At 45.2% G+C, this 255164-nt stretch overlaps 2 protein-coding genes across 10 annotated transcripts; one reads left to right on the forward strand and one right to left on the reverse strand.

Moving 5' to 3' along the window:
- The first annotated feature begins 13164 nt into the window (after positions 1 to 13164).
- On the forward strand, positions 13165 to 79869 carry CAPN6 (calpain 6). 4 transcript variants are annotated; one of them, XM_054075878.1, is made up of 15 exons: positions 13165 to 13421; positions 15696 to 15784; positions 21240 to 21323; positions 22133 to 22307; positions 51012 to 51143; positions 51625 to 51833; positions 52214 to 52406; positions 55997 to 56190; positions 57886 to 57963; positions 58843 to 59038; positions 62598 to 62720; positions 64402 to 64604; positions 65240 to 65361; positions 72045 to 72181; positions 74322 to 79869. In XM_054075878.1, exons 4-15 carry the CDS (start codon positions 22143 to 22145, stop codon positions 74502 to 74504), a joined length of 1935 nt encoding a protein of 644 aa, XP_053931853.1. In that variant the 5' UTR covers positions 13165 to 13421; positions 15696 to 15784; positions 21240 to 21323; positions 22133 to 22142; the 3' UTR covers positions 74505 to 79869. The 4 variants fall into 4 exon arrangements, with proteins under 4 accessions (XP_053931853.1, XP_053931852.1, XP_053931854.1 ...); XM_054075877.1 differs by lacking the exon at positions 15696 to 15784; XM_054075879.1 differs by lacking the exons at positions 13165 to 13421; positions 15696 to 15784 and adding an exon at positions 15961 to 15979.
- Positions 79870 to 82499: 2630 nt separating this feature from the next.
- On the reverse strand, positions 82500 to 233517 carry PAK3 (p21 (RAC1) activated kinase 3). 6 transcript variants are annotated; one of them, XM_054075434.1, is made up of 17 exons: positions 233288 to 233517; positions 189833 to 189941; positions 130481 to 130677; positions 123904 to 124004; positions 120298 to 120342; positions 119027 to 119180; positions 117245 to 117282; positions 114036 to 114167; positions 112903 to 113065; positions 109210 to 109273; positions 105408 to 105456; positions 102186 to 102298; positions 101242 to 101359; positions 100304 to 100403; positions 99671 to 99867; positions 94392 to 94529; positions 82500 to 92899 (listed from the first exon to the last, which is right to left on the reverse strand). In XM_054075434.1, exons 3-17 carry the CDS (start codon positions 130653 to 130655, stop codon positions 92810 to 92812), a joined length of 1677 nt encoding a protein of 558 aa, XP_053931409.1. In that variant the 5' UTR covers positions 130656 to 130677; positions 189833 to 189941; positions 233288 to 233517; the 3' UTR covers positions 82500 to 92809. The 6 variants fall into 6 exon arrangements, with proteins under 6 accessions (XP_053931409.1, XP_053931406.1, XP_053931408.1 ...); XM_054075431.1 differs by lacking the exons at positions 189833 to 189941; positions 233288 to 233517 and adding exons at positions 157986 to 158089; positions 168838 to 168918; XM_054075433.1 differs by lacking the exon at positions 189833 to 189941.
- Positions 233518 to 255164: the final 21647 nt, after the last annotated feature.

A 255164-nucleotide genomic window follows, 5' to 3' on the forward strand; every position in this document is an offset into this window, starting at 1 on the left:
AAACCAGGGGAAATGACAGTCCTGTCTTAGTATGACACGTACCAAATTCAGCCTCCGAAGTCCAGCCTTCCTGCCAACGTCAGCCCGGATCTGTACAGAAATGTACATCAGGTGTCCCTAAATAGATTGTTTCATCAAAGCAGCAAAACAGTGCTTGTTTCTGAAAGCTCTAGGTTCAAGCACATTGGCCCTATTTGTTTGAACTGGGATGAGTGTTTTGGTCTGGTTAGAAAACCTTTGACCAGTCCCCGGGCCGAATCACCATTACTCAATGCTCAGCCATTGCTTGCTTGTACATCTGGTTCCAGTCAAAGAAAACATGCTTTTTTGCCTGTCAGGCTTGTCAGCTGCAAATGATCCAAGTTTTCGGTGGTTGCGGACTTTGAATTGCAGCCCAAATTATGGCAGCCAGATCCGTCTGTAATAGGATGTTTACTGGGCTCTGTCAGCTTATCTCTGTGAGATGCTGAAGTGTGGCAGTGACTCTATGGCTCAGGGTTTCTGTGGGGATGTTTAATCTTATCTTTTCTGTAAATAAAATACCTTTAAGTGTCAACAAATTTAGATCATTTACATGGTTTCTCCTACCATCTAAGCTCCGTCCCTTGTTCACTGCAGCTGTCTGTTCCTCCACCCCAACCTCTCTCAGATACACCTGAACATCCATGGTATAGTCTTCCATGCAAGTATTGCCTTTAGCATAATGCAGGCCCTGCACAACTGCAAACAGATGTGGCCGTCCTGACAGACACTGGAAAAAGACTCCAAGTACAGCTGTTTGGGCTTTTTATTTTTTTTTTTAGAAAAAAGCACCAAATCAGAAAGGTTTCATTTTAAAGCCCTCAAAATAAATGAGAACTCTACCAACTTGGAATTGTAGGCACTCAGCCCTGTATCTGCAACCTTGTAATGAGTAATACTCATGGGCTCTGCATGGTGCATCAAACAACTGCACTCCTTGTGTTAAGTCCCTATAAGATTACTGTTTCTGTTTGTATGGCAAAAATACAGTGAGCAGGAGTCGTGTTTTATGGAGTATGACTTTAATTACCATTTACACACCTTTGCCACTGAAAATAATAATAATAATCATTCCTTTTTAATCCGTATTTTTTTATTCACAAGTGAGTCTACTGAATTTAAAAATTGCCATCAATGTTTTACATAAATCTGTTTACCCTGAGATCCCAGAAACATTCTGCTTCATATTGACCGTGACTCCGCTTCTCCTTAATGTGCATGTGTTAAATGACGCAAACATTTCAGTTCATTTCATAGTCAGAAATATTCATTTCTGGGGTTATACAGGTTTTTACAGGTAGTAAGACATCGAGTGCCCTGAACTCCACTGATGTGTCTGGGGGTGAAAAGCAGGAAAGATCTTGCAAAATATGTTTATCTTTGGACAGCGCAAGCAGCAATCAGGAACACGGTTACACCTATGTGCTCACAGCCCGATACCTGCAGGAGGTTGCCAAGCCTTCAGGGAAGCACATCTCACTAAAGCAGACAAAGCGCTAGCCTAGCAGTGACCCCCTGTCCTTGCTCCTGTCCAAACTCCAGTGTCCTGGCTGCCAGCTACAGCTGGTTTTACTGGTACCATTTGTCATTGTGTTGAAGCACCTGCTTTGTTCAGGACAGAGACCACCAGCCAGGCCACCAGTGTGATGAAAGTTGGTTGTAAACGTGAGAGCCAGTAAAGGATGATAAGTCAAATCCACTGCTCGCTTATGCTGGAAATTCATTTCTTTTAAGCATAAGTCTTCCCACAGTTGCTGCACCCAAATGAGTGTCGGCAGTTGAACAGCTGTTTGGAAAAGATTTGAGTAGTTTCTTCTCACAACTGTACTCCAGCCACCGTGTGTCATCTTCTAATTTAAGTGCTCAGAGTGAGCTTGTAGCATCCACGTACGGTCATGGAAGTGCCACTGAGCTGGTTAAGCCTCTCTTCTAGTTACAGTCAGAGAGTGACAGCCAGGAAGGCAGCTGGAGATGAGGAGAAAAAGGTTATTTCCAAAGGATGCTGGCAACACATCAGTTTGGTGACACAGGCTGTCATTCACAGCACTGAGGTTTCACAGCAGGTTTACTGCTTTTAATGGTAGGTGGGGAATGAGGAGGATTTTAGGTCACTGGAAAGGATGTTCAGCACCTGTGTTCAGGCCTTGGTCTTCTTGAGCCCAGGGCAACAACTCACGAGTCTGATCACTTTCTCAGATGCACCTTTTCATTGTATGTCATAAAATCTTGTGATTTAAAAAGTTTCTCTTGGAGCTTGTCACCGCAGGTTGGCTGCTTCTCTCTAGACAACACGTACGTCAGTGTTTCTGCCCCTTCTAAAGCAGTGATGTCCAAATGATACAAGCGCTCATAACCATGGGGAGATGCTCCAGAGAGCTGCAAAAACATATTAGTGGTCTGAACACCCAGAAGCACCTCTTTAATTATATCAGTGCTTTATCAGTCCCATGAGGCTGACCTGCATCTTTTGTTGCCTTAAGAGCTAATGAAAATCTGGATGCAGCAGACATGACGAAGAGCCTGCGAACATCACAGTGTGACAGTGCAGCATCTGAGCTGTGCAGTAGCACAGCTGAAGCTTGAGTTCTGGAGGCAGCAGGGTCCCCTTGCAGAGCTGAGCGCTGCAGCGTTGCGCTTATGTGACCTCAGTGCCTTCAGGACACGGAGAAGGATCATTGTAAGACTGCTGAGACTCTTGTTAGAGAGCACTACAGCGGCCAGAAAGACCTTCTTCCTACAAGCAATATGATCTCCTCAGGTTTTCAATTGCTGGTGGAACAGGGGAGCTCAATTACTCTTTTGGGGCACACGGATGCCATTCTGATATGTATGGCCTCAGCTTTGCTGAAAAATAAGGCAGCAAAGCCAACTGAGCTTGTATTAGCACAGTACAGCAGCCTGTAATAACCAGAAAAATTCCCACAGAAGATGCATACGCAGCCAAATCTGTAATCAGCCTGTAAATGACAGTTCTTGCTACACTGCCTAGAAAGGCAACCAGCACCTACAGGAGGATGCAGCAGTAAAACCTTGATTTTAAGTTAGCAGATCACCAGCCCGGCCTTTGGGGGACCCTGCATTTTTGTACCCAGGAAACAAAACCTTTAGAAGATGCTGTTTTGTCGTAAATTGTTCATGCTTTAATTAAGAAGTCTTCATCAGGGGAGAAGATAACTATGAGATACATTAGGGGAGGAACACAGTCGATCCATAATGAAATCAACTCTCAAATGAGGTCGCCCACCCATGTACTACTGTGCACTTGCAGCAGGAAGATGAGCCAAATGAGGCCAAGCTTTTGTTGCTCTGCAAATTAATAGGTTGTCCTTTGGGTGGGGAGGGGAAGCAGAAGGGGAGGCAGTGCAGCTACGTGTTGGAGAACTTGAGAATAAGGGCAAATGTGTCCTCCTGTGCCCTCTGGATTGCTCCTTCAAAGGAGAACTTCCTTATGCTAGTGTCTCATGACAAAGCACTGCAGAACAGGCTCCCAGGCACACGTGGACAAGTACAGCATCTCCCTCACGGCTTATTCTGTTACAGCGGAAACTAAAAAACACCTTTCTGTCCTCTTGACACAGATTTAGATACAGAAAACCAACCCTGTCCTTAATATCTTTAAATGTAAATGACTGGAGATACTCTGCTGCTGGTCAGAAAAACAGATCAGCTGTGACTTTTAAAAATGTCAGGCAATAGCACTAGGGAAAGAGAAATTAGAATAGTAGGCTACAACTCAGGAGACCTGGTTTCAACTCCTGATGTGACACAGGTTTCTGCATGACCTGGGAGTCATGTAAGACCACAGCCAAAGCACAGGGCAGGTGCCCAAAGCAGGCTTAGAGTTTCTTTGGGTTTCAGGAGCCAGCAGGAAGGATCTTCATTGTGCCAGATTCCATATAAAGAATTTCACATGTGAAACTAGTACAGCTGCCAAGAGTTACCAGCACTGGAAATCACCAGCACCATCAATAGCAGAGCTGGGATCTGAAACTGCAAGAAAACAGACCTTCGTTAAATAAAAAATAGCCATTATGTGATCAAGTGTCCAAGGTAGAACCTCATGCACTCCAAAGCAGACGTGATTTGCAGTGAGCATTGCCAGTGCAAGTGCTCTAACTGGGAAAATTGAAGTGTGCAGTCCTGCACCTTTTGTCCAGTGTGCAGAAGAGGCTCAGCCGATGTTCCCACAGCAGCAACATCCTACAGACCATGAGTGACAGAGCAAACGTGACCGAATCCCTTTCCAACTCCTCCCAATGTTAAACGAGGCTTTGATTTAAGCCTGTTTCAGAGTGGCACTGCTCCTAGAAGTCTCAGCTGCTCAGATGGAGAAGGAAAACGGTTCAGCCTGAAAGCTTTCTCATGACCCTGAGATAGGAATGGCTTTATCCGAATCCCACCGAGAAACAAGAGTGCTACAGGCAATGCTTTAAATATTTAATGTTTACACAACACTTGGAATACAAATGGCAATTCAAAGAGAAGGGAACTCCTGTCTTCTGTGAGCTCCTGAGGGAGTTTTCTCTCCGCGTGTTTTTCAGCATGACTGACGCCTGCCTACACAAATGGTGTATGGCAGTGTATCATATTTCCTGGGTGCCTCTAACAACGTCTGTCTCACTGCCCATCCACAGCACCCTATGGAGAACATCTGCCACGCCACTGCTAGGGAAAAGCCTGCCTCATCCAAGGGACCATAGAAGGCAAAGTGTTGCCCCTGGTCATGGTCACCAGTGGAAGAGGACCTAGGCTCCTCCTCCAGCCCCTGTACTGCTTTCCTTTGTGAACACCGCTGAGCGCAGCCTGCTCACTCTGTACATGCCCATACCCTGCACTGAGGAGAACATAAGTACCACACCATGGGGGGTCTCATAGAATTGTTAAGGTTGGAAAAGACCTCCAAAATCTTCAAGTCCAACCATCAATACCAATGTACATAACTAAACCATGTCCCGAAACACCACATCTACACATTTTTTAGAGCCCCTCCAGGAATGGAGAATCCACCACTTCCCTGGGCAGCCTCTTCCAGTGCTTCACCACTCTTTCAGTAAAGAGATTTTTCCTATTATCCAACCTAAACCTCCCCTGGAATGACTTGAGGCCATTTCCTCTCATCCTATCACTTGTTACTTGGGAGAAGAGACCAACACTCACAATTCACTACAACCTCCTTTCACGCAGTTGTAGAGTGATGAGGTCTCCCTTCCGCCTCCTCTTCTTCAGGCTAAACACCTCCAGGTCCCTCAGATGCTCCTCAGATGACTTGTGATGCAGCTCCCTTCACCTTCTTTGGACACCCTCCAGCCCACACCCTCCACCCCCTCAACATCTTTCTTGTACGGAAGGGCCCAAAACTGAACACAGGATTTGAGATGCGGTCTCACCAATGCTGAGCACAGGGGGATGATCCCTTCCCTGCTCCTGCTGGCCACACCATTTCTGATCCAAGCCAGGATGCTGTTGGCCTTTTTGGCCCCCTGGGCCACTGCTGGCTCATGTTCAGCTGCTGTCGATCAACACCCTCAGGTCCTTTTCTGCCAGGCAGCTTTCCAGCCACTCTTCCTAATCCTGGAGCGTTGCATGGGGTTGTTGTGACCAAAGCGCAGGACCTGACACTGCGCCTTGTTGAACCCATACAGCTGGTGTTGGCCCATGGATCCAGCCTGTCCAGATCCTTTTGCAGAGACCTTGCTCATAGATCAAGCCTGTCCAGATCCCTCTACAGCGTCATGGCACATGGATCCAGCCTGTCCAGATCCCCCTACAGAGCCATGGCCCATGGATCCAGGCTGTCCAGATCCCTCTGCAGAGCCTTCCTACCCTCAAGCACATCAACACTCCCACACAACTTTGTGTCATCTGCAAACTGACTGAGGGAGTGCACATCCCCGTTGCCCCAATGATGGATACAGATGTTGAACAGAGCCTGCCCAGCACTGAGCCCTGGGGACACCATTTGTGACCAGCTATCGATGGGACTTAGCTCCATTCACCACAGCTCTCCTGGCCCTTCGCAAGGCAGGTGACCAGCAGCGCCCGAGGCACCACCACGCTGAGGCAGGTGTGAGAAACACTTAGTCACTGGTAAAATATTGAAAAGGACAAAGTCTTTGAAGCAAACACAACAATATTTTTATTTTACAATTCAGTGCTGAATCGGATGCCCTTCTAAATAAAGCATTCCATCTTACAAAAGCAGTAAGTATATATACTAGCTTTAGACAAAGAACCATGTAAATCCTCAAAGAATGTTTATTTTTTTAGGTTATCCAACCATGTCTGGAGACTTCCTTCAGATTCTCTCCTGACCCAAGACAATTATATCTCAAAAGTCAATTAAGCACATCAATAAATGCTCATTAATGAGAAGCTCGACATGAGCCGGCAATGTGCGCTCACAGCCCAGAAGGCCAACTGTATCCTGGGCTGCATCAAAAGCAGTGTGGGCAGCAGAGCGAGGGAGCTGATTCTGCCCCTCTATTCCTCTCTTCTGAGACCTCATCTGAACTACTGTGTGCAGTTCTGGAATCCTCAACAGAAGAAGGATATGGGACTGTTAGAACAGGTCCAGAGAAGGCTACAAAGATGATCTGAGGGTTGGAGCACCTTCCAAAGGAGGACAGGCTGAGAGAGTTGGGGTTGTCCAGCCTGGAGAAGAGAAGGCTCAGAGGAGACCTTATAGTGACCTTCGAGTACCTGAAGGGGCTACAAGAAAGCTGGAGAGGGATTTTTATGAAGGCTTGTGGTGATAGGACAAGGGGCAATGGGTATAAACTGGAGAGGGGTGGATTTAGCCATAAGGAGGAATTTCTTCCCCATGAGAGTGGTGAGGCCCTGGCCCAGGTTGCCCGGGGAAGCTGTGGCTGCCCCATCCCCGGAGGTGTTCAAGGCCAGGTTGGATGGGCCTTGGGCAGCCTGAGCCAGTGGGAGGTGTCCCTGCCCATGGCAGGAGGTTGGAACTGGATGGGCTTTGAGGTCCCTTCCAACCCAAACTATCCTATGATAGTCCCTCGCAGCCCTAACACAGATCAGCTCTTGACCTAAACCAGCTGCATCTTATAACAGAATTAAGCCCATCCATAAATTCCTGCAACTCTCAGAGAGCGCATTTATCCTTTCAGGTCGCTCCTCCGCGGCTGGAGACTGCCTGCACATGATCTCTTGACACGAGACACGTTTATATCACGACATAACCCAACAGACACACCGGCAAAGCCCCTCAAGGCCTGGCGCCGCGCTGAGGGCCGCGGGGCGCACCCTTGTCCGAGGGCGCCACCCAGCGGCCAGAGGCGGGACCGGCCCGGGAGCCGCCTGCGGGCAGAGCGGGGAAAACAACCGCCGCGACTGCATAGATTCTTAATTGCAAAGATCTCCACTCACGCAGGAGGTTGTGCCGCACGTCAGACGCGCCAATGAGCGTTGAAGGGGTTCGTGGCATCACGCGGCGGTGGCAGAAGGGTCTCTCCTGAATCGCAAGTTTTGTAACTTGGAAATATTGAGGCAACAAAATCCGGGAAAAGAATGAAAAGAAAAAGCATTTGTTGTAAAAGTACACTAAGAAGGAAAAAAACCTTTCTGCGTGGCCCTCTACCAATATTTTCACCTCTACCGCAGGGCACTTTTTCGGAGGGGGTGAGGGAAGAGCCGGGCAGCGTAATTGCAGTTGGATTCAATAGTAACTCAGTCCCTGCGAGGGACAGGCAGTGTCCTTGATTTAGGCTCGTGGAATGGTTTGGGGTGGAAAAACCCATCCAGTTCCAGTCCCTGCCATGGGCACGGACACCTCCTACTGGATCAAGGGTCTCAAAGCCCCATCCCATCCCTTGAACCCCTCCAGGGATGGGGCAGCCACCACTGCTCTGGGCAACCCCCACCACCAGGGCCTCCCCACCCTCCCAGCAAAACATTTATTCTTAATAGCCATCTAAGCCTCCCCTCTTACAGCTGAAAACCATTAACCCTCATCCTATCCCTGCCCTCACTGATCCAGAGCCCCTCTCCAGCTTTCAGGGAGCCCATTTTAGGATTGGAAGCTGCTTTAAGGTCTTGCTGGAGCCTTCCCTTCTCCAGGCTGAATGACCCCATCTCTCTCAGCGTGGTGTTGTACGGGAGGTGCTCCAGCCCTCGGATCGTCTCAGTGGCCTCCTCTGGACTCGCCTCAACAGCTCCATGTCCTTCCTGTGCTGAGGACTTCAGAACTGGATGCAGGACTCCAGGTGAGGTCTCATGAGAGCAGAGCAGAATCCCCTCCCTCACCTGCTTGGTTTTGTTGAACTTCATGGGGTTTGCACAGTCCCGGCTCTCCAGCCTGTCCAGGTTGCTCCCAGCTGCTCTGGATTTCTAGCCAGGAAGGTGTGGGGTGCCCTATTCACCCAGCCCCTGACCCATGTGGAACTGAAGGGAAGCCCCCTTGGTTTCCTCCCGCTCTGTCATCCTGCTTCCAGTCAGGGTGCTCAGCACTGGCCATGTGGCCTCGCCTCTGCGATGGAGATAGCTCCTGCAAGGCCTTCCTGCTCAGAGAGCTGGTGTGGGTGCAGACCATAGGCTGTCCTCCCTTTAGAGTCTTGCAGGGTGCAGCCGTAGCACTCCGTCCGGGAGTGGAAAGCTGGATTTTGGGCTGTTGCTGGGCCTGGGGGAGAGCTCTGAGGGGCTCACAGGCCAGGTTTGTGTCCATTCAGGGCAGTCCTGGGGTGTTTCTACAGGCTGTGTCTGCTCTGGAGCTGTGTTCCTTTGCAGCCTCCGTTCCCCTCACAACCAGCCTGCCTGGAAAATAACTCCACACTCCGGCTTCAGAACCTGAGAGATGGAAGTGCTGCTTTGTTTTCCCAACTTCTGTTAAAAATCATTCTTATCTCTGAGTTGCAGAATTGGGCCTTTTATTTCTCAAGGTTTGGAAAATTTTCTTATGATTGTGGTTAAGGCAGCCGGGTGATAAATCCCACTCTGTGCACACGGTGTGCAAAGAGCTGCTCTGACAGCTGTAGCTGGGGGCAAAGCACGGCCTCTTCTATGCCCTTGGTTTTAGGGTTGTTTTATTCAGTGCTGTGCAGAAGGTTAACTGCTGGTGAACCATCAGTCTGGGACTGATTCCTTACTCCAGTCCCTCCTGCCATTTATGCTATGGATGAAAGTGTGCAGGAACTTACCAAAATCCCAAGATGCAAGAGATGAGTGATCCAGATCCCAAATGCTGTTGGTGAATAGAATCAGTCCTCGGCTGGATACACAACTCTGAAGGTTTTCTGTGAATCTTGGTTAGTTTTCAGATTCTACCTCTTGGGCTCTTCTCAGTACAAAACTGCTTAAATTAGAAAAAGTAGAGTAAACATATAGGATTTAAGTGGAATCTCTGGAAACCACCTAATGTTTTATTAACAAATTGCCCCATGAAATTAAGTGAATAATAGATGAATGCAGCTCTGGGGGGACACAAGAACCTGACAGTGGAGTGTATTTGGAAGGTGATGGGGCAGGCTGCAGGCTTCTGTGATAAATAGTCATGAATGGGGCAAAGCCATCTTAGATGGCCATGCAGTAACAGCTCTTCTGACAGGCATGAGAACAGCTATGAGAGCAAAGCAATCTGGAACTGAACTACACTGTGAAACAAAAGTCCTTTGGTGTGAAGAAGACACTGCTTTTGCATCTCTCTCTGTGAAGAGAGTGTTTCCACAAGAGTAGCTCTCCTGGATCAGGGTTCGATGGGAAGAGAGGAACAATGCTTGATTCTAGATAGTAGGCTGCAGCAGATACTGAATGAATGAAATGGGTCGGCTTTGGAGCATAGCCTGTTCGAATTCTGCTGCTACCACCAGCTTTGGGTGGTGTTCAGTATTGTTACAAACTTTGAGGTGTTTGCATTGTTCAGACCTTGCAGATATGGCAGCCCGGCAGAACTGAAATGGGGAATGAGCTACGTCTGCTGCTTGGGATAAAGGGTCAAGTTGCTCTCAAAGGAAGAGCTTCTTACCTGATCCCTGCAGTTCAGTTATTCTAGTAACCACAATTAATGCTGATGCCTACTAGCATCCTTACTTGGGGCACCTGGTAACGACTTTAGTAACTGCTCAGAAGTGCTGACGTTGCCTGTGTAAGCCTGTAGTGTATTCTGCCATCAAACCTTCTCCTGATGGCTCCAGAGAAAGGCAGAGGACACTGCCTGGGTCAAAACAGCCCTTGTCTTTGGCAGCCATGTAGTAAGATGCCTGGTTGTATCGCAGAGCTTTGTCCTCTGCAGCTGTGAGTGATTCTGCATTAGGCACAGCTAGAAAAGCACTGATTGGGCCATGTGCTACAGCCTCAGCTGTGCTGCCCAGGGAAGGCTGGTGTGCATCAGGAGGGTTCCTGTGTCTCAAATCAAGGAATCACAGAATCACAAGGTTGGAAAGGACCCATTGGATCATTGAGTCCAACCATTCCTAACACTCCCTAAACCATGTCCCTAAGCACTTCATCCACCCGTTCCTTAAACACCTCCAGGGAAGGCGACTCGACCACCTCCCTGGGCAGCTGTTCCAGTGCCCAATGACTCTTACTGTGAAGAATTTTTTTCTGATATCCAACCTGAACCTCCCCTGACGGAGCTTCAGGCCATTCCCTCTAGTCCTGTCCCCTGTCACTTGGGAGAAGAGCCCAGCTCCCTCCTCTCCACAACCTCCTTTCAGGTAGTTGTAGAGAGTAATAAGGTCTCCCCTCAGCCTCCTCTTCTCCAGGCTAAACAACCCCAGCTCTCTCAGCCGCTCCTCATACGACTTCTTCTCCAGCCCCCTCACCAGCTTCATTGCTCATGAGGGGTGTTCAGTTGAATGAGGGGTGCTGGAGTTGCTTGTGGATGCAGGGTTGTGCAGAAAGGTGTCACCTTGTATTTATGGAGGTATGGATAGTTTCTGAACATAGGGGCAGTGCCAGGTGCTCGATGTGTGGGAACCACTGCCTTGTGAAGGGCCGAATTCTGTTCTTTACTTTTGCTGTGATGTGCCTTTACACAAAGGGCCAGCGCTGGGCTCTTGTTTGCCTGCTCATGGTGCAGCTGTGAGTGAGGTTTGGAAAGCGGAAACTCTAGAGCAGAGGAGAGCGTGGTGGGTCGCTGCTCTGAGGGGTGTGAGCAGACTGTGCAAATCAGCAATGGGGAATTGGGAACACCTGGAGATGCAACACAGTTGTTGATGTAAACCAGCCTAGAGGAGTATCTGATGATGGTGATACTTGGGACACCTCCAAGAGGAAAGCTAAAGGCTGTTGGGAACATCCAAGGATTTCAGGTGCTATCTTGGAATGTTAATCTGTCCACATAAGTGAGACCTCTTTCCAGGCCACACTGAGCATAGTATATGTGAGCATATCTCTTTGAAGCCTTTGGTGTTGCCCCACTGCATAAGAAGCTTTTTCTGCCATGGTTCTGGAATGAGACCAGAGCTGCGTGATTGCCCTTGGTTGCTGCTGTGTGACTCATCTTGCTGCACATCTAAAGGAATTCCTGTTTCTGATGAGACTTTGAGCTAGAGTTTCTCCTCAGCCCAGACAAATTGTGTACAATTCTTGGATTACGCCACCAGATTGAATACTTGTACAAAAAAAATCTCATGAATTTGTTCCACGTTGGTTCAAAGGTAGCTCCTGTGAAAACACATGTATATATAAGCTGTAGCTATTTATTGTCAGGTTGCAAAAAGCAGAATTTTGTTGTACTTGCATGGGATTTTCCATGTTCTTCTCTCAACTGTGCAAATGAATTGCGGTGTGTCTGGTATATATAGGCAGACGTCAGCTTTTTATCATGACTTCAACTCTGGTCTACTTACTCAATCATGAATTGAAAACACATGACTTTAGTATGTAGGGCTTTTTTTACTCATTAAATGCTAAAACCGTAGTGGCAGTTTCCAGGGACTTTCTGTCCAAGTTTCAGCATTGCCTTCAAAAGGAAGTTGGGCAAGTGCTTTAAAGGAGAGCAAACAGTCCTGCAGCATGCCTTGCAGTGCAGAAATTTATGATACTACATAACACTTCATCTTTAGAATGTTTTCTGGATGTAACTCATCCCCTGAGATCCAAACCCCTTTGGGCAAATAGAAAGTTTACTGAATAGCAAGGTTTGGGAGAAAGAGTGGACCTATTTGTAAACATAGAGCAGTTATACTAAAATAAGGAAGACTCAGTGGAGGGAAGCAAATCGGAAATAATATCTAAAACTACTGGAACAAATGACATTTCATAATTTTCTAAAATGGTGGTTCTTAAAAAATTGGGCCACATTTACTAAAATATAAATAGAAGACATATAAAGATAAAATGAAGGTGTGATAATCCTCAAATGGGAAAGATTTCATATGAAATTAATCCAAATGTTTAGAGTTTACCCAAAATGAAACCGGACTGAGCAGAATATGGGCAGTTTGTTTCACCAAAACCATTTCTTAATAAGAATTTGGTTTTGTGTCTTATTTTGCCACAGCACAGGTAAATGTTTTGTTTTTCTGAGTTCTGAACTATGTTGTTACCCCCACGAAATGATAGATCTCCCTTTACAAGCACAAGGAAGAGGAGCAAGGCAGATGGGTGTCTGAGTGAGGATGGGTAGGCTCATGGATGAATCGGAGCTCGAGAGAGATGGTTTGCAGTGGTGCCCAAGAGCAGCACAGCCTCCTTAGGGCTGAGAATGGGGACTTGTGGAGTCTCCCTTCTCTGGCTGTCCCAGATGTGGCTTCTTCATCATTCAAGTTGGTTTCCCCTCCACAAGTGAAATGGGAACCACAAAGTTAGGCAGCTTCTAGACTGTGAGCGGTAAAGCCAGGAAAAAGTACCCAGCAGTGTGCGAGAGCCATCCTGGAGGCTGCGACAGGCTCCTCAAGGGCACAAAGCCACCTGCTGGTTTTTGCTGCATCTCCTGGTCTGCACAACCCCGTCATGTCAGAGTCCCACAGCAGCTGTGTGTGACTCTCCTCTGGATGGGCCCTTATCAGAAGGGACACTGAGGCAGGGGCATTGGCACTGGCTTTATTCAAGTGAGGAACAGGGTGCAGCCTAATAAGGAATATATTTTTTTTTTCATGATGCACATTAATCTGCCCTGTTTTCATACAAAAAATGCCTGCGACTCTTGCCAAACAGCCTTGCCTCATCTCCTTCTTTAAAAGTACAGTCACAGTTACAGCTGCAATCCCAGCTAAGGAACAGTTTACCCAGAGTAAACAAGGCTCTGCGTTTTGGGTCAGCTCGGAAGGTTTCCTGGTGTCCCAGTGACTCGTCCCCGAAGGGTCATCCCGAAACACACCCCTCTGGTGAAGGGATCTTGGTACAGTCCAAAGAGTTCCAGGTTAAGAAGCTGAGGGGATCTTTGTTGCCAGGAATCACTCTGGAATTTGAAGTGCCTCAGAGCAGGAACAGACCTCAGCCAGGTAAGTGCCAGTGGTAGCCTGTGAACTCAGATTTACTTGATTTGCACCTTTATCACCAGGATGAAAATCTCTCTGTTGCTAGTAATGAGCACTTCAGCCAGCACGGAGAGAAAATACTTGTGTGCTGCAGTAATGTACGTTTCTTTCAGAAAGTCACATCTCAACTGTATGTTAACTGTGAGCGAAGTGCTCATTGTGATTTATTGCACAAGCGTGGCTGCTCTCATTTCTTCTGGGATAACCAGCCCAATGCCAGGCTTCTCTCTACAGGCATCATTAGCAGTTACAGCGAAGAAAGGGGCTACACCGATAGTGTGATTTGATCTCAGTGCTCATATAATTCCATTTTCAATACAGTCTCTGATCTTCCAAAATATTGTCAGTTCTTGCTGCAAATTCTTTAATTGTGAAATTTAAGTGGGTATTTTACTTTGTTGCTCTTTTGAAGGAGAGATTTTAATGTGTCTAAAAATAATAGATAAGTGAATATATAAAATAATGGAGAGGCCTGATAGGAAGCTACCTATTAATTTGCAATCATGGTCTTTTTTTTTTTTTAAACTAACTTTTATGAAAAGGCAGAATGGAGAATTGCAGGAATTCTGAATAAAGTAGTTTCCTGTGGTTTCAACACAAAAACTTGGCTTGAATCAATCAATTGACATGGCCATTAGCGTTTTCTTTAGAGGTTGTTCTAGATTACTTGACTTGGATGTTAATAGGAACAACTGGCAACTACTGTACTAAATTACTTTTTAAAAATTTGAAACTGGAATTGCACCCCTCTCTAGTCAGGTTGCAAATTTGTCTGTTCTGGAGTGGAAGCCTCTGAAGGTCAAGATTTTTCTTAAGTATGCAGACACCTGTGCACTTCAGAAAATCCTTTCTGCCTGCATATCCTTAATGTGCCCCTTTGCCACTTCCTAAGTAGAGAGACACTGAACTAGTTTAGCTAACGGATCAAACTGTACTAAAGTTGGATTCTGTGTAACGCAAACAGCCCAAAACAAGACTTCTTTCACCAGAGAAACAAAGTGGCAGCATAAAATGAGGAGGGGGCAATTGCTGTCCTGAAACAGAAATGACCACCCTGGCTGCTTGGTTTCCAGACCTGCTGAAGAGGTGGCACGTGCTCACATTGCTGGTGCGTGCTTGTTTAGAAAACAATTTTAATCTTGCTTGTCAACTGCAGGCAAATGTGTGTGTGATCTGTGGTACCGTATGTTCATCCTTGTGTGTCACCCTGGCTGCTCTAGGAGTGGGGGACCCTCAGAGTCTGAGTGTATGGAGAATTTTGAATTTCTGAATGCTGGCTGAGGTCTAGCAAGGGGCTTGAGCATCTGCAGTGGTGACAGAGGCAAATACTAGGGCCATAAGGCTAAGATGTAGTCAAGAACCTTGGCTCAAGCTACTGCTTTTACTATTAAGTGCCACATATGCCTATAGCTCATGGACTTTGTCTTCCCTTAACTTTGCGTACATATGTGCATGCTCAGTCCAACAGATCTGCTTGGTGCACTGTGGATTTCCAGTTGTGGCTGCCAAACAAGTTGTGCCTCTGGCTGAGCCCCTGGTCTTGGTGCAGAAGGCCTTCCAGCAACTTGCTTGTTGTGTGGGGACAGGACCAAGAGCCACACAAAACAGTTGCAAAACCTTGCACTTTTCTAGTTTGCCTGGAAGGAGCCAAGCAGCGTGTGCTGCTTTTTGACAGCAGTGAGCTCTGCCTGAGAGCATTTGCCAAGAAGTAATTGTGTTCAATGTGAGCAGTCAGGTTGCTGGGCTTCCCTCGAGGACTCACCTTGGCACCCAGACGCAGCCCTTCGTGCTTCAGGTGTGCATGGCAGGGAGAAGGTGAGCTGGGAGCGTAGCTGAGCTCAGCCCCTGGCAGCCTGGTCCTTTCAGCATTTAGTTGAACTGAGGGAAAGGAGCCCCGAGTTGTTGTCTATGCGCACAATGATCTTTGTGCATTTTAGCCATTGAAAGTTTTACCTGGAAACAGATCAGTTGGAGGCAAATTCCGCTCTGCTGTCAGCTCCCTTCCCTTTTAAACCTTTGCCCAAGGGGAGAGAGAAAATTGTTAAAAGAGATTCACAGGCAACTACACCAGAATAAACTCCCATGCAAAGGCAAGGAGGGGAGAGAGGGAGTAAAGCTGGAGTTTACCCACTCTGAGTGTGTTCTGCCAGAACTCTTAAGTGGTTTTAATCATGAAATCAGTGTTGTAATGCTAAGTATTCCATGCACACATGTGTTGATTTTGCTCATTTTTTCCAGCTGAAAACACCCCTGACCATTAGTCCTACAAATTCAGCCTCCTCCTGCCTGTGCCACATGGACTCCATCCCCCTTGGAAATAATCACCAGTAAGTGCAGCTTTTCTCAGGAGCCGTTTGCTCCACCTGCCCAGTCCCAGCCCTGCCAGCCCGTGCCCCTTGATGCCGTGTTTTGTACTGTGGGACGGGGGCTCAGCACGCAGTTAGCCGGCACCTCGTGTCCCAAAGGGCTGCAGAGCATTTGCAGAGCATGAACTTTTGACTCCAGCACTCCCTTCGTGCAGGGTAAGAATGAGCTTTCATTATCTCACCAGGAATTGACTAGAAGAAAGATGGGAGAGAGAACAAACTGTGAAAATCAATGCCAGGGTTCCTGGTGGAGTTCCTGCGCATCTCCCAGGCTTATAGGAAGAGCAGGTTTGGTCCTGTACCAACACCCACCTTGCTGAGCTGTCTTACTTGGACACGGGCTTTGCGGTACAAACTGCATTCTGGCTCCTAGCTAAAGACCTGTAGAAAGTCTCTCTGTTCTAGTGAGATCTAAAAGAAAAGCCTGCTTCAGCACTATGATGTTGCAGTGTAAGTGCAGTGCGTAGTTTGTTTGCTTTGCTTTGTGGCAAGATGATTCTGCCTGTCCTTGATGCCATCTGTGAAAGCAAACGGGTTGTGCAGTTCTGTTCCTGGTGTCCGGTTAGTCTCTCTGGCATTTCTGCTCAGAAGTGATAGGATTTGGGCAGATATTCTCAGGCAAAAATATGTGAATTATCCTCTCTCAGTTTTAATGCTAAGTAAGGCAAAACTGCTCAGTAGAACAATGTTGGCACTTTTCTGTTTCTATGAGAAGGCAGATGCTTGTGTCTCCTTCCCTCAGCCAATTTTTGAGCCGAGCTAGACAGAGAAATGCTTATATGCCTCACAAAGTACTGAGTTAGAGGCTTGAAAAATTAAAAGACTAGATGAAAGATGAGTTAATGGGTTACCATGATTATGGTATCCCTAGAGCCCAGAGAATGCAATAAATCTTGCTATTTCATCCAAGCAGGGATACTATCACCATCTGAAACACTCGAGAAGCCTTGGGACCGCAGTCATTGATACCGGACCTGGGTGCTATTAAATCATCCCGTGCAGCAAATTTGAATGTGCCTTTACTAATGCAATTGTATATCCACGTGATACCAATTTAATACTCACTTTATACTTCCATATTGGCTTATGTAGAAAAAGACAATACCCAATCCAGCATAAAGACTCTCAGTGCTGTTAGTTTGTTGAACTATTTAAGGGATTGGAATGAGTAAATCTTTCCAGTAGCAATGTTCTGTACTATGGGCAGTGATGTTTCTGACACATCAGTGGCAGTGGAACAGCCAAGATCATGAAACCACAGCATATGTGAAGTAGAAGCTTTTCAACTGCTTTAAATTCTCATGCGCTGTTAATACAAATTTGCAAAGTCACTGCTTTGTAAGGATTTCTGCTTATTCTCCACAGGGAGAGAAGGCAATAACCTTGTCCAGCTGGAGCCTGGAGGTGTGTTTAATTAGTTTTACAGAAAACCAAATTTAAAGCTTTTTGCTGCAGGGCTACTTGTTTAGAAGCACTCAGTGGTTTGATTGTGCTGAAACAAGCTATGAGTGTGGAGGAAGAGATGTTTGGGAAAACACTAAACTATGTTTGCAAGCAGTTAAATACTTGAGTCTCTGTTTTGTTCTCACAGTCCAAACAGTGCCTTCAAGGTCTGGTGATAAGTCGGTATTGAAAGAATAAAGTTTAGAGCTTGGAGTTTTTTTTCCATGTTTTCAAGACAGGCACAAAACTTATGGGAAAGAGACCCAAGAACCACGTGGTGGTGTTATTATTGGTAAGGCTACTGTTTGCATGAAATAAAAGCAAACTTGGTACCTGCAGATTGATGATAATCTTGTAACCAGCATGCTACCCCAGAGCACAGCATATACTGTGTGTATCCTTTCTCACGTCACTCCATGGTTTCCCTAGATGGGGCTGGGAATGCTGTCCTGAGTTTGGAGCATGCCTATGTTTCAGTAGTTTCGTCTTGGGATCCACTTGCTGGAAGAAACAGCTTCATGTTCAAAGCTGTAGTTGACTGTGGCTTAAATACTGGCTAGAAACGCACTTTGCCCTCTTAGTCCTGATGCTGTGCATGGAAATTCCTTTGAGTCCTGCAATTGGAACAGGAGGGTGGGGTGCATGGTCAAGTTGGTGTTACAACACGCCAAGCCTCTTCCTTGAAGAGAATTTTCATCTAGACCAGAGGGTTCACTGCAGCTGCTTGGCAGCATTTGCCTTTGGGACTGAAAATGCTGGTTTTGTTACGGCAAGCTCAGCTCTGTGCCTTCCCTGCACCCCTCCTGCAGGGATGTGAGTGGGAGGGATGCTTTTGCGTGTGAGCTAGCTTGTTGCTGAGGGATGCAGCTGGCCTAACAGCTGCAAGAACTTCTCTCTCTGACTTTTTATCCTGTATGTCACTTAGTTACATGGAGTAACAAAAGTGGGTTGAGAAGAGATGATTAGTACTGTTAGTTTTTATGTGCTTGTTGCATGAATTTAATGGTAGCAAAGGTGTAATTTTCACTCCCATGCCTGTCTGGACGGTTAGTCGGTCTTGTTTGTTATGGATCCTCTGTGTAGCAGCTGAGAAAAAGTTTAGGTCAAGAAGACGTGAGTGTAAAGAAATACTGTTGGGCAGTGAAAATAATACTCTGAAGCTCTTGTGAAGAACTGGATTTCAAATGAATGTCCTTTTAATTTAAGGCTGCTAATAATGCCAGGAGCTGGTATTTGCCACTGTGTTGAATGGGAATTAGCAATACTCTTGCTGGCTCTGACAAGGGGAAGAATCTCTGAATAGTAACTGTAAGTGAAAATGAAATGCTGAGGAGGGGACTCTGCAAGTAGAGCCTGTTTGAAAGGGGACCTGCACTGGCTTTTCTTCCTTGTTCTGCCAATATCCTTTTCCCAATCAAAATAGGAATCTCGCTAGAGAAGAAGAGGGTCTGAGGGACTTCAAAGCTCAGTGGTTGAAAGCTCAGAGGTGCGGGACTGCCTGTGCTCCTGCTGACATCAAGGGGGATTGCCATGATATTGTAGAAACTTTGGGGTCGGCTGTGGAGCTGTTGTGCTACCCAGAGAGGTGAAGAGCTGGGAAGCTCAGCTCAGAGGCTGGAAAAGATAAAAAGCAGAACTGTAACTGTATAAAGTGAGGGAAATAAAAAAAAAAAATATGAATAGCTGACCTATAGAGCTGTTCAGAGGGGTTCTCCCTTCCTCTCTGTTCTCTCCCTCCCCTGGAGTAGTCCTTTTCTCTCTTCAGAGCAGTAGAGGCTCTCTGAACTGTGGTACGGTGTTTTTAGGACCATTCCTCTTAGCCCTCGTTACGGTGTGTGCGTCTCGCTCTCTATCACATGACAGCACACAGAGAGCCCTGGATCGAGCAGATGCCAAGCCCTGCTTGGTGTTTCTTTCCCCAGCGCAGCCACACGTTATGAGTATCAGCTGAAGCAGAGGTAAGCCTGCTGGGTGCGGAGCAGGGGCGCTGTGCCACCGTGTACCGTGAACTTGAGAAAGCAGAGGGAGTGCGGCTGTTGGTTGAGGAGCTTCCACGCTCAACTGAGCTTCAAAAATGGGGAGCTTTTTCAAAAATAAACTCCTGGTGTCTTTCTCAGCCAGGTCAGTTCATGTCCTGCTAGGTGAACAGCCCAGGAGAGGTGGGGGTTAGCTGTGATCTGCATCCTCAGTGCTCAGACCACTAGGCGATTGTCTAGGAACTGCGTTTATAGTCTTTACTGTGGACTTTGCAACAAGAAAGTGATTCTTCTGTTGTATTTCAAAAGGGTGGTTTTGGGTTCCTGTGCAAGTGGGTTCCTATTGCTTCACCAGGTGGTGATGGGACTAGATGATCTTTAAGGTTCCTTCCAACCCAAACTAGTCTATGACATCGGCTCCAGAGCTCGGTGTTTCCTAAGCCTATGGAAAGCATCTAGCAGCCATGCTGGGCAACCCTGGGGACCTGAAACCCTTTTGAAGACACTCTGGGTGGTGCAGGGAGCCTGGTTGTGAAAACCTCCTCCCTGTTAGCCTTGCCCTTGGTGAGCAGTGCCCCGTGGAGCCCAGGGTGAGGCAGGCAGCAGCTTGAGTTCACGTGCTGTGCTTTATGACCGTGTTTTGTGCATTGCTGTGAGACTGGCTGCTGTGTAATGGGGTGTTAATCCAGGAAGGACTCGCGTTCCAGTCTGGCAGATAGAAGGGGTGAAAGGGTGGGGGAATGAGGTCATTAAAGACCCATCTCTATGAATTAAGCAGTGACAGCTGAAAACCTCACCACCCAAGGGCTATTTTAAAAACAAGCCTATCTTGCAAATAGGCTCAGTTTAGAATGTAAGTTAGCTTGTGGGGAATTGTTAATAAGCAAGAATGCCAGTTATCATGAAATAATCTATATCTCGCCCAAATTAAGCAAACTATTTAAGTAATTTTTTTGTCCCTGAGCTGTCTTTGTATAATTGACAAGTTGTTCTGCACTTCAATTTGAAGAACTGTTTTTTGGGGGAAGCAAGTCTATTTGCCTTGTCTTGGGGAGGCTATTTGCCGAGTGAAATGCTTTGTGACCTTTTTACTGAAGAGGATAATTAGCAGGAAAATAGCACTTAAGAAAAAGGAAATAGCTAAAAATGGTGTAGTGTCAGTAGGCCATTTTGCTTTTGAACAGTTTAAGTGTAGTTTTATTGAAGGTGGATAACATAGTCGCTACAGGACTCTGTGGCCCAGCTCTGGGAGAGCCTTGGCCTGGCTGAAGGCATAGGTGTTTTTCAATTGATTCCAGTAGCAGCAGCAGGATTTGACTCGAAGTGTTTATGGTCCTGATGCATGCAAAATTTATTGCTGGATTTTTGCCCTGAGAAGGGATTGGGAATGAGCTGGCTGGTCAAAATATCAAGGTAAAAATAGTTCTTTGTCCTACAACTTTGCTGTGGAAGATTCTGCTTACAGGCAGTATTTACACTTACACCGAGTGTGGTTAGGAGGCTTTGGAATTGGTGCAAGAATGGTAACAAGGTAGAAGAGCACTCTTGAATACTCATTCTCATGAGTGAAAGCATTAGAGCAGCATTTCTCATCCTTGAAGAACCATCTAATTTATTTTGGGGCAGAGGAGAGAAAGGCAGAGAGAGGGAAGTTGTTAATACCATCCCTAGACTATTTTGGCCATGGTTAGCTTTCACTCGCAAGAACAAAGACCATGATAAAGTTCACATTTCCAAGTGTTCCTCATCACTCTTATGCATTTCTCCCATTGTGATCACTTGTGTGCCTGGAAAAACTTGTACCTAGCTTGGTTTAGTTTCCTGCAAATTTGTGGAATCTCATAGAATTTGTGCTGCAAGGAGCTCAAGCTGAGATCACTGCAACAGGGCACAGGAAGTGGGCTGCTAGGACAATGTGATGCCATGCTTCACTGCATACATTTTTAATCCTTACGCTTTGATATCAGGACAATCTGCATTTGTCTTTATTGCTGTAGATAATCCAAGGAAGGGGAGATACATCTCTAACCTGTGTCAGGAAGGAAGAGGAGAGGAACTGACGCGCAGGAGCATTCCAAACAGTAAGTTCAGATACCGTCTCTGCTCTCCTTCTTAACTACAGGCGGCATCCCTCACATCTCCTAGATTTCAAACTAACCTGAATGATTCCTGTAGTTGATTTCTGATTTGTAGAATGTGCTTAAGCGATTTATTGGAGCCCTATGGCTATGACCATAAACTTGTCAAGTTAGATAGTTGCAGTTTTGAGAACTAAAGCCTGAGAGCTGGAGAGGGGGGAGTTGTTGCAGTTATGGGTTTAATTTTTTTTCTTTAATTCTCATCAGTTATTTGCAAATATTTGCTGCTTCTGGGACTTCAGTTCCCTGAAATATAACATAAAATTCAAAGACAATAATACCAGCCAAAGTATTGTCACTTAAGATGGAGAACTATGGAAATCTGGTTGTTTTTTTTTCCAGGTGTAAGGCCTGGATAATTAGAGCTCTAGTGGCCAGGAGAATGTAGAACAGAAAGATGGTCCAGTCTTTCATGTGTGGTACAAACTGAGAGCTAAGCCCCACTCTGTTACCTTTCCAATCAATTAGACAAAGCAAGACACTGGGTTTGTGCCTGGTCTGGACTCTTAATATCTTTCCTGATAAAAGTTTTGTTCAGCTAAAAAATACCATCATAATATATAAGATGCTTCGGGGGTTTATGGTTCTCTACTCTACATAATCTAATCTGTAATCTGCTTTCTTTTAAAACAGAAAGCAATAATTAATCTATTTTAGAACACGTTGTATGCTCTGTTGTCAAAGACCAATAGGTAGTATCACCTAGGGACTTTAAAGAGCCTTCATAATTTGCACAACTTAATCTTGTCTAGACAGAAAGATATGTCTTCATCAGTGCGACTCTTCAGAGATCAGAATTACCACGAGCTGAAAGGGCAGTGTATCCAGCAGAGACGGCTCTTTGAAGATCCTGAGTTTCCAGCGTCAGATGAGTCTGTTTTCTATCAGTCAGCACCACCAAGGAAAGTTGAATGGAAGCGCCCAAAGGTAAGTGATGCTCTCCTTGAGAGGAAGTGCTTCTTACATTGTTCCATTCCTACAGTCTTCTCTGTGCTAAAACAATTGTGTGAGTATATTCTCCCTCCCTTTTTCCATTCATTTCCCATCCCTGTGCAATTCAAACAGCAGCCCCTGTGTTGCACTGCTGTCTGAGATGAAAGTCATGCCTTACAGTAAAAAGATAGAAAGGAAGTGTTCTGTGCAGCATAATCACACTTTTTTTTTCTGTTGATGGCTCTCGAATAACAAGCAGGAGTGTGAGATTACTCCAGCCATGGTGATGTTTAAATCAGCCCTCTATTTAATGAAGAATACAAATAATTAAGTAAGAATGTGAGCAATAGATCATTCAATACATGAGAACATTCTGCAAATAAATTCTTCATTTCCTGGGTCAGTCTGTGGATATGTACCTGTCATGCTTGCTGTGTTGACAGAAGCAATTCAGCAAGGTGTTGAGTTTCTTAATTGAAGTTTCTCTTCAATACCTGTCACTTCTGCGGGCCTGGTGTGTATGCACAGTAAAAGCAATATAAAATCTCAGCCTTAGCTGTCCTATCTAGCCCCTCGCGCCGTGTTATTTCTCTAAGTTCGATATAACCCTTGCAAAATCAGTATAGAAAATTATATCTTAACTGAATAGATATCGTCTTTGTGCCTGCAATACTGAAAGCAACTCAAATAATGGTGCAGGATTATTGTTCATTATTATAATTACACGCGTGTTTTCAGAGCAACTTGTGCCTTATTGAAATGTATGGGAGAAAGGAAATTCACAGTGGCAAGAGGAAGTTTCTCCAGTCTCTGATAGTGATCTAGTTAATTTATATGTACAAACAAATGATTTACTTTTCTTGGAAGAGAGATTAGGGAAGAGTAGAACCCCTGTCTGCAGCAAACATCAAGGCACCATTGTTGGAGTGGTCTTTTTACACTAAAAAAATGCTTGGATATTGCTGGCTGCAACCAATGGAATTAATTGAGAGCCTTTATTATCAGCACATACCCACTCTCTGGTCAAAGCAAATGGATTCATAACGGTTCCATGGGGAACTAACTTGTGTTTCCAAAATCAGTTGGTTTGCTCTCTACATAGTGCCAAAAAATAAGAGGAAGCTGTGTGTGTAGTTGGCTGCCAGGTTACTGTTTATTTTAACTCTACTGGAACCACAAAGCCCAGCTACAAATGGACTTAAGAGCTTTGGATGACTTCTGCAATGTAAGGCAGGACACTCACAAGCAACTCTCAGGGAATACTCAACTACACAGATGTGTAGCTGATGCAGAGGAGAAAAGGCGAGTTCTCAAGACATGTCTAAGCAAAACTCTGTTCTGTAGTGGACTTGATACCCTCTTCCTTGGTTGCATTTCAGAGAGGTTCTAGTGAAATCTTAGCAGCATGTTTTACCCAGTGGGAATGGAGATTTTTCCTTTATTAATTTCCTTTATTTTCTCTGGTCTCTGCATGGCTGTGCTGAAGTTACTTTGTATTTTGTCTTTGATTTCTATACACCAGTGATTTCACGCTCAAAATGAGCAACTATCATCTGTAGACAACCAATAATGCTTATGTCTATTTACCACTTTTGCTAGCATCTTAACAGGGAAACGTGTCATTTGCTTCTAATTTTTACTAATGCACTAGATATTTCTAATTATGTTACTTATATTAGGGGTCTGTTAATTGGTTTGCTCTGGTGTTTTCTGCTTCACATATCTTGTATGCGTAAAGTAGTTCACAGTCATAAGCAAATAATTCAAAGAGCACAAAATCATTCCCAACTTTGACAATGCAGCTTTCCGTCAGAGAGCATAATCTGTTCTCATACTCTGACAAGTGTAATGAAGAGGGCAGTGGAAGTCTCTAGCCTGATGCACACAGTGTTTTTACCCTTAGGCATGATGAATTTGTCCTTTACTTCACCCATGTCCATTTTTGGGATTAGGGTTAACCTTCCGGAAGCACAAACTTGGGTGTCTCTTCGTAGAAAACATGATGTTAGTGACAATGTGATCTACCTTGTATGCAGCTGATACTGCTGCCTGTCCTCTGTGACAAGGGATAAAAGATGAGACTGAGTAAGGCTGTGCTCTATTTGCCAGTATGGTATTATGTGCGTTTTTTCTTTTTTTCCTGTTGGTGTTCGTTTCTCACAGCAGCTTAAATACTGAAATTTTAGTGATCAGAGAAAGGATTGCTTTCCTGCTTCTCATTTTAGTTTTCCAAGTAAGACATGAGATTGGGGAACAGGGAGAATGAATTAGGAAAAATAAAATCTATGCATTCCAAAGTACTTGGGATTATTTTTATTTCTGTAGTGCTTTCCTGTTTGTTGGAGTCTTTCATCCCCTCTTAGAAGGGGAAATACTGTGCAAGCAGTCATGGTGAGGACAAGGAAAGCCTTTGTGCTTCCCAAGAGATGTGACAAGACAAGAATGCCATTTTAGGCCATTCTCTTATGTCTATTCACTCAAGGTGGTGGTCAGTGGTACAGTCTAGTTGAAGGCCAGTAACCAGCATTGAATACCAGAGGCCAATACTGAGTCTAATTGTGTTCAACATCTTCATTAGTGATCTGGATGATGATGATGTAGGGCATTGGATGAAATGACCTCCAAAGGTCTCTTTCAACCTCAGTCATTCTGTGGCTGTGTACTATTCTAAAGCTCTCCTTCCTTGCTCCAAGATGAAGCAGCTTTTGAGGCACATGCGTGGGTACTCCTACAGATTTGTGTGGAATAGCTAGAGTATCCTGGTCTCGCCCTTCTTTGGCAGGAGAGGGAGTTGATGCCTAGGAGGTGGTAGGAGCTGCATTTGTTTTCATGGTGAGCCTGTTAGAATGTCTTGAGGGAAAGGCCCTAGTCTCTGCAGCAGAGCAGGGGTGAGGATCTACTTCCCAATGTTTGTCGGTTGTCTCCTCTCTGCCATGTGGAACTACATTGTACTCCTAGGGGGGTTTTTTGGATTTTGTTTTTTGTTTTTTTTTTTTCAAGGGAAATGGCCTTGCAAAATGTGCATAAAGAGAAGACCAGAACTGTCACCTACTGCGACAAATTGAGCAGGCTGCATAGTTGTCTTGCATCACCAACTTGCCCCAAACCTGCAGCTATGTCTCCCCCAGGCACCTCGTGAATTTTGTACAGCATCTTGAATGGGAAGGGACTAAATGGTGATGCTCTTTCCTGTCCCCCTGCCATCTGCACAGCCTGTCCAGTTGCTGGTACTTGTAGAAGCACGCACCTTTTTGCTTTAGAAAGCCTGTGCAGCTGCCTGAGCAGCTGGGCAGTGCTGCCCGGTGCACACAGAGCTGGGAGGTGCTGATGCTGGTGTCCGAGCACTTACATCTGGGATTTGTGGATTTAAAGTCTTTCTGGGAGAGGTGAAAGTCAGTATTTTAGTTTTGGATCACAAATCATGCTCATGCTTTGCCCACTTACCGTAAATGTTTGGTGGGGGCCACCTAGAGCAAGTGCTTAAGAAGAGCGCCTGTAAAGTCAAAAGAGTTTATTCTGCCCTAGTGGCAAAAGGAGTGTGAGAGAGAGAAAGAGGAGGAGGGGTGAAGGGTCTCTTCCGCCTCGCTTTTGTCCTAGGATCTGCACCTGCAATGTTAAGTATGTTCTGTTTGCTCATTCCAGTCAGACACACAGTAATAGGTTATTAACAATATGACATTAATTACTTGTTTTGTACTTTAAAGTCTTTATGGGAAAGAGCACAAAGACAGGGTAGTGTTACTTCTGTGGCACCTCAGTATTAAGAAACTAGGGAACACAAAAGGCACTGTGTAATTACCATGCAGTCTCTTTAGGATGGCATGAGTTTCCAAGGAGAAATCTTTTTTTATTGAAAGATCATCCAACAAATAAGGGCAATACACACTTCTTATGTGCAGCACCAGGTCCTAGTTTCTTTAGGTGCAGAAGTGGCGTGGTATGTGGTTGGCAGGCCAGGCTAGTGGGTTCTGCTTGTGCATGAGATCTTAGGTGTGTATTTGCTGATAATGCTGTCTTTCAGTGCTGTGAGTAAATGAATTTAAAAGCTCTGACCCCACCTAGGATATCTGAGAGAGCTGGTTGAAACATGAAATTGACAGGCTGTAGCACTCTGAATTTCTGTATTTTATTCTAAGTAGGAGAAAGAAAGACTGAATGTGCCAGAAGAAATGAGCTTGGACATTATTTTGCTTTGTTTCTATGTCACCGTCCTTTGTTACGTTCTCCATGCCAGTCAGGGGTTATGAAAAGTAGAAATACTATAAAAATGCTGAATTGCTTTTCACTTCTGGGGGAAGAAAAAGCTGGAAACATTGAACTTGATTTCACATGAAAAATCATCTTTGCCAGAGTGACATTTTCTGACAGAATTGTTGATGGATGACATTAGTGTCAGACAGCTGGCTGCGATCTCCCTGGCGTGTTTTGTCTCCTGCCCCTCATGGCCTCCTGTAGAGGAGGGGACAGCCTGTGCCACTTAGCCCTTTGGATGCTCAGCCCAAGGCAATTTATGGGTGCTTCGGGCAGGACTGCCCTTGCCCAGGGCATAAAGGCTGCTCATAAAGGCTGTCTGATGTGGGACAGTCGTGACCAGCCCCCATTACAGGCAGTGGAGAGGAGCTGCTGTATTTAGGGTGTGATTGAACACACCCCTGAGATGTTGGCTTCAGGCTGAGATGAATCATGTCCCACAAGTGCCAGGTCTCTGCCAACTAGAAGTTCTGAGGGTGAATTCAGCTGTTAAAGCCAACAATGTGAATCCTTTGCTGGTGTTTGAGGACGCTGGGCTCTGCTCTCCTGTAAAATAACAACTGAGCTGAGCATGGCCATTTCATGCCATGAAAGGTGCAGCATCTTCCAGAGCCCTTCAGTGTGCAAGAAGCCTCTTTGCTGTAACATCTGTTTGTGAGGGTATAGCTTGTTACCTTCTGTGCCCATGACACTACAAAGGGATGTGCTCCCGCTGTGCTGTTCCAGGCTGTCACTGAGGGAATCACAGAATGGTTTGCGTTGGAAGGGACCTTAAAGATCATCCAGTTCTGACCACTCCACCCCCATTATGGGCAGGGACACCTCCCACTGCATCAGGTTGCTCAAAGCTTCATCCAGCCTGGCCTTGAATGCCTCCAGGGATGGGGCATCCACGACTTCTCTGGGCATCCTGTACTGGTATCTCCCCACTGTACCTTCATATTGCAGCACCTGTGCTTGACCCCCTTGCGTAATCTGAGAACTGAGGTATGTTTTTCCCTCTCCTGTTTGTTCCACATGATTGCAGAGGGACAATGTCTCTGCCTTTTATGGAGAAGCCATGCAGGGGCTGATCAGAATGGTCCGCAGACAGAAGGGCTCAGTTTGTGAGCAAGGATGTATGAATCAATGGCTGATTTTGCACAGCAGTTTTCAAGAAGCGCCTTAGAACTGAATGCAGAGCTGAGGGACTCCCCTTTTTGGAACTAGCCCCCCATCATTTAGATCAAAAGCAAGAATGTAAGACACAAAGCACCTGAAACTTTCTGTGCTTGTTAGGAAAAAAATCTTCCCCGTTGGTGGATGCTTTTTCTACCCATTGGTATTAGTGTCAAAATCCATTCTGCCCTTTTCCTGTGATTTCCCTGGAGTTTCCATTCCGTCTGCCAGACTGAATTGCAGCTAGGGGCAGTTGTCCCTTGCCAAGAGGTAGGAGAAGCCTCTTGCCCACTTGCTGTCTCTGCTGGCCCTGGGATATCCTTGACTGCCTGTCCTGGCCAACCCCCCCTGGGGGCAAACACTGTCTCTGTGGGGTGGTCCTGGCCAGCATCAGCTCTTAGCAGCAGACATCTCTAGTGAAGGTACCTGAGAACAACAGTAGCTTTGCTGAAAGGATAATTTGTCTTATTTTTAATTAAACATCGTCTTTGTCTCTAGTTTTTCACTGGGCACTGACCTTGCAAAGACGTATTAAACTTGAGGACATCTTTGTCAGTGTTAAACAAACAGCAGTGGTTCCTCCAACCAGGGCAGGCCTCTGTGTGGGGGAAGAGTGGAAAAGCTTGCTTCGGAGATTAGCTACATTCTTTGGTTATTCATAAAGGGAAATAATAGTCTGATCCTACAGAATGAGAGTCTTATGTATTTTCCTGATTTCCCTGTTTGACCCTCTGTTTTATAAGCTCTGTTTTTGCTTTGTCTGCATCTTCCCTTTATGAAAGGGCTATGATTGTACCCTTATGTTTTGGAAAGACAGAGATGGTTCTTTTTCAGTAAGACAGTACAAAAGACACTGTGTGACAATACTGCTGAATTGCTTCCCAAGAAACCTGTCTTGTGTCCCAGGCCGTGGGAGGGACTGCTGCTGTGTTTGATTAAATCCCCAGTAACTCCCTGGTGCCAAAGGTCAAGTATTGAACTGAAAGAGGAGAACTGCATGCTCATGGCTCTTTGCCTCCTCCATTTTCCTTGAAACACTGCATAGCACAGACCAAGTACCCTACTCTTCTCACCAGTTTTCCAACAGTTTCAGGGTTATCACCATGCAAGTAAGAAGAATCACTAAGTAAAGCACCATGTTCTGGGAATGGTTCAGGATTGGGAATAAACGGAACAAGTATCTCCCCAGTGGGAGTGTAGGGAGAGCAGGTTAGAGACCTACCCAGGGCAGTGTGAGGGACTGAGGTGCTGGTGAACTCAGGAGCTCCAGCTTCTGTGCCTGCACATGTTTCTTGAAGGTGGCACCAGCTTTTGTTTGCTTCTAACTAGTGGAAAATGATCAGTTGTCCAAAGAGCTAAAGCGTCTTCATGTTTGCAAGTGCTGATTTGAACCTTGGAAACCTCCCTCCACCTCTATACTTGTCTTGGAAGATTTGGCCCTCCGTTGGAAGGCAGTTAAGGCTTGGGGCATGACTGTGTCTGGGTTAGATTTACATATTTTGCATTAATGTTCTTTATTCCACATAAGTTCTCAATTACAGGATTTGTGGTCACAGTAAGCAGTCCTCCAAAATATTTACCAGTATCCCAGTCCTCATGAATTTTGTGGAATGAGTGTCATGAAAGATTAGGTTCTCGGGTGTAAGCATACCTGAGTTAGATGCCCAGTTAGATTGTGAGCAAGACCAGAGACATCTGCTTATATTTGGGACTGTGTCAGAGTCCAGTAATCCATGCAGGAGAGGCCCTGGAGAGGGAAGTGTCCTGGCAGTGCATCTGGATTTGAGCAGTAGCCTGACAGCGCACTGCAAGAGCAGTCTCAGGGCATGGAATGGAATGACAGCTCATTGCACGCTGGGATATCTGCCAGGATGGGGTCTGGGGATAATCCAGAGCTGGAGAAGAGTGGAGATTAAAGGTGAATATCATAAACTAGAATGACAAAGTACAGTGTAGTTACACAGCTGCCTTCTGCATGACAAACTGATTTGACTGTAACAGCCCTGTGAATAGTCACACTTCTCTGGTTTGCCAAATTCCCTTCCCATGCCCCAAGCTCCCTTCAGAGAGCAGCTTTTAATTTAATAATCACTTTTCCACATCTGAATGTGCCTTTTTTCTCCCCTCATCCTCTTCTTTCGAGTTTAAAATATGGGACACCACCAGTGCTCTTGCTTAATCAGAAAAAGAGGTCCTTCCCCAGCCCCTGTCCTCACCCCTCAATCTTTGCAGGATCTGATTATTGTTCTTCTGTGAAAATATGACTTATTCTGCATAGGATGCTGACAGATCTTGAAACAGCCAAAGTTTTGAGGTTTGTTTCCATGTCTATGTCCAGAATTGTCCACGTTTCTCTGGTGGTTAGTGATGTCAATAGTGTGTATGTCTCTTTTTCTATATATCATGAACTCGTACTTCTCTTATGTTTAAATATTGATATATGTCACTGATTAACTGGATTATGACATACATACTGAATGTTTTGCTAATCAATTGATGATTAAGTATTAGTAGGAATTTTGCAGGCTAACTTTAATACATTCTAAATTGCTGACAAAAAAGCTTTTTATATACTAATCTGTAATACCTGTGTTGTGACATTTGTGTTTGTTCTTGAAATACCGGCACATGTGGAATGTGTCTGTATCTGAGAGGTGAGGAAATGTGTTTTGACGTGGGGTGGTGAGCCGCTGCTAAGTTTTGAGGGAGCGCATGAATCCTTTCATGTGCCTCAAACATGCAGAGGCACTGACGGGAATACAAAGGTGGTTTCAGACTGGAGGTTGTGTGAGCAATGCACCAGTGTCTTGCAGCTTGTTCATTTGTTGTGCTTCTCTGGAATGTGTTTCTTGGAGGAAAGGATTGTGAAAGACAGCCTTGCACTAACATTCCTTTTGGTCTGCCACATCCTAGATCATAACTAGATCACATTTGGAACCTGATGATCTTTAAGGTCCCTTCCTACCCAAACCATTCTATGATTCATGGTAACACTGTAGATGATGTTCTCCACAGACAGACCAAGTGAGTCTGAGGTACCAACTGCAACCTTCAGTGGGTGACTCTCAGACATTGCACTCTGTTACTAGTGCTGTGTGGAGCTCCTAGAAAATTACAGGACTTCCTAGATTATACTATTTATCATTTTAATAGGCACTTCTGTATGCTGTAATTAGCTGCGATTACACATGAGTGCAGTAGCAGGCAGGGTATTTGCCACTGTTACAAAAAGTTTTACTTGCCATTAAAAGCAGATTTAGTTTGTGAGCTTGAGCTCCAGGTTGTTCTTGGCTATCAAAATGAGTAAGTCAGATGTTTCTTTACTAAGCGTATACATGTGCATATGTAAAGGGAAAGGTTGGAGTGCAATCTAATTTTTATAGAAGAGGATAAACCTTACAGACTCAAAACAGGTATAAAAGGTCACGGGCAAAGTAGGCTCTGACCTAAGTTTAAACCCTTTATCTTACAGAAGAAATTAAGAGCCAAACTCTGGGAAGGAGCTTGCCCCAGAAGATAATTGAAGAGGTGATGGGAAGGTTTCTGCACGCATTAATCATGTTTTCTAGTTTAAAATTGAGGAGTCGGAGAAGATCATGTAGTCCTGTAGATATGCTGGAACTTTAGGTTAGTATGGAGGGAGTGTATGGGGGGACAATAACAAGGAGAGAGGAAACCACCACAAGAAATTTATATTATAGTAAATGACCTTTTCTTTCCTTATTAGTTGTGTACACGATGAACTGTGTGCCCTGTAACCTCCTGCAAATGAAGTCTAGCACTGCTGAATGTTTTACTTGATAGAAGTGTTACAGCATCCTCCGTACTTGATTGTACTGAGCTTGGCTGCAGCCATCTGTCATTCTTACTCAGGTGTTGATCTGCAGAGGAGAAGTAGCTGCTTGCCAAGGGCTGGCTGCTGCATCCCCCGCACTGGAAGAAAGGACAGGCTGCTCCTGGGGAGGACGGTGTTAAATCCATCCCAGCTGTGGGAGCTCAGATGTTGGCACAGCTCCCAAAGATGCATGTGGCAACACAAAAGCATGCTCTTCACACCCGTTGCCCTGGCAACTGCACATTCAGATGGCAGGGGTTGGCAGTCGGATCCCTGGGAAGATGATGTGGTTGCAATTAAGTGGAATTGTCTTTAGGTTGTTAGATTTAATTTTGAGCTGGAAGGAAGGGGTGGGATGATGAGTGAACATTAGTGATATTAATGATATTAAAAATGAGCTGCCACCCATGTGAGATCCTGGTGTGGGCAGGATTCCGTCATGCTGTGTATTTCCTTAAGGGCACTTAGCTTCTGAACCTTGCTTCAAGAGATTTATTTTTTAGTGAGGGTGGATTTAGTGGAGTTAGTGATGTTCCATACATCTCTGCTGTCACTAGGTGTTCTTGCACCCTAGTGATCCACAGACTGGAACGGTAGGGTTTACAAAGGCCCCAAGGAGCTGGGCTACTGGGAGGATGAGTCCAAGAACAGAGGGCAAGATCTTTCAAATCCAGTTCAAAGCAAATCTTATCTTTACCTATAATTCTGTATCAGCTGTATTTCTGGTCTTATTTGCTAAAATCAATTGATTTGGATAATTTTTCACCAGCAGTGGGAAATGTAGTGTTGTAACGTTCAAGGGTGAGTGGTTGCCATGTGGTTTTGCCCTGGAGAGCTAGATACAGGTGGTCAGCTCTGATTTGTTGCGTGAGAGGTGCGTGTGAATCCAGTGAAACTCAGAACTTTATAAAGCACTCATCACTCTGGCATGTCTTCAGTATATTGAGACTAATGTTTGCCATGCTTTTAGAGCCCAGCAACACTTAATCAAAGGCAAGAATGCAACTCCTCATAGCTTAAAACGGTTCATGCAACTAGTTTTATTTGCTGTCAGTTAGAAGGTCTTAATCTCATCTCTAGTTGTGCTTCAGAAATGGTTTATGAGGCAACTGAATATTCATGACAAGTCTAGGCAGTAAAGCCCTCTGTTCATGAGACTTATGTGTTTGGAAGGATGGCTAAATGTGAGGTGCTAAAAACGTGAGAGAAATAGCATCAGAAAGTACTGTCTTGAGTGCTTTTCCTGCTCCCAGAGATACTAAACCATCTGCCTGTATTTTGAGGGGATACTGAAATCTAAATATTATAGAAAAATTAAGAATGCGGGTGGATCAAGCCTTTAGCATTTGATTTGGGTATTAACTATTTCGTCTACTGATTTGTACCTGAAGAGAATTTCAGTTTATGGCTGTGAGAAGGATCTGTGTGGTAAATTCTGGGTACTTCTTGGACATGAAACAGACTTGGTGAAATGCTGTGAAGAGTATGTTGATGTGCTTCTGTGTATGCTCTTTTCTTTGTGTGAGCACATCACATTTAGGTTGGTTGGCTTGGAGACTGAGCGTGTGCAGTTATAATGGTTGTTTCTATTGTGAGATGGATAAAAAGGGAACTGTAGAAATTTTTCAGGGAAGAAAAAATGCGAATGCAAGCAAGCAACTTTCTTCATTCCACCATGGCCCAGTGCGTTAAAATGTTGCATAGAATCATAGAATCACTAGATTGGAAAAGACCACCAGGATCGAGTCCAACCATTCCTATCAACCGCTAAACCATGTCCTTGAGCATGGGATCTTATGGATGAGATCTTCCTTTTGATGCTTCTCATGCTTTTCACCAGCAAACCGAGCATTTACAGGAATTGTCTTGGTGCCTGGAATACTGGTTATAATAGTGTCGGAATATCTGGAATTTATGGCCATGAGTAATGTGGATGACAAACTTTACTGCTGGAAATAACAGGGGGGAAAAAACCCTCCTCTGAATTCTCTCCTGTTCCCACAATAAAAAAGTTTTATTAAATTATGTTAACTAGTGCTAACTTTAAAGATAGGACTTATGAGTTATGGGATGAGTCGATGACTGAAAAATAGGGCTCTCTGATTAGACATTGGCAGCTTCCAATTTGCTGCCATCATTAGAGAGCATGGAGAAGATTACTGAGAAATAAATCAATCTTGATATAATTTTACTTTGCTACTTAGAGTATTTTTAAAGAAGCTACTTAAATAAAATACCTGAAGGCTTATATAATTACACTGTAGAATAATACAGACTATTTCTTGCATGAGTGAAGAAAAGTAGGTTATAGTTTATAATTCACTTTCCTTTATGTTGTCAATGGTAGCACTGATAATTTCAATACAGTGATAAACCTAAATAACAGTGCTGGTAACTTAACTATATGTATTATGTGCTGATCTACGGAGATCAAAAAAGCAACTGGAATCCATATGGAAGTGGAATTGTTTTTCTAGCAACCAGGAATGTAAGATCTCTTGTAGAGGATCATAATAGAAGAATATTGCCATTATTGCTGCTAGAATAATATGATCCTGTAAGCATTTTAAAATTGGTAATAGTCCTGGCTCTTCCAAGCAATTGGTCTTTGTAAGGAACAAACACTTTTTGGGAAAAAAAGTAGGACAGTGGGGTTTTTTTGGGGGGGAATATTCAGTTGAAGCAACTTTTTTTTTTTTTTCCGATTTGGATTTTTTCTTGGAGGCAAGGAAACATTTTCCAGCCATAAAGGGACTTCCCCTGCTGATCTTCTAAGGTACTTGGAACGGCATGTTCTGATGGTGTCCGGCCAAGTAACTCCCTGAAAACATTGAGGGCTTTGTTTTGTTTCTTTGTTTCTTTCTCCTGTTATTATTTTCTCCTGAAGTTTTGAGTTTGGGTTTGTTTGTTTTTTTTTTTTTCATTGAATATGTTCTGAAAAACAAATTACTTCTCCCTTTGCAAGGGCACACACCTTCTCGTGTTCCTCCCCTTCCTGGCTGCTCTCTTTCGCTGCTCTGCAATCTTCCTGCTCATATGACATTTCTTTGCTCATATTATTTGCAGAAATAAAGGAGGCAAACTGTCCGGGCAAATCATCCAAACTGCTGTTGTTTGTGGTCTTGTAGCTTATGATCTAGACATTCTGAGGGGCGTCATGCTGGGATTTTCCAGTCCTTTTCTTCTAGCCTCTGTGCTTCATGACCTATTTTTAGGACTACTCGATCAGCATAATTGCCTTGCACAAGAAATAGGTCTGATGTGGTGAGGGCACCAGAATGTATGTGTTTCTAGCTCTTATGGTGATTTGCTGTCGGTTTGAGGGAAAATGGGTGCTTCCCTGAGGAAGGAGACCAAAGACCAAATGAGTGTCATCCTTTTCGTGCAGAAGAGCGCTCAGACTGTGTACATGACTTGCATCAGAATGCTGCTGCTTCTATATCTGGGTTGTGCTGTGTCCAGCTGCCTCAGATACGGGGCAGATGGAGCTGGTGGCCAAAGTGAGTTAAAAGCAAAAGAACCAGAGTGATACGCTTTAGCAGCACGCTGGCAGATGACGGTATTGAGCTACGTGCAGCCGTTTCACGCAGTCCATTGGCTGAGAAACAGTGAAGGTGAGGTTTTTTTAGGGGGATGTGCTTGTGTCTCGCTACTGGGTAGAGGGTTTTTTCCAGCTGGCTAGAAAAGAAAGAAACAGAGGAGCATTTTTCGTTACACTGGCCATGTAAGACATGGTTGACAGCCCACAACATCTGAAAGCAGCCTGGGGAAACAGGGAGACATTGCAGAAGGCACCGAAGAGCCTTATTAGTCTCCTGTATTTAAGATTAACGTTACTGTTCATGTGTTCTCCTTAGGAGTTGACTCTGTAAGAGATAGGCCTTTGTAGTCAGAGTGGAAGAAATGGCTGCTACAAGATATCGCTTCTATGTTGATAATAGTAAAAGGGAGTAGTCTGGATACGCGACCATTCTGGGACAAAGCACCCAGGCCGTGACCACTGTGCTGGTTTATATTCAACATGACACTGATCCTTTCAGAGTGGCTGTGCCATGCTCTGCTGCAAGTTCCGCCTCATCTTCCAGCAGGAGCTCTAATTGGAATTTAATGTCAGAGGTTTGGGTTGGCAAATGTCTGTTGACTTTGTCTGCGGATTGAGCCTTCTATTATTCTAAAGTAACCTCTGTCACCAAAATATCAAAGTAATAATTAACAGGTTTGGCTCTGGAAGCATACTGTGCACTGGACCCTGCAAGGATCCTGTTAACAGCAAAGATTGTGTCCAATTGCATTTTGCTAGAGAGAATTTAAAAGGCAAAGCAATATAAACTTCACATACAGCTATAAGTTTCACCAATATAAACATTCAGCAATCTGAAGTCATGGTTCATGTGCAGTAGCATTTCCACCTGAGACACCACCAACCCCATTTCTAATATTAAATATGAAGCCTGTATGAAGCGTTGGGAGTGCCAATCACTGTGCACTAAGAAGTTTTGTGCCTGTTCTTAATGACTGTTAATAACTGCATGTGCTTCGCACTCCCAGATCCCCACCCAGCGCAGGCAGGCATTCATGGATGTACATGGACACATGTACGTAGACATCTGACAGGGACTTGGGATGCAGAATTGTGCAGTGAGAAAAAGAATGAAGCAGTGCTTTGGACTTGTGTTGTCACACCAGGGCGAATCTGTAGCATTTTGAAGGCAGAGAGCCAAAGCCTGTGCTATAAAATTTGAGTGATGTTAGCTTCATAAAGGCAATTTAGGGTTGTATTTTTTTATCTCAGTTCATGCAAATACTGACTCGTCTCAATAAGAGCAGTGGTGGGGAAACAGTGATATTCCAGATAGAGACAGTGCAGCCATCTGCTTTTCTACAAGGTGCGTCCAAGAAGCATGGAGAAGCTATTGGATGGAACAGGCATCAAATGCGAAGGGCTGTTGCAGATGTTGTTAAGCACTTTCTTTCCTGATCGTTTTGTTCCTGTAGCAAGGAAGGGAGCAGAGCTGTGTGCAGTGCCCTGAGGACTCCTCTCACATAGTCAAACAAACAAGTAGGGATCGCTTAACTCCCTTAATCCATTCCAGCAGTTATTGCTGGCAGTGGACAGGATTCAAGTCTCGAAGGGGTTCGTTTAGCTGTGTGACTCTCATCCATGTCCTATTTTCCTTGACTGGAATCTGTTGTTCAAATAAAGGCTGAGGTGTACTGGGGAGTTCAATGTGCTGTAGCTTTGCCATGCTTTAAATGAGAAGCCCAAAATCTTTATGGTATTTCATCCATATCTGCACCATTTCCATGTTTGAGACGTTTCGTCGGGGAAAGGGAACTCCCTGTTATAGATTTTTGTTTCTTCTCACCTTTCTGCAGCAGACTGGTGAAGCCCTGAAGTGACCTTGACTGTGCTTCTGAGTCTTAAGGAATTTGAAAAATGACAATGTGGGAGAGCTTAGTGCTCCAGAAATTGGGAGGGGAGGTTGTCGCTTTTTGAGATGGGAATTTAATTTAGGAAGTATTACTGTGACTGAAACAGATACTGTTTTATTCTCATAAGGATGTTATTTTAGAAAGCATCCTTTTCTAAACAACAGGAATTTATGGACTTAAATTAATTCACTCTTATTCCCACCAGTGACGGGAGGTGCTGCACCTCAGTATTGATAACATGGTTTCTGGGGTGAAACTCTGTCCCTTTTTCAAAGCCTTGAGATTTTTGTTGTCTCCCAGTGGACTGAATATGGGAGGTATTGCTGAAACATTGTTTGATATGTTTCCTTCTTGGTTTCTGACAGAATAAACCATTCCTCCCAGGATTTTGTCCTTAATGTTTTTGTCTGGGGAAGCTGTGACATGTTTCTTCTGTAATTACCAAAATGTTCCTGGAATAGAGCTGTTGCTCACCCTTATTTTATTATTCCATAATTTCATTTTTATTTTGCCTGGAAAATCTTAAGATGGAGCTTCCCCAGAAGAAGAAATGTGCAAGGAACAATAAAGCCTTCAGCTGTCACCAAATACCCTGTGTCTAACCTCTCCATTACAGCCCAGTGACTGCGTGGACCCTGTATGACGTGAACTTGATGGCTCAATCTCATTTCTGGTGTCACTTCAGAAAACACATTGTTATTCATTGTGCCTTTCTGTGTTGGCTGGATCATGACAGGCAGCATAAAACACAGTGGCACCTTGCCAGCATCACTGCCCTCCCTCCTGCAGAAAGCTTGACAACGAACTGGGAGTTCAGTGGGTGTCCTAATACGCAGCTGCATACTTCCTCCCCCTTGTCTTGCAGGTACCAGGGCAATGTGAGGCATTGGTTCTCCTTTTTTTGTGGTGATATCCTTAGATATATTCACCCTTCAGTGAGCGTATCTATTAAAATTTATTTAAATAAAATTTATTTAAATACCTGGGGAGGCAGTATTTTGAAAGTGGCATCTTTATCAACAGTATTATTCACTCAAGTCTTCCAGGGATATAATTATGAGCAAACATTTGTAAATGACATGCATGCCTGCCATGCAGACAGCTCTCCAGATGCCAGTATTTTGTTATCTTCTCTCTTGGCAGTGTTTCCAGTTTGTATTTCCCTCCTTCAGATTGGATAGAGGCTTACTTATGTTGTCATGGCTGTTTCCTCTAAAGAAAAAAAATGCTAAATGACCTCAAAGACACTTCTAGAACATAAACAGTACGATTCCAAGTCTCTGAATGTTTCTCTGAAGTTTAAAATGTCAGATTTTATTTAGTTGGTTCAGTCGTCATTAGATGAAAATTGGTTTCTCGGCGAGCTGGCTTATATTTGTCCTGAGGCAATTGTGATGATGGTAGGAATGACATGGTAAAATCGCATTCTCATCTAGTATAAGTCTCCTTATAGTAATTGTCACTTCATTGATTTAGTCTTCCTAAAGCATTAGACGTCTCGCTTCTTGGAAGGAAAAATTATAGCCCAAACATGCCAATTGCAAAGGAAATTAAGGTACTGTTCTGTTAGCACACTTCCCCAAGAGTGGAAAGCATCCACATCTGAAAAGTGCTTTTTATGGTAAGAGACTTATGCTATTTCCATATTTAAAAGTGTATTTGGGATAAGTTAAGTCCTGGAATGTGAAGTTTTGTAAGCCATTATATCTTAGATTTGCAAAATAATTCATTGGAATGTCATGCTGTTTCCCTCCTGAATTAAATATGTTTCCTTCAAGATTAGTTCTGTTTAAAAATTAAATAAAGATTAATGTTTCCTTGGCTAAAGAGAAGCTTTTAAAAATCCTTTACGGCTGAAACAACACTTTAGAACTGCTGTCTTGTCTGCACGTGGCATTGTTTCTAACTTAATTGTAAAGGCTAAAACATTTTGAATGTGCATCTCTTCAAGTTTGCATTTAGTATGGGGTCTGGGACTGCTTTGTTGGGTTGGATAATGAATGTCCATATGGTCCTCTTTCATCTCATTTTCTCATGTTGAAGTGAATTGGTCTTGTGCGTGCAGTCGTCCACATGTATATATTTTTGCAATACATGTATAGACATAGATCTGTACATGCTCTTTGAGTTGGGAGGGCAAGCACTAATTCTTATCTTCACTCCTCAAATGCTGAATATCTTTAGCCTCTCTAGAGGCTCACAATCCTCAAAAATTCACTCCCTAACTCCTGTATCTATTTCACCAGAAATAATGAAACATACTGTTTTATGCAGTTGCTTGTTTTGTTGGCAGCAACATTTTGGGTGGAAAACTGGCCTTGGGAAAGAGCAGAACTGACCTCATTAACCAAAAATGCCTTCAGGACTGCACCTGTCTAATAAAGAGTTTCTGTGCTGTATAAAGCACATTGAGGTCTGAATTTTTGCCTGGAGACAGGACTTTGTAGTCTGGTACAGTGAATAAATAATCAAAATAGGTTTTTTTGCTAAGACTGTGCCAAACCTTCAGTCCTCTCATGGTGAGCAAAAGATTAAACCTTATTTAGCAATGATCCAACTATGGACTGAGCTTTTGGTCTGCATGCTTGGAGATTTATTGCTGCTTCAGATTCAGTACAGGTACAACGACTTGTGAGACTGATGATGAATGTGAATGCAGGGCTTTGCTCTCCCGTGGTCACTACTTGCAAAGACTTTGTCTGTTTAGAGCTCACCTTGCTGTAGTTTTTGTGTATAACCACTGTTGTCCATTTTCTCCTCCCTTCAGATAAGAGGCACTCTAAGCCTTAGACATCTAATTTTTCTCCCTAAATGCAGAGATGAATGCAGTACCTCATCCTCTGACCTCTCCTCCCTCCTCTTTCACTCACCAACTCCACTTTCAACACATGATAGTTGTCTAGAAGCTCCTGTCACGTTTAGGTGTGTGATCTAACTGGTAAAACAGCTGTCTGGACGATAAGAGGAGTAGTTCAAACTTAATCCAGGTATTACAAGTGTAATCAAGCCATGGCATTTCTCATCCCTTCTATTAACGGTCTTTCTCTGTTCTAAAAGCACTATGAATCACTTATGAACAAAACTGAAGCAGAATCAGCCTATGAATAGAGGTGGATTGAGGGACTTTGTGCCTCTGCTTGTATAATTGCTTGTGTAATGCAACATCACCCCCTTGGCTTAGCTAAAGTGACGATGATTTACAGCTGAGAATCTGGCCTGCATCTCTACATTTGAAGACAATGAAAGCTGTAGACACTAAGGGAGATGGAGTGCTTGGAAGAGACAGGGACACTGTGCTGAGTTACTTCTGCAGACATTCCAAAACCTGCAAAAAATTAAACATTAAATTCCCCTCTAGTGAATGTAATGACTAAACTGTAAATATTTAAATTGTAGGATAAGAAAAGAAGTAGCGTTGGCAAATCTCAGCATTTTTAGAAATGGGCTCTATTCTTTGCCTTTTGAGAGTAAAGATCTATTTCTTTAGGTTTTCCACTAATTTTGCTGTTAGATGCTGATTGAATAAAATAATTCATGTGATTGATAGTGTGAGGGTGGGGTTAAAGGGTGATTCATGGTTTTCTCTTGGAAGTGGTCTCTGTGAAGAGCACAGGCAGAGAGGTTACTGGGGAGATAAATGAGCCAGAATGATTTCAGTGTCCCTGATGGGGTTTAGGATTCCAGCTGGCTGGGATGGTTTTCCTAGTGCATCACAAGGAAATTAAACCTGGCAGGAGATGAGCGGCACTGGAGCTGGAGTGCTTCTCCAGCACTTAGAGGTGGAGCACTGTGTTCTAAGACTAGCTGGAATTTGATGTCTAATCAAGTTCATGTTTGGGTTATCAATACCTCTCAGACGTCTCTTCCTGGAGACAGAAAGACTTTTTTCACAATAGAAGACCTTGAGAGGTGTCTGTCTTCTCAGGTGGTGGGAGGCTTGAAGTTCTCACAGCTATTCCAAAACGTTCATCTCACTTGCTGATAACTTTATTGCTAAATGAAAGTGTTTCCAGAATAAGATTTTAAAAGACATTTTAGGCATAGAAACTGCTCTTTATCTTCAAGATGTCTATAATCAAATTCTTTCTGGTAGTTTCTGTAAATGTATGAGAGACGGTCTGCTGATTTGGCTGAGTCATAGAAGAGCTTTTAGCATTCAGAAGTAAAATGAACACTGCTGTGTCATTTTTGATAGAATATTTTTCATAGCTCAGAATTTGTGCTCTTCGGCAAGCAGTGAGATCCCTTAAAATGGGAGGGTGGTTGGTTGTTTGGACTGTCAAATGGGCATCACGTGTTTGGGGTTCTTTCTCTCCACTAGTCTATTTGCTTTGTTCCTTAGCAACATTCTCTGTATTTACACTCTTTGGCAGCAGTTGGCAGCACTGGTGACCTTTCCGAGCACTCTGATGGGTGCTGGTGTTTACCCTCACTTCATAACACGCTGCTGTCCTGGTGTTTGCCAGCACATAGACAGCAGTAGATGCTGGTGTCACTCTCCTGGTTGCAGCTCACGTCTACTGAATGGAAGGAGTGAGCGATACCAGAGAGCTCAAGGAGTAGCCTGATGGGAAGGGTTCTTTCCTAGAGCTTGTAGATGAGTGGTCTGATAACGTTCTGATGGCCTGAAAACACTATGGCTCTCTGCAAGGTATTGGGCATATCTCTGTACTCCTAAAAGACAAATTCTGTCTGGTTTACATGATCTTAGCCAGATAGGATGTCCAGACTAGAATTTAAGATGTCCTGTTGTAACTGAGAGACTCCATTGACTCAGAAAAGTTGAGTTGTGCTGGCTAGTACAGAATTTCTATTTAAGAAAAAAAATCAAAATCCATAATTTGATATATTTCAAATAGTCTAATAGTTCAAGAAGCCTATGTCTTAGGATTGGGATTTCATATACAAGCTTACAGTTCCTCTTTTTATGTCATGAAGTACACATCTAGTCCCCAATAGTATGAGATATATCACAATTCTGAAAGGGTGTCTGGGAGATTACAGTGGCTACTCCATGCATTGTTATCCCAGGCGTTAAAATGTTTTTGCTTTAAACAAGTAAGTGGAGGAGACTGGAGGAAGAGCGTAAAGGATTTTTATCTTCAAGAAAGTGTCTGGGATAAGTGCCGTGATTAGTAGATACTGGAATCTAGGCTGAAACCAAACCCTGCTTGAAAAGGAATGGGGAAAGGAGGAACTTGTTGCTAAAGAAGTTTATGCTCTTTAATATCGTGGCTTAGACTTATGTTTTTTAACCAGCAAAGTCTGTGTAATGTCATAGGAAAAGGAAGACAGATCTCCTTTCAAGTAAAACAAATCACCTTCAGCTTAATCTGAATTTTCACTCCAGACAGTGTTTTTTAGATGACCTGACCTCGTTTTTACCATACGGTGCCCAATGTAATAACAAAAACCATCCAAGATGGTGAAAAAAAAAAAAAAGACTTTGAAATCTGTTTAATACTCTTTTGTAAACAGCGTATTCCCTTCCTCATAAAAGGCAGTGATGAAGAATTCAGTCTGCATCGGTTACCAGCCCCTTGAGACACAGCATAAGGTCAGACTGGACAAGCCTAGAAAGGTCATGGCCACGGAGCCAAAATGATGCTTATTATCAGGGAAAGAAAATAGCTGTCTCCCCTGTCAGGGCTGAACAGTCAGGCGTATGGAATTGGTAATTGTTTGTTCTACCCCAGTCCAGTGCTGAAAAATTCAGTGTGAAAAATTGTGTGACATTTTTCAACCTTTTTTTTCTTTGTTTTTATTTCACATCTTAGGAAACTATTTCAAGAACTTGATTAAGAAGCAGTGAAATGGTGGGTGGCCTTTCAGTCTGATGCACTGTGAGTGGACTTGGAGCCTGTGTCTGAACTCAGCCACATTAGTGTGCCTGGAAATGATGTTGGGGCGTTGCTCTAAACTGACCGGCTTCAAACTTGGCCATCCCTCTGTTACTTGCATCTAGTGCAGAGTCTGCTTTGGTGGGTTGTGTTTTTCAGAAGTAGAGTTAGGATGGCTTATGCCACCTGCGCCTCAAATGATCTGTACATTCAGGTTTTTTTGGAAAGTGCTCTCAATTTCTTTCCTCTGAAGGGAAAAAAAGCCAATTAGTCTGAGACCCTTGGACTGCTGGCAGCCCATTTTGAGTTGTTACATCGTGATAAGTAGCACTCCTACTTAAATGGTTGTGGCACACGTGTAGACTGACTGCATAGCTCACGTGCAAGGAGTTGGACTTGTCTGGGGCCCGTGTGCTGCGTATCGCCTTGCTGTCATGCACCTTATGATCTCTAACAATTATCTTCAACTCATTTTTGGTTGGTTTTATTAAATACTAATGAACAGATTAGTAATATCTGTATTCCTGCTGGTGGGCTCATCCAACATCTCTCTTCTGATGTCTGCATTCACAGTAGTAGGTGTGGAATGTCATCCAGGCTCAAGTAATATATCTACCCTATCTATCTGGTTTTTATGGACTATCACCATTTCAAAATCGCAGTAAATTCTTGTAAAAGCATTTTGCACGAAAACTTGCGGTTAGTGGCCTGAAAATGTTGTCTTTTCTGATGTAAAACAGTTATTTATTTCAAGAAATTTAAATAAATAACATTTTAGTCAATTAAAATGATACTTTGGTTAAATTGCTCACCTGAAATGATATCACACTTGTAGTAGCTTTGGAATAGCAGAGAATGAAGTTCCATAGAGGCTGGAATTAATGATGAGGGAGGTGTGAAGGGAACAAGATATTCTCAAAAAGGTGGCAACATTAACCAACCAGAAGTGGTCCCAAGCTGCTCGGCGTCTGTGTTCACTTAAACAACAGTAGTCTTTGGGAGATTTTTACTTCAGAAGTTAATACTTTTTTAAAATTTCAGATAAGACAACCTCCAAAATAGTTATATTTGAAGTGTTATCCTGTGCTACATGGGAGATGTTTCCTGTAACTAGCTGGGTCTACTTTTGTGATGTATATTGCTGGGTTTATTTGATGAGATCCTCATAAAAGACATAAAGAATAACATTTTGTGTAGTAACTGTATAGGCCCATTCTGAACTATTACCTTTATTTATATCATCAATAGAGAAGGGCCTCTCTCCATTGCTGTCATACTAGGACAGAGGTGATAAGGTAGTGACTGTAAATTGCCCTTTGAAAGAACTTGTGTTCTAGATACAGGGGAGTCCAGACTCCTAGCTGAAGAATATGGCTATTTCCCAAGGTGAATCCAATCCTAGGAATCACATCTCTAATTCCTGATGATGAGGAAAAGTAACACAAATTGTAGTACTGAATTTAGAGAAGGTAATAGGTTCTAGGAGAAGGAGGCAGGAGACAAATGGGCTGTTGTCTGGTAAGTTCTGTGAGAAGAAAAATGTTATCTTCAAACAAGGCAGCTTTTCTCTAAAAACAAAGTATTATGAATGTGCTGCGGTTCTGTAGAATATTGACCTACAGCATCACAAAGTAAGATAATGCCACAAGAGGTGGTATGATATGCTTGTAAGACGGTCCTGGGAGAACAAAAAGTCCTTCCCTCATTGTAGTCTTGAGTGATTTCTGAGATGAAGTGGCAGGGAAGAGTAAGAGCTTCAATAAACGCTTTTTTACTGAGGTTCAGGCAGAGGTCAACCCTACAGCACATTATTTGTACCCTTTCCAGAAACTGTCAGCAGTCTGGATGAGCACAGCTCTAGGTCTCCAAGGGTCAGGTGAAAGCTAGAGGCTGCCAAGATACACACGACGTTGCCCAATGTTTGGTTTGTTTTCTTCCATGACATTCATTCAGATCCTCCCCAAATGCATGTCCCCCAAAGGCAGGGCAAGGCTGAAACCCATGTCCTTCACTGAAGATTAGTCACCGCTAGCCCCACACTGAAAATGGAGAAAAAAAGAACTATAAAAATGTCTGTGATGCATTTGGTTTTGTAACAAGATTTATTGGAGAGGGAGGAGGGGGAAGAAGCATTTCTCAATCCCCAAGTAACTGATCTTTCTTTTACACAAGGCTGGAGCAAACTGGCATACTCTTGCTGGTGCGTATGTACAGTTGGGTTCCTTTTCTAAGCAGTGTTTGGGCATCATCTTGCTCTCAGGAATTTGTGTTGCTGGACAACAGGTGTGAAGTTTACAGAAGAATTGCATTTCCTGAGCCTAGGATGTACAGACAGAAACCTGTGGGATAAATCTTCCTTTTGATGATTTACATGACATAAGAGCACTGGTGGTAAAGTCACTTTCTGATCTCAACGAGGGCTGTTTCAGTCAGGGTCATGTCTGATCCCAGTTTTCCTCTGATCGAGGTTTCTCTAAGAGCTATCCTTTGAGGAGGTAGGACTGTAACTTAAGTCTCCTCTTTTTTTTTGCTCCATAGGCAGAATCTTTTCAGGCATAACAAGGTTGCAAAGGGCTTTTTGCATGCATTGAAGTATCTAGCACAGCTGGACTTGGTTATTTTGCTTTTTAGGGCTAACTGCCATTGCCTTGGCAAACAGCTTGAGCTGAAGTGGGTTTCTATAAACATGCCAACACAGCTGGGATTTATTAAAGGATAGACAATCTCTTTTACCTCCTCAGCTACACAGCCTCAAAGCGCGTGCTGTCTTTGCTACCTTCCTTTAGATGAGGTTGGTTCGTAGCTAGCTGTAGCCAAAGCTGAATTTTCACATCCTTCCCCTTGCTCCCCTACCCTGACCTCATTTTCTACAGGAGTTGTCTCAGTATGATATGAGAATGAGAAAAGAGAAGAAAATGGGAAGAATTCTCAGCTCTGACATAATTCAAACTGCTTTTAAAAATCTGAGGGGATGGTGTACTGTGCCTAAACAGATTAGTCTGATAGAATCAAGGAAAGCGCCTGTCTCCGTAGGTCTTGTCTGCGTGGAAAGGTGTAGATGCTTTTTTATGTTAGGGCTGGGTTCTTGAAAAGGTGCCAGAGAAAGTAAGCTCTAAATGCTACTTGAATCCTTTGAAGATCTTAGCTGCAAACATCATTATTACTTTTTTTACTTCTTCCCTTTCCCTGTTTTTCTGAGCCAGCTGACAGACCCTAATCCACTAAAAAATAATCTTTCCCATTTCTCAGATGTCAGAGATCTCTCATAATGTGTTACAGTGCAGGTTCGGTCTGTGAAGAAACAGAGTGAATTAATTAACCCTTCGAATGTCTTTCTCCCTATTTATAACCAGCATGGCATATTTTTTAGTTCATGGATTTGGTAATACTTAATACAAAGACATGCATCTTCAGAGCTAAGGGGAACTTTTTCCTATAGCTAAATTACTCTAAGATTCAAAGCAGCCACAGCAACCTGAAGTTAATGCATGTAGTTAATCAGTAATCTATACTTTTCTGTAGTGCTTCTTTCTCATTCTTTCTTCTTTTCTTTTTTTTTTATTTTTTACTTACAGCCATTTCACAGCTCCAGTGAAATAGGCATCTGTCTTCTCTCATGGTTTACATTTCCTAAGGAAGATGTCTTGTTGCAAATAAAAGTTAAATTGCCATCTTTCGTATTTGTACTACAGTTTAAATATTTTTGTGTCGCAGTGAAATCCCTGACTGCAATTTATCAGAGGTAAGCAGATGATTGCTTATAATCAATCAATACAAAAATGTATTGTCAGACACACTAATATGTACCAGCTTGACTTCCTTCCGGCGTATGGTAGGACAGATCTTGTGACTAAGAGACAAGCAGTAGATCTGATATAGTCTGACTTTGGTATAACTTTGGCAATATCTGGTATGTCTCTCAAAGTATGAATCCAGGCTTCTGTAGTGGAGATGCATAGCTGATGAAATAAATGACTTGGAGCACACGCAAGCTGGCGTTGTATCAATGGAGCCCTACAGAAATCTCCCTTAATCTGGTACTCTTCGGTATTTTCATGACTACCTAGTGAGGGGCTAGAAATGCATGTATGGGAATGCCGTAGGGCACAGACTGAGGTGGGATTGCAAGCCAGTTGGCAGGCTTATCTTGATGTCTTGGGAAATAGCGTGGAATAAATATGAATGGAATTCAGCATCACCTCGTCAGTGCAACCAAATACAGTGCTTTGGTTCTAAGCGGCTTCATGGATTGGTTAGGGTGAAAGAATGACTAGTCAGCAATTCCATAGAATAGGATCAGAGACTGCATCACAGTCTGAATAAAAGTTAAATAGGTGAAGTTCAAGTGTAAAGACAGGAAAACTGTCTTCAGTAAGCAAGAGCATCAAGCTCTTCTCAGCACTGCTAAAGCATCATTTGGAGCCCAGTGTCTGGATTTAGGGACTACATTTCACTAGTGGTACAAAACATGAAGGACCAGTTATTAAGACTAGAGAAGAAAGACTTGCTAGAGGGTTTTAGATTATATAAGGGGCTGTTGTAGAAGGAAGGGTAACTGACTGTTCTTCCCAGTCTCAAGTAGGTTGGAGACAGCCAATTTGGACATTGGGCAATTGTTGCAGCTGACTAAACTTGTCAAGGTGTCTCCCACTTGTTTCCTGTGATCCTACTCTAGTTTCTTATCACCAGACTGCTCCATGTTCTCCCAGTCTGCTCATTAACCAGTTCATTTACTTGCTTTGTTACAAAGAGACGAACCAATTAAAATCACAAAAAGAGGTCTGTGAACCACTTTTATTTCTCACAGCGTCAGTGTTTGAGAACACTAAACGTCAGATATTTTGAGCCTACACAGTGCAGCAAGCATAGAAGGTGACACAGAAAGACTTATGTCATCCAAATGGATGCCCGGTATGAAAGTAAGAGCATTAGGGTTTTCAGCAGAACCGTGAGCCCCTGTAACCTCTTAGCTCACTTTCAGACTCGCTACAGCCTAATTATAGTTCTTGCAGATGGTATTTATTTTATTATGCACACGCATAAGGGAAGGACTGCGGAAAGCTTTGCATCTTGGATGGCAGAATGCTCCCTGTGGGCATAAATAATACAAAACCTGCTTTTATTAGCAATGTTGTGTCAGAAATAGTGTGGCTATTGCATTGTATGTTAATGATATATGATAAGACTCAGTAGCTTCTTTAAACTTTTTCTTGGAAGTATGGAGATATTTCTCCTTTTTACATCACAGATGATGCAGGCTGACCCTAAGAAGAAGGATTAGGATGTTAGCAAAGGAAGTGTTTCTAGTGGAACTCAGAGCCCGGGTGCTTAGGTTGCAAGGGAGAGAAGACCTCAAGTCTCCTGAAATGCCCAGGCCGCATCCCATGGAATCAGAGAATAGTTTGGGTTGGAAGGGACCTTAAAGATCATCCAGTTCCAACTCCCCTGTGACGCGCAGGGGCATGTCCCCCTAGATCAGGCTGCCCAAGGCCTATCCAACCTGGCCTTGAACAGTCATGACACTCTCTATTCCTTGTAATGCCTCTAACGGTAGTTGGCTTGGTCCTCAGGTATCCTAAACTATCATTGCTGGGACCATTGATGGAAAGGTGATGGTTTTTTAGGTGTGTTGTCTTTTGGGTTTTTTTACGTGTTAGGGGCAACCAAAAATGCTCAAACATCCACACAAAGTCTATTTAAGTAGCACATTCCTAACTGTGTTGGGGGAATTGTGGCTTAGATAGCTAATCCATCTCGAATATGTTCCTTAGAATTTGCTATGCTGCATGAGTGGTGCAAAGCAAAAAGCCCGGAAGAGAGCAAACATCTGAAATTACCTATAGCTTCCACCAAGCTATTATTGTGCATCTTATCGGAGCCACACAGTGACAGTCATCATAGAAGCTGTTATAATGGCTGTGATTAATGACAAGAGAAACAGAGCTAATGTAATTTTCTTGCACTGTCTCAGAAGTCCAGGTCTCCTAGGCACGTTAATAAGAAAGGGTTTATCAAGCTGGATCCTGAAGATTTTAGTGACTCTGGTGGAAACAGGGAGGTGCTGTTTCTAAGTTCTGCTGTTCCATGTTTGCTTTGGACCCCAGCGATCAACAAATGCTAACCTCATCCATATGTCTGGCAGCTGACACATGCTGCTCTCTGTTTTTTATCTGAGGACTGCATGAGATGTGAGACACACTTCAATTAAAAAGAAAAAAAAAATCAGTGTAATGTAGTTATTTTTAGCAAAGCAAACCAAATAAGAGATGATATTTGTAATACACGGTAGTGCTTAGTTTCTTTGAAGACCAATGAGAGTTTTTGCTTCCTGTAGGAACAGGAAAGTTTGGACAATTTTAACCCTGAAGGCTCATTTAATCTCCTGTTTATTATGCTAACAAAATTACATTTTGAAAGGGAAAACAAACTAGAAATTGTTACTTCCAGAGATGCATGGATATGAGATATGAAACTTGAGCCTGCCCAAGCTGGGTTTGGAATGTGTGCTACCTCTGTAAAAGCCAAGCAGTCAACTGATGTCAACCACTCCAACAGGCAACTGAGTTGATTCACATCAGCCAAAGCGCTAGCCTGAATTCCCTGTTACCATTGCCTATCAGAGCAGCTGGGCAGATTGAATTAATCTGTCCATGATGGAGATGAGTAGCTTGTACGTGGTCAGTTTTCTTCATAGGCACCATTTGGTTATTCAGAATTTTGTTGAAGTCTGTTAACAAGCTTTGAAATGTCTCTAAGTAAAGACACATGTAAGGAATGCTGACAGAGGAACAGCGTCATATAATGATCAGCTACTTGTTTCCCAAGAGGCGTTTAAAATTCCTACCAATTGTTATTTAATGAGAAAATTCTCGTGCCAAAAATATCATTTTCTTAAAGGAAACAGCAGCAGCTCCATGCATTACATACTGTGAGCTGACTTCAGGCTGTCATCTGCTAAACCTGCCCGGGAAAACAGGCCTTCAGCTCAGCACTGAGGTGGTTCTCTACTCTGAAAATAAGTTCAGCTGGCACTGATTTGTCACAGTCCCATCAAAGGGAAGGCTGAGAGGTTTTGACGTGCCTGTGGTGTGTAGCCAGGCTTGGGTTGCAGCCTTGGTATTTTGGGATCACCATCTATAATTATCAAAGGTCAGTGAAAATCCATGAGGTAAGGAGTGCAGCTTCTTATTCTGCTGCTGATAATACACCAGAAAGACTGCAGTGAATTTGGAGTCTCCTGTCATTTTGAGGTGAGAGGGAGTGTCTTATTCTGCATTTCCAGTGCCTGGATATAAAATCATTTCCTTTCCAGGGTGTTGAAATGTGGGGATGTTCTCATACTGTGGAAGAGCAGAATTTCTTACCACTGTCTGATCTTCCATCCTCTCAACCAGTCAGGAAAAGCAATGATTCACACAAGAGTGTAATGGGCAATCGCTAGGTTGAAACCAGTAGGTTCCACATCACTTGAAGGAAGGCCCCACAGAGGAATGGGGACAGGCTGGCTCAGTGAGCCAAGGCCAGCAGTATGATGTTCAACAAGGGCAAGTGCTGGGTCACAGCACTTTGGGCACAACAACCCCATGCAATGCTCCAGGCTTGGGAAAGCTGCCCAGTGGTAAAGGATGTGGCAATGCTGGTCAACAGCAGCTGAACATGGGCCAGCAGTGGCCCAGGGGGCCAAGAAGGCCAACAGCATTCTGGCTTATATCAGAAATGGTGTGGTCAGCAGGAGCAGGGAAGGGATTGTCCCCTTTTTCTCGATGTTGGTAGGGCCGCATCTCAAATCCTGTGTTCAGGTTTGGGCCTCTCAGTTACAAGGCAAACGTTGAGGGGCTGGAGCTCGTCCAGAGAAGGGTGGTGAGGCTGGTGAACGAAGGTCTGGATCACAAGTCATATGAGGAGCAGCTGAGGGATCTGGGGCTGTTTAGCCTGCAGAGGAGGAGGCTGAGGGGAGACCTCATCCTGATGTTTAGATAAGGCAATACTATCTGCTTGTAAGAACTTAAATAATCTTGTATACACTGACTTCCAAATATACCGAGTGCCAGTGGGTTTTTAGACTTCCTGCACACTTCAGCGTGAATGAGATGCAGAGTAAGTGTGGAGAGGAATAGCTGGGAGGGTGCTGCAATCATTTCTGGAGTGGAGTCTCCAGTAATCTCTGGTTTGCTTTGTTAGGACCTCTGTGAAGATCCCTACCTGTTTGTGAATGGAATCAGCTCTCATGACTTACACCAAGGCACACTGGGGAACTGCTGGTTTGTAGCTGCATGCTCTTGCTTGGCTCTGAGGAAGACCCTCTGGCAGCAGGTATGTGATCAATGTGCTTGGTGCATGAAATTAAACTAATAAACCTTGGTTGTATCCCTGCCTCTCAGCCAGTGTTTTTTTCTCTAATTGAGAATTGATGAGTGCCATTGATGAGTGGTGAATTTCGGTGGACTCAAATCTTCCCTTTCTTTAGAAGTTCTTTTTTCATGTTATGAGACCTCCTCACTCCACGGTCTTGTAGAGCACCAAAGAAGAGACATAGCAAAGCCAGAGAGTGCAATAGATTTTGTTTGTCTTTCTCTACAGGTCAATTTGAATTTTACGTTCCTAAAACATCCTTTGAATTGGGTCTATGGTTGACTTTATATCAAATTCACCCTCTTTTTTTTACTGCTTCATCTCTTTAAGGTCAGCTGCTCGTGAAGCTGGACACCAGCACAGTGGAGGCTCCAGGGCAGCATCCTTCTGATAAATCTTAACGTAATGCATCTGGTAAACTTTCCCTTGCATGGTTTCTTAGGTGATTCCAGACTTTAATGAGCAAGAATGGGACCCTAAAAACCCAGAGAAATATGCTGGGATTTTCCGTTTCCGTTTCTGGTGCTTTGGAGAATGGACAGAGGTGGTTGTTGATGATCTGCTGCCAACAATGGACGGGAGGTTGATCTACTGCCATTCCAATGTGAAAAATGAATTCTGGAGTGCATTACTGGAGAAAGCTTATGCAAAGTAAGAGCTAGTTCATTGTCCTTTTAGTCCTCAGTGCTGTCCCTTCTATCTATGTGTTTTGTCTTTCCACTCTATCATACTTTCCATGGGTTTTAGGTTTGCTGCACAGAACCTAAAAAAATATTGTAAAATCCTCCTTTAATTGGCGTGGAGGATGTGAATCATGAGTGAGTGCAATGTACTCTATTTCAACGGCCCTTAGCCTTAAGGATTATTACATTATTTTTCTAGAAACCCAGCAAAGGTTTATCTGCAATCTGCTGTTTTATTCTGATCTATTTTTTCCTTGGTGAGACACAAATCTATTACCTGTATTCAAGCCAAATTAGAGCACTTCTTGCAGCCACTTGGTGACTGAGAATGTTCTGTGTTATCTCCAGGCTGGCTGGATCTTATGAAGCCCTAGATGGAGGCAGCGCTGCAGATGCAATTGTGGATTTCACTGGAGCAGTGGCAGAATCTATTGATTTGGCACAGGGCAAGTATGGTGAGATTATCTCTGAGCAGATGAAGCTGTTTGAAGACTTGCTGAAAGTGCATAAAAGAGGAGGGCTGATCAGCTGTTCCATTACGGTATGTACAGAGAGCTGGATTTTGAGAGTTCATTTCAATGAAAAAAAAAAAATCTGGAGAAGATACCATTATTAGTATATTGAGTACGTCCTTAATTTGTATGCTTTGGAAAAGCTTTGCATGGAATGAGCTAGCAAGCTGGCAGTGCTATCAGCCAAGTACAACTCAGGAGCCACTAAATACAATCACAATGCTGGAAGGCCATTTGTGCTGCCACTTTACTGTGGATCTGAAATGCTATTCTTTCCGAATGGTCAAAGTTGTGTATTGACCCGATGTTAATCCACCTAGAATGCCCTAATTTGCGGGCCAGATGGCAAGGTTCAATTTCTTTAATTCTTAAGGAAATCTGTTTACTGAAAACAGTTCTGCTGGCCCTGAGCTGATGACGCTTCTTGACTTTGGTTGTAATGATGCAGTTATGTCATCAGTGGAAGGAGCTGAGATGAAAGGCTGAGCTCAGTTATTCAGGCAGTACTGTTTGTTATAAGACTCTCAATTAGAATTAACCAGCAAAGCTTGCTTGTGCTGGCCAGTGTGAGGCAGCCAACGCAGATGCCTGCATTAGGAGGCCATGACCCAGAAGTTCCCTTAGTAGAGAGGGTCTGGCTTCCCCAGGAGTGGCCTCTATGGAAGATTTACCTTTCTCCATTCACTTGAGGCACTGGAAGGCAAATGAGTAGCACTTCTCAAAGGGTGCTGTGTACTTCACAAACCACAGGCAGACAAGGGCCTTGCACAGCCCCTTGCTGTGGGAGGGACACCAGTCACAATAGGCTTAACTTGTCTACTATCAAAGCCTGCAATTTCAGGCTGTGACTGGATAGCACTGAAATTCTCATCTTGTCTGGAGCTGTTACTGCACATGGAGGGCTAACAAACTGCCACGGCACCTGAATATTTCCTAAAATATTGCTTTTAAATAATATTTAAAGCTCAACCTGCAGGAAAGGGATTCTTCTAGTATTTGCAGAGTTCAAACGAAGTGTGGCCGGCAATTTGGGGGAGGTGGTTCTGCCCCTCTACTCTGCTCTGGTGAGACTTCTCCTGGAGTCCTACATTCAGCTCTGAAGCACTCAGCTCAGGAAAGATGTGAACCTGTTGAAGCAGGTCCAGAGAGCCACAAAGGGGATCGGAGAGCTGAAGCACCTCCCTGATGAAGAAAGGCTGAGGGAGCTGGGGTTGTTCAGCCTGGAAAAGAGATGGCTACAAGGAGACCTTATAGCGACCTTCGTGTACTGAAAGGGGCTAGAGGAAAGCTGGAGAGGGACTTTTTACAAGGACATGATAGGATGAGAGGTAACAGTTTTAAGATGAAAGAGGATAGATTTAGATTATATGTTAGGAGGAAATTCTTTACTGTGAGGGTGGTGAAGCACTGGAAAAGGTTGCCTGGAGAAGTTGTGGATGGGGCTTTGAGCAACCTGGTCCAGTGGAGGTGTCCCTGCCCATGGCAGGGGGCTTGGAACTCAATGATCTTTGAGGTCCCTTTCAACCAAAATTATTCTGTGATTCTATAATTGTTGTTGTAAACATTGTTTCTAGGATGATAGGTTGCTCCTAAATGCTGAGGCAGTTCAATTTCTTAATGTACTTTTGGAGATAAGCTAAGGACAGGGAGTCATATTTTAAAAAGCAATTAATTGGACAATTTTAATACTCTCACTTCTTCCTGGCATTAAATTTCTGCCTGTTAAATTAAACACAGATGCTCCTAAACATTGATTACATAGCGGCTGTTCCTGTTGGTTTGGCTTGACTCATCTGCATTTATCACTTTCTGATAGATGTATTATACACAAAGTAAACCTCGCTAGGTATAGAATATTTAATATTCAAGTGGATTCATTGCTACTTCCAAACATGTCATCATTTTCCTTGGATTACAAAATAGCTCTGAGCTTCACCGTTTAGAAATTTGAACAGACAGTAGATCTTTAAATATCTCATTTGAATAAAAAGTAAATATCTTCAGAATGAGGTGGGAAATTCAGCCCAGCAGTAAGATAAGCCTGAGGGATAATAAAGGCAGCAGGAGAGGTTACAGACTCCCATGCTCTCAAGAACTCTTGTTTGCTTTTAGCTGTGAAAAATGCAAGCGAAAGTGTTACATTGGAGAAAGCCCAAACCCACTGGAAACGTCAGCCGATCTTGGTGTAACACATGAGCTGATTCTTTAGGAGCTGTTGTCAGTGAAAGGCAAAGAGGTCTTGGCGAGAGTCTCACGGTTGCCAGAGCATCTGTCAGTACCAATTTGTTATAAATTTCTATTTTTTTTTTTTTTCTTTACTGATTTCTTATCTTTGGGGATTGAACGCTGTTGTATCAGTGCAACACCTGCCTTAGGAGAACCTGTCTGTTCACACCAGAGAAATTTTGAAATGGGTAAAAAGATCTTAGAAAATAATGTGTGCATTTCCCAACTCTACAGAGCAAAGGCTTCCCTGATGATCAAGCTCTTAATTAGTTTATTATAAGATTACAGGCAAGGATCTGCACTGCGTCAAGTCTTCCTTCCCTGCTGTCCAAGGGAGTGAGTATCTTCAGGCCCAGTGGGTTATAGTATAGTGCAGGTGAGAGAGAGACTCTGGATATGGCTCTGTGCAAAGATGCCTAAGCTGGCTCCAGTGAGGATGTGATGAATCCAGAGGCATGACCATTTGGATTGCTTATTGCTTAAAAGAAGGGTAATAACAATGGCATAGCTTTACTTTTTCCAGCATCCTGCCCAGTGTGTGTTGCTATTGTACTGGTTTTGTAAAGGGCCAATCATTCAAAGCAATTCCAGTATCTTTATATGATACTGCTTTTCTGTTTTCAGATGCACTCAGGAGATTGTGATCTGGATGCATTGAATGAAATTGTGGTCTTTTTCAGAGCTTGACAATTGTGTATTCTTAGATCAACATCTGATCAAGCCTAGGTGATACAGCAGGGCACTTTACTGCCTCATCGCTGCTAGAAACTAGACTTCTTAAGTGAAGTCTGGGAGGAGCAAACACAGTTCCTAAGAAAGCCTGCAGATCTGCCAGTTGTCCTGTGAGAGAACCCTTGTAGGGCACGCATGAGTTACAGGAAAGGTCTGACAAATGGCTAGAAAGTTTTCTTTCTTGTGCCTTCTATTTTCACCTACTGCCAGTAGCTCTTCCTGGTATCAAATTTACTCCAGCACAGAAACTCATCAGCTAAATCCTGAGGTCCTCAGTGTCCAGTCAAGGACAGTCACCAATATCCAGAAGAGCTCTGTTGTAAAGATGACAAGGGCTGATAAAGGTTGTCCATCAGCCTAGTGTTTGATTCTGAGGCCAGGAGGGGACAATGCCTGTAGTAGGGAGTATTCTCCTGTGCTTGGGGCTTCTCTCTGCTCAAACTTGTCTGGCACTGCCATGCAAAAGACCAAATTAGTGAGACACCAGTTTTGAGCCCAAGTGCTATTGTTTTCCTCCACAGACAAATCACTTGGGAAGGGAACATATAGCTCTGAGAAAGAAAACAAACCTTGTCCATCCTGCCCCTTGCACGTGTGGCTGTCAGGTGCCCTCCGTGATGTGAGTTCTCTTTTTTTTTTCTTGTTGTTCTTTGTGCTAAAGGCTTCCTCTGGCATTCCCAATGAAGCGGAGACAGAGACAGGACTTATCATCGGTCATGCCTACTCAGTTACTGCAATTCGGAAGCTGCGCCTTGGAGAAAGGCTCATATTCTCTTTTAAGGCAGAAAAGCTGTTCATGATCAGGCTGAGGAATCCCTGGGGAAAAAGAGAGTGGAATGGTGCCTGGAGCGACAAGTAAGTGCTGCAAATCCAGTCTCAAAGGAACAAAACTGTGATTAGGGCCACTGGGCATTAGATACATGGTTAACCACTGTGAGACACCACATGAGTCTGTGGCGCTCGGTGACGGCTGAACCGTCGTGCCATCTCTTCCCAAGTATAGCGAAGGGATATATCCTGTGGAGCTGGAAGGTAATGGTTTCCTGGGCCTTAGATCACTGTATACGTTGTTGTTCTGGCACACTGAAGCCTAAGCAGGAAAATAGCTGATGATTAAGGTGATGAGCCAAGAACATAAGGTTTGCTCCCAGCTTCACCACCAATGTTTGTCTGTGACTCAGTTTCTCATCTGTAATTGCTAGCTGTTGGGGGTGGTATAAGTTGTTTATTCGTTGGTAATTTAAGTGACTGGTATAAAATGCTGTAAAATTGCACATTTGTGAGTTCTTATATTATTTTCTAATGAATTTTAATGTGAGCCAGGAGCTTAGCAGGCACCCCTACAGAGACAGAAACGATTGCTGGAGGGGATGTATTCCATTACTGGCAATTTACACATGAACAGGATTTAACTAGGATGTTACAGCTGTACCCTATGCTTCCCAGTCACTGTTAGCATTTAATAATGCAATGTTCTTAACAACAGCATACAGTGTTCTTATCTTCCACACTTCAGCTAGCAAACATCTATTATTCTCAAAGAGTTTGGTCCAGGTGAAAAGCAAAGAATGTGAACAAGAGCTACTGTGTCTCATTTAACTTAAGGCTCGTGGTTCTCCACTAGCCCTTGTGCTAGCTGCCACTCGTTCCAGTGGAAGCACCAAGGACTCTGAGGTTGGCACTTGGGTTTTGTCTTGACAGAATTACATTGAGAATCTCCAGACAGCTTAAGGAAATCTCCATTACAGCACGCAGCCTCCCTTCCATCCTGCTGACCAGGTTCAGTTTTATCCTCTGAGTACTTTTGGAAAGGGAGTGAGGAGTTGTGGCTCTGTTCGTCTAATGTAGCACATTAAGGAAGGGGTTCATGCTGCCTTCTATCATATTGTGTGATTTAAGCATCAAAATGCTTGCATGTAGGATCCTGTGCTCCCCTGCAGTCAGTGGAAAGAGGCAGGTGCCTCCAGGGGACATTGCAGAGCATGTAAGTTATATGCTAATGCCAGCAATGAAGCGTCTGTGCCATGCAGCATCACTCTGGAAACTGGACACTAGGCTCCTGCTGCAACAGTTTCTTTTCAAATGCTCTCTGGGGAAAACTCAGACCTCAGGCCTGTTTCATTTAAGGACACTGAAAGACAATGAGAATACTCTGGTAGAAGTGAATTGTTCAATAAGCTCCTGAGGAGAAAAGCCAGGTTTCTTTTGAAGGGCTTTTAGGGAATGGAATCAATCTCGTATAACTTTCCAGACCAGTTGTTTAAGTGTCCTAAGGGACGGTGTGACAAAGGCAATTTAAGGTTCTGCTCTAGTTGTGCCAATTTCCCATTCATCTCTTTCTTTTTTAGCAGCTTTCAAATCAAGTAATGTTTTAAAACCCCTCCTTGTAAGCCCCACACTTTCTTCCTGAACATCATCTGTACATTTAGTATTCCAGTGTTACTTTTAATGTTACCTTTACAACAAGGGGCCACGAGAGAATTATATTTGCAATATTTTTTTCCAGGTTTTGGTTTGCTTTTTTTGGTTTATTTTTTTTTCCTTTTTTAGTTCTGAGGAGTGGAAGAAAGTTAGCACTTCGGAACGTAAGAGCCTGGGACTCACTCTTGAGAATGATGGAGAGTTCTGGTGAGTTAGAGCCATGTGAAGGGTTTGGAGATACTGGCTACCCTGAGTAATTGTCATTAATTCTGCCATTTAACAGCTTTAAAAAAAAAACTTCCCCAAATGGATAAGATTATCCAGTCCTGGCACAAAGTCTGTTTCTTTTAAACTTTCAAGGGTTGACAGAAAAGAACAGAAAAAGCGGATTAAAAAGTAGTATGGCAAAATTAGTAGCTGTTAGTAAATACAGGTTTCAAACGCTGTCAAAATCGACTATCTATATTTAGGACATTCACTCAGAATCCAAAACAACACATGGGCTGGTTTACATGACAGAACGCCAAATATTGAACACACCGTTGTTCCTTTTTACTGACTACTGTGCCTATCTGTGGGATTTCTAGGTCAGCTGTGGCTGAAGTATCTGTAAATACAATTCCAGCCAATGAATTTTCATATTTGTCAGTGCTTTCCAGCACGAGGATGAGAAGTCTTCAGGATCTGTAGAACTCTAATGATTTTTACTCTTCTTGAAGCTTGGATACATGGAAGCACTGGCATCTTCTTCAGTAGACTGGTAGCACTCAGCATGAAAAGTCTGCTGTTATCAAATCCAGCCTGGTAGATACAACCTATCCTTCAGGCTTAGGTGCTGCAACTGAATAAAACCAGAGCTGACCAAACACGTTGAGGTGATATTCTTTTAAATGAAGTGCTGAGATAGAATGATTGTGACTTCACAAGTACTTCTACATGGAGAACTTTCCAGTGAATCAGTTTGTCCTCTGAGCAATGCCTCCTCTTAAATTATTGGAAGGGTTTGTGGGTTATTTTGGCTCTTTGTGTGAGTATCACTGTTTATTTTTAAATAAACCATGACTTTCCTGCTGCCCTATGTAATAGGATGACGTTTGAGGACTGGTGTAAGAATTTTACTGATGTGGACATCTGCCGGATTGTGAATACCTCCTACTTCAGTATCCACAAGACCTGGGAGAAGAAAATGATGCATGGGGCTTGGACAAAGAATTCAGAGCCCTTGCTAAATCGCTCTGGTGGATGCTTTGATAACAAAGAGACCTTCCTTCAAAATCCCCAGGTGGGAATCCTCATATTTTGTGAGGTATTGGAGTGTATCCACTTTAGCTAGGACTTCTGAAGTATCCACTCTATTTACGAGCTGGCAGTGACTATTTAAGAGAGATCTCATTGCCAGTGTCTGTCCTCTGGGAGTAGGCTGGTTCAGTGCACGTTTCGGTAATTTCTGTGAAACCTCTCAGAAGAGTTTATATATTTGCTTAGGATTTCATTGGGGCTGGTGAATCAGCTGTACCAGGATTAGTAAAGTCCTGCCTTGGACTTCTTTCAATTTCCCAGTTGTAGAAAGGCAGCAAGTCTGATTTTTTTACTGCCAGAACTCCATCCGTGTAACGCCCTTAAACAGCCTGAGGATTTGGTCCACTCTGTCTAGTTAGCATCTCTGCATTAATCTAAGATTCTGAAAGTCTCTCTTCTCCAAGCTCACACTCTCATCAGCGTTACAGAATTTGCCGTTTCTCATCCTGCCTGGTAACTTTCCAGCTATTCAGGTTAGCTGTTCATCCTTTCTTACTCCGTTTCTCACCTTCCTGTCCTTTTCATCCCAGTGCATGCAAATCCAGGCATAAAACTTCTATAACTGTCAATGAGATCTGAGCACCTAGTGCTTTAGTTATTACTTTGAAAACTGACCCTTCTGTTCTTTTGTAGTTCACTACGTCCTTTAGATGAATTGAAGATGTCCTTCTGCCTGCTTCTCTGCACTTGTAGGGGAGGTTTCTATCTGCACCCCTCTGTCTGCAATATCTTCACAGCAGAATATTGGAGAAGTGCAGCCTTTGCTGTTTAGACTAGGAGTGAATCTCAACCCCCAGCTCACACTGTCACACAAGTGTAGATTGAAAAGCCACAGCTCCAGACGGTGATTTTATTCAGATATTTCCCTGTATGATTCTGGACGTATTCCAGGTGCTTGTCTGGGTCTCACTGTAAGTGTTTAGCTGCCACAGAGAACAAAATATACGTTTCGATTGAGTGTGATGCCTGGTGCAATGGAGATTCCTTTTATTCCAGTTTTATCTCTAGGCTAGTTGATTAAAAGGCTCTTAATAGCAGCACTGGAACATATTTATGTTAGCTTAGGGCCGTTATAAATTACCGTGGCACGTACCACCAGTCTAGAGATAATCTCTGTTTGTTCTCCCTGAATGAAATGCCTGAAACTGAGGCCTCCTGTGAAGTTTATCTGTATAAAGAGGGATTGCGATGCTTCCAGTCCTTTTTAAAGTAAGGGAATTTAAGTCGAGTATAAATGTATTCCTACAGCCACCTGCTGAGTTCCAGATTGTTATTCATTAGGACAGCTGAAATGTCATCAGATCAAAGATAATCAAAGACCTCTCATTAGACCAAGAGAGAGCCCTTGCACTCACACAGCTCTCACAGATGCTGGAGCACCTCCCATACGACAACAGGCTGAGAGAGTTGGGGTTGTTCAGCCTGGAGAAGAGAAAGCTTCGAGGAGACCTTATGGTGACCTTCCAGAACCTGAAAGGAACTTCAAGAAAGCTGGAGAGGGCTGTTCACAAAGGCTTGTAGTGGTAGGACAAGGAGGAATGGATATAAACTTGAGAGGGGCAGATTTAGACTAGATGTAAAGAGGAATTTCTTCATGATGAGAGTGGTGAGGCACTGGCCCAGGTTGCCCAGGGAAGCTGTGGCTGCCCCATCCCTGGAGGTGTTCAAGGCCACGTTGGATGGGCCTTGGGCACCCTGATTTAGTGGGAGGTGTCCCTGCCCATGGCAGGGGGTTGGAACTGCATGGGCTTTAACGTCCTTTCCAACCCAAACTATTCTATGATTTCCTTTCCAGACCTCTGTTTGCCCTGGAACACTCTAGGCTATCCGACCAGGTAACATTGCATATGGTTCAACAGGGACGCGAATTAAAATGTGCCTTACAAGGTGCTGCTCCATATCTAAATCTCGCTTTTCAGATTCCCTCTGCAGAGGTTCATTACAACCCCTAGAACAATCTTTACTATCCTGTGCTGTCTCTGCTATAATGTTGATACAGCACACAAATAAGAGTGCAAAGAAGCATTGAGTTTGTACCATAAACCAGCCAGCCCAGAACAGCAAGCAGTAGTTCTGTATGAGGCCAATCTGGACTGTAAATAAGGTGAACAACTAATAAAACCCAGAGCTTGGGAAGGTATTGATTTTCTTTACGGTGCTGCAGTGCCTCAGCCAGCTCTGCCAGAGGCTGGTGTTTCCTCCATGTGAGTGTGACACTGCCTGAGACGGTGAGGGTCGAGTGTGAGGAATGGGATGATGCCTTATTCTGCACAGCTCTAAGGACGGAGGGATGGCAAGTCATCACAGGGGATCATTCCGCAACAGTACCTAAGGCAATCTCAGTATCTATCTCAGAGCAAAGCTCAAGGAGGATTTGCTTTTTCTCAGTTCTTGGAGGAGCAAGGAGGGGGAATTGAACCAGGGATGATATTCCTCTCCGTGCTGTCAGAGAATTTTGGCTTAAATCAGAAAGTACACAGCTGTGCATCACTGCAGTTTTATACCTTTATTTGTTTGCTTTGCATTTAAAGGTCTTTGAGGATGGAAGAATATAGCGTTTATCTAAACTTGATGTAAATAGAGTCCTCTTCTGCTCCGCTGGTTCTGACAACTCAGATTGCCCTCTGTATGCAGGAAAGAAACAAAATTTAAAGGAGCCTCTGGGAGCAAATGAATTCAAGATTAAATTCTTTGTTGTATAAAGAAACACCCATCTGACCTGTTTTGTCTACTGAAAAGCTACACGCTTGTTAACTGGTCTGTTAGTGATAACATAACCAATTCAAATCTGATTTATTGAGATGGGAACTGCTGCCTGAACTTGAAATTATTTCCTTTGATTGGTCTTAAACCCAAGTTGATTGAAGTTTACTTTAAGCAGTTTGGATTAAAGCTGTTAAAGGTGCAGGAGCTCTTCCTAGCTCTTTTTGCTGTGTGTTCCTAGGACTTTCAGGAAAACTGAGAAAATACAATATTAGCATTCCTGTCATTCTTATATTAAATAGAAATTGTAGATGTGGAACAAAGTTGTAGATTCGGCTGTTTTTTTAACTAAGGGTTGAAAGATTCCTTCACTTGCAGGTCCTATATAAAAATGTTTAAACTTTACAAGCCCTGTTTAGATATTCAAATTAAAAGCAGAATGAAAAACTATCAAAGACCATATCTGGGGTCTGTTGGTTTAACTTTTTATCTCACTCTTCATTTATTTGTATCTAAATAAAACTTAACTTTTGTCTTTTGCTTTCAGAGATGTTCTCTTCTGCTGCCTCAACTGTTATTTTGTAATACTGTCTCACAGTGTCCTCTACGTGAATTACCTGCCTCATTGTCTCTGATACTTTTGGTTTAAGGATCCTTATCATTAGCATTCATTTTCAGCTGGGAATTGCTGGGAATGTCTGTTACATGGAGAACTCTCCTCCCACCCCTAAGTGTGTTTCCATTTGCCTCCTTTGTATGCACTTATTTCCTTGGTGATGGCTTTATCCTCAGTATCCTAAAGCATTCCTAAAAGCTTGCCCTCTTCTTTCTTGCACCAGTACATCTTTGATGTTAAGAAGACTGAGGACAAAGTCTTGGTCTCATTACAACAGGAGGATCGCCGCAAATACAAGAAAGAAAGGAAAGGAGACAACATCCCGATTGGCTTTGAAATACTCAAGGTAGGCAGCCACCTGCACTGCTGATTCTGAGTTTTGTTCAGCAGCCCTGCTTTACCCTGTTGATAAGATCTTGGGCAGATGGAGGCATGATTATCATGGTGGGGTCTGGTTCTCTGCTCTCAACGTCAGCTTTGCGTGTGTAATGCAAGCAGTCACCAGAGCTGACAAGTAGACAAACTATTTGAACTAAGTTGAATTGAGTTCAATTCTAACCCTAGTTCAACTAAAGGAAAATAAGTCATTTTTCCCTATGCAAAAGAATTTTAAGTGCTTTTCCTACCCCAAGCTTTGAAGAGAAAGACAAAACCAAAATATTAACACTTGAAATACAGAGGGTTTTTTCTCCTTCTTACTGGAGGCTCCTGCCTCTATTTAATCAGCAAATACAGCCAAGTGAAAGAGTTTGAAAAGTCAGCAGTTTTTCTTTTGCCACTTAGAAAAAAAGAGTCAAGAGTGTTTTCAAAAGCAGGAGTAGTGAGTAGGAAATGAGCATATGTGAAAAGGAACCAAAGGGATCCCAAAGAGAAATTTAATTGCATTCTCAGGGCGAATTGAGCAAAATGAAAACATGTGAACTGAAAGGAGAAAAGCAAGAGAAACAGCTATGCACCTGCATTTTAACTGAAGATCAGGATTATCTTATCATCTGTTGCTATAGCTAACGGGACTACACTGAGTCTATGGCCTTACCCTAAAATACTGCCATTTTTTTAATAGTCAGAACTTGACACCTGTATCACACTTATTAGGCAATTACCTGTTAACTACATCTAATGAGAAGTGTCATCACAGAAAGTAGTATTGGTTACTGTCCCTTGTTCATGCCTGTATATCTAATTTCGAAAGGCTTGGAGAAGCAAATCACACCTTCAGAAAAGTATCAGTACTCTATCTTTGTTTCTATTCAATATTTTTCTATTTTAGAAGTGTTTCAACCCACCAGGGTCATTATCATGAATAAAGGCCTTTGGAAGAACATGGCCTAAATTACCCAAAGACAAAAGAGAACTACCGGAAAAGAATGTAGGCTGTCTCTGCCCCCGGGAGCTGCTTAAGAAATAGGTTTATATTTTCACTGTGCTGTGGCAAATGTCACTTCCCTGAAGAGGATGTTAAAAGTTAAGCACAGCTTGAAGGCTTAGAAAAAAACATAGATGTGGCTTTTGTATTCAGAAAAGGGCAATGAAAATACTGCTGTGTGCATCTGGATTACGTGCCTGCTTTGTCAAGCTGGAATGCTCTCTCTACATGCTAGAGAAAAGAGGCAGATGAATCTCAGCCTCATCTAAGACAGCAGAGTAGCTCAGCACATGCAGTCCTTGAAGCGTGCATGCATCTCTGCAAGTATTCAACACTGCAGCAGCATTGTGGCTCTGTTAGTGGATGCACGTCTTTGCCAGTCCCAAACTTTCACCTTCACTTAGAAGTATACATGTAGGTACTGAGGTAGTGAAGTGCAGAACAGCACTGCTTGGAAGCCGGTGTGGGTCAGCGCTCGGAACAATGGGTTGCCCATCAGGAGTGTCTCTGCCACAGCTTCAGTGGGTGAAAAACCATTCGCCAAACCATTTGTCTTTATCACACATTGCCTTTTCTGCCCAAGAGATGCGCAGAGAAAACCCTTCTTGTTATCTCTGATCTCCCTGCTTCCATCAATCCCTGTACTGCTCTGTGCCTGTAGGTGGAGGACAACAGAAGGTATCGACTGCACAAGCTGACTGTGCAGGAGAGAGTGGCCACATCTCTGTACATCAACACACGCACTGTGTTCTTGAAGAGGATCCTTAAGCAAGGCCGCTATGTCCTTATCCCAACTACATATCATCCTGGCATCATTACAAAGTTCATCCTGAGACTCTTCACAGATGTGCCATCAAAACTCAGGTAGGGTGCCCTCACAACTGCATGAGAGCTTCCCTCACTCACATTGGCTGTCCCTGCTTGGAAATGGCTGACTGATTGCCTTCAAATATCCCTGACTCACTATCTCCTATTGCCCTTGAGATGGCCAGGGTCACCTCCCAGAATCTCCAGATGGCTCACCTTTTACTTAGGAACCTAGTGGACAATTCTGTTTGGGTCTTTTGAGATTTTAGTTTGGCTTTTGTAGCTGCCTCCAGTTCTGGGCCAGAACACAGAGCACTGGTGCTTGCAGTTACAGTTGGCATTGTTTATTTATTTGACCATCTCCTTTGAAACCAGTGGTTCCCTACAAAGGCAAAACTAGTGTTTCATGAAACCAGGACCACTGAATTTTTTTTCTTGCTTTGATAGTGTTTTCCATGATTTAAAGTTGCTTTTCCCATAACTTCTGCTGCTATGCAGAGGCTGACACATTTGGTTTACTTTGCTTTGCTCTGTTTTTATTTCTTATGTCTGTCATTTCTCTGCCATAAACTTCCAAAATGGTAGATGAGGAAAGAGTACAAATCTCATGTTCTGAAAACGCCAAATTTCCACAACCATTGTTTGTTTGCTTGACGTTTGTTGCTCCAATTGCTTTTCCCATGATTTTTCAGGGAGCTGAGGGCAGATAAGCCTAAAATGACATGTTGGAATCTTCTTTGCGGCTATCCACGCAGAGTCACCCAAATCAAAGTTCACTCTGCAGAGGGCTTACAGATGCAAGACAGATCAGGCGGTAAGTATAAAGTGAGCCTGGAAGAGTGGGAGGGGATTCTTTAGTCCCCTGTAAAGATGATCTGAGTTGACATATAAGCATTCAGAAATTATCCAAAGAAACCAAAGATTTATGGGATTTTTTTTTCAACGTATTGTAAAATCTGCTCAAAAGTAGAAATCAAATGAATAATGATAGAAAACAGCAAGAATTATGTGTCATCTCTGCTGGTCCACGCAGGAAGTACAGCCAGACCCCCCTGAGAAGCCTTTTCTGGGGATTAGTAAGAAATCCACTTTTCAGGGTTCTGTGTTTTTTAAATGCAAAATATCCAGGGAGATAGGTGAATCTCATGGACTCATGCAGGGTATTACACTTACCTCAGCAAGGCAGTCGCAGCCTTCAGAGCATGTTGTTCTTCATTGCCACCAGCTTAATAACTCTTCAAGGAAGAAATTATGGTTTTCAAACACCCATTTTCAGCTGGGTAAGCTAGGACAGGGAAAAGTGAAATGACTTTTATAGGACTGCATATCTACACATCAAAGGAAGTGTCCTGAAGGACACTAAAATGTCTTTCTGGCACCTGATATTGACAGTTAATTAGGAAATTTGTCCAGTTGTCATTTGCTTCTTCATTTTCTACTCCTACTCCCCATCTGTCAGCCTTCATTTTCCATGACTAGCGCAATAGAAAAAAGTAGGTACATCCAGCACCAAATGGCTGGGAGAGAGAAAGCAAAGGAGTGTAGATACTACAGTAAAATCAGAACAGGAAACTTAGGGTGATACTGAAACATCTGCTATTTGCTCCAGATAACTCTTCAGTTCTCTTCATTTTCAGATGTGGAGCTCAGTTGCGTTAACTTCATGTGGCAGAGAAGGAATTAGACTTAGACCTGTAGCATAGTCCTTCTTCAGTCTCACAAAGCAGCTGTAACATTTCTCCCACCAGCTGTCTACAATTTTATTCCAGGCCACTTTTCATAGTTATTCCTGGCACCCACTGAGCGGTAACTGAATGTACTTTTCCCTGTGAAAGACACTTTCTGCTAAGTCTGGTTGTCTCTTCAGGGGACAAGAATGTTGGAGGGGAGAGATACAGAGAATGGATTCAGTTCATTTTTCTTGATAATTTTCTTGAAAAACAGGAGGCACAAATACATTGGTCAAACAAGTGATACAGCTCCACCTTCTCAGCAAAGCAGGATGGATGAGTGAGACTGATGTCTATATGTGACAGGCATAACAGAGCAGTGCTTTGAAAAGAGGTGGTGTCTTCTTGTTCTTCCCCTGTGAAGGACTTTTTCATTTTTAAGGGTTTTTTTCTTCTAAAATGCCTTGAATATTTTTCTTTAACATCCCCTACAGTAAAGCAATAAAAGCCAATTCTCCACCCTTAGCATTTCAGAGTCCTGAGCACAGTGACAGTCTTGACAAGAACATTAAAAACAATTGCCTGCAGCTGCTAAAGACCAGGCTGGAGCTCAGAGGGCGTTGTGGGATTTGGTGCATTGTGACACAGAGCCTCAGAAATATACAAATAGGACTCATAACCAATGTGTAACAAATATTCTAACTACAGCATAGCCCAAATACCTTTAGGAACCAGTACTACCACATGTGGTCAGGTTGAGTTAAAGCATCTCCTTCCATTTTGATTTCACCATCCAGTGTTGGACTGATGATTACCCCAATGGAACCGAAAAGGTGACCTATTGTGTGAAGAACTGTCTGTAGGAAATGGACTCACAGATTTTTCTGTTTAAACCTAAGCAAAACTTCTGTTTAATTATTTTATCTGCTGAAAAAGCCCATAATTGGGGTCAAGTGATACTATTTGTGAATTAGTATTGAATTCATCAAGTGGCTAAAAAAAATCAGCCTATCATTGTCAATTTTTTTCTGAAGTATTTAAATTTCCCTGTGTGAAACAATGTCCCATTTTTAAATTCATCTAAAACAAAGCCTAAATGAATCGTATTGTTTGGAGAATGCCATATCTTATAGCAGTTTCAGACAAATGAAGTAGGGAAAGCGTGTAAATAAAAAAGCCATGAAGCCAAATGTGCACTGCTGACATTTGTGCTACACAACAAAACCAAGCTGTGCCATGACAAGGCTAATGCCCGTAACTGGCACTCTGCCTTCCAAGGGCACCTTGCTGGGAAATTTGACAAAGCTCCTGATTGACACTAGAGTCCTTTTTCGGTACCATAAGTAGTACATGTTTCTCACATGCGGATTTTTTTGTAGATGGATATAGAAATGCCTGGCTGAGTTGTAAATTTACACCAGGAAGTAATGTGTCCAGGAATGTTAAATATCCATTATTCTGAGATTGCTTTTTAATACCTTGCCCTCTCTCGTGTCCTCACTCAATTCAGATTTAGACCCTCTCCCATGCTTGTCTTGAGGAGAAATAGCGGCTAGGTGTTTGAAAAGGGCAAGTTTTGTCAGCAGTGGGTTCAGACCTCAAAGGTACCTGGGCAGTTACTGAAGTACCAGCTTTACCTACTTCTAGAGCATTTCCTGACGTGAACTAGATTTAAAAGTCAATAGCAGCCTCCTTTCTAATTAATACTGTGAGACGAGGGAAGAGGCCACACAGCAATTGCCACTGGGAGTGACAAGTAGAGGTTTCCTTTCAGAGTAGACACAGTCAATATGTTTATTCGAGTAGAAAACAGGTAGATTAAGTGGTGTCTTCGCCTGCCGTGAAGAGGATCTCACACAAAGGTTACTCGTTATCTGGTGTGAAGGTTGTTGGCAACTTGTTTCTATGTGAGCTGCTGTGACTGATTAGCCTCACTGCATTTCACAAGGATTTCCCAACTTCTTCTTCACCTTCTGATCTGCAGCATCTCAGCTCTCAAGATGCTGCTTTTCTTGTACTCAGTCTGTGTCATCTGTCAACTCTATTCCCCCTTGTCCAGCCCCCTGCCTGGATTGTCATTATCTGTCCTTAGCACAGAGAGAAGACAAAACTTGATGGTGAACAAGGAGATTATGATTCATTCTGCAGCTTCTGAGATATAGCATTACATCTCTGTGCCAAACTGTCCTGAAAACATTAGAACGTCTCTATTCTCTGACACTGGGGTGCACAGTTGTGGAGATTAAAAGCACAAGCGAGAGATCTTTTTATAGCTCCAGTTTAGATAGAGGGATTTTAGACTTGAATGCACTGTTCTTCACGTAAGCCCACTGCTATCATCTGAGAGTTGTGCTTAGTACAATTTTCTCAGGAACTACTTAAACAAAACTGTAAGAGAATGAAGATTGCATAGTAAGTGCACACCCGGCCTGGTTCACGAGCTGGTTGTCATCAGAACCCTCCTCCCAGACAGACGAAGATTGTTTAAAGCCAATTTTAAATGTTTATTGGAATGCTCCTCCTTGCTGCTGTCTTTGATTCATTGTCTCATCTGGAAAAAATAATGGATGATTTGCTGTTTTCAAGTATACTGGATGAATCTAGCTGCCTAGACTCAATTCTCAATACATATCGGTTGCTTCTCTTGGAAGTACCTCTCTCTGAGTTGGCTTGTTCTGAAGTTAATCCAACTGTGAGCCAAGTGCAGCGGCAGCTTTGCAAGAAGATGAGGAATCACTTTATGCTTGGAGATTTTCTGTCTCTCGTTTCCAGGTTCGTTTTAAGAATTGCTCTTGCTACTGTTTGTCACACCGTTTTTTCCAAGAGCTTATCTTTGAGAACAAATCACCTTTTGCATTTTTAATTCTTCCCACTGAAATTCCATATTAAATTTGCATGTTTAATTGCCTCTCATCACTTCTTATCTAAACTAGGTACTGGGATCCCTGGTACGTGACATGCCTGGTAAGCAGAGTATCTGGAACCTTAAATGACAGTCTGAGAAACAGAAGGAAAGAGAAGGCAAAAAACAGTTGGCAAATATCCAGTCAAAGCATGAGAAGGGAAGCAGAAAATGGAGCAGAGGTGGGGGGAGGGTTTACTGATGCCAGTGGAAAGACTCCCTTTTATTATCTGTATTCTGGGGAGATTAAGAGGTATGACATGAGCAAAGACTCAGCTGCAAAAGGCTAACAACCTATTGTAATTCCCAGGGCAGTGCTCAACTCTCAGCACTCTCTGCTCTGTTTGTTCCATACCTTTTCCCAGTGACTGAGTTTGTTATAGCTCTCCATATAGCAGTAAGAGTGGTCTGACTGGAGAAGAGTGGGAACATGTCTGAGAACTTCTTTTCAAGAACATGTTCTGAAAGCCTTTTGTATTTGGTGCAGCGCTGAAGGCTGTGGATTTTAGATCTTCAGTCCAATTAGCAAAAAAAACAAAACAACAGTAGCCTGAGACTACTGTGTGTTGATTACTTTAAGCCTTAGAAATGTCAGAATGTCAATACTTTTCAAGTGTTTCTGGCCTTTACAGATTTCAACTTTTTCCTTTGCACTGTTCTTTCATACAAATTCCCAATTTAACAGCGTGGCCGTAGGACTGGGATGAAGCAGCTGTTCATACACAGCACAGCGTTCAAGGCATGGCTTGAGTCATGTGTGTGCCTGAGAACTGAATCCAGTCCTTCTGCTGCTGCTGCCAGAGCAGTTGCCAGAGTAGCAGCTCCAATTGTTTTCATTCCCAGCTCATGGTAACTACTATGATGTTGCTTTTCTGCATTAGTAGCTCTTTCTGCACTGTCTTTGTACTGTAAATAAACCAGTCCCAGAGCAGCGAAGAACTGGGCTAAGCTGTAGCTGAGACCATCCCTTGTCTCATCCTGCATGTGCAGTTCTCTCATTTCTTTCTTTTGTTCCGGATCTTGATTCCTCCTAATCTAACTGACCATTCAGCAATGCCATCGTGAGGTCATGCTGTGCAGGTGCCTTTCATGTTCCTCTTCTACTCCCTCTTTTTTCCTGGCTCTTTCTGCGAATTTCAATCTGTTTCTTTCAAATGTTAGCTTTCTTCTTCCTTTCAATTAGCAAGTCCCTTCATTAACGGCTCCCCCTCACCCAGCCCCTTATTTCTTAATTACTGTTAATAATCAGATGTTGCTTTGCTCTTTGCCTTTGACCAAAGTGGTTGACACCATTTCAGGCAAAACCCCATTTTATTCAGATCAATTTTCCAGATCTCTTTGCGAAAGGGGTAGCTTTTCCCTCACTGATTACACAGCATGGTGCCACCCCATGCCCCTGAGCTAAATCCACACATTCAGCGACACGGAAAGTAATTGCCTATCAGAAAAGCCAATATATGGCTACCTGCTGTAGGAAGCGTGAGAGGTTGTCAGGGTAATCAGCCTATCCCATATCTGACCAGGTGTAATCCGTAGTGCAGCATACAGAAAAAGCTGTTTCTTCTTCATAAGTGCAAGCAGCTCCTTCTGCTTTGGATGTCACTGTTATGGGGTTTCTTTGTGTGAGATGCCGGTATCCATTCCTGCAAACGAGGGATGTGTTTGAGGAAAATCATCCAGGTTATGAATTCTTAAAAATGCAAGCTGCCCTAAAAATTATGCTGCCTTATGGCTGTCAGTCTGGTGGTGGTGTAATGTATGTAAGCAACGATCACAAGTCCGACTTACACTCATTCATCGGGTTTATTTAAAACATATGTCTAAAAATTTGCAAGGTGTAGAAAACCAGATGTGCTGTTGTTAATAATAGAAATGCACAGAAATAGTTGTTTTGAAATATAAAAAAAGGTAGTGCCTGTGTTTAATTTAAAAATAATTAGAAAGTGGAACGGTCTATTCTATTTGAGGATAAAGACAGGTGTTTCCAAATCAGTTCTTGCTCCCTATTGGAATAGGAAGAATATATCAGTATTTATAACAAAGTAAAAATGGCCAGTGTAAAAACAAGGCATTTTAGAATGTGGGTCTGAGTGGGTTACATATAATTAATGTGTAATTGAAAATATTAATTAGGAGCTGTAATAGTTACATACATGTTTTGATAACACAAACTTTGAAACTACATCAATCCATATGATAGAATTGAAGAAATTGTCTCAGATTCATGGGAATGAAATGAGAAACTGGGGAGGATTTGCTTCAAGTGTTTCCCACAGAAAACTGTTGAAACCAGTGCAATCTTACAAAATGTTTTTGCATTTTGGCAATGTTTTACTTTCTAGAAGAGAAACTGCTTCTTGAAATCTATGCTCATTTCAGAATACAGTAGACAGCACTTTCCAGCTAGGCAGTCTAAAGGTGAGCACAGAGATGTGTATTTAGTGATCTAAAAACGGTTCTGTGCAGTTCTGGTCCTTGACCTCCATAGGAATGGTGGCTTATGAACAGTTTCCACCCTCCGTTTTGGCCCAAGTGCCCAGCACTACGTATCAGATTGCATGTGCACAGATGCATTCTGGCTTTCACACCTAGAGCAGAGTTGGGAAGCTTAGTGTCACTTTGAAGATGTTCTGTCAGATGTGCCAGGAAGGCGCACTGCAAGGGAAAGTGGAATGAGCACAATCCCAGTCTAGGTCTGAGCTGGTTTCACAGCAAACAGTGCTTGGTTTCCAGCTCTGACCATCCAGTTGTTAAAAGAATGAGGTATTTAACCTCTGCTGACGACAGGCAGTGGATGTGCCCTGTTCCTGTACTCAGTAGCAGTGGTGCTGCCAGGCACAGGCGGGGATTGCTTCTGCCGGGTTTCTGGGCAGGTCTACGCTGCCATTCTGTGTCCTAAGAGCTGTGCTGCTGATTGTGTTTTAGGGGCAGATCCCTATGTACTGATCAAGTGTGAGAATCAAAGCGTGCGCTCCCCTGTGCAACACAATACCACCAGTGCCATCTTTGACACCCAAGTAATTTTCTACAGAAAGAAGATCGACAGCCCTATCATTGTCCAGGTGAGAGAAGTCATGCAGGGTGGGCTGCTAAAAACGGGGAGGAGAGCATCACTGGGCTTGGTGTGTGCTAACTCTTCCTTCATATCACTGATACCCAGGATAGAAGTTTGAAAACTTATGCTCCCCTCGCTTGCCTGTGCCTGGTGCTCAGCTGTTCTACCAATTCTCTAGTCTAAGGTGTCTTCCCTAAAACAGCAACCGATGACACTTAGGGATCAGAAGGCATGTTTTGTTTCTGGTTGTCCCAGGTGGCCAACCGTATCCTGGGCTGCATCAAAAGAAGCGTGGCCAGCAGGATGAGGGAAGCGATTCTGCCCCTCTATTCCTCTCTTCTGAGACCTCATCTGGAGTATTGTGTGCGGTTCTGGAATCCTCAACATAAGAAGGAGATGGAGCTGTTGGAATGGGTCCAAAGGAGGGCTACAAGATGATCCGAGGGCTGGTCCACCTTCAATATGAGGACAGGCTGAGAGAGTTGGGGTTGTTCAGCCTGGAGAAGAGAAGGCTCTGAGGAGACCTTATAGAGACTGAAGGGGCTACAAGAAAACTGGAGAGGGACTGTTTACAAAGGCTTGTAGTGATAGGATGTGGGGCAATGGGTATGAACTGGAGAGGGGCAGATTTAGACTGGACATGAGGAGGAATTTCTTCATGATGAGAGTGGTGAGGCCCTGGCCCAGGTTGCCCAGGAAAGCTGTGGCTGCCCCATCCCTGGAGGTGTTCAAGGCCAGGTTGGATGTGCCTTGGGCAGCCTGAGCCAGTGGGAGGTGTCCCTGCCCATGGTGGGGGCGTGGAACTGGATGATCTTTAAGGTCCCTTCCAACCCAAATGATTCTATGATTCATTCCAAGGCTTTGAGGGAATTTACAGGATTACCTTTTGCCTCATTTGGTACCTGATGAAAGAGAGATGGGGAAAAGCCAAGTGTTGTCCAGTGTCACTGTCTAAAATAAAACCAAAGCTAAGACCACTAGTTTTTTTACCTTTAATTCTAGTCCTGTGGAACTAGACCACGCTCTTTACCTCTGTGCTAGCTGGAGAAACAGAGCTTAGTGTTTAGATGAGGCAGTCCAGAAAAACTTTGAGAGAGTGGAGTGGCATTTCAGTTTAATACACACAGGTGTTTAGTACTAGGCAAATAATAAGGAGTGTGTCTTCTTCATCAGTGCAGGGAGGTCTGTGAACCAATTCGCTGTGACACCTTAGCACCAGAAACTGAAATAGCTTTGTAGCACTGTGTTGCAAGAAAAGACAGTTTTCTGACTTTTCACTGCCTAATGCAGTACTGGTGCCCAGGGCTCCCGTAATGTGCGGCTCCTCTGAGCTGACAGGTATATTCTACAAATGTTATAAATAGGAGGAGGATGATAGCAGTGTTATCCCCTAAACCACAGACTGTAATTAGGGGTTAGAGGGAACTGATACAATAGGTGATGGAACATGGTCTGTGTTCTTGGTATGTACAGGATTGCCTAGTCCTTAGTAAAGATTTGATTTATACATGGAACCTCACCCTGTCTCTCTACAGTGTGCAGCTCAAACACTTTGGCTTTTTCAGGATAACTAAAAGTTAAATACTAATGAACTTCACAGACCAAACAAAGCCTGGCATATGAGACAAGCAGCAAACCCCACTATTAACAGAACTGCAATTGCTGCTTGCTATATGCCCAACCCCTTCTGCAGTAGTGAAATGAGATGTCCCAGGACTCCAAAGCCATGGCTGTCCCTTGCTGTAGCAGTGGGGACTTGGCTCTATCACACTCAAAGGAAAAGCACTGAGGACGCTGCAGAGATGAGCACAAGCAGGCAGAGTGGCACAGACTGGCTGATCACATGTAGATTTTTACTGCTGATGAGCTCAAACAGGTAATTTTTAATCCTCTTCTAGGCTAGCTGTGACCTAGAAAGCAAAAAGCTGCATTTAGCTCCTTATTTGCATAGTGTATGTAAATGAGCATGCAAATCCAGAATCTCCCACATGCTCTCTAGACAATTAGCTAAATTTAGATGGATGCCCTCTCTTTACAGCTTTTTCAATGGTTTAATGGGAATGACCCTCCTCCAGCACAACCCTCTCAGGTGGAGAGTCACAGAAGCACTGCTTTGGCTGGGTTTATTTCTGTTCCCTTGTCTCTAGGTCTGGAACAGCAACATCTTGTGTGACCAGTTCCTCGGACAGGCGGTGCTGACAGCTTCACCCAACGACCCCAGAGAACAGCAGACTCTGCAGCTCCAAGGGAGAGGAAGCGGAGAAGCAGTCGAGGTGCCAGGTCGCATCACCATCAAGGTTTTTTCCAGCGATGACCTCGTGGAGCTATGAATACCAAAGCCCTGCAGAGCCAGACAGAGCTGTCACCTCGCAGCAGGGGGGCTTGTCTGTGCTTTCTGTGTGAATGACTCGGGAGCAAAGGTTGCACATAATCATAATCGCTTTAAAAGGAAAAAGCCCTCTAACTCTCCACATTATCATGGATAATGGGGAGAGAGGCTTTTATAGAGGGAAGAATACACATTTATACATATATATATGTTCCTGATGCAGCAAATACAGTAGAAGAGGGGCCAAACTGAATGTTAGCAGATAAGCTCATTAAGATGTGACCATCTTCCCCCACAGCATCTTTAAGGAGCTCTCGTCACATAAGCTGGAAGCAAATGTGACTGTTCTCACAGGTTCCCAGCACATCGTCATCTGTTCTTAGCAGCGGTACTGGATGCAGGCAGGATGGCTGCATCTCCGTGGTCACATACCAGCAGGTTCGTGGGGTGGCAAGCACGAGGTGGATTCACATGGCTCGCTCCTTGTCCACTGCAAGGCTGTATTTAGGACGGGGATTTTTTTTAAGCTTTGACTGGAATTCTTATCCATATGATATGAAATTATTGATGAATTTCATTGTTACTGCTACAGGTCAAATGTTTCTGTCCTTGGAAAAAATGTCATTATTCAAGTTCAGTCCTAGGTCATAGCCTTAAGACCAGGCATGCCAGGGCAACATTAAAACAGAAGGGCAGGTCTTGCAGTGCCTATTTAAACACTACAGCAAATAACAGTGTTGCCTGCATAAAGGATTTCAAAATGACTCTCTTACTCTTCTACTCTCCACCTCAAGCTGACTCCCAAGTTGATATGTCTGGCGAAGAGAAAGGCACCTCTGTGGTTTTGCTCAGAGGACAAATTCAATAATGGGAGCCTCCTTGCTAAGGAGGCTTTGTTTAATCTACATGATGCTAAAAATGAAGCGATGCTCCCTTTGCTTCATTAGATATGATGGGTAGCACCAAAGTGAGAGAGCACAAAATTAGCTTGCAGCAAGGATAGGTTTGTAAAACAAAATGCTGTGCCCTGGAAGGTATGAGGTTTCACTCAATATTTTGTATCTGTTTATTGCTGGCAGAGGTGATGTTTTTGTTGAACTTCAACTTGGGGTATAATGAAGGACACGTATCCTTTCACTTTTTCTTCAAAGCAGGGTTGGTACAAACTTTCTTTTAACTTTTGAGTATATTCCACCAGCAGGATTTCCTCATAGGCATTTCAGTGTCGTCATGCTGTGCAGTGATACTGGCAGTGTTAGAGGCTCACTGTTCTAGAACTCTTGGAAATGGGTTTTATATGGTTGCAAATTCTGGTCTTGAAAGTGAAGCTGAAGGATCACTGTTTGCCTTTTGTACAGCCAGGAAACTTGGATTTCTGTGAACCACTTCAGCCATTTGGGGTAATTTTTATAATTTATAAAATGGCCTCGAGAAGATTAATGTTTCCACAAAAGGTTTTGAAGTCTCCTCAGGTGTCCAAAAGGATCGCTACTTTCTCTGACATAACGGAGGTGGAATGTAAGGCTATGAATGGTATTATACCACCATCAGCTTAGTTGCATGTACCAAGTACCTAAATCCAGCTTTCTTTTTAAACAGCGTGGGCTCAAACCATTTTGCATGCAGAGCATTTGTCAGATGTGAACTACACGCGGTTCACAGCCCCACAGGCAAGCGTAATTCTCTGTAAACTCATAGCTTCAGAGTTGCTTGTTCTCGGACATATTTATAAACTGCATTTTTTTTTTAAAAAAAAAAAGCATGAACTTTCTTGTACAGGCCAGAATTTCAGCAAGCCACACAGGGATCTGCAGCTCGGTGTGGCTGTCCTAGCCCTGCACTAAGACCTGTTTGTCCTGCTTTTCCTTACACACTGTTTTATGCCACGGTAGCTGCTTCTCAGTGGAGTGGCAAGTGGTGGCTGCAGCCTGTTGATTCATCTTCACCACAGGGGTGGAGAGCACTGTGCTGGCATTTCAGCATTAAAGCTCTGCACTGAAGCTCATAGGGCAGCAAGGCATGCAGGAGAGTAGACTGTGGCAGAGCAGAACACATCATGTCACTCCTATGTTAGACTTTTCTCCAGGGGCTGTTCCCTAAGAGATGGGTGCAGTAAGGAGGGGTTGACTTGGTCAGCTGATTGATTTGGGTCAGTGTTTAGCCTGAAGAAGGCTCCTCTCAGCGACAGCAACCAGTACAGCCAGGCTGCTCTCCCTTCTGTGGACTGAGGCAACTGGGAGGAGACTGGAGGCTTATGTGTCCCTGCTCCGATATTTGCCTGATCCAAGAGCTGGCTTGAGCTCATTGAGGCCACAAAGTCATCTCACCTCCGAGCTGGATGGGGAGTCTCTTGGCTGTGTTCTTTGAACACCATTTCAGCATCAGCATAAGGGTTGTCTCCAGCGTCAGCGGGGCAGAGAGAGTTTGACCAGCCGTTCTTTGTCATGTGCAGCCTGGCAAGGAGGGAACTCAGGTTGGAGTGGGTAAAGGTGATGATTTTTATGATAATTATGTCAGCTCAAGACGTTCTCACAGTTCGTCTCCATCATGGGGGCAGAGGCCTGCTGAACACCAGCTGCAGACTGGGCTGGAAATGGAGCTCTGTTGCTCTCAGTGTTGCCCTGAGGGAATCGCAGTCCAGTGCTGGTAGCTGTGAGAGGCTCAGGCATGCAGAATGTCTTTACCTCTGCATTTATTAATTTTTGGAAATAGTTGTAGCAGGCAGAATTCACCCTTCAGCAGGAGCTGATCCAACCTGGGAACATGTCTGGCTGTGCTGATTTGCAGATGCTTCTGGCTTCTCCTCCCACCCAAGCACATGGGAGATGGCAGCAATCCCAAGGGAAGCCAAGGTAAGACCAGGCTGAAAGGGGCTTGCACTGCTGCCTGCAGGAGAGCCCAAGCCAGATAGGGAATGGTGCCTACTGCTCTGTGGGCTCTTTTCCCTGTTGTACATCTTGCCATGCACTGAAAGCAAAGCCAGGTCCATAGGGTTTTGGTTTACAGGCAAGGTAGATGCTATATTTTTGAGATGAGCTTGCCTTTTCAGACAGACACAGGCATTTAAGACCAGGTGTTACCAGAGCTGGGCAGTATTTTTCACGAATTAGTGGTAACTTGTGTGAAAATGAAGAGTGTTTTTATGGGGGCCTGCATTTATGTATATGCTTGGGCCACCTTCAGCAGAGAGTTTTGGCTTCCAAAAATTAAAAGAGGGCAATAGTTGGAAAATGTTTCATTTCAGCCTCTCTATATTTTTCAATATGAAGTAACTTAAATAAAAGGTTAAAAAACCCAAAACCGTGTTCAGTAATTTCTGAAATGAAACAGCTGGTTTCAGATAAAAGAAATCGTTCTGGGATGAACCCAATTGACATCAATTAAGCTTGCTCAAGAAGAAAAATGTATCTCAGCTGTTCACTGAACAGTTCTCTCCCCCCCCCCCGCATGCCTTTTACTTCCTACCTGTTTCCTACTTTTGCCACATGAGTTCCCAGCTCATTGTGGCCTCCATCATTCTGTAGCCTTCCTGGCTGTCCCTCACCCTTATAAAGACCAAGCCTCAGGTCTGGGGACTCATCCTGTCCCTGGCTGCGCAACAGCAGTGTCTCGGGAGCCCTGTTAGATTTTACAGTGTAATTCAGGCCCACTCCTCGGCCCCAGGCTGAAAATTTTGTTTACTGAAAATGCTGTTTATTGTAATAAAGCTCATTTTTTGTCCTCACTTCTGCCTTCCCATTCCTTTCACCTCTTCCCTCCACAGTGATGAGCCCTCTGAGTCGCTGTGGCTGCCCACTGGCCCCATTAGGCTTAGGCTGATCCTTATTTGTCTCCTTTGCAGGACTAATGGATGGACTTTGCTGAGCATGGCACACAGCAGTGCTCTTGGCAGAAGAGCTCCACCTCACCCATATTTTTGCTGTTTGTCTCAACTAAATCCTCTCTGTTTTGAATTTTCACTCTAGGAGGCTGCAGGGAAGACAGATAGCCTGACTCCCACACCATCGTATTCTGGTTGCGGTGCAGAGAGTGGTCCCAGATGTTAATGTTGAGTGGCCAGCACTGTAGCTTCCAGCCAGCATTTTGAGTACTGTGTTGTCATCTCTTCCAACTTCTGGGGCAAAAACGATTGCTGGTACTGCCAGGTCAGTGCTGCTCATATTGGTAGGAGTTATGAAGGCTGAAGGTCTCTCCCACTCCAAAAGAGTTGGCGTCAAGCCTGGCATGGCTGGGCAGGCACTGTGCTAGGAGCCACAGCTCCTACCTTTGCACTGAGGCACTGGAGCGTGTCCAGAAATGGGCAACGAGGGTGGAGAAAGGTCTGGAGCACACAGGTTAAGGGAGAGGCTGAGGGAATGGGGCTTTTTAGCCTGGAGGAGGCTGAGGGGAGAACTCATCGCTCTCTGCAGTCCTGAAAGGAGGTTGTGGTGAGGTGGGTGCTGGTCTCTTCTCCCAAGTAATGATAAGATGAGAGGGAATGGCCTCAAGCTGCACCAGGGAGAGGTTTAGATTGGATATTGGGAAAAATTGTCTTCACTGAAGGAGTTTGCAGCACTGGGACAAGTGCCCAGGGCAGTGGTGGAGCCCCCAGCCCTGGAGTGGTTTAAAAGTTGGGTGGGCAAGATGCTGGGGGATCTGGTTTAATAACACACTGGTATGGGTGGATCTGGTTTAATACGGCTGGATCTCAGAGAGTAGTGGTCAATGGCTAGAAGTCCAGATGGAGATCTGCAATGAGTGGTGTCCCTCAGGGGTCCATACTGGGACCAGTGCTGTTTAATATCTTCATCAATGATATAGACAGTGAGATTGAGTGCATCTTCAGCAAGTTTGCAGATGACACCAAGCTGAGGGTGCAGTTACCACACTGGAAAGACGGGATGGCATCCAGAGAGACTGGGACAGGCTGGAGAAGTGGGTCTGTGTGAACCTCATGAGGTTCAACAAGGTCAAGTGCAAGGTCCTACACCTGGGTTGGGGCAGTCCCTGGGTTCAACACAGGATGTGGGATGATGTGATGGAGAGCTGCCCTGCAGAGAAAGGCTTGGGCTGCTGGATGATGAGAAGCATGACATGAGCCGGCAATGTGTGCTCGCAGCCCAGAAACCAACCATGTCCTGGGCTGTATCAAAAGAAGCATGGCCAGCGGGGCGAGGGAGGGGACTCTGCCCCTCTGTTCCTCTCTTCTGAGACCTCATCTGGAGTATTGTGTCCAGTTCTGGAATCCTCAACATAAGAAGGAGATGGAGCTGTTGGAATGGGTCCAGAGGAGGCTACAAAGATGATCTGAGGGCTGGAGCACCTCCTGTATGAGGACAGGCTGAGAGAGTTGGGGTTGTTCAGCCTGGAGAAGGCTCTGAGGAGATCTTATAGCGACCTTCCAGTACCTGAAGCAGCTACAAGAAAGCTGGAGAGGGACTGTTCAAAAAGGCTTCTAGTGATAGGATGAGGGGCAATGGGTTTAAACTGGAGGGGGGCAGATTTAGACTGGACATGAGGAGGAATTTCTTCATGATGAGAGTGGTGAGTCCCTGGCCCAGGTTGCCCAGGGAAGCTGTGGCTGCCCCGTCCCTGGAGGTGTTCAGGGCCAGGTTGGATGGGTCTTGGGCAGCCTGAGCCAGTGGGAGGTGTCCCTGCCCATGGCAGGGGGTGGAACTGGATGGGCTTTCAGGTCCCTTCCAACCCAAACTATCCTATGATTCCTATAGTTTAATGATATATAATATGATAATATTATGATCATATGCTATCCTATATATTACACACAGAGGTACGGCCGGATCTGGTTTAACAATCCCACACCTCCGGTTGGACTCGGCGGTCTCGGCTCTCCCCCCCTCAGCCCCGCCCGCCCGTGGTGCTCAGAGCCGCCTCAGCCCCACCCGCCGCTGGGGGGCGCCCGCGCGCCGCCGCCCGCGCTGCAGGGAGGGGCGCGGCCGCCATTTTGCCTGGGCGAGTTGCTGAGCGGGGGGAGGACTGTGCTTTATAGCCCGCGGGGTGTGAGCCGCGCCGGCCCCGGCGCGGAGCGGGGTGTGCGGGGGGGAACTGTGCAGAGGGCGGGCTGGGCGTGCTAGAGAGCGCTCTGTGTGCTTGGAGTACATAAAAGCAGGCAGTGCATGCACTGTAGATGGCTGCACACTGTATATACGCATATAGATACACTATAGATACATATACATACACTGCTGAGAGAGAGGGAATGTGATTTAAGGGTCTCTGTGTGTATGCGCGTACACAGAGGATCAGAACGGCTTGAGTGGGAAGAGGCCTCAAGGCCCACTCCATCCCACTCCCTGCCATGCTCAAGACCACCTCCCACTGGATCAGGGGCTCCAAGCCCCATCCAACCTGGCCTTGAACACCTCCAGGGATGAGGCAGCCACCACTGCTCTGGGCAACCTGGGCCAGGGCCTCCCCACCACCACAGCAAAACATTTATAACTTAGATCTCATCTCAATCTCTCCTCTTTCAGCTGAAAACCATTAACCATTGTCCCATCTCTGCACCCCGTGATCAAGAGCCCCTCCCCAGCTTTCCCGGAGCCCCATTCAGTGCTGAAAGCTGCTCTAAGGTCTCCCCAGAAATTCTCTTCTCCAGACTGAACAACCCCAACTCGCTCAGCCTGTCTTTGTACAAGAGGTACTCCAGCCCTCGGATCATCTTTGTGGAGTTATGTAGTTATGTGAGGCTCTCTGAATATATATAGTTATTATACATAAAAATATACTATATATACATACAGAGAACACAGTATATATTTTATCATATATTTTATTAATATGTAGGTGGGTGCATATATTAATAGATATATATTCTAGAATGATGGAATAGTAGAATAGTTTGGGTTGGAAGGGACATTAAACATCATCCATATCCAAACCCCCATGCCATGGGCAGGGACACCTCCCACTGGCTCAGGCTGCCCAAGGCCCATCCAACCTGGCCTTGAACACCTCCAGGGATGGGGCAGCCACCACTGCTCTGGGTAACCTGTGCCAGGGCCTCACCACTCTCATGGTGAAGAAATTCCTCCTTATGTCTGGTCTAAATCTGCCCCTCTCCAGTTTATACCCATTGCCCCTCATCCTATCACCACGAGCCTTTGTAAACAGTCCCTCTCCAGCTTTCTTGTAGCCGCTTCAGGTACTGGAAGGTCACTATATTATACACATAAAATTATGGTGTGTACTATATTGTACGTGTATCTAGCAAGAGAGTGTATTATATCATTCCAAGGGTGTGTGTGTACATATAAAATAGATCACTAGGGAAAGAGTATAAGGGCTTCATATATATGTGTATATATGCCTATTTATAGTTTTTATATATATCTATATGTGCTATACTCTACCTATATAGCTACAGCATGAGATTATTTTGTTCATTTAAATTAAGGTCTCACCATGTTTGTATACAGATGTATAGAGCTAGTGGGTTATATAGTGAAGTAAGGCATGCTCTCTCTCTCTTTGTGACTATATATGTTTAATATATGTATATATATGTTTAATATATAGATACATATATATATAGATATGTTTAATATATGTATATATTTCATATATGTATATATTGTACATGTAAAAGGCCATGTGTTACATATGCGTCTGTCATTGTGACCCTTTTATAAACACATCATATGCTTTCTCTCACCATTTATGTTTTTTAGCATTAAAGTAGTATTAGCTTTATTTTATACACGCACACCATGTAGATACCAGTACATAATTACATCACTCTCTTGCCATTTATACTATCTAAGTGTATTTTTTAAAATATATGGGTATGTATACATATTTTTATGCAGTTATAAAAGACATACATTGCATACTATAGTGTATAGATATAAGTAGAGTTTGTTATTTGATTTTCTCTCTGTGTGCATACACAGACACCTGCAGTTACATAGATAAGGGTCTTTCATGTGTGTGTGTGTGTGTGTGTGTGTATGTACACACACACACACACACACACATTGAAGAATATTGATGTATACATTGTTAGACACAGAACTGTCTGGGGGAGCACACGTATATGCATCTGTGACAGCAGACATAACTCCCCAGCCTCCCTAGCCAGCTTTATAGAGCTCCAGAAGGAGCGTTCTTGTGTGTGCACAGGTCTGTGTGGCCTTTCCCTGTGGCCACGGTGCAGGCTGTTAGCTGGCACTCTGGACCAGGCTGTCCTGCCTTCCTGCGGCTGCTGGGGTTCTTCACACCCCCCCAGCCGTGCAGGCTGAAGGGCTGAGTGAGAGCCAGAGGTGCCGGAGCCCAGGGCTGCAGAGCACAGCTGAGGGCCAGTGGGCACTGAGCAACAGTGAGGGCCGGGCTTGGCCGGGGGAGGCAGCTGAAGGGGGAGCTGGAGGTAGGGCGGCCTCGGCAGGGCTTGTGGCAGGTGGCAGAGAGAGGCCGGAGTCACACCGGGGCACTGAACCATGTGTGAATGAGACAGAACCTGGCCTGGAAGCCAGGCTGGGGTAGAATGTGGGGGTGCATATCCCTACCTACACAGTGGGCTGGAGACCCTACTCGCCTTCCTCCAGTGCTGGTACAGAGGAGTGAAACCCTCAGATAGAGGGCATCTGCTAGATGAGACCATGGCGATGCAGACAGCACAGCTGTAGCAGCAGAGTCACTGGGCCCAGGTTACCTCTGTGCCTCTAATCCCAGCATCCCTCTCGAGCAGGTGCTTTGCAGCAGGACAAGAGCTGAAGTGACTGGTGTTCTATAAGCAGTTCTAAAGATTTCTGGGCAGGAAGCGTGGCTAATCACCACCTGCGGAATTCCACTTATACATCTGGAGGACGTATTGGTTCTTTATGGAACAGTAGAAACACAACTCATTGGAAAGATCGCACACTCTGGCATTGTGCAAACTGGGGAGCAGTAGAAAGGTAGCCAGTCTGCTTTTGTGGACACAAGATACAAGGAACTCCCATAGCAGAGGGTAAATACGGGGCCCTGGCAGCTGAGTCCTATTTCATGATATTATATGGTAGTGGCATAGGACAAAACTACAAGCACATATGGCCACGCAGTCTTTTGGGAGCTGCAGATGATCCAGGCTGGTGTATCAGGCAGCCCTGACACTAATTTGTCAAACAGCACCAGCACCTCCTATAGGAAAAGCTGCAGTCACACACTCCAATGGTATTTATAACCTTTATTTGCAATACTTTAGGTCCAAGTTTCAAACTGCAATATTTTTACACTCAAGACACAGTCATGCACAATCCATATTTCAATTTTCTATTGCTTCAACCACAATTTAAAATAACTTAATATTGGAAACAAAACCCAAAATCTTAAAAAAAAGGATGCTGAGGTCAGTAAGATGGATCCATGCCATCAGCACATTTACAAAGTAAATAACTTAGTTCTCTTTTTAAAAAGATCAGTTACCTCTTAATCCAAAGTTACAGATTTTTCACTACACATTTGTTTTTATCTTTTGCTTTTTTTCTGTTTTTTCTTTGTTTTTTTTTTTTTTTTTTTTGTAACAGATAACACGTCCTAAAAAAAGGAATGTACAGCAAAATGAGATACATTTCTGATAAACAATGAAAATGTAGGCTCCTCCTCTGTTTCCTTTTGTCTGGATACCCTGAAAAGAAAAAAAAATCTAGCAGACACCATTGTAGGTGTAAACTGGTTGCTTCGGACTAAACTGGAGTTTAGCATTGCTTATTTCCCTTTCCAGCCAAGAGTTGCAGAAGTCTTTTGTAGATCTTCCCAAATGTATGTCTGTACGCACAGCACCTGCAGTGCAGGCGCAGCACCAGTGCAACCACAATAACTCCCGGTGTGGCCACTGAGGCTGGGCTCTGCCCAAGGAGGAGTTGCTCTCTTCAAGGGGGGGCTACGGTGTGTGCAGTCCTTTGCTGCTAGTTCCCATCTACAGCAGCTCCTCTTCTGCTTGCTTACCTGCTAAGGCAGACACCGGCAGCTTATCAGAGTCGCTCCTGAAGAGCTGAGAGGCTTTTTTTTCCCTGTTGCTGTGCTACAGACAAATTTAGCAGCATTGCTTAACACTAATATAAACAGTGTGACAAAAAGCAATTGCCTTTGTGCACCTTAAGCTCAAAGGTCAGAGATCTCAACAGACATGAATGTAAGACATTTGCATGCTTCATGTTTGCTATGTTGACCTACTTCTGAGCTGGACAGCTTCGTGTGATGGAGAACAAGAGCAATGGGCAGCTCCCTTCCACTCAGCCGAGGGATACCTCTGGCCCCCAGTACCCAGGGCGTCATCAGCATCAGTTTATTAAGCAACCAGTTCTGCCGTCACTGAAGCCAACCACCAAACGCACACCGACTTCAGTGGGAGTAGCAGCAGTGCCTGCATCTGATCCACAAGTCTGTTGCTGGGCTGAACAAATGACATACAATATGCAGCAGCAAAAGGACCCGACTTTAAAACCAACCTGCCACTATTCCCTCATGTTTGCAATAGTGTCACACCAGCCTGAGGCACCGGGGAGCCCTCAGTACAAGCACAGATTTCAGGTGGCAGGCCCTGGGCTTTGGACGGTATGCACAAAATGGAGGTGATAACACTCCAGACCAGGCTTGCAGATTCAAAAGGCAGCTGTAAACAGGCAGTTCAAAGAGCAGAGAAATGAGGATCTCAAGCACTTTATCTGAGTCAGTTACACAGTCCTGGTTAGCAGCCACTGAGCATAGGAGGAACAGAGGGCACAGAAAGGGACAAAATCAGTTAAGCACAGAGACTGCAAAGAGCAAGACCTGTGAGAAGTAAGACTCAGCTTCATTTTTCTTCTGTTTGAGCCCCTGAAAGGACTGAAGGAGAGAGTGGAAGTGACACAAACAATACTCATATTCTCAGTGTTCACTCTTCCCTCCCTCAGAGTTACAGAAGAAATTTGATGAACTGAAGTCTTCTGAGTAGTTTGGTTTAGCGTTAAAAGCTTAGCACGAGTACCTGAAGTAGTTGAAGCTTTAGGCTGCAAGAGCTGACCAAGAACTTTCTGATAAAAGTAAAGCTGCCAACACAAAAGTAGCTGAATTGGGCAAGCAGACTCACAGCTGCACTTAGGTTGGAAAAGACCTTTAAGATCATCAAGTCCAACTGTTAATCTCATGCTGCCAAGCCACCACTTAGCCACGGTCCCCAAGCACCAGAGCCACACATCTTTTGAAGATATCTAGGGATGGTGACTCCACCTCTTCCCCTGGGCAGACTGTTCCAGTGCTTGACAACCCTTGCTGTGATGACGTTTTTCCTGCTATACAATCTGAACCTCCCTGATGCAACTTGAGGCCATTTCCTCTCATCCTATTGCGGGTTACTTGGGAGAAGAGACCAGCACCCACCTCATTACAACCTCCTCTCAGGAAGCTGCAGCAATGAGGTCTCCCCTTGGCCACCTCTTCTCCAGACTAAACAACCCCAGATCCCTCAGCCACTCTCCATAACCCCTGTGCTCCAGACCCTTCCCCAGCTCCATTCCCCTTCTCTGGACACACTCCAGCCCCTCAATGTCTTTCTTGTATTGAGAGGCCCAAAACTGAACCCAGGATTCGAGGTGCAGCCTCACCAATGCCGAGTCCGGGGGGACGATCCTTTCCCTGCTCCTGCTGGCCACACCGTGGCTGATCCAAGGCCAGGACGCTGTTGGCCTTCTTGGTCCCCCAGGCCACTGCTGGCTCACCTTCAGGATTTGAGGTGCGGTCTCACCAATGCTGAGCACAGGGGGATGATCCTTTCCCTGCTCCTGCTGGTCACACTGTGGCTGATCCAGGCCAGGATGCTGTTGGCTGCCTTGGCCCCCTGGGCCACTGCTGTCTCATGTTCAGCTGCTGTTGACCAGCATGCCCAGGTCCTTTTCTGTCTGATATGGGCAGAAGATAAGAACCAAGGAGACAAGTCCAAGAGAGTAAAGTAACTTCAGAAGAAGGCCAGCCCGGTGACAGTGAAAACCAGTAAGAAGTCAAGAGCTCTCCGACCAGAAATAAGTGATTGGACATGGGCATCAGATGCTGGGTGATATGGGTATAATTGAGAGTCATGAGTTGGGGTGGGAGTTCCTCTCTGGAGGCACCCAGCTCAAGTCATCACCTGAGAACTACTAACAGAGGAAGAGGAAGCCTTCAGTCAGACCCCACATTAATCAGCAGACTCTATTTATGGTGGCCAGCATGTGTAAGCTCATAACATCAGAACTGTGATTCAAAGGTGGGTGTGCATGTGCCCAACACCTCTTCTGACTAAAATTCACGACTGCCAACTCAGGCCTTTGCCACCAACCGCAGTCCTTTTGGCTCTGTGTAAGCTGGGCAACGCAAATGTTGCCAGCAAGCCGTGCAGAAACCAGGCGTGATCTCCAAGCAGCCGAGAACACGGTGCCTCTCAATGAGAGCAGGATGTACGTGACACACAGGTGCTGAAGCTGATGTGGGTTCTGCTGGGAAATTGTCCAGTCCAAAGCTGCTGTGCTCACAGGTTATTAAAACAATTAACAATTTTCCCTATTATCGACTTTAGGTAGTGCTGTTGCCCTCAGTTTCCTCAGATTCTAGCAGAATAAAAGTGCTTGCTAGGAAAAATTGCTGAGCAGAGAGAATGGCTCATACCCAGCCAGCAGTCCAAAGAGCACTCATGAAGTGCGTGTAAGTATCCATCCTTCTCTTTCCTATGGTACCATTTTATGTTTTGAGATGGCTCTTGGCACCCAAAGGTGCACACAACCATCGGTAGGCTCGGGCCAATAACAGTTTATACGCACAATGCACACCTAGGATTACAGCAATCAGCTCTAAACCACATCCAAAGAGAGGATGCATAAGCAGGATTCTGCACGTTTCAGCCAGAAAGAGAAATTACCCTGTCAGCTCAAGGACGGACACAAACAAGGAGAGGTTTTAAAGATCCCTGAATTGCAAATCACACTCAAAGAGATCTTGGATGGTTTCTTTTGGAACACATTGATGTTTCCTGCTTCCTGAAAACTGGGAGCTAAAATTTAAGATATTTACGTGGTCAGGGGAGAGGAAACAAACCTAAACAAACCAAACAACTGTAACACTTATTTATGAGTCTTCATCAGCTTGCCCCATCGCCCAGATGCTGCATGTCTGCACATGAATGAACAACAGTCCCCCGGGAAGGCGTGTGGACCACTAACTCGATAATGTTTAGCAAGGCAAAGCTGGCATTAGTGTGCGTGCCCTGGACATCAAGCAAAGAAACACTGGCTCCTGTCTTTAATGGTAGGAGATACAGAACCCTCTCTGGATCTTTGTTCATGGCATTTGCTTATGACTGGACTCAGAAACACCTGGATTTACAGGCTCAGCGTGAGGGACACTCGGCAGCCGCACTAATCCAATGACGATACACTGGAAATAAATAACTGCCATACAGGCAGTAGGGCAAGGTGCCATTTCCTACAACTACAAGACAGGAGACAGGTACATACTTACTTCCCTTCTTGTGGTGACTGGAATGTACTTCATTTTCAGTGGCAGGACATGGGGGAGGACTGACCAAAAGACTTGCTGAGGTGCAGCCACCGGCCTCAAGAATACTCAGCACAGACAAGTAAAAAGAATACTGGAGTTCATTAGTGCGTAGTGTAAGTCGGCCAACCAGTAGCCAAGGACAGAGAATAAACACACACAGACTTCAAAGGCGCTGCACACAAGAAGTGAGAGTGCAACTCTGGCCCAAGTTTGTGATCAAACACCAAGAGCACCCCAAGACCCACCCCTGTGCAGGCTCCCAGGACAGCATGCAGGAACTGCAGGGAATTTTACAGAGGTATCTTTTTTTTTTTTTTGTTTTCTTAAATAAATAACCTTCCTGTGCTTCTCAAACTTCCCTGACTTTACTGCTCTCATGCTTCTGCCCCAAACCCCCTTGAAACCACAGCGAGCTATTGGGTCACTTTCACACATCTTCACTGCAGGGATGGGAATCACAGACAACCTCTGCATAGGGTTTTTTGCCATTTAATGAATCTAAAACCAAAGACAATTAACCAGTCTTTTAAAACCTTGGAATGCAAGTGTTGGAAACCTATTCACCTATGCAGTATGCAGCAGGAACAGCCTATTTCTAATCCTTCAAATATATATATATAGATAACTAATTGCTTAATCTGAAGAGAGCAGTCAGAGAACCCAAGATGGTTCCAGAGATTTTATAGCAGTCATCTCTTTTCTGCAAGGTCGATGCTATTGTCAATTCTAACCTACTGTGTAAGCCTGTAAATAACATACAAGACCTGCCCTCTCAGGACTGGGTTTGGTTGTCTTTTTTTAAACTTATTAATATGCCTCTTCCACATTTGCTATCAGTGCTGGAAGGATATAAATGCAGCTGCCACCTTTCAGTACCTGGTGACTGAGAATTCAGTTGCAGAGCCTGGCTGATGCAGAGAGCCGCAGGGATGCTAGAGGTGTGTTTCCCCGCATGTCAGCATTCTCAGCTGGGCAATTACAGGCCATCTGGAAAACAGCCGCTGGCAGGTATTACTGCTGCTGAATCCTGTCTGCCTCCCAGGAACTTTGTTTTAGAGGGGAAAAACCTAGATTTGCTGATGCTAATGAGTATAAATATAGTATTTAATGAAATAAAAAGTAAGGCCTCTTATTACAGCAGTTGTCTTTGAAAATGATATTCTGTATGCGGTCCACAGTGATCAAAAATGATGCTACCATTTGATTTTCCTTTTTTTTTCATGTCTTTTAACTTCTGAGAAATAGGTGGTGGCATTTTTTTTTTTTAATATAGAGATGCTGAAATACTTGTAGGTAAAGAAAATAAATAGAGAAAAAACCCAATCAAATAGTGTAGTCTGTTAACTTGACAATTTATATTGCATGTCCAGGAAATATGTGCCATAAGAAAGCGTTTTACTCTTAAAGGACGGCTGTCTGTTCCTTTGATGGTAGGAAACAAGAAAAGCTATACCGGAAAAAGAAATTGTCACTTGTTTCATTGCTCTTACAGGGGATACAAATGTTTCATTGTGACTAAGGCTTTACAAATAGGGGGCAGCCCACCTCCAGCCTGACTTACTCTTTCTTACCATAAGTCTCTCCCTCAGATAGACAGCTTGAGCTGACAGAGAAAAATAGGACAAAAAAGACAGAACCTTAGGAACATAATAGAATTAGTTAGGTTGGAAAGGACCTTGCAGATACCAAGTCCAACCCTTAACCTAGCACTGCCAACTCCACCACTGAACTGCGTCCCTAAGCACCACATCCACACGTCTTCTCAATCCCTCCACCAGGGATTAAAGACCTTACCAGGGATGGTGACTTAACCACTTCCCTGGGCAGCCGTTCCAGTGCTTGACAACCCTTGCTGTGAAGACATTTTTCCTACTATCCAATCTAAACCTCCCTGATGCAACTTGAGGCCATTTCCTCTCATCCTATTGCCTGTTACTTGGGAGAAGAGACCAGCACCCACCTCATTACAACCTCCTCTCAGGAAGCTGCAGCAATGAGGTCTCCCCTTGGCCACCTCTTCTCCAGACTAAACAACCCCAGGTCCCTCAGCCACTCTCCATAACCCCTGTGCTCCAGACCCTTCCCCAGCTCCATTCCCCTTCTCTGGACACACTCCAGCCCCTCAATGTCTTTCTTTTATTGAGAGGCCCAAAACTGAACCCAGGATTCGAGGTGTGGCCTCACCAATGCCGATTCCGGGGAATGATCTCTTCCCTGCTCCTGCTGGCCACACCGTGGCTGATCCAGGCCAGGATGCTGTTGGCCTTCTTGGTCCCCCAGGCCACTGCTGGCTCACCTTCAGCTGCTGTTGACCACCAGCTCCAGGTCTTTTTTCCTGCTGTGCAGCTTTCCAGCCACTCTTCCCCAAGCCTGGAGAGCTGCATGTGGCTGTTGTGACCAAAGTGCAGTTGGGGCAGCCTGATCTAGTGGGAGGTGTCCCTGCCCATGGCAGGGGGTTTGGAACTGGATGATCTTTAAGGTCCCTTCCAACCCAAATTATTCTGATTCCATGTCATACATCAGCTTTAACCCACAGATCCAGCCTGTCCCCACCCCTCCGCAGAGCCTTCCTGCCCTCAAACAGATCAGCAGCCCTGCCCAACTTGGTGTCATCTGTAAACTGACTGAAGGAACACTCAATCCCCTCACCCAGATCATGGATAAAGGTACTAAACACAACCAGCCCCAACACTGAACCCTGTTTGTTTCCCTTGCTATGTGCGTTGGAGTAGAGGCCCTGCAGCTGGGCTACTGATCCACCACATTTTTGGGGGGAGAAGCCCTAATTCCTACCTGACCATTCTCAGGCACTCCCATGGTTTCTAAAACATCAATAATCCTCGTGCCTTTGCTGCCACGTGGATCTCCATTCCCTCCCTACACTGAGACGGCAGGTCAACGCATATTTAGCTGCGGTAACTCAGCGCACTGCCTCCATCGGTTACCTCAGCCAAAGACACTGGCACGCATAGAGCAAGCAAGGGTAGGTTAGTTGGCAGATTAACGACAGCTGCAATACAAAGACTGTAACCAAACAAGAAGCCAAAGCCAAACAAGCTAACGGCCTAATTCAAGAACAGCCCAAGCATCCTTCATTCCTCCTGGCTAGCCACTCAGCCTTCGGAGGACAAGCCCTAAACATGAAGATGTACAGCAGGAAGCTGTTTTATTCTTTTTTTGTTTTTCCTCACTCAGGGGTGTTGCTTCAATTGTTGTTTTGAAGGACTTTGATTAGTTGTACTACTAAAATACAGCAACAATTACTCCATGCAAATGCTTTTTCTGAGTGAAGCCGCACTGTGTACTTCTTTCAGAAATGAATAAATTAAGCAGAAATTGCATACTTCAACTATTCTGCTCCCTTACAAATCAGCTGACCAGTCAAACACAATCCTCAGTCTTATCCAGGATTCCCTCTATCCCAATAACTCAGAGCTGCACTCAGGAGCGCTTGCTGTATGCAGGATGGCAGAAAGGCTTCATACCTCTCAACATTTCTGCAATCCACTCTGCATTTCACCCATTTGCTCTCGCTCAGTGCAGAACTGCAGGTTTTGATGCACTCGCTCCCAGAGCTGTCTGCGGCACTGGCTCGTGCCGATCTGAGCTGCGGAAGTTGTCACTCACTTGTGTTGGCTTCAGTTTCCATGGCAGAACTCGTGTGCCTAAGGACACGCACCTGCGCACAAGCCTGCGGAGCAGTTTGGCTCCATCTCCCTCTGCTGAGAGTGGTGTAGATGCTCCTACTCGTTCCCAGAAGCTACAAGAGGACTGGGAGAGCCGGCATCCTCAGCAGTGACACCACCGCTCAGCTCTGCCCCTCTCTACTCCTGCCCAGACTCAAGACTCATCCTGCCAGTCTGCGCGTCCAACAGCAGGGCTGCGATTCCCTCGGGAGCAGCCCACTGCCAGCCTGGCTGATACGAGATGGTTCAGCCTGCTCCCAGGGAGAGGCAAGAGCCTGCTGCATGGGCCTTCCTCCAGCCTGGCTCTGCGGATGCTGAGGCTGCTCCGTGCTGTGGCTCAGTGCCAGGCAGGACCGGGGCCTGCTCTCACCTCACGTTTCTCTTACAACTTTGCATCAGACAAGCCTTTTCTGAGCACACTGACTGATCTTTCTGCTTTTCCATTTTACCAAGGCTCTCATCCAGGCAAACAGATTACAATTAGTTATACAAAGCAAACTCTCAAGAACCGAACCACTATGTATTCTCAGCTGAAAGCCTGTATCTCAACAGGATATTTTGTCTGCCCCACTTCTGATTTGTTTTTGATTGGAAAGCAATTTCACTTTCTTTCTCTTCTAAAAGTACTGTGACTGGGCAAATACCAGTGAGTGGGCCGTATTGAAAAGGCAGCGCAGTCTGGAGTGTATGAATGAATGAGACCCTTCTCCAATTCCAAACAATATTAAAAAAAAGAACCCAAACATGAAAGAGACTTTCCATCTTTAAGAAACAACTGACAATTTAAAAGTGAATGTACAGCTTATTCACAGGGTGAGAAGGAAGGGAATCTTCCGACTGAATTTGCTTTACCTTGGAAATGGCTGAGGCAGCAAAGCATTTTTGGTCACCACCTCTCTGTCTTAAGCCCTGTTTAATTTTAAAAATAAATTAAGGAGCCAGAAAGCAGGAAGAAGACAAATGATAATTTTTTACTCCTTGAGGGACCAGGGTTGTTCTCCCTCCTACCACCATGACTGTGACCGTTGGTTTGTTCATCCATCCATCCGTCCTGCAGCACAAGAGTTGAGGTTTTATAGAGTTTGTGTTCTCAGTCCTGCTCTGAGCTGGCATGGGAGAAAGCCAGCCTGAAGCGCTAGCGGCTGCTGTTCTTAATCGCTTCCTTTGCTGCAATGATCAGAGGAGTCAGGCTGGAGAGAGGCTTGGCTAATTTTAAAAATGGATGCTGCCCAAAGAAAAAAACAGAAATGAACCATTACTTTCCAACCTCAGTTAGTCAAGTGCTCAAGCAGTATTCCTCTGGGCACTGGGAGTAGGCAGAAATCGCACTGAGGGGACCATCTGCACCTGCACCTTCATGTCCCGTACCTTGCTATTGCAGGCAAACATGGCCCATAATCCTCTCAATCCATTTATCAAGGTGTCTTCAGCTTGCTGGGAATTTTGCCCTGCCAGCACTCTGGGAATGCTGCTTGCTGTCGCAGGGCTTTATTCCCTCCAGGAAACTCAAAATACTTACTTTGGTTCCTGTTTTCTAAAGACATGGGCTATTTTAGTTGTCAAAAAGATGAGGGGCGTAAACCATTCCTCAGGTAACTCCAACAGAAGTTAGAGTTCTTAAGTAAGAGGCTTAGAAGCCTCTTAGAAATGTTTACCCCCTGTAGTATTTAGGCCTCTGTATTGTTCTGAAAGCCACCGAGGTACAGGTTTTCAGTACCAAAACAAGAGCAGGGAGACAGAGCTCTCATGGACTCAACCCTGGGTTGCAGTGTCTACCATCCCATCCCATCCCTTCCTGTGCTGGTTGGCACCTTCACAGCAAGGACAGCCCAGTAACACGTGCTGCAACTCCCTACCTGCCACCAAAGCTGGCAGTGAACCTGTAGTTCTTATCTACTCAACTGTGCCAGGCAGCAAATGGAGGTATGACAGGCCTCACTCAGCTATCCCTGTTCTGGTGGCAGAAACCTCTCAGAGCGGGGCAGGATGGACAAGCCGGGGCTCCTCTGATGCTCACAGTAAGTAAGCACTCCACAGCCCCTGCCTTCCCACAGCCAAATCTCTGACTGCTCGGCTGTGACTGATTTCAACGGGTTCCTCCCCAGTCACATCTCTATACGCTGGTCATCAACGGCATTTCAGGCCTCCATACATGGTTTCATTCAGCTTCAGGTAATTTGTCACCACGTAAAACTGAATATACTACCGAGATACACAACAGAGCCAGAAAAATGATCCGAGGGCTGGAGCACCTCCCGTACGAGGACAGGCTGAGAGGGTTGGGCTTGTTTAGCCTGGGGAAGAGCAGGCTGTGGGGAGACTTTATAGCGCCCTACCAGCACTTAAAGTGGGCTGATAATAAAGCTGGGGACAGAGTTCTAGCAGGGCCTGTTGCAATACAACGAGGGGTAATGGGTTTGAGTTGAAAGGGGGCACGTGTTGCCAGAGAAGTGGTAGATGCTTCATCCCTGGAAACATGTAAGACCAAGTTGGATGTGGCTGTGCTCTGAAGATGTCCCTGCTTACTGCAAGGGGTCCAACTGGATGGCATTTAAGGGTCCCTTCCAACCCTAGTTTCTACCTATTTTCTACTGAAAAAGCACCAAGACCAGACACTAATATGAGGGGGTTCCATCTGATGATGCCTTTGAGTCTAGCTGATGAGAAAACCCGTGACGGCGTATAGCTGTTTCACTTGCAGCCACTTCGCATTTTACCTGCAGAAGTTCCTTGGCAGATCCTCTCCTGTCCACATCCATCTCCAGGCAGCAGTTCAGAAAGTCACGAAACACAGCGGAAAGTCGCTCGGGGTTCTGCAGCTCCGGTGTCCCGTTCGTAGCTATCAGATACAGCGCCTAAGAAAAAGGGAACACGAGACTTCATCTTTTTTTCATATCCATAAGCACTCATATAGACCTCATTTTTTAAGGCCCAGTCTCCAGTGGCAGTTTCTTCCCTGGCAGAGGGTTAAAAATGATTTTTCTATACCAGCAAAAAAAGTCCTGATGCAGACATAGCCATTCCAACATAAACATGATCTTGCCTTGACAGCCGATTTCATTGGCTGACCTAGTTAATATGAACTACATCAGCAAAAGCACATTTTTCTTCTCCAAGTATTGACACCAGATTTACAGGCTATTTTAAAGACTGAATTTGGTCTAACTATATTATTTCAAAGGATTATTACATAAAATGCATCTCTGCAGTGCTCCCTGGTCCCTAAAGCACAGCTCCCGTACCACAAAGGTATTCAATTTTTTGCTCTATTCTTAATAAAAATGGCAATCAAATGAAAAAAAAAGTAAATCCATCAGCTTATTCCTTCGGTAGAAAACCAGAAACATTTGGAACCTCAGTTTCAACACAGACATAGAAGTTGCAAGCACAAACATATTACGAAGAAAATGCATAATAGGGCAGACAGGAGCCACCTGCAACCATGTCTGTCAGCAGTCTCCAAATTCCAAATTGGCTTCACTTATGTGGTAAAAGAAAAATAATAATTGGTCTAATCAGAAAAATCAGTAATTCCATCCCTATGGTAACCCTGGGCTAATTCTGACACTTAAGCAAATACATTAATGATGTTTCCGTCACAGAAACTGCCAGGGAAGAAATGGGAGGCTTTGGCAATTGGGTTATTGAAAGCCCAGGCTCGGTGATATGGAGAAAGTGGCTTTCTTAGGCTATGAAAGAAATACGTTCACTAAATATTCCAGCAAAAATGGATAAGGAGCAGAACAGACTATGTTGCCTTGGAACTATGACCTCCATGTTTCATGCCAGCTTCCCAGTAAAAAGAACTGGGGGACAGCTCATCTCCCAAAAAAAACTGTTTTAGAAAAGGTTTTGTGTTTGGTTTTGGTTTTTTTTTAGGGAAGATAACATTAAATCTGTTACACTTGTTTCATGTTTTCAGGGTCATCTTCACAGAAAGAAGAGGTGGAACAACTTAAAACCCAAAGCAAAGTGCTACCTGAGAACTCGGGAGTATTCGTCTCTGTGTAAGGGTTGTGTCCTCTCTGAATCCCCTTCCATAACGTGCACAAACATCCAGCTGCTCCTCTGAATGCACAGTCATTCCATGCACACGGGAACCTTTCTCCTCCTCAGTAGCATCTATACCCTAAGCTAAACTTCAGTTTCTTAAGTAAAGCCAAGGATGCTCACTTCCATGCAGCTGACAGCATTCATGCAGCTTAGCAAGTCTTCCTGACATTCCTCAGGCTAAGGAATTACAATGTGAATTTGGAAAGCACAGATCATATCCACTGCAGTTCACTTGTATTCAAGGTCTAACATGCTGAGAAGCTAGAGAGACGAGTTCATTCTGCTTTTGAAAGATGTTATTTAGAAACACGAGACAAACATCTTGAACAATTCAAACTTGAACTTGCAGAATATGTCTAAAATACACAGTAATAATAATAGAAATAGACCTAGGAATCTCCCATAAAAATATCTATCATAATAACAGTTCTGCACGACTGGCATTTAAATAGTCTGTGACCAAATTGACTTTGTCATTATCCTCTTAAATACAGAGGAAAATTTCCAAGCCTAAAAAGGCAAATGAACTATCCCACAGTACAAACAATAAAGGGAAGTTTCTTTACTTTTTCCATAACATAAATGTCACAAAATCAGTCTTATCCTGTCCATCCGTCGCTGGCCTCAGTGGCCAGACACAGTGGTGAGCTGGAGCACCTGTCCTCACTGTGTTTAAACCACGCTACTTCTCCTGTGGTAAAGGAATACAGCACCCGGTTCAACCTTGGAAATCATCTCCCAGCTATGATCCGTGACTGTGAAACAGGAGCACCAGGACAAATGGAGCTCTTCTAGTGCTTGTTCCTTCACAGAACATGACTCACGAGGCACAGTCATCTCTAGTGAGGTACTGCACTTCTACAGTATTTCTACAACAACAAAAATGGTCCGTGGGAAGCGCAAGTACCTTCTTCTCATTGATCTTTCAGTTTCCTATGATGCAGCTGGCAGAGAAAACCAAGTGCGGTACACAGAAAATGAGTGTTTGCAGTAGCTGCAAAGGGGCAATAAGCTCATTCATTCTTTTAAGGTACCAAGAAACAAGAAAGGATTTGGTATACAACTATAGCTGCAGTCCATGAAAACGATATCCTAAAGTTACCCAGGCCACCCAGACACACGACAGAACAATTTACTGATGCTTTAGAAGCCTGAAATTGTAGAAGAGCCACAGCATTCGGAAAATATGCTACAGTTTTGAGGAAAGTTGATGTGCTGTGGTTAATAAATGAAAAGCAAACAGAAATGCTTAGGGTTTGGTTTGGGTTGGTTTTTTTTTTATTGAAACTGCAGATTTCTAACCTGCATTTCGAAGGGTATTTATCGCACCAGCGTCTGCCCATCAGGCCCTAAGTATATTCCTGATGGAAGGAAATTATAGAGACAGAAAACAAATACCATAACAGAAATATCCAGGACACTTATGGCTGGAAAATGGTTCCTTCTTGTGAATTCTGCATAGGGTGGAAGAACTTGAGCAACACGGGATATGTTTGCACTACACAGGCAAAACAACACATGCATCTACATTAAGACTGCTGTTAACTCTGTGATTAATGATCCCCTAATGCCCTTATACTTTATTTCTGTATTTAAATTAGTGTCAGAAACTGAAGCGTCTGCGTGCCTTCCATTATTAAATCAATCATTCATAAAAATGAAAAAGCATCCTTTTGTTTCCAGGCTTTGCAGAACTCCCTGAATGTGCTCTAAGTGTGACTTATTAAACGCAACAACCACTCTGTGCCATCAGCTAAAAAAAACTTTGCCGAAAAATCACGCCTTGCTCAGAAACTCTCCTGTTTGGATGCAGCTGAGACCTCTTGCTGAAGTGTCTGATTCCACATACGACAGCAGAGGGAACCTGTCCTTGTTGGGGTTGATTTACCTTAATAAAGCTAGAACTTCAGGAGGTCCATCACAAGCTGTTCACTGTTCCCAGCTCAGGGCAACAACCTCTGCAAGAGTCCAGGAAGCCAATACAGACGGTACCAACTTCAGATGCCTGACTTTAATCTACTGAAATTCTGCAATTTTACTCAGATGCCTGAAGATGCCTTCAAGCTCGAAGTGTTCAAGTTGGTCTTCACACCAGGAGGAGATGAGTCAAATGGAGAAAAAGAGCATCTCAAGCAATTCAGCTAAGGGCAGGAATAGCTGAATGTGAGTTTCGCCAGAGATAAGAAATCCTGTTATCTTTCTAAGAGTTGACCTGGGACTTCTCGAGCAGCCCTATCAACATCTGAGGTGAAGGAAGGAGGGAATTTTCAGCACCCAAATCAGTAACGCTAATTCTCTTCACCCATTTCTGCTGCCTTGCACAAGGCAAATGCATTTTTTGCAAAGGTCTTCCATCGAATCACGGAGAACATGGGGTCGTCTTTTTTTTTTTCTTTTTCAGGAAACCGAAGTGAAACTGGTGATGTGCAGAAGTGTCTGCTGGTCAGACTGGGCTGCAGTGACACAGGCGTCCTAACGCTCTGCCAGCCGTGGTGCACTCTGCTGATTCAGCATCAGTCTGAATCCAAACCCGCTCCTTTCTCATCTCACCTGACAATGTGGCACAGCGCACATTGCTCCACATGTGTGCACTGGAACCAAAAACCCCAGCGCACCCACCAATCCAAAAGAAGTCTTCTGAGGAAACTCAGAAACCTTTCTTAAAAAGAGTGGAAGACTGGAATTCGTATAATTGTTGTATTCCTTCCTTAAGTAGCACAGCTGGGGAGATTTCCTAACTGTTCTGTTCCTTTTTTCGGTCTGCAATTCACAGTCTGGGTGCCACAGACCAGAGGGAGCGCAGCCTTACTACTACGAGAAAAGCTACAGGTTGTGCTCTGGTTTAATTCCAGCCTTAATAAAAATTATTTATGTATACACATAGGTCAAAATGTATTTCCTTATAAATTCCTGCATCCTATTAGGAATTAACCGTGCTGTGTTTAACTTTCTTTCAGCTATCATAGAACCACAGAATAGTTTGGGTTGGAAGGGACCTTAAAGCCCATCCAGTTCCAACCCCCTGCCACGGGCAGGGACACCTCCCACTGGCTCAGGCTGCCCAAGGCCCATCCAACCTGGCCTTGAACACCTCCAGGGATGGGGCAGCCACAGCTTCCCTGGGCAACCTGGGCCAGGGCCTCACCACTCTCATGGTGAAGAAATTCCTCCTTATGTCCAGTCTAAATCTGTCCCTTCCCAGTTTGAAGACACTGCCCCTCATCCTATCACCACAAGCCTTTGTGAACAGCCCCTCTCCAGCTTTCTTGTAGCCCCTTCAGGGACTGGAAGGTCACTACAAGGTGTCCTCAGAGCCTTCTCTTCTCCAGGCTGAACAACCCCAACTCTCTCAGCCTGTCATGAGGCTCTATCTTGGTATGCTACTATGTGCTCATTTGGTAGAAGAAATTTCATTTCATTTCAAGGCATTAGGATAAAACTGAAAACTTCAAAACATGAAAAATATATTAGTTTACTGCAAGTATCTGTGCTAAAACGCACTTTTAGAGATGTATTTGGTAATTATGGCATTACTATAACCAGGGACACTTCCTGAAAGGCTCAGGTAAGCAATTGTCAATGGTCTGAGTTTGAGACTTCTCTGCCTGAAGATACAGTTGAAATGCTTTTCATAAGAGTTCCCCAAATAGAGACACTTCTCAGTCAGAGATACAGCTCAAAGAGTTAAAAAAAAGCATGAGAAACGTCAGGCATGGTTGAAGGCAGAAATGGTGCTTTTCTGAACTGGCCTCACGTCATTTCTGAGCTTCTCCCGCTGATGTAACCAAAGCTACAGGATACACTGATACACCCCAGTGACGTTTTTAAAAGCGAGCCTTGGTGGAACTTGTTCAACCTGATGTGAATGGGATTTTGTCTCCTGGGAGAGAAAACATGAGACAGAGTAGAAAGACAGTGGTATCTGGTTTTATTTGCACCTTACCCTGAGAGGATTTTCATTAAGGTAAGGAGGTTCTCCTTCCACCATTTCTATTGCCATGATCCCAAGTGACCAGATGTCCACTTTGGGGCCGTACGCTTTTCTTGTCACCACTTCTGGTGCCATCCAGTAAGGAGTCCCAACCATTGTGCTCCGTTTACTCTGCTCAGGGGTGATCTGAGCACAGAAGCCAAAATCAGCTGAGGAGAAAAACAAATATTGTTAAAGCCAGCTTGAATTATGAAACCAAGCAAAAGAAATCCGCACTCTATACTTCAAAATGCATTGTTGAACCTAGCTGGAAAAAGCATCCGTGCCCTGTTCACTCGGTGCTGTACCAAGGAAATATTGAATTGGCCACTTAAAAAAATCCCCTAAGTTCCACGCAGTGTCTTTTATTCACTTGAAGCTTTAGACTGTAACTCTCTCCCTCTGGAAGAGACATACACAGACCAAAGCCACTCTTTACACCTTTTTCCTTTCTATACTTCTCTGCATGTTGGAATTGTGCTCTCAGCCTGCAGCAGCGGTCGGTGCGCTACCACAGGTGTCACTTTTGGGTAACTGGCAGTGAGTCAGTCAAAAGCAGCCCCACACCACATGCTGGGAACGCTGCACCTGACCAAGAATACCTACTCAATTTGACAGATCCATCCATTCCGAGAAGAATATTGTCGCTTTTGATGTCTCTGTGAATCACCTGGTTTGAATGAAGGAAATCCAATGCTTGCAGGCACTGACAAATAAAAAAGAAACATAAGGGTAAAAATTAATGGCCTGATTTCATCGCGCAAGAAAAGAAATGGCTTTAAAAGATTTAATTTCTAGATGAACTGTGAGTAATGGCAGAATACTGTGCTGTCAAGAAGAATAGCTCACTGCTTCAACACTATTAGAGTAATAACTTCTGAAATGAAGGAACATTAGCTTTTGAAAGAGACGTGACAATTATTGTTAGACTGTACCCTGAAAGCACAGACAGAGCAACTGCTGCTGCAGTGAATGTGCTGTCACCATCCATATGACAAACTATTGTTTGCCAAAAGAGAAAAAGCCCCTTCCTTCAGTATGAAGTGGATCACTTTTGGGTGGGACGTTGCATGACAAAGATTTTATTGTAGGCCTCTAGAGCAGGTTTGGAAAGAGCATGTTAGTCATTTTTCAGAAGCAAACACCATTCTGGGTGGAACACTACCCTTTCAAGCTGAGGACTGTGATAAATGAGTCTCTATTTTTCTTCACTGTTATTTTAACATTCTGCCACCAGCATGTTTGCTTTTACACGCGAGGAATGCGGTGCAGAGATGCTCCAGGCAAATGCTTAAAGAGGCAAAGTTGAGAACAGTAAAACTAAAAATAAAAAAAGAGATAGTACAATAATAGTATATAAGAGTATAATAACAAAGTACAAAAAGTGCAGCATACTGGCAGGCAGTTTGATTAAGATGCTCTTTCTTCTCCATTTTATAAAAGCAACACAGTAACAAAGCTCTGAACATGAAATAAGCTTCTTACCACCTGTTTAGAAGCACCACCCTGCCCAAGAAACTGGAAGCACATGTGGGACCCCTTACCTCCCTACAGACAGCTGCTATCTGTCCTTCATCCATACACGTCTCTGTAACAACATCAGTTAAAGAGCCTCCAGCCAAGTACTCCATAACCACCCAGAGCTCATCACCAACTAGGTAGCTGAAAGGAAAAACAGTGGCATTCAGATGAACGTACATCGCTAAACTACCTTATGAAAAAGGCTAAAACTGATTTTTGTTTCCTGGTCATTTTTAAGTGAAGACAGGCTAAAATTACTAGACATTCCTTCTAGGCTACTTAAAATGTGTGTGGTCTAAATGACAAAGGCACGTAAGTGAAAAATTAGATGTCTTAGATGGGAAGTGAAAAATGCAGTTTAGTAACAGCAAAGATAAATCTCGAGCCAGGACGTAGCGCATCATCTGGTTCATCAACATAAATTCCATGATTAACTTCAGGAGCAGGGCAACACAAGTTTCATAGTTGTCCATGGTAGGAGGGTGCACCACTGAGGACAGGAATTAGTCGATAGTTTGAAAAAACATACATAAAACACATTCAGAAACAGGAAAAACAAAAACTGGCAAATTATGTGTTTCTGGAAACAAGAGCCTAGTCTTCCTGGCATCCACGGCAATGGAAAATAGTGGGAACAGCCCAAGGGAAATAACTTCTATGATGATTTATCATTTAGCATAAGACACAGAGAACATGAGCACCTTGAAAAAGCACACCACTGCCACCACAACATGGAAGCAGTGAATCCATAGGCTGTCGTTTTAGTAAGATATGGGTGCTCTTGGGTTTTGAAATCAGTTCGCAAACTGTATATGTCAGAAAAGATTAAATGCAGACAAAACGCAACCTCCCGTGCCTCGTACACGAGTATAAATAATAAAGTCAGCCAGTAACCAAAGAGGGGTTGTTAATCTTTGGCCTGGAGTATGTAAATAAACATGGACATGATAATACCAAAACTACTTACCTGTCTAAATAGTTAACAATATTGGGGTTCTTATTTTCCCTCATGACCAGGATTTCATTAATAATTAGTTCCTTTTTGGGCTGTTGTTGGAGATTCATTTGCTTTATGGCCACCTAAAATGACATTGAAAACCCTTCAGTTGAGCGGTCTGTTGCACGAGATCAGAATGAATGCAGAGTGAGTGTTTTTGAGTGATGTAGCAGAGCTGTGCCAAACTATCTTGTTATTAGAAAGGAGAGCTCAGCAACTTACACTACAAAGCCCTATTTCTCTGCCTCCTTGGATGCCAATTACAAGACACAGGGTTGTACACATTTTGCCTTGTAAAATCTGTAAAAATTGCCTTCAAACTATCAACCACAAATCTCTAACAACACTCTGCACCTACGTTCTTCTCAAGTGGCCTTAGTTTATCACCACTATTATTCATGCATGTTTTGCAAGCAGGAAGTGATTTTGTTACTGTGAAAATATATAAAACCAGCTGGTAATACTTTAGCAATGATAGGATTTTTGATCATTATTTCAGCAACTGCTGTTTTTCTTGACTTGACTGCACAACTGATAAAAAACTCATACTTACATTATGCATAAAATGCCGTACTAAAAAGATCATTAAGGTTACACAACAAAAAAAAATTATAATCCTAGCACTTCCTAACTCGTTGAATTTTGATTTTACAAATCTAGATAACATTCTTCAACACAGTTTAGATTTGCAATTATTTTGGGGGTTTAAAAAAACCCAATAATCCATTCTACGGTATTTCGCGGATATGCTCAGGGTTATAAGCAGGGCTTAGGGCTTTTAGATCCCTTCTAGACCTCTATCTAAGAGCAGCTGCAAAGAGCAGCACTGCAGGTGGATAAGAAACTACCAGTACGATTCAGAGCTACTTGCAGACAGCCAGAAATGAGAAATCAGAAATCTTAAGCTGTAGCCCCACAGAGCAAAGGTATTTTCTAAGGCACCACCCTGCCTGTTTATTATTAATACAATCACTCTGGCTCTGAACCACCGCAGCCATCCTGCCCCATCCCTCTGCTCAGCCCGGCTTCCCTCCCCGCCTTCCAGCTCAGCTCCAGCCACAGAATCCTACAAGTACATCTTCCCCTGCAGTCCCATGAGAGTCCTCCTCCTTGATGCACCTGGCGGGGAGACGCGGCCCCAGGGCTCCTTAAAGCCTGCCTTTTGTCCCCTCTGAAGCAATTTGGCTGAGCCTCCCCCTCTGTCGAGTCCTGCTCTTGACGTTGGCATGAAAAGGACCACTCCTTCAGTCTCATTCACGGTTTTCTAGCCAGATTTTCAGGCAGGGTTTGTATATATTCAAAACCTCTGGCTTGGAAAAGGAAACGAATGTTAAGAGGCCACTTCAAACCAGCCACTGCAGGGACTGTCCAACGTAGCGCTGCTTTCCTTCAAGATTTGTTCCTCGCTCCCTTGGCCCCTGCTTCCCTGCAGCCACATCACACGCTGTCACGGGCTGTCACTGACAAAACCTAAACACGACTGTATCGTTTCGGAGAGATCTTTGCTCTTGAGACACATCTTGTCATTTGTCAATGTGTGTCAACCAGCTATGGTATGACTAAAACACAAAACTGCCTCCTAAACATGATCCCTCCTTAATTAGGTGTCGCATTAGACTTTGAAGATGAAACACACGATGGAAAAAATGCTAAAAAGTACTACTGTCTACACCTATGATTAAGATAAATTCAGACTGAATGTCAGCAGCCTCCATCAGCTGGTTGATGCATTAATATATTAAGACAGAGCCACTGTGTCCTCCTCCAATGGATACCGCTTCCGTCCATGCATCCTTTCTGGTAGTCAAGAAGTCTGTCCAAGTCTAAGCAACATAATGAAGCCACTTAATCCTCACAGCAATAGGGGAATCCGTGACCACTCCTAGGGTTCTCCCAAGGCCACTCATTACAACAGATCATAGAATCATAGGATGTGCTGAGTTGGAAGGGACACACAAGGTACACTGAATCCAACTCCTGTCTCTGCACAGGACAACCCCAACATCTACCCCGTGGGGCTGAGGGCGTTGGCCAAATGCTGCTGGAACATTGTCAGGCTCAGCACCGTGACCGCTTCCCTGGGGAGCTGTTCCAGTGCTCCACCACCCTCTGCATAAAAAACCTTTCCCTAATGTCCAACCTAACCCTTCCCTGGTACATCGTCCTGCCATTCCCTTGGCTCCTGTCATTGGTGGCCAGAGAGAAGAGCTCAGCGCCTGCTCCTGCTCCTCCTCCCTTTGTAAGGAAACAGTGAACTGCGATGAGGTCCCCCCTCCGTCTTCTCCAGGCTGAACAGACCAAGTGCCTTCAGCTGCTCCTCATACAGCTTCCCCTCACACAACTTGCCCTCTAAACCCTTCGCCAACTTTGTGGCCTCCTCTGGACACTCTTCAGTAGCTTTAGATCCTTTTTAAAGCCTTTAGATTGTACAGTTTGCATTGCTAACTGAACTACAGTCAGACCCACAGGCAGATTTTATGCTGTACGTGTACAGAGTTAAACTGTATACATAGAGCAGCGTTCTCTGAAGAGCACAGCCTCATGCATGCTGGGGAACAGAGCTGTAATAATTTCTACACCAATACATTTACACTGGGAATAAAAATAATAGTTTTTGTCAGGCCCAAAAGCTTGCTGGGATTTCTTTACAGATTTCTCTCCATTAAAAAACTCATTCAGGGCCCATGTAACACGCTGCCAGGCTGGGACCAGCGGTACTGTGGAGAGCACTGAACTGTTCTGAAGAGTAAATAAAAAACTAATTATCTTAGAATTGGCCTTAATAGCTATGAGTGAAGCATCAGACCAAGCTCAGAGAACACCAAGGCTCCTACCCCTTCACGGGGGGGACCAGGACCTCCTCCCAGGAACTCAGAGGCACCTTTTCAGGTACTAATTGACACCACAGTTGCTGGGAAGTGGATGGCCACAGTAAGCACTGTCACTGAGGCACAAACCCATATTGCCCTTAAAGAACTTTTACTGAAAAACTGAAGGCAGCGGATGAGGATTGTGCCAGGTGACACCAGTCCGTGCTTAGGAGGAAGAGCCTGAGCAGATCTGTTCCACAGGCTGACATCAGCCCTTGCTTAGGAGGAACAGCCTTAGCAGTGAACATTGACTGGTGACCTGAAAGCCCCAACCATGGTTTGCACCAAAGGGGACCCTAACCCTGGGGCTGGTGACACTTACCTCTTGGCCTGTGGCGATGTCGATTGCTGTATAAACAGTTCCTGATGCCCTGGAAACAAAACAGCAGTGAAGAAATGAGGAGCAGTTTAGTCCCTCTGTGTGAAAGCAAGCCCAGACAGGAGATCTCTGCTACCTGTGGTGTTTCTAGAGCACCTTTGTTCATGCACTCCTTCAGGCAGCAGCGCACGGCGCAGCAGCCCACCAGCCCTCAGCCATGCAGGGCATCCAAGATAAAAGTTAGGGCTAACTTGAATAAAAAGGGCTGCTGCAAATCCTAAACGTACATATTAAATCATTCTAGTTCAGAACCTATGGAAAGGTTGTCTACAAAAGCCAGAAAATAAAATATTTCATTCTTTTTTTCATTTTCACCAGTTTGGCTTTGTTGTTTTGTTTTTTTTCATCTTCTTTTTTTTTTGTGTGTGTGTGTTTTTCCCAGGTAAAGTAACATATAGTCAGGTTGTGCCTTCTCAGACCTCTTACTTGAATCTATCTGCAAAACTCAGGCAACCCTATGCAGTGATTCCGAGACCCCTGAATACACGTGACAGCCATTTGAGGAAAAGGATTGAAGCCCAACTTTCTACAGCACGCAAGGAAGCTGTTCTCCAGCCACCCTGCGAGGTCACAGCTAGAGCAGGTCAAGGCATGTATTGTTTCACACACAACTGAAGAACTACTCAGAACAGAAGATCCTTAGACGGCCTCTTTGTGTGTCAAAAGCCATCAGCAGGTGCTTCTGTTCAGTGCATCAGATACGTGAAGGACTCTTCATGGTGTCTAAGGTTTGCTTCTGTGGCAGACAGAGGTTCTAGGGCCACCAGAAATAAACAGCGTGCTCACCTGCACTGACAGTGTGGAGTTTTGTTTGCCATCAACCCCTTGTTAAAAGAGGTTCTTCCCCTGTAAGGATGTGAAGGGCTGGAAAGGCCACAATCAGAGGAAATCTTTTTGGGTTTAAAAGCAGCTGTGGGCTTGTAAACCCTAACGGGGCTTCCTCCTGAGCTAAGCCACACATTTACAGTGCCATCATTTAAGAAACTCATGTCTGCCTGGGCAGTAAGGCAAGGGAGAGCCAGGGTGGGAATTCTGAGAAGTGGGAAAATGCATCCAGCAAGCACCCCGATAAATGAAAACGGCAAAATCAGTTTGCTTATTTTAAGATGATCCCCTGGCTTGTTTGTTTAGCTGCAGGCTGAAATATTTCTGAAGCATTTTAATTCAACAGGCACCAGAGACCGTATGTCTGTGTTGAGAACAATGTTCTCATTGGGCACGCTACGCATTCTTTTAATATAAATGCAAATGCATTTTCCTATGACTAATTGTTGAGATTAATCCAATTTGTTTTCATAAAAGCCAACACCATTTACTCAGACTTGCTAACACGGTGCTGTACCTCCTGAGCAAAGTCCTGTCAGGGTTTATTTAAAACAGCTATTTAAATTAGGATGCTTTTGGTATGCTCCAGGCCATCTGTGAAGAGTTTAGATAAAGGTGAGTAATTGAAGTAAAGCTGTGAATTAATTGAAAGAGCTCTGCGATTCTGTATTATGAACTTCTAAGCAACTGTAATTTCTGATCTGTATCTAACTTCTAAACGCTTCTGTAATATCTTCGGTTTAATGCAGTTAGGCAAGTGCCAGGGCCCACAATTAGATCTGTGTCACTGTGATGCAGTGCAGTACAAGTTAAAAAACCAACCTGAACCCAGGCTGCTCACGGCTCCATACTAAGTTGTCTTTCTAGCAAGAGCTAACACCGCTCCAGCAAACACAGCCTCTTATCAAGCACCGGTTAACCAAGTTCCCTCCCGTGTCAGCAGCATTTTCAGTCCTCAGCAGGAGACAGATGACAAACCAGACTCACAGCACTGAAGCTGTTCTTCAGTACAGGACTGCTGACTATGTTCACTGCAAAGTGGTGACCAAACCACCACACTGCTTATTAACTTACCAGCGGTACGAAGCCATGAAGTGCTAAATGCTGGTCAAGTTGCTTTTCCTTATGCAAGAAATCTCACTCTACCTGCAATTCTGAGCAGCCAACTTTTTCCTGCCTTGCAATGCTCTCATTAGCAGCTACAAAAATACTACTCGCTTCCAACACCAGTAGTGTTACGCCTTTGGCATAACCGTACCCAACTCATGGCAAAGGCAGGCAGCGCAGGAACTGGCACCTGCATCATCTAAGCACATCAGCAGCATCCGAGGCCGTGCATCTCAGCCCAGCCCTGCTGCAGAGAGACACACTAACCCAGCCATGCAGCTGTCCAGTTCCTCCTGACCATCCTGTTCCTGTTTATGATGATTATTTTCTTTAGGATCTTCCCCTATCACCGTAAATTGACCTGCGGCATTACAGTCACGGGCTGGTTATGGCAGGACACTCACTCCTCTGTTAGAAAGGCATGCAATCTTCAGGCTGCACTAAAAGCTGGAGGAAATCAATTTGGACAGCTTTTCCGCCCAGGTATAAACCACCTGTCTTTCCACCAGCTGCTGAGGCACCTTTGTACAAGCTCACTCCTAGGACTGTCAAAATAAAAGATTGTGAGGGGGGTGGTCATATTCTCACAGTGACAGCAACAGTCTGCCTCACAGCCGTGTTTATTCCGATTCTTTCTTCCTCAGTTGATGCTTATCTTTTGAGAGATCGGCACTAAGTAGCCACTGACATTTTACAAATGACAGTAAGAACCAAAGCTTCAGGTAGAAAGCAAGCAGAAACCAGAGAAAGGGTTTGGACACAATGAATGGAGCACAAACACCTTCCCACAAGCACCCTACCGAACAATATGGCAGAGAGAGCCCGAGTGTGTCTGGCTTTCTGCAGTACAGACCAGTTCTAGGTCAGCAACGAGCAACCCTGAGTCCAAATCTCATGAACAGTTAAGGCAGAAAAGTATCTCCTGATAACAGCAAACAGCTCTGTCATACACTGACAGCAGCGTGGTCCTGGTGTTACACAAACAGCACCAGCCCTCCTGGAACTACAACGCAGCCAAAGAAACTCCGACCGAGCAGAGAGACTCTCCGTGTTTAAAATGGAACCCAAACACCCTATTTTGATGTAATTTCTTTTGTTCTTGCTTTCTCACAAAGGACATACTTAAAATACATTCTATTAACAGTAAGAAAAGTTGAATTTAAAAAGGGAATATCTTCATTTATTGTCTTCAGTAAACTCCTAAAACCCGCAGGATCCACACAGGCTGCCATCGGGCAGATGATGCACCTCCTCATCACATACTCTGTGTATCAACACTGTTTTTATTACTAATTTTTTGGTTTACGACCTCTGTTAGAAAACAAGAGTTTATTATTTAATCTCTGGTTTCAATTTCTAAGCTCTGGATATAATCCTGATCACTGAAACAGTTTTTTAAGCAAAATATTTGCAAGAAATGCTATTGAGAACTGTTATTTCTCTGACAATGACCAGATGGCAAGTTGCTCCGTTAGGCAATAAAGTTTCTTCTCCTGTCTTTAAATGCAGCCATATTATCTTGAGACATTAAAAAAAGATTTCTCCTAAGAAAATAAGCAAACAGGTGCCACACACTTAAGGGACAGTCAGTCTTCCAGGTCCTGCTCCTTGCTGCAGACAAGACATTGCCAGCATCAAGCTATCTTCGATGATGCCTTCTAACCACAGTTATAAACTCTGATTGGTACTGAGAGACAGGAGAATCCAAAGCCAGTACCCGAACATGTTTGAAGCTTGCCCAACTTCACACTTTATACTGTACCAGCAAAATATCTGGCCCATGTTTTGTATAAGTACCTGTGACTGGACTTACCCTTGGCCAATTTTTTCAAATCGAGTGTATTTCTTCTTAGGATCTCCCACACTCACAATGCTCCCTAAAAGAAAAAAAATTAGAGATGCAGATGAGAAATGCAGCCCCACTGTCTAGGGTTGTGAGCCAGTTGTAGTCAGTTGATTAACAACAACAAAAAAAGCAGCTCCGCAGCACAGATGGTTTCCACAGAGACTGACTTTCTATAGTCCTTTGGAAAGTTACCTTAACAGGAAGCTAAGAACATGGAGAAACACTCAGAGGAGGCAGATATCAGAAAACAACAAGTCTTTGTTGTCTATAACGTTAATGAGAGCTGGAACAACAGACCCTTTATTTTCTTAGGAATAAATACCCTGTGTGATTCAACAGAAGGTTTAATACTTCCAAAGACTGAATGCGCCTTGGGTTCTGGAATCAATTTTTTGAACAGGTGCCATTTTCAGAACAGGAAGGAAATTGCAAAGTGTTTCCAGGAGGGGATCCTCTCAACCTTTCAGCTGTTTGCCAAAGGAATGCCTTTATGTTTTCAAAGAACAGCATCTCACACTATAATCAATAATTATGGGGCTTTAAGAAGTAGAACCCTCATAAATTATTACCAGGCTAAGTTCTGAAGAAGCCTGTGCCGTTTTAAGAACCACCCTGCTTGTCTTCACCCCGACTCGGCTCAGTCACGAGCATTTGACGCGCACTCTCAACGCTGCAGCCATGCTGATCTTCACAGATAACCACAGCCGCGATAGGCAACAAGAGCAGCGATATTGCTCAGGCGCTACTGTGACACAGCCAGCTGCACAAATGAGATGGCGATAATCCCATGAGCGCAGGCGATGCGGTTGGGAAGCCAGGCCAGATGGGGTGCTGCCGCCTCCCGGCAGCTCTGGATGCAACAGCGGGAGCAGCCAGCCTGGCCGGCGCCGGGCGTGGGACAGTCCACGTCCACCAGCCACCAGGGAACTCATGTGCCCCAACAGCTAAAATTAAAGCATGCGTTGCCTGATGGCTTCTGGCCCACCCAGAGGTGTAGGTACAGTCTGAGCGGGAAGGAAAGAAAGCAGTAATTAAAATACTGTGTTTGTGTCAAAAGAAAGAGCCAAAATCTAATAAACTCCAACAAATTTGTAGGAATAATTAAAAAAATAACATTTTTTTCTGGTCTGGTAGTTTCCTAGATAAAATGAAGCCGAAAGTGATGGCTCAATTTAAATGGCTTCTGAAGGTTTAACTTGGAGCGTACATAACTGGAATACTTGAAGAAGATTAGTTCAGGAGGAAAGGCTTCCAATGTTTCATAGAATATTTTGTTTGGCCGATCTGGCAACATTCCTGTATCACAAATACAAACACACGCTTACTTGCTCACGTGTGCATCCAAACCAGAGCCAGGTGAAGCGCCACTACTGTAGGCAGGAGCAACCACCACCCTCCCCTTTGAGGCCATTTCTCTGGAGCAGAGGGCTTTAGCATCCAAATGGGTATCTGACAGGATGCCTAGCCAGGAATCCTTCCTTCCAGCATGGCAAAAGGATGAGGCATGAACACCACTTGGTACATTCCCTGCTAAAACAATTTTGCTAGCTTTGGCAAGACTGTTAATGGGAGCTGCGGGAGAAGAGGTTTCCTTTGCCCTGAGGCACTCGCTCCCCTTGGCAACACAGGAACGCGAGCTGGTGCCCAATGCTGCTGGCAGGGTGAACCACACAATGCTTTGGGTTGGAAGGGATCTTTACAGGTCATTCAATCCACCTCCCCTGCAGGTGGACTCTAACTCAATCGGGCTGCTCAAAGCCCCATCCAACCTGACCTTGCGTGTTTCCAGGGATGGGCCCTCTGTGACTTCCCTGTTCCCTGGGCAACCTGTTCCTCATTGTAAAAAAGTTCTTCCTTATATCCAGTCTAAATCTGCCCTCTCTTAGTCTAAAACCATTACTCCCTGTCCTGTCACAACACACCTCACTAACAAGTCTGTCCACAGCTTTCCTGTAGCCCCTTTAGGTTCTAGAAGCTGCTCTAAGGTCTCTCTTCTCTCCAGTCTGAACAACCCCAACTCTCTCAGCCTGTCCTTATATGGGAGGTGCTCCAGCCCTTGGATCACCTCTGTGGCCTTCCCTGGACTTGCTCCAATAGATCCATGTCCTCCCTGTGCTGAGGACTCCAGAACTGAACGCGGGCCTCCAGGTGAGGTTCTCACCAGAGCAGAGCAGAATCCCCTCTCTCGATGTGCCGGCCACGGCGTGCCTGCCTGCTGGCTCAGGATGCTGACGCAGGCTCAAGGAACCTCAAGTGGTCCTGCCCTGAAGTGCCGGCCTGCAAGAGATACTCTGACTGCACTGTCCAGAGTCCAAGTCAAGGATTTAACACTTTCAGGACCTGCTTAGGTTTTCATAGTTCCATCTCACTGAAATGTATAAGATACGATGAAGCTCTCATTCTGCTTCTCTGTAGTGCGTCTCCAGTACAAAATAACTCTTCAGCAGGAAGAACGTGACCAGCAGAGTCTGGGACTCCCGTTAAACTGACTGGAAGAAGGGATGTCAGTGCCAGATAACACAGTGTACCCTTCCACTTGCGCTGCTGAGCTTAACCATCCCTGAGACAGGGATTCCCAGGAGACTGCAGTACTAAACCAAATGCTGCCGCAATCCTGGGCTGCGCTGGGCAACAGGAAAAACACGGTGTTGTGGGTGTCTGGCTAGGTGCTATTTTCAGCTTGTTAATGGAACTGTGTGTCTATCAGAGCAGATACAAGAAGTTCATGGAAGTTCACACTAGAAAAAGAACAAAGAAAAAGACCGCAGAACAAATATTTTGAAAAAGAATTTTCCAACTTTGCTACCGACTTTGCAGTTCAGATTTCCAGAGTTTTTCCTCAAAATTGGAGTAACTGCTTTCAAGAGTTCATTGTTCGTGGATGGCTTCCTGTACTTAAGCCAATGCACATCAAATATGACAGCACTAAAATCAACAAAGTGACCGGTATGTGGCTCCAGTTCAGAGAGGCATACCCTACTCCGTACAAAAGATAAACATATTGGCTATTTTGATGTCTTTAAGCACTTTCCTTTATCAGTCCTAAATTAAGTAGGAAAGAAAGCAGAATTGGGCCACTTCTGCTTTATAATTAGTGGAACATATTCATGATTTCATTGCAGATGGAATTTTGTTCGATCTTATCTCAGCGTTACAGGCTTTTCTCCCTAGTAAAACTGAAATGAAAGTGGCTCTAAAAAAAACCCAGGTTATTTCAAGCAGAAAAGAATTATGAAAGTAATTTAAGATAAAAGAGTGCAGAGAACATAAAATCAACTAGGGGGGAAGTAGGCAAGGTGGAGAAGCCATATGAGTTAAAACAAAAGAGAAAAGATCAACCACCACATATGCTTAAATACAATTAGCCCAGGACCACCATCACACAGGAGCTCACTAGGTCATTCACTAGGTCACAAACTTCTGCTGACAAACTTTGCTTTTGCCTTTAGTGCAGAAGGAAGCTCGGGCCAATCCAGTCATAGCTGCCCTCAGAGGCAGAAGGAACGCCCAGAGCGCTCTCTCATCTCCTCCAAGCACAGTTCGTGTAGGGATTCGTAAGTGACTCTGTGACAGTAAACTGCGAATGAACATTTGGACATAAAACCCTGAGACACGCAGACAGTACACTGCTTTATCTGACAAGAAATACAGAATACATACTCAGTTTCTCTAGGATCTCCTCATCTGTCATCTTGGACTTTTTTCGTTGCCGGTCTGTGTTTCTGTACAAAGTGTTTGTGTTTGAGTTTTCAGGTTGGGGAGTGGTGGCTTCTTTAGCTGGTGCTGGCGCAGCGGCAGGTTCAATTACAGAGCGCGTGTAGATCTGTGACAAGAAATTATTTTGTTTCGGAAAGGTGGCTTGCAGAGATGTCCCCGAGATCACATTTCAAATGCAAACCCTTAAGAAGATGCTGTCTGCCACATTCAGCACTCCTAAAATATTTGGTTTTGCTGTCCACTTCCCAAAGTGAATGGGCAAAAATGAAAGGCTAGTTTTACAAGTTCACGTCCAGTTTCATTTTCAATTTTCATTGATTTTCTGAAAGATGACTGAAACAATGCATTTACTGTGTTGCAAAGATACAGAAATAGATCTCTTTAGGGCCCCAAAGCCTTGTTCCTTGATGCTCATACATTTTCACGGGTAATAAAATGCCTTTTAATTGCTATGTGTCTGAATAGAAGCAGGGAGCATTTCCCTTTTCTGATCATAACTGTTGAACAGACTTCTCACCAGCACTTCAAGCTCTAAGGAGTGGCCATTAGGAACTGTGTTCCAGTCCTCCAGACACCTCCCTTCTCTTTACAATGCATCGCTGATTAGGATCCTTCTCACCAAACTTTAGTCATGTAAAAGTTAAGGCTGTAGTTTAAGCTATTTAACTCCTTACAAAGCCTGTGGAGAGGGACAGGTACCTTCAGGGAAGAGTTTCTCCTGCGTACGCTGTAAGAGCGTGAACTGCATCTGACAACTGCTCTCTCCACTGCGGACAGAGAGCCTACACAGATACTCTGGACAAAGTTGCTCACTTTTAGACCGGTAGCATTAAAAGACACAATCCTACCTCTTATCTGATACTAAAATAAATTCACAGATCCTACCGGAATCACAGAAAACTCATGACTAAACGTGAAAGTTAAAACCAAATTTTCCTGGTGTCAGTGGCTTGGGGGAAGCACTACGTCACAGCAGGACTCCAGCCCCTAGAGCCTTCATCAGTAAGTCCTGTCTGATCAGAAATAGGCAGCTCCGAATTACACCAAACACAGTGCTAACCACAGCTAGGACTTACTGATTTGGTGTGTTCAGGTCGTGGTGCAATAACAGGTGGAGGTTCATTGTCATCTTCCTCTTCTTCATCATCTTCATCCTCTTCTTCAGAAACGGACGGAGCTAGTGGGGGTTCTGATGCTGTTTTTGTGCTCTGTGGACAGGCAGAAGCATGAGCGACAGTCACCATTGTGGCACACGGGAGGTTTGACAACTGCACACTATTTTAGCCTGCTTAGACATCAGAAACCAATCTAGATGTGGCTACAGGCCTCAGTTCTAAGCTACGTACAGCTCAATAAAATTTAAAGGTTACAAACTACTGTGTTGTTTTGTTATTTTGCCTCGGTGTTTCTCATTTCTACTAACAACTAAACCATTGTCATGCTTAGTCAAAGTCTAATTTCATGAAATGTAATGCTTGAATATAGTGCCAGAATCCACACCTAGTTGCTGGTTAATTGCTTTGGCATCATGTCTACAGAAATGGTAACAGTTAATTAAGATAACAGGTGCCTATTGGCTGGGTTAATTAACACACTTTAAAGTGCAAAGCCTCTTTCATCATCTTGCTGGGAATATGGTTTTGGAGAGAAAGGCTATTTGTGTCTTCACTATTTTACCCATGGGGTGATCATATTGCTGTTTCCACTGTGCTGAATTTCCCTGTTTAGTAGCTACTTTTTCAGTGCTATCCTCCTCTTTGCCTAATCCTAAATTAACTCGTTGTGGTAAGATGCAGACAAGCAGTGGAAAGTAAGGCCTCTCGGCAGTACGGCCCATCCTGCTGACCCGGCTGGGGCTGCCAGGGGGGTACCCTGACTGCTCCCAGTACAGGCAGGAGGGAATAAAAGCCACTGCCGGGGTGCAGCTGACCTTCGGGTAGACTTGAAATACAGGGCAGGCAAGGGACGTCTGGCTGATCAGTTGTCCACACATAAACTGAAGCCTACATTGCAGAATTTTAAGTTTGGTGAATTGCATCCCTTCCATCGGTCCCAGCTGCTCCTCAGAGGCAGGGGTTATATCACATCATCACAAAGTTGCTGGTGAAACAAAAAACTGAAAAGGTACCTCGTCAAAAGAGCTTCTCAGCTGCTTTGAAGCTGCCTACACCAGGCCACTTAGAGACCTGAAGCAAATCAAGGGCACTAATCTAGATATTCACATCTCATTTAAGGTATCTTTAAGATGGCATCAATTCAGTCCAGTGTAGATCCAGGTATGGGACGGCCCCAAGAAACAGGGAGACATAACCTCCACGTGTGTGGTTTAAAATCATTGAATGGTTTGTGCCGGAAGGGACCTCGAAGCCCATCCAAACCCTGTTCCAAAGTTCCAAAACCTCTGCCATGGGCTGGGACACCTCCCACTGGATCAGGTTGCTCCAAGCCTCATCCAACCTGGCCTTGAACACCAGGGATGGGGCAGCCACAATTTCTCTGGGCAGCCTGGGCCAGGGTCTCATCACCCTCACAGGAAAACATTTCTTCCTGAGATCTCATCTCAATCTCCCCTCTTTCAGCTGAAAACTGTTCCCTCTTGTCCTATCCCTGCACTCCCTGACCAAGAGCCCCGCTCCAGCTTTCCTGGAGCCTCTTTCCAGCACTGGAAGCTGCTCTAAGGTCTCCCCACAGCCTTCTCTTCTACAGGCTGAACAACCCCAGCTCTCAACCTGTCATCATACGGGAGGTGTTCTAGCCCTTGGACCATCTCCGTGACCTCTGGACCCGCTCTAACAGCTCCATGCCCTTCCTGTGCGGAGGACTCCTGAACTGAATGCAGGGCTCCAAGCAAAGTCTCTATTTACTGAGTAGATGTCTGTGTGGGTGCCGTAAGGCCCCTGTAGTAGAACACACGGTGTGTGGACACACAGAGTGTATTGTATTTTCTGTGAGACTGAGTTTCGTTACCCAACTTTTAAAGGTAAATGGAGAAACAGGCTACTACTCTGGCCAAAGTAGGGAATGATGTGTTCTACACACCAGTTTAGTGGCCAATTCTGCCAATCAAAGGGTGCCCTAATGAGAAGGTGAATATTACTTTGTCATTGATTAGATCAGTGTATAACTTTCCATGCATCATCAGCACTTTGCTTACATGAGGATAGAAGGTGATTAAAAGAAAAGTAAAAAAGGGAATAATTGCATTTCTGTTGTGTCTAATTCTTACAACTATTTTTTCCACAGGGCTCCGTGCTTGGTCTGACAGCACTAAATTGTGCAGCTAGAACATATACAATGTCATATTATTTAATCCCAGACTCCCATCAAGGAGTGAAATGAAATCAAGGAATTCCAATGACTGCTCGATCCTGTTAGAGAGTTCTTTTCCCTGGGCTATAACATTCAACCAGCATCCTCTCAGTCGGTGACGTTTGAAAGTTGACACCTTGACTGTCTCACCACCGCCTACGTCTGCTAGGACAAAACACACAGCATACGCCAGTATGTCCGTATCCACCAGAAAAGCTATTGGGAAGGCTTACTATGCTTTGGTGAACCCCAAGCTTTCACTTAAAAGTGCTTTTTATTAAAGATAATGAAAGTGGCACCAACTGAAAATGTGAAGTGTGAACATTCAAAGAAAATTTTCATTTCATTATATACGCTCTCTGCTGTGTAATCGCAAACCTAAAACTAAGTTACTTTACACTTGCAAATAAAGGCCAAATCCCCATTCAGTCATTTGCTATTTAATGCACTAACATTAACACTAATAAATCTGGTCAATATTAATGTGGATGTCATGACTACATCTCTGGGATTGCTATGGCAATCCAGTATTAATTAGAGTGGATGATTACTTAAAACTTTCTTTCAATGGTTCCAGCGAGTTACATATCAATTACAACCTTATTTATATTCAGCTACATATCCAGCTGTACTAAGGATAAATCATAAAACTTAATAGAAATGGATTCAAAGTTGTTAAAACTAAATTAAAACGTGCTAATTAGACAGTACTGCATATTGCTGCGAATTATATATTCCACCATGGCCAGGAACAGCAAGCAATCTTCTGTCTGCAAAACCAGGCTTTCGCCTGTTTAAAACTCCATAAACAGAAAATTAGAAACCAGCCAGTGATGCCTTTTCTGCTGCTGCAAAGACACTAAAATGTACTTTCTTTCAGCCTGCAAGGCTGGCACTTTATCACAAAAGGCAAAGCTTACAGCTTGTCCTACAATTCTTTAACACTATGAAAGCAAAAGGTTACTCGCACACTCACCGAAGGATGGGCTTCTATGTATCCATGGGCGCTTTTATCTGCGATGTGCAAGGGAAAATCAACCAGATGCTGTTAGAAAACTGCCTGTTGTGGGGAATCCCACAGAACACATAAATCCAAATAGACAGCATTTGTCTGTCACTGCATCCCTTCAGCAGTAAAAGTTATTTTACATAGCAAGCAAAATAACAATATACTAAGTTATTATTTTTCTAGTTTCTTGTGTCTGTTTTTTTTTGCCATGTTTTGCAAATAAATCAAAACTCAGTGAAGAAAATGCTAATTGTTCTCTAACAGTCGATGCTTCTGTTCTGCCCAAGACTTAAAGCAGCTTCTTTTCTTTCCTTGTCTTTTTTCTTTAAACAAATTGCATGCATTGATTCTCTTTAGCTTGCTGAAATTGTTTCCCCAAAAAGCTTCCCCAAAATCTCCCTTAGCCATGGCAGTTCTGACTTTGTACAGTTAACAGAGTTTAGAAGCATACACTAACTGGTTTGAATTTTGCATTCCATCACAAGTAATTGCTATTTTAGCGAACATTAAGCGTCGAGTTAGACAGCCAAATATTTTAATTACGGATTTCAGAAAAAAAAAAAAGATGCTTTCCCTCAAAAGAAGAGAAATGTTAGTAAATTCTAGAGATAACTGCACAGTTTTTAAGACTTCTGAGAAGCTCTCCCAGTCTGCATTTTGGAAGTTGTATCAGTTGAACCAGCAAACTGAGGAAATTACAGCCTCCTCTGCCACAGACTGTCACGTGCAGGGAACTGAACACTGCGAGTTAAATCTCAAATGTTGTCCAGACCCTGTTGGAAGGAGACACCCCCCTATTAGCTGAAGCTGTTGATATGAGCTTTCTCAAACTAATGGTATCTTAATGGTATTTTTGTTTAAAAATCAACTCAGTTTTTAAGGAATAGCAAAACAACACATTGATACAAAAGTCAGGTATGCTGCACCTAGTTAAAAAGCTCTGCTTATTTTCTTGATGTGTCATCAGCCAGAGTTTGTTTGGCAAAACCAGAATGAGTCAAAGAAAAAAACAACACAAACTGCAGCACAGATTTGCTCTCATTTTTGCAATGCTACACTGCAATTTTGCAGTCTGTACAAAACAAAGGGAAAAAATGACATCCCCATCCAATTTGCAGGCTTTGGGATGGCAATGCCTAAATCATGAGGATCTTCCTGGAATGAGCACACTATGGAGATGACTCTGGACACTGACGTCTTCCTGCTCATCCTCTATAGCAACATTCCCCTCACATCACAATAATAGTCATTCTAGGGTTTTTTTGTGAATTTATGCATTGCAACCTAATCTTCTCTACTGCTAACGCAAAAATATCCTCGGTAATTTTCCTCTATCACAAAACAACAACAAAAAAAATCCTCATAATCCATAACCTATTGCTCAAAGGATCCAAGAGTAACTCATAAAACAGATGAAACAAGTATACCCTGCCCCCAATCTCAATACTAGGAAGGAACAAGGATGCAAAAAACCAAAAGTAAACATGACCTTTGGCCACTAATTCTTCTGACTAGAAATAGTATGGTTGTTCCATCTAGCATCTTATTTAATTCTAAAGGCAAGCGACACAAAAAAGTCGTAGTTTCAATGACATTTAGGGGACAAAAGGAGAAATATAATTCATTTCAGGACTATTCCACTAAGTGGCATTTTTAAAGGCTGCTTCTGGACCACCTGAATGCTGAACGTCGTTCTGACTGATTCTGGGGCCTGACGCTCCCTTTTTTTGCAGTGAGATGTCAACTTACCTCCTGACGTAAAGCTCATATATTTCTGGTTGTTAACTGTTTCTTTGGAATCATAAAATTTGAGAACATCTAGAACGGCTTGTGGGTTCTTCTTCTGCTCCAGTTTTGTTATGTTGGAGGTCTGTAGTAGCCTGGCCCACTGCTCTGGAATGCCCTGGGGATGTCAAGTGGAAAGAACATGGATTTAGAGTATTTAAGAGCCGCAGCCTCACAGATCTTTACCAAGATCCCATGCTACCTGCAAGATTACTTTCAGAAATTTTGATCGACACCTCACAATTAAAATTAGCGGCTTATACATTAGATGCAATCATTCTCGTCTCTATCAAAACAGACAGCTAAAACCAGGATCCAACTTTAAAAAGAAAAGAAAGTTATGACTGTGACAGGAAAAAAAGTGCATGAAACTCATCTTTAAATCAATTCTGCTCTTCCATGAAGTAATGATTTAAGGCTTAGCTTGTTTTCCTGGTGATTCAGTGCAGAGATAACAAGACTATTCTATATCTGTGGACAACACAGTGTATTTTAGGAGCTTTACACTGGATTTTTAATGCTTAATAACACAAACATTTTGCTGAAATTCTCACTGCTGTCTGATTAAAGGGTAAACCCCACCCTGATGCAATTAATTTTCAGCAAACCAGGGAACACTGCGGGGTTAAGAACCTGCGTTTAAATTCTCCAAATTGTAACACTGAGTGGTACCGCTGCTGCTAAGGATGTCTCTGTTTTGAGCTCCTGTAGCTCTGTAGGTTCTCTACTGTAAACATACAGTTTACCAGGGACTCAGGGAACAGGCTGAGAGTGCTACAACCTTGCATGAGTTCTCGGACATTTTACGAGTGAGGGTGGCATTTGAAAACTGATCCAATTGCTGAAAGATGCAGCTCTGCATTGAAATTATATTGATGAAAAATTGCTTTAAATATCCAGTATAATTTCCTAAATTTGAAAGTCTGTCATCTTCCCCACAGCCAACATCGCCCACCAAATTGTAGGGTTTACAGAATGAAAAACTACACCTCAAGTACATTTAAACTTAGCCTTGGAGCCACCCCAATCTAGGTAAACACTTTAAAACAGCTTTGTCCTAAGAACTTCTCCACAAAACAATGTGTGACATGGGCCTCCAAAGTTTAGGATTAATGAAGAAAAAGTGGGATAAGCCAAGCAACAAATCTACTGCACACACATCAACCTGCTGCTGCAGTGCTATGACATCTCAAAGAAGCATTTTGATGCAAGATTCTTTTGGGCCTGTGACGCACCTCTGGGAGCTTCCCTGTGCACATCTGTGAGCCATAGAGATCTGGCTGTAATGGACGTAAATAAAGAAAGAAAAGAAAGTTAAAACAGAATGTGGGACAACTTAGAAGGTGGTAGGAGGAAACCAATGGGCCAAAACGGGGAAGTCCCATCTAAAATGGGAGTTAGGAGGTAGACAGCAAATAGATCAGGTGGTGGACAGGCTACAGGAAGGCAGGCTTAGGAAAACAGAAAAGTCACAACTGTTCCAAAGTTTGGAAGCATCATTCCCCTTCCTCACATTTATAAACCAGTTTTTCACTCCCTCACAAAAATACATTACTGAGGATTAACAGCAAGTGGCTGGAAAAATCACCTGCAATTTTTTTTTTTCAGTTGAAAAACAAAAATAACAGAGAAATATGTGGGCTTTTGCTGTTTGTCAAGTTTTGAAAGCCAGGTTAGCATTTCTGAATGGCTCTACGTAAAGTTTTTCCAATGGTTCTCCAGCCCCAGGATCACAATTACCCCTTGCATGAGTCAACAAAGCACAGTGGAGAAAGCAGCTGGTCACGCTCAGGTTTCCCGCTGGGAGGTTGTGTGTTGTCATAATGCAAATGTTCTGTGCGCGTCAGACTGAAAAATCTGAACAGTTCTAAAGCAATGCTTGATCAGGTTAATAATATGCAACTACTTTGGATCTATAGCCACAACTTTCTCCCACTTGCTAATGTCACGACCTTGAAACTTTAGAAGTTTGGTGGGTGACCACATATTTTATTCTAGTTTGGGGATCAGGAAACTGTTTCCAAAACGCATGCCTTATGAAATGCACTCCCCAAAGCCCTGCAAACCACGCTCCTTCCTCCACTCAGAAAACGCAACTGTTTCTCCAAAATAAATCAACATGAAGCTCTAGCAGCATGCTCCCGCAAAACAGTTTCCAACCAATTTTAGTTGGAGCTTTAAAAGCCCTACTTCCTAGCAAACGGGGTTGCTCCAAGCACAGTGAAATGGAGACAGAACACATGTTCATGAGCAACAACACAGCTCGGTGCTCAAGCCTGAGAGTCAAAACTCAGGAGCCCATGCAACTTTGATTTGAGATGCAATTAACAGCAATCAGGTAATGCAGCTGGGGTGACGGTTAGGTGCCCAAAAATGGCCCAACGCATCGCGCATAACCAGTAGAGCAGACATTATCGGCATGACTACTGCAATCATTCAAAACAAAAAGACCCATATATTTGCACATCTACTGGACGTTCCCATGGCACTTCCAAACTTTTGAAAGAGATAGACGATGTGATCACTAGACAGGGAGAACATTTTCACATGGTATGGCTGCTGGCAGTCCTTTCAGCAGGACATACTTACCACATGACTACCCAGCTGATACACAGGTTGTATCCAGGTTGGGACAAATCAAACATGCCTGATGTAATGTGTAACGTAACGTGTGCATCTGTGATTAGTTGGGAGCTGATGGCCTTCCTTTCAGTGACATTTTACTCCACTAAGGACTGCAGCGTTCAGTCCTGTGCTGGCAAGCTGCACGGGGGAAGTCACCTGTCCCTTGGGTTTGTTTTGAATGGATCAGAGCCTTCTTAAACTGCAGTGCTGCACTTCCATACTTTGGGAACAAGTATTACTGTAGAAACATTGTGTGACTGTGAAACAGCAGTCACCTAACGTCCACTGTTTCAAAAGGGAAAGATATATTAAAAAGAAGTTGTGCTACAGCAATAAAGCCGGACATACTTAGCCATGTACAATCACTTTGTCCTATAAAAAGACAGGACCTGTGCTGGTGGCATCTGACACAACAACAAAAAAATCAAAAATCTCTAATGCTAGAGACTGTTTTGACACCTTGGATGACAATAACAACATTCCAGCTGATCCAAACCATGATCTCTTAAGTACTGATATGAGTGCTTGTGCTTAGAACTGAAGTGTGTTAACCTCGACATCCCTCCTTTTTGTTCCAGCTGACTGGGATCCTCACCACCAGTCAGTCTACGAGAGAACACAATTGTAACCCATAGCGTTCTCATACAGCCAGAAGGAAAAAGTCTGTAGCACAAGGTAGAAATAAAGGCAGAAGGCTGAAAGGAAGAACAAATATAGAATAAGCACAGCTGAACATTCATTGGGAAGAGAAGTAAAACAGGGAAAGAAGGACAGAAAGAAAAGACAGACAAGTAGAAGAGATGTAAACATGAAGCGGAGAAAACAAAAGCAGAAAGCAACAGACTACATAATATGATACAAAGATAAAGAAAATAGCACTGAAGATTAACCTGGACAATGATACGGCTACAGGGAGAGACAGAGACATAAAAACAGAGGAACACTAGGACAGAGAGCAGAGCAAACACAATTTTATAATCTGTATGCTAAGTTTCTGATAAAAAATGACTACATTTGGGCTTTTAGAACAAGCATTTAATCAAGCCCTAGGATTTGGCACAGAATAAATTTTGAAGTAATAATTTGAAGTAAGATTTTATAAGTGACATCTATTTTAAAAGACTAATTAACTGGTCCAGATATTTTAAATGTAGCTGTATTTCCTAATTGGTAACGACAACTCAATTTCACTACTCCTTTGAGCACACGCTGTCATTAAATATGTCTTTTTTCATCTACTGTTACTATTACTTGTGCCACTGTAGCATACAGAAAGTTTCCAGCTTTCTGAAATGTTTCTGAGAAACAGAAGTAGCAAAAATGATGAAGAAGAAATCATACTTAGGGCTCACATTCTGAGAATTAACCATCCTTCACCCAGGCAAATGATTTGTCCCATCCTGTTTGGTGTATGCAGCCAGTTGGCAATAGCACACTTTATGGTTTGACACATGGTGATAACACAGTCTGACTGCTTAGCTCACAGGGTACTGCTGATGGCACGGGGAGTTGCTGATGTTTCCTCTCACCTCCACAGCTCCACCAAAGGTAAGCTGACTGCCATCTTAGCTTTAAGGATTAAAGGTTTCAGCATCTGCCTAGCGGTTTGAGAGAAAATGCTTCGAAGCCCCCTGCACAGTTCAAGGAGCTTCTATTGAACTCATTTTTTCCCAATACTTCATACACTGCGTAGTTATTTAAGTAGAAAAAGCTCATTGCTATTTTATTAATGCATAAAGGCTAGAAATGTGTCTGATGACCTAGTGTATGGACATATTTTGAAGGATATTAAATTAAAATAATGGAGTTCCACAATGCTGCTGCTTTCTGGGTGTCTCCAATAGCTGTCTGCAAAGCAGCTGGACTTAGCACTTTAGGGCTGGTTGTGTACAGCAGGACATCCACTATGCACGGAGGTCAGGCTTTTCCAAAGACACTGAACAACCAACCCCCGCAGGAGCTTGTGGGACTGATAAATGCACACGCCTACATTCTTCCTAGTTTTCACTTTCCACAGACACTCTGCTGACAACCTTAGGAGAAAAAAAAAAAGCAGCCTGAATCAAAAGTAAAACACTCCAAATCCTAAGCCCAACAAATAAAAGTCTTTTTCTTCACAGCCTGGCTGCTGTCACCTGACATTTCTGGCAACACAGGATATTCTACCATCAAGAAACCAGAAGCTGTGGTAAGCACGCAGTGCAGTGGTTACTTACTGTGAATTCTCCAGTGACGGCATCAAATCCTACATGAATGGTATGTTCAAAGTCTGAAGGAAGAGAGATCTCAGGACGTTCTTTCTCTTTCTTCTTGTTGGCTAAAGGCAAAACATAATTATGGACTTATTTTCTGCATAGCTTTTCATTCAAAAATTTTCACAATCAAGTGTGCTCAAAGCAGCATTTTAAAAGTAGAAAGCAAATCGAGTAGAATTGTAGAATCATAGAATAGTTAGGGTTGGAAGGGACTTTAAAGATCATCTAGTTCCAATCTCCCTGCCACGGGCAGGGACACCTCCCACTGGATCCGATGCAACACCAGCCTAACTGTCAACTCCTGCTTGGGAAGGTCAAGAAGGTGTTCTTTCATTTTAGTTTTCTTCCCATCAGTGTCACAGCTGCCAAAGCAAGCTGTTCATGAAGTAAACTTCTTAGGCTCCCTCTAATCAGTACGATTTCTATTATCAGCTCTCGTTTTTCATCAGATTTCCATATCTAACAACTAACTTCTGTTTGACTTTGTTGTGTGGGCTCCTGAAGAAGTAAAGCACCCAGGACACGCTGGTGCATGCCTGTGACACGCGTGTCAGTTCTCCAACATGCTTTGAACCTGTTGTCAAACCCAGCCAAATCAGAGAGGAGAGGAGAGGATTTTTAAGATAACCAAGTTCCTACAAGTTCTGTGAAAACGGGCAGCTCAGGAGAAGATGAAGACCCTGTTCTTGCCTTCTCTCTGAGTAAAAGGCTGAAGCAGCAGCTCTGGATTAGACATCACAGAATCTGCACAGCAACAAGATCCCATAAATGCGATTGCACAAGCTACATTTGAGCTTCCAATTAAATAAGACATATAACCATAAACCCCAGGCTTTATTAGTCTCCAGGAATTCCTTGTTTTCAAATCACTCCACCAGTATTCATAGAGCACGGAGTATTTTATTGAAGGAAACAGACCTGGAAGTCAGTCAATCTGCATATGTTTCTAATCTCCCTCCTATTTTAACACTTTTTGAAAGTAACATCCCTTGTGATCATCCATCTCGTGTGCTTTTTAATAGTGACAAATCTCACTTCAGTCCAGTTTTATAGACCTCAATAAAGAATGAGTGGAATAAAACCTGAGATGCTCTGACGCATCAAGAATCCAGGTTCAACAGAGGAAAATGGCGACAACAATTCCAGTTTTGGACAACTCCCAAACACGCAGATAAACATTGTGTAAACTCACATTCAAACCTGCTGGCAGGTACTTGAAATACCCGGCTTCCCCGGGGAACCAGCGTGCTCCAAGATTAACTACAACATGACTGAATAATACAATACAGAGCTATCTGTAGGATATTCTCTGGTGCCAGGGCACATCTGCAACAGCCAAGGAGGGAGCAGCCATTCGATCAAACATATTGGCCATTTAAGTGGAAAAACTACATCCCTAGTGATTGGAACAGAACAAACAATACAGTGCCCACTTGTAGTACGCGAGTGTTATTAACACAAACTCAGGAAATAAGACGCACATAAAGCACTCATGTAGAATACAAAGAAGTCCCATCAGCTCACATCTTTAAAGAAAGCACTCTGTGCTCCAGGATCCCATCTGTTCTCTGCTGCCCTTCTCACCAGTTAACTGTGTGTCTGGTTTACCGTCATCACGGTCCTGAGCAGGCTTGCTTTACAGATTTGATGTCACACGACTTCATGTTAACACTTGCGAGAAACCCAGAGACACATAAGAGGTTTACACTGTGCCTATCACAGTGAGACTCTGTACCAGGATCTCTAAAGGTCAGTCTATCACTGTTTATTAATGATAATGCGAAAATGAATACAGATGCCATAGTTACATGTCAGCAGGAGGGAAAAGAGCAGTTGTTCAGGTCCTGTCTTTGCCTGCCATGTGTCTTCAGTGCAGCAACAGCCATGCTACCCAAACCAGCTACATTCTACATCAAAACCAGCTGGATGAGGACAATTTTGTGTCTGTCTTATTCCAAAAGCAAGAGACACCTTCTACCAATATTCAGCTTTGCTAGATCTATTTCTGGCACATCATCCTTCTAACATGAAGCACCTCTACGCTCATGGACTTGTAATTAACATTTTCCTTTGGCATTTTACTATTATGTTTGCCAGGTTCACATCCAAAGGCAGAACTTGTTACCTATCGGCACTCTTCCCAGCCCAAGTCTGTCTTTAGTCACAGATAGTAGATCCACAAGGGCTCTGTTTGCACATCTTTCTTATCCTTCCTTACAGCTTCCTTTAGTTGGAAGATGTTCTGCTCTTCCTAATTATAGTCCAGAGTTACTTTGGATGTTTCTAATCCTTTCTCTGCATCGTTGCATTTATCCTCATTGAATAATTAACTGTCACCTTTAGTCCGTACTGCACACTCCTACACAATGTTAATTGATGAATTATTTTCATTTAGCATTCTGCAAAGATGGCAGCAAGATATCAAATAGAAATGAAAAGGCTTTCCCCTTTCTTTTATCTCCAAGATGATGCTGTTTAATTTTCAGGATAGATGCTGCCAGTTACAAGATGTCATTTCCGTTCAGCACATGTAACTTTTCATTGTAGATAACAAAACTGGCTTCTCCTACCTCATCATCTGCAAGCAAATGCAGTGAAAATTAGATTTAAAAGATCATCAAATTCAGTTCAAAGCAACAGTCAAACCTAGAAGCGAAATAAGGCATTACAGAGAACATTCCATCAAAAGCAGCACTTGTCTGCTCTAGCCCTCTCCTGCCGGGGGCCACGAGTTCTACCTCACCCCCTAAGATCTGGCTCATCTGCCTCACAGACCTCTGCCTCCCAGGCTGTGGGTATAGCATCCACGGTCCAAAAGCTGAGAAACCATAAACTAAATACAGAATTCACCATTTCCTTGCAACATCCTCATTCCTTCTCAGTCTAAAACCTTTGACGCTTCTGTCTGTGCTCTGCAATTCATGTCACTTCTATTTTATATAAGCTGGCAAAGTGACACAAAAAGGCGTGACTTCTTTGAAGCGATGACTGACCGGACTCAAGGGGTTTATACTGGACATTCCCATTTGATTTTATGACAACTGTGCCTTACAACACACTTCTGCTGCGGAGCAGTTCACCATGAGGGCCACCAACATCACCTCAGAAACAATTACAGACTAAAAGAGAACAAGGAAAGAGTTTTCTGTCTTCCACTGTCTGCATCATCACCATCATTATTATGTTAAAAGAGCAGCTGTTTGGCAGCAAAAAGTGACTCGGCTAAGTGGCAGCTCTTCTCCAGAGAGGGAGGAAGGGTCTGACCTCATGCTTACCTCCTCCTGTTCGCTGGCTTCCTCTTCATCTCATTCTGTTCTTTTCCCCGTCCCCTCTCCCTTCCACAGTCACTCACCCTGTTCTCCCATCCTCCTTCCTGCTCTGCTCCTCCTGTCCTACCCCAGCAGCTTTGTCCTTTTTTTCTCCTCCATTAATCTTAACTGCACTGGGTTTTTCTCCTTCCTTCTTTTATGTTTTTCTGCACAGATGACAAAAGGTAGGACTCTGGTCCTGTCCACAGCAAATTCTAAAGCAGCTTTGATGGAAGTGATATTATTCACTCAGTAATCTTCACACGGATGTACCTCTGCAGCTGCAAGTGGCATCTGAGCTGCGGTGGGCCTGCTCCCCTCTCATTTCTTCAGGTTGAATGCTTTGCAGCACCTTCACAGAGCCACCAGCTCACACACAGTGTTAATTTATTCCATGGCACAGCAATTAAAGGTGGTTTAATGAAAGGAGAACAAGGCTGTATCAAACAACTGGAAAACACAAGTCATTTCTTTCCACTCTCAATACTCCTGAGGTACCAGCACTCTGCTGAGAGCAAACACTAATGCTATGAACTCCATCACCATCATCACCTCCAAGGGAGAAAGGCCAATTTCACAGCTTCAGCACCGGCTACGGGCAACAGGCTCAGCTCTTTGTTCCACATGATGCCCATGGGATACTGGAGATTTATTTCAGCTGTCTGCCTCAGCTTCCTGCCCCTAGGATATGGGGTACCTCAACCTGGAGATAGGGGTGAGAGGAGCTACACCAAGCAATAAAAGGAGGCCAAGTGCAATGAGAAGGATGGGACACTAATGCCTAAGCGGCCTCTTTCAACTGTAGAAGCACAGACGGGGTCCACAGAGTCTTACCAAAACAAGGTTTTAAACATGGAAGTGCTCAAACCCTAACCGAGAACACTGCACTCCAACTGTGACTGTGAAAGATTCCTGGTCCCCCTGCACAGCAGTCCCAGCACATACCATTGCCTTGGAGAGAATGCACCGTAGCACATCCATCCTCACAGCCTTCCTGTCTGCTGAGGAAATGAAAGATGACAAAGTTCCTGCGGGTTCAGGCAGAAACACCCTGCCACAGTGTTTTCTTCACGTTCTGTTTACTAGCACCAGTGGTGGACTATTAATATAAATTGGTGATGCTGCAAAGCACTGCACTAGATGAGAGCACTCGTATTAATCGCCTTCTGTTTTATAAGCAGGACTCTCAAAAACGTGTCACCGAGTCTGTGAAGCACGCACAGGCCAGCTGATACCCTGACCCACAAGCCAACCCTGAGATGAAACCACCTCAAGGGACTTGGCCAGTCAAGCTAAACTCTCTCCATTTATTATTTCACCTAACAAAATTAAGCTATAAATCTGAGCTTGCTTTCCCCTACAGTCACATTTAAAGTCACGATACTTGTATGTTTCCTACAACTGCTCTGACTGGTAGTTAATTACATCTATTTTTAATGTCACTGACCACTTCCAGGAGGGGTTGATTCTGGATCTCTCCATTTCTGCACACATTTCACACAGCATCTCCTGCTTAAGAAATATTCCCTCGGAGAGGAATAATACCATCCTGCTGGCAGTCAGGGGAAGAAGTGACCCAAGGCCTTCCAGGAATTAAACAAGCCAGGAGAGATTTCAATTTAGATCTTTAGAAAGAACCAATTGAAAATTAACTTTGTTCCAAGAAGGGGAATTTTTGGGAAGCATTCTATGGAGTGAACCGGCCAGGTGTGCCTGAGGAATGGGCCCATCCAGTCACAGCCTTCACATGAGGAGCCATCAGGACTGCCCCTAAGCGGAAGAATGAGGCTCAAATTGTGCCTTCTACTACCTGTGAGGAGTTTTCAATGCCAGAGCACCTCCAACTGCTCTACATGACCAGCGGAAGAGACTTGTGAAAGGGACAGCTGAGCAGCACAGGTGAGCTGGAGCTCCAAGGAATGACCACAGTTCCGCAGTTCTCCTTGGAAGAAGTGATACATACTGAAGGAAGAATCCCTCTCAAAAACCAGATGGTTTTCATGCTGCAGATCACAACCCTTTGAGCCTAGCCTTTCAGCCAGTTTTCAGTCATCATCATTTTTCTGGCAAGGATACCATGGGAGGCTGCACTGGACACCTTACTACAGCAGAAATCACACCCACTGCTCTCCCTTCACCACCAAGCCTGTTATCTTGTGCTAGAAAGCTGTCAGTATGATTCATCATGAATTTTTCTTCGTAGACCCGTGCTGACTATTTCTGATCACATTCTTATCCTGCATTTGTGTAGAAATGGTTTCCAGGAGAATGTGCTCCATCAGTTTCCCAGAAACCAAGGTGAGGCTGACTGACCCACAGATCCCCATATCCTCCTTCTTAATGACAGAAGCGACACTTGCCTTTTCCCAGTCATCAGGGAACCCCCTGCCCCGGTCACCACAACATTTCAAAGATAACCAGGAGTGGCCTTGTAGTGACAACAGCAAGCTCCTTCAGCACTTGTGGGTGCAACCCATCAAGTTTCCGTGGCACAAGTAAAGTTCCCTTCCCCTACTTCTGTAAATATACTAACTCAAAATACTTTCCTTTCTGCAAACGCAGTTTAAGGAATGCAACCAAAATGCTATTCCATGCATGCCTAAAAGACTCTGTTGCTATAACCCCACCTAGCAGGTTTCAAACTGAGCCATTCTGCATCCACTTGCACTGTGAAAGCAACAAGAACACTGAAAGAGGGGAGATTTAGATTATATATCACGAAGAAATATTTTCCTGTGAGGGTAGGGAAGCACTGGCACAGGTTGCCCAGAGATGTTGTGGCTGACCCATCCCTGGAGGTGTTCCAAGCCAGGATGGACGGGGCTACGAGGTCCCTGATCCAGCGGAAGGGTCAGGCATGTTGCCTTCTCACATCTGCAAATGTACTTTCAACAGTACACCGCCTCATCTCTGGTTTTACTGCAAACGCAAAGCAAAATGCAAAGGAAAGGATTCCCCAGCTTAACTGTAAAGCTATTTTTAAAAGGCAAGTCACGCAATGTGTGCATGTCTTACTGGCTTTTCAAAGACAAGAAAGTAACCAACTGAACACCTCCTCCTCGTTTGAAACACGCTACTAGAGCAATTGGAATAGAAGGCTTGGGGAGGACTTTACCATGTTCTGCAACTGAAACAGGAAGAAAACAGTGGAAGCAAGTAAACACAGCAACCAACAACCAACAGAAAGCAGACAGAGACGTAGACACCCATTTCCACTGTTGATACTTTACTTTTATCCCCTCCTCCTGGGAAGATGGAGCGAAGCCTGGCTTTCTTGTTCTTCTCCTCAGGGGCCATGGGGAGCGGTTTTGAACTGTGGTTTAGTGCTGAAGAATCACGATTGTTGCTGTTCATTCTCAACGGTGGGGCTGGAGGTTTCTCTTCAATATCCAGACTATCGGACATCTTCAGCAGCCCTCACAGCCTCCTGCAAAAGCAGAACAGAAAGCATGCCTATCAAATAAGGATGCCAAGGCCAGTGTCGTGGGGAGGAAAGAGAGCAAGAAAGCCTTCTGCTGGAATAAGGAAGATTCTTTATTAGAAATCTGCTCAGAATAAACCTTAAATATTAAAATTCAAGTCTGGATTAAGCAGCTGGTTTAACAAACAAGCAACACTTCATAAAATTAACTGTTTAAGATCTGAAAATAGAGTATGATTTCAGACAGATCAGATCTGTTGTGGGCTATACTGTGTATTCTTAACGTTTACAATTCTACAGGCACTTTGCCTTCCAACCCCTCTAAAACCAGTGTGGCTCCTTCTACAGCAGGCATTTGCAGACTACTATGCATGTGTTACAGATCCTTTCTTGTGCTGATTCACAGATATAACAAATTATTGCACTCATCAGCTACTCTCTTAAATTTAAAATGAAGCAACTTAAGTTTTTCAGCTGTAGAAGTTGTAGGTTTGTTTGAGAAGTCACAAACACGGTGACTGTCATGTACACAAAGAGGTCCCGATACTCCACTAGTGACAGCATTGCTGCTCTCAATTTAGTCAGGTACAGCTGCCAGGGCTGAGGGAGTTTGGTTGGTTGGTTTTTAAGAACTGAGGTTAACATTTCCAACAATTGCATTGATGTTGATATAGCTGGAATTTTGCCAGGATTTCCACCCAATATATTAACAGGGTGTAATCAAATCCACATTGCCTTAACTGACAATACCTTCCACGTAAGGACTAAATGACCAAGTGAAACATTTACGGATGTTGACTCTAGACCATTTTTCATGACAGAGGCATTTTGGTCCTTGTTACCATTTTCAAATTATCACCCGCAAAATGATCACTTCTCTTTTTATTACTTACACTTTTAATTTCATCTAAATGAGATTCCAAACCAGCAGATATGAGATTCAAAGTATCTGCCCAGCGATAAGAACAATAAATGACATATATCATCTCATCTCATCTCTGTTTTGCATCAGTCCCTGAGACCACAAAGTAGGGTTCCTCAACATTTGGATCCCCAAGGGATCCTAGAGAGCTGCCCCTGGGTTCCGAGTTGAAAACCCTAGTTTTCAGCTAGGTTGGTCCCAGTTCAGCTGGTCCCAGTTCACTCCCTGGTACCTACAGCATGAAGCCAGGATCCTGGAGATCTTGATTTACAAATATGCCCTTAAATACATTACTGACCTCAGCTGTTCACTTCCATCAGGGGAGCGGTTTGTAGGAGCAGCCTTCCCAGCTGACTACTAGTTTGCGTTACATTAGCTATCTGAGCTATTTTGCCATATTTTGCCTGCAGCAAATTAGGGCAAGCTCAAACAATTGCTCCTCTGGTAGATCAATATGGTGTTCACCTGCCAAAGAGGATGTCTACCAGCAGGCAAAAGCCCTATTGAACTGCTCGACCTTCCCAGCACAGTGGAGTTGCTCACCTCAAATGCACACTGTGCCGGTAACACTGAACCACAGGTGGTGTTCCTTCAGGTCCAAAAGCATGGAAAAGATCACATAGTCTTAACTAATGAAGTCACACACTGGGGGCAGCTGCCAGACAGAGAGATGTTTTGTCATTCAAAACACAGCACCTGGGAAAGCACAGGAGTGATCACGCACAGAAAGCCGTGGTCCTCGGCACATGCCCAGTCCCTATAAGTGGGCTGTGCCGTGACAGCCCAGCTGTGCGGGCAGAGATCGACTGGGAGACCAGCTCTGGCGATGGAGGAACACGGCCCACCCTCCCATGGAAGCACACATGTAGGCAACAAGGCGCATCAGGTCACCAAGGAACAGCTGTAACTGTGCCAGGCCAGGGCTTGCATTGATCTAACTTGAGTAGAGACCAGCCTATCTACCTAGAGAACTAAATGCTTCCGGAGATTTGGGTCAAGCAGTTAACACCTCCAGTCATGTTTTCTACCCTGAAATGCAGGTTTTCCAGTGATTGGCATGGGGGGAAGTGGGAAAAGGCCATAATGAAAACCACTGTAAGGCAAAATGGAGAACTGCAGACACCACACATGTTATCCTGGTGAAGAGAAAGTGTACGATGCCCAGGTGTTTCTGCACAGGGGAGCACCAGGGAGTTCCCAGCGGATGGAGCCCAACAGAGACATCTGGACCCATCTCCCTGTCCCTCCAGCATTTCTCACAGACTAGGAGCTTACAGCAACAGAGGCTTTTATTTTCTCTTTAATCCCCTACAAATACTTCTCCAGTGCCAAAGACAGCCTCCCTGCGATCACAGGCGTGAGGCTGACGACAGAAACACCCCGGCACATTTTCAGTGTGTTATCAAAAGCAAGAGGGTTATTCTGTGAAGTCCATTACAGCACACAAAGTCTCATCTGTCCTGCAGTACGGGACAACTGTATCTGTCACTGTGTCTATTTGTAAACAATGCCAGTTTGCTGAAATAGGTCCTCCCATGGGATTTCGTTCCACAAAGAATACTATTAACAGTTTCTGGCCCAATTTGCCTATGATGTCATTATTTCCAAGATTTTGAAAGGAACACTATATTTTGTTCAGAGCTGTTTCAGGCTCAGTTTCAAGAACTGTACAAAGCTCTTTTATCCACTTCTAAACCAGAAAAGAAAAAAATGAAAAGAGGGGGGAAGATAGCCTAAAAAGTTTAATGGTTAATATTAACTTCCTAAAGCCGGTGTAGAAGAAAACTAAAGCAAACCAGAAGGCAATGGACACCAAGAGACTTACAATTTATGGGTTTCCTGATCAGAGCCCATCTGCTCTTCCATTCACTATAATTTCAAGAATTTCCATGTACCACTGCATCACGACAAAAGAACATTCACAATCACATATGACTTCACATATGACAGTTCCTACACCTGGATCAGGGCAATCCCCAGGTTCAACACAGGATGGAGGATGATGTGATTGAGAGCAGCCCTGCAGAGAAGGACTTGGGGTGCTGGTAGATGAGAAGCTCGACATGAGCCGGCAGTGTGTGCTCGCAGTCCAGAAACCAACCGTGTCCTGGACTGCATCAAAAGAAGCGTGGCCAGAAGGGCGAGGGAGGGGGCTCTGCCCCTCTATTCCTCTCTTGTGAGACCTCACCTGGAGTATTGTGTCCAGTTCTGGAATCCCCAACGTAAGGAGTATATGGAGCTATTGGAACAAGTCCAGAGGAGGTTACAGAGATGATCAGAGGGCTGGAGGACCTCCCATATGAGGACAGGCTGAGAGAGCTGAGGTTGTTAGTCCTGGAGAAGAGAAGGCTCTGAGGAGAACTCATAGTGACCTTCCAGTACCTGAAGGGGCTACAAGAAAGCTGGAGAGGGGCTGTTCACAAAGGCTTCTAGTGATAGGATGAGGGGCAATGGGTATAAACTGGAGAGGGGCAGATTTAGACTGGACATAAGGAGTAATTTCTTCATGATGAGGGTGGTGAGGCCCTGGCCCAGGTTGCCCAGGGAAGCTGTGGCTGCCCCGTCCCTGGAGGTGTTCAAGGCCAGGTTGGATGGGCCTTGGGCAGCCTGAGCCAGTGGGAGGTGTCCCTGCCCATGGCAGGGGGGGGTTGGAACTGGATGATCTTTAAGGTCCCTTCCAACCCCAAGTATTCTATGATTTTAAGTGGTCTGTACTATTCATTCCAACTGTAAATTAGAGAAAAACTATAAAGAATGAAGGCCCAACAGGACTTAGTCAGCTCAGAAACATCTCAGGTTTACATCGCAGATAAGCGTTAACAGCATGATAGCCCAACATAAACTTTATCCTAGGGCCAGTTTTTCCTTAATAACAAGTCCTTGGGCTTGCTGGTCTTACTATGCATAGGGTGACCCCATCCAAACTCACGTTCTGTCTATTGGAAACAATTATGTCATATCCACATATTCAGTCAAAAAGCCACATTCTGGTGTTCTCTCTTTCTTCCTCTCTCTTTTTTTTTTTTTAATTAAGGGTTTTGGTGGGTTTTGTTTTTTTTGTTTTTAATAAAAGGATATGGACAAGATGCGAAGGTCAAAAGACTGGACATTAGGAAGCATTTCTTTAACAAGAGGGTGGTCAAACACTGGAACAGGCTTCCTAGAAAGGTGGCCGATGCCCCAAGTCTGTCACTGTTTAAGAGGCATTTGGATAATACCCTTAGTGACATGCTTCAACTGTTGGTCAGCCCCGAAGTGGTCAGGCAGTTGGACTGGGTGGACTGGTAGGTCCTTTCCAACCAGAACCCCTCAATGAGACAAAACCCCCTCCAATTCCCATCTGTATCAGAATTGTAAATTCTAGGAGAAAGATGCTGAAGTGACACACAGGATGCACAAAGGATCACAAAACCCATGGGATTGACTGAAGGGAAGGGAGCAGCTCCAGGGTCTCTGAGCTAATATCCCAAAGCCCTCACAGTCTCTGGGAGACTGCGTGGCATTGGTTTACACTCCTGTCATATTTTTTTAGACTCTTCCCACAGCCCTGAGCACTCAAGAGTAGGTTTTAAAAAGTCAGATCAGAGACAGTAGAACAATTCTGCAGTGGAGACGAGATCTTGGTAAACCCAGCATGCACACAGACCTGTGAAACACCGTGCCTCGCCTCAGCGCTTTACCATACCTCACCTGAGCTGCAGGAGCCACCCAGGCTGTCACTGAGGACAGCTTTTGGAAAAGGCCAGCCTGTGCTCGCCAAGAGGATGGAGTGCACAATCCACAGGATTTTCCTTGCCTCAGTCCTTAAAGTGCCCCTTAGTGCAAGCAAAGCAGCACTGGCAACCCTTCTAAAAGAAACTCATAAGAGAGCAGCAGGTGTGCAACAAGGAGGACAGATACCCAATAACTACCTACGTCCAGAGGAAACCCCTTTCAACGTCCACTGGCTTTAAGGAAGCATTTAAAGAAACAGACTTGTTCTTTACCAGCCCCAAAATACAGAAGTATACCCCAGTACATTAGCTAGGGCTTCACAGGCAAGGGGCAAAACTGGAATTAAAAGTCACAGCCAGGTCAGTTGCTGCCACCCAACTATTACAGGATTTTAGAAGATGATCCAACACTCCTTTCCTTTCCCCCCACCTCTTCCAATCACCGGTTTTGTTAAGTGTAAAGACAAACATTCACTTGAAATATATGGCATTCAGCTTCTCCATGACTCAATTCCCCCTTTACAAAAGCCTGTCTTATAACGTTTTTGCATCTAGTTCTTGCCAAGCTAGGGAGAGGAAGGAAGATATTTGAAGCACCCAAATGTCTTCAAAACAACACACACAAAAACTGGTTCAATTCGGTTCAAGTTCAGAGCAGAAGCACATGCTGGGCCTTTATCCCAGTAAGCTCCTGGGTATCTGAGGAATACTGTTTGTAGATCGAGCTGGAATAGCTTTCTTAGGTTAGTCACCTTATTTCAAAGTCAGCAGCATTCAGACCTGACTGGTTCCAATTAAAACTCACAAAGAGCATCCTGTTTGCAGAGACACTGGTGTTCATTTTCAAAGCCTCAGAGATATTATTGCACCTTGTGATGCAGCAGAACTATTTCTAAGATCCCTCGACTGGAAGGAGCCATGCCAATTTTCAGGCAGTAACTTGAAGATGCAGTGCTCACTTTTTGTTTATAAATATACTTCCTCAAAAAAGACATTTTATTACTGAGTTTTACGGGCCAAATTCTGCTCCCTGTGATACTCATCCATTTCCCAGAAATCAATGGTGATGTAATTGAGAAGGATTCTCTCAGCACTCATACTGAGCACTCATACTGAGCGCTGAGACACTCTGTTTGTTAAGTACTATCTGAAGGTATTTACAGAGTACTTCCCAGCCCCGTTGCAGAACAACTGTATCTGCTTTTCCACATCTGCATGTTTTACTTGCAGTCTTAAAGTTCAACTGAAGGAGCAGCTGGTTGGTGATACAGAATGGAACAACCACAGTTCCACTGATATTGTGAAATGTTTATTGCCCTCTCTGCATAACTTGGTTAAGTTAGAATACAATACAGATGCCTTTTTGATAAAAAAGAGCCATCTTCAGTGTCAGCTAAAGCAGCCACAGCTCTGCCTGGGCACTCAGGGTCCATGATGCGCGCAGGGCAGCCTGTGCTCAGTGGCTCCCAGCCCTGAGTGTGTGCCTGGGCAGCTCTGTGCACAGGGTGGACACAGCCAGGGTGCATTGGTGCCTTTGGGAGTAGACACATCTTCCTGCGACCTCTCCCAGATGTTGCAAAACAACCATTGCACCCCTTCCTTATACAACCCTGAATAAAGGCAGCATTCCCACAAACTACAGAAGGAATTATAACCTAGTAACCATAACAACAATGCTTCACTTTCATACAACTGTTTCAAAGCACAATGCAAACATTTGCCAATTAAGCCTCCCTGTTCTCCTCACAGGCAGGTAAACATGCTCCGAGCTGAACAAATTATTCAAACTGAGTAATTTCTTTGATGAATGTACTCTCTGTTTCTGTTTGCAAACACCCTGTAAGCAGCTTATTATTTCCTCCAATGCATTCATTTATTCAGAAGTTACCCTCTGAAACCTGTACTGGTGACTTCTGGCCTCTTGTCCGGTTGTTCATAAGCAGCTCCCTGTGTGGAGGGGACAGTTTGAATTCAGGTTGCATCCAAGCAAAACTACCCAGGCCACAAGGACTTTCAACTGCGTGTTTTCTGAGATGGGATAAATAAGCTTCTGTTAGGAACTGCAGCATTAAGAGTTTTAGTAAGTGACTTACTAATACTGGGTTAAAATTCACTCCTTACAGTGCACATGCAGCCACAGTGTCAAAAAATGAATAGAGAGGGGATGTGAACACAGTAGATGTGAATATAATGGTTTTGACTACGTATTTCTTAGAAATATTTCTTACAAGCTAAATGCCATACATTTAAAGTCAATGTTTGTCTTTACACTTAACAAAACTGGTGACTGGAAGAGGTGGGGGGAAGGAAAGGGTTGTTAGATCATCTTCTATAACCCTGTAATAGTTGGGTAGCAGCAACTAAATTATGCCCTTTGTCTGGACCTCAAGAGTCACCCATTTAAACTGCAAAGAGCTGGGAAAGGACTGAAGCAGTGGTACTCATCACAACTGATGACTGTGACCTGCAAACATTTTTTCCCCTCCCTTGCTTAATTTACATTTGACAGCATTTTTCAGTAAGGGGGCCTTGAGGATCTCTCCTCCTCAAATGCTCAGTTTACCCGTCTCATTGCACTTCTTTCCACAACTCCTTCAACTCTTTCTCTGCAAGTCGCGAGTACAACCACAGGCAACGCTTTACAAAATGCATCCGACCCACCTCACAATACCCTTCAGCCCACCTGCTTTGAGCATCTCTTCCCACACAGTGGAAACTCACTGCTGCTCTGCAGACTCCCAGGACCTGCTCCCACTTCAGAAGCTTCACGGTTCCTCACATAGGTTCACTTTTGCACATGCAACAAGTACTGGAAATTGCCTAGGTTTTAACAGAGCATCCCTCGCTATTCCTCTCTGTACAAAGCCATGGCTCTTCAGGCTGTGGTCCCCAAAAAGCAAAACGTGGGATTCTTTTTGCATCGCTAAAGCCAGCAATGTTTAAAGTTAGGTGTATATTTAAGGGTTGTACTTCACCAGCACTTCCTGTATGAGACAACACGAACAAAGATGCTGAGGCATAGCTGCAAGACACCCTGAAGAAAAACTGGAGAGTTAAGAGTCCCTTCTCCACCCTGCTGGGATGAGGCTGAGCCCTAGAGCACACCCTTAGCCCAACATATTTTCTTTGTGGGTGTATTCTAATCACATCAAAACAAAAGCCATCCTTTCAAGCTGTGCTCATACCAGGATCCAGGCCACTCACTAAACCACGTGAGCTTTGGAATGACTGCATGACCTGGGAGGGGAAGCAGCCTGCATGCAGAGGCTGTGGGGCAGCCAAGCAGCTTTGTCCAGGTGGTCAGTAATTAAACCTCGTAACAGCACAAGCATAAAAGGAAATATACTCCTATGGGTTGCCTTAAGTGAGCTCCTGGCAGCTTCGAATAGTAGAAGATGGCCTGCAAAGGGGCTGCAAGAACAACCCAACGCTCACAGTCACAGAACAGAAACAAGCAAATGAAAGGCGGAAAGGGGGAGTACAAGTAGCAAGGGCATGTTCACCCCCTGGCTGCAGGAAAGCCCCAGCAACAACCCTATGCCTCTTGGTCATTGTTATTTTAGAACACTGATGTTATATGCATATTATCATTAAGAAACACACTTATTGGTAACTATTTTTGATAGGAAAAGCAACTTGACTTCATGTGACAAAGGTATGGACACATCATACCCTGATGACGAAGAAAAGCTATCTGGGTCACTAGGATACCTCTGCTACCCAAAGAGAGCAAGAGGAGAGCCTCTTCCACCCTCCTGGCTGCCTTGAGAAGAGCCACCAGCACCTCCACCTGCTCGTACCCAATCCCAGACAGTCACGTGGGCACTTTGGTCATGGGTTTTTTGAGTCATGGTTTGATATGAAAAGGTTGTGCTCTAAACCATTGAATCTGGAGACATTCTTAGACTGCCAGAGCAACGGCCACTCCAGAAGGAGCTGAAAGAGGAAAGAATGAAAGACACAAAAATGAGGTGGAAACTCCCAGAACTATCTCCATGGAGCCAAAGCCTTCCCCCCCTCTTTTCTTTTTTTCTTTTCCTTTTAATGTCATGGGAAACTTTCCTCTGGGATTGATAAGAAAGAATGAAGAAGTACGTAGAAGTACCTTCATAGCAAGAGGAAAACTCCCAAATCTTATTACTGCCTCTTTTGCTTTTTATTTACACAGCTGAAGGGCTCCACAAAGCAGAAAAGGATGTCTCAAAATCAGCTGTGCCTATCAAATACCCCACACTCCACAAGACTGCGTCCCTTGGTCTTGTCTACACATGAAAGTGTCTGTGTGAAATGAAGTACGGATTTAAACCATTGTAGATATACTGAAATAATTCACATGGACTTTATGAATCCTAGTTCAGAGCTTAAGCCTCAGGTTCACTTTTATTATCTAGGAAACAAAGAAAACGCTACTTGTTGGAGACACCAACACTACAACTCCAGCAATAAAAATTTCATTACTTTAATTTGGACTAATAGTGAAGATAAATTGAGATTTAATTTGAGTTAGGAACTTCAGTGTCCAAGCTCAGGTATGTGAAATCAGCCCCTATTGCAAGCTACATATGGAGAGACCTTTACAAGCAATCCAGTCACTGTGAGTTAATGAGTCTTTTGACCATGGCAACAAAGCCTGCCCATGCCCTTTCCTTCTTGCACCCCAAAAGTGATTCCAATGCTCTCTAACCGACAACTAGAATGGACCAGTCACTGACCCCAACTTCACTGACGGGCAGGAGCCCTATGGACACAGTGAGGCTCTGTGAATCAACGCCAGACTAGTAAGGTACCAGGCTATCACATGGGCTTCACCTGTACCGGAGAGAGACATCTCCCAGGAAAACTCCTGCTGTGGTATTGCCTCAACGCAAGCTTCTCTTATTTACACATCATGCGTCTCCCTTTCTGCAGAAAAAGATACAAAGCTCCCTTACACCAATATATCTGGAACCACATAAGGGCGATGTCATAGCTTCATACTGGCAGGAAGACACCGCTTGCTTCTGTCCACACAGCTTCAGGACACGTAGGCTGAACTGCCAGTTCTTACACTGGCCTTGGACAGCTAGCTTGGGAGTCTCCTTACCACATTCTCCTACCTTTTATTCTCTTTCTCATCCTTCGTGGCTGTCTAGCGTGCATGCATTTGGCTGAAGGGTTTGTCTCCAGCTTACATGAACAGCACCACACAACAGTCTGTGTCTACACTCTCAGTAGAGCAAAACATATTCGCCCACCAACCCCACTAAATGCATCACCTTAAAACTGACTTGGAACATTCCGAGACAAAGACTTGAGGTCTGTTTCACACAGTCTGCTCTGCTGCAGCAGGGGAAAGACTGTCAGCACCATAAACCACCACGACAGGAGCTTGAATCTGGCCATTCTCAGGCAGAGTTTTGGCCCCCATCTACACCCAAGCTAAAAACCAGTGATCTAGGCAGAGCATCCACCAGTCACAGGGTTTGGCAGATGTAAGCTTGCTCTCATCACTGTCCTCTCTCTTACCACATAAACAACATCAACGGAAGCCTCTTCTTGCTTGGACTTCCATAATAAAAATTCCCTATATAAAAAAGTCCTCGAGTTCATTTTCTTGGGGTAACTTAAACTCGAACTGAACTCCAGCTGGGGCATTAAGACCGCTTTTAGTAAACCTCCTGGAATCTTGCCTATTATGTTTCTCATTTTGTTTACAGAGAAAGAAGAAAGAGAGGGGGAAAAAGAGCAAACCAGGTGTTGGTGCTTTCCCTGCTCTTCCACAGTTTATTCTCTGCTTGACACACTCACGGAAGACGTGTCACCATAAACACGACCAGCTGAACCCTCCCTGTCCAGCACCATTCCAGCCCACGCTAACAACGTTCACCAAAGACATGGCCATGGCCCTTTGCACTGCACTTGTCCCCACGGGCAGACCAAGAGCTGGGTTTGCCTCGAGACACACGTGTGCAGCCCTCCAGGGAGCCAGCAAGAGGGAGATTATAGTGAGCCAACGCAACCCCCTCTGCTGAAGCACTGGACTGTGCCACACCAGAGACGTGCAAGCCAAGCCAGAAATCACCATGCAACTCTGGAAGAGATGAGGAAGCAGCAATACAATGCCAGTAATCAAAAGTTACAGACATCTGCTATTTTCTAGCACCTTCCAGTCACCTTTTAGCTCATTTTGCCTCTGCAATCCTTAGTCTGCGTGCTAAGAAACTTGCTGTAGTAAACACTGAACTCCTGTGACAGAGGACAAAGATGAATCTGACATTTAAAATACTCAAGATGGGCAGGCAGAGTTGGGAGATGAACTCTACTCCAAGAAAGAAAAATCAAGAGCAGCGAGTCCTCTGGATGTCTCCAGCTCTGCTACTCGGGCTGAAGACAAAGACCTCCAATCAGGAGACTATGGGATGAATTTCAAACCTCCAAATGCCACAAGCAGAGACCAAGACCACCACATCAGAAGATCTGCTGTACTGATCTTCCCAAGACATCATGGTATGTTTGCAAGGACACAGTTCTTGCCTCTAGGTAAGGAAAGGGCAAAGGCCAGGCTGTCACATGCCTTTCACCCAGGAGGCAGATGGGTTCCAGATTCTGCATAATCTCTTTAGGGCACTAAGGCAGGAAGGCATTCATATCCCCACTTACTTCCTCAGGGACAACGTTTTGCCTTTTATTCTTTGTCAGGCCTTTTATTTACAGCTGACTAGCTTCATATATCTAATATTCACCTGCTATGTTAGTGATCTTATTGTGTGTAATAGCATATCTACCTTGGGGGTACTGGATCTGGAGCAGTTAGAGGGGCGAAACAGAGCAGTTACTCTGTGCACTTATTCACTCCCACTTAACAGCTCAACCCTGGCTTCAGAGCAGCAGGATGGGAAGACTAGGAGAGCAAACATACAAATGCTGTTCTTAAATAGCTCAGGGGAGAAGTGACACCTATTTTCAGAAAGCAAAACAAGAGCCACATGCTAAATCTGTTGTTTTCTCAGCTACCACCATGATCTGGTATTTTTAAACAGCTAAAACAGGGATTCCACAATTAATGTCTCATTGCTCAAAAAAACCCAAGCTAATCTCTGCTCCAGAGTAGTGCTCTACTACTCCTCCTTGCCCGACTCCACATTACAACAGGAAAGCAGTGCATCATCCTCTTACAACCTAAATGGAAACTACAATAGGGTTCAGGAAACTATCCACAATTCCCCTGTGCTTGCCCATAGCCTCCTCTGTAAAGGCTGCAGCCACCATGGCCAAGAACACTGGGCTCAGCGTGGGATGAAACACCCTGCAAAAGGTGGTGGCATCCAGCAATAAGAACATCCCAGCTCCAGTAAAGGAGAATGCTTGAGCCAGCAGGGACCATGCTGGTTTTGGAAATGGCACTGTGTCCATGCTACAAATGCCAGTTAGAGTAACTGGTAGGTATCTCACACTTCTGCATTTCATTCCTGTTTTCTCCAAATTTTCACTAGGAGAACCCACTTAGCTTCTCTGTACAACCACAGGTGCCTCATCTGAAGAACCTGGGTGCACATTTGCAAGTCGTTGATACAAAATGACTCAAATATTTTCGTATCAGCAGACAAGATGCAAGTCATGTCTGTTCCAAAGGGTACCTCCATCTCTGAAGGTATCTGTCCAGAACGTGTGGAGTTGTCTGCACTTGCTCCTTAAAAACAGAAGGGTCTTCACAGCTCAGCTGGGGTTTCTAAAGCAGTCCAGGGTCCTAACACAAATCCCTACAAAAGTAGAGGCTCCCAAAGCAGCAGCTGACACTATCGCAATCTCCTATCAGGTCAAAGAAGCACCAAAAATAAGGAACCGTCAAAAAGCACAGAAACAAGTAAACAAACAAAAAGCAAGGGAAGAGGAAAGAGGACAACAACAGGACCCAAAATAGATTCCTTGTGCCAGGCATACATCAGATTTATGGCATAAAAGCTTCGCACAGGAACTTGTTCTTAAAACAGCTCATCAACATTTACCCCGCTGCTGGCAGAAGCCTACTACCGTTTGACACCCTCTACTTTCTACTTACAACAACTTCAGGCTTTAAAAGAAAATTGAAGTATATTAATCAAGCATTTTATGAAGCAGAGAATGATAGTCACATTAGAATATATTCCATAACAAGCAAAGCAGGCCGAGAACTGGGGTGGATAACAGAAACAGTAACCAAGGACAGAAGATGTCCAAGAAAATCTTAATAGCTCCTCTACCTGTCTTTCTCCAATCATTACAAGCAAGAGCCCTGCAACTCCCTCCTGGCAGCTTTCAGTAGGCCTGTTGCCCTGCTCATGGTATTGACCAACCCCGGCTGACTTTTCAAACTGTAAAGAACATTTCCTTGTACAGAGACAGCAGCAAACTGCTGGTCCTCAGCTCAGCCAAGAGCAACCCCCATCTCAAAGGGGTACCCGGACACAAAAAGTGCCAGTCCGCAAGTGTTGCAGGCATATTCCTTCTCATACCCCATCCCAGGAGGAACAGTGGAAGCTGTGGATAGGTGGTGGGATAGGAGTGAGCTGGCAGCACACAGCCAGCCTCAGGCTCAGAGTACACCCAGCTCTGCCTCAGTACAAACCAGTGCCAGGAGATGGTCTTCACCAGGGGAGAGGAGCAGGGCTCTGCCTGTTCTGTTTCCTTGCAGGACATATTGAGAGGCAGCATCCTGCACTGAGGGTGGCAGCATGGGACACCTGACACAGGTGTCCTGCACAAGAGACCTCAGACAAGTTACTTGCTTTCATCATGTCTGTTCTTGCTCTGTGAGGAACTCTGCTTTCTCCCTTGCTGTTAATGTAGATGGGAGGTTGCTCCTCTTTAATCAGATCTACCAGACTTTAAAGAACCTAATAGTCAGTTTAGTTTCAGAAACCTGACAGCCATCACTTTGTTAGCCAGCATGCAGTACACGCAATAGTGTCAACAACGTGGATAGCAAGTGAAGAAGAGAAAAAGGCCCACAAAATACCTCCTAGGATGTGAAGAAAACAGTTAAGTACTGGGCAGGGAATATCAAATCTCTAAAAATGCTGGATTGCTAGAGGAAAAAAGTCAACAGAAGCAACAATAGAGCCTGTACACTGACCTGTCCTGAGGAGGAAAAGACAAGATAAATGGAGATGAAATGGTTTTACTAAGTGGCAGAAAACTACAAGAAATGAGCAAGACATTGTTGCAAGGGTCAGTGTCTAAAAAAAAAACCCCAACAGCTGCGATAATGTCTGCTCTCAGACAAAATAAACCTGTCTAAAGGCACTATTGCTTAGGCAAAATCATAAAGCAGAGAAAATAACTGCTTCAATTACAGAGTTGTGCGTCACCGTGTCTATGTGTAACTCTAGAGATCCTAGAGGTTCCCCAGTGACACAGGTAACAGCCCAGGACACGCAGTGCTTGAGGCTCCCGATGTAGCTCTAGAGAGATGCCTCCAAACAACACAGCCATCTGAACTACCCAGCGAGTGCAGAAGAAAGGGATGGGTCCAAAGAGCAGGAGCAACTGCATTGAGTAAGAATGCAGTTAAGGAACCCAGCAAGCACGGAGAAAGAGAGTGCCTGAAAATACAGGCTTTGTGGTCCAAAGCACAGGACCACACATAGAGGACACAGAACACCTTTATGCTGCAGTTCCTCCAGAACGTAAATAGCACGAGTGAATGCAGCGACTGAGGACGTTCCTGAGAAAAGAAGATCTCTGCAGGACACCTCAGCAGATGAACAGACTCTCAATAGTCAGGCCCTGCAAAAGAAGCTGCCAACCATTCTACAGCTATGTTTGCTGCTGTGCCAGTAAATCAAAGACTGATTTGAGTCCAGCTGGATTGTAGAGCCAGCTGCAATGATAAGAGGCAAGCCTGGACTGGAGAAATGCCACCAAACATTGAAAACGTAGAATAAAAAAACTTCTGTGGTCAGCAGGCAAATACAAGCTGTTGATAGAATATCTCACAAAACCAAGGCACTATCAGCTTAGCTTGACAGAAGCTGACAGACAGAACCATCCACTGCTCGGCAGCAGGAACACGCAAACACGAAATGATAAACATATTTGATAAAGAAATATTAATCATTTTCATAGATGCCTATGCCCCTACAAGGCCTCAGAAGACAAGAGTCTTTGACTAAGAAATTAGAACAGGAAAAAAAAAAAAGACCACAGAACTTACTAAACCAATTAAAAGCCACAGTAACTAACAGGTCACAAAGACTAACTGCGACCCAGACAAGCCACAACTGGAGAGAGTCCAGCGGAGGGCAACAAAGACGATTAGGGGATGGGATCATCTCTCTTACGAGGAAAGGCTGAGGGACCTACCTCTGTTCAGCCTGGAGAAGAGAAGACTAAGAGGGGATCTCATCAACGCTGATCAAGATCTAAAGGGCAGGGATCAGAAGGATGGGGCCAGACTCTTGATTGGTGCCCAGCAACAGGACAAGGGGCAGCGGGCACAAACTGGAGCACAGGAAGTTCCACCTGAACATGAGGGAAAACCTTCCTGTGTGGGTGACGGAGCACTAGGACAGGCTGCCCAGGGAGGGTGTGGGGTCTCCTCCTTCAGAGATATTCAAACCCGCCCAGACGCTCTCCTGTGCAATGTGCTGGAGGTGACCCTGCTTTAGCACAGGGCTTGGATTAGATGAGCTGCCCAGGTCCCTTCCAAATCCCACCATTCTGTGATTCTGCAATCTAAGAATCATCACTGAGTGAGCCTGTTCCTAGCAAGGTCAATTCCCAGGCCCGAGACCTTTAAAGAAATTCCTAGAGCAGAAGTTGTGATGAGCACTTTGATGTGTACTGAGCTGGAGAAGCTCTGCAGACCCTGCAGCACCACTCTGATGTCTGGGAAAATCCAAGGCCATCAGCACATGCTGTGGGACCAAGGACCCCTGTCCTAGGCTTCAAGGGTCCCCAGCAGCAGAAGGTGGGGTCACCTAAGGGAGCAGGGCCAGATGACTGGTCCCACCCCAGCTGGAAGGGCTGCTCACCAGCCTGCTGTCTCCACTAAGTGGAGCAAGGCTGGAGGCAGTCATGGCCAGGAGCCCCGGCTGCCTGGTGGTGAGCTGCAGGCCTAGATCAGTCCTTATCTCCTGAGCAACTCAAAGCAGTTGGTTTACAAGAAGTTGCTCTGAAACGAGCATGATTTGTCAGCCCCTCCCCAAAGCAGAGCCTTCAGCAGACGCTCGCTTTCCCCTGCCCAGTCCCGAGGCACCAACATCTGACGCAGCAGCTCAGGGCAACACCAAGATGCCTCAGAAGCAAACCCAAGAACAGCAAGTGTGGGAAGTGACCCATCCCATTTACCTGCTGATGCCTGACAGGTCACAAAGCACATTTGCTCAGACACAACGAGAACCACCAGCTACGCTCCCTGGAATGTTTCATTTCCATCCACACCTTACTAGTCACCAGCACTGTCTGAGTCAAAAGCCAAGAGAAAGGACCACAGAAACAACTCCATGGACACCTCCCCATTGAAACACCTCCAAGGGACAACTGCACATGTTCCTCAGAGAGCATCAGTGTACAGAGCTTCCCAGTTTGTCACTAGCAGCAAAAAACACACGCAGAAAGGGAAACTACCAAACGCAACATGCATGCCTCTGTGAAAGAGAAGACAGCAGATGAACACACCAAATTATTACCTAGCTCTAATGGGAGACTCCAAGTGATTCCAGAGTTCTGCAGACAGGAATGCAACACTGACTCCATGACAGGACAGATCACAAGAAAAAATTACCACCTTCTCTTTACAAGACTACATGTCACGATGCAGCAGCCAGCAATGTCCGTTGGTAACAGGCACCACGGCCAGCCATTCTAAGTGCCACTGTCACTGTGAAACAAGTTAGAACAACAAAAGATATCTGCTTACACCCCAGTCTGCTTGCACTGCTTGCTGGCCCAGAGATCTGCCCCATCAGGGAGACACACACACCCAGGCTAGCAGAAAGCTACAGCAGAAAAGTAGCCAACAATCTACCAGTGTGACAGTTCAGGGGGTTTTACCTCCCTTGTAATATAGTTCAGAAGAAAACCTAAGAGCAACCGCTATGAAAAGGCAGCGACCACTTGTCCTGTTTATTTAGCCTCTATACACGAGCAAAAACACCCTTTTAAGAACACCATCTTTTAAGAGATGAAGGTTCTTTGACAAAATTAATCATCCCTTGCAGCTCAAACAGCTCTTATTTGCCATCAGAAACAAAACAAGGCAATAAAACCTTTGTGTACCAGAGAAGAGAAAATATTTACCTTACATTAAGCAAACCTTTCCCAAGGTGCAAGCACAACTGTAAACAGGAGGAAACATTAAGAAGAGACGGTAGAAGCTATTTGCAACTACACACCTCAAAGCCAGAAGGGATATGAAACTGGATCTCATCTCTTCAGAAGTAAAGAAAATTGTGACAAAGAACCACAGATTATTTATTAAAGAGAGTATGATACCATGGGGAAACAAACCTGAAGTGATCTACATGCAGACATTTGTATGAAGAGAAACCATATAACAGTACAGGGAAGACAGCCCTCTCCTCTATTATCTTTAATTCAATTCTGTTTATCAGCATCAGCATTACAGCTAAAAGTGCAAAGACTTTCACACATTTAGTCTTATTCTATTCAAAATGAAGTCACAAAATAGACTCTAGTAATGCTGTGTCAGGTTTCCATGGGCCGTCCCAATCTGAGGAGCTAAACACTCCTTTAAGAAGTAAATTAATTCAGCTTCCTTGCCTTTGTGAGGAAAATGCCCTGGCCGCTTGCCCTTTCTCTGACTCAGACGCTCTTGGCCCAGTCCTGCAAAGGACTAAGCTCCCCCTGCTCTCACTGAAGTCAAAGGCATCTCCAAGGCTCAGCATGCTGAAAACCAGGCTGCCTGCCACTCAGGGGCCAAACGCCAAGGTACCAGCTAGCAAATGCACAAACCTTGGGGAGAAAGAAAGTGTGAAGGCAAAGCCCAGAATAGGCAGCCCTGTACCATTTTCTGTGCATGCCAGGTGCAAGAAAGTCCTGCTGTACCAGTGGGCAAAGCTTCTCCATTTCATCCTGGGACCCACGAGTTTAATAAGGGCTGACACGCAATGCTGTGCACACTTGAGTGAGCCTCTGCCGGAAAATGTGGGCCATCACATCATGGTTTATTACTATTTCATTATCTTCAGATTTGATTCAGCCTGCAATGGCTCCTAAACAAATGCAACAGATCTTGTTCCCACATTACTTCCTGTGTCTTAAAATATTTTTGTTCCACTATCTAGAAAATAGTTATACAGAATGATAACATTTTGTGCATCTGAAGTCATTTATGTGAGGTCTATGAAGCCTGAGTTTTACCAGCTACAATTAATTAAACCCCCCAATACCCTGCAGGTAACATTTCAGTAACATCCATCCCTAACTCTGATAATCTCAAAGCACTTCTAGAGCAATCAGCGAATTCTTCTTAGACAAATCACACAGTCATCTGCAGAGCCAGAATCCTGGGCTTTCCACTGCCAACATTTTCAGCCTAAATGAAAAATCACTGAGGCCAGACACTGCAGACTACACACTGCGCTGCCCACAGCAGACAAAGCTCACCCTCTCCATCAGAAGCTGAACAGAGCTTACCTGAGCTGGCCAGAACATAGGCACCAGTCTGCAAAGAGCTCACAAATCAGGAAATCAATGCACAGAGATTAAATTACCGCTCCAAATTGCCCTAATAAATCTATGGATGTAAAAATGAGATAATTTAACAAACACGCCACCACCTGTCCCTCACAGACACCCCAAGAGTCTCTTGCTGTCTAGCACTCACTACCAGCAGCTGGAAGCTCTCCAGCCAAGAAATACAACCAGATGTACAGGTTCTGCCCCTGTACACACAGCATCTAATGTAACAAATCTTTGTCGCTGACATGAACAGTGAGATTGAGGATATCCTCAGGAAGTTTGCCAGTGACACCAAGCTATGTGGTGCAGTCAACATGCAAGGGATACCATCCAGAGAGACTCTTACAGGTTGGAGAAGCGGACCTGCGTGAACCTCATGAGATTCCAAAAGGCCAAGTGCAAGGACCTGCATCCGGGCTGGGACAATCCCAAATGTGGATTCATGTGGGTGATTGCGTGGATTGAGAGTAGCCTGCAGGAGAAGGATTTGGGGGTGCTGGTGGATGAGAAGCTCATCATGACCCAGCAATGTGCACTCACAGTCCAGAAGGCATCTCCTGTATTCCAGAAAAGAGCAATCACTGCCAGCGGAAGACAATGACAGCAAAATCATCTTTTGTCCATGTGTACTGCTGAACTTGTTTGTTATTCACCATCCCAAACAGTCCATACACATAAAGATCTACAGAAAGCCAGCTTTATCATCCTTCTACCCCTGAGCCAGCAGGTGGTTTGCAGCCCTAATCTTACCTGCCACACAGTTGTCTCCTCCTCCTAAAGGTGCATACCCTCCATGTTTACCTCGATATTTTGATGCTCAAAACACTTGCCTGTAACTCTAGGGGCAAGTCTGCCTCGTCTTATCACTTACTGAATACTCTGCTGCTAGATGCGCTGACCACATCCCCACCGTATGTTTGCAGCCTCTGATCCCCTTCAGCTCCATCCCTTAAGTGGATGACTTATTTCAAAAAATTGATTAATTCTGCTCTTGACATCCCCATAAGTTCTGCTGTTCTCGAGGGAAGCTAAGGTTTTTTAAAAATACAGGCTTCAATATTTGAATCAAAACCAAAAACCAGAAGGTCTTTGCCCATCCTATTTCCCTGTGCAGGAGCACAGGAGGAAGTGCCAGCAATTTGATGTTTTCTTTTGCTCTGTAACTGACTTATCACAGGGACTTCGTCCAATTGCATAATTATAATGTGCCTCAATTCCCTCATATCTCAGTAGCTACAATTACACTGTAACAAATCCCTGGTCACCTAGGACTGATCCTGTAGGATTCTACCTCCCTGCAGGCACATCACAATCTGACAGGCACAGGCCATGCTCCTGGGAGAGCCAAGGTCTTTGACTGGAGCTGGTCATGAATTTTTCAGCAAGTTACATGTCAATGGCTTGAAAGAAAATCTTTTCATGGGAACATGCCACTATTCTGGAAGGCTTCGTCAGACAGATGTGTCTCTGGATGAAGCAGAGAAAAAACAGCATTTCTGTTCCATTAGAGAGCAGCTGAAGGAACTACCAACTTGGGGGCATCAACAGGAGTGGGAAACCCAGTTTCAATGCAGACACCAGTCTGTCAGATATCCCAGCAGGGCATCCAGATTCCCCAGGAACAGTTTTACCGGTCCTTTGTGAAAACTTCTTAATAGCATTTCTTCTACTCCCACTCTTTTCTGAAAAGCTTTAAAAGGTCTTAGTGCCAGGGAGATAAAGAACCACAGAACAGCGGGGGTTGGAATGGACCTGGGGAGCTCATCCAGTCCAACGCCCCTGCTAAAGCAGGGTTACCTCCAGCAGGTTGCACAGGAGGGCATCCAAGCAGGTTTGAATATCTCCGGAGGAGACTTTGCACCCTCCCCTGGGCAGCCTGTCCCAGTGCTCCATCACCCACACAAGAAAGAAGTTTTCCCTCATGTTCAGGTGGAACTTCCTGTGCTCCAGTTTGGATTTGTCCTTCTGATGAATCTGTGATGCTGGACTCAACTTGAATCAGTTCTTCCAAGCGCAGCATGTGAGTTATAATGAGTAAGCGATGATCCTGGCCTAGAGCCTTTAAAAGAACTCTAGAGATGGAGGGCACAGGGCCACTCACTCTTAGTATGTAAGTGTAACTGTGCGACATCGCTCTGCCCCATTTGAGAAGCTCTTCTCCCAAAAGCTACTGTTCAGCCAGAAAAGCTAGCAGAAGAAGTGTCCATACAGTTGCATGCAGCATCTGCTGACTTGGCCCAAAGTGTCACTGAAGGGACTTGGGCTAACTGTCCAACTCCACAGGAAAAAGCCTGAGGCACACGTTCTTGCTACTTGGCTCCGAGGATGGTAACTCCCACCAGACGGGGAAAGGACCACCAGGAATTGCAACTACTGGAACTCATCAGCCTTCCCTTCAGCTTCTTCACCCAAACTGACAACACAGAAGACATTGGCCAGACTCTCCTCAGAAAATGATTTATTAAATCTAAACTTTAATGCCAACACAATTAACACAAGCTTACCTCTTTCAGCAGCCAGTATTACTTAAATTGACAACCTAGAAGCACAAAACAGACGGAAACAAAGCCTGCAATTTGCACAAGCATGTTTGCAGTGGGTGTCCACACCACTCAAAGCAGGTGATTTATAAGTGAATCAGTTAAACTGCTGCCACTTTCCTGACAAGCCCATACCTTCCTCCTCCCAGACTGACAGGATGGACTATCTCCATTTCTTTATAAGTCAAAAGACCAAAGAAGCATCTGCTCTGCACTAAAGCTGTGCTTGTAGTTCTAATGATGTACCCACATATGCTTTTCCAGTGGGCTCATCAGCACAGGAGGGAGACCTGCTCAGTAGCAAGTGCCTTGGAGAGCGGCTGGCACACTCTGACTCCCATGGAGAAGCTAGAGGGGAGGACTCTTGCTACAGTGCCACCTTATGCCCTGCAAGAGAGCACCGTAGTTGTCCTGGTGCCCCAGGAATTACTCACCTCTACTCTTTACCTATCCCTCCTCAATAAAAGATCTGCTTTGATAACTTGTAGGCAACAGCTGTCAAAAATCCAATTCATGTGCATGTGATTGCTGAATGTGCACACATCAGAAATTACTGTTTATCATCCAGCTATCTCACTAATGTCCTTCTCACCAAACTCTGCGGATAACATGGTATTAGAAGGACTCCCAGATTATCGACGCAGTCAGCATGCAGCACCTTCATTTCTAGGTGTGCAATCGCCCTTTTCAGATAATGCACATTCCCCAAGACTTTGGCAAAACATGCATTTGTGTTGCAGAACACTAAGAGACAGAGGCAATAAATTCTCCTCTTCGTCCTCCCTTCCAAGAGATAAACGACTTGGCAAGTAAAGTGATAAAGAACCAATATAATTATATGTCATTAAGCTGCATCTAATACTGGTGGAGAATGGATAAAGGCCTGTTGTTTAGAAACGCTATCAAGGAAAACTTAAGATATGGCATTAATGCATGCATTGAAAACAGAATCCGTTTTGTGCTTCTCCTAGAAATATTTAACTGTATTTCAAGCCACCACCTCTTCTTGTTTTACTTGGCGTTAGTACTTTTCGCCATCAAAAATTCCTTCTTCTGTCAAGGTTTTTATGAAGGAGACAAAAGCCAGCATCTTCCAATGAAATAGAGAGCCTCCTCGTTCTCTTTGGCAAAACAAAGCTTGCCTCCATCTTCACACAGAAAGAAATGCCAGCCTGACCAGAAAACACTACCCGACCTCACTGCACAGATCGTTCACTCCTTATGCAATGCCTCCACCTGAATCCACGCCCACTCCTGCATTTATTCCCTGGACTTCCTTGGAGCAGAACATCTTATCCATAACTTTCTTGCCAATCATGACCAAAACTTCATATGCCTTCAAAGAATGTGATGGGAGACAACTCAAGAGAGTTGTGGTCAATGTCCCAATGTCCAAGCGGAGACTGGTGACGAGTGGCATTCCACAAGGGTTGATGTGGGGACTGGTGCTGTTTAACATCTCTGACGCACACACAGAGAGTGAGATTGAGGCCATCCTCAGCAAGTTTGCCAGTGACACCAAGCTGTGTGGCGCAGTCAACATGCTGGAGAGTAGGGATACCACCCTGAGAGATGCTGATAGGTTGGAGAAGTGGGCCTGCGTGAACCACATGAGATTCAACAAGGCCAAGTGCAAGGACCTGCACCTGGGTTGGGTCAATCCCAAATGTGATGAGTGGATTCAGAGTAGCCTGCAGGAGAAGGACTTCGGGTGCTCATGAATAAGAAGCTCAATGTGAGCTGGCACTGTGTGCCTGAAGCCCAGGAAGCCAACCATGTCCCGGGCTGCATCCAAAGAAGTGGTACCAGCAGGGTGAGGGAGGGGATTCTACCCCTCTGCTCTGCTCTGGTGAGAGCCTACATGGAACCCTGTGTTCAGTTCCAGAGTCCTCAGCACAGGAAGGACATGGATCAGTTGAAGAGAGTTCAGAGGAGGCTACAGAGATGATCATAGGACTGGAGCACCTCCCATACGAGGACAGGCTACAAAGCGGGGCTACAAGAAAGCTGGGGAGGGGCTCCTGATCCATGAGTGCAGGGATAAGATGAGGGAGAATGGTTTTAAACTGAAAGAGAGAAGACTTAGAAGACATTACGAAGAAACATTTTGCTGCGTGGGTGGTGAGACCCTGGCCCAAGTCGTCCAGAGAAGTTATGGATGCCCCATCGCTAGAGGTGTTCACAACCAGGCTGGATGAGGCTTTGAGCAACCTGATCCAGTGGGAAGAGCCCCTGCCCACAGCAGGGGGCTTGGAACTAGATGGCCTTTGAGGTCCTTTCCAACCCAAAACCATTCTATGAATACGAAGAACCCACCTACATTACTCAAGAGAGCTACTGGTGGTTTTACAGTCCATTTAGTTCCTGGCCTCTCCCCAGAGATCACCAGATTTAAACAGCGCTTCTAGTATTTGCAAGGGAAAAAAATGGAAGCTGCTGAACGATCTGGAACTGCATTCCTTTAATTCTGAAACTGGATTTATAGAAGATAATAAAAATCTCTGGTGGCAGGTGAGCTGAAGAGGGAATATTCTCTGCTCCTTCGCCTTTGACTGGTTCCACTGATTTCTGTGAGAGAGCGGTCTGAGGAAGAAAAGCATGAATCCAGTTCTAACCTAATCTGTCTTGTGATCCCAAACAACATTTACATGTGGCCAGCATGTGACTGGCCACCAAGGCAGATTCTGTGCCCGTTTTCTGGGCTTGTACCATTCCCACAACATTTGAAAGCTGGGGCCTTTACCAGAAGGCAAGTGTCCAGTGTTACTAACAGAACTCGGTCATGATTAGCCAGGTAGGTCATTATACTCTTTCAGAAATTATCATCAGCACCAACATAACTTTGGCTGCTGCAAACTGCAGGAGTCACTTGCTTTGATTCTCATTCAGGGGCATTATTTCATCAAGCGCAAGCCACAATCCCAGCCTGCCAAGCTGATACTGCAGACCGTGTAAGTGGAGATGAATCACTTCCTAAGTCTTTGCAGAAGGTACAAGTTCCCATTCTTTTAAAGGCTGCTGGAAGCACCTCCAGGGTAGAAGCCCTTTTCTGAGTGACTGGCCTGCAAAATGCCTGTCCCAAGAACTCAGATTGAGAAAGGAAATCTTGTGAGAGGGAAGGAGCTTTGAAAGGGAGCTACAGAAAGGATGAACATGTGCTGGGAAACAGCGGAAATCTTCAGGCCATGTTCCTATCATAAATGCTATTTAGGTGTTACATCAAGATGAGAACTAATGTAGTTATTAAACGCAGCTATTTTATAAACCTCAATTCTGTAAATTAAATGAAAACTTGAGGTCAGACTATATAACTGGAGACAGGATTTTGCTGAAGGGTATTATTTTTCATAAGGACTGACATATAACAGATATGTGATGAAGCCCCTACTGAGACACGTAATGCAGACTAAGAGAACAGAACTGATAAGATTCTTTTTCGCTGGAAGTACTCTCACCACTGAGCTCTGACACAGGTTTGAAAGCCCATTCAGATCTCAGAAGCTTGACTGCAAGACCTGTGGCAAAACACACATCCTCTATATGGGGGACTCGCATGGGAAGCTGCTTGGACTTTGTTTGTTCTCCCTCCCCACACCTTTATATTTCCAGTAATTAAAGCTAAAGGGCAGAGCGATAAGATTTTCCCAACACCACAGGAAAAAATACAGGAAAACTGTCTTCCCCAAACTATCAGGCCAGAGCTGCAATTGCATGTTCACTTGTTTCATTAAACTCATAAAACAGCCCTTGTGCTGAACGGGTGCAGGGGGGGGACATCAAGTTTCAAGTACTACCCAAACTGAACATGAGCATCATTTGTCAGTAACTATTTCACACTTAAACAGATTTAAATGGGTGAGTCCCTTGAGTTGAGAGACATTAGCTTTCTGAAATGACAGCAGCACAAGCCCAACATGGTACCAATTCAGGCCTTACCTTCTACATTCAGAGTATGAGGCACAGGCATTAATGCGGAGGTGTAGCTCCACAGGCTGTGGGATCCTAGGTACCAGATATTCTACTCAATGCAGAGTCTCAGGAAAAGCACAGAGAAGGGACAGTCACCAAGATGTGGTTCCAGCATCCACAGTTGGCCTAAATTTTACTCCATGCCAGGAAGCAGCTCCTTTCTCATAGACGGCCGCTGCTAGCGAGCACTGACACCCACCATGGAGCAAGTGGGCATGAAATATTAATAGCACCAATGAGAAAACTATGAACCCACATCAAAGCACTGAAAGTTGTTCTTATGACACACGGCTTTAAAACTCAGTGCAAAGTGAAAGATATTACACTCAGGTAAGCATGTTTAGAGGACTTCCTTTTTAAGATGTGATTCTGCAATTTTCAAACACATGCATGTATGCAGAATAACCCCTTAAGGACAGGAAAAAGCTGCTGTCAGCCATAACCCAGCAAATCACAAGTCACATGAAGAAATAAAAACCAATGCCGCTCTGAAATTTGGCCTGGTAGAAAAGTCAAAGCTATCACAACTAATGGCTGGGAAGTTCTGCTGTAACCATATTTTTCCTACAACACAGTCATCCCCTTGGAATCTGGGCCCAAAGATTCTGCCAGAATTAAACAGAAGCAAACGAACAATGCAAATGAAGTAATACAAATTAATGTGCTAGAATTTTTCCAGTAACAGGCAATGATAAAAGAGCATAATGAATTAATCCAGTTTAAAAATCTCCTCTCTTAAAACACTCTTGAAATCGAAAGAAACTACACAGAGCCTGTTCCCAACACAGGCAGCCCAGCTGAAACATGGATGAAGATGCTGTCAGCAATGCAGTCTATATGAGAGGACTCTTGGGATTTTGGTATATAGTAAATTAGGGGTAAGTACAAAGCACAGAAGTATTATTGTGAGGATACAGTAGCCGTTACTAGTGTCCCTTTGGACTAGAGTAGGGACTGTTCAGCCATAGAAGCCTCCACGGATAGGGACAGCCTCTGCTTGCACTCCAACAACTTGATGCACGTGTCGGTTTTGAGAGCTGTAAAGGCATGCGAGAACAGAATTGTACCCATGCCAGCATGCCCTGCAAGGTGTCCATCATAGTCCCAGCCTGCTGACAGCTCCGGGAGTCTGTCGATTCCAGCTTGGAAGAGCTGTGCTCTGTCACTGCAATGCTCTGAGCAGCTATAAAGTACAGCATGACGGTAACAGTACAGTCTTCAGGTGATTCTAGACGTGTTTTTTTGATAGCACTTCAACATCCACCCACAGTGAGGGCCTGACATCTCTAAGTAGTTTGTTGAGACACTACAATCTGATGACTCAACTTAGTTATTTGTCTTAATCTGCAACAGACCTCGAAGCTGCACAGTAAAATACAACGAGCTATTTCCTGTCGGAGCAGGTGAAAAATGGAATAACCACTAATACATCCGCTCTACTTTCTCTGCTCAGTTAAGTGGTTTGAATCAAAACCCGCCTGTCTTCTACTTATTATTTGGGTAGAAGAGACAGGATCAAAGCCAATGCTTTCTTACACACGTGCAGCCTCCCTGACTTCACCAGCGCTCCGGCCAGACAGTTTGAAATTACATCACTGTCACCTTGATGCAGCTTAGATGGCATCACCTCAGGTTACATAGGAGCACAGGACTGGGAGAGACCTAGGTTACCAAGTACAGTCCCTGCTGTCCAGGCAACCACGTCACCTAATCCCTTTATAAATGAATCAAAAATAGTTATGAACCATATATCACCAGGCACTCCCCAGGCTGGTCATGAATGACATACTGTGGTGAAAACTGACTTGGGGAAAAAGCACAAGGACGCATCCAAGACAAATTAGAAACTACAATCAGCAGGGAAGCAACTTAGTCTAATAGCCAGGCAGCAAGACGGCTGGGTCCTGCTGCTGGCTCCCACAACGACCCATTCCACCCACAGTGGCACTGCTCCATCCCTCAGGTTCTTCTGGGCTGGAACCAAGATAACTACACTGTCCTTCCTTTGTAGATTGCTTTTAGCTCTACAGACAAGAAGAGGGATACAAGAACTATTTTTATCCACTCAATCTCCCCAGCAGGTTTTTAAAGCCCATTTTAAAGCCCTCCTCTGCAATTCAGTCTGTGGATAATTTACCACCCGCATTTCTGTAAAGTTTAACCTGTCAGAGCCTGGCAAAGGTGTAATTTCATCCCCAGGCTCTTCTGACTTGAGACTCTGGAGCTTCTCTTTGTGGATAAAGTATCAAAGCAATAGCTCTGTGAGACAACAGCACTTTGCATCTCACAACCCATGCATTATTCTCTCTAAACATAGTTTAACAGTCCAGAATCAAAACTTTTGCTCTCCCCTCATCTCTCCTCTCCCCATGCACACTTTATGAAAGAACAAACACAGATAAGAGCAGTAGACAGAGACACAGACAGAGAGGATGGTTTATCCCACAGGCAGAGGATTACTGCATCATGATGTAATGACCTTGTTCAGAAAAGAAAAAGGTTACTTACATGACAGCATGAGTTGTAGAAATACCAGCTCCTTTCCAGAACAGGGCAAAACAATGTCCATTTAAAGTTATGCTGAAGAAAACGTAAAACACTTGTCCAGTGAACTGGAGAGAGAAAGAGCAAGATTCAGCCCAAGTGGCCTGGATATAATCTCTCTCCAGATACACATAACACATTGAACCAAACACGCAGGAGTGACATTCAGCTAAGTACACACAGAAAGGAGATGCCAATCTGCTTTCTAGGTGTTAGTATCTTCAAACATTCAACAGTCCCCTCCGCTCCCTACAAGGGTGCAAAGCAAAACCAGCTATTTTTGTTTCACTTCAGGTGCAAAATGCTACAAAGCCAGCCATTTTATTTGCCCCCTGCAAAGACTTCACATTTGTAAAAACACTATGTTTTCTCCCCCACAGAACAATTGGAGGGAGGAAGGCCACCTGCTGCCTCTGTATGAAGCAATCCCACGAAAGAATAGCTAAAGACCAGGCTTGTTTTCTGTTCAGAAAGCATTTAGGTGAAGCCTTGGCCATGACTAAAATTCCAAGGCTGACTAATCATGTTTATGACTACAGGTTCCTCAAAGGGACTTGTTTCTAATGAATTTTCAAATGATATAAAAATAATAGGCATGGTATTTACTATTTCAAACATTGTAAAAGAACACTGATGTTGCTGCACCAGTACAGCACACTCATTTCACTGCTCCACATTCCTCTCTCCCTGCTGTTATTCTGCTAAAGTGAAGTCTATGTATTAAAGCCAATATTTACCAACAGTTCTGAAAGTAATACAGTCCTTCCATGTAAAACTAGGCTTCCAACAGGAAATGAAACCATTTGGCAAGTTTTAGCGTGCCAAGGGCAACTACTACATGTCCTGTTTCCAGGACAAGAAAGCCCTCCAGTTACTCCAGATATTTCCAGCGGTGAATGCTGAGCTTGTCTGGTAAGTTTTCCAAGCCCAGTGGAAATCCTACAGCAGACACAGAAAGCTCTGAGTCTGAATTGGCAACAGATGCTTTAGAAAACAAGTGAGTTTCATTTTGTTACAGGAATATGAGAAGGCCAGAGTACTTTATTTGTCAGCACAGGAACAGTCACTCATCTAAGGACATGAATATTCTGTTGAAGTTGTTCTAAAAAGAGACTCCTCCAAGGAAACCCTGCACTGAGCAGCAGTGCCATGGGCCAGCTTACAGTGCCCTCCGCGACCCTATGCAACAAGAAATATATTTTCTATAGCAGATGAACAGCAACAACAGCCTTCAGACTACCGTATGGAATAGAATCCACAGTAAATTCCACCTCTCAAGAAGCAGCCTACCATATTTCCCTACTAGTTCAAAAACTCCATACAAGGCCACCTCGACATCATGCGTCCACTGCAGCATTTCTTCTCAATTAACCAAGAAAAAGCGTATTAGCCATACATCAAAACTGCATTGCAGCTAGAGCTGCCAATTACTTGTGGTGAAAAGGGAGGCTGATTCATTTGACTGTATGTGGGCCTTGGCTGGAGTTTTCCCAAAACGCTACAAGAAAAGAAGGAACCCTCAGTGAACCTCCCCCTCATTCCCACTCCTTCCTACCCCCAAATCACAGTCAAGAGGCCCATGCTTACAAAAACAACATTTCCTGGAGGATTCTTTCTCCAAATCACTCCTTTTCTAAATTCAGACAACACACACACAGCAACTCAAAATACGTTTGCATATGATATATATGCACACAAGGATAACCCTCCAAGACGCACGTGCAAACGCAATGAAAAGCATCTAAAAAGCCTTTAAATACCCAGTCCCTGTAGAGTCTGTCCATCTCCCATTATAAACTGGGCTGCGTTACATGGCCACCTTACAACACCCGGCCTGCAGTGGTGGCTGGGCAGGGGCTGCAGCGCCTTGTCTTTTTGCTCAAAACAGTCACAAAGCAGAACATTCCTGCTATGCACGAGAACATCCTGAATCTAGATGCTTTCATAAGCTCCTTGTATCAGATGCATTTAACACCTAACATGTCACACCTAGCAAATCTCCATCCAACACGCCCCCCCCCCCCGCCTCAGCGCGTGCCTTGCATCCTCGGGGTGCCAGGGCTCTTCTCTCCCTACAGCTGATGCATCGAAGCACTGCAGGTCTGCTTTGAAAAAAGAAACATGAATCAGAGAAAGGTTTGGGTTTGAAGCCATCTTAAAGATCATCCAGTTCCAAGCCCCGTGCTGTGGGCAGGAACACCTTCTACTGGATCAGGGTGCTCACAGCCTCATCCAACCTGGTCCTGAACACCTCCAGGGATGGGGCAGACATGACTTCCCTGGGGAACCTGGGCCAGGGCCTCTCCACCCTCACAGGAAAAAAATGAAATAATAGTGCACCATAAATGGTCCTCATTAGTCGCTACGGACCCAAATACTATAATTTAGGCACCTCTGGGCCTAGGTTTGCAAGGTCTCTGACCACATCAACACCACTGTTCCCTACAGTGAGTTCAGGACACAAAAATCCAGTCATGTTTGCTTCTAACTGGTATCTTCCATTGCTCTGCCAGCACCCTACTGATGACCTTGGACATTTCACTTCATCCTTGTGTTTGCAGCATGTCTGACATGAGTCAGCCTGGCACCCAGCCCCCCTGAAGCAGTCAGATCCTGCCTTAACACATCTCTGCTTTTTCTCCAGGTCTGACTTTTATTCATTTACTGTAAATCTTTAATAGAGCTTTCAATAGCAAATAGTCCTCAAGATCCTCAGATTGCAGAAAAAGGCTCGGAGCATGCACCTGCTGCTCACTGCCTTCCAGCTCTAACACTCAAAATGCACATGAGCACACTGGGAGGGAAGCTGGCCCACCCCAAGCCACCCTTTCTGCAGCACACGGGACTGGCGGGTCCGACACGGCCAACTCCAGGGACCACAACATAGCGTCTCACTGACACCGCAGGATAGAGCAGTGCAAAGCATCTTTTGCCTAATGACCCTACCAGCAAAAGCCATCAGTCTAGTGAGAACCTATGTTTTAGAGGCTTTTTGGAATACATAAGAGCACAATTTTTTCCACTCCTTGCACAAAAGTACGTCCTACTGTGGGTTGACTTTGTGATTATGTTTACCAGGCTGCTTCCTGGGGTACAAACATAGCTATGACTCTCAATGTATGATCTCTGTTCTGGTACACAATCAATTATTCTCAGAATAACCACGGCAACAGATTAATTCCTCAAACAGAGAATCACACACGTTCACCTTTACTCATGACGCCAAGCTCTCTCATTCTGCTGGGATCCGCAATGCAAACACCATGAAATAGAGCTAAAAAACCACTCAAGAATCAGGTACCTGACCTCTAACATCATCTATGGGTGTAGAAACCTCATCCACATGCTGTTGCTCACTAAGTAAGAGGAGAGAGACCTTACCACACCAAGGACTTAGAACTGGAAAACTACATCACACTCAGATTCTTATTGCCTTTCCTTATTACACGAAGAAGGCTGGCATTCACCCCGAGTGTCCAGAGTGCTCTACAGACCACAGAAGACAGGTCATGCCCTGAAGAGCAAGTTGCTCAAAAGCTCTCACTGTCTGCATGATGGATCATGGCTGTAGGAAGGGCCCCCCAATTAAAGGCTCTGAAAACACTTTACTTCAGAAACACACAATGGTACCAGGAGTTCCAGTGTTTCAGTATTGCTACAGCTTTCAAAAAGAAGGGTCTGCGACATGAGCTCTATGTGTGAACTGCCAATATACTGCACAAAAGAATAAGGCTCCACTCGCAGCTTATTCCTTCTGATGTGCTTAATATTATTCATTAATGCCACTAGAAGAAGATTCTGCATTCCTAGTGCAAGAACAAGTGGAGAGAGAACGAGAGCATGAGGAGCAGGATGTGGGGCAGAAAGGAAACAAGACAACTGTTCCCAGAGACTGCCATGCCAGATATTTCCAGATATTAGCCCACTTCTTTCCGGTCCATGCATCCTACAAAGTGCAAGGTGCCTCCTCAAAAAGAAACAAAACAGCAAATTCCAGCTACTTTAGTCATTTTTCTTGCTGAAAATCTCAACTCTTCCCAACTGGAGTTCCCAGACCCTCTGGAATAAACAGAGGAGTCACAAAGCACAGCTAACAGAAACCATATCTGTAGGAAATAACTAACCAGGTTGCCAACCTGAGCTGGCTAGGCTCACTAAAAAGATCAAACAAGGATGTAAGCAGCTCTTTTCTGGAGCAGGCAGGCATCGTTTCAGTTGTTGAAATATTCATGCCCCGATAGGAGCTGTGGTGTCAATGTCTGTCCCTGCTACAAACAAACCTGAACTCAAAGCATGAAAATCTGTGTTGTGCAGAGTGGAATCACAATTAAAGGCATCTTCCAAGCCTCCATTTCTGCATGCACACATTTGACAGCTTTTCTGGTGACACTTCAAGAGCACCCCAAATCCCAGGCCACAATTTTCTGCCTGTGAGGGTAGGAGACATTAAAAACAGCCTTAGCAATATCCTAGGATTTCCATTTCCAATGTGACTTCCATTCTTTCCTCTCAGATTTACCATGCACCAGCAGCCCCACATTTCATCCAGGGAGTGGCTGGATGCACCTGATAAATATGAGCTGGCATCTGGGCAGTGCAGGTTGAATCAAAATTCTCTGCAGGGAAGCGCCTGGAAAATTTCTGATGTGGAGGATTTTCTCCTTCACAATAGGGAATAGAGAAGGAGGAGACAGAAAATGGAAAACATTAGGCCTTTCATTCCCCTCAAGACACACAGAAGAACTTTCCAGTGCCCTTCCCAAATAAAGTGAATGGCCATTTACTCATGGCAGCAAAGGGACAGGGACTGGGAAGGCAAACAGCTGCTGCACCTTCAACAGCCCTGTCTGGAGAAAGGAATACGCTCAGGTGAAAGGACCAGAAAACGGTTTTGAACTGTCCTAGTCACGTGCAGCCTCCTGCACCTACACCCTGCCGAGCAATCACAGAATCAGAACGGTTTGGGCAGGAAGGGACCTTAAAAGTCCACCCAGTTCCAACTCCCCTGCCATGGGCAGGGACACCTCCCACTGGATCAGGTTGTTTCAAGCCCTATCCAATCTGGCCTTGAACACCTCCAGGGATGGGGCAGCCATCCCTTCTCCAGACAAACCTGTGAAATGGGGAGCCTACGAAGGTGCCTGAGCATTTTCAGTACTTGAGGATTAGAAAGAAAATGAGAATGGTCCTGCTCTGGAGTCTGTGCTGTAGTGCAATGCTGAAATGCCAGTTTGTTTCCAGCTTACAGAGATCTAAGGCTTGACAAAAATGACATTGCATGCACTGTCTTACAGGAGAGCCAAGCACATGCAAGTGCAGGAAGCTGGATGGAAGCACATGCAAGTATCACTTGCAGAAGTCAAGGGGTCAACTCAGAATCTTTGCTCCCATTTCTTTGAGAAAGCACATACTTTCCCTTAGGATTATAAAGAAACATGTAAAAGCTTTCCCAAAGACCTCCTGAACATATGTTGGGATTCCAATTGCCTTAATTTGCTTCTGATGGCAATAAAAGAGTACACAGCACCAGAGTGGAGAGAGTAAAGGAGTTGTATCCAACCTTAACTTTTCTGTTTCCCATCTTCACAAGCCCCTTGCACCCGCACTGCACAGACAGCCTTCTGACCAGCACTGACACGTGGAAGCAGGGCCAACAATTCCAACTGTGGAACTGACAGCAGAGACTCCAAGGCAGAGATGTGCTCCGCTCTGGATCAGCCAAGAGTCAGTTGCATCTGTCAATATGCTGCTAGATAAGCAATTGACAATAAAAAATAACATTGGGAAATCAGCCCATTGAATATATAACAACAGGATTTTAGTCTTGAATACTTAATGCACACAGTCACGATGATAAGTCACTAGAGCAAGACAAATCAACAGAGAACATCTGCTCATGCTAAGCAACATTCATGGCAGAATTTTCTCAACGGAGCAGGCCATGCCCTTGTTTTTAAGAGGCACAGGATTTCTAAGGCTGCCTCTAGAAGGGAAGATAAAAGCCTGGACGATGGAGTACCCAGAGGTGCACCCAGCCCAGTGCTCAGAGTGCCAGACTTGCTTGTAGGGCTGGTGGCATATGCTGACAAGAAGATCCTCCCAACCCAGGAGCCAGAAGACCTGCAGCACTTGTCCCTCACCCAGAGCTTCCTGGGGCCAAGAGCTCGAGGAGCCAGGGACACAAAACTGCATCAACAAGATGATAGGCTTCTCGGATGACAGTCAGTGGGACTGACTGGGTGGATGCCATGCTGCTTGCCCAGAGCACTGGGTACCCACCTGCCACATCCCACACTGCTCAGCTGAGGAGGTGAGGGCCACCTTGCAGCCCCGTCTCCTGCCTCAGGAAACCCAGGAGACCAACTCATCAACAGACCTATTGGCACCTGTCCAATTAAACGCACAACATGAAAAGCCTCTTTGCCATCCCCAACAGAGCACACCTGCATTTGCTGTCAGCTGCACACAAGCCACAGCTGCTGGCATTCACCTAGAAAAGATCTGTGAAACTCAAAGCACTCAGGACAAGCCACTAGCAAACACAGACACTTTTGCTATTATAGACTTACTGCTAGGAGCAGGAAACACATCAGCGACAGCAGGTCTGGGACAAGACATTCACATAAGCATCTCCACCTGTGCTGACCCAGGCCTGACGAGAACTACCAGTTACCACTCAGCCTAATGCCATTGTTCAAGTATCAGGCAAATCAAAGTAAATATAGAATAAACAGAGTACGCACAAGCTCAGCTACCTGTGTCTGAAAGGTAAAAAGCAAAACAGAGCTGCAGGGGGAAAATACAAACACAAAATAGTATTGGCAGGTGGAAAGGTTTATTTCTGCAAGTGAGAGATTAATTCGTGTCCCCTTCCTATTGAGGCCCTTCCCATCCACCCACTCTGTTCCCACTGCCCATTAAGTTCCTGGGAGGAAAGCTTCAAGCGCCTTCTGCAGGAGCCAAGGCAGGTAATGAAAGAGCAAGATCACAGTGGGATCCCGCCTGCCCACTGTGTAGCAGAGCAAGGAAGAGCAATCAGTACTCGAACTGGCAAGGCACAAACTGACAGCAGCGCTCATGTCCCAGCATCACAGGGAGTCCAAGCAGAGCAGAAGCGGAAGCGAAATCTGGCCACATCTCCCCTGTGACCAGTTCTGTACAGACATGGCTAAAATGAAGGAGGAGCTCATTTGTTTTTGATTCCAGAGCAGTGGCAGCTCCCGGAACACTTGAATCCACAGTCACAATTTAAGTATTGAAAGGAAAAGAGGAGATGGCTTCTAGACAGAGGGAACAGGAACTGAAATGGGACTACCAGTGTAAACCAGCCCTCCTCTAGGAGCAACTGCTGCCAGGCCAGGAGATGCCTAAAGCAGGAGCTCAGTCTGTTACAGCAAACAATGTGTTTCGGAGCTGAATTTGTCTCACCCAGCCCCGTAACCATATGCACAAAAGTAGCAAAGAAGCATGGGGGCTGGAGGAAGACAACTTTTTGGGCCAAGTTTTGTTTTTCCAGACCTTGTGAACCAGCTCAGGGCACACAGGATAATTTGGGCTTCAACTTCCACACACTTTTAAATACTGAGTTTTGGTCAGATCCTTACAGACAAACTGCCCAGTGAATGGTCATATTGGAGAGGTGAAGTCCTCTTCACTGTAGTCAACAGCAAAATGCTCGCCAACTTCTGCAGGACTCCCCGTACACAGACTCTCTCATTGGGTTTCTTAGAAGGCACCAAGTCCCCATCAGATATCCCCCACAAGAGGCTGGCATGCTCATGCCACAAGCCCTGAGGTGAGTGAGGCTCAAGCAAAGGGCCTGTGACCAGCGAAGCAGCTCACCCTGGGTATTGCCTCCTGCGGCACTGCTGCCACAGCTGCCTCCTGAACTGTCGCTGCTGCAACCGGTGGCCTACGAGGCTGGAAACTTAATCCTGTAACAGGAGCTCAGGGCTTGCAGGACCTACAGAGACTTACTTTTAGTTATCCAGAGTCACACAGTGAAAAAATGCCATCCATGCTGGCCTTGGTTCACAGCACAAACCCCTGTGGCAGCCCAGAGGCAGCTGCCTGCAGCCCCCCACCCATGAAGCCAGGCTCCCACCAAAACCAGCCCCCGCACTGTGCCTGCAACCACTCTCCTCTTCCCAGTCCCGGGCTCAAGGAAGGCAGCTTCAATCAATGCAGCCACAAGCATGGCTGTTCCTTGCCAGCCCTGTGCTCACTGCAGAAAACCCAGGCTCAGGGATTCTTTCCCCCACTACGCAGATAACTTGTCATGGCAACCTTCATTCCCTCACCTTGGAGAACCCACCAGCTCCCGTCCCAGGCCTAAAACCAATTAGCTCCCATTCAGGATTTATTTTGTTTTCTGCTGATGCTGTTGGGTACTCTGTGCCTGAACACCTCTCCTGGAATCACGAGGCTCCTCGGCAACCACGTCCTCCACTTCCACCAAAGATGTGGCAAAAATGTTTGGAAACCCCTGGTGCCTCTTCTGTGCAGGTGGGTGCTCCCTGCCAACAGGTCCTGCACCAACTCCTGCCCAGGGGACACCACAGTCCCCTCCACATGCCCTCCTGCGATGAGCTGCCCTGGCTGGGGCAATGTTCTCACCCCCACTTCTCCACCAGGGTCCTGGCCAGCCCTGTTGTCCTCAGGTTCCTCAGCCTCAACCTGGGCTGTTCCAGCCCTCATAGCTGTGCTCGGGCCTTCTCCTCCTCACCGGACAGCCATGGAGAAGGTGGGTTCACACAACAGGAGGAGCCAGGGGAGAAGATCTCATCCCATGGTCCCACCTGGCCACAGCTTTTCCTTCTATCTCCTCCTCAGGCAAGCAGGTAGCAGCCCTGCTCCAGCCCCGCAGTGCCCCCCGGCCCACTCAACAGCCTGTCCTTCTCGTTCTTCTCCCTCTGGGGGGATTCATGCCAGTGCAAAAGTCACTCAGCAAAGCCCACGCTGATGCCCAGCCTCCTTGCTCCCTGTGCTGAGCATCATCACGGACGGTACCCAGAAGGAAATCAAAATGTGGACTCCCCTCTCCCGCAATCTTTGCGAGGTGTTGAACCGGGGGCAGGTGGAGCATCACCGAGATGAGGGGAACGGAGTTTTTAGGAGCATCTGCCAGGCTCTCCCCAAGGATAACCCAGCTGTTCACCCCTCACGCATGCCATGCCCACCCCAGCAAATGGTGGGGGACAAAATCCACCACCCTCACTGACACCCTTTGGGGCTGCAAGTCCACGAACAGCCCTGCTCTTCCCAGCTCAGGCCCACAATCTCTTTGCTCACCACGTCTCTTCCTCTGCAAATTCCCTCAACCTTTTGCATTAAATGCATCACTGTGTTTAGAACAGGGTTCCTTTCCGGCACTGGTGAAAACGGATCTGAAAACTGTTGGAATGACCAAAAAGGGGGCACTCGTGCTGAGCGCATCCCCTGCCGGAGGAGGGATGCTGACGGAGGAGGGATGCCTGAAGCAGCCAGACGTCACGCCGGAGCACTTCCCGGCTGGCTGGTGTACAGGTCTGGGACAAAGGGACAGCCCAGCGCGGGGACCAGCCTCGGCAGCATCGCGTGTGCAGGGAGAGACCACCCTGCCCTGCGTGGATCTCAGGATCACAGAATTATGGAACGGTTTGGGTTGGAAGGGACCCATCCAGTTCCAATCTCCCTGCCATAGCCAGAGACACCTCCTGCACACCCTGCACATGGAATCACAGAAACATGGAATGCTCTGGGTCATAAGGGACCTTCAAGTCCATTCCAAAACACCTGCCATGGGCAGAGACACATCCTGCACACAGAATCACAAAAGCACAGAATCATGGAATGCTTTGAATCAGAAGGGGCCTCAAAAGCCCACCCAATTCCTAACCCCGCTGCCACGGGCAGAGACACATCCCGCACATCCCATGTATTCTGCACACAGAATGGTTTGGGTCAGAAGGGACCTTAAAGCCCATCCAGTTCCAACTCTCCGCCATGGGCAGAATAACATCCAGCACACAGAATCGTGGAATGGTTTGGGCTGGAAGGGACCTTAAAGCCCATTCTGTTCCAACTCCTGCCATGGGCAGAGACACATCCCACACACCTCATGCGTTCTGCACATAGAATCACAGAATGGTTTGGGCTGGAGGGAACCTTAAAGTCCATCCAGTTCCAACTCCCTTGCCACGGACAGACACATCCTACACACACTGCACACAAAAACACAGAATCATGGAATCGTCTGGGTTGGAAGGGACCTAAAAGCCTATCCAGCTCCAAAACCCCTGCCATGGGCAGGGACACCTCCTGCACCCCTGCACACAGAATCACAGCATGGTTTGGTTGGAAGGGACCTTAAAGCCCAACCATTTCTAACCCTGCCACGAGCAGGGACACCTCCTGCACATAGGATCACAGAATCGTAGAATGATTCGGGTCAGAAGGGACCTTAAAGCCCATTCCCCCCCCCCCTTCGCCACGGAGAGGCACCTCCTGCACACAGAATCACTGAATGGTTTGTGCTGGAAGGGACCTCAAAGCCCACCCAGTCCCAGGGGCAGGGACACCTCCCTCTGCACCAGCCAGGCTAAACTCAGCCGGCGTTCCTAAAGGGCTCGGCGGGACGTACGTCGCCGATAAAACCCGTTTTATTATTAAAAGAAAAAAAAAAACACAAACGAAAAAAAAAACCCAAACAACCCCCCAAAAAGGGACAGGCAGAGTTATTTATAGCCCGGCATTCCCGGCGGCCGCGGGCACAACTTCAGCTGGCGGAGCACAGACAGACAGACAGACAGACAGACCCCCAGCCCGGTCCCCGTACCTGCGCCCCGGCCGGTCATGCCGCCCCCGGCCGCAGCCCCTGCGCCGCCGCCGCCAATCGCCGCGCGCGCCCCCGCCGTCCCCCGCCGCCCGCCCATTGGCTGCGCCCGCGCCGCTGCGGCGGCCCCCGCGCCTGCGGGGCGGGCGGGCGCGCGACGAGGGGAGGCGGCCGATCTTATGGTTCGAGGCAGCTGCGCGGGGGAAAGAGCGGCGCGGGGAGGGGTTTACGTAGGACAGAGGGGGTGGCAGGGGTGCGGAGGCACCGGGGAGGCGGGGACAGGCACACGGGTGGGAGCGAAAAGGGGTCCTGAAAGGCATCGTCACGCTCCTCGTCTGCGGGGGACAGGAAATGCACCGTGAGATTTCGGGGGAAGCGGTGGAGTTTCCATCCCTGATGGGATGTGAAAGCCGTGTGGATCATAGAATCATCGAATAGTTTGGGTTGGAAGGGACCTCAAAGCCCATCCAGTTCCACCCCCTGCCATGGGCAGGGACACCTCCCACTGGCTCAGGCTGCCCAAGGCCCATCCAACCTGGCCTGGAACACCTCCAGGGATGGGGCAGGCACAGCTTCCCTGGGCAACCTGGGCCAGGGCCTCACCACTCTCAGCGTGAAGAAATTCCTCCTTATGTCCAGTCTAAATCTGCCCCTCTCCAGTTTATACCCATTCTCCCTCATCCTATCGCCGCAAGCGTTTATGAATAGTCCCTCTCCAGCTTTCTTGTAGCCCCTTCAGGTACTGGAAGCTGCTATAAGATCTCCTCTGAGCCTTGTCTGCTCCAGGCTGAACAACCCCAACTCAGCCTGTCAGTGCTTGGGGAAACGGCTTAGTGGTGTTGGCAATGCTGATTTAAGGGCTGGACTCGATGATTGTAAAGGTGTTTTCCCACCTAAACCATTCGGTGACTCTGTGGCATTTGCCATCTGACAGCCTGTGGGCTTTTCCTGACAGCATCCATACATGGGAGAAACCCACCAGGAGCACCTTGAGCAACTCTGACCACTCCTGGACATGGAGGGCAATTCCCTGCACAGATCTCCACACACTCCAGAAGAAAACCCTTCTTCACAGCCTGTGTTTTCTCCTTCTCCTCCTTCGATTTAGAACCACGCTTCCCCAGGCAGAGCGTGGTCCCCCATGTCCCGAACCCAGCGGCTTAACTCCTCCGTGAAAGGTCTGAAAAGTTGAAATGGACACTGTTTTGATGAATATGACCTCACATCTACAATATTTCCAGAAAAAAAAAAAAAATCCACAGACAACCCCAACAGGCAGAGAGAGATGGGGTTTTTCAGCCTGAAGAGAAGGCTCCAGGGAGACCTTAGAGAAGCTTCCAGTACTGAACGGTGCTGTGCTGATGAGGGATAATGGTTTTAAGCTGAAAGAGGGGAGATTGAGGTGAGATCTTAGGGAGAAATGTTTTGCTGTGAGGGTGGGGAGGCCCTGGCCCAGGCTGCCCAGAGAAGAGGTGGCTGCCCCATCCCTGGAGGTGTTCCAGGCCATGTTGGATGAGGCTTTGAGCAACCTGATCCAGTGGGAGGTGTCCCTGCCCATGGCAGGGGGGTGGAACTGGATGGGCTTTTGAGGTCCTCTCCAACCCAAACCATTCTGTGATTCTACAGCGTCCCCAGCGGAGCCTTGCTCTGAGCTCATCCCCTCACAGGGGCTATGCCCACGGGCTATGGAAAGGGCTGTGCTGTTACATCCTGAAATGGGCACATCTGTGACCTTTTCTTCATTTTTCCTGAGGCAGAGGCACAAGGTAGCGTTTAATAATGCATAATGCAGCAGCCACGGACAAGAAATGACTCCCTTTTGCTGGCTGCTATTGCCAAAGGTAAGGCAGGTCACATGTAGTTACCCAAGAGGAGATAACAAATCCTCCCAGCCCCGCCACACAGCATGTGATCTTCACTGACCACGAGCGGTCACATTGTCGCCTTCCAGCTCATTGAAAGGACAGGTTCTCCAGAAGCAAAAGCACACTGAGTCACCCAGTCAGCAATGACGTGACAAGCAGCCCCCACTGAATCACTGCCGGCCCCTCCTGCCATACGCTGAGGTCTCACCGATGCTTTTTTCCCCAGTATGAGTCAAATCTATCACTTAGCTGGCTGGGTCTGCAATGATCACAGTCAAGCTGTGGAGCAAGCTGTCAGTGCTGCTTCCATCCCTACAGAGGAGTACCCCTGTGTATAGATGTCTCTCGGGATCCTCTAAGGTCAGCAGTGACCCTGCAAGGCCACTGTCTCTCGAAGAAGTGGCGCCTTCCACTTTCTGCTGCAAGTTAGTTTGCAGAGAGCTTAGGCTTTGCCTCGGCTTTTCCCCCTTCAAAGTCTCTACAAAGATTTCGGGGCATGTCCCCCGACCGCAGTGATGAAGGGAATACAGCTGAAGAAGCTGTCAGGGGTTCCCACCAGCTCACCCAGCCCTGCAGGGCTGAAGGGCCAGACTCTGCAAAGCACACCAGCTGCTGCCAACTGCTGTTTAAAGACCGCCCTGGACACAGAAGAGTAGGTTATTTACCATCCCCACCATCACCGCAGGTAGCCTGAGATGTGCGTCCTGCACACAGGTTTCTGAAGGAGGGAGGCAGCTCAGGGAAAAGCTGCAGACAGAGCACCATGTCAGGCAATTATGGATGTTAGGACTGAATCTGTGGGTGAATCACTTACATTCATTTTAAAAAGTCCAACTAAAACACAGTTTTAGCACACACTATTAGCAAAACTATTCTTATAAGCACTACAAGAAAACTGCAGGCTCCCTGAGGCACCAAACCCAGTGCCTTGGCTTCTGTCGGACTTTGCCAAAGGCTGGGCAAGAGTAGATGAAGAGAGAGTTTCAGTTTCCCTTCCCCTGTGAAAGAGCAGAAACCTGATTCCATGACTGCAAGCAGTGAGAAAGCAAGATCGGATCCCTGACTCTCAGCCTGGTCCAAAGTTACGACTCTCTTAAGAGCTGAGGAAACGTCACAAATATTCACTGTGCAAGGTGGAGTTTTTCCTGAAAATCACAGAGGGTATTTAAAAATATTGTGTTTGGGGTTGGCCTTAGAGAACATAAAGCCCTTGAACCTGTGCTGTTTCAGCCTCCCTGGGTTCTCCAGCTATCTTTAAGCTGCTGGATGGAAGACACTTGTCCCATGCCTGATTGGAAGCTGAGGCCCCATGCCTGTCCATGCCTTGCTGGGGAAAAAAGCCAAGGAGAGGAAGCAAAGGCTAGAAAGGGTAAACTGCACAAATGGCAGCTTTCTTGCCCCTCACCCCAGCTGTAAACGATGCTGAACCCATCAGAGCTGGAAGACTCCTCCGCACATTGTGAGCAGCCAGGTGTGCTGACGGAGGGCACATTGCTCGCAGCACACTCTTTGGAGAAGGAAAAAGCCAAATGACTGCAGGGCCAAGGTATCCACACAGTCCTGGGACACAGCTCAACAGCATAAGCTGGACTCGCTTCACAGGTCCAACATCTGGGACCAGCTGGGCTGGGCCAGACCTGCAGCCTTGCTGAGCCTGATCTGTCCCAGACATGGACAGGATGCTGGCTTTGTCCCCACAGAGAGCAGGCAGGTCCCTGCTAGATGTCAGCCCTGTGTGACTGTCACATGGGTGTCAAAGCTAATTGGAAATGCTTTGAGAGTCTGCACGCCCACAAGGTCCAGTCTCCGGACCTGCAGGGCCTGCCTGAACCCTGTTTTTCCAGGAGCCAACTAGGTCTCCGAGCAAGGGTCTCATCCTACAAACATAACCTCAGAAGCTGCCCTAATTTGAGCCCTGATGCTTTAGGAGTCTGAGAAGCAGGAGGAGGGACCTGGCTGAACCAGGTCCATCACCAGCCCAAGCAGCTCCCTCTCACATGCTAAAAAAAAGCAGGATTGGCTGTATCAGGACCATCGTGCTGGAGTGTGCCGGGCTGTGCACAAGCTCCCTAGCCCCTCCGTGGTGCAACCCCAGCCAAAGGTGGCCCAGGGACAACTCCTCCCTGAAGATTCAGCCCCATGGAAACACAGGACCAGGTAACCAAGACAGTAAAGCAAGAGAAAGAGCAAGAAATATTAGCTCTGAGCAAGAAATAGCCTTCTTGTAGCCTTAGTTCTTCCGAAAGATGCCTGAGGACTTCAGAAGCCAAAAGCTATCTAACCTCTCCTTTTAGATCTAATTCCAGACCCTCTGGAACTGGCTGCAGCTGCAGACTTGCACTGTCTGAAACTACCAGCATCCTTCCCTGTGTAAGAAGGGTGAGCAAGGCTAAACATCTCAGTAAAAGAGACCAAGCACCAGCGTTTTCCAAAACCAAACGTACACCTGGCTGAGATTGCCAGGAAGTTAAGAAAAGTCTTTCTTGAGCATAAAAAGGAATCCCTTCGAAGAGCTGCCTGATCCTGCTTTCATGGGGAATGTACTCGAGCAGGGCAGGTATTCAGGAAGGCTCTGCAGCTGCACATCTGCGGGACACCTCAGTTAGTACCACGTAGGATGTAACCTTAATGGGGTACGTGGTTTCAGGGCTGCCTCAGACACACCCCAGTGAAGGCACAAGGCCACTGAACAAACCCTTCTGTGCTTCAGCAGGGCAGGAAGGTGGACACGTTCTCCATCTGTGACAGAACTGGTTCTGCTGCATTTATCACACCTTGCGAGCAAACATGACACAATCTGAGCAATACAGCGTGACTGGTAATTGGGTGTCAGTGGGTTTTAATGGGAAGGGGGAGTAGGGATCCCATTAATCTCCCATACTTAGCGGTAGCTGCCAGAGCGCTTGTCCTGCAGATAAAATTAAGTCTGACAACTCCCATTCCTGTTGACAAACCCCCAATAACCAGCTCCTAGAGGCTGTGGGTGTTCCACTACCCTGCAGTTTTCTGCCTGTGCCATACTGCCAAGGCACAAGCACTTGGTCACCACGGGTCTCGCTCCTGACCAAGGATGCATTACGTGGGGGGTTCAGGAGGCCCCCCCTCACCGTCCCTGCTGAGCCCAGGCAGCTCCGGAGTGGTTTCAACTGGTAGCACAGCAGGACTGGCTTAGCTGCACTGGGGGCTGATCCAGGGAGCACCAGGGGGAAGGGACACGAAGGGACGCTGAAAGCTAATAATTAAATTTTGGGGCCTGCTTGGCCCATGATGTCATGGTTTCCCAGCGCCCCGACGATTGGCTGCGGGTGAGCATCTGCTGGGAGCTGGGGCTGGTTATTTGCCTGAGGTTCAGACCTTTCCCAGAGGCTCTGAATCAAGCTGGTTGTCGTGACAACCTGGATAGTGGCAGCTCCTGACAACCACGTAATGAGGTTGTCACAAAAAGGAGACCCTCCATCAGAGAGGTTTAGGGATCATTAATGTTTCTGAGGGAGCGTGAGAGCAGGAGAGGTAAGGGGACCATCTGGCGATGCTGGAGCACATCAACAGCCTCCCTTGGAAAGGAGCTTCATTAGACAGGAACCGCCTACCAACATGTAGGAATGGGAACTAGGCAGGCTGCCTGCCAGCAGCGAGAGGGTCCCAAATGCTCAGCTGTGGGATCTGGGATCTGCTGGGATCCAGGCAAGGACGGAGCAAGGAGGACACACGGTTGCTGCCTAAGAACAACTCAAGCCCCTGAGCAGTGAAGGTGCCCAGGGCTCACCTAGGCATAGGGCAGTGACACAGCCTGGGGCAGGTGATGTGGTGAGACTGGCACACAAACACCCTCCCACTGTGCCACTGCCCTCACATGCTTTCTCTTAGAGGGCAAGTCACTGAACTGCTCTGTGTCTCAGTTTACCCCATTTGGAGGTAACTTCTGCAAATGTTTAGTCTACCATCCCACCCCGTGCATGGGGGACTGGGAAGTACACGTACTGCAAACGCCGCACAGGGCAGGGCAGGGACTCACAGCAAATGCAGCTCATTCAAAGAGGATTCATATATCACTGCTGCCCCGAGAATCCTCTCAGCTCAGGTGCAAGAATGACATGGCAGGACAGAGACAGCCCCTCATTATTACTGGAGACTGAGCCTGGGGGGCATGCAAGGCACCGAACACGTGTGTCATCCTCCACATCTTCACATGCATGGTTTTCTCCGTCCTTCACCTTGTCCTTCTGAAACACAGGTTTCACCCTATTCTCAGCAAACCCGCAAGTATCTCCCACTGGCTGCAATAGCAGCAGGTTGGGGTGCTGCAGTCTGAAACTTTCATGGATGGTGATGACACCACCACTTGGAGAAGCTCAGTTGCCAAACTCCTGATCGCAGAGATCCTGTCCCTGGAGAAGAACACCCACATTCACACCAAGGAATGCACTTTTGAAAACACCTTTCCTGTGAAACAATGAAGTCTGAATGTTTCCTAAGAGGAGATGGAAATTACCTCCATACAGAACTCTTTATGAATCTTGCAGCAATAACTGACAGAATGTCTCTCCTGGGTCATCTTCATCTATTTTAAAAATACCTACAGTAAATACGTGCTTAAGTCAGTATAAGACTTTATTAATAAAGTCTTCATATTAAAAGCAATGGTACTTTTATTTTAGTTCAAATTATAACCTCAAACCACGATTTTCCTACTCAAAATTTATGCTTCAACTATGGATTTAACAGAGATGTAATAAGAACCCACGTGCCAGTTAAACACCAATCGGCTACTCAAGACTCTATTTAATAGATACATTTCTTAAGATATCACTGCTTATTAAAATGTTGTTGAATCTTCACAACTGTTGTAAACAAGTGGGATATGATCCACCTCCAGGAACTAGTGAAACTGAATGTACTGCTCTCCTGCTGCAGGGATGTATGTGATATAAAATGCAAATCTAAGACAGAGATAAAGTTGTCTCTATCGTGCAACAGGGTTTTGCAAGAGGGAAACAATGAGAAGCGATACTTCTTAAACCTGTGCTCTGAAATACTGCCCCCACTGTAATTAGTGGCTCTTCCCCACGAGAGGCCATACAGCCCAGCAGCACTGCTCCTCCAGTTCTGCCAAAGGGGAAACTGAGGCAAAGAGCTGCTACAGCCGCTCAGGGCTGGGCAGCAGCTCAGTGGCAGCCAAGAAGTTGCCTCCCAGTAACACTGCCGCCCACAGATCCCCAGAGTCACTCCCAGGCCCTTTTTTTTTTCTTGTAAACTGCAATTTAAATCACCCTCTAACAGGAGTAGCTGGACTAACAGCTTAAATGTATCAAGCGCTCCCTTCACACAGCTCTTAAACAGAACACATCACAGCTTCCTGCACGAACAGGACAGGATTCAGAATTTTTCAGAAGACCTTCGTAAAGTCCAGTTCTGTCTGGTTTGCACTTAAAGGTCTCCCTCATGGGGAACATCACATTTGACTTAACACAAGCAAAGATGACCCACCTGCCTGCTGGATTTTATCTGCTAAAGATGTTGAATTCAATCTGCTCTCAGGCCTGAGAAGACCAGGATTCACCCTACCTATCCAAACAGCACAGGACAGCTTCCAGGCTTTCCTGGTGTCAGAGAATAAGATTGTGAGACATGGTGTGTTACCCCAGACTCCAGGTAGTGTGGCCAACCTATCATGGTGCAGCACAAACACCGGATTTACCCATACGTGACCATGCACGCTCCCCTGCACTGCAGCGTCTCAGCAGAGGTGATGGATTACTTCTCATTTTGGAACAGATACACGTACCTATGCTGCCATATGCTTTAAGGGCAAAATCTGACAGTGAAACCACCACAGCAAGATCAGCAAATGCAGCAAATTTATCTTCTCCTCGAAATATAGCTGTCATTCAACACTGATTCATTGAACAGCCACACACCACTGTGTTCAGTTTTCCACCTCTAAAATGTCTAGAGCTGGTGAGACATATAAAAAGTATTCTACAAGCTGTTTATCTTTGTTTTAATCTGAAAAGCATTTACTAACAAACTTGATTTTTACAGAAGTCATTCTCCACTTTTTTCCGTAACTACTTGTGAGCAGGAATGGTACCAATTCTTGTGTCTACTGAGAGGCGTCAAAACACAGAGGCTTAAGAGGTGAAGGGTCCCCATTGTACAGGCTATGACCAGCTACTGTGGCAGTGTTTGTATCTGAGGTTTTAATTTACGCTTATCTTGATATATTAAGACCAAATTACTTCAGCACTGAGGTGGAGTAAGTGTGAAGCAGCCCTGCCTGCACAGCCCTCTGCTTTGGACACTCAAGCTCAGCCCTGTGCTGAGAGCATGCGTGGCAGCGGGGAGACCTGCTGAGCTCCCACCTCCATGTTCATATCTGAAAGCTGTAAACTATTGGTGGTACCTGACTTTTGTTTTTTTAGAGATAATGAATATAGAGGCTAAATTATAATCTGTGACGGTCCAGAGTATCTCAGCATGTCAGACAAAACCATATGAAGGTAACATCCAAGGGAAAGGTACGTAGCTGATACGATTTATGAAAATGAACTGATTACAGCCAATAAGGCTGTTAGGAAATTAAACGGCATTAACAGCTTCTACACTGAAGCCACAACTGAATTTTTTTAATGCTCGTTTCTTAGTAAGACCTGTTTGCATTAAAAAAAGCCCATCTCTGGCTCTTTCGCACACAACGCAGTTGTGCTTCAGGAACAGAAAGGCTTTAAGCAGGGACTTAGACCTCTTTTTTGCACACCATCACCCAAAAAGTTTCACACAGGGGATGATTCTGGACTAAAGATACAGGAGACCGGACTGCTGTTTGCTGTGGAAGAGAAGCTGTGTCAAGCAGCTGCCAGGAAAACTTTGCCATCCATCACCTCCTGCTGCCTCCAGAGTATTCTGGAGAGAGCAGAAAAGTCTGATGCCACCAAAGTCCAAGATTGCCCTATTGCCCTGAGACAGGCTCTCCACGGGAGTCCGAAGGGAGCCACTGTGTGAGGGCGGCAGCAATGCACTACAAAACAGGCTGGGGATACAAACTCATATCCAGGAGCCAACAGCCTGAAGAAAGATTCCCTGTCTTGTTTTCAACCCCTTGAACACCTTTCCTTTAGCATCCCATCTGCTAGGAGTGTATGAGGAAGGCATTAGCCCAAGGGTGTGAGAACAGCAAAGCTACCAGGGGCTCCTCAAGTTTGTATCCATGCAAACAATTCTTGCAGCTCAGACATCCTCCCTTGGTAATACAGTCATACAGCCTCCAAGCCTGACTTACCTCTAGCTGGCCTGTAGCACAACAGTCATGATGGCTCGCACTCCTTAGAGATCCCAGACCCTCAGCCACAGTATCACAGGGGAGGGTCTGAACTATTACTTCAAAGCAGGTGGCAAAGCTGAGGCTGCTTTCATCTTTAGTGGTTCCTTCCCCTGTCACCACAAATGAAAGGAAATCCTTCTTTCCATGTGGCTCCTCCTGCTCACTCATCTCTCTCTTGAAGATTCGCTTTTCCCACAACAAATGTTGAGAATCTGAGAATTAACCTCATACTTGATCAGTACGAACTTTGACTTCACAGCTATGGCAACTCCACTGATGTCATGAATGAACAAAGGTGCTATGGATGGCAAACACACGGCCACTCACAGCTTGTGAGCAGTGAAGAATGCTGGGTTACCAATGCAGAGGTGCTACAGACATCAGGATAACATCAGCCCAGAGGGCCTAGAGAAGAAAAAGGTCTTTATGTGGTTCTCGTTCCATAAAGGAAGACTTCATTGCCTGCAGAACATCCCATGACAGATTTTACTACCACACTGGCTCAGGGCAGTGTCCTCCAGGTAGCTGGAAGACCAGAGACAAGCGTTGTCCGTGATCCGACAGCACTTCCATATAAGCCTGCTAGACTGAAGCCCTACAACTAGAAAAGCATGACAGAGCATGTGTGTCTTGACTTAGAAAACATCCTTCCCGAGCCTACTGGGGTTGGGATCTGGAAAGTTAAAATCCAAGAAACTCTCTGGCTGCTGACTAAGCATCTGAACTGGGTTACAGCACCAATGGCTCTGGGCTATAGCAGACAGGCATCAACAGCATCAGCTGAAGTGTCCCTCTTCTCTTTCATGTGCCTAACACCGGCAAGAGCAGCAGGGCTGAGACTGCCTTGGCGATACCAACAATTTGAAACAGCTGAAGAAAAAGATTCCTCTGAAACCTGATCTAGTGAGACACTTCAAACAAGATTTCAGGAACTTATTCCAGAGGAAGGACTTCCACCTTTGTGAGACTGACCACATAATGGTAGTAAACGGAGAATGTGCCAGAAATACTTATATGTACTGAGAGGAGTTATGGAGCCTAAACCACAACCTTGCCTCTAGCACATCCTCAGTGCAGTTACTTCTTTAGAACGAACAGAGTGTCCCCTCCTCCTTCTGATCGCTGTCTGTGGACCCTTCCAGCACCATCCCTTTCTCTCCTGTAGCTCTGCACACACTTGTAGCTCACTATACCTCAGGACACACGCAGTGAAATGTGAGAGCTTAAGAACTTGTTCATGCCAATATTTCACTGTTATTTGTCCCCAAACTCTTGGTTTTGTTTGGCCACAAAGAATTCCATAAGAAATAGCAAAGGCTGGTGCCCCAACTAAGCATGGGTGCATGTACAAACACTAAGGACAAGTTTGCTTCATAGACTTCTTTCATGTCACTGAGAAAGTTAAGCTCTGTATGACATAAAAGAGACCGGACAAAGCCTTGGTTTAAAGACAGAAGACACAATCCCAGAAATCAAATCTCTTTATGGAAAGTTTGGCTTCTACGTATACGTCAATCAAAAGAGGAAGGTCAAAGAAGATGTACCCCCACTGATGGTTGGAAATGGTGATCATGTATCAACAGATGAGGAGAAGGCTGAGGTACTTAACATCTTGTTTGCCTCAGTCTTCACCAATAACGGCTCTCCTCACCCCTCCTGGGTCACGGGACAGCAAGATGGTGACCAGGGAGGCAAACCCCCTCCCACAGTAGAGAAGGATCAGGTTTGCGAACACCCAAGGAACCTGAACATATATAAGTCCATGGGACCTGATAAGATGCGACCCAGAGTCCTGAGGGAATTGGCAGATGTGGTTGCCAAGTCACTCTCCATGATATTTGAAAAGTCATGGCAGTCGGGAGAAGTCCCTGGTGACTGGAAGAAGGGTAATGTGCCCATTTTTAAAAAGGGAAGAAAAGACGACCCTGAGAACTACCGACCTGTCAGCCTCACCTCTGTGCCTGGGAAGGTCATGGAACCGATCCTCCTAGAAGCTATGCTAAAGCACATGGAGGGCAGGGAGGTGACTAGTGGCAGCCAGCATGGCTTCTCCAGGAGCAAGTCCTGTCTGACCAACTTGGTGGCTTTCTATGATGAGGTAACCGCAGCAGTGGACACAGGTAAACCAACAGATGTGATCTATCTAGACTTCCGTAAAGCCTTTGACATGGTCCCCTACAACATCCTTCTGTCTAAGTTGGAGAGAGATGGATTTGATGGGTGGACGGTGCAGTGGATAAGAAACTGGTTGGATGGTCGCATACGAAGAGTAGTGGTCAATGGCTCAAAGGCCTTGGGCAGCCTGATCCAGTGGGAGGTGTTCCTGCCCGCGGCAGTGCGGTTGGAACTAGATAATCTTTAAGGTCCCTTCCAACCCAAACTATTCTATGATTCTGTGATTCTAAGTTCAGGCTCCAGAAGGCAGTAGAGCATGAGTTTTCTGGTAAAATAAAAGAATAAATGGGTTTATTCTTTTTATGTTTTTCAGAGCACAAAGTAACAAAGATTTAACAAGTCTTATCTGAACAGTAGAAGAGTTTTGAACACTGAGATTAAGAAAAGATGTGTTCATGAGACCCTGAACACAAGACAGTCCACAGAGAGAGGGTGAGACCACCTTAGACATGGAGACCTTTTCAAACGACCTTTCCAGTTTCTTTAAAAAAATCCAGAAAGCATCAGTTTTAGCATGCACCAACAGGACAGGAACATGTTTAACTCATGGCAAATTTAGGTAAGTCTTGTTCTCTATCCAGTTCACATCACAGCAAATTTAAAAACAAAACATATTTCAAGAACTGCGAGCATGACCTTTTGACCAGTTTCAGAGAAGTACATAAAGCACAACAGTGCTGAATGTACTCCACTTCAGCCCTCATCTCTGGCTGTGCATGTCGGGTGTTCATAGAATACAGTCAGGCTTATTCATCTGGTGGTTAATGATGTCACCTAATCAAGAGCTGGGATCACGAAGAAATCCCCAGCTGACATTAAAATGTTAACTACAATGGCCTGAATCCAATTATTATTTTTATTGGAATTGCTAATCAGAGAATCATAGAATGGTTTGGGCGGAAAGGGACCTCAAAGCCCATCCAGTTCCAAACCCCCTGCCATGGGCAGGGACACCTCCCACTGCATCAGGCTGCTCAAAATCCCTTCCAACCTGGCCTTGAACACCTCCAGGGATGGGTGAACACCGCTTCTCTGGGCAGCCTGGGGCAGGGTGTCATCACCCTCACAGGAAAGCATTTTCTTCCTAAGATCTCATCTAAATCTCCCCTTTCAGCTGAAAACTCCCCCTCACCCTATCCCTGCACTCCCTGATACAGAGCCCCTCCCCAGCTTTCCCGGAGCCCCTTTCAGCGCTGGAAGCTGCTCTAAGGTCTCCCCACAGCCTTCTCTTCTCCAGGCTGAGCAACCCCAACTCTCTCTCAGCAGAGGTGTTTCAGCCCTCTGAATGATCTCTGTGGCCTCCTCTGGACCCATTCTAACAGATCCATATCTGTCCTGTGCTGAGGACTCCAGAGCTGGATGCGGGGCTCCAGGCGGGGTCTCACCAGAGCAGAGGGGTACAATCCCCACCCTCACCTGCTGGTCCCACTGCTTTGGATGCAGCCCAGGATATGGTTGGCTTTCTGGGCTGCAAGTGCACATTGCTGGCCCATGTGAAGCTTCTCGTCCACCAACATCCCCAAGTCCTCCTCAGGGCTGTTAATCCATTTTCCATCCAACCTGTGCAAAATATATGGGATGGGGCTGGAGGGTCTGATGTCCAAGATAAAAATGTGACATCAATGCTACTGGAGACAGGGACTGATTGAAGCTTTCCACCTGTTCTGTGCTACTGCTGTGCCAGGTCAGGCTCCCCTTCCCCAGGCCTGCTCACATCCAAGCAGTCAAGAAGCTCCCATGGAGGCAGGGAATCTTTGTCACAACAGTGGTGTGTGAGTGTTCTCATGCATCACAGAGGCTGCAAACCTGCATGGCTGCCCAACTATTCCACTAACACCCATCTCCGTGAGATATTGCCATAATGGTATCCATGAAATCCGAAGCTTAGGGATTTATGGTCCATGGTAAACCCAGCATATCAACACAAACTGTCTCCTTTTGTGAGCAAATGAATTTCTCTCTGTGAAGAGATCTCACAGCAAGCCTTCATCTCTTCAGTTTGTATATGTGCAACCTGTAGCCAATGTACCGAGGTAGCCTTCCTTGTCTTGAAAGTGCCTTTGCAGTTAGCTGATAAGTTCCCCTGCCAGTCTGAGCTGCTCCGATGCAAGGATATTTCATAAACCTTCCTCTCAAAAACTCTTTCCATGAATGAGAGGGAAATGACTGGGGTGTGTTGACAGCCTTCAACTATCTGAAATCACTTTGTGAAGTATTACAGGGACCCAACCCAGCCAAGAACAATAACCCTTACAACAGAAATTAAAATTAAATACCTTTACATTATTATTTATGAAAGAAAACGCACCGTGTTTCATTGGCGCACCCACTCTACCTCTGTGTCACTCTGACACTTTCACTGACAATCATGCTTGGCTTCTGCCAGTGCCCCAAGGAGCCCACCAGGACAGGGTCACCACACTCAGGATCTTTCTCCCTGCTCTTGGTATCTGGTAAGCAGATAACGGCTGCATACAAACAATCCTTATAATGAAAGGTACTACCCTGTATTGAGGCCACTGGCAGAGAGGAACAGAGCCAGAGGCCAGTACTGGATTCAGTGTCTGCTCTCCTGACGCCACGTATCTGCGTTGGACTCCATCCACCAGGACGTAGCCAAATGTAATAGGTGATTCCATGACATTACTCCAGTTTACACCAGTGTAAATAAGACTCAGCTCTTGCCCTCACTCTCCTCAAGCATTGCTTTGCTGTGCTACTGCCAGGCTGAATGCCAGCTCAGCCTCTGGCTTACTGCGGGACCCACACTCTTACGCTTCAGTGCATCCTTGCAGTTGAACAAGATGTTTATTCATACATATTTTTAATCTTGTTGCTACCCTGGATTCTTCTCATCAGCCGTCTCGCACAGCCATTCATTCTACACCAGGGAAAGAGGCCAATTATCTTGCACAGCCCAAGGGCGAGCGACTGCTCAGGGAGGCAATGGGTGCTTGTCCCTGCGGGAATAACTGCTGTCCCCTGGCGAGGATAGGAAATCCTGTAAGTTCAGAAAGTCTCAGCAAAGCAGGGGAGGAAATGTCACATAAATTCCTCATCATCTGAGGAAGAGAAGCACCATCCTTGTGGAAAATGCTGTCTTTGTTGCATCTCAGAGGGCTGCGCACAGCCCTGCCAAGAGCAGGTAAGGAGCCATTTCTGGAGACAGCAGCTCCTTGGAGCAAAGCTATGAATTGATGCGGCACTGGGCAGCTCCAGGACTCTTCAGAGGATGATGTGACATGTGGTTACAGACCCAAAGCTGGCAAATAGAGACTTGTGTTGCCGAGCAGGATGGGCTCACCCATCACCAATATTTCAGCTCCCATTAACTTGGACTGAAGGTCCCAAGGGATCACCTCAGCCATGTCTGATCTCTCTCATCACACCCACTTCTTGGAGCCAACACCTGCAGGTCCAGTTGTAGTAGAGGCCATCAGCCGCCGCTCTCCGTGTGCACAGGGCAGACACATCAAGCCTAGGCTGCAGTATGCAACACAGAAAAACATACGCAAGACACAGGCAGTACGGCTTTCAACCAAGCTCCAAAGGTCTCTGTTCGCCTTCTCTCAGACATCATCAGAGAGACTCAGTCCTTCCTCCTTCAAGCTCGTCACAGCAGCCATGGGCTCCACCTCCTATAAGATATCTGATCTGTCAGCTCAGGCTGGCACACGTAAAGCCCAGCTCCTCCTCCACGCAAGGGGTTAAGTGATTGTACAGCCTTAGCTACACCTACCAGTGTCTGGAGAGAGGGAAGAAAGAGGGGAGAGGAGGCTGACTTGCCCTTTGGAAGCCCAGTCTCCTCCCCACCTGCCTCCCCCATGCCCTGTACCAGCAAAATGGCTTTTCACACTTAATCTTGCACACAGCCTTTGTGCCATCCCATCTGATTTTACGTGGCAGCCGTGCGCCTTTTGAGATGGTGCATGGTCCAGAACAGATCAACTGCACAGCAGGGTGAATGACAGCTGTGAACAAAATATCTGGACAACTGCTATGGCAAAAGGGACCGGCATTGCTTCATGCCACTGCTGCCAACTATCTCCTGGTTGCACAATGGATCCTTATCACCTTTTCTCACCAGAGCTGGGCAGGAGGAGCTTTGCAGCCTTTGCTTTCACCTCACTAATCATCACTGGGCTGACAAGTCCCATGGACCGGGAACAGCCTGCTATTCTGGCTCGGAAATAGAGCCCATACCTTGCCTTCACGCTGACTGCTGAAAATGTGCCCTCAGATGGCCTGTGATGCCATTTTTGTCTTCCACTGGAAGCTGAATGTCATTGCTTTTCCCATCAGGAAGGCTGCTAGCAGACTGAGGCCCCAGTTCTGCCCACTTGTTGCACCAGACAGCAACTGAACAGGTCTGGGCAGGCACTGGGCAGGCACTGGGCAGGCACTGGGCAGGCACTGGGCAGGCACATTTGGGAGCCCAGCTCCTCTCAGTCCCAGGGCGGGCAGTGCCTGTGCCTGCCAGAGCCCACGGAGCTGGCAGAGACACACAGCCTCACACACCCTGGCTCCTGTCTTCTGTCACTGCCACCCTCAACACTCCTTGGACAGGTGGAAAGTCGTGATGCCAATACCAGTCCCCTCAGGAGACCACAAAACCATGTTTGATTTGCACCCAAGCAATCTGCTCAGGATTAACTAAATGGATTCAGGAGACAAGAGGAGAAAAGTTTTACCTGTTGCCTGTTTAGTGGATTACGTTAGAAAGTGTTGGGACTGAAAGCACCTCAAGCTTCATGGCTTTTGAGCTGTTCTGGATGCAGTTCAAAAAAGCAAATCCTGAAACAAAAGAGCTCACATATAACATAGGAATTTTCCTCCCTCTATTGTCTCCAGTAACCAAGTTCTGGCGCAGGTGGGCTGCAGCCCTGCAGGAGGCACAATGCAGGGCGATGTCTGCACCTGCCCTGGCCCCTGCTGTGCCTCCCCAGGGGTGCTGGCCCACAAGTAGTGGCCAACCCATAGTAACTCCGCTTCACGAGCTACCTCATATAAATAAGACAAAGAGATACAGTAATAGATCAATCATACTCTATATAAGGGAAATGGAGAGGCATAGCCAGTCCTGTATACTTGTTGGCATTGCAGAATAACCCACTGTACTTTGGACTCTATTTCCTACCCTAACTGTTCTTCTTTGTAATTTTCCAAGCAAAAACCATTTTGACTCCACAGTAAACTGTCTGTCCAGAATTGCCACCACTGTACTGGCAGCCCTGCATCACTACACCTCCCTCCAGTGTCCTTGTAGGGACAAAGCCTGGAAAGATGAGCTGCCCTGAATGGGAATGGGAGGGTGGGGCGGGGATATGAGGATGGCCATCAAATCCAGGGGCATCATCCGTTTTCTTTCTAACAGACAGCAACTGCTCCTCCCCACCTCCTGGGCTTACTCCCCCAAAGGCTAACTCCTTACTGCAGTGCTGGCCACCTGCCTTGCAGACCTGCCTGTGAATACACCATGTGAACGTTGCACCATATTGCACCTTTTGCTACACCCTGAGACAACGCTGTATATTCATGAGTGCCATCTACTGGCACCTTCCTTTTAATTAACCTTTACAAAGCCACTTGATGGGATGCGGAGCTCTGCAGCCCAGGAGCACACAGGTACCACTGGCTCCTGACCCCTCTCTAGCAGGGGAAAAAGTCTGTGCCTTCTCCAATATCCCAACTTCTCTGTTCTCATCAGCTGCAAGAAATAAATGACGAAGATTCATTCTATAACCTGCTACAAGGATTGGTTAAGAAAAATGAACATGTTTGCCTGGTAGGGAAAGGATAATGGTTAAAGAAACACCTGAAATCTCAAGAGGTTCTTCGTGATGCTTCTGCTGGACAAGAAGACATCAATGCAAAATTATGTCTTCATGCAAAAATGCAAAACGGAGGGAGCTGGGCTCTTCTCCCAAGTGACAGAGGACAGGACAAGGGGGAATGGCCTGAAGCTCCGCCAGGAGAGGTTCAGGTTGGATATCAGAAAAAAATTCTTCACAGAAAGAGTCATCGGGCACTGGAACAGCTGCCCAGGGAGGTGGCCGAGTCACCTTCCCTGGAGGTGTTTAAGGAACGGGTGGATGAAGTGCTGAGGGACATGGTTTAAGGGAGTGTTAGGAATGGTTGGACTCGATGATCCCGTGGGTCCTTTCCAACCTGGTGATTCTATGATTCTAAAAAAAAAAAAATATCCAAACAACATATACATATACATATACATATACATATACATATACATATACTGGCTTTTTCCTCAAAAGACTGTCTGCCTCCTGGAACCTCATTTTCTAAGGCCCGCAGCCGCAAAGAAAACATCAGATGTGTGCTGAGAGGCAGAAAGAATGGCTCTGCCATGAGTGAACTCATTCCTAATCACCACACTTGCAGTAATAGCCACTGGAGAACAAATGTGGGTAATCCTGTCCAGTTTTCCTGGGACAGAGAAGCAAACAGATCCCAAACCCGCACACTTTGCATAAAGGGATATTTCATTAAAGGAGCCTAAGTCAAAAGCATCTGCTGGACACCATTGTTTATTTTCCTTCCCCAGCGTGCCGAGGAGACTTAGCAGAGCCCCTGCTATATGGGCTCTGCCCACTAAAGGAGAGCCATGCAGCACCTCCCTCATCAGGACAATAATTACACTCACAGGAGCTGTATGAAAAGAGTCTGGCAAAATTAGAGAAGCTGCAACAGTGGGAACGTGTCGATCTAACTGAGAAGCAATATGGAGGTTGCGGAGACATGACGAGCAAAGGACTGGAGTACAGAGGACAAAACACGTCCAAAACTGTAACAAAATCACACTCAGATGAATAAAGTCTTCTTGACACAAGGTCCGGAAAGAGCAGAGATACTTCATCTCTGAGCCACACAGGCTTAGGATTTGTGTTCCCATCCCATGGTTGTCCTTGACATGAAGCCAAACTCATCCTTTTACGCTTGCAATAAATGCCCTGTAGGGCAAGCTGCTCTTATTGCCTTCACAGACATACACACAGCCCTCCCTGAGATCACAGCACCCAGTGCCCAACTCCCTTCCCTTTCCTTCTGTCCTCTCCCTGTTCAGTCACCCTCCCCTGTTTGCTTTTTCACCTTCACACAGGAAACAATCTTATAATCGGAGTCAGGAACAGATACGCATCCTGCAAGGAGCCACTTCAAAGTAGGAGGCTTAGAGCCTAAACTCTCCCAGAAAGGTATCTGAGTTATGCACATTCCTGATGATAAAAGTGACTAACCATCATTACCAGGTTCCTGGAGTGTCAGTTCTGGTGCTCGCTCTAAAAAGCATAGTGTCTGATGGCACAGAGTTTAGCAAAAGAGATTAAAAAAAGCAGAATTTAAAGTCCAGATAATCCATCCTGCAGAGACAGCTGAAATGAGCTCAGTGCCTGTAATTCAGTAATGAGAAGGTTAAGATGCATCTCAGTCACAGCCTGTATGTACCTGTGCAGTGAAAAATCCCAAGATTAGTGGGTGCTTGAGTCTGTTTTAATTTTAAACAAAAGCTTGTTGAGAAGCACAACAGAGACTGGAGGCTGGAAATAAGTAAGGGGAGCATTTTTAGACTAAAGCAATGCACCACGGAAATAATTATCTAGGCGAAGGAGTAGATTTTTCTCTGACTTACAGTTTCTGCATCCCCACTGGATGCCTGTCTAAATGCCATCCTCTAACCTAAGCAGAAGTTACGGAGCTTGAAGTAGAAATCTTTGGATATAAGTATGTGATCCGTTTTCCCTGGGAAGTCAGACTCACTGGTTAGAACTGTCCCATCTTCTTGCGAACAGGGCCGTGATGGGAGAGCTGGAGTCTGAGAACTGGCAGCCAAAGAACAGTTGGACACAGCAGTGAGAGTTTCCCAGTAGTTGGGATCACAGTACCACTAAGTCAGTACTTTAGGAGGTAGAATATTAGTGTTGCCTACCCAGGGTTTCTCCAGCAGTAATGAAAATTAAGGAGATGTATAGTAGAGCTCATATAGATTATACGCAATAAACAAATAATGAAAATAAACCATTTCAACGTGCAGTTTGGGAAGTCCTGTACCATATATGTTATCATTTATTCATTGTATTCCCACAGTGATACACTTCTGCTACACCCTGTAGCCTAAAGCCTCTTGCTTTCTAAGTGTTAATCAGGGCTCACAGTAAATGCTGAGAAGCGAGGGAAGTGTGCTCATCTCTCTCCTATGTTTGTAAAGCCCGAAGGGGCTTGCACAAGGTCACAAGTGAATCAATAGCACTGCCAGATACAGCTCAAAACTCCTGCTTTCCAGGTTCCTCCCATAGAGAGAAGGAGGTTGGCAACAAATCCCCAGAGAAGTGGGAATGAGCAAGAAAATCAGTGTGCAATGTGGCTGTGTTCACAGGTGAGTTAATTAGACTGTGGCCTAATTAAAATACAACCTTTGCATCTTGCCTTTTTTCCTTGATGATGTGGGCAACAGGTACAGGTTGTCCATAAGTTAAAACTTTAAGCTAGGAGACAGCTTCTAATCTCAGAGAGAGTGGAACAGCCCTACGACGGGGCAAGAAACCCAGCAATTTCCATATGGCACCTCGTTTGCTCATGGAAAGCATCACTAGATGCCTGCAACAGCGGAGGGAGAAGCACAAAGACACAAAAGGCTTCTTCCCTGTGCTCCCTTCCACAGTAAACCTAGTTTTAGGAGCACCAAACGCTTGTCACTTCAAATGAAATTCCCAGGTGTTTGGCATCTCTAGAAAGCAGTTCCTGCGCTTCAGCAATGATAATGGACACAGGAGACCAATATGCGTTTCATGGCTGGAGTTACAGACCCTGCTGCTGAAAACTGCAAAACCAAGGATGTTGAGGCTCTGGAGCGTGTCCAGAGAAGAGCAACAAAGCTGGTGAGGGGCTGGAGAACAAGTCTTACGAGGAGCGGCTGTGATAGCTGGGGTTGTTTAGACTGGAGAAGAGGAGGCTGAGGGGAGACCTTATTACTCTCTACAACTACCTGAAAGGAGGTTGTGGAGAGGAGGGAGCTGGGCTCTTCTCCCAAGTGACAGGGGACAGGACAAGAGGGAATGGCCTGAAGCTCCGTCAGGGGAGGTTCAGGTTGGATATCAGAAAAAAATTCTTCACAGTAAGAGTCATCGGGCACTGGCAGAGGCTGCCCAGGGAGGGGGTCGAGTCGCCTTCCCTGGAGGTGTTTAAGGAACGGGTGGATGAAGTGCTTAGGGACATGGTTTAGGGAGTGTTAGGAATGGTTGGACTCCATGATCCAATGGGTCCTTTCCAACCTTGTGATTCTGTGATTCTGTGATTCTGCGTCACAGTGAAGCTGGGAATACGAGGGCATTATTTGTGTTAGGATCTCTCTCCTCCCTTTTCACCAGAAACACAGTAGGAATGGAAGGGAAATATCTTATAACAGGCCACAAAAATGGAACATTAACCAAAGATTTGACCTCCGCACACAAAACCTAACAACCGAGGAGACTCTACCACAAGAAAAGCTTTTTTTTGTCTAAAGACTGTTTTTAGAGTGCAATGGTCTGATCAGGGAAAAGCTGGGTAAACTTGCTTCATCTTCAGTGAGCTTTACAGGTCTGATCAGGAACGCACCAGGAACCCCCCCGGTGCCATCACTCACCGTGCTGCATCGGCACAGGCGTCAGGAGCGCAGGCAGTGGGCTGTCACCATGGGGAAAGGACACTCTGAGGCACCGAGGGAAGAGCGCAGCCCAGCTCCTTCCTGAAACCTGCAGTTCATATGAAGATGAATAGTTACAAAATGAAATACCAAAGTCTCCCACTACAGAATCAGTTCATGAGGGACTGCAGGTGAGATGCTAAAAGTGATACAAGCTACCATGCGCGGAAGGACTAGGACGCAGAGCCAGAGCATTCAGGAGGCGCCCAAGGCAGCTTCACACAGGCTACGTGTCCAAGATAAATCCCCACCAAGACAGACACCCTCTGGATACAGACAATGCTGAAAAGTGTAAGTGTTTGGCAGATGAGAAGGGGGAAAAAAATCTGTAAACTCTGAAGATAAAATTCACTACTGTCGCCCTTAATAACTCACAGATGTATTTTTTCCTGTCTTGTCTGCCAAACATTTAAAACCAGTGTCGCATTTCCTACTAAACCAGGATGCCCACACAAGGAAACCCAAGTGAGCAGTGGCCCATGAGACGGTATAGTGCTTTGAAAATGAAGTTTCCAAATGCATTTGAGACAACGGAAGAGAAAAGAACGGGTCAGAAGCAGCGATGAATGAACACAGAGAGACAGGATTTCTCTGTACATCAGAGCTCTGAGCATCAAAATCACATGGAAATTCCAGCTTTCCTGGTTTTAACAGGAAATAGCCCAGGAGATAGACTGAAGGCTGTGAGGCAATCCATTTTCCAACATGACAATGCAGTCTACAGCCAGAGCATCACATTGCAGTCATGCTGCCCATTACTCAGTGTGAAAAAAGATTAAAGAGCAAGACAGAATGGATCCAGTGAGGCACAGTGAGAATCTGCAGCTGTACCAACCACTCTTTCTCACAGCTCACCTAGCTGAAAGCAAGGAGTCCGTTCGAACTGAGGATGTCTGCACGTACACGGAGAAGAAATCGATTACGCCAAGCCACCCCTTTCCCCTTCCCGACGGACTGCACTGCACACACTTGCTTAGAGCCCCTCTGACATTGAGAGAGCAGAGGCTGCTGGTTTACTCCAGTGCAGGAGGGTCAAACGAACCGTAACTCCTGACAGGTCTGGTTGCAAACAACAGCCAGGGAAGCTCATGTCTTTATGAACTTTTATCAACTTCCAGTCCCTTTTCTCTTCTGTTTTGCTGTCACCTATCTGTATAATTAATTAATATTTGGTCTTGTCACTATGTTGACCAAGAGACACTGCAAACTCAAAGTCAGCCTCGGTCTAGTCTGCTAGATACCTGCTTGTGGTACACTGGACTGGAAAGCACAGCCCAAAATGAAGAGAACAGGGAACTTGTCCCTGGGAAATCTAAGTGTCTGATGCCTACTCAACTCATAAAAGAAACACTGCAAAGGGGTTTGAGACACAGAAGACTTATAATTGGGGTGATTCTATACTTGCTTATCAGTAACTGGTGTTTAACAGCATGGAAAAACATGATGCACAGCTCCTCAAAGGAACTGAACGGAGAACATGAGCAGCACAATTAATGCCCAGCCTTCCCACACTGTCTCTACAACAGGTAGTCAACATTCCTGCAAAGCTGCCTGCTTCCATTTCATATCTGTATTCTATTCCACGCTCATTTTAGTCTGCATGTCAAAAAGGTGCTGTTCATCTCTTCCTCCCAAATGTCCCTTCCCCAGTTCCGCATAGTCATAAGCTGCTCATGTATTTCCTTGCCTTGAAAAGTTAGGATAAACACGCTCCAAAACCAAATGACAAATAAATCAACACCAAGTGCTCCTCAGGTCATCAAAAACAGAGGCACTGTAGTATGGATGCAGCACTTTCCGCTACTGTGCCAGCAGTTTAGGAGGATTCTTGGTTTCCTTCTCCTTTGCTGATGCTCCCTTACAAATCCGGCTGTCTCTCTGCCGGGTCCCCCTGTGAGGAAAGTCTCCTTGCAGCTGCAGGGAAAGGCAAGACATTTTGCTTGCATGGCTGCCTCTGCATTTCAAGCTTATTTGTATGAGACGCTGCCACCCAGCACAATTTGCATATGTACCAAAAGACGAGACCTGCACAAAATGAAGCAGGAAAACCATTTGTCTCTCTTCTCGGAAGCAGTTAATGGCATGGATACGTTGCAAATGTTTACTATGAAGTGTTTCCTAAGCCTCTGAGCTATAGAATTGGTACATAAAAGGAGGTTCGCCCTCTTCCCTCAGTCCCACAATCCTATTTGCTTCAGATTAACACAAGTGACCTCTACTTCACTTGAGCTTCATTCATCGCCCACGGAGCAGGGCCTGGTTTTACTGAATTATTTCTCTGCCATCATGAAATGCTATTCAGCTGCATTGGAGGGGACAAGGCTGCAAGATGCAGGTGTTAGCTTTCTATTAACTGTTCAGCACCCAGAGAAGATTCCCATTTAAACCTTTCTCAGATCAGGAGGATGGCTGAAAACCATGACATAAATACAAGATACCTAGACTTAACACACCAGAACACAAGGCTCAAACATGTGATAAAGGAAACAGGGATGAACAACATTCTGGTAATCACATGCAATCATACACATCAGGGGACAAAGCAGCCCTCATCTCAGCTCCTCCTGCAGCTCCCTCCCTCCCTGTCCTCAGCTGTGTCAGTCACCCAACGTGCCCCACAGCTGCTGTCTTAAGAGCGCATCAGAGGCGCTGGGATGGGTGTTCTTTGAAATGGCTTAATTTAAATAGACGTACGAAGCGTCACCTCCAAATTAAGCTAGGCTGAAGAAAACCCTTCAGGAGCTTTCTGTCCTGACTTTCACCCTATCTTCCCCTCTCATTTTACTTTAAAAAAGGGCTTACAAGTCACTCACCTCTCCGGCCATCAATAGAGAACAACTCCTACCTGAAAGGTGTCTTCAGTTGCACACTGTAAGGGCAGGGAGGATGCGCCCTCATTTCCCCCGTCCTCCAAGAATAACAGCCCAGACTGAAGTCCCTCCACAAATCAGATCTCCTGTGTCAGACACAAACCCAAATTATTCTGGCACATAAACACAGATCCGTGCTGAAAGAATGGCCATTGGGCAATTAACAGAGTGAGCATTAAAACCCTGTCGCTCCTTTGTTCTCCAGGCAGGCTGTAAGATTGACTGAACCCCTTTACTTGGGAAAACAAACATCAGGCTTGATCTTCAGCTGGTAGAGAGTGATGCAGAGCCATCAATTTCTCTGTCATCCTGACTGAAATTTTGACCCGTGGCTTCCAGCTGCATCAAAGCTCTTACTCGCTACCTGCACCTCCCGCACCTTCAAATGGCACAGTAACTCCACTCGCTGTTTTTCCAGAGCAGGGACAGATTTTCCTGGATTTCACTTTTTCTTTACAGCTTGGAATTTGGTTCTGGCTTTCCTGCTGGCTGGATATCCATACGGGGCTTGCTCTTCTACCTCCCCCCACAGGCTGTGTTTCAGCCTGTGCTGAACAGCCTTAAGTGAAAAGTGAGATACTTTCTGAAGTGCCACAACAGCACAGCACAAATCTCCTGCTGCATTAGGCTCACAGTGGCCACCCTGTGCCTGGCAAACCCTGCTTCGACAGGGACTAGATTGTGCCAGGTCTGGGAGCTTCTGCTGTGATTTGCAAGTAACCAGTTGGTTCAGAAACAATCCATAAATACTGTATTTAAACGTTTTGCTCATTCCTACACAACAGCATCCTGCCAAAAGAAGCAGAATCCTAAACTTAAGTAGAGCAGACAACACTATCTAGTTGTTGTATCCCAACAACTATCCCATCCTTCAGCTCTCTGAAGAATTACAGACCATTCCCTCCTCTGCACAGACAAGAATGTGCTTCTGCATTCACTGAATGGCCATTGGGTTTTGGGTTTATAAACCAAAAATATGTATTTCCTGAAAATCGCGTGTGACTTGTGATGAGCAAAGCCTGAAACCTGGAGGAATCAGCCAGAACACAGAGGGTGTTGTGTGGGCTGCTCTTCAACACACACATCCTGAACTCCAAAAAACCCAGAGACTGATGAAGACGGGCAGGATAGTCAGAATAAGGGAGACACCAGAGTTGGCTACGCTTTTTTTAGCTTAACCAAACACAGACTGAGAGGGGTCATCACTGCAACCCAGAAATAACTCAAAGGCAAACACCAAGGAATTAAAATAGCTGGTCAAGATCAGGGACTAGAAAGAAACAAAGAAGAATAAAAACACCATATGTAAATTAAGAATGCAAATTCTGTTTCTGTTACCAAAAGGATGAGGCAGAAGTCACTTTTCAATAGAAATAATGGGGGAAGGAGCCCATCAGCCACCTTCAGGAGTTTATAAAGCAGACTCTAGGACATGGGAGCTGCAGTCAGAGGAGCTGAATCAAGCACCTTGAGCCTCCTCGCTACACCCGGTGCTCAGCTCAAGCACAATGAAGGGGAAAAAAAATGAAAATAGTAGAGGAAAATGTCAACATTCACCACTGCTGTCAAAAAAACTCTCATTAAAACTTGGCCACAAATGCGGCAAGCTCTGCAAGGAGGAATGCCCAGAGGAGAAAAAGGGCATCTCGGTGAATTCAGGCTCCCTGATCGTTTGTGCCTTTCCATCACAAACACAGATGCTTGCCCCACGCTCGCTCTCCAAGATGAATTGCCAGTTGGGATTTTTCTATAGCGTGTCTACAGTGAGGCATCAGGAAGCTCTCTGTAAAAGCTATTGGAATAACTCTACCCGAAAGCACTCCCTTGCAGTGAAACAAATCGTTAAGAGAAAAGGTGCTCAAGTTTTTTCTGGACTCCAATTTAGTCTCTATAACTAGAATTTGTAGGCATCAGAAAGGAAGAAAATTGTTTCCATCTCTAACTTTTCAAAAGAATTATGCTTGGTTTTTCCTCAACAAATACTCCCCATCAACATTTGCAATTTATGGCCCAAGAGACATGGAATGCAGCAAGAAGGCAAACACATGAAAGAGAGTATCTCCTCAAAATCTTTTTTAACATTTTACAGCATACACAGCAGAGAAAGAAAGAAGGAAACTCAATTGGCCTGAAATAGGCAAAATTATTTTTAAGGGTTTATTTTCTATGCTGTGACAGTTCCAGCACAGCATCTTTTTTCTTAAGAAAGGACACAACATCGTCACTCATTCAAAGCCTCAGTTTGTTGCAGACATGGACAGTGGGATTGAGTGCAGCCTCAGCAAGTTTGTCGATGACCCCAAGCTGTGTGGTGCAGTCACCGTGCAGGAGGGAAGGGGTGCCATCCAGAGGGACCCGGACAGCCTGGAGAGGTGGGCCTGTGTCAACCTCATGGGGATCAACAAGGACAAGGGCAAGGTCCTGCACCTGGGTTGAGGCAATCCCAAGCACAAATACAGGCTGGGAGGAGAATGGATTGAGAGCAGCCCCCAGAAGGACTTGGGGTGCTGGTGGATAAGAAGCCCAACATGAGCCGCCAATGTGCGCCTGGAGCTCAGAAACCAACCGTGTCCCGGGCTGCACCCAAAGCACTGTAACTAGCAGGTTAACTAGGTGATCCGTGGGCTGGAGCACCTCCTGTATGAGGACAGGCTGAGAGAGTTGGGCTTTTTCAGCCTGGAGAAGAGAAGACTCCAGGGGAGGATGTTCTATGTTTTGATTTTTAAGGCCAGCATCACTGCTAGATTAAACTGCACTGGCTGCGTCTATCTACAAAACCAGTTACCAGCCCTCTACAGGCTTGCAGAAGGTCAGGGCAGCCAGGCACGGAAACTTAAAATTCAAAAAAGACTGTCTGTGTATTAGGTCTCGATTTAGAGTATTTCAGCACTCCCTTAAGGTTAGGAATGCAAGTCCTCTGACTGAAGTCACAGGAGCTATTCATGGGCTCAGAAGTTAGACATGCATTAAGCACTCTCCTGACTCGTGACTTCAGATAATAACATCCGTGAAGCAGAGTCTGCTGCTCAATACTGCCTTGTCCAGCCCTTTACATGATGATCATATCTGTTCTGGGATCTAAGAGTCATTGCGTAATAATTATTTGATTTAAATGACATCAATTAAGATCAGACTAGGCTTAGATTTGCCTTTTTCAGGAAAAAAACAGAAAGCATCTACAGACACACGTTGCCTCCTCTGGTATCAGTGAAAGCTTTGCTACTGATTTCACGAAAACCAGGATTTTATTGCACTATTTAATGCTCTGAGTATTACTAAGTAGAAGTGTGATGTCCCAGATTTCCCTACAGTGTTAAACAAGAGAGTTATCAGTTCTAAAGACAAAAGCAGAACCGTTAACAGTGCTATTTGTAGTGAGAATGATAATTGGAGGAAACAATGGAGAATTAATATTTCTCTGCAGCACTGGATGGTCCTGGCAAATGCTAGAAATGGCAACAAAGTTCAGTGACAGACACAGCTTATTCCTCACAGAAAGCTTTCTCATAATCACCATATTTTTACCTCTTTAGCCCTTATTTTGCAAGATTTCTGCCCAGGTTTGCTCCAGCAATCTGGAAGCTGAGCAGCCAGCCGCAGTGCAGCGGAGATCTTGAGTCACCAGCCCTGAGACCCGGGAATGTTCCTCACTGCCAAAACTTGCTGCTTTGGAGATCCCAGCACACCCTCCTCTGTCACAGCGATGCTCTGACTGGCTGGTGGGCGAGCAAGCCCCAAGCCCGAGAACCAGGCAAATATTTAGCGATCCTTTTGGCATGAACACTTCTGATGAGGGGAATGAAAAGTCCATTTGTATTCACACACACTGAGAGGTTTGTACAGCTACCCCTGCTGCTGTAGATCACATACACAGAATCCGACCGCAGGCAAGGGAGAAAGTGGGTCGTTAAGTCACAGAAATTCAGTCAACCTGTCCAGCTATGAGTCTCAGGAGGACATTCCATTTAGACAGTTTGCTCAACCCTCCTGAAGCTCTGTTTATGATCGATTAATCTAGACAGACAGAAATGATAACAACATGATAGAGCTCAGTATGCAAGACGTAATTTTTAAAGCATCGTTATGTGCATTAGAAAGCTTTAACACCCATGGCACCATAATTATAATCAAGCCTTATCTGGCATTACATGGCAATGGGAAAGGTAGTGGAGAATAGTGTGCTTTAAGTCCTAACCTAATTAAAATTCTATTTTATTCCAGCAGCCAAACCACCTCTCATTTTAAAAGCATAACAATGCATACCTGCAATTATGAATTAAGTCATTTTATTTACAATCAACTACTACATACAAGAAACTTCTTCACCTTGGATGTCCTCATGAAAAACCATGAATTACACATCTCTAACACAGAACTTGACAATTCTGGCTCCTTACAGCCCGGTACCGGTGTAAAAATAAATTTACAAAGGTGGAAAGCTCACAGCTTTGCAGGGCAAAGGCACAGCTGTATTTCATACCTCACAAAACTGATTCTGTATAGCACAGGCTTGAAAGTAAGTTTTTGGGGTGAGGCTAGAGGAGGATGCTTAAATCTCTTCACAGTTGCCTCGCTCGGTTACAAAATTATTAGCCTCATTGTGAGAATTACAAATAAAATACACCTTAAATCAGGAAGTCAGATTGAAGCACGGTAGCTAAGCCACCTCACTTTAAATCCTGCCTCTCTCTTCCCCATACTGATGTCCTCTGACTTCACTAAACATAAAGCAGGCGGCAATAAAAGACCTGGCCACTATGCGAGACAGCGGCACAAAGCCCCGCTCCCTCCCCTCTCCCCCATGTGCCCATCAGAAATGCCTCTCTGGGTCCATCCTTCTCTTCTTCCTGCTGACTCGTGAATGAGAAAGGGAAAGCAAGGATTATCGATCTGATCTCCAAACTGACACGTGTAGAGCATCCCCAGGCTCCGAAGGAGGAAATCCCTGGTTAAGCTGTGTTAACAGGGTCTTCTATCCGGCAATACTTCATACAACTGACAAAACTTCCAAGGTGCCCATTTTCACAGCTATGGGGTGAAATCAGAAAGTCTGACTGGTGTTTATGAATCCCATTTTAACACATGTGCCCCACGATTTATGAAGGTGGTACATTAATGGCTGGGCTCAGCATCGCTAAATCAGTCCCTCCTGCTACAACTATGAAGGAAAGGTGGATAAATCAGAGCATTTCATTTAGGGTGATGTACATTGCAGATAAATCAAGAGAGTGATTTGTTAGCACATTGCAGGATCTTCTGATCTCTTTCCGGTTTTCTATCAATCAAAACATTTTGAAATTATATCATTAAATCCCAGAATAGAGGAGTGGGGCCATAACTCGAGTCTCAGGGGCAAAACCAAGCAGGCTTATGGTGTCGAGTGGTGGTTTGCTTGGGCTGGGCTGGGTGAGCAGCTGGGTTCAATTCCCTGCTCTGGGACTCCTGACACAACTTGGAGGCCAGTGTTTGCATGGGATCCTGTCTTGTTCTCTAATCCCTCAGTCCCATGCCCCCATGCATGAAAGTGAGACCAGAGCAAGTCCCCCTGAGGGTTGGATCATGAGGAAAAACACCTTCAGAAGAGCCTGGGGTGTTAAACACCAAGGCAGCTACTCTGCAAGGCAGTCAGGGTTCCTGGCCACCCCAGACAGCCCTGAGCAGAAGCTGAGGCCTCCCTTTAGGTGACAGATTGATCATCTATAGATCATAGAATGGTTTGAGTTAGAAGGGACCTTAAAGATTACCCAGTTCCAACCCCATTGCCATGGGCAGGGACACCTCCCACTGATCAGGTTGCTCAAAGCCCCATCCAACCTGGCCTTGGACACCTCCAGGAATGGGGCAGCCACAGCTTCCCTGGGCAACCTGGGCCAGGGCCTTCGCACCCTCACAGCAAAACATTTCTTCCTAAAATCTAATCTAAATCTCCCCTCTTTCAGCTTTAAACCATTTCCCCTCGTCCCATCTCTGCACTCCCTGATCCAGAGCCACTCCCCAGCTTTCCTGGAGCTGCTTTCAGTACTGGAAGCTGCTCTAAAGTCTCCCCGGAGCCTTCTCTTCTCCAGGCTGAAAAATTTCTGATTTTAAGTACACTGCACATATATCGGTTCATAAAATACCAGAATGCTTCTGAGCTCTGGTACGATCCATGCCTTGCATTAACCGCACGAGCTGTAAGCCCAGCCCCAGCATGCTTTGGCTTCTGGATTTAGGGCATATTCAAAACCTTACCAAGTGCCAACACAAAGTTATATCACCTTATCTGTGTAGTCTCTCCCACAATGGTGACTTGAGATCTACCCTTCAAATATTTACACACACACTTCACACGCCAGACTAGCAGAGCTATGGGTATGCATAATACACCTTTTTTTTTTCCTCCTCTGATATTGTTATGAAGTAGGAGGTGAGATTATTCACATATTAGGCCTTCAGTCTCCAGGGAACTGTCTGTGGTGTCTATATTTATACTCTCAGGGCTGTCACAGAAAATACTGCAAGAGACTTTGATCTTGTAAACTGATGCAAATGAAAAAAATATCTGTGGCGTTTCCACCTCAACCCCAATGCTGAGGGGAAACGGGGGCACTCAAATTTTTGCTCTCCTCTTCCTTAAAACAAAAAGACATAGTAAAGCAGCAGGAGGCCATCACACAAGTGACGATCATAAAATTTATCAGGCTATCAAACAACTGTCATCAAGAAACAGAAAACAGATTAATGAGCATTCATTATTGACTGGTCAAGTAGCCTGGCAACAGCTCTCTTCAAACCCTGACAGCATTTCAAAGCACAACAAGACCTTTCTTATGTCACTGGTCAGCAAAGCTTGGGGATTTTGCTCTTCACCACATGAGGAAGATAAAACAGGACTTGGACACAACACTTGCCACACAAATATGCCAAAATTTTGATTCATAGAACCATAGAACAGTTTGCGTTGGAAGGGACCTCAAAGCCCATCCAGTTTAGAACTCCCTGCCTGTGGGACACCTCCCGCTGGCTCAGGCTGCTCAAAGCCCCATCCAACCTGGCCCTGAACACCTCCAGGGATGGGGCAGCCACAGCTTCCCTGGGCAACCTGGGCCAGGGCCTCACCACCCTCCACATGAAGAATTTCTTTCTAATGTCTAACCATTTAAGTAAGCAGCAAGGAAAATAGATTAAGAGGCGCACAGCTAAATATTTTCTCGGGATGCTATTTTAATGAAGGCTGCCTCTTACAAATGAAAACAATAGAAAAGTTTTGAAGGTGAGCAATGAAGAAGCGGTGAGAAAATGAAAGGTTTCATGTGGCAGACATCTTAGTCCGTCTGATGTCATTGTCACTCTGTGGCCAGCCGAAGTCTTCAAGCTGGATCAGCCTTATTACAAAAAGGGAGGCTGTAAACGAGGCAGACTGAGAACATTCCTGCTCTCCATGCACTGCCCAGGTCCATTGTTTTAGTCTGGGCACTGAACTACCCTAATTTTACGTACAGCTCAGCCGATGTATCATACGTACAGACTATCTTTTCTGTATCTGGCCAGTTCACACACCTTTAGGGTTATCAGCCCATCTGCTCATGGCTGGCTCCTGTTCAAAACAACCTGGCTCCAAGGACCTTCCAAGCACAGAGCAGAGGCTATTTATTTTATCAGGTTTCTGCAGAAGTTCAAGAACATTTTACAAAGGGCAATGAAAGGGGTGGAAAGCTCCTTATGTCAGCAGTTGGCTCAAGAAACACGGACTTGATGGTTTGAACACTGCCAAGATTGAGATTGTGCTGTTATTGTGCAGCAAATGAACTGTAGCCTTGTATAACACAGGTACTGGCTGCCACGTTAAAAAGAGTTTTCTAAATCAATGAATCAAAAGAGGGTGGTTTCTTGGTTTGCTTGAGGGACTGCTTCAATCAGGTAAAAATAAAGACGGGGATGAAGGCCAAACACATAGTAGGGAAGTTCCATCTCACAAAATATCTGTATCATGTAACTAAAACTGTCCCACAAGGTAGGTAGTACAACCCATATAAATTCACCTCCCACACATAGCTGAGGGATTCAGATGATGCCCAAAGGGGCCCAGTGACAGAGAACCTGAGCAGTCACTCACTACTCTTCCACATACAGTGACACGATAGGCTCCACCACATGTGTTACACATCCAACTCCTTAGGTACAAGGTGGAAAAGAGGGTGAAAGGGCTGGTATGGTCTTAGGGAAGCCTCTCTTTCCTGTCCCCAGTGCTGCTGCCCCTCTCCTGAGGATCTGAAGGATTTGAAACACATAGCAGAAGCAGCTGGCACTGAAGTTTACAGAAATTTGTAGAAACCCTGCCATGTGCTTTGCCTTCTACATGGAGACCCACCTCTTCCCCCCTACCCCATGTTTCCTTACTGCACAATTCAGCAAGACCTACAAGGGATAACAGCACTAGTGATGCAGATTCTACACAGTAAGAATTTCCTTCTTCTCAGGTCACTTTTGCATCAGTGAGAAGCCCCACAAGCTGTCCTCCAGTCCAACTGTCAAACAATTATAAAGGGATGGAGGGTACTTATGCCCATTTATTCCAGTTAAAGATCTACCCTGTGGCTCACATTTGCTCGGTAATTTTACAGAGGTGATATGAAGTATGGGTCGATATTTAATGTTCCTTAATATTAAAAGATTGATTGTAGCAGGGGGAAATTAATCATGCAGAACAAGCAAGTGTGATCCAACAGAATCAAATGCCTATTCCAAAAGAGATGCTGCTGGACAGAAAGCACCAGCATTTATCCAAGTGTCCTTAATAACTAAATAGTTCACTGCCTTTGTCAGCCAATTCTAAAACCAACTTCAGCATCAGTATGAGGCCTCCAAGATCCATCTCCCAGGCCACGATCCCAGAGGATCAGCTGAGCACAAGCAGCATCCCCCAGTGAGCTGATAAAGAACATGCAGAGCACAGGTAACATGGGTACAGCTAAGGATGCATAAGGGAATCGGAGCATTTAGATCAAACATTGGAATAGTCTTGTCCACTGTCAAAAGAAGCTGAAGACTGATCCTTAATAAACGCTGCTGTGGAAGACAGAGTTTTAAGGCAGGATAAGAAGGACGAAGAAGTTTTACTGGGGATCTTGGAGGAACAGCCTCCCATATGATAGTCAAAGTCCAATGCTCAGCGGTCAAAGACCCCTCCTGCAACAGGCTAAACAGTCTTTCTGGTTAGTTCAAATGAGATCATGGGAGTGAAGCAGCTCCTCCCTCCCTCCCAGCTGCCACTGACATCCAGAGTGGCTGAGCTACTCCCTGTGGTTGGGCAGGCGGGCTGGAAGCAGCCCGGAATCAGGGAGAGGTAGATGAGCAGTTTGTGTCTGACAGAAGGGAGAAGGTGAAGGGCAGCGGAGAGACCATCAGAGAGGAGGAAACACAGCCATCAGTCTGCAGGGGTAACCTTTCCAGTGCCAAGAGAAATGAGGTAAAATGAGATTCGACAGCTTTCACTGCTTTCAGGGAAGGACAATGCAGAGAGCTGAGAGAGAAGATAGAAAGGAACTCGATGGAAGAAATTTATTTGTACCTAAGCTTTTTTAAAAAAAAAAAAAACAAACAAATCCAGCAGAAGCCTCTCCATATGCTCTGGATGCACTCGACAAAACCATCAAACTCAAAAAAACTGTCTGAAGATAACCTGAGCACAGACCATAATTCACTCTCTGCCAATATCAATGATTCAGGTAACTTCAAAGCTCTACGCTCACTGAGTCAAAACACCATTATTAGCAAAGAAAATTAAAGCCATTTGCTCCGAGGTCAGTGAGATCAGAACATGTGAGGAAATGGAGTTTATTTTAATACCACACATTTCTCTAAACAAATAAATCATCATGCCCCACAAAATGCGATGGGGGCAGCAAACACTCTCTCAGTTCACCCTCTCCCCCACTGCATCTTCCTTAACAGCAGCACCTTTTTTTTCTAAACAGAGTGAAAGCAGAGGTAAAAATACCACCACCAGAAAGAAAAAAAGAAAGAAAGATAATCCCAGCTCTTGCAATTGTTTGCACTGCAAGGGTCCCCCTGCCAATCTGTCACAATGAATCACTCCCCAAAGGGAAGCTGCTTCGGGATGCTCGTGGCTCAGCGGTGGGAAGTCCTGATTGGGACCAATTTGAAAATAACATTTCAATACAGATCAAAAAAACACCTCAGAAGAACCTTTAGCCCAAATTACCACTTGAGGGGTCCCAGTCGCTTTTACACACTCGAGTAACCTCTTTCCCTCCCACCACCCTTCCACTTCTGGCTTCAGATTTCCACAGAGTAGAAATTATTAAACTCAATCCCCATTGGCCGTTTTATTTATTAATGGGCAAAATTCTCTCAGTTCCTTCACTACTTTTCCCTAACACTCAGATGTCCTTCTGCTTGTGTTATCCATCTACAGCTAAATTTCATTTAATTCAATTATGAGTGAAAGCCACAGGAAGCCAATATGACAACTCCACCAGATAATCTTCCACTTATTGGCCATGATTTCATCCACAAAGTCCTTTTTCATTTTACTTCAGGATTCCTCACTGCTTCGCAGCATGATCTGCTTATTTTAAGACAAAAGCAACAATTTGTCTGGTTAGTCACATCAAAGATTTTTGGATGTAGATAGAGATAAATGAAGTTTTGCGATACCGTATTTCTTAAATAGTCAAACATTCACTTTTTATATATTTAAATTAGAAAAAGTAAATGGTTAATTTTCAGCATTAGGAAGGACATTAGTCTTGCTGGGTGCTTCCAACAGAGAGATATGCAAAAAAAAAGTAATCACTGTGCATTGCACTAAATATAAATAATTAAAATAAAATAAAGCTATATAATTATGTGGCATTTTAATGGGATTTTATAATTATATTGCATTTTAATGGGATTTGGGCAATTAACTCCCTTCAGCTCATTGCAAATCTCTGCCTTAGGCAATAACCTTGTGCCAATGTCCACCCCAAAACAACGTAGAAAACAAACTCCAGGGTGACTTATGTCTCTGCTGAAGTATAGCCCACTCCACAGTGAAACCCAGCCCCTGCTGTCCCGTTACAGCGGCGCGAACACGGAGCAGGACTGCTCTCTCTTTAACCACGAGCCAACAGGGGATTGCAACACACAAAGTGTGATGCTGAGAGGCTGGGACAAGCAGCCCCATCCCATCTGTTTTCTTCTGCTCCACAGTCCAGCAAGGCTGACTGAGGGGGAAAAGTATCATCTCACCAGTCACTAATGCCACATCTTACATCATTACGGAAGGGGATGTTGCCTTGGGAATCTTTCCACTGAAGACCAACCTGGGCCAACCTGTTTCTCCTTTAAGAGCTGGCAAGGCAGGACAAGTTCACAGACACACTTACAGGTCAGGAAATCTAAATTCTCCCTGGGAACTACGTTTCTAAATAAAACCCATCCTTTCGGTGCAGTGCTATTTATAAGGGCAGCAAGTTTCTGCTGCTCATTCCCTATTTAGTTTAGCCTTTCTCTAATATTCATTATCTCACTCTTGACTTCTCGCTGTCTGTGTATCCATTGTCACCTCTCATTTAGGAGTGACTCATTTTTAAAAGGATTTAGTCAGCTGTGAACAGCCAAGCCGAGTACTGTGCACGGCACAGCCAGGGAAAGAGAAACGCCTGGACAGATCTATTTAGATAATCTCCACTGCAGTCCAAGGAACCCACTCTGGGTCTTTGGGAATTTTAACCCCAAGAATTTAGAGTCAAATTATTGTTGCTGTCACATAGATTTTAGATGGGGTAAAGGTGCAGGAGCCTTTTCCTCCACTCCATCACTGCCCATCGTGTCCTTCCAAAGCAGGAGCTATTTATCTCCCTTTCTCCTATGCGCAAGAAGCAAAATAAAACATTTTACCATTTGTCTAGCAGCAGTGTCCAAGAACAGAAATTTGACCCACTATCCTATCCTCCTATATGCCACAAAAAAATCCCTTCCCTGAGGAGCTCACCATCTTTTGTCCCTTCTTGGAGCTGTTGGGGCTTGTTCCTAGCCAGGCAGATGTGCCTTGGAGTGGGACTCATCTGAAAACACGGCTGTGTGAGATGTCATCTCCTTGGTTTATGGCCACCTTCTGCCCTCATGAACTGGCTACGCAGGTGGCTCACAGGTCCACAGGTGAACAGGGTGGGTGGCTCACAGGTCTGCCCAGGAAGCTGCTTACAGCACAGGAGGCCAGGAGAAGTGAGAGGCTGCTCTTGGGGCTTGAAGGAAGAGCATGTTGTTCAACTCTTACATCTGTGGGAAATGACAAGTCAACCTCAGAGTCCAGGATAGCTGGATGTCCTCTCCCAACAGCTCTGTGCTTACTCATTTGGGAAAGGAAAAGTAAACCCCATATTAAATGAAATTTACTTTAAGGTTTAAGAGCGTAGCTGAAGATCACAGGAGTGTTCAAAAACGCTGTGGTAGCAAAAGCATCAAGCTTCCTCTTCAAATGAGTCTAATAACCTGGGAAAACACTGTCAGTCCAAATATACTGTAAGCTAGTGAGGCGCACATTTAGTCCCTGACAAGGCTGACCTCCAAGGTGCGTCACATGCGGTACAATAAAGTAGGATGACAAGACACTGCACCACCTTACCTGTAGCATAAGAATTGCCTCTGTTTTGTCTGCTCTTGCTTTATGGGCTTTGCTCAGAAGGACGAGGTAACTCCACCTCTTTCTTCATCCCCCACACACCCTGTGCGGCACAGGCTGGCCATGCAGCCAATTCAGCAACATGGCAAATGAACAACCTTCTGCAGCCATGTCCACCACAAGGTTGGATCTTCCTGGGGATATCCTGACAGTTCCCATGACCGAAAAAATCAACTCTGACTTTCAAATTCCAGTCTGCCAAACAAAACCATCCTACAAAAACCACAACCAAAGACAGCTAAATAATAAAATCATAGAACCATAGAATAGTTAGAGTTGGAAGGGACCTTAAAGATCATCCAGTTCCAACCTCACTGCCATGGGCAGGGACACCCCACTAAATCAGGCTGCCCAAGGCCCATCCAACCTGGCCTTGAACACCTCCAGGGATGGGACACCCACAACTCCCCTGGGCAACATGTTCCAGTCTCTCACCACTCTCATCGCGAAGAAATTCTTCCTAATGTCCAGTCTAAATCCACCCCTTTCCAGTTTATACCCGTTCCCCCTCATCCTATCACCAGAAGCCTTTATGGATAGTCCCTCTCCAGCTTTCTTGTAGCCCCTTCAGGTACTCAAAGGTCGCTACAAGATCTCTGAGCCTTCTCTTCTCCAGGCTGAACAATCCCAACTCTCTCAGCCTGTCCTCGTAGGGAAGGTGCTCCAGCCCTCTGATCATCTTTGTAGCCTCCTCTGGACCCATTCCAACAGCTCCGTCTCCTTCTCATGTTGAGGATTCCAGAACTGGATACAGTAGTCCAGATGAGGTCTTACAACAGAAGAATAGAGGGCAGAATCGCTTCCCTTGCTCTGCTGGCCATGCTTCTTTTGACGCAGCCCAGAATACAGTTGGCCTTCTGGGCTGCAAGCGCAAATTGCCGGTTCATGTCGAGCTTCTCTTCGAGCAGCACCCCAAGTCCTTCTCTGCAGGGCAGCTCTCACATCGTCCCCCATCATGTACTGAAAATGGGGATTGCCCCGACCAAGGAGCAGGACCTTATACTTGGTCTTGTTGATCTTCATGAGGTTCTCACAGCCCCACTTCTCCAGTCTGTGCAGATCCCTCTGGATGACATCCCATCCTTCTGGTGTGGCAACTACATCACTCAGCTTGGTGTCATCCGCAAACTTGCTGAGCGTGCACTCAATCTCACTATCAATATCATTGATAAAAATATTAAACAGCACCGGTCCCCTGAGGGACACCACTTGTCACAGACCTCCATCGGGACTTCGAGCCATTGACCACTACTCTTTGAATATGACCACCCAACCAGTTTCTTATCCACTGTACCATCCACCCATCAAATCCATATCTCTCCAATTTAGAGAGAAGAATGTTGTAGGGGACCATGTCAAAGGCTTTACAGAAGTCTATATAGATCACATCCGTCGGTTTACCCGTCTCCACTGCTGCGGTTACCCCATCACAGAAAGGCACTATGTTGGTCAGACAGGATTTGCCCCTGGAGAAGCCATGCTGACTGCCATTAAACCACCTCCCTGTCCTCCATGTGCTCTAGCATAGCTTCTAGGAGGATTTGTTCCATTCCTGAGGAATTTGCTAAGCCAATCTCTTTGGAAGCTACTTCTACATTACAAGAAGCAGCTGGCAACATGAGTTCTCTTCCATGAAATCAGTAAGATCAAACAAGAAATAGCCTCTCATGGATCAAAACCCCACATGACACAAACCGTTACCACCCAAATTACACAGCAGAAAGATGAATGGACAGATGAACGGACCAGACTATGAAACTAAATCTGCTTCAAAAATAAAAGAAAGTGGGTTTCGTTGGATGCAATACAGTTCAGATTTCAATTGCCTAAGAATTTGTCACAAGGTACAGCTCCACCACATTTCCAAAACAAAACAAAATTGAGGAAAATCACTCTTCCTACAGAAACAGGAAAAATAAACAAAAAAAAAAAAAGGAGAACTTTTTCTTACAGAAGAGCTCCCTAGGAGTTTTTCACTTGCTCCAGGCACAGCCTAGTATGTGTCAGGCAAATCGTGTGGCTAAGAGATGGGTCAGAACCCAGATCAACCAATTTCTTCTCCCTATTTAGGGAAAACTTACTTTTCAAAGCATAAGTGTATTAATTGAAAAGCAAGCTCAGCAGGAAGCCCTCATTCCCATTAGCGCTCTTCCTGTTCCTCTGCTAGGAGAGTCCCAAAAGAGATGATAAAGCTCTTCTCGCTAACCTATGGTATTATAAGGAAATCCTTAATAGTCTGGAGTGTAGAACACACCCTGATAAAGGAAGACTTTGTAGGAGGAGCGCTTTCAGACTCCACGTGGTGATGATCTCACCACAGCACTAAGAAACAAAAATCCATATGCACTGATGTTTTGCAAGGTTGAACATTTAGACCATCTCTTTATCATCAAACAATCCAGATGCATTTTGAACGCTCCCAACATCTCCTTGCAACAGTGAACAAACAGCCCTGAGCTGCAGGGCCTTTTCTCCTTACAGAAATTCTTCACCCAACTTTGACACCCTTCTACCCCATAACGCTTCAGAAAAAGTTCGAAAAATATTCCTTGTGATTAGCAATCGAGTCAAATTACATTCACATTGTTTCTCCTTTAGTTCAACTATGCCTGTGATCCTCTCTTCAGCTCTGGTTAACCACCGTTTGTCAGCCAGGTCCAGCACACGGATGAAAGTCAAGCAGCGCGTCTCCCCATGGCATCACCAGCCTGGATGCTCAGCTTCCCCTCGGCAGTGCCAGGCGCAGGAGGAGCCAACGCAAAAGCGCACAGCAAGCTGCTCGACCAAGAGACAAAAACTCCCAAGGTTCTTCTCATTAGAGTCTGCGGAAACTCACAACCTGCTCTCATCTTTCAGATTCCTCCTTGAAAGCATTGTGAATACAAAACGTATGAAAAGCACACGGGGAGACAGGAGGAGGAAGGGGGGGTGGGAAGGGAACATTTCCATAATGAAAATTTTTCAAAGCTTCTTCTCTTTTCTACTCCTAAACTAAAAAATAGGAGTAAGGAGATTGATTTTATTCCTCTTTATTGTCCTTCCCTTTTGTTTTCTGCCTTTACCAAGCCTCTCCAATTCTGGCAAAGCAACAGAGTGGCAAAATTCCACTACTGCCTTTTTCCCCTTGGCTTAGCTTTGGAAACTTTAAGAGAAGTTTTGGGGTATTTTTTCCCCCCAAGAACAGGGAAAGGAAAATGTAAAAGAAAATACCCCTAAAAAAAACCCCCTAAAAAAAAAAAAACCTAAGCTTTATTCATGCAACTGCATCAGGAGTTTAAAAATGCTGGGGCTGGCAGAAAGGAGCATTCAATAAAACTCAAAATTAAAACAAAAAAAATCAAACGCAAGAGGAATGATTTGTTTCTGAAATTAAAGTTTTGATTCCTTTCCACCTCTCTATCAAAGAACAGGAAACTATTCTTTTTAATTTTGCATAATCTTCTATCAAACTCCTTAGAGGGGATAATAAACAATAATTTTAATCCTGCTTTTTCTAAGCACAGCAGTTTGACACACACCATGAGAGGTGCCTGGTGTGCTATTGCCACTGCAGTCCAGGACATCGTACACCGAACGTCTGCCCAGCGCACTCTGCTCCAGAGAGTGGTTCCAGTTTTCCTGTATCTTGTGAACATCACGGGGCTAACGAACAGCATCCCTGCCCTTCTCTGTACCCACAGAATCCAGCAGTGAGATCACAGAATGGTTTGGGTTTGATGTGACCTTAAAGATCAACCAGTTCCAACTCCCTCTGCCATAGGCAGGGACACCTCCCACTGGATCGGGGCTCCAAGCCCCATCCAACCTGGCCTTGAACCCCTCCAGGGATGGGGCAGCCACCACTGCTCTGGGCAACCTGGGCCAGGGCCTCCCCACCCTCACAGCAAAACATTTCTTCCCAAGATCTAATCTAAATCTCCCCTCTTTCAGCTTAAAACTGTTCCCCCTCGTCCTGTCCCTGCGCACCCTGATCCAGAGCCCCTGGCCAGCTCTCCTGGAGCCTCTTCAGGTATTGGAAGCTGCTCTAAGGTCTCTTCTCCAAGCTGAACACCACCAACTCTCTCAACTTGTCCTCGTACGGAGGTGCTCAAGCCCTTGGATCACCTCCGTGGCCTCCTCTGGACTCACTCCAACAGCTCCATGTCCTTCCTGTGCTGAGGACTCCAGAACAGAACGCAGATGACCTTCGTGATCATCACCCACACGCCATGACAATATCACAGGAGCATTAATGGTCTTCCCTGGAGTCCTTGAATATACAGTTCAATATCCTGTAAGTTCTGCTCCAGACTGCTGTGCATACACGTTATACCAGTCTTTGTAACCAAGTGAAGACTTCCAAACAATCCAGGGAACCATTATGGAAGCCTAAAAGCAGCTTGAACTTTTAGATCAAAAAGTTTTAATCTACACTGGAACATTTTTATTACAAACATACTTTCCTAAAGGGAGACCACGCGTGCCCTAACAGTTCACCTTTCATTAGGAAATTCCCTTTCACCACTATGTGCTGCCTGCTTTCATCAACGAAAAACTCAGCAGGAAAGGAGGGAGGTGTCGATATGAGGAGTCGAATTGGTGAGCTACAGAACAAGAATCATAGAATCACAGAATCATAGAATAGTTTGGGTTGAAAGGGACCTCAAATATCATCTAGTTCCAACCCTTCTGCCATGGGCAGGGACATCCCACTAGATTACTAGAAGGTAATTTAAACTCTAACCACTTCAGCAATGAATGTGCATTTCTCGGGAAGTGCAGGTCCTGTGACTGCCTCTCCATCAGCAAGGAAGCAGCAGGACAGAACCATACCTGCTGGTGGATAAACTGGGATGGGAAATTGCCTGGCAGAGTTCACAAGGAGGAAAACAGCAGCAAAACAATATGAGTACTTTCTGCTGCGGGGTCCCTTCCTCCATATGAAGACATCCTGTGACTCGTGCTGTACCAAGGCACGCGTCCAATTTCGACACTCACCCCCCTGCACAGGTCCTGTCCCATCTGCCCCCAGCTGGCCTAAGGAAAGCAGCTCCCATGGAAACCCTCCTCCAGCACCCACAGAGGAGAAGGTATGAAATTCGGAGGAGAATTGGGTGAAGTTCACAAGATTCAGTTTCTCCAAGATCTTCAAATCTTGGAGATTTGAAAGCTTCAAAAATACAAAAGCTTCAAGTAAATCATCCAACTGAGGCAGATGGATGGAAATGCAAACCAAAATCAAAGTTTCCAACGAGCATTTGCTTGCCATGTCCCAAGCCCAAGGCGACCCTCATTGCTCCCCCTTTTCTCACACCTCACCTCTCCCCATGGCCCTCTTCCCTGAAGGGGAGTGAAGGGTAAAGACACCTCAGCTTTTCCTGCCTCTGCTACAGGACAACAGTCTCCAGAAAGCCAGAAGAGGACCAAGCAGAAAGAAGTGAGCTTTAATTTGCCCCGGTCTTTCCTGGAGTTTCCCATCCCACCTCTGGGGCTGATCCAAAGCCTAAAGTGCCTCAGTCAAACCCCCTCTGGCTCTGGGAGTCTTGAACCAAAGGTCCAATGCAAGTGCTCTTCTACACAGGCAAATTCAGATCTAAATTCACATCCAAACTCAGGCCCAAAGCACTGTGCTTGTGTGGCCAGCATCTAGGTGTGAGACGAGTGGTTTGGGCCCAGGCTGCCTGGGCATGTCTCCTGCTGCCATGAGTGAAGAGAGACTACAACCCTGAGGAGTCAATCTGAGGACTTCCCGTCACATTGTTTACCAAAGTGAGTTTGCAGGAGGTCAGCTGTCCAGAAAACAGGGCTCTGGACTAAGGGAAATCAACAGTAAATGGGAAGGAAACATAGAAAGATGGAAAGAAGGGAGCCACAGGATGTATGGCTGACAAATTATAGTCTCCACAGCCTTTTGCTGTCCCTAAAAGCCCTAAAAATGGCAACAAAACATTTATGGATCCACTCCAAAACTACCAAGAGCAGTAGGAATCATCTCACTGGGTTTGCTGTGTTCAGGTCCACCAGGCAGCAAAAATATGGGTTTAACTGAGGATGAAGGATTGCTGTCAGATCTTTGAGAATCCGAGTCTGGTGAACTTCACTCACTTCCCCTCTGAAGGGCTGGGGCAGAGTTTCCCAGGGTTCTCCTAGGGATCCCGCAGATCTTTCCCTGTCTCAGTGGGTGCCCAGAAGCACAGACTATCCTCCTGATAACAAAGATGTGTCTTTCTGCTTGAGACATCCCAGGCATGTCCCAAAAATCCCTGTGTGGCTCAAAGCAGTTACCTTTCAAAGTAATGCCTTTTTAATTTGCTCAAGGACATTTTGCGGTGCCATTAAAGTATCTCTCCAGCAAACATGCTATTACACAGCTTGGAAACTTAATTAACTAAACAACACATACAATTTCTTTTCAGCAGCTAACGCGGCACAGAGGAAGATGAGCTGCCATGCTCTCGCTTACTTCAGTGTCACCTCAAAGATGCTCTGACGTCCCTGCACAAACAGCCCTGTCCTGCTCCACTCCTACACCTTTTTTGATCACACCGAATGATTCTGTGCAAAAAGGGATCCTCTCAAAAGAGCAGATGCTGCAGCCTAGAAGCCTCACAACTGACTGCCTCTCACATTGTCTTTGTCCTGGAGCTGCCAAAGCTGTTAGCTCTGGTAATGTTCTTCTATTTCTTCAAATCTTACTGTGTGGTTTTCCTTGAAGACACCTCTTGGCAGAAAATTCTTATAGTCCAGCCTGTTGCTTTGTATGCACTAAGGTCTTTCAGCTGTTATCTGTGGCCCATTCAGTCTGAATTTCCCCTTTTTCTCTCAATGTAAAATAGAGAAGGGAAAGACCAATCAGGTTTTCTAATGAGATTCCGCAGACCTTCGCTATTTCTCTGCAAACTCTAAAAGCAGGCAAGAATAATATGAAAAATTAGCTAACTGTTGTTAATCTGTTGCACTATTCTGAGACACCAAATACCAATTTCCATTTTCTCCTCATCTGGATTTTTTCCTAACACCATTCCTACAAACAAAGGGTTAAACTGAGTCACAGTTTAATCCATTCCCAATTATACTGCTGAAAAGAGCAAGAAAAATGGTGAATCTTGGGGGATCAATGCTTTACTTTCATAGAACAAATAACCGCACTCAGCAGTTTGCTAATTTATCATCGTTCATTTTAAAAAGAAGCTTCTTTGGGAGTTTAATACCTTCTGTTTCCCTGGAAATGCAGGGTTTGCCTTGCCTCTCCTACACAATACAACAGAAGAGAGAGCAAATCCACCCAAAGTGATCTGACAGCTCGCAGTGTTACTAATAATACTTCAATATGAGCAACTTCCTTATTGTATCATCAGAACCCACTGATAAAGACACCAAGAGGCAATATCCCCTGTGGGAATTGGGAGCATCAGGTAAATTCCTTCATTGTGCTCTTAAGTGCCCGGCGTTTATAGAAAGGCCACCAGGACTGTGTTACCGTCAGGAAAAGAGGAGGACCTGTAGGGGCAAAAGAGAACAGAATCACCAGAGCTCAGCCAAGGCAGTCATTCAACAGCAGCCTCGCCTGCATCACATCGGTCGCAGAAGAGGTTTCCCTCTTGCTCCTGGAGCTGGTTGAAGGCACATCTGTGTGGGATCTCTGCTGGGATCGCCCAGGCTGGGCCCTCACACTGCAGACAGAACCACTGAGACAGTCCCATTGGATAGGCTCCTCCGCACACCTGGTGGGCTCAAGGGAAGGTTTACAGTCCTAGAGGCCACATCTCCAATCTGCAACCGGGACGGAATCCGCTCTCAAGTTTAAACACTGCCTTAGAGCTCAAAATGCACAGTACTCGTTTGACACAAACTCTGCCTGCAATGAGCAGGAGCACCTTCCCTCTGTTCCCTCTTCCACAGCCGAAACTGAGCCACACAGCAACGCTCCCATGCAGCGAGAGGTCTCCCAGCATCCTCCTCCCTTCCCCCGCGGAGAGGCTGGGAAAGCAGAAAATCTTTCTTGATCTTCTATTAACAAGCCCCCTGTCACAAACCCATATTCCAAGGACCAGGGGGAACACTAATTAAAGGAGCAAATATGCCCTGGTTTTGAATATGCAAGGGGCTCCGCGCCTGGATTTCAAGCCAGCTGGCTTATTGTGGGGCAAACAGCTGCTTGATTCGTCAGGCATCGCTGCCTGCTCAACCCAGCAGAGCTACCAATGCACTGAAAGAGAGATTTCCACTGACACAGGGGGAGATTCTCACTTCCCCTCCCTCAACCAGGCACATAAGCCATCCCTTTAAATGGGGTCAGTGTTAATTAACCCACTTTAAGGCCCTTTATACAGGAAAAAAAAAGAATAATTTTTTCTGTGGCCACACGGCTTCACCTGCCAGCTACCATGATATTGCACAAAGCTCAGCTCTCCTTTTTAACTCGCAGGGAGAGGGATTTTATGTACCCTTCACATTCAGGAAGATCCCCGGCAGACAGAGAAAGGCCTCCTATAACAGGAGAACACGTAGGTGGAAATAGCAGCTCATTCCAATGAAAAGCACAAGTAGAATTGTGGAATGAAAGGAGCTCATTCAGAGCACTCTGTTAGGAAGGTTTGTCTCGGCACTGTTCACAGAGGGACTTTTGTCTTTGATGTATATATACTTCTTGGAAAAGTGTGCAGGTAGAATACATATCACACACTCACGTTAAGGACTTTCTTTACTGCTATTCACTCACACAACTTTCTGTCATCTCGCTCAAAAGCCAAGTCATCTTCCTTCCCCATCAAAACACCTGCAAAGCCCAGAGAAACTGCTGGAAAAAAATAATTCTTTTTACAGCATCTTTTAAAGATAAAAGCTATCTCAAAGTAAAGACTGAGCATGTGACTGATTTAGTAATTTGTTGCAAATAACTCCAACACACAGTCAGATGCTTCATGTCAGACTTACCTGCAAAAAAAATACCCCAAAACCCAAACAAACATACTTATTCCCAACATTTTGTCATGCAATTTCTCCCCTTTCATTCCTATTATAAAATTTTAGGTTATTCTAAAACTACAAAACATTCAAAGCTCTGAGTGCTTCTGTTATTTCTGGTCATTTGCTGGCCTTGAACCTGAACTGTCAGAAAAGCCGGAATTCACTGCAAAAAATACCAAAAGGTGTATTTATAGGGAAATCGTTACCCTTAGATTAAAGTCTAGGAGGGCTGCAGCACTGCAGTCCCAACTTAGAGATTGCTAAATGAGGCAAACTCCCCTGGGAAGTGTACAACCAGGATCAACCAGTGACCGTGGGGTAAAAGCTGGAGTATCACCAACGCCAAGCACCAGAAAATCGAGAGTCAGGCCTCGAAATAAATGCACACAAACAAACAGCAGCCACGGGGCTGGGCACAGGGAAGGTTTCTCCTTTTTAACATGCAGCTGGCTCACATTTCCACTCACTCTTCCATGGATGGGAAACACAGCGAATCACTCCCTTAAGGGTTGTCATGAGTATTGCCTGAATCCAAGAGCTGAGGCCTTAAGGAAAACCTCAAAACAGCAAAATTTGTAATACTATAACACCGTGAGAGGAGCTTTGTCTCCATTAGGGCTTTGCACCAGTAACCACAAACCCCTTTTTTTTCTAACTAAGACAAAAAAATCCCCATTTGCGCAGTTTTACTTTAGGATACGCCTTAGAGAAAAATCCTTTCTGGCTTCCCTTTGCTGTTGCTTGTTTTTCTCTACTTCCCCCTCCCTTTAACCTAATTTGTTCCTTAGATGTAAACCCCGGCTATGCCCATTTCATAACTAGCTCATAATATTTTTGCATTAATATTTGACATTATAAAAGACCAAAAAGCCTCTATGAAGAAGCTAAGAAGCTCCTACTGTTGTTTCTTGTTTCTGCCTCAGAGAAGACAACGTTGCTTACCACAGTTCCTATTTCCCGTGACACATCGCAGGTACGGAGAAGCTCTGAATCCGCCAAGCTCCCTGCATTTCTTCTCTCCACCCCAGCTGCGTGTGTCTGACTACTGGACCCCAGGCATGATTTTAATGGGTGGGTTTTATAGGTGTGACAGCTGGAGTAAAGTACTTAGCACTTGTGAAAATCAGGTCTCCTGTCTCCAAAGCCAACCTGGGCATTCAAAAACCATTACTCAGATCCTAAAAAATAATGAGATTGGCTTAGAAAACAAGATGGGTTTAGATATTAGATGTTTTATTTGCCTTATGGTGTTGCTGCCTTTTGCAGCTAATGTATTCAAGCCTTCCTTTTTTTTTTTTTTTCCCTTCACAACAAGGAGAACTAGAAACTTTCTTCTGAATGGAAGCAGATAATCTTCCCATAAATCACCTGACTTTTGGACCCGGGATTTTAGGAAAAATATACAACCTCATCAGATTGATGACAGTTCACAGAAGTGAGTAAGGGTGCGTAGCCCCATAGCCCCGTTAGAAGCATGTTTTCCTGTACAGATTTCTTCCAGGTAAAAAAGGTATCGTAAATGCTTTCTCCCCTGTGGATGCTGTTGGGGTGGATGTAGTCTGTTACCCAGTGTCTCACAGTTATCATGAAGGGGACACTTACATTCAGTAATTACACATTTGCACTTGCACTTAATGATCTGAACAAAATGCATTTCAGAGGAAATCTCTCACGTTTCTGGACCTGTCACACTCACTTCATACAGCCCACAATACCGCAGGTGGCTTTGTGAGTGGGACATCAAGGCTCTATTAAACCCATCAATGTCTTCCCAGGTTCAGGATCGGATAATCAAGTAGCTGAAGTCTGGCTCTTTGGGAGGCCTTGATCCAAACATTTCCAAAGCTCTGGGGAAGGCTTAAAGCAAGACTTAGCTTTGTATCTTGCTCATTTTGAGGGTAGGAGATGAGGGAGCAAAACATTAATTGTATATATCACATTACTCCAGCATGTCTAAACGAACCTACTCCTCCAGCACTCCCGCATACAGCAGGACAGACCAGCCCTAAGCTGATAAAAGCTGACTAGACATGAGAGAGGCTGATAAACGGCGCGCTATGGATGGACTTTCAAGTTCCCCCTTGAATTAAAAAATGCAAATGATTCTAGAGAGAGGAAGTTTTTTAAAATGTATTTATACATTTCAGCCTTGCCGCATCCTTTGAGTTCTGCTGTTGAATTCTTTTCTGGGAGAAGGGGGATGGCAAGATGACACGCCTATTAGTGGAAATAATCAGATAAAAGCTTGAGATAAAACAAGAGACCACCCCCTCAGGATCTCAAGCTGGCAACGAGGTCACACTTGAATCTCTTCCCTTGTGACTCAAAAGCGACACCTCTTATTTAATAGGGCAAGCCATGTCCTTGTACTCTTTCGCTGGCAGCACATCAACATCTGTAAGACGGCGTCGCTCAGCCGTAACCTGAGCAAACTGTAAGGTTTGGTGCTGCTACATCACCTTGGAATACAAGGCGGCTGAGACACCCAACAAGTTGCCAGCCTGAAAGCTTTCAAGAACCATCATGGCTGTTTCCAAGTTACTCTTCCAACGTATAAATCTACCTCCTTTTCCAAGAAGTTTTCTTAGAAGCAGAGCACCAACATAATTGCCATAATGATGCAGAGGACAACAGGCCAGGGATCAGGACTTGGTAGCTGTTTATCCATGCTTCACTTCCCACACTACAACCAGAATCAGTTTTGGCTGGAGACAGTGCAGCTGAGGACTAATCACGTTCCTACTGAAGTTAATGGAAGTTAATTTTCCTACCACGTTCACTTGTGTTGGATAACTTAAGGACATTCAGCTATCAGTGCAATCAGAGACGGAGTCGCACTACCATGGAGAAGGTGGGACGTACAGACACTCCGAAAGAAAAATGAATGCAGGAGCAAAGATCATCACAATCCATCCTGTTTAATGTAATTGGAGGGGCCTATCTTTATATAACTAATTTTTGGAAGAGATATGCATACTTACCACCTCCCTTTTCTCCCTGCAAACTCCCCACGCTGCTCTGATAAGAGTCCCTGGTAAAACAAACTAAACAAACACAGCTTTTCAAAGAAGGCATCAATGCCCTAAAATAAATAAGCCTTTAAACCCTTGTGCATTGCAGCACTTGCTGGGCCTTAGGCGCGGGGAAAACAAGACAAACTGCAGCTGTGAAATATGAAGTAAGACAGGAATGAGAAAACATTCCTTTCTCCTGAGGAAGCGTGTGCAGAGCTGCAAGCATTTTGATCTACCAGTATAAATTAGGTCTTGCAAATCAGCTGCCTCATACGCACACAGAGCTGAGGAAGAGTCCTCGCCGAGCACATGCAGTATAGGCCTGTAAGCGAATGGTGTCCCAGCAGCACCGGGAGATGAAAAGAACCAACAGGAGGAAAGCAGCAGCCCTACTCTTCCCTCCCATCTCCTTTGTTATTGCTGTTTCATTCAGCTTTCTACTCCTGCTAAGACTATTTCTGCTTAGATCAGAACCATGACTGTGCATGTAAATCATGCCAGAAGATGTTTTTTTTTAAGGTTTAAACATGTTTTAATCTGCTGGTAGAATGCAAGCACTCACAAAAATTCTGGGAAAGGAGAAGCTGGTGACTGGGAGAACATACTGTAGCCCTTGTTTCCCAGCCAACAGTCACCCCAGTGTGGGCAGGTACTCTCAAGCTCAGGTGCTCTAGTAGAAGCACTTTTGCTCACCCTTCTCTTGATTTCATACAGCAGGGGGGGGTACTCCCACTGCTGCTACAGCTAACAGCTTCCAGAGCCCTTCCACCGGATCCAACTGTACGCTAAGTCTGAAAATGTGTGCAAGAACAAATTCTAAGTTCCGTGTGCCAGCCTCTGCTTAACCACGAGGCTTTGATCCCCAGCTGGGTCATCACACCAAGCAGTGGCATATGTCACCGAAGGAGAGAAGGTCTGTTTTCCAAAATACTTGTGTAGCACTGATATCTCAGCATCTTAAAATACTTATCCAGGAATCAAGTACCTGGCTCAGTTTAGGTCCAGTCAGAGACACGAAGATCATCAAGACCAAAGCTGAGCCAACGTCAGCATCCAGCGTCTCTGAGAGCCATCCCTGTCCTCTGGCCTTCCCAGATGTCCTTCCCATAACAAGGAGAACAGAAGACATCCAGTAGCTGCTGACAAGGGAACAAATGAAATATGCTATGGGAGTAAGTTAAGTTAACTCAGCTTGAAGGAAACAATATTAGGCCATAAAAAAGCAAATAATTACACTACTCCTAACTAAAGCTGTCACTCTAGAGAGCCTTGCACAGAGGAACCAAGACTCGTCCACTGCAGTCCTGCCATCTCTGACTAGATCTTTCTTCACAATTCTTTTTGATTTCTTTGGACACAAACTTTCCTTTGTTGTTGTTTGTGTACATGCATAAGGGTGTCCCTCTTGAAGATGGAGCCTGCCAGGCTGTGATGAAGGCTTGAGAGGTTGTCTAGCACCCCTGCAGTCTCTCCAAGAGCTTCTGCATCCTTTGCAGAAATGTTATTTCACAACTTTTCAAAGCACCTCAGTAGATTTTGACAGATATCCCCACACCTCATCCAAGGACCGGCGTGCTCACAGGACTGTTTTTCCTATCCAGCCAACAATGAAAAACATAAGGAACACAGATAGCACTGACATTTGCAGGGTCTCTCTCTTAATTTCTCACAATAATCGCTTCTGGCCAATTCCTGTTCCCTCACTCATCAGAACCCGATTGTTACTGTCAATTGTCTTCCAATGGAGTGGCACATGTTATTTCAAGGAAAGAAACTAAAAACGTATTTCAAAAATGTTCCGTTAACCCTGTCAGCATAATAACTGGCAAGAGAGGAACAAATGAGGAACACCAGAACTGAAGTGGAATGGTTCACATCATGTACCATCATCACTGTCTGTGTGTAGAGGCATCAGTAAGGTGCACGCAGAGCAGAATTTTTTGGTCAAGCATTGAGGATCTGCACCCCAGGTACAATAAGCATTTTTTTAAGTCCTCTCTGCTGTGCATTTATATAAACACTCCTGCAGGTACTCTTCAGTCCCAGACGTGTGTGAGCTGAAGGTAATGCATACAAGATGCGGTAAGAACACAGCTGTTTTGCTTCATGGCACTTTCTGAGGTTTCAGTATTTCAGTACCTTCTGCAATGAGTTGAAAACAAACCTATTCCAGTGTTTTAATGTAGCAGAATAATTTCGAAGCATCATCGACATTTAAATGGGACCCTTTCCAATCAGGACGTGCAAACCCAGTGATTAGCGTACCTAGCTGAGATGTGACAGAGTCAAATACCAGTCCTTGATGAGAAATGAAATCACCTTTACAGATGAGGGACCTCAAACCTCTAACACCTGCTTCAGTGCTTGCACTCGATCTGCGTATGTGTCTGTAGGGCCGCATCATCAGCAGGTGCACCTTCATGCTGAGCAACATCAATTTGGACAGTACAGCAGAGGAGTGGCACCCCTGCTCACAGCCCGACAACCTACTCCCGGTCTGCAAGCACCCCGCTTTACAAGAACTGGATCATCCTCAATCACTGAGAAATTCCAGAGCAATCAGCAATCTGCATGCGTGTCTTCTGCACTCAGACCTCAGTACAAGTCCAGCACTTCATCTGGCAAGAGCCAAAAGGGACATTCCTCGCCAGCTTCACCCCTCATTATTTCATGGAACGCCACATCTCCTCTTTCGTTACCTCTATCTTACACCAGCACTCCTTTAAGACAGTTTCTTAAAACAAGGATTCTTTTTCAAGTGCCAAAAGCAAGAGTGACCTATGTAATCCCAGAAAGTAACAGAGATGGATCCAAGAGTGAATATTACCTAGAGTGATTTCTAGACCAACCTTCCATAACCCACTCTTTGGCTTAGTCCTCCTGATACAAGTATTTTCTCCATTATGCAAGTCTCAGGGACTTCCTTCCTGTTGTTAAAGCAAGGAGACCAAAAAAAAACCTACTGGGTTTTAGATTTTTTGAAATACAGATTCATGCTGAACTTCAAGCAGTGCATACACACGCTGATAAAACAGCATTCTCTCTTCTGGAATATACATGTAATAGTAGACCCCCCTCTGCCGAATTTCACTTGACCTTGGCACAACCGAGACCAAAGAGAAGCCTTCTCCTCATTGTCTGCATTCAAGGGGAAAAGGTCCAGCTTTGCATTTCCAGTGCTTTCAGAACAAACGATGGTACAAAGAGCATCTCTGTTCACTCCGTTGTACTCTCAAACACTTGAGACAGGGATGGGAAAGAACTAGCATTGTGCAACAATCCCCCTCCACGGTGTAATTAACTCTCATTTTCCCTGGCCTTGGAGTGCTTGTCTCTTTCACCCAGAGCTGAAAGAAACAACAGAAAGCTCTGGAGGCAAGGGAGGGGACAAAAGCAGCTACTGAAAGTTGTTCTCCCTGTTGGCTGTATGATGCCTACTTAGGAGATGACTGGTTCACTGGCTAATTTTTTTCCGTACAGAGGTCACCATAAATAAATTCTGCACACACATCATGTTGAAATGCAGAGATCAGGAGAGCCAGACTCACAAACCCAAAATTACACTCTCCCCGGATCACACAACAGCCTTGGGCTTCCTTTCCCATTCTGCCATAAAATGCACTTTCACCAGGACACCACAAAAAGCTTGACAACAGCTGAGACCACTGCCTGTCACATCGCTTTACCATCGCCTCAGTGTTTCCCACACTCCTAACATCTTCAGTTCCCCTCACGCTCCTGCCGTGAGCAGTTTGGTGCTGAATCTCACCCAGTTTTAACGCTCCCAGTACGGATTCAGGCTGGGGGACCCGTGGCACATTGTCACTTTACTCACCTGTACAGTGGAAGTCAAGATGCTCTTTTCTCCAGAAGGCTGGAGACTATGTGTAAGCTCAGGTCTTGCCCCGCACTGCTGGCAAGGATGAAGTAGGAGACATGGGATTTTCTGAGCCCCACGTGCACTGCCTTTTTGGAGACCACAGACCCAAGGCAGCAGACCAGGTGGACCTGGCTTACTGGCTACCAGTTGAACTATCTTGACTTGTATCTCACGGGTCCTTGATAATGAGCAATCTAAGTACTCAGATGCTTGAACAGAAGGAGGAGTTGCTTTCTAATTAGAGCCATGGACACCGACTGAACTAGATAGCTAATAAGCACAAACAGAATCATCATTAGAGGAGACTTTATTAAGATACTTAAAACCGAGATTGTAGCCATTTGTACTGCCAATAAACTCCGGCAAAACTGATGCCTGGTGTCCTTTAAACCTCAACTGGCTTAATTAGACTAGCTGCGGATATTTGATACCCTATCCCTTTAGCTCCTCTAAAAATAATCACATCATGTGTCCTATTTATTAATTTTGATTTATATCAAGACACTCCTCTGTTTCTCCAGGGGGCATTTACAAAAGTTAAAACACAGAGCCCGCCAATAAATCTATCCTGTATCTAATGAAATGACCTTTCAAGGAAGTAAAACCCATCTCCCTGAAAAAGCCAGCGAGGCCTTTGTTGAATTTGCTGAAGGTGACTACAGCTTGAAAGATGGCATCTTTGCCTAAGAGGTTGGAAAAAGTGGTAGCTATCATGTTTGAGTGTATTATTAAAAGTGACAATTATCTCTGTATGCTTCGAATTGGAACTTCTGATTTCATAGACTATAATAAATGCACCGCTGCTGTTCTGGATGGCCTGGCATTAATAAAGCAAACCAATTTTGAATGCCCAAGGCCAGGACCTCAGGGACAGCAGATGGTACCCGGGATACCCATTCTCACATTAGCATAAGAATAGTACGGAGTGGGTCACAGATTGCCTTTAAGCAAGCTTTCAGTTGTCCACACAATCTCTGCCTCCTACCAAATGAGCCAACAGCATTGTTTTGGGTTTCTAATTTAGGTAATCAGTGCTTCATTGCATAAAATGTATTTCACAAGCGAGTCGAGCAATAAAGAAATCCATCTCCCCTGTAACAACTTGCACTCCGTAAGCACCTTATTCAAACTTGGGACACGCAACAAAAGGAAATGAACACTCCTTGTTAATATGCATCAAAACATTTCTGGACAGAAGACTCGTTTTTTTTCTTAAATTGTTTCTAGATTTCATAGAATCATAGAATAGTTTGGGTTGGAAGGGATCTTAAAGATCATCTAGTTCCAACCCCCCTGCCATGCGCAGGGACATCTCACTAGATTTTGTGTGCAATTGCAGCTATAATTGCTTCTAAGCACAAGTGTTATATCCATTAATATCCAATTTGACTCTCTCATTGAGAACTAGGGAAAATTCCAAATAGAAAATCGGAAGCCATGCCTCAAATTCTTTAAAAGCAGCATGATACAAATATGCTTATCTGGATTCAAATATAAGACTGTCCTGATCGCAAAAGAGGCAAAACTACATCCCATTCCTAATTTCAGCCCCAGAGCTAAGTAAAAAGCAGCCTCCAGAGAGAAGTTTAGATCATGAATATCATATGCAATCGCTCATGAGATATTTTGCCCTTTCTAGTAAACACAGGTAAGTCCCACTTTAAATGAGGTGTTTCGCAGAACACGTGCTTGGGATCTTAACATTCATAATGAACAGAGCTTTGTGTGTTTAGACGTATGTCTCCGTGGCTGAGTTAATTCATTTTTCTGAATTAATTAATTAATAATTAATTTCTGATCTCTGAAAATATGACTTTGCTGTCCTTTTGTAGTTCACACTTTGTGCCCTGTGGACAGGGATGCTAAGCTGTGTTTGTTTCCTGGCTTGTTATTAAACATCAAGAGAACGTTTCAACTCCACTCATCACACTTACCAGCAAAATCAAACCTAGAAAAAGCTACAAGAAGACATTGGTTTATCAAAATGTGGGAAGCGCATTAATTGAGAGATTGCTGACTGCCTCACAAGCCCTCTGCAAGACAGGCAGAGAAGGGCAGAGCTCTTTTCTTTGCTTTCCTCCATCCAAGAAACAGGAAGAAAAAAAAAGATGGTGTTATTTCCACTCCCAAACCTTAACAGATTGAAAAGAGGAGCTAAACCAATCCACACAGATGTCATGCACCCACGTGACTCTTCCCTTATCGCTGCACTTATTCTAGAAAACAGCAGGTGTGGCTTCACCTGCTTGGATCCCTCTTGAGATCCTCAGGATGAGAAGTTCTGAGGTGAAGACTAGTATTAAAAATCTGCAGGGTATCAAATAGATGCTTAACCTCATTCCAAGTCACAAAAATCTAGGGATGGCAGTGCCATGGATTCACTAGAATGGATCTCGTCAGACTGCACCAGCCCTTAGTTTCCTAAGCTGTTCTCTGAAACCCGCCTGACACAGAGCTAGCAAAGGCAAGTCCCTCCACACCACAGGCACACCCCAGATTCCAGACATGGGTGATGGTGAGGCAGCTGAGAATTACAGATTTACACACAACACAAACTGGCACAAGGAACAGATGAAAATCTTTTGTTGATGTTGCTGTTCTTGTTTCTCATGCAACACAGTTTTCATTCCCTAAAGCCAATGTACTAATTGCCAACTGAAAATAACGAGTCTCATCATCTTATTTGAATAAATACCGATAGTTCTCGAGCTTCACTGGAAAATTCAAGAAACTGTATCTGGGCAGTGAAAGCAAATAACTATTTCTGTATTTTGCTCAGCACATTTCCTTCTAAATGAACTGCTTGAAAATTATGAGTTCTTTAGAAACATTTTGGAATTGGGGAGAGCTTTTGAGTAAACTGGAACACGATTTGGGTCCCAAGATCACTGGACTCGACTGAATTATGAGTGGATGACTTCAGAGGAAGACTGATGATTTTGTGACTGACAGATGAAATATGAAAGAACAACACAGGCAGGGACTGAAAGCTGGTTCCCCTTGTAATCTCAAGCAGAGTTGCTTTGGGCTTGTTTCTCAGAACTGTTGAGCCACAAGAATTTCCACTTTCACTCTACTTCCTTCCGATCAGATACTTCTGGGGATGGAAGTTCTAAAAATTGTATCAAATGAGAATACGCAAACTCGCCACTGGAACGTAGCCCACTGAAAAGATCCAGTGCTCAATACTGATCATTGTTTAGCAGAGAAAATGGAAATCCAGCAGTGTTTCTTGACGCTACCTTTGGGGAAAGAACTTTTCACTGTTGCAGGCATCTCATAGTAAGGGGCTCCAGAAGGTGAGCAGAGGCAGAGAGATGGCAACACTTGCTGGAGGGGAAGTGTCAACCCCACCTGTCAGCGCTAAGACTTCACACACTCATCAGAGAGTGAGAATGAGAGAAGGAAAGAAGGCAAACACAAATGTTACAGTAAAACACTGTGCAAAGATATTTTGCTGCATTTGTGCTGGATATTGATAGCTATGGAGTTGAGATCACGGCCGTAAAAGTATTATTTGAAAATGATCTCTAATTTATTTTTCTCCAGCTGCTAAGCAGCCGAGCTGGGGTGGTCTATAGAAAAAAAAATACACCATAGCTAAAGCACTGCAGGCAAGTGCTGAACTTTCTGTAAAAACATAAACAGTTTCTTGCCTGCAAATCTTGTCTTCCTCAGGTTTCTCATCTTTCACTTCTCAGTTCCCAAGATACTAGAATTTCCTCAGCTCTGTGGTTACCTAGAGTTTTCTCATGGAAACAAGCACCAAACCCATCATGAGGAAAACAAACAATAGGCAAAAATCCCCTAAAACAGCCCTTTCGTTTATTATTCTCTTATTCTTCCTGTGCAGGCTCAGAGCCAAAAAACTCCAGCTACAGCCGAGGAGATCAGTGGGAAACGTCATTAGCTGTTAGCAGAGGGAAAATCTTAAAATAAACAGTTCTTAAAGGTAGAATGTTTCCCCTGATAAAAATTAAAGAGGGGCAAAAATAAGTAACCTCTTTATCCCGCCCGTCCTTCATTAATTACTAACATGAGCAATAACCTGAAAATCGAAATGGACAGTTTCTTTGACGCTAAGGGAAACCCCATCTCGCAGGCACAGGCTTCTGTCCCACTCCTCCCAGGGTGCCACAGTTTGCAGCGGTACAGCAGAACCGCAGTCACACGCTGGGACAGACCCTCCCGTCATCTGTCACAGGCATGTGCTCTCCCAGTGCGCTCTGTGGTGGGCAACCAGCTGGGCAGGCGCCTGCCTGAAGTGCCTTTTGGAATATCCTCCTCTTTCCTATTCCATCTCAGTCCTTGAGAGCTTTACGGAGTTCCAGTGAAGTAGTTAAAGATCTACCAGGCCAAAATGTACTGCACTTATGGAGCTTTTATATGATTTGCCGCTGGCTGTCTTTGCAAAGAGTGAGGAAGATACTTATCATCCCTTTTACAGAGATCTCAAGGAGATAAATAAAGGTAATTTTCCATCTGGAACAAGCAAAGCCCAGGGAGGTTAACTGAACGCTCCCGCCTCTCGCAGCACGGCAATGGGAGAGTCGGGGCCAGAATCCCACTCAGCTGATCAGAGTCCTGTGATCTCAGCACTACACAGATATCTTCCTGCAGTTAAAATCCTCTTTCTCAGAGATGTTTGTCCTGCTGATGTTTGCTCCAAAGAGGGACCAAACTGGAGCCTCCACTGCAGGAGCCAGTGTGTGTGTGCAGAGAATGTTGTTTCTGTATTAGTCTTCCCTTCTTCCAGAGGTCAGTGATCCTACTGCTTTGCTTGGGTTTTGGCTCTTCCTGCCTTTTAATTTAACCTGAAGGATTTGATTCATTCTTTCTCAGCAATAAACTGTTTTGCTTAAAAGAGTGAATCAAACTTTGATGAGGCCCTTGTGCAATGAAATGATTGATGAGGTACATTAAAGGTCAGGTGAGGAGCAAAACTGAAGAGGAGGGAAAAACTCCTATTGAGTTTGATGGAACTATAATTGGATTCTCTATGCATATCTTTTCCCACTGCTCTGTCTTATATTTTAATGTACTTGTGTACCTCAGTATCTTGGAAGAGTGACATGGTAGCGTCTCCCTCGCTTCGCTTAGCTTCCCTTTGCCAGTATCACCACGAAAGAAATGTTTGTCTGGCTCACTGCAGCGCACGCTTGCATCAGTCAAGCTACAGAATCATAGCTTCTGCTATGAAGTGGGCAGATTAAAGCAATTAAGATATGTTTGCTGCCTACAGCATAGATAACTAAAACCTAGAACTCATCAACCAAGCAGCCATCCAGACCAAGAACCTAACAAGATTCAAAATGGACTGGAAATGCATGCAAATACAGTCCAACAAAGAATCCTAGCAAGTTGGCACCCAGGGCATCTCTATGAGGACCCTTCCTGTACTGGTGTTGCTCAGATTGCCTTAACCTGGCAGGAAGGCTGCAGTGCCCCGGCATCACCCCTGCCTGGTCAGCCCTGCATTCCACCTGCTCACAGCTAGGATGAAAGTGAAGTATTTGATGGCAAGAGCTGGGAGATGAGCAAGAAGAAGAGGTTGTCCTACAGGCATGCAGGAGGTACCACCTGTGTGGGAAATGGAAGCCCTCAGCAATGTTAGCTGATGGTGCAGACCCGAGTCCCCCACCTGAATGCTTACATCCTCAGCAATACTCGCTTTCTTATTCCCCAAAATCTTCAGCGATGCAAATGCTGCAGCCTCCCTAGGTAGCCTGCTGTAGAATTTAATATCAGCACTCCCGGAAAGAGTTCTTAAATTTATAATGATAAAGTTCTGAAAAACATATTAAACTGTGTGTTAATCTCTGAAGACAAAAAATGAACTGTAAAGTGGGGAAATGGACAGCCAGCAACTTCTTACAGTATGACCTTTACACTGTCCCCTGGGCCACCCAGGACGAGTCATATCAGGCCAGAACAGCAGAGGAGGTGAACCTTCAGACTTTATAAATGCTTTAATATAGCATTTCTTCTGCTTCCACAAAAATATCAAGTTCACACCAATTGCCAGAGAGCAGGTCAGTTTTTCCAGCTGATCCTCTGTCTTATTATGTAAGATACACTGATTATGATTCTCTGCTAACCTCTGCGTAAATTCGCCATTAAGGACTAGACAGAAATTATTACTAAAAATTCAATCAGTGTTTAACTGATTTTTAATACATCATTATGTGTAAGTCAAAGTGCATTAACCTGCTTGAGCCTATCAGAAAAGATTTAATTAATGAACCCCATACAACCTAACAACAACATTACAGCAAAGGAGCAGTGGTTCAGGAGAAGAAAGGGATGGGGAAAATTAAGTCTAAACTCCTCAACTTCAGCACGCACAAACACTGTGCTTAGGATGGGACATTATCCATTATTTCACCTACAAAGATTTCATCTTCTGCATGGTTTCATCTCTACTCGGCTTTAGCTGACACATGTTCCAAAGCTCATGTTCACGAGGCGCTGGTGCCACGTGAGGCCAGAGCAAGTGATTCCTACCTTTCCCTTTCCCGCAGAAACACATCCCTTCTGCGGTGTTTGATGATCACGATCGCGAGCTGCCCTGCAGAAAACGCTGCCAGATGACAAGATACAAGGTTTGATGTTTGGGAAACTGCAGGTCCACTGGTCTGTGAGTTTGCTCGGGACACACTCGGACAGTGCAGTATCAGGGAAGGAAGCGACAAATGCCATACAAACATTACAGGATGGTTCCACTCAAAAATCAAATGAATCCCTTTGGGGAAAAACATGCCAGCAAATGGGTTGCAAGCACTTGAAACTGCAAGAAGCTCATAGAAAATGCCACAGGTGGAACGAGATATGTTAATTCAGCATTTAATCCAGCCCTGTAACACAGTCCACAGCCTGTCACATAATGCTGGATTCGAAGGCAGGATTTAGGAGGCTCTAGATAGGTCAATTGCGAGGCTATAGCTGTGCCAACCTTACCTTCACATCAGGGCAAACCACAGGAAGATCTTAGGGCACTACATGTGCTCTCACACTACTACTACTACTGCCTCCAAAACTGTATCTAAATAAGGTCTAGCCAGACAAAATAAGAGCAGAATATAGAAAAAAAACATAAGGCTGTCCGCAACCAGCAGTATCTACGAAAAGGCCCCTTTCACATCTCTCCTAGCCTCAGTCTCTCTACCTATAAATATGTATGTATATATCTCTATCTAACAAGATCATATAGAAAGATCAAGATCATATAACAAGATCATTGAGCCAGACCCTTCCAAGAGGCATTCAGTGAAAGGTAACACACACAAGCAAACACGGGGAATTTTGATCAGATATTAGTTTATGAGGATGATCAAACACTGAAATGGCATCAGAAAGGCTATGGGATCTTCATTTTTGAAGACATCACTAATTTAACTGAACCAATTCCTGGCTAACCTGCTATAAATTGGCCCTGCTCTCAGCAGCAGATTGGAATAGATAACCTCCACAGGACACTTCCATCCTAAATCATTCTATGATTTTTCCTGCCTATGTTAGGGATTATACCATAAGGTATGTAAATATTAATACATGTGCATCATACTTAAGCTGACCCTCCACGCTGATCAAGAATTCAGGCAGACTGCTGGTGCTCAGCTAAAATGGATAATGGCACTACTCACGAAATCCCCCCAATAGCCAGCATCCACACTGGAGAGCTCTACACTCAGAAAGCCCCAATGCACCCTACCAACCCTTCACCATGGTCACAGTGTGTTCAAGAAGACACTATGCACACGCTGATCTGCTCAATGGACCAGGACCCTGCTGAGAGAAGAGAATCGGATGTAAAAACACAGTTGAAAATATGAACCAGAAAATGCTGCTACAAGCTCTCCAAGTCAGGTTAGCATCTGTTAATGATTTGCGGAAAGTAATTGACCTTCCTTTGCGCATGGTAAACACGAAGAAAATAGAAGTCCTTTAATCAAGAGACCTGTCTAAACCAAAAGGAAGACCATTGTCTCAGCAGGGTCCCAAGCTGACAGTTTGCCAACAAATATGAACTCAGAAGAACTTTTGGAGGAACTGGGACAAGGCTAATTTTGGCAAGGGGCATCACGACCCCCACCTCATGGACCACTGACCCAAAAAACCCTCTAATCAAAAAACTGGACGCTAGGGGACATGCACAGCTGACTTACATAGCAAACGAGGATTGTATTAGCCAGTAAGGCATAATAAGATAGATAACCAATAAATGTAAATCTGATATAATTGCAGGCAGAGTCTTGTAAAAGAAGAATGGGATAAACGCCACGTGAAATTTTCTTGAGGTGTGCTAGCTTTGCGAGACCACTCCAGGCTTCCCACCTTGCGCAAATAGGAATAAAACTGGATACCTTGACTGTGTGTGTTATTGGCTTGCACACCCGGTAAACAATCCCATGAGTTCTGGGACAACACTGTGACTATGGAGAACTGGTTCTATAGCGAAAGCTTCTAGGACGTGATGCACTGGAAAAAAGATGGCTGGTGAGAAAAAAACAGAATTAACAATGTGATAGGATCTCAAAATGCATTTTATTCTATCTAAAGGGCTAAGGCATCAACTAGGAGAACAATTTTAAAACACTTGCTTAACCTCAGAGAGCACTGTGAGAGACTGGGAGTACTTACATGCACTAGAATAGTTAGGATCTGATGATTTAAAGTGATAACTATTGATGCCCCAAGGTATTTTTGGGCCCATACTTTCGTCACTGACCGTCTGCTTTCATGTAGTCGTTTTGCCAAGTCCTGACAATCTGTTTAGCAATATCAGGAACGTGAAATCTGGAGGTGTATCAGTGTGTGAGCGTCCACTCCTAAACCTCTGTGGAAATAACCTTCAGGAGTGGCAATCAGCCAGAGATGCAGTTTGAAGCCAGCTAAGATACAAATAAATGTTCATGGCAGCTAAGGATTTTGGATTTAATGCTATTATGTAATAAAGGTAAATATTCAGATTTCCTTGGCTTCTGTAGACTAAACCCAGTTTAAGAGAGAAATCCATATACCACCATACAAGTAACTTTGCCACTTGCTGGTAGGAGTTTTGGAGGAGATGGAACAGGATTGTTATGGTAATTTTTGAAGGCCAAGACAAAATCTCTGCAATTCAAACAACTACATCAGATGCAGAAAGATTCACCCTTCCCAAAGGACTCTGGACCACTGCTGCCCCATGGCAGAGAGATGGGTCTGCCTGTACCGTACTGTTCAGCACTATGCTGTGCTTTCACATACAGGACTGAATGAACCGCATAATCCAAAGCCAAGATTTTAGTACTGTTATTCCGACTACTGTGCAGCCTTCTCTGTCCTAAGGCAAACGTTTATGTGGTACAAGCCCTAGGCTCACAATTGAGCATAAATGACTCTAAAGAGACGATTACAGACTCAGTTGAGTTAGACTTAACCATGCTACCACACCTGATAACCGTGTTGCAGCAGCACATCTACATAACCACGTAACTAGGTTAAAGCAGGGCTTTCCTCTCCAGCCAACAGAGAAGCGATAGCTACATCCTGTCCCCACCACAGATTCTAGTTGCATCACAGGCAGACTGGGCATCAGGAGAAAGCAGAATGAAAGAACATTATTTCCCCTTCTCTGCACATTCACAAGCAAAAGGATAACTGTCCTCCACAGCCACTATTGAAACTCGTTGGAACTAACCACACCATCAGGCTCTCACACACCCACTGGATGCCAGCCAAGGCTCTGGGGCCACTGATACGTCACTTCACTCAGATGTAAGTCAGGAGCCCAAATTCATGTGCTCCACAACGTGAACTTCTAAACTGTTTCCAGCACACCTTCAGACTTCATGGAAGGAAATGAGCAAGATGATAGAGGGAATAGTTTTTTTCTGTTGTCACAAACAGCTCTCAGTCTGCATTATCTCACTCCCTGGTACTTCTGCTGTGCCATACTTCCATTTCTGTGAGTCTATGTAGGTTGAACAACTTGTTCTTTCTCTTCCCTCTTGCGACCATAGTTTCTGTAAGAGGTTAAGAAAGGAGGGCAAGTAACTCCTGTACAACTCCAGCTATCACACTGGTGGCTGGCCACAAAAGGGCACGAGAAAAGGAATGGGAAGTGCAGCCACATGGTAGTGATAGGCCAGGGTCTCTTCCACAATCTTTCAGTGTCCTTAAGCAAATCCCTTCCCTCTCACATTGCTATCTATCTAACGTATTAAATTGAGAAGGCTTCTAGCAAGACTTCCAAAGTACAGGGCTCAGCTACCAATATACTGGTTTGAGGCATCAAAGCACTCTGGAATTCAAGGTCTTCAGCTCTCTTGGACATCAAACATAAATTGACAAAGGCAAATGAAGATAAACAGAATCAGCACATATAATATCGCTAGTTAAGAAGCTACCTTGAGCGTTAAGAGCTACTGGAGCAGCCCTACCCATTCAGCTTGTCAGCCTCTGTATCTCTTCAAGCTTACTGGAGATAACAGCAGTCAATATGTGTATTCCCTCAGTTAAGATATACTTATCTTATACTGAGTTTTTGTATGACCCTGGCAATTCTCACTCAAATGAGAATTACTTGAAGGCACACAGACCACAAGTTTCACCCTCGTGAAGAAAACCTTTTACAAGTGAGAGTACAAGTTTATTAGAGTGGTCACTTCTTAAAGAAAAGCAAAAAAAAAGATGATATGTGTTCCAGCACCAGGGAGCCATCCCTGCCGGGATCTCTCTCGGTGCTGGTGACTTCACTGCAACAACGTTTTGACATCATCTCAGTGCTCGCTATCCCTGTGACAGCGTGCCCAGAGTGGGACAGAGTGTGCCAAAGAGAAAACCTAAACGCTGCACAGAAGTGACAGTAAGGAGAGCAAAGGGGAGCTCTGCACCTGACCCCAGGGAAGGGGGATTAATTTCAACTGTTGCGTTTCAGCAGAACTCCATGGTGCTCATAGAATCATATAATAGTTTGGGTTGGAAGCGACCTTAATGATCATCTGGTTCCAACCTCACTGCCACGGGCAGGGACACCTCCCACTGGCTCAGGCTGCCCAAGGCCCATCCAACCTGGCCTTGAACACCTCCAGGGATGGGGCAGACACAGCTTCCCTGGGCAACCTGGGCCAGGGCCTCATCACCCTCATGGTAAAGAAATTCCTACTTATGTCCAGTCTAAATCCACCCCACTTCAATTTATACCAGTTCCCCCTCATCCTATCACCACAAGCCTTTATGAATAGTCCCTCTCAGCTTTCTTGTAGCCCCTTCGGGTACTCAAAGGTTGCTATAAGATCTCCTCAGAGCCTTCTCTTCTCCAGGCTGAACAATCCCAGCTCTCTCAGCCTGTCCTCATATGGGAGGTGCTCCAGCCCTCGGATCATCCTTGTAGCCTCCTCTGGATCCATTCCAACAGCTCCGTCTCCTTCTCATGTTGAGGATTCCAGAACTGGACACAATACTCCAGATGAGGTCTCACAGGAGAGGAGCAGAGGGGCAGAATCACCTCCCTGCTCCCCATTACCAACCCCCCGAACTGCTCACCCAGCTTGCGGGTGCTCCCCTAATCCAGAGCACCAGAGCTAACCCAGAACGGTCAGGCAGCAGATGGGTTACGTCACTGGCAACACAAGGAGTTTCAGGCTGCCATTGGCTTCAAAGGGAGCCCATTCCAATTATTCCCTTCCTGTGAGTCTGGAAGTGACACATCCAAAGACAGCAAAGACCATCCTTCTGAGCCTCCAGATTAACAATAACGAGAAGGCAGGCGCCGGGGAACGTTTAACCTGTGAAAAGCACCGGATGGGAAGATGCTGGGAAGGGCAATCGCTCCGTGTCCATCAGAACCCGGCGCAGAAGGAGCCCCGCATCCCGGGCGCCGCGGGGACCAGGCGATGCGGGGGGATGCGGGCTGGGATCTGCGGTCCCTCGGGATGCCGGCGGGCGGATCGGGGCTCGCCCGGCCCCTCCCAGCCCCGCACCGGCTTTGTGTGCCCGTGCCGCCAGGCGGAAAAGCCAAGCACAGACCTTGTCCGCGGCTCCGGGATGCGCCGTCCTCAGCGGCTCCGCGCGGCGCTGCCTGCCGGGAGCATCCCTGCTTGTTCCTCGCCCTCCTCCCTCCGCCTCCTCCTTTCGGGGGGCACGGGAAGAAAGGGTGGGGGGACCTCTCTGCGATTATTCTTCTAATCTGCTCTGGGGGCTTGTGGTTCCTGAGCGCAGGCGGAAGTGAATCCCGTGCGGGCCCCCTCCTCCTTCCGCGGGTGCGGGCAGGGATGCGGGCAGGGATGCGGCGGGAGGCGGGGCGAAAAAACAGGGGGAAGCGCTTTCTCCGCCCCGATGAGGGAGGGGAGGGACCGCAGCCTGTGCGGGGGTGGGCGTGCGGGGCTGCGGGACCTGGTGGAGCTGGGTGGCTACGGGAGCTGATGGAGCTGCAGGAGCTGAGGGATGCGGGGCGGCTGCGGGATTTGATGGAGCTGCAGGAGCTGAGGGATGCGGGGCGGCTGCGGGATTTGATGGAGCTGCGGGAGCTGAGGGATGCGGGGCGGCTGCGGGATTTGATGGAGCTGCGGGAGCTGAGGGATGCGGGCAGCTGCGGGATTTGATGGAGCTGCGGGAGCTGAGGGATGCGGGGCGGCTGTGGGATTTGATGGAGCTGCGGGAGCTGAGGGATGCGGGCAGCTGCGGGATTTGATGGAGCTGCGGGAGCTGAGGGATGCGGGGCAGCTGCGGGATTTGATGGAGATGCGGGAGTAGGGCACCTGCGGGATTTGACGGAGCTGGGTGGCTACGGGAGCTGAGAGAGCTTCAGGAGCTGCGGGATCTGATGGAGCAGGGCGGCTGCAGGAGCTGATGGAGCTGAGTGGCTGTGGGAGCTGAGGGATTGAATGGAGCGAGGCAGCTGCAGGAGCTGATGGAGCTGCAGGAGCTGCAGGAGTGGGGCACCTGCGGGATTTGATGGAGCTGCGGGAGCAGGGCACCTGCGGGATTTGATGGAGCTGCGGGAGCAGGGCACCTGCGGGATTTGATGGAGCTAGGTGGCTGCGGGAGTTGAGAGAGGTGTGGGAGCTGAGGGAGCTGCTGGGTTTGATGGAGCTGAGGAGTGGGGTAGCAGCGGGAGCTGAGGGATTTGATGGAGTTGCGGGATTTGATGGAGCTGGACAGCTGTGGGACCTGACAGAGCTTCAGAAGTGGGGCAGTTGTGGGAGCTGTGGGATTTGATGGAACAGGGCGGCTGCGGGGGCGGGCAGGGGTCCTTGCAGGGCCTGCAGTGTGCTGTGCCCTGCTGCTGCCATCCCTGCCGAGCTCCGTCCTGCTGGGAAGCGCTGCGGAAGCAGCTCAGGCATAGGGGGAGTTGTCCAGGGACCTCATCCCTCTCCATGGGTTGGTTTTACATCAGTGTTCAACCTTGTGCTGCTGCAGGGCTGCTCTGTCTCTGAAAGGTCACTGGCTCAGGGCACTGTGGGGAAGTGTGCCTTGGAAGTGTGCAGCATCTTCCTCAGTGCCTGAGAGAGCCGGGACAGCTTGGGTCTGAATGCTGTTGCTGGCCTCCTGCCCTGGGCTGAGTAGCAGAGCGTGAGTAAGACACCAAACCAACATCCAGCTAACTAAGGCAAGCGTTAATTTCTTAATTCAGCGTGTGTCATCATGTTGAAACACACTTGCAGAACATCTACCCCAACCAAGCAGCACGGCAGTAGAGATGGGGCAGTGAAACCTTGCCTGTCCCTAAGTCTCAGCTGCTCCGTACAGAATTCCCTGATCCATCTCCCCTGTCACACAGCACACAGCAGGACTTCCATGACGTGTGGCAGGAGAGGCAAGAAGAGAAAAGCCAGCGAAAGAGAGCTGAGCGTGTGGACCAAAAGACCACAACCTATCTATGGACAAAAGGAGAGCGCAAAGTCGGCATAGCGGAGCTAACTCAACGCCACCTTACAAGGAGGGCACTAGTAATGAGGATTTGGTGGACTCAACCTAAAAATGTCTCCGCAGTCCCTGGCAAGCTTGGTAAGAGCCATGCCGCTATGTTTACAATGCTCACGTTGCCCAGATCAGAAAGATTACACCTAGCCTGGGCAGGCCTGAACACACAGCAGCTGAAACTCCTGATAATTGTTTGGAAGCATGTGGGTGCTGGCAGTAGATGGGTTGAAAAAGGCTCTTCTAAACTCTCTCAGAGGAGTAATTCACATCAGATAATACAGATGTTCAGAAGAGATTACTGGAACACTCTTTACTGAGGCTTCTCTTGTCCCCAGAAGCCATCTACTAACTGCATCATGGTGGAACTTCACCTCTGTAAAGCTCTGGCTTCTCCCTTGTGGGAAAAGTGAAATGGCCAATGATGGTGACATCGCTTTGTCCGGTGGCACGTTTAGGACCTGCTGTTCTGGACTCTGCAGATTCATCTCAGTTTCGCGTTAAGCCTTTCCTTCACATCCCAACATCAATGGAGGTGCTTAGTCAGCTGGCTGCATCTGCCCCAAGCCTCGGGGCGTCTGCGGCCTCCACAGCGCTAGGGGATGGCTGAGCAGCCCTGTCAGCAGAAATGCCCTCTTCCAGGTGGGGCTGGCCAGAAGATTGCACCTCATCCTAAGGACTGCACACCTGGACACACTGATGTATGAATTTGTGTCTTGCACCTTAATTACTGCAGTTCCCCGAGCTTTGAAATAAACCACAGCTGGTGTAAAATACAGCCTGGCACTTTGCTCATCCAGTTTCTTACTAAGTACAGTCTTCCTTTCTGATATTCAAAGCCAGCTCCTGCTGGAACACTGTAGCCATTGACAAAGGAGCAAGACAAAACTGGGGGAGCTTCATCTTTCCCAAGCAGTATTTCTGCACTATGGAACTTACTTTGCTTCACGGAGATAAAAATAACCCAGACCTCAATGCATTCAGAAGTAAACCCAAAACTTCCCTCCTCAGCTTCATTTCTTCATTTAGAAACATGCAGAGAATGCAGCCCAATAAATCCAAGCCCTATAAACTAATCAAGCTATTCCTCTTACAGGCTAGATAGAAAGCAAGGAAAAGAAGGAAACAGTTTTTTTCTATTTTAAAACACTTGGGAGGCACACAAGTCCCACAGAGATGGGAGACATCTAAATATACATAAATACATAGCAAGATAAATGAATCCATCTGTTGTGATCCAGCACTTTCGTAAAACCAATGGAAAAAATTGACGGTTTCATGAAACCACTGAGGCACTATTGATACTTTCAAGTTTTTAAACTGTTTCTCCAACGTGTATGAATATAGGAAACGAACCGGCCCCTGCCAATCTCTGAAGGGAATAGAAAAAGAACAGAACTGTGCATAGAGCTGATACAGACAAATCCACAATATAATGAAAGCAAATTGCCATTTACAATCTAACGCAGACTACTGCAAATCCCTCCTCACATCCCAAAATACATTTCTGATTTCCACGTTATGTCAGCACACGCATCCACCACTACCCTTCTTCCATCCCAGGGATCCCAAAGCATCTCACAGATGGTGCTTGTGTGAAGCCTTGCACCACCTCCATTCTATTCCTCCACAGGGGAAACTGGGAGGCACAGAGATTTGCTTATCGACTATCAGGAAGTATTGAAATGCCCGGAAAGATGTAGGTGTCTCGTCTGTACAAATGCTTTGCTCTTACTACTAGACAGTATTCCCAGAACAAGTCTGCTTGTAATTAGAGAAAGTTGTTCTTTTAAAGACTGCACCGAGCAAGCCACTGACAGCTTTACAGGCAGAGAAGGGCAAAGAAACCATGTTTTGCTTCATCCCAGTGAGAGATGCCTTTTCTCAGCTCTGTTTCTGAGGAGCCACCTGGCAGCTATGGAACAGCACTCACTAATAGCCTGTGAACACACCAGCTTTTTGTTGGTTTCAGATGTTCAGGTTTTGGTACAATCAAGTGACAGGCGTGGGAAAGAGCCAAAAGTTTCCATGTGTCAGGGAATCCTGCGAAAGATATCGGAAGACTCACTGCATAAGCACCCAGCGTATCACCCACCATCGTGCTCTGAGACCTTCCAGCAAAGCAGGGTAGTCTGGAAAGTGGGAAACACGTGTGCCTTAGTGAGCTGTACTAGGCCAGTGGAATACCCTTGGAAGTGTTTCCCAGGACATGTGCAAGCAGGCTCAGCTTCCTCCCATCCCTCTCCTCTTGAACGCATGCACACACTCCACCTCAGGGTGGTTTGTGGCAGGCACAGTCCTGCTGTGATCTTTCTCGAGCTATCCTCTGCGTCCAGAGTGCAAGCAGAGGGCAGGAGCCTGAGGAACAGGCAGCACGGGAGGTTTGATCAGCTGAGTCCTGAAAGATTTCTTCACTTAAAGCACAGAGATACCCAGGCCTTGGGAAGCTACCATCACACCCACATCCAACACGACTATCCATTAAAAAGGCACCAACTGCACAGCTCACTGTTCAGTTCCTCTCCTCCTGGGAGGGCAGGGAACCTGTACAACAATTAGTCCCACAGTCCACAACGCAGAGTCCTGACTAAGTGTAATATTATTGTACATACAGAGCTTTACATACCAAACACAAGGCTACCTAGCAGCCACGAAACGATGAAAGAGGGAGATCACTTTTGGAGATCATGTCTGGGTTACTGCTTTAATGCGCTCTTCTCCTTTTTGTTTGAGTTTTTCTTCTAGAACTTGATAACTGATGTCAGTTATTATCAGTATTTTATTAATAATATACTATCAGTGTGTATAAAAATTATATATTTCTCCACATAAATGCTACAATATGAAAAAAAAAAATGATCTGCTATTAATAAAACAGAGACAAACTCCCAAAGGAAATGAATGCTCTTAAAAACCACAAACTTGAAGTAAAAAACCCCACTCTGCTGCATTTGAAGTGATTATAAGAGAAAAATGACAAGGACTGTTTCTCCTCAAATCTTGAAATTTTTTATATCATGCTACTGATATTCTTAATGAAAAATGGTGCTTTTATTCACTACCACTTATTTTACTTTAGCCAGAGCTGTAGCCAAACATCTGCTTGTTAAGTTAGCAGAGTAAATTGATGGTTTGTAACTCATGAGTTTCCAAAGACCATCTCCACAATCACTTCCCAAGGAAGACATTCTCTAAAGCTTTGTAAGAATGCATGTAGGAGGGAAGAAGATTAGGAAGAAACAAAAAGGTCCAGACAAAGCACCCACGTGAATGTTCAGATAGGTGGTGGCCTCTTCTTCTAAAAAGCCTCAGTAGAGGATTTGGGACAACTCTTCATCTGAAGGCAGACGAGAGCTCAGAGTGCAGGTTTCACGCTGAACATGCCACTGTGGCTGCAGAAAGCTGGGAGTGCAGCAAGTAAGGCTAAAAGCAATGGTGAGGCACCAGATAGTTCACTGCTGAGAGAATCTGTTCCTTTCCCTTCTGTCTTCAGAGAGCAGCAGATGAAAATGAATCATGATTATTAGAATTACACATTCTGAGCCTGTTCCTGCTGACATATTGACCCATCTCTATACTGGAAAAAAATTTAGGAGGCTACGCAGCTGCATGAAATATATCCCGACAAACAGAATCTTATAAAGCCACAATTCAAGAGACAGCTCTCCGAAAAGCCTATGGATACAACCCAGATAACTGTTATCAAGTCTCCCAGGTCCTCGGCTTACCCAGTCTCTATATGCTATGCCAGGAGAATTGAGGACTGTCGGACTTCGGGATGTTCCAGGAGCAGGTACAAAAAGGACATCGTTATGGGGCCAGACTCCAGCAGCATTCCCATCGAATGCCCTTCCTTTCGTACTGTTGACAATCAACTGCCACACACCAGGGCTGAGACAAAGAAACCTGTACTGGTGGAAAATGATGTACTGACAGAAGCATGATATTTAAAAGATCTAAAAGAAGCCACACAAATACACGTGTAAATAGTCTTACTGTCCTCACGAGGCAATTAGATCTGTTAGACTGAGGAGCAGAAAGGGATGACTCCTCATTTTTTAAATGATAGTGAGTTTCTTGCAGGCAGACGCTGGAGACTGAACCCTCAGACTATCCATAGAGCGTGGCAGCACAGAGAAAAAGAAGCAAGTTCCTCCAGAGCAGTGTCTGAAACTCAGGAATGCCATCTCCCAAAGGCAGTGAAGAAGCCTGGCTGCTGAGACATTAGGAAAACCAGTACGGTTTTGCCTGCCTGGGACACGCCTGCACGGAGGCACTCCAGCTTGTTTGCAGATGCCATGGGAACTGAAGGGGTCAATGATTTTCTTACACTATGGGGGTGTCGGATTGTGGGTTCGTCAGCACTGGTGTAAAGGTGAGGAACTCATTGGGGTGCAAATGAAGTCAGGATCAAGTTTGGTGGTTTTTGGTGTGTTCTGAAAACAAACCACCTCTGACGGCTGCTGGCTTGCTTTTTTCATAGTCCGTGAGTCGTTGTGCAATGGGAGGACATCACTCAAGGCTTTTGCTATTAATTGCTAGTTACAAAGATATTCACCACAATGTACACAGAAAGATGAACAAATAATTTGCAACTATTTCCTCAGCAATACTTCTTTACCACCACTAAGGGACAGTGTTTCCTACATTTCTACTAAGAATACCATATCTGCAAGTTCAATTTTAACCAGCAATGGATAATGTGTCCTTTTAGTGCCTGAAGTGTTTTATATCCCGTGTTTATTTCATGTTACTTCTTCATGACATAGTGCATTACAGCCCCATTTATTGCACTTTCACTGCCACCAGTAGGCTGGTATGAAGAAATCAAACAAGTGTATTCGTGAAGGTAATTTGTCCTGTGAGCTTATAAACCTAAGAGGATGGCTAGCCTATAACTAGTTTACAGTCAGGTTTTAATCAAAAGGTATAAACAGCTTTGCAAAACACATCACTTTTTGTATATTCATTTTTTTCAAATAGAATCATGGAATAGAATCACAGAATGGTTTGGGCTGGAAGGGACCTTAAAGCCCATCCATTACAAACCCCCTGCCATGGGCAGAGACACCTCCCATTGGATCAGGTTGCTCAGAACCTCATCCAACCTGGCCTGGAACACCTCCAGGGATGGGGCATTCTCTGGACAACCTGTGCCAGTGCCTCCCCACCCTCACAGGAAATAATTTCTTCTTGATAGCTAATATAAATCTACATCATATCCGATTAATAAAGAACAATTAAAAAGTCCCCCCAAAAAATCCTGAGTCCTGTGAGCGGAAGGCTGTCCAGATTCAGTACTCTGCTGAACAGTATACCTGACCTTCTTTACACAGATAATCCCGTGCAATTAGTCCTCACTGGTGATAGCAAGAGACAGTGGCATAGCCAAGCAACAGAGATTTTTGCTACCAACCATCTAACCATGCCCTGTAATTAACCCCACAGATTTCTGCCTGATTAGCTGTTTCAGCTAATGAGAGCCTTGAGACTTGGCTAACACGAAGCCTGAATTACCTGCCATTCATGGGCTGGTCTTTATGACCACACAGAGTGGATCGCAGGTGCAGAACCGAGCTGGAGAAGGGACACAAAGAGGAGAAGGGGGCCCACGTACGAACTGTGCACCGATCCTCCGGCTTCAGTCACACATATTGAATGTTTTGGATGGCTATGCACGTGGGAGCAAAACCTGGTGGTTCAAGTACGGTCATTACCCAAGATATAAAATGTTTGCCTTTTAATTAAGTTCTACAATATCAATGTCACAAAATGAGTCTGAAATTACAAGAGCAGGAGCTGATCTGATTGTAAAAAGCTCAGCTATTCAGTTGAAGGCCAACGCTCAGTCATAACCAGAGAAAAGTTGAGGTCAGGAGTCCAAGTTCAGGAGTGAAGAAAATAAGAAGCTGAAGGAAACATTATATCCTCCAATAATCCTTGCAGGAGATATGATTTCAGCATGAAAGGATGCGGTCCAGCTTTAAAGTTTCCAAGCAAAAATCATTCTACTCTAACTCCACTGTGAGATAAAAGCAGACATGTGATCTAGTAATACTGGCCTCTTTCACTGGTGTTTTTATTGGTGCTGCCCTCCATATTAAAGAAAACAAACACTTTCCTTTTAATATTAAAGATAACTCCAACAGGTCTGCTTTAGAGAACCTTTCTGTGTTAATCCATTCCTTGTAATACAGTTAGCCTTGTGTAACTTTGGAAGGTGGCCTGCAAAAGGAAAAGCAAACAGAGGGCTGGCTCTTTTTACAGCTTTTACCCAGCTTTTGGGGGGCTTTGTTTGGGTGGTGTTGCTTTGTTTAATATTGGCTTCTTCTCCCTTTTCTTTTAAAGAGTTATGGTAGAAGAATAAATAAGGCTGTGACCTCATATGTGGTTCTCTCATTTCTCAACTGAGGAAGAAGAAGATTGGGATCCTCCTGAGACCTGAAATACCTGAAAGAAGGCATAAATGCATGAAAGAGCATGTTTATTGACTAGAAGTATCACTTAGCTGGCAATACGCCAAGCCCAAACGAGGGAGACAAGATCTATTGTAATTCTGCTCTGAGCCTGGTGGGTACCTCCACACAAAGCATCTCCTCTTGCTGTGTCTCAGTTTCTCCCTTTCTAAAAATGATAATCTGAAATGTACACAAGTTTTGAAGTTCCTTCTGACAAGACAGTGCAGTATAAGAGCTGTGAAGCTTCCAGGTGAGCTAAAGTAGGATACCCAGCCCTGTCAGCAGAGACCCCATCAGCAGAGGGGGCACACAGAGTTTGGCAGTGCAACTGATAACGTTGAGCTGTTGCAACTCCTGCTCCCTTCTCCTTCTTCATAATGCGGCTGGATTCAAAAGGAAAGGAGTTTTAAAGATGCTATAACAGTAATAATTTTGCTTTCGTTGTACTGCCAGACTATAATTTTCTTGTATTTAAATCATGCAATCAGATATTGTTAAGCATCCCTTAAACCAGTTCCGTCAGCTAGTTAAAAACTGTGGCAGAGAAGAGCCAAAAATCAACCAGTTACTGATGTTAATGAGTTCAAGTAAATGGAAGTGAAATTTTCCTGCCCACTTCCACCAGCCCTGAATTTGGCCACAGAAGGTCTCTTGATCAAGCACTGATATAATATTTGCATTTCTGAACGGACAGCAGAGGGTGGAGCTCTTTGCTGATAGAATCAGTAGGGAATTCTCCCCTCACAAAGCAAGATGAACACACTGACTGATAAATCACTTTTGTTATTGATACGATTCTGCTAATGGTTTAAGTTGTGCAATGTTGTAGGATAATGATGAGAAAAACAGGAAGTCTTATAATAAAGGGTGCCAGTGTCAGCAGGAAAATAAGGTGCGTTTGCTGAAACAGAGTTAGAAATACCTTCCATTCCCTCTTTGGTGTGTGTTTGCCAGCTGCTTCTAGCGATGGGCATCATTACTGGTTCTTGTTGATGAACACTTAGATGAGCTGGAGTGCAAGGTAGGGTGCTGTTGACTCGATTGTTTCTGTGATCAAACTAAGTCACGCCTAACTTTGCAGCATCAGTAACATCCAGATTCCAGTTTTCCACAGTGGAGTCCTCATGCACTGCCTGAGGACAGAGTTTTATATGAGTTGCCCATGACAACAATGTGGGGTGAAGGCAAAGAATTGAAAAATGAAACTGCTGAGGAAACCATCTCCTCTTTGGTTTAGAGTACCACAGCTGCTGCCCCAGACCACGTCCTTCTACAGGAGGGAGACATTGGCTTTGGTAAATAGCCAGACATCAAAACCTTCCTAGGGAATTCCTCCTCCTGAGAGGCACATGCAGATCAGAAGAGGACAGGCTGTCTAAACACAGTAAGCCTCCTCTCCCTTGCTGTGTTATTTTCTTTCTCCCTAGGGGAGCTCCAGCCAGGGGAAACTCCAGCTTTAATAGAAGGTGGCTTGGTTTCCTCCTTGTTTTCATAGCAAGAACAAGATACAAAGGCACCCTTTTGATAATGGCCAGTTCTTCAAAGCCAAGTTCTCTGCAGTACTGAAGCATTTGAGTTTTGCTTTCACTGCATTTTTACCTAGCTAGTGTATTTCTAACATACCTGGAACACTGGTACTCCATTCTGAAGTGTACTGATGTCAAAGAGCAAAAGACATTTCATGGCTCTTGATTATCTGCTCATTCCAAGGAAATGATCCTCACTGACAAACAAAATACTCTATACATTCCACAAGCCAGAAATGCTACATCAGTGGTCACTAAAGACCCATCCTGGTCTTTCCAGCTGTAGGAGAGACAGGGACCCAAAGGAATAAAGTTCTTACGTCCTAGTAGCTGGGCTCTGCTGCAGTTCAGATGCCATGCCTGAAGGCACTCACAGGGAAATTGCGTCAGCATTAAAAACATCAAAATTGGATTACACTTGGACACATGCTGGCAAAGGATTTGCAATGGATTCAGAATAGCTGGAGACTGGCCACACCCACATAAGGTTCCTAAAGTTGGATAAAATAACAGCACTAAATGAGGACACTTTGCCAGCTCCATAGCAGTACCTCAAACCTGGGCCAGAATGATGCACTGACACTTAAATGCTTTAGAGACATTTTCCCCTTCTGCCAAAAGCTGTTGATCATATAAGAAGAGCTGGGCTGTGGACCACAGGGACAGAGATGCCATTGCAGGAGAGAGTTCGCTTTGGAAAAGAGCCTTCGCGGCATTAAATAAGGAAGTTGCAATTAAAAACTAAAATCATGCAGATCTCTATGGAGAGGGTAAAGGAGCACAGCTGCTGGGGCATCTGCAGGTCTCAGCTGAAGAGCACTCTGGATAGTGGAGGTTGCTCATCATCTGGTTCTGATGAGATCTCCCCTTACCCACCACTCCGTATGCCTCACTGACAAATCTACAGAGCACAATGGGAAACTGAATTGTTATGGTAGGTAAAAACATTCCTTCACAAAGATACTGGGAGCACGATGAGAGGTGGGCAGGGAGAGGAGGAAATGGAATGAACAAGCCTTCTCTTCTCAGCCTGCAGAAGAGAAGGCTCCGAGGAGACCTTGTAGTGACCTTCCAGTACCTGAAGGGGCTATGAGAAAGCTGGGGAGGGACTGTTTACAAAGGCTCGTGGTGATAGGACGAGGGGCAATGGGTATAAACTGGAGAGGGGCAGATTTAGACTGGACATTAGGAAGAATTTCTTCACCATGAGGGTGGTGAGGCCCTGGCCCAGGTTGCCCAGGGAAGCTGTGGCTGCCCCATCCCTGGAGGTGTTCAAGGCCAGGTTGGATGGGCCTTGGGCAGCCTGAGCCAGTGGGAGGTGTCCCTGCCCATGGCAGGGGGGTTGGAGCTGGATGATCTCTAAGGTCCCTTCCAACCCAAACTATCCTATGATTCTATGAAAAACGCACAAAAGGGAGACACCAGCCGCTGGCATCTGTGCCTTCGGTCAGATCTGAGCCCCAGGTCCAGCGGAGCTAAACGGTGAAATTTGTATTTCTCTCACAGAACTCAGCGAGGCTCTCGCACACCCCAGCGCTCCCCACAGCAGTCACACATCGCACTGCCAGGCCCACCAAAGCACCACGCGACTTTGGAGGAGCAGCACAGCCTTGCAAGAGCCCTTCCCTCTGCTCCAGCTTTATTCAATGTGCTATTTAAAAGATTCTCCCCATCTCTTAGAAGTGAAGTGGGGGGAGGATCTGTCTGATTGTATCTGTGACCCTGGCAACTCTTCACAAGCAGAGACAGCTGAGTCACTAATATTTAGAAAAATAACATAATTGACTGTATTCAGCCCCGCGGAGGATCCCTGCTGGGTATTCACAGTTAAACATTAGCAACTTGGTCATTTCTGGCAGCCTTTGTGAAGGGTTGCCAGGGCTGGAGGTTCAATTAGATGACCTCCGACAAACCCATTTCCACTGCAAATATCTTTTAAAAAATACATTAAATCCCCAATAAATACAGTGAAATTGGAGGAGACAGCCCTTCCTACCTCATTGAATGTCCCAAATCACCCTACAGCTCCAGCTAGATGTCTTGCCTGGATGTTACGCATGCACGGGCTGTATTATCAGCGCTGCCTAATGTGATTTAGCACTGTCTGCGGATTGCACTCCTTAAATCTGAGAACGTGACAGCGTCGCAGTTGGATGCAGATTAGGATACAAAATGATGTTGAAAAGGTAAAAACATTTGCATGCATCTTCCTTTTCCTTTTCAGTGGGCAGGGGGGACTATTCTTTTACCACTACTTTTTTTATCCTCAGGCAGTTTTTTTTTTTCCATTATCATCCATCAAATTATTTTGACATAGGAAGAACTAAGATGAATTGCTAGATCCGGAGTTTTGTACTGCCTGTTACAATACACTGCAGCAGTGCATTACGCTGAGTTGGAATATTTACTTTCTTCTCAGTAATCTATACTAAAAGTGATTAATGTACCATTAAGGGAACTACAAATGAGATTTTAACATTCTGGTTTATACGTAGGGTTTCATGAGAAGCCCTACAATAAAACAACCCATGTGGACAGTATTTGTTAACACTATCATAATGAAATCAGCTAACACCTTAATTATACCCTATAACTGCTCCTCATAATGTATAAGACATTTTTAATTCAGCTTTTAAACATCTCAGTTGCTTAAGTTCCTGTTTGTCTCCTCAGACTACAGGACTTTATTTCAGTTAACATACTCTGCCCTGGTAAACTGGTTCTCAGCCTAGCTTTTTTGTTTGCTTTTTTTCCTATCCTGAATAATTCTGAACAGCTACCAAACCCTCACCTTTCTTGCACACTTCAGTGTTTGAGGAAACATAAAGAAACAGAGCAGTGCTGGATTCTCAAGATGTCCCTCCAGAGAAAAGCTTAACAAAACAATGCTTTAAAATAATATACCTCATTGTTTGGCTTACAATAAGAGACGAATTCAACAGCAAAAAAAAAATATCACAGGATAAGAGCTATTATGAAATGAGTATCCAGAGCGCCATCAGCTAGCATTTTCTCAAATGGCATCGTAATTATTCTTTGTACATGGTGCAAAATAATATACTAAGGGTATTTACAGAGAGGGACCTTTCTTTACACATAGTGTAAATTGGCGTATGGAACAGAGACGCTGCATGGAGTTTAGTCTGATTTTTTTTTCTCAATGTTCCCTGCTGAGCAGTGCCACAATTAATCAAGCTTTCTAGGTTTTAGTTAATTGCTGGACCCCAATAAATTGGTTTGTACTGGCATCGGTCCAGGTCTGATAATTTCACAGCCTTGGAAACTGCTGCATGTTCACACAAGGACCTTGCAAGCAGGGAGCTGGGATAAAAAGAATAAAAGAAACTCTTGTTCTGTGAGGTTCCATTAATACTTAAAAAGCCAGCCCAATAGCAACAGTGTCTTCACTGTTTGTTTTTCTCCATGTGTTTTATACTGATGTTTTTTAATGATGAAAGGAAATCCCTCCCTTTCCTTATTTTAAACTTTGTTTCTGTAGATAGTTATTTTCAAAGAGCCAATTCTAATTTCACCACTGTCCTCTTGGAAATCTCCACTGTTCCCATCCTCTGCTGAAAATTCATTGTGCCTTTTTGAGACAGCTTGGTTATTCTTTCCCTCTCGCTACGCTTTTGTTTATTTGGAAGGATCACCGTCTTCTGGGGAAGGAAAGCTCAAGGCTGGCGTTATGAAGCAGACAAGAGAGAGTGGTCCCACAGCCCGGCATAACTCAGTGCCCCTCCTGGTCAGCTGGACACTGCGAGACTGAGGACAACGTGGCTTTTCCTAAGCGTGCAGTCAGGATCAGGCAGACCGGCATCGCTGTTCAGTGCAAGGCACCACAAGAGAGCCTGTTATGAGTAAATATACAATATTGTTATCAATGTGAAAGACAGGTCCATGGCTGTTAGTTCGTTTTACAGCTGCTCTCTGTTACATGAAGGATTTTGTGTCTTCAGTCGTCCCCGGTAGCACCGGGCTTTGGGAGCGCTCAGCCCCTGGCAGGCTCTGGCTCCATGCTGGCACACATTTGACTTTGTTCTCCCCAGAGAAGGCTCATTTGGCAAGTTCAGTTTTACTAATGGGTTTCAAAAGCACTCTCACACCGGCAAGTTTCTGAGCAAGAGGATTACACAGTACCCGAGGTGTTCGGTAACCTCATTGTTATTGTCTTTGGCTCACCCAGGCAAGATTAGCAGCGCTAATCACAGTTTTATACAAGTGTATTTGAATTGCAATCGGAGCCTCCTTCAGTCTGCCTCGACGCCTCCTGTCACGCCGTGGGAGACAGGACTGACTGGGCTTATCTGGGGGATCTCAGCTGTGACTAAATGCTTCAGCAAGTGGATCTTTATCCAGTTATGATCAACCCGTACGGTTTGTCACGGCTTTTCTCAGCTATATCCCCAGCAAGTGCAAATCACTGTGTCTTTCAAACTCCTGCAAATTTCTACCAAGTGTGATTCCAGTCAATAATGCCAGTGGCAGGGAAGAACATCTGTTGTTTCTATGTGAACGATAGCAGCTTCTGCTGTTTTCAGCAATGTGTGTTTCTAAAAAAATGAGAGTGAATCTCCTCACACAGCTCTGAAAGATTTGTTTATAAGGATTATTTGATGTTGCTTTCCACATGCTGAAAATAGTCACTAAGATGCTATTGACACACAAATCCATGAAGTGTTCCATATTTTTTAGAGGGGCAGATTTAGACTGGACATCAGGAGGAATTTCTTCACCATGAGAGTGGTGAGGCTCTGTCCCAGGTTGCCCAGGGAAGCTGTGGCTGCCTCATCCCTGGAGGTGTTCAAGGCCAGCTTGGATGGGCCTTGGGCAGTGGGAGGTGTCCCTGCCCATGGCAGGGGGTTTGGATCTGGACGGGCTTTGAGGTCCCTTCCAACCCAAACCATTCCATGATTCTATTGCGTACTATATAGTATTACACCGGTAGAAGCAGTAATGCTATGCTGTGCAGGCTTCCCGCCCACAAAATGCTGTCCAGACAAGAGTTATGGATGAGAGTTTGGACTGACGATTTGCATTTGATATTGCAAGGAAAAAAAATGTCCTTTTCTGTTTCCTCAAGTATGTGGCACAGACTAGGCATTTAGAGCTCTACTTTCAAGTGGGGTTTGGTTGTTATGCCTCCAACATCCATTACATTTCAACACAAGATTTAATAATGAAAAATAAATTCATTGCTACTATTAATATAAGAAAAGGACAAAAAGCCAAATCTGACATGGCTGAGTAATATGATATTAGATGGATAAGCATATAAAGAGGATAAATTAGGAATCAGTGGTTTCTGTCAAAAATTACAATGCAGCAGTGACAGCAAGATGTATCTGGACAAGAATCTCTGAACTGGAAATTCAACTACCTGGATAAGAAGGAAGAAGGAAAGACAGGACAGACAGGAAAACTTTCTGGGAATATCACAAAGATCAGCCCTTTCACATTTTCATTGTAGTTTGTTTAGGTTCCTTGGGCTCTTTTGAAAGTCGGAGTAATAATGGCTTCAACATAGCTTGGTGGTGACACTTCACTACTATTTCACCCTCAGAAAACCCTTTAGTACCGGTATTTTGATGCATGGTCATGAAGCTCATGCAGCTCATGAATACACAGAAGGTTCTGTATTCCTACAAATTGTCTTGCAGGCTTTCTTTGACATTGCACATATGAGAAGGAATTATAGGATCATAATTACAACTGCACACACACTGTGGTGGTGGTGAGAAGTGTTCTACAAATATCTGGATTAGATTAGATTAGATTAGATTAGATTAGATTAGATTAGAAACGGTGCATGTATATCTATTCTGTACCTATACAGTGATATTCTCAACACCCTACCTAACAAAACACAATTTGGTCTAGAATGGAATGAAAAACTGTGTGGTTCCTTTCTCCTGCATCTTCATTGCGACTCTCTTCTTACCTTTGGATTCGAAAGTGAGATTTAGTGACACACGTTTTATCTGCATTTTTGACAGAACAATGAATGATTTTTCATGTGCCGCTCAGGCTCAGCTGAACGCATCTGCATCGAGGTAACGAGGAATTGGGCTGCAATTTAACATTTTATGTAATGTTGTTGTTGTTTATCAAACTATATTGAAATCTCAGATTCACTATGTCCATCTGTGTCACTGCTTAATAAGTAAATAAATTTTTGGTGCTAGAGGACTGAAACCCCACCATGGATGAAGTCAGTGCTGCAGAATGAACAGGAGGGTGGAGAATGCTCATGACCATCCTATGCCATAATCACAAAATCATGCACATCTGAAGCCCTTTTTGTTTAAGGTTTTATGTGAAGACTGCTTGATGAGCATCCAGACTGTATTCCCAGGATGATAGATGGAGGGCTGATCCAAACCACAAAAAGTCATTTAGAGATTTTTATAAAATCCTGGGAATAATATTTAGAATCTTAAGATACTTTTTCCAAAGGACTCCATTGAATTTACAGGAATGCAAAAAGCAAAGGATTTCATTAATTTAAAAACGTCCTTTCATATTTTTTCAGAAGTTAGCGTTTGACTGCAGATATTTTTTCTTGAGAGCAAAGGAAACAAAAAAGACAAAGAGGTAAATGGAAGTTGTGTCATGTGTCATCGTCTCAAAGCTCAATGTCTGTTCCAATTAAGAAAACTTCACATGGTGTATAAACATGTTAGCATTGGCACGAATCATTTATCCTGGTTTTTTTTTCCCCTCATAAGTACTGAGAAATAATAGCAGGATACCTACAGACTGCTCAGTCACTGTGAGGCACAGCAAAAGGAGATGGATTTTACTGGCAGTGTCACAGGTTTTTAGCTGCTTAACTTCCATTGTCTTAAGGAGAATTACATGGCTAGATCCATGTGTTCTTAGGGCATCCCTGAATCCCTTGGCTATAAACTGGAGAATGGCTATGAACTGGAGAGGGGCAGATTTAGACTGGACATAAGGAGGAATTTCTTCACCATGAGAGTGATGAGGCACTGGCACAGGTTGCCCAGGGAAGCTGTGGCTGGAGGTGTTCAAGGCTGGAGGTGTTCCACCATCCCTGGAGGTGTTCCAGGCCAGGTTGGATGGGCCTTGGGCAGCCTGAGCCAGTGGGAGGTGCTCCTGCCCATGGCAGGGGGGTTGAAACTGGATGATCTTTAAGGTCCCTTCTAAACCAAACCATTCTATGATTCTGTGATTCTCTATTGCCCACTATCAAGAGCAATCCCCTCCTTTCCAGACACCAGGACGCAGACCATACTCAAGCAGTGATTTCTGCTTGGCAGCACGAAGGGTAACAACTACGCATTTGGTGCTTCTCCGGTGCTCTCCAGGTCACGTCTGTGCAGCAGCTCTGAACTTCACAAACTGTAGCACCAGCCCACTGCTGAGCGAGAGCACAGGCAAGGTGTGCGCCAAGTCCTATCAGGGCTGTGGTGCAAGGGCAGTAGGACAGACTCCCTCCCTACCACAGGGCTGTATTACCTGTGAGACAAGGCAAAGCATAACGGGCTGTGCTGAGACACGCACAGTACCAGCTTTGAATTGTACTTAGTCCTCCTCGGTGATAGGAGATCCTAGGAGAAGAGGAACAGCTCAGGCATGCGTGCAGCACTCCCAGGAGCTGGCAAACCTTGCAGTCTCAGCAAGGGTCACTTACCAAGAGGCCACCTGTGAACGTGTTGTTCATGCACAATGTCCAGTATGTGTCACATTAACCTTTGACTTAACAACCATAACACTCCCGGTGACATTGTACCCTCTGAAGATATATGACAAGAAAAAGAGGCAGCCTTTGTATGTGATCAGGAAACAGGCAGAGCTTGACATTTTTAAACTGTACCATTGCTCAAAAGCCCTCAGAGCCATCCCAGCAACTGATGAACAGCACAGCCTGAGCAGCAGGATCAGGATCAGGACCAGGAGTGAGACTGGCACATCTTGCCTTTGGAAGTCTGAGTTCCATCACGTTACCCATTCAGCGAGTCTCAAGCCCTCATCTGAGAGAAAGGCTCTTTCAGCCAATTCCCTATGATCTAAATCTGCCAAAGAGTGGGGAAAGGGCTCCATTTTGTCTGTTTCTACTTTCATCAAAGGTCTTGCACCTGAATTAATATCTCCAGAGGCGATCAGGCACAATCATCTTCTGAAAGTCTTACAGAACACAGTGGAAAGTGCTGGCATCTCTAACAACTTTCCCAAGGAACTCTTCAGGCCAAATAAGGAATTTATTTTCAAAGAATGTCTCTGCAAAAGAATTCAGGCCACAGAGTCTATAGAAAATATTTCATTTCTCATTACTACTGCACCGATTGTGCGTAGAAAGTACTGCACCGATTGCCATTGTTTTTATCTACACACACTGGACTTCAGATCAGCACAGAGAAGGAAAAACATATGATGAATGCTGTCTGACAGAGCTGAGTAGCTGTGTCTGGGAAGTTGTTCTGGAGGATGTCTACGTCATAAAACTGAGCTTTGCCCAGGCCCAAAGCTGCACCTACTAAAGTCATGTAGCTGCTATAAAATCAAACTCTCAAACCTGACTAGAAGGACCTGTGGATTCATACAAAGATTTGCAATCTCTTTTCTTTTTAGGTAGAATTACAAATTGTGTATTTTATGGTGAGTAACACTGGAGGAAACAGATACATTCCCCAGGAGGCTTAAAGTCTTCTGAAAATGACACCGTACGTATGTTTATTTTGATCCGTAAAGACAATATATTTTCTAATCAATGATATCAACAACACAACAAAAACCTTGCAGATCAGAGACCCAGCACAGAGAACTCAGCCTTCAGCCAACAGTAGTAACACAGGGATTCAGAAAATCAGAACATTCTTCTGGAATTTGGACAGCCCGTGGAATGTCCCTTTTCTATAAAGAAATGACATTTTAATGATTTTACTAAGGGCATATCTAATTAACTCCTCTAAAATCTGATACCAAATCAATTTATTCTCAACACTGTAGGGAGCAGGTTCAGTTTTTATTTGAAAGGAATACTATCACATGCAGAGTCATCAGCACAACTTCAGCCTCCTGTAAGGATGCAGGACAAAAGCGTAGAGGTTCACTTGTAATCGTGGCAGTAAATCCGAAAACATCCCTGATGATGCGATCTAGTTTACATTTAGAGCTATCAGGGGAGGTACACAATCTATTGCAACAGACTGTTCCAGTAACAAACTCCTTCCCTTTCACAGCATGATCTTTATTTCATTTGACTTCACTTGCCTTCAGTATTTCACCCTTCACATCTACATTTCCTTGTGGTGTCTGAACTCGGTTTCTGAGACAAGATCAGTGGCACTGGTGAAGTGACACTAGGGTAGGATTTATTAGTCCTCCCACACCCAGTGGGCTACCTAATAGCCAAAGGCAGCTCTTAGGAAAGCCTCTCCTGTATCAGTACCAGTGGGAAGACCCTGACTGGCTTTGAGTCTAGCTCTTTGCAGAATGCAACAGTTGGTTCAGTTGTAGATCTGAGAGCATATGTTATTCATACACAATTTATCTCACGGGCTGAGCCAGCACAATCTAATCCAGCACAACATCTAAAGGAACAACATTACTAAGCCCCCACAATTTAGAAGCATGTGTGTACACGCTGAACTCTTTTCTCCATGAATATGGATATACCTCTGCAGGACCAGAGCTTGCACAGCTCAGATTCTCTGTCTTCAAGTTCAAATTGCTAGCATGTTTCTGATTCAGAGTCACCATTTGTTTTCCCATTTGGCCATCCCTATTTCACACAGTGGCTCCTCCAAAACTATCAGCCTGTGGCCACCACATTAAGGACTAAGACCTTTAAGTGATGATTTTTCCTTAGGAACACAGATTACTGCCTGTGCTTGGCAAGGCAAAGAGTTGAAGAGTGACCCAGAAGTAGGCAAGCAGCAGTGTTTCAAAATGCTTAGCTCCAGAATTCTCTTTCCCTTTTTTAATACTAAGAGTTATAAAGTCACATTTTATTAACGCACAGCCCTGGTTACTCACAAGGTCACACTACAAAACCCCTAGTAATTTAACTCTTCTTTCCTCATGCTGATATAAGGTTTCACCATACACTGTACTTTCAATATTTCCTCCAGCTGAGTTACGATGGAAGAAATTGAAGTTCTACTCAGTTTTCAGCCTTCTGAAAATATCTACCGCACCTGGGAGGTGTATGACCTCACAGCAGTGCTTCCCGCACATCCTGGTCCCAAACCAGGGGGGATTGGTTGTAACTGGGGACTTCTGCCTACTTCCAGTGGACATTTCCACTGGAAATGCAATACAGCAGAGAGCAAACAGTCCAGGAGGTTCCTGGAGCGTGTGGGACGTGGGTCCCTCACCAGCTGTGGCAGGAAGTTCACTAGGGGAGGTGGACCTGTTCATGAACAGAGGAGGACTTGGGGTTGATGTGATGCTTGGAGCCTGTCTTGGGCACAGCAACTGTGAAATGATAAAGTTTTCAGTTCTCAGAGAAATGAGGAGGGGAGTCAGCAGAATTGCCACCTTGGACTGCAGCAGGTGGACTGTTTAGGTGACAGAGTCCCTCGGGAGGCAGCCCTAAAGGGCAGAGAGGTCCAAGGAGGCCGGGCATTCTTCAAGGACCAAATCTGAAAGGTGCAGGAGCAGGCTGTCCTTATGCACTAAAAGATGAACCAGCGGGGAAGAGACCAGCCTGGCTGAACAGAGAGCTTTGGCTGGAACTGGGGGGAAAGGAAGAATTTATGGCCTTTGGAAGAAAGGGCAGCAACTCCTGATTATGCAGAGAGAAAATCAGAAGGGCTAAAGCCCAACTGGGACTTAATCTGGCTACTGCCTTAAAAGACAGTAAGAAGTGTTTCTGTAAATACATTAACGACAAAAGGAGGGCTGAAGAGGCGCTCCATCCTTTATTGGATGTGGGAAGAAACTTAGTGACAAGGATAAGGAAAAGGCTGAAGTACTTAATGCCTTCTTCACCTCAGCCTCTGTTAGTCAGACCCATTGTTCTCCACGTAGTCAGACCCCTGAGCTGGAAGACAGGGACAGGGAGCAGAATGGAGCCCCCATAATCCAAGGGGAAATGGTTAGCGACCTGCTACACCACTTAGACGCACACAGGTCTTTGGGATCCATCCAAGACTATTGAGCGAGCTGATGGAAGTGCTCAGCAAGGCACTCTCTGTCATTTCTCAGCAGTCCTGGCTAACCGGGGAGGTCCGTGTTGACTGGAAGTCAGCAAACATGACACCCACCTAAGAGATGGGCCAGAAGGAGGATCTGGGGAACTACAGGCCTGTCAGCATGACCGTGGTGCAGGAGAAGGTTATGGAGCAGATCATTGTGAGGGCCACCATGCAGCACGTACAGGACAGGCAGACCATCAGGCCCAGTCAGCAAAGGCTTAGGAAAGGCAGGTTCTGCCTGACAAACCTGATCTCTGCCTGTGACCAGTTGACCTGCTAAGTGGGTGAGGGAAAGGTGGTGGATGTTGTCTACCTAGACTTCAATAAAGCCTTTGACATTGTTTCCCACAGCATTCTCCTGGAGAAACTAGCTGCTCATTGCTTGGACAGGCATGTTCTGTCTGGCTAAAAACTGGATGGATGGCCAGGCCCAGAGAGTTGTAGTGAACAGAGGGAAATCCAGGTGGTGGCTGGTCACAAGTGGTGTTCCCAAGGGCTCAGTCTTGGGACAGTTCTGTTTAATACCTTTATTAATGATCTGAATGAGGGCATTGAGTTCCCCCTCAGTCTGTTTGCAGATTACATCAAGTTGGGTGGCAGTATCAATCTGCTTGAGAGTAGGAAGGCAGAGGGATCTGGACAGGCTGGATCAATGGGCCAAGGTAGATGTATGGGTTCAACGAGGCCAAGTGATAGGTCCTGCACTTTGGTCACAACAGCTGCATGCAACGCTCCAGGCTTGGGATGAGTGGCTGGAAAGCTGCCTGGCAGAAAAGGACCTGAGGGTGCTCATCGACAGCAGCTGCACATGAGCCAGCAGTGGCCCAGGGGGCCA

Source organism: Cuculus canorus, chromosome 10 (genome assembly GCF_017976375.1).
Source record: "Cuculus canorus isolate bCucCan1 chromosome 10, bCucCan1.pri, whole genome shotgun sequence".
Classification (NCBI taxonomy): domain Eukaryota; kingdom Metazoa; phylum Chordata; class Aves; order Cuculiformes; family Cuculidae; genus Cuculus; species Cuculus canorus.

Excerpts from the sequence above, each read along its gene's own strand:
- CAPN6 (XM_054075878.1), top strand. The coding sequence starts at position 22,143 with ATGTCTTCATCAGTGCGACTCTTCAGAGATCAGAATTACCACGAGCTG. Across the intron at positions 51,144-51,624 it reads GGAAGACCCTCTGGCAGCAG|GTGATTCCAGACTTTAATGA; the intron begins GTATGTGATCAA and ends ATGGTTTCTTAG. Across the intron at positions 51,834-52,213 it reads CTGGAGAAAGCTTATGCAAA|GCTGGCTGGATCTTATGAAG; the intron begins GTAAGAGCTAGT and ends TGTTATCTCCAG.
- PAK3 (XM_054075433.1), bottom strand. The coding sequence starts at position 130,655 with ATGTCCGATAGTCTGGATATTGAAGAGAAACCTCCAGCCCCACCGTTG. Across the intron at positions 113,066-114,035 it reads GACCTGAACACACCAAATCA|ATCTACACGCGCTCTGTAAT; the intron begins GTAAGTCCTAGC and ends TTCTTGTCACAG. Across the intron at positions 101,360-102,185 it reads ATTGTTAACTATTTAGACAG|CTACCTAGTTGGTGATGAGC; the intron begins GTAAGTAGTTTT and ends TTTTCCTTTCAG.